At 35.7% G+C, this 276990-nt stretch overlaps 39 protein-coding genes, 2 long non-coding RNA genes and 2 pseudogenes across 60 annotated transcripts; 23 read left to right on the top strand and 20 right to left on the bottom strand.

The window, feature by feature from the left end:
- The first annotated feature begins 7883 nt into the window (after nt 1-7883).
- Nucleotides 7884-10961, top strand: LOC116108873 (RNA-binding protein 38). 3 transcript variants are annotated; one of them, XM_031395108.1, is made up of 7 exons: nt 7884-8012; nt 8631-8813; nt 8910-9042; nt 9456-9573; nt 9707-9743; nt 9834-10089; nt 10177-10961. In XM_031395108.1, the coding sequence occupies exons 2-7, from the start codon at nt 8631-8633 to the stop codon at nt 10266-10268; spliced, it is 819 nt and encodes a 272-aa protein (XP_031250968.1). In that variant the 5' UTR covers nt 7884-8012; the 3' UTR covers nt 10269-10961. The 3 variants fall into 3 exon arrangements, with proteins under 3 accessions (XP_031250968.1, XP_031250966.1, XP_031250967.1); XM_031395107.1 differs by lacking the exon at nt 7884-8012 and having other exon boundaries at nt 8151-8813; XM_031395106.1 differs by lacking the exon at nt 7884-8012 and having other exon boundaries at nt 8143-8813; nt 9834-10961.
- Nucleotides 10962-12482: 1521 nt separating this feature from the next.
- On the top strand, nt 12483-13803 carry LOC116109020 (60S acidic ribosomal protein P1-like). Its single transcript, XM_031395276.1, has 4 exons — nt 12483-12564; nt 12741-12817; nt 13203-13406; nt 13514-13803. The coding sequence occupies exons 2-4, from the start codon at nt 12749-12751 to the stop codon at nt 13565-13567; spliced, it is 327 nt and encodes a 108-aa protein (XP_031251136.1). The 5' UTR covers nt 12483-12564; nt 12741-12748; the 3' UTR covers nt 13568-13803.
- Nucleotides 13804-14677: 874 nt separating this feature from the next.
- On the top strand, nt 14678-15478 carry LOC116108890. Its single transcript, XR_004124701.1, has 3 exons — nt 14678-14786; nt 14950-15026; nt 15398-15478. It is a non-coding gene; the product is annotated as an uncharacterized LOC116108890 (long non-coding RNA).
- A 2696-nt stretch (nt 15479-18174) lies between these two features.
- On the bottom strand, nt 18175-21832 carry LOC116108870 (granule-bound starch synthase 1, chloroplastic/amyloplastic-like). Of its 3 annotated transcripts, none has more exons than XM_031395103.1 (14): nt 21691-21832; nt 21161-21535; nt 20952-21032; nt 20741-20839; nt 20558-20647; nt 20064-20127; nt 19878-19978; nt 19685-19794; nt 19368-19611; nt 19097-19273; nt 18824-19015; nt 18648-18734; nt 18414-18542; nt 18175-18296 (listed from the first exon to the last, which is right to left on the bottom strand). In XM_031395103.1, the coding sequence occupies exons 2-14, from the start codon at nt 21518-21520 to the stop codon at nt 18180-18182; spliced, it is 1851 nt and encodes a 616-aa protein (XP_031250963.1). In that variant the 5' UTR covers nt 21521-21535; nt 21691-21832; the 3' UTR covers nt 18175-18179. The 3 variants fall into 3 exon arrangements, with proteins under 3 accessions (XP_031250963.1, XP_031250962.1, XP_031250961.1); XM_031395102.1 differs by having other exon boundaries at nt 21650-21807; XM_031395101.1 differs by having other exon boundaries at nt 21620-21707.
- Nucleotides 21833-23193: 1361 nt separating this feature from the next.
- On the top strand, nt 23194-33031 carry LOC116108927 (vacuolar protein sorting-associated protein 8 homolog). Its single transcript, XM_031395164.1, has 17 exons — nt 23194-24790; nt 25473-25784; nt 25914-26159; nt 26280-26400; nt 26468-26625; nt 26773-27406; nt 27843-27907; nt 27986-28087; nt 28190-28332; nt 29133-29188; nt 29302-29969; nt 30052-30242; nt 30368-30674; nt 30937-31221; nt 31334-31443; nt 32135-32459; nt 32966-33031. Exons 1-17 carry the CDS (start codon nt 23372-23374, stop codon nt 33029-33031), a joined length of 5208 nt encoding a protein of 1735 aa, XP_031251024.1. The 5' UTR covers nt 23194-23371.
- A 3942-nt stretch (nt 33032-36973) lies between these two features.
- On the top strand, nt 36974-43069 carry LOC116108928 (annotated as a pseudogene).
- Nucleotides 43070-43583: 514 nt separating this feature from the next.
- Nucleotides 43584-47163, bottom strand: LOC116108875 (granule-bound starch synthase 1, chloroplastic/amyloplastic-like). Of its 3 annotated transcripts, none has more exons than XM_031395112.1 (14): nt 47059-47163; nt 46570-46944; nt 46361-46441; nt 46150-46248; nt 45967-46056; nt 45473-45536; nt 45287-45387; nt 45094-45203; nt 44777-45020; nt 44506-44682; nt 44233-44424; nt 44057-44143; nt 43823-43951; nt 43584-43705 (listed from the first exon to the last, which is right to left on the bottom strand). In XM_031395112.1, exons 2-14 carry the CDS (start codon nt 46927-46929, stop codon nt 43589-43591), a joined length of 1851 nt encoding a protein of 616 aa, XP_031250972.1. In that variant the 5' UTR covers nt 46930-46944; nt 47059-47163; the 3' UTR covers nt 43584-43588. The 3 variants fall into 3 exon arrangements, with proteins under 3 accessions (XP_031250972.1, XP_031250973.1, XP_031250971.1); XM_031395113.1 differs by having other exon boundaries at nt 47100-47146; XM_031395111.1 differs by having other exon boundaries at nt 47029-47116.
- Nucleotides 47164-48599: 1436 nt separating this feature from the next.
- Nucleotides 48600-64096, top strand: LOC116108886 (vacuolar protein sorting-associated protein 8 homolog). Of its 3 annotated transcripts, XM_031395125.1 has the most exons (21): nt 49132-49254; nt 49448-50076; nt 50759-51070; nt 51200-51445; nt 51566-51686; nt 51754-51911; nt 52059-52692; nt 53129-53193; nt 53272-53373; nt 53476-53618; nt 54419-54474; nt 54588-55255; nt 55338-55528; nt 55654-55960; nt 56223-56358; nt 61010-61158; nt 61271-61380; nt 62072-62396; nt 62902-63309; nt 63397-63637; nt 63719-64096. In XM_031395125.1, exons 2-21 carry the CDS (start codon nt 49468-49470, stop codon nt 63742-63744), a joined length of 5007 nt encoding a protein of 1668 aa, XP_031250985.1. In that variant the 5' UTR covers nt 49132-49254; nt 49448-49467; the 3' UTR covers nt 63745-64096. The 3 variants fall into 3 exon arrangements, with proteins under 3 accessions (XP_031250986.1, XP_031250984.1, XP_031250985.1); XM_031395124.1 differs by having other exon boundaries at nt 48601-50076; XM_031395126.1 differs by lacking the exon at nt 56223-56358 and having other exon boundaries at nt 48600-50076; nt 60874-61158.
- A 1536-nt stretch (nt 64097-65632) lies between these two features.
- Nucleotides 65633-68679, top strand: LOC116109036 (pyruvate dehydrogenase E1 component subunit alpha-3, chloroplastic). Its single transcript, XM_031395290.1, has 3 exons — nt 65633-66050; nt 66514-67294; nt 68140-68679. Exons 1-3 carry the CDS (start codon nt 65817-65819, stop codon nt 68415-68417), a joined length of 1293 nt encoding a protein of 430 aa, XP_031251150.1. The 5' UTR covers nt 65633-65816; the 3' UTR covers nt 68418-68679.
- A 567-nt stretch (nt 68680-69246) lies between these two features.
- On the bottom strand, nt 69247-72706 carry LOC116108891 (conserved oligomeric Golgi complex subunit 4). The gene is made up of 2 exons (XM_031395132.1): nt 71007-72706; nt 69247-70005 (listed from the first exon to the last, which is right to left on the bottom strand). Exons 1-2 carry the CDS (start codon nt 72606-72608, stop codon nt 69376-69378), a joined length of 2232 nt encoding a protein of 743 aa, XP_031250992.1. The 5' UTR covers nt 72609-72706; the 3' UTR covers nt 69247-69375.
- Nucleotides 72707-74976: 2270 nt separating this feature from the next.
- On the top strand, nt 74977-76628 carry LOC116108894 (RNA-binding protein CP33, chloroplastic-like). The gene is made up of 4 exons (XM_031395135.1): nt 74977-75403; nt 75558-75659; nt 75748-76053; nt 76136-76628. The coding sequence occupies exons 1-4, from the start codon at nt 75029-75031 to the stop codon at nt 76190-76192; spliced, it is 840 nt and encodes a 279-aa protein (XP_031250995.1). The 5' UTR covers nt 74977-75028; the 3' UTR covers nt 76193-76628.
- Nucleotides 76629-79150: 2522 nt separating this feature from the next.
- On the top strand, nt 79151-81138 carry LOC116108893 (RNA-binding protein CP33, chloroplastic-like). 2 transcript variants are annotated; one of them, XR_004124702.1, is made up of 5 exons: nt 79151-79570; nt 79725-79826; nt 79915-80220; nt 80307-80470; nt 80847-81138. XR_004124702.1 is itself a non-coding variant. In XM_031395134.1 (4 exons), the coding sequence occupies exons 1-4, from the start codon at nt 79196-79198 to the stop codon at nt 80361-80363; spliced, it is 840 nt and encodes a 279-aa protein (XP_031250994.1). In that variant the 5' UTR covers nt 79151-79195; the 3' UTR covers nt 80364-80750. The 2 variants fall into 2 exon arrangements, 1 of the variants encoding a protein (XP_031250994.1); XM_031395134.1 differs by lacking the exon at nt 80847-81138 and having other exon boundaries at nt 80307-80750.
- A 1124-nt stretch (nt 81139-82262) lies between these two features.
- Nucleotides 82263-84307, bottom strand: LOC116108892 (pentatricopeptide repeat-containing protein At4g01400, mitochondrial). The gene has a single exon (XM_031395133.1). It carries the CDS (start codon nt 84261-84263, stop codon nt 82815-82817), a length of 1449 nt encoding a protein of 482 aa, XP_031250993.1. The 5' UTR covers nt 84264-84307; the 3' UTR covers nt 82263-82814.
- A 1770-nt stretch (nt 84308-86077) lies between these two features.
- Nucleotides 86078-90857, top strand: LOC116108991 (two-component response regulator-like APRR3). Its single transcript, XM_031395234.1, has 8 exons — nt 86078-86428; nt 87542-87703; nt 87807-87937; nt 88046-88189; nt 88619-88793; nt 88926-89322; nt 89461-90244; nt 90528-90857. Exons 1-8 carry the CDS (start codon nt 86218-86220, stop codon nt 90648-90650), a joined length of 2127 nt encoding a protein of 708 aa, XP_031251094.1. The 5' UTR covers nt 86078-86217; the 3' UTR covers nt 90651-90857.
- Nucleotides 90858-91527: 670 nt separating this feature from the next.
- LOC116108929 (two-component response regulator-like PRR95) lies at nt 91528-95241 on the top strand. The gene is made up of 8 exons (XM_031395166.1): nt 91528-91649; nt 91755-91939; nt 92043-92173; nt 92282-92425; nt 92855-93029; nt 93162-93558; nt 93697-94480; nt 94764-95241. Exons 1-8 carry the CDS (start codon nt 91528-91530, stop codon nt 94884-94886), a joined length of 2061 nt encoding a protein of 686 aa, XP_031251026.1. The 3' UTR covers nt 94887-95241.
- Nucleotides 95242-97032: 1791 nt separating this feature from the next.
- On the top strand, nt 97033-97964 carry LOC116109012 (NDR1/HIN1-like protein 12). The gene has a single exon (XM_031395267.1). It carries the CDS (start codon nt 97112-97114, stop codon nt 97703-97705), a length of 594 nt encoding a protein of 197 aa, XP_031251127.1. The 5' UTR covers nt 97033-97111; the 3' UTR covers nt 97706-97964.
- Nucleotides 97965-100745: 2781 nt separating this feature from the next.
- Nucleotides 100746-104313, top strand: LOC116108960 (metal tolerance protein 1). 5 transcript variants are annotated; one of them, XM_031395194.1, is made up of 3 exons: nt 100746-101005; nt 101623-101833; nt 102752-104313. In XM_031395194.1, exon 3 carries the CDS (start codon nt 102752-102754, stop codon nt 104102-104104), a length of 1353 nt encoding a protein of 450 aa, XP_031251054.1. In that variant the 5' UTR covers nt 100746-101005; nt 101623-101833; the 3' UTR covers nt 104105-104313. The 5 variants fall into 5 exon arrangements, with proteins under 5 accessions (XP_031251054.1, XP_031251053.1, XP_031251055.1 ...); XM_031395195.1 differs by lacking the exon at nt 101623-101833 and having other exon boundaries at nt 100751-101005; nt 102752-103352; nt 103407-104313; XM_031395196.1 differs by lacking the exon at nt 101623-101833 and having other exon boundaries at nt 100752-101005; nt 102752-103321; nt 103400-104313.
- A 3068-nt stretch (nt 104314-107381) lies between these two features.
- On the top strand, nt 107382-109323 carry LOC116109045 (transcription factor bHLH70-like). The gene is made up of 3 exons (XM_031395301.1): nt 107382-108246; nt 108347-108751; nt 108847-109323. The coding sequence occupies exons 1-3, from the start codon at nt 107707-107709 to the stop codon at nt 108928-108930; spliced, it is 1029 nt and encodes a 342-aa protein (XP_031251161.1). The 5' UTR covers nt 107382-107706; the 3' UTR covers nt 108931-109323.
- A 4065-nt stretch (nt 109324-113388) lies between these two features.
- LOC116109070 (protein CURVATURE THYLAKOID 1B, chloroplastic) lies at nt 113389-114916 on the top strand. The gene is made up of 6 exons (XM_031395328.1): nt 113389-113684; nt 113780-113883; nt 113977-114063; nt 114181-114243; nt 114504-114541; nt 114643-114916. The coding sequence occupies exons 1-6, from the start codon at nt 113516-113518 to the stop codon at nt 114698-114700; spliced, it is 519 nt and encodes a 172-aa protein (XP_031251188.1). The 5' UTR covers nt 113389-113515; the 3' UTR covers nt 114701-114916.
- A 73-nt stretch (nt 114917-114989) lies between these two features.
- On the bottom strand, nt 114990-116647 carry LOC116109069 (caffeic acid 3-O-methyltransferase-like). The gene is made up of 4 exons (XM_031395326.1): nt 116141-116647; nt 115647-115957; nt 115491-115555; nt 114990-115410 (listed from the first exon to the last, which is right to left on the bottom strand). The coding sequence occupies exons 1-4, from the start codon at nt 116530-116532 to the stop codon at nt 115114-115116; spliced, it is 1065 nt and encodes a 354-aa protein (XP_031251186.1). The 5' UTR covers nt 116533-116647; the 3' UTR covers nt 114990-115113.
- Nucleotides 116648-124956: 8309 nt separating this feature from the next.
- LOC116109050 (protein DMR6-LIKE OXYGENASE 2-like) lies at nt 124957-126821 on the bottom strand. Its single transcript, XM_031395307.1, has 4 exons — nt 126416-126821; nt 126068-126315; nt 125635-125956; nt 124957-125387 (listed from the first exon to the last, which is right to left on the bottom strand). Exons 1-4 carry the CDS (start codon nt 126629-126631, stop codon nt 125130-125132), a joined length of 1044 nt encoding a protein of 347 aa, XP_031251167.1. The 5' UTR covers nt 126632-126821; the 3' UTR covers nt 124957-125129.
- Nucleotides 126822-130151: 3330 nt separating this feature from the next.
- On the top strand, nt 130152-130892 carry LOC116109057. The gene is made up of 3 exons (XR_004124713.1): nt 130152-130363; nt 130675-130771; nt 130855-130892. It is a non-coding gene; the product is annotated as an uncharacterized LOC116109057 (long non-coding RNA).
- Nucleotides 130893-130927: 35 nt separating this feature from the next.
- Nucleotides 130928-131907, bottom strand: LOC116108930 (annotated as a pseudogene).
- A 5338-nt stretch (nt 131908-137245) lies between these two features.
- Nucleotides 137246-138998, bottom strand: LOC116109056 (protein DMR6-LIKE OXYGENASE 2-like). The gene is made up of 4 exons (XM_031395313.1): nt 138593-138998; nt 138245-138492; nt 137823-138144; nt 137246-137575 (listed from the first exon to the last, which is right to left on the bottom strand). The coding sequence occupies exons 1-4, from the start codon at nt 138806-138808 to the stop codon at nt 137318-137320; spliced, it is 1044 nt and encodes a 347-aa protein (XP_031251173.1). The 5' UTR covers nt 138809-138998; the 3' UTR covers nt 137246-137317.
- A 5123-nt stretch (nt 138999-144121) lies between these two features.
- Nucleotides 144122-151103, top strand: LOC116108997 (protein LHY-like). Its single transcript, XM_031395241.1, is given in 9 exon segments — nt 144122-144333; nt 144645-144670; nt 144910-145092; nt 145204-145294; nt 145297-145314; nt 145558-145616; nt 148559-148783; nt 148884-150341; nt 150429-151103. Coding segments are annotated over 7 exon segments (2316 nt in total). The 5' UTR covers nt 144122-144333; nt 144645-144670; nt 144910-145053; the 3' UTR covers nt 150855-151103.
- Nucleotides 151104-151304: 201 nt separating this feature from the next.
- Nucleotides 151305-156570, bottom strand: LOC116109010 (serine/threonine-protein kinase ATG1a). Its single transcript, XM_031395263.1, has 13 exons — nt 156057-156570; nt 155864-155981; nt 155502-155560; nt 155166-155230; nt 154396-154489; nt 154214-154294; nt 153947-154058; nt 153791-153845; nt 153441-153649; nt 152930-153273; nt 152222-152516; nt 152066-152136; nt 151305-151984 (listed from the first exon to the last, which is right to left on the bottom strand). Exons 1-13 carry the CDS (start codon nt 156291-156293, stop codon nt 151772-151774), a joined length of 1953 nt encoding a protein of 650 aa, XP_031251123.1. The 5' UTR covers nt 156294-156570; the 3' UTR covers nt 151305-151771.
- Nucleotides 156571-157974: 1404 nt separating this feature from the next.
- LOC116108931 (probably inactive receptor-like protein kinase At2g46850) lies at nt 157975-160933 on the top strand. Its single transcript, XM_031395167.1, is given in 3 exon segments — nt 157975-158734; nt 159297-159380; nt 159601-160933. Coding segments are annotated over 3 exon segments (1917 nt in total). The 3' UTR covers nt 160674-160933.
- Nucleotides 160934-163500: 2567 nt separating this feature from the next.
- LOC116108899 (soluble inorganic pyrophosphatase 1) lies at nt 163501-166148 on the top strand. Its single transcript, XM_031395144.1, has 9 exons — nt 163501-163576; nt 163938-164063; nt 164166-164194; nt 164558-164623; nt 164713-164820; nt 165368-165433; nt 165521-165641; nt 165754-165835; nt 165946-166148. Exons 2-9 carry the CDS (start codon nt 163940-163942, stop codon nt 165986-165988), a joined length of 639 nt encoding a protein of 212 aa, XP_031251004.1. The 5' UTR covers nt 163501-163576; nt 163938-163939; the 3' UTR covers nt 165989-166148.
- Nucleotides 166149-166263: 115 nt separating this feature from the next.
- On the top strand, nt 166264-168757 carry LOC116108898 (soluble inorganic pyrophosphatase 1-like). 4 transcript variants are annotated; one of them, XM_031395139.1, is made up of 9 exons: nt 166264-166943; nt 167203-167329; nt 167416-167444; nt 167569-167634; nt 167726-167833; nt 167933-167998; nt 168083-168203; nt 168299-168380; nt 168473-168757. In XM_031395139.1, exons 1-9 carry the CDS (start codon nt 166881-166883, stop codon nt 168513-168515), a joined length of 705 nt encoding a protein of 234 aa, XP_031250999.1. In that variant the 5' UTR covers nt 166264-166880; the 3' UTR covers nt 168516-168757. The 4 variants fall into 4 exon arrangements, with proteins under 4 accessions (XP_031250999.1, XP_031251000.1, XP_031251002.1 ...); XM_031395140.1 differs by having other exon boundaries at nt 167206-167329; XM_031395142.1 differs by having other exon boundaries at nt 166264-167046; nt 167206-167329; nt 168473-168754.
- A 216-nt stretch (nt 168758-168973) lies between these two features.
- LOC116109013 (endoribonuclease Dicer homolog 1) lies at nt 168974-187022 on the bottom strand. The gene is made up of 20 exons (XM_031395268.1): nt 185292-187022; nt 185076-185189; nt 183959-184564; nt 183541-183772; nt 182948-183120; nt 182727-182849; nt 182483-182643; nt 182161-182394; nt 181884-182034; nt 181622-181804; nt 179906-180067; nt 179731-179826; nt 178992-179623; nt 178528-178628; nt 178246-178445; nt 177464-178158; nt 170383-170608; nt 170074-170238; nt 169455-169828; nt 168974-169362 (listed from the first exon to the last, which is right to left on the bottom strand). Exons 1-20 carry the CDS (start codon nt 186438-186440, stop codon nt 169185-169187), a joined length of 5955 nt encoding a protein of 1984 aa, XP_031251128.1. The 5' UTR covers nt 186441-187022; the 3' UTR covers nt 168974-169184.
- Nucleotides 187023-194336: 7314 nt separating this feature from the next.
- LOC116108949 (B3 domain-containing transcription factor NGA1-like) lies at nt 194337-198700 on the top strand. 2 transcript variants are annotated; one of them, XR_004124704.1, is made up of 4 exons: nt 194337-194823; nt 194985-196942; nt 197087-197167; nt 198414-198700. XR_004124704.1 is itself a non-coding variant. In XM_031395181.1 (4 exons), exons 2-3 carry the CDS (start codon nt 194992-194994, stop codon nt 197142-197144), a joined length of 1263 nt encoding a protein of 420 aa, XP_031251041.1. In that variant the 5' UTR covers nt 194337-194823; nt 194985-194991; the 3' UTR covers nt 197145-197167; nt 198414-198700. The 2 variants fall into 2 exon arrangements, 1 of the variants encoding a protein (XP_031251041.1); XM_031395181.1 differs by having other exon boundaries at nt 194985-196196.
- Nucleotides 198701-200920: 2220 nt separating this feature from the next.
- LOC116108950 (protein ARV 1-like) lies at nt 200921-205510 on the top strand. Of its 3 annotated transcripts, none has more exons than XM_031395182.1 (9): nt 200921-201073; nt 201167-201214; nt 201311-201400; nt 201560-201605; nt 201713-201795; nt 201882-201976; nt 202643-202709; nt 202845-202920; nt 205277-205510. In XM_031395182.1, exons 1-9 carry the CDS (start codon nt 200987-200989, stop codon nt 205378-205380), a joined length of 696 nt encoding a protein of 231 aa, XP_031251042.1. In that variant the 5' UTR covers nt 200921-200986; the 3' UTR covers nt 205381-205510. The 3 variants fall into 3 exon arrangements, with proteins under 3 accessions (XP_031251042.1, XP_031251043.1, XP_031251044.1); XM_031395183.1 differs by having other exon boundaries at nt 201167-201211; XM_031395184.1 differs by lacking the exon at nt 201167-201214.
- Nucleotides 205511-206089: 579 nt separating this feature from the next.
- On the bottom strand, nt 206090-207633 carry LOC116108932. The gene is made up of 3 exons (XM_031395168.1): nt 207322-207633; nt 206633-207049; nt 206090-206527 (listed from the first exon to the last, which is right to left on the bottom strand). Exons 1-3 carry the CDS (start codon nt 207631-207633, stop codon nt 206246-206248), a joined length of 1011 nt encoding a protein of 336 aa, XP_031251028.1. The 3' UTR covers nt 206090-206245.
- On the bottom strand, nt 206962-208809 carry LOC116108993 (NAC domain-containing protein 96-like). Its single transcript, XM_031395236.1, has 4 exons — nt 208548-208809; nt 208192-208463; nt 207322-207856; nt 206962-207049 (listed from the first exon to the last, which is right to left on the bottom strand). The coding sequence occupies exons 1-3, from the start codon at nt 208693-208695 to the stop codon at nt 207716-207718; spliced, it is 561 nt and encodes a 186-aa protein (XP_031251096.1). The 5' UTR covers nt 208696-208809; the 3' UTR covers nt 206962-207049; nt 207322-207715.
- Nucleotides 208810-209738: 929 nt separating this feature from the next.
- LOC116108869 (NAC domain-containing protein 45-like) lies at nt 209739-210595 on the bottom strand. The gene is made up of 3 exons (XM_031395100.1): nt 210423-210595; nt 210074-210336; nt 209739-209961 (listed from the first exon to the last, which is right to left on the bottom strand). Exons 1-3 carry the CDS (start codon nt 210580-210582, stop codon nt 209878-209880), a joined length of 507 nt encoding a protein of 168 aa, XP_031250960.1. The 5' UTR covers nt 210583-210595; the 3' UTR covers nt 209739-209877.
- Nucleotides 210596-212156: 1561 nt separating this feature from the next.
- LOC116108933 (protein CUP-SHAPED COTYLEDON 3-like) lies at nt 212157-213292 on the bottom strand. The gene is made up of 3 exons (XM_031395169.1): nt 213139-213292; nt 212784-213058; nt 212157-212249 (listed from the first exon to the last, which is right to left on the bottom strand). Exons 1-3 carry the CDS (start codon nt 213290-213292, stop codon nt 212157-212159), a joined length of 522 nt encoding a protein of 173 aa, XP_031251029.1.
- An 8779-nt stretch (nt 213293-222071) lies between these two features.
- Nucleotides 222072-222983, bottom strand: LOC116108934 (zinc finger BED domain-containing protein RICESLEEPER 2-like). Its single transcript, XM_031395170.1, has one exon. The coding sequence runs from the start codon at nt 222981-222983 to the stop codon at nt 222072-222074; it is 912 nt and encodes a 303-aa protein (XP_031251030.1).
- Nucleotides 222984-244282: 21299 nt separating this feature from the next.
- On the bottom strand, nt 244283-245005 carry LOC116108935 (NAC domain-containing protein 45-like). Its single transcript, XM_031395171.1, has 3 exons — nt 244828-245005; nt 244479-244741; nt 244283-244366 (listed from the first exon to the last, which is right to left on the bottom strand). Exons 1-3 carry the CDS (start codon nt 244985-244987, stop codon nt 244283-244285), a joined length of 507 nt encoding a protein of 168 aa, XP_031251031.1. The 5' UTR covers nt 244988-245005.
- Nucleotides 245006-246558: 1553 nt separating this feature from the next.
- Nucleotides 246559-247620, bottom strand: LOC116108937 (protein NTM1-like 9). The gene is made up of 3 exons (XM_031395172.1): nt 247467-247620; nt 247146-247384; nt 246559-246651 (listed from the first exon to the last, which is right to left on the bottom strand). The coding sequence occupies exons 1-3, from the start codon at nt 247618-247620 to the stop codon at nt 246559-246561; spliced, it is 486 nt and encodes a 161-aa protein (XP_031251032.1).
- A 9055-nt stretch (nt 247621-256675) lies between these two features.
- Nucleotides 256676-259152, bottom strand: LOC116108938 (NAC transcription factor 47-like). The gene is made up of 6 exons (XM_031395173.1): nt 258996-259152; nt 258716-258870; nt 258016-258135; nt 257667-257915; nt 257086-257331; nt 256676-256948 (listed from the first exon to the last, which is right to left on the bottom strand). The coding sequence occupies exons 1-6, from the start codon at nt 259150-259152 to the stop codon at nt 256676-256678; spliced, it is 1200 nt and encodes a 399-aa protein (XP_031251033.1).
- Nucleotides 259153-261025: 1873 nt separating this feature from the next.
- LOC116109051 (uncharacterized calcium-binding protein At1g02270-like) lies at nt 261026-264505 on the bottom strand. Its single transcript, XM_031395308.1, has 11 exons — nt 264280-264505; nt 263982-264167; nt 263783-263887; nt 263564-263669; nt 263151-263368; nt 262970-263046; nt 262744-262858; nt 262522-262650; nt 261908-262018; nt 261722-261829; nt 261026-261362 (listed from the first exon to the last, which is right to left on the bottom strand). Exons 1-11 carry the CDS (start codon nt 264280-264282, stop codon nt 261138-261140), a joined length of 1383 nt encoding a protein of 460 aa, XP_031251168.1. The 5' UTR covers nt 264283-264505; the 3' UTR covers nt 261026-261137.
- A 1588-nt stretch (nt 264506-266093) lies between these two features.
- LOC116109073 lies at nt 266094-267440 on the top strand. Its single transcript, XM_031395331.1, has one exon. The coding sequence runs from the start codon at nt 266163-266165 to the stop codon at nt 267096-267098; it is 936 nt and encodes a 311-aa protein (XP_031251191.1). The 5' UTR covers nt 266094-266162; the 3' UTR covers nt 267099-267440.
- Nucleotides 267441-267450: 10 nt separating this feature from the next.
- LOC116109072 (ribosome production factor 1) lies at nt 267451-270553 on the bottom strand. Its single transcript, XM_031395330.1, has 11 exons — nt 270248-270553; nt 270057-270137; nt 269640-269735; nt 269429-269512; nt 269270-269339; nt 269003-269085; nt 268636-268715; nt 268427-268525; nt 268190-268325; nt 267844-267933; nt 267451-267749 (listed from the first exon to the last, which is right to left on the bottom strand). Exons 1-11 carry the CDS (start codon nt 270485-270487, stop codon nt 267711-267713), a joined length of 1098 nt encoding a protein of 365 aa, XP_031251190.1. The 5' UTR covers nt 270488-270553; the 3' UTR covers nt 267451-267710.
- Between the last annotated feature and the right edge of the window lie 6437 nt (nt 270554-276990).

The raw sequence follows: 276990 nt of genomic DNA on the forward strand, positions 1-276990 counted from the left end.
AATTTTAATTCGAAACGCGAAACTTAACATTGAAAATGAATAAAAGAAGAAGTAATTAAAGTGTATAATGTTGGGATCTTCATCCTATTGTTTAATGAATGAGGTATGAGGACATGTATAACGTTTCATATCTTTCGGTGGCACTCATGACCTTTGAAAACTTTGTTTAATTACTGGTGATGATGGAAATGGCCTTAACCAGAAAGATGAATGAAACGAGTGTAAGAAAGTTTTGGGCTTAGCAAAAGGTGGGGGACCTTTGTCCATAAGAACTTACTAAAGATTAGTGTTTAAGACATCAAGTTGATGCTTTTTGTTCCGCGTTGCAACGTCAGATAAGACAGCGATCAATTGGAACTTAATTTAAATTGAAAACAAGCTTCATTATTTAGGCTTAATAAAGTTTGGTTTTAATAAAATCTCATACAATGATGATAGAATAAGAGAAAACTTTTTAACTTTTGGATAGTTATTATACATTTGCTTACAGATTCTTGAAAATTGTTATCACTTCATGTTTGAAAACTATTAAGACCCCCTTATCGGCAAACCATTATGAAATCCCCTGTTAAAATGATTAAAACCCCGTTAAGATGGGTAACTTTAGATTATATATATATGAAGCAAATTGGCTACTTATCATTTGTCGATTCCTATACAGATGTTGGTGGGAAGAAATAGATTTTAATCCAAATTAAAATCCGTTTGGGATATGGCTGAATGCTGTATTTGACGTGTCAATTGCGAGTTAAGAAATTAATTATTTTATATTACTTTGACTGTTGAGCTATAAAGTGTATAAATGATCCCTAAGACTTGTGTTATGGAAGGTGCCAACTGGTAGTAAAACTAAAGTTCACGGTTTTTAAGTGGTAATTCAATTTTGGCCGCGTGAATTACGAGTTAATGATTTCTATTACCTTAAAAGCAGATGGTCAATGATGTAGGATTAGGGGTGGCAAAACTACTTCAATTTTGAATAAGTAGTCATTGCCTCATGGTCCAACTGTCATCATTTTACCAGTCATTTATTTAACACCATAGCGTTTTCATTGTTGGTTTTATGGTGGTTCATGGTAGGTTCTTTAACACGTTTACAGCAATTTTTAAATATTTTAGTTATTCAGAAGTTTATACATAATTTACTTGTTTATAGCTTCTTAATTCTTAAGTAAAATAGAATCGAAAATACGCTCTTCCCGTTTAAATTATCATCATCTACTAATTATTATTCAAATTTAAAGAAATAGATAACGTAGGCATCTTTAAATGCTAGAAAATAAAAAACTAAAAACTAAAAGGATGAACTATATGCACCTCCATTATTTTTCTCCACCCCTCTTCCGTCAAAACACCCTTCTCCAAAATTTTAAAATTAAAATATCACTACAAACACCCCTTAATATTCCCAAATCAGTCAAATTAAAACTATAATTTCTTCTTCTTGTTTTCTTAAAATCTTGAATTAAAATTTCTGAAGGTGATAAGATTACATATGGAAAGCCCGTAGATTTTTGTATGTATATCTTACAATCCCTATTTATTTTTTGTAAAACTGTACTTGCGAAGTTTTTTCAATTGCTGTAATAAAGCAAGTGAAAAGAAAATAAAAAGATAATAGAAGGAGGAAAGGCGTCTCTTTATCTTCCTAGTCTTTGAGAAGCCAAATCGAGTTAAGAAGTAGAAAAGCTTCGGTTTAGTTTTAGTTCAAGAAGGTTGTCTTGTTAAGAAACGCATCCCTATTTTGACCATTTTCACTACTTAACAGCTTTATTATAGTTCACTTACTCAGCATTTGCCTTTTTCTTTTAATCCCAAGTACATACTCACCCATCTACTTTTTCTTCTAAAATAAAATACATATGTATGTATGTATGTATGTATGTATGTATGTAAATACGAATTGACATAAAATAATTCTAAATTAATTTGAAAAAAATTCTTTTTTCACACTTTTAAACCCTAAATTTTGATGGAAGAACCTTCTCAAACTACTGTACACCATTCACTACCAGCCGGGTATAAGTTCTTACATTGTACCGTAAATTGTCACTATTTTGTTTTTAGTGTTAATATGAGATTATAACGTGAGTATCCTGAAAGTGAATGTTGACCACACCAAAGTCATTGCATCATGGAGATAACTCCTTCTTGGGCGTCACTTTATTCATTTGTAGTAGTTGGCTGGCGCTGTCTATGATCGTTTATCACAATTATGGGTATCCTTCCAGATTTCTACAACGTTTCAAAGTCATACTAGTCGTGCAAGAGAAATCCTATAGTGTATAACATGCCCCACTTTAATATGCTGACTTATATTCTATACTTCGTATGGATTGACACGTTGCCTCATATGTCAACTTAAGAATATACGAAACGCAATTGGATGACAATATCATGTATTGAATACATCCTAAACTTTCTCTTCGTACAAATACTTTATCTTTGTCTCTGATTATGCTTTAGTTGTTCAACTAAGATAATAGCGGACCATCTTAAATGCATTAAACATGTTGCTTAATTGATTATTTAATTAAAAATTAACTTAAACCTAGCAACTACAAGCTATACCCATGCATGAAACAAAGAAAATTAGGATTTGTTCCGATATTGGTATCGATTTTGTCAAAATCAGAAATCATTTGATCAGAGACTGAAGGTACGAGGCGTAAATTTCTAATGGGACAGTTGCATACTTTAAGACAACCTTTATTTTTGTCAAGTGTGAACTCAAGGAATATCTACACGGCCACATGCATGCATTATACATACACGTTTTGAGATTGCCATATTAATATCGACTTATCCACCAAGAATCACATAACTTAGAGAGATGGGAAACAGGTTTGGAAAGAAACAGGTGGTAGAACAAGTGAATCGTGAACTGGAAGAAGTCGAAAGGCTTATTCCACAACCATGCAAGTTAAGGATTAAGGTACGAATGACGGCCAGCCAACTGAAGGAGTTGATGGCAAAGGCGGATATAAACAAAGATAATACGGAGTTATGTCGCTTGATTATGCAGGAGTGCGCAGAAGGAAGGTTAACTGCTACTACTGTTAACTCTGGCCAGGTTCCAGTACAAGATCATGCCAGAAAAACGAAGTTGGATACCATCAGTGAAGAAGAAATTTAACAGTTGTTTCAACCGATTGTAAGTTATCAACCAAAATACTGAAGTCGCTTTACTTTAATAATTTTGTTGTAAGAAAGAGATAAGTAGATATTCTATCAGCATAGTACTGTACTTGCCGCCGGAGTCCCATCTCATAATTTTTTTTTTTTAGTAATTAAGTGATATATATTTTTTTTAAACCGTATTTTACTTTTAGGTAGACGGTGAATTGATGATGCTATAAATGATAATTATTAACTTTGAATCTTTGATGATATATCTCCAACAATTCTTATTTCTGTTATCATATTAAATGCCTTAAATTGATCACCTCAAATTTTAATGCATTAACGTCGTCAATTGTTCATGTTCATTAGGTTTTCAGTTCTGGAAGTTAAGTGATCTTGCCGCTGTGGCCTATGAATTCTGATAAATTGCCTTTTTTTTTTTTTTTTCGGTTATCATATTCAGTGCGCTAACTTGATCACCTCAAATTTCAATGCCCTGACATCCTCAATCGTTCATGTTCATTAGGTTTTTCCGTTTACTAGAAGTTAAGTACTAGTCTTGTGGTCTATTGGATTATGATGTGTTATGAGTGAGCTAATTTTGTCCTCGGCTGGATTACGATGTGTGAGTGAGCTAATTTAATCCTCCAATATTTTGGTGGAATAGTTAAGAACAGACATGTGCTGAGACAACCCAACTTTCTGGTAATTTGTTGTATGAATTAGGCTTATAGGCCATGGACCACAAATCTCTTAGAGGTCGACGCTGGCTTTGGTTATGCAACAAGATTGAATATAGGCCACTTTGATCTGGGGGAATGTGATAAATCAATCGAAGCATCACTAGAAAATATGCACTGAACCAAACAAATTTACCCATTGTTTCGCCAGATATTAGTGATGATAATTGGTTTTTTTTTTTCTTTTCCCTATGTTAATAAATAAGCAAAAGGAAGCAAGGTTGGGTGTAGTATTAACTATTAAGAGGTATCAAATTAGCATAAAAACAGTTGAAATAACAGGCTTGACAAAAGTTGTGCATCATGCATGCTTATATATCTATAGATTAAGGAATAAATCTAAATTAAAAAAAAAAAAAAAAACGATCCTGTCAGAAGTTTTTTTGCGGCAATCTATGTAACGTAACACTTAACTCAATGGCAATTGCGGGACATGTTGTAGGAGTCTAGGACTTAATTTTAACGGCAACAAGTACAACATAATTTACAGAATCGAGCGCTATTGACTTGTCTGTCTGGAATGTGACGATCAAAGAAGATAGCACTTGTGATGGTGACACAATCACACAACACAACCACTAGTGTTGTAACGATAGAGAACAGCATACAAGTCCAAGAAAACATAACTGGCCAAGTTTAACTGTAAAGTCCCTCTAGTCACTGACCACACATGCAGGGCCAACCAGTGAGCATAACCGTTGGATTTCCATCCATAACAACATCCAACCATCGGTGCAAACACTAGCAAGAACTAAGAAGATTACTTGTAAAATGTATTTTTGGGTATATAATACTAAGCACTGCCACGAGCATGTGCTACTTCTGACACTCCCTGGACTTGCAGCCTTCACCATCATCTGGATGCTAAAACTTAAGTGTAAGACCCTCTCCACATTTTTTCATGCATTTATACTTCATTACTCGGCTCGGCTTGCTTGTCACTACTCACCCTCACTCAGCCACGCTCTTAATCACCCCTACTTTAATGGATTATTATAATAATTTACCATATTTTAATTTCTTGTTTCTAAATATATATAATTTGTTCGTATATACACATTAACTACAGACATTGTAGAATATATATTGAATGATATTTGAATTGATTCGTTGGAAACATAATGTTCTGAATTTAATAAATTTTTAAAGCCTGAACTCAGAAAAACGAGTGGGGCCAAGAAACTTTGAAGATTTTCTTCGATATGGAATGAGATTTATTGATTTTGTCGAGATCAAGCTGATTTCAAATCTTGAAAGAATTTTTCGAACTATCCGATTTTAAATTTATTTTTGTTTTAATTATAAATCGATGTAATGATATAGGTGGGTGCATCTATTATTGCTTTTTTTTTTTTTTTCAAGTTGAATTTATAAATAAAGCCAATACAAAATTATTAATTTTATTAGATCTATGCTTAAGGTTCCGTTTAGATTAAGGGACTTCAAAATCTATGGATTTTGTACGATCATAGATTCAAAATCCATGTATTTGATAAAATTTATTATTTTATTTAAATATAAAATTCATGAATTATTAATTCAAATTTGTAAGTACTTATGTTTGGTTAGATGAATACAATCTATAAATTTGATAAATAATTTCCAACTTAACTCTTAATATACAAAATCAACAAAAATTCAACTTACATCTAATTAAATATAAGTTAAATTATATTTGATAGAGAAGTCCAATTATAAAGCTACCACCAATAAGTTCTTAAACAAATAATAAAAATAATCATCAAGAGAAATTCAAATAATAAAAAAGTTTTTTACAAATTAGAAATTGAAAATAATTAATTAAATAAATAGAAACTCACGTGTAGATTATCTATCTAGTATATTTTGAAAATGCTTATGATGTAAATGTGAAGAGCTCAAAAAAGGCAACAAATATATTTTTCTTAATTAGGGTAAAGAGTAATTACTGAGATATTAAATTATTAACAAAGATAGTATTAGAAAATTAAAATATTACCAAAATCTCTCAATTTATTAAAATGAATGGATTTAGCAAAATCCCACCTACCAAGTGGGATTTTAAAACCCTAAAAAACGAAAGATGATTTAACAAAATCATTCCTTTAGAATCAGCCAATCCAAACGAAGCCTAAATACAAATCATTAAAACAAAAAATGTTGAAATCTAAAAATAGCGTAAAGTAGATTGTGCAGTTTCATAGAGGTTTAAGCAGGATTTAGAGAACGAGATAGATGAAGCAAGAAAGTGTGAAATATTTAAAGAATTACAAGTGGGATAAAAACAAAAAATTAAAAAATAAAAGTTAAGGTGGAGAGAAATCCTTCTAGCTCCATTTTTCTGCTCAGATTTGTTCCTTTATTAGAGTAAATTAATTTAATCGATTATTTAAAATTTTTTATATTTTGATTTAATCTATCTAACATCAAATTCTCAATTCTATCAAACATTAATATACTAAATTTATATTATTTTTAATATATTTACTTTCAGAATTATGAAAAATATATTAATAGAAATTTAAAAATTTGGAAAAATTCAAAAAGTAATGAAGGTTCGCAGGAGAAGCGGCGTGGAAAATGGTTTGAGTGGTGCACGTAGCCCCCACCTTATATTTTAATGTTGGATTATTCGAATGTCAGGGTCCATCTGCCCAATGGCCATCCATATAATCAACCACATTATAAGTAATTTATATATGGTGTTCATATTATAATTTAATCCAGTTAAAACTTGTAGGTATATATTATATCAACAAGATGACAATCACAATTCTTTTCTCTATTTTCATTTGTTCATATTGATTTTAAATGCAAAAACCATATCTATTTTTATAATATTGGTGGATAAAATGATGAATATAAGAAATTTCTCAATTTGAAATAAAAATATGATTAAGTAGATTTTGATTTTTGTACATAGATTAGTTACGATTGCAGTGAATCATATATCTTTATAAAGGATGATAGAAAATATGAATAAAAAAAGTACACAAAATTGGATAAGTTAATTAAAAATTTAAATAAGAGATATGAATTGTAGCTAAGTGATCGTGCAAGCTGAGATTCAGTTGGCTAAACTTATCGAAACTTTATAAACAGATAAATAGATTCATTCAGAGCTGCTGTCATTATCAACTCTTTTATGTAAGATTTAATATTTTCAACTATGTTTATTTGGACCCTGTTTGGTAGGCAATATCACATTCTCATTCCGTTAGGCTCAGCCTTAGTAGCCGCCAACAAGAGAGCCGACAAATAGACAGTAAAATAAATAAATAAAAAGTGAAAAATAATTATCGAGTATTATAGAATTAAAAAAATAAAAGGTTAAAAAAAGAGCAGGTTTGACCGAACTCTACGACAGTCCAAAGCCGTTGTGTGGTAGCGACAGTCATGATTCACTTCCAGAGTTTTAATTATATCTGGTTGAGATCTAATTACCCATTATTACTCTTCTCTTTCTATTTTCTATACCATTTGACCATTACAGCACCGCTTACCGCGCTTACCAATAGTTTTTTTTTTTTCCTTCTATATTTATATTACCCACTAGTAAAGACAAATTTGCCCCTCTGAAATTTTGAGTCAAATTTGAACCTCCAATAGCCATTGGCGAAGTTTATGGTTTGAATTTAAGTGGAATTAGATGGGTTACGTTAAGAAAATAGTAAGAATAAAAGATAAGTAGTTGGATATGGTTAGATTTTAGGGTAACAGTGGATACGTGTCAAGTCCTTTTTCAAAATCCAGTTATAACAGCAACACGGTTGTTGTGAGCTGTGGAAGGTTGGGGGCAGTATAGGGTTTTAGAAAAAAGTAAGGGAAGTGAGGGGTGCTCCAAGTTGGCGAAGTCTTATTTTAATATTAAGATTTAACAGAATTTAGAAGGATGTGCCAGAAAGTTATGGTTTTGGGGGATTACCTGCACTTTTTCGGTTAAGGGAATAGTTGCAGGTGCTGTGCAGAGAGGGAGTTGAAGCCAGAGAAATAGAAAGAGAGTTGAAGGTATCGTTTCTCGATAGGCCATAAACAGAAGGAAGAAGGTGAGAGATGAAATAGAAGGTTGAATACAGCGAAGCAGATGTTTATGCAGACCCACCCACACGCAGATATGTGTTTATAATATGAATAAGATAGAGAAAGAAAGTGGTTGATACAGCAAAAAAGGTTGGTCTTTGGGTCTTTGATATTTCATTGGACAACCTTGTCTACTGTTGTCGTGTGTGCCCACTTGCAGCTTTTTTGTCTTTCTCCTTTTCCCTTCTCTTCTCTTCTTCCTTTTATCATAACATCTCTCTCTCTCTTCTCTCTTCTCTCTTCTGTTATTATTATTATTATTTTTGTATATATAATTATTTTGCTTCTTAGGCTTTCCTTTTTCTTTCTCTTTCCACCACCCTCAACAGTAATGATTTTCTCGTTAGGGGTATCGTTGTTGAGGAATCTGAGGAGTTGTGGTTGTGAAAAAAGTGACAGTTATAACAATTGAAAAACAACAACTAGAACAAGGTTATTCCAAACAAATACAAACATAACTGCACGAGTGCTTGAGCCCAAAAGAGTGCTTCTGATTGATTGATGTGATCATCATCAAACAAACGCTTCTTTTAACCATTTTTCTTTCCATTTATTTCTCTATATTTGGCTTCTTGGGTCTGTTGGTTTTGTTCTGCTTCTGGCTTCTCTTCTCTTTCCTTTTCATCTTCTTTTCTTGTTTTATTTGGGTTCTTTTGTATTGTTTTCTTGGGAAGTTTTATTACCATGTCTCAACCACGACAATTTCAGATGGTGGGTGGTAACAATATAGGAGAATACAATGACACAACTTTTACCAAAATCTTTGTTGGAGGTTTGGCTTGGGAGACTCAAAGAGATACCATGAGACGTTATTTTGAGCAGTTTGGAGAGATCCTTGAGGCTGTTGTTATCACAGACAAGAACACCGGGAGATCCAAGGGTTATGGCTTTGTATGCCTCTTTTGCAAAGTTCTATTTCTTTCTTTCTTTTTTCTTAATTAATCTTTGCTATAATAAAAAAGCGAGCTCTTTTTTATTTGTGATTAGGTCACATTTAAGGATCCAGAAGCGGCCATGAGAGCATGTCAGAACCCATCACCGGTCATTGATGGAAGGAGGGCAAACTGCAATCTTGCATCCCTTGGTGCACACAAAACTCGTCCACCAACTCCACAACATGGTTATCATCTCTCTTGTTTCTTTTTTTCTACGACTTGTTTAATTCTTGGTCTTGTAGAATATTGCCATGGGTATTGACTTTTATTCAAACGTGAATTAATTAGCCCTTCAACATTTACCTGATAATGAATCATGAAACGTGAGAAAATGGCAATGTTGGATATTTAATTTTATTACCTCTTAAAATGCTTTCATTTTGTTTTAATCCTATCATTCTGAACATGTATTTATAGATTATAACGCATCAAACCTCTTTAATGTTATTTTGTTTTTATTCATCTCTATCTCTATCTTTGCAAGTACAAGTTTTTTGTCCCCCTAATTTTGTTTTCAACGTCAATCTAAGAACTAGTGCTTATCCAGTATTGTAATAAAAGAATTTGCTTGATTAGAGAATAAAAAATATAATTGTAGGTACTGGACGATTTAGACCAACATCTGGATCGGCAGCTCCGCCTTCCTATCAAAGCTTCTCAACAGCATACATCCATCAACCTACCAATCAGTACACATTTCCTTATTCAGCTTATGGGTAAGATATTAGATTGTATTCATTAAACATGGTCAAATGCTGTGTCTTTTTATATTTTTTTTAACCTAAAGAACCAAATTTGTTTGTTGTTATTCCTCTTTTCAACCTTTTTTTTTGGGGGTTGAACTTTTAGGTTTACTGGATATTCACAAGACACCATGTACCCTTTGGTTAGTATCTCCTTGATTTAAGTACTTAGCAAAATGGTGTAGAAAGATTGAATTGAATTGCTTGAACTGAGCTTAAATATATTTTTGCAGAATTACTACAATCTTTATGGCGGCCAACAATTCTCACCTTACTTCACTGCTGGGTCATCAGGAACTCCAGGAATGTTCCATAATATGTATCCGTTTTATGCTCAATATGCACAGAGTAGTCAAGCTCAAGCTCAAGCTCAAGGGTTTGGAGTTCAATATCCCCAAATGTTGCAGTACCCATATGTGCCTCAGCAGTATGGTACAACTGGAATCCTGTCACTTCCTTCTTCTATGCCAGTGACAACTTCTAGCACAGGTCCTAAACATTTCCTAAATGCGTACAAGTTATATATTAGAATGTTATGTACTATGAAATTGATTTATATATTATGTGTTGGAGCAGGTGTAACTACAACAACAATAGGGGTGAGTGCAACAGGAACAGGTGCTTCACAAGCATCTGCAACAGCCTCTGAACAAAATTCATCCACCTAATTGACGTTGAGAAACATAATGTCTTCTTTCAAGACTAACAAGATTTGGATAAAGGGTGATAAGAGTCTGAGCAAGAGGGGAAAAAGAAATGAATAAGAACAAACATTTTAAAGTCAATGATTCAGGAAAAGGATGCCTTATCATATACATCTGGCATAGAGAGAGAAGGAATCCAAGAATCAAGCATCAGAAAGTTCATTCAAGGAACGAGCATAGTTGAGATATAAAGGCATCGCTAGCTCCACTAACTTTCTTCAATTCAATCTCTATTCATGCCCAACATTATTGTCTTTATCATCATTGTCATCTTCATCATCATCATACATGTTTCATTTAATTAGGACAATTAATTGAGAAAGTCTAAGTAGTTGTTAGCAGTAGAAGAAGATCATATTCATTTATGTATTATCGTCATAAGGTAGAAGCTAAATATTGGCTTTGGATTCTACCTAGGATACTAATTTATCAGATGATTATGCCTCGATTGCATACAGCATCCGAAGACATAACTCTTTTGTTTATATTTCTTTCAAGTAATTGGTTCAAAAGATTGATTTTGTATCTTTGAACCAAGATTGATTGGTCAAAGAAAAAGGCGAGCTTGGATAGCTTTGCAATTAACTTGTAATTTCTTTCTTCATTGTTCATGATAGGGATTAGTTGGAAAAAGAAGATTGTGTTTCTCTTATTTTATTGATTTACGGACTATAATCTTTCTTTATATTTCATCTTTCATTTTCAGTCGGCATTCTTTATATCTGTTTCTTTTTGCAGTAGTGGTTCGTAGCATGTGTTTGGAATCCGAGGGGATCTAACAAAAGAGTCAATGGATGTCTTTTCCTTTTTCGTTTCAAAGTTGAGCATGCATGCACCTTGACCTGGTTGACCAAAGTTTCTTCTAAATAAATGAAATGATCCAGTCAACATATATTAATCAACTGCAGCTTTAGTGGCTAATTATTTTATTCCTCTCTGTGTAAATAAGATGTTTGAAAAATTATCTCTGTGTAAATAAGATGTTTGAAAAATTATTAATATTTTTTATTAATTCCAATTCTTGATAGTAATAGTTTATCTTTTACCAAACACAATCTAAAATTAGAGATACGGTAGTTTGTTGTAACAAATATGTTTTTATTGACAGGCAATTTGTTGAAGTAACAAAGTTAAAAAGAAAGGGTGCGTTTGGTTCGGTTCGGGGTCACATAAAATTACTTCGATAATCTTCTTTTAATTTTAAAATGTAAAACTTCTTTCCTGTGCAATAATTGGGCTAAATACTAGAAATCAAACAACCTGCACCTCATGTTATGCACTACCCTTCATGTTAAACGTTAACACGTAAAACCCGATAGGTCTAAAGGCACTAGGCCCAAAGCCCAAGCCCAAGCCCAAATTGTAATTTCAAGTGTTCACGATTTTTTTGGGGGTAATGCAACATAGTAAATTACTGGTTACATAGGGAGGTATTCTTAGAAATACAATAATTGGATTATAATTTTTTTTGACCAATTTAAATATATTTTGGATTAACACACTATTCTATCTTATCCAATATGTAAATTTAGTGAGTTTAATTGAATTATAAAATTTTAATCTCATCTAATTCAATCCAATTATATATATAGAAATTACATCCAATTTGATCAACTTAGACTAAAAATATTAAAAAATCGTATATGAATAATCAGGGAAGTGTAGCTGAAGCGCACAGTCCTATACTAAACGGTTCTGAATGGACCACCACCAATACCCAGTCCAAGTAACAGTTACTTTAAAAAGAGTATAAAGACTTTTTTCCGACCCAAATAAAGATTTAACGACAGTTCCTTACCAACTGATTTTTTTAATTTCATTTTATTCTCTAAATTTATATTCCGGATACAACGGAGAACAAAAACTCAACGAAGCTGTTGAGGCTTTGAAGATGAGAAGCTTAAGAGTCTTTTGATGGTAGATTAGATTTTAATGGTTAGGAATGATCTAAATTTGATTTAGGATGTGTGATTGTATAAACTTTAATTGTTTGATTGTCTATAATTAATGGGGTTGACAGAAGTAGAATATGAGGGGTTTTGATGAGTAATGATTGAAAAAGAGAATAATAATAATATAAAATCGTAACGATATTATAATAAAAAATAGAATATAAATTTAAATAGTAAAATAGAATTTTAAAAATTTACAAGTAAAAACTGTGATTAAACCATCATGTGGGTGGAAAAAAATCGTTTACTCCTTTAAAAACCTTCATGTCCACCCACAGACCAATCACTGGCTGATCTCCTTTCTTCTGGTAAGAACTCTTCTTTCTTTCTCTCTGTTTGTTCCCATAGAAAATATCAACTTGCAATTTTTAAATCAATCAAATGATCTTCTCTTTACCTTATAGACAGAATCTTTTACTATCATTATAAAAGTTTACTGATTATCGTATTAATTTGTTGCTTGTTATTGTTGCTTTATGTTCAGTCAAAACGATGTCGGTTTCGGAGCTTGCTTGCACTTACGCTTGTCTGATCCTCCATGATGATGGCATCCCCATCAGTGTATCCTTATCATCAAATTATATGCGCTTAATTGCAATTTTTTTTAACTAAATTTAACGTTCTGAGATCTATACTTAGGTTTTGTGCTCCTAGGGTTTCACTGATTCTCTTTTCTGAGGCCGCAGTTTGTTTGACGAGAAAACAGTGAGAAAATCTAAAAAATAGTTTTGAAGTATCCATTATTCTTTTCATTTAGTTTCACTTTTATTTATTTGTTTATTTATTTTGAGTTACCCTCTGCAATTTATTTGACCATAGGGAAACTGATCAGAACATAAATGGCTAAAAATTGTCTGTTGTTGTTAATTCTCTTCTGGAACATATTTTGAAGTAGTGTAGTTACGTTTGGAGATTGGTTTGGGTTTTTCCTTGACAGTTTTGATAGGCAGAGAAGATTTTACAATTGGTGAAAGCAGCCAATGTTACTGTTGATTCTTACTGGCCTGGCTTGTTTGCGAAGCTAGCTGAGAACAAAAACATTGATGACCTTATTATGAATGTGGGGTCTGGTGGTGCAGCAGTTGCTGTTGCCGCTCCTGCAGGAGGTGCTGCTGGGGCTGATGCTGCTCCTCCACCTGAAGAGAAGAAGGTAAGTATAACAAAACCTTTGACTTTTTTTAAAATTTCAATTATAGGTATTGGATATGTGGGGTTTGTGTTGTATGACATATCTACTCCTTTTGGGTAATTCTGCAGGAAGAGCCCAAGGAAGAGAGTGACGAAGATATGGGATTCAGCTTGTTTGATTAGGAGCTTCTTGCATTATGTTTGTCCTTTACTAGTTTATTACTCTACAATGAGGGTGGATCTTTTAGTACTTGTATAAGTCCACCGAGTAGACCCGGGCTTGATGGCCCAGGCTTATGCTATTTTGAGGTATAGATAATCATGGATGAAGAAATGTTGTGTTGGTGTGGATCTAAATATGTTGTGTTTGTGATTCTAGATTTATCTATACTAATAAACTAAGTATGGTGGATTACTTATTAATTTTTTTTTTGTCTTTATGGCAATTACACCGATTGATAATTCACCCTGGTTAGAAGTTAGAACGGGTGATATATGATTGAATATGAATATGGAAGCCAAATTAGCCAATGCATTCAGCGGATTATGATGGGATTGGTTCTTTGTTGCATGGTGTTGTATTGCTAATCTCATGTAGTTGGTGTGGCTTTTTGGCTTGAGGTGAAATAAATTNATTAACACACTATTCTATCTTATCCAATATATAAATTTAGTGAGTTTAATTGAATTATAAAATTTTAATCTCATCTAATTCAATCCAATTATATATATAGAAATTACATCCAATTTGATCAACTTAGACTAAAAATATTAAAAAATCGTATATGAATAATCAGGGAAGTGTAGCTGAAGCGCACAGTCCTATACTAAACGGTTCTGAATGGACCACCACCAATACCCAGTCCAAGTAACAGTTACTTTAAAAAGAGTATAAAGACTTTTTTCCGACCCAAATAAAGATTTAACGACAGTTCCTTACCAACTGATTTTTTTAATTTCATTTTATTCTCTAAATTTATATTCCGGATACAACGGAGAACAAAAACTCAACGAAGCTGTTGAGGCTTTGAAGATGAGAAGCTTAAGAGTCTTTTGATGGTAGATTAGATTTTAATGGTTAGGAATGATCTAAATTTGATTTAGGATGTGTGATTGTATAAACTTTAATTGTTTGATTGTCTATAATTAATGGGGTTGACAGAAGTAGAATATGAGGGGTTTTGATGAGTAATGATTGAAAAAGAGAATAATAATAATATAAAATCGTAACGATATTATAATAAAAAATAGAATATAAATTTAAATAGTAAAATAGAATTTTAAAAATTTACAAGTAAAAACTGTGATTAAACCATCATGTGGGTGGAAAAAAATCGTTTACTCCTTTAAAAACCTTCATGTCCACCCACAGACCAATCACTGGCTGATCTCCTTTCTTCTGGTAAGAACTCTTCTTTCTTTCTCTCTGTTTGTTCCCGTAGAAAATATCAACTTGCAATTTTTAAATCAATCAAATGATCTTCTCTTTACCTTATAGACAGAATCTTTTACTATTATTATAAAAGTTTACTGATTATCGTATTAATTTGTTGCTTTATGTTCAGTCAAAACGATGTCGGTTTCGGAGCTTGCTTGCACTTACGCTTGTCTGATCCTCCATGATGATGGCATCCCCATCAGTGTATCCTTATCATCAAATTATATGCGCTTAATTGCAATTTTTTTTTAACTTAATTTAAAGTTCTGAGTCTATACTTGGTTTGTGCTCCTAGGGTTCACTGATTCTCTTTTCTGAGGCCGTAGTTTGTTTGACGAGAAAACAGTGAGAAAATCTAAAAAATATTTGAAGTATCCATTTTCTTTTCATTTAGTTTCACTTTATTTATTGTTATTTATTTTGAGTACCCTCTGCAATTTATTTGACCATAGGGAAACTGATCAGAACATAAATGGCTAAAAAATGTCTGTTGTTGATATCTCTTCTGGAACATATTTTGAAGTAGTGTAGTTACGTTTGGAGATTGGTTGGGTTTTCCTTGACAGTTTTGATAGGCAGAGAAGATTTTACAATTGGTGAAAGCAGCCAATGTTACTGTTGATTCTTACTGGCCTGGTTGTTTGCGACATAGCTGAGAACAAAAACATTGAGATACCTTATATGAATGTGGGTCGTTGGTGGTGCAGCAGGTGCTGTTGCCGCTCCTGCAGGAGGTGGCTGGGGCTGATGCTGCTCCTCCACTGAAGAGAAGAGTAGTATAACAAAACCTTTGACTTTTTTTAAAATTTCAATTATAGGTATTGGATATGTGGGGTTTGTGTTGTATGACTATCTCTCTTTTGGGTAATCTGCCGGAAGAGCCCAAGGAAGAGAGTGACGAAGATATGGGATTCAGCTGTTTGATTAGGGCTTTGCATTATGTTTGTCCTTTACTGTTATTATCTACATGAGGGGTGATCTTTAGTACTTATAAGTCCACCGAGTAGACCCGGGCTTGATGGCCGGCTTATGCTATTTGAGGTATAGATAATCATGGATGAAGAAATGTTGTGTGGTGTGGATCTAAATATGTGTGTGTGTGATTTAGATTTATCTATACTAATAAACTAAGTATGGTGGATTACTTACTAATTTTTTTTTGTCTTTATGGCAATTACACCGTTGATAATTCACCTGGTTAGAAGTTAGAACGGGTGATATATGATGGATATATGTAATATGGAAGCCAAATTAGCCAATGCATTCAGCGGATTATGATGGGATTGGTTCTTTGTTGCATGGTGTTGTATTGCTAATCTCATGTAGTTGGTGTGGCTTTTTGGCTTGGGGTGAAATAAATTTTGTCAGATGGTTTGCTTGTGCATATTTTGGGAATTGTGAACTATAATTTAAAAATTATTTTAGACAGTATGCTACTTCTCTGACATTGGTTTCTCAGTTATGTGGGTATGTTTGTTTTAATATTTTTACACTTATCATCTTCTTATCATTCTGAAAATACATTTGAATTCCTATTTTGGAAATCTTATTCTATTTTATTCCATTATTTTTAAACTCTTAGTTTTATTAATTTAACTAAACACTTCTAAAAAAAAATTTAAAAATTAACAAAAACATCTTTATTTACCCACATTTGTTAATTTGGGCCACCGCCATCGAAAGGTAGTCGAAATCTGGTATACTGGTGCACTACCAGTTGGATCTGGTCGTATCGATATAACCTTTTTCAGTTATATCTATAGTGGATCTGACTGGAAAATGTCAGATCTACGACGGCCAGATCTTTGGCCGTAATTGGTCGTCATTGACGATCAAGATACGATTATTGTTGATGACCAAACGCGACCAGATCTAGCCGTAGATCTAGCATTTTTTGACAATATTCATAGTGAATCTGATTAGAAAAGGTCATCTCGGTGCACGATCGGCTAGATCCAGCCAATCGAGCATCGATACGGCAACTTCGACCACCCTCTGACGGTGGTGGTCGACTATCGATATTTAATAGATGAGTGAGAGTGTTTTTATAATTTTTAATGTTTTTATTACAGAGGTGTTTAGAAATTAACAAACTTAGAGAGTGTTTTTGTTAATTTTTAAATCTTACCTCATTATTATCACTAGACTCTTATTTTTTTTTTTTTAAATACTATTCAAAATACTCAAACAAATGCACACATGGATATTCCTATATTATCACATATCAAGTCGCAACCAACTTTTTTTTTTTTTTTTTGGTTCGGTAATTGATGGTCACTCTTGTCCTTGCCACAATTTGAATCCAAGAGGACCAAGGCCCCTTGGTCTTTTTAATTCTTCAATCCATCCTTCACTTCATCAGACCACAAGGGGTGGTTTAGTCCCAACCAACTTGTAACTCATTAATTTGATATAACGTCTTGCCTTTATGATTAAGTTTCAGCCTTCACGGATTGATGTTATATATATATATTATCTGGTGAATTTCTTTATTTACTAGTGATGGTCTATGGTCTATTATTATGGTAAATCATTTTTACTCATGGCACATATTTAAGGGATGCCATCAACTCCAGAGTCTGACACCAAATGGCAAATTTGATTTTTTGTTGAATTTTCGTTAGAATGAGTCTTTTCTGTTTCACAATTTCATTTTGAACCTTTATCCTGGAGGGATTGGTTAATACTTAATATGTTAGGCCGATATACTCGTGAGATTTATCTTCAATTTTACACACACCTCGAAGGTATGTTTAATATTCTTCTCAAGACATTGTATCCTTTATTTTGAACTTGTGTTAGTTTAAACAGTTGATATATGATTTAGGATAAGTTAGAATGTAACTTTGGGAAGTAATCTTTTATGGCCGTAGCCTTAGCAACATATTTTGATGTTCGAATTATGTTACGGTTGTGGAATGATTCTCAATATTTGGGATCAATTGAGAATATAAATTATACTTTTGCATGCTAAAGATGCTTTCTTGAAAACAATCCTTTCTGAGGGGAAAAAAAGTTCTCTACTTACTGAAAAAAGGAGAGAAAACAATTGGAAATTATGATGTGTAAATTGTGAGCCGAGGTTCCAGACGCCATTGATCCTTGATGTGTAGTTTTTGCAAAAAGCTATGTCTTTTCTAGGGCTGCATGATTTAGTTTTTGGCAAGAGCAGTTAAAGCCCTTCAAAATATTTGAAATTGCATATATTTGGTAAAGCTTATTTTCTAGATCATATACTCCCATAACAGGGTTTGTTGCGCACAAGTTCAGTAGACTAGGAGACTGTTAGATTGATAACTTTTCACGTTAGTTTACAGACGTAGGAAGAAGACAAAAACATCGTAGAATTTAGAATCCTTATGGCGTAGCAACATTTTCCTTGGCAAGTGGAGCCATCTCCTCACCCTGAATTCCAGGTTCACTGCCATCTACTCCCAAACTTAGCAGCACCTCTTCCCACTTCTTAGCGGGTCCCTGTGTACATAGCACGATGAATCAGCCTAAAAAACTGTATGGATCATTGGTTACTACCGAAACTGGGCGTTAGTTTCAAGAACCTTGTTGTATGTACAAATTCAAAGTATTACTTACTTTCCATGAAAGATCTTGAGCCATGCAATTTTTTATCATTTCAGTCAAAGCTTGAGTACCATATGTTGCGAGGGCTCTTCCGACGCTTGTAGCCACTGCACTCACATCCGTTGGATCCACAGCATCACACTGAAAGATAAACATTTGGGATTTAGTCTTAACTCATCCAAAGATACAAGGAATATTTTTAAGTTGCTCTGTTTATAGAAAACATAGTATATAATTAGGCGTTACTTCAACGCTGAAGCTTCCCATCTGGAATCCTGTAAAACCTTCTTGTACAGTGTCAACTAGTCCACCGGTGGAGGCCACAATAGGTACCTGCAAAGGGCAACGGTATCAAACATATAATACTTGTAACATACGACAAGAGCTAGCAGATGACAGAAAACTTCAGTTGAACATCATACAGTTCCATAACGCATAGCATGTAATTGTATGAGACCACAAGGTTCAAATCTGCTTGGAACCAAGATAAAATCGGCTCCGGCTGTAATCATATGGGCCAGAGGAACATTGAATTTTGCCACTCCTCTAGCCTTGTCTGGGTATAGTATCTCTAGTTGTTCAAGTTGCTTCTCCATTGTTTTTTTACCAGTACCCTGAGAGAATGACAAATGCCAGCTCAGTGATTTTACATATTCATTTATGAGAGAGTAATAGCTTGCTATTGTGATACTTACAAGGACTATTATCTGAACATTTTCTCTGATGAATTGGGGAATCGCTGCTACAAGAATATCTGAGCCTTTTTGCTCTTCGAGTCTACCAATGAAGCCTATGACAGGGATGTTTCTATCAACTGGTAACCCAACTTCTGCTTGGACAGCTTCCTTCAAAAGAGGCTTTGCATCCATTACCTGACAATATCAAAATTTAAGAAATTATTTATCTACCAAAGATTTAGAATATTTGTTATTTGAGAAGAGAAAAAACTACTTAAAAGATTCTTACAGTTGAAGCGTCATATTTAACACCTATATATTTGTCAGTGGAGGGGTTCCACTCCTGGACATCCATCCCATTCACAATTCCAGTAACACCAGTTTTACGAAGTATGTTATCCAATTCCACTCCTTTATCTACGCCAGAAACAAGTTCTTGGGCATAGTGTGGGCTCACAGTTAACACCTTGTCTGCTTGTAATATTCCAGCTTTCATCCAGTTGATTTTCCTACCCTTCACGGGCTTATCATACCTGTAGAATAGGATTAGCGGCATAGCAGTTTCAACCTTCAACAACTCTCCACTCTAAGCTAATAGAACCATACCCATCAATAAAATCAAAAGAGCCTTTAAATTCATTAGGGAGATTGAGAAGTGCAAAGTCTGCAAATGCAAATCTTCCTTGGTAAGCAATATTGTGGATGCAAAAAGCAACCTGCCAACCAAAATAATCGCTTTCAAGTACCTTACATGGTAGCCATAATTTTTAATATGCTACATACAGGCAAGACTCCTTACTTTGGCACTTTTGTAAATTCCTTTGTCTTTGTACATAGATTTGAGGTAACATGGAAGAAGGGCAGTATGCCAATCGTTGGCAATGAAAACAACATCCTCTCCTACACACAAGGAGATCAAAGTAACAGTTCATAATTGATGTTGTTTAGCAAACCCTGCTGGTTTCAAGAATCACAGAGGCCTTACCATATGGTCCCGAGAAATATTTACTGCTGTTAAGATTCAGTACCCTTGGTGCTTCTAGAGCCGCCTGAAACCAAGAAACATTACATTTGATGCCAATTACTACGAAGTGGCACAGCTATTTGGTTGTTTTAAACAACCATTTGAAGGGTTAGTAGAAAAATTAAGCAATATATTTGGTACAAAAATACATTGTACGCTTTTGCAAATAATGCAATTATTTACTGAAACAAAACATCTAACTTTAGTATATAAATCTGCTGTGTTTCTTCTGTTGCGAGCAGATTTTTCCTTCAAAACAACCTACTTCCCAGGCTGATAAAATAATCTCTGTTTTATGAATTTTGGGCACACTAATTTTGAGTTCCAAAAATGGTGAAGGAAAATATCCCATATTTATACAATTAAATTTTTAAGCAACTGATTTTCAAAAGTTGATCTTAATATGAAGCAGGAGAGATTAGAACAACATTTCCAACAGGGCAAAGATTGTCAACCTGGCATAACAAACTGAATCGAAGTTGGTTGTCTTGGTAGTCCACTCCAGTTATAGGCCCGTAGATTTTGGATTTAGTCTTCCCCCATACCTTGAGTTCATTCATCAAAAAAATATAACTTAGAGGCAGCCGCCATCAAATTTTAGACTCATAGAATGACAATGATTCAAAACAGGGAACTACCTTCTCAAGGAACCAAGGGTGATCCACAAAAACCCGATCAACTCCTCGTTTGTAGCAATGGAAGAAGCGAACCATTTCAATTTTGTCTCCAACTTTAACCTATAGTCAATTTATAATATAAGCACAAAAAGCTCCTCAGACTAAAAAAGCTCCTTTTTTAAAGAAAGAAAAGCCAAATTGTGTATATATTGATAAGAATATACCATTATACCTCAATTACAACTTCTGTATCCCAAGCATCTTTGTACTGGTCGTAACGGGGAGCGATGGTCATGACACGGTGCCCAAAAGCCTGTAGAAGGATTCAATTTTGTCCATCATACACTCAATAAAAATTCTACATATGCCCAATCACTATAAAATTTTGATGAAAGTGATTAATCGAAGTAACAGTGAAGCAAAAGAGAAAAGTAAGCTTACGGCCATAGCTGGTGGAAGACCTCCATGAACATCTCCAAGGCCTCCAGTTTTGCTCCATGGAGCAACCTCTGTTCCCAAAAATACCAAATTCATGCCACTTCCACAAACAATTGGTCCCTTGGTCCTTTCCTTCTCTGTTCTAAACCTTTTCCTCTCAGCTTGCATGCTGTTTACTTTTGCCTTGGTTTTGATATACAACTGATCCTCTTTGTTTAAACACCTTAGTCCATTGTGGGTCATGGTTTGTTTCATTAATCCAATTTTCATCTGTAATCCTTTCGTATCAGATCCCGAGGCTAGTCCATGGTGGAAAGGTGAAGTACTTCTCGATGCAAAGCTTGAAGCAGCTACACTTGCCATTGCGGATATTATGTTCTGAAAAAGAATAAGCAAGAGAAGATCATTACAGTGAGGAGATAATATATATCAAGAACCCATCAATGCTGATAGACATAAGACCTCAAACGAAACTAATCACATATATTTCACCTGCTGATTCAAGTGCTATGGCTACAGTTAGTCAAACTAACTTGGTTCTGAGAATGAAGATCGCCGGGAGCCGCTATTTGTACTAGTATTTGAAGCCAGTTGTGCTTTCCACGTGACAAAAAAAATAATGGCTGAGGGCTCCTGAGGCGTCTAACAGTAGATATGAACCTCAGGATTATTTGACGGCCTACAAGTTGAGAGAGAGTCTTAGTTGTAGGAACAAACAAGGGATAGCTGGAATATGCTAAAAGATTTTTTAATTTTTTGGCGTCATTATGCCCAATTGGTCTGGACTCTGGACTAAACCGCAGCGTTTAGCAACTCAGTTAATTTAATTTTAGCTAGCCAGTGCCAGTGAAGCTACTGCTTTTTAATCAAATATAAGACTGCCAGGACGGGAATACCCCTCTATTCACTTATTATTATTTTTTTTTATTTTCTTGTCTTGCTTAACGAACATATTACTAGACCCAAATGTTGTTATTTTGAATTTTAATTGTTGAAAAATGAAAAATGAAGGAATTCTCTTTAAACCCTTTTGAAGTCTACTGCTCAGTTTTCTCCCTCCATCTCATCTCTCTTTCTTTAATTCACAGGAAAAAAAACACGTGTCCGAAGCTTTTTCCATCTTCTTTAGGTAAAAATGCTTGATTTTAGCTCTTTTTACTTCTCAGTCTAACACATCGAAGGACTGTAAAAGTGATTTCTATCGAGGAATAATGCTACAGTTATCACGAGTGTGCACCAAATTTGTGCATCAGATTACATAATAAAATCTTGATCATTGATTTATTATAAATTAATACTAATAAATAGTTATGATTTTACCACATCATTCAATGCATAATTTCAGTATACACTTTTCGGTAATTTTATCATTTTCCTTCTATTGAGTCAAATCAGGTTTCTCGAAGATTACCATTTTTACTTATTTAATTACATTACTTTCTTGCGTTATTTATGTGTTTGTTTTATAATTCCAATCCTATCCTATTCAAATTACGTAGTTTTTTCATTATTTTTAAAATTCAACCTTATTTTATTTAAATTAAAATATTTAGTTTTTTTAATTTTTAAGTTTATTAATTTAACTAAACACCTCTAATAATAAAAATTTATAAATTGATAAAAATATCTTCACTCACCTATATATTCTCGACAGCTAACACTCAGTTATCGATATTTAATGGATGAATGAGATATTTTTGTTAATTTTAAAACTTTTATTATAGGAGGTGTTTAACTAAATTGATAAATATAAGAGATTAAAAAATTAATCTTATCAAACATATTTTCAAATTCAAATCCATAATAAACTTTTTCAAAAATACTATCAAAAATAATAAAACAAATACATCCTCACGCCTAATTGCATTTAAATGTTTGGTTTCTTTCATTTTTTTTCCCTGACCTTTTTTCTTAGGTTCACTTTCTCAAAACCAATAATTGGCCATTGCCAAAAATTTTCAGTTCTAAAATATATATTATACTGTTATACTATTGTTGTTGTGTCTTTTTTTTTTTTAAATAAATTGAGGCAACAAGCAAGACTGCAAGAGTGTTTGCCAAAAGATGTTACTGATTTCGATCTCTATTCTAGCTTTGAGTCAGAACTAGCAAACCAAATCTCTTTGAAGTTGTTCTTTTCAGATTTCTGAATGCAAGGGATCGAACAAGCTTGGGAAATAAGAATCAAACAAGTAGAACAAGTTTGTTCATATAATGACCAAGAAATACAACAATACAAAGTCATTCATGGAACTCGACATTGACTCCTTTCTGGACTCCCACCCCTCCTCCGATTCCGACGACGACTCTAACTCAGTCCCTCACCGTACCCTAGACGAAATTCTCAACGACACCGATTCCTCCACCCCACCATCATCACCGCCGTCTATTCACCACCCAGATCTCTCCCTCCCCAAATCACACCACCGAAATGATTCAATTTCTTCACAAGATTCCACAAAACCACCAAAAACTAGTTCCTTCACTCGCCTCAAAACTAACGAATCAACAGCTGATCCTTTATGGAGGGTTCCTTCTTCATCTTCTAGGCAATTGCCATCCTTGTTTGGTGGAGTGCGTTCCAATGCAAAACCGGGGGCGGCGCTTGCGGCTGCAGCCGCCGCCTCCCGCCCGGTGCCCACTCCACATGCTGCCGCCTTAAAGTCGCGGAGAGCAGGAAGTGGGACGCTCCAGAAGGTTCTGGATGGTGATGATCACGAAATTTTTTCTGTATCTTCCAATGAAATTAGCGTGTCCAGCGAGAAATTGGAGGAAGATGACGAGAAAATGGGTGATTTTCAATCTGCTCAAGTAAGTGTTAGCGAAGAATCATCAAATTTGCCTTGCAGTAAAGATGAAGATACTAAATTAGAATTAATGACTAGTGATGCTGATGAAGAACATTTAAATACCAGTTCTAATTTGAATACCGAACAACTGGTTGATTCCTCGTCACTTATTGTTGAGGAGGATTTGAATTTGAGTAAAAAATCTACAATTGCAGGTTCAGAAGATGTTTCTGATATGGATAGAAATAAAAATGTTACCTCTGTTACTGGTGATGATGATTCTAGTGAAAATAATGTTTCTTCTCCACCTGAGTCTGATAAGGATGGACAAATGGAGGAGGTTCAGATATTGGAGATGGAGAATTCGGACAATGGTCTGTCTAGCTGTAAAGATGATGTGGTGAGCACTGTTGGTGGTGGTGATGCCAGTTCTATAAGTGACATTTCGGAGCTTGTAGAAGAAAGAATTGGGCAGTTGGAGAGCGAGATGATTAGTAGAAGAGCTGAAAAGAAATCACGGCCTTCCATGAAGCCTCTTGAATTGGCAGAGGAACTCGAAAAGAAGCAGGCATCTACTGGTCTGCATTGGGAGGAGGGTGCGGCTGCTCAACCCATGAGGCTTGAAGGTGTCAGGAGAGGGTCAACCACGTTGGGATATTTTGATGTTAACGCCAATAACACTATTACGCAGACTATTGGATCCCAGGCATTTAGGCGTGATCATGGTTCCCCACAAATCTTGGCGGTGCATCTTAATTTTATTGCTATTGGAATGTCCAAAGGGGTCATTGTTGTTGTGCCCAGTAAATACTCTGCTCATCATCATGAAAATATGGATTCAAAGGTCTGCAAATCACTCAAACTGCTTTTGTTGTCATTTAGATGCATTTCATTGAATTTCTATTATCTTCAAATCTGTGCCGTCAGCTTAAAAATACACTACCATTGACCTGTTATGGGGAAAATGAAAATTATGGTGAAGAACTTTCAAAGAAAGTATTTAAATTGTATAAAGTAGTGTGTAGTAAAGCCTTTAGGCAGCCAAGGAGGGTTAATTTGTATTTACTCAATCAACGTCTAATCTGTAAAATTAACAGAAATAACTGAGTCCGAAAAGAAAAAATACTATGCTGGGACAAGTGGAAATTGTCTTGAATAGAACATTACAAAGTTTAATGATTTTTGATAGATGGTTTTGTCTCAGATCCACTTCTGATTATTCTACCACTTCTTATTGGCTTTTTAAAGAGAAATTTTCTTTAATGACTTTTTAGCACTTCTAAATAGTAGTAATTTTATACTTATGTCTTTGAGAACTAAAGGTGATTCCACCTAAGTGCTTGAAAGATTAAAATGGTCACCAAACTGTTATGTATATGTATTCTTTTTCCTAGTTATGCGTTTACTAAACTGTTCCTTCATTGCCTAAATCCCCACTTATTTTAGATGGAAAGTAGTACCTTTGTTTCTAATTATATTGTAGTTTAACTAAGTTCATCTTCGGACCTATACTATGTATATTTCAGATGGTTATGCTTGGTTTGCTTGGCGATCGATCTCATGCCTCAGTGACTTCCATGTGCTTCAACCAGCAAGGTGATCTGCTCTTAGCTGGTTATGGTGATGGTCATATTGTAGTTTGGGATGTACAGAAGGCATCTGCAGCGAAAGTTATTACTGGAGAGCACACTGCACCGGTAGTACATACATTATTTTTAGGGCAGGATTCTCAGGTCACTCGTCAATTTAAAGCAGTTACCGGTGATTGTAAGGGCCTGGTTCTGTTACATGCTTGCTCAGTGGTTCCCTTGCTTAATAGGTTCTCCATTAAAACTCAGGTAAGACATCATTCTTTTTAATAATGATGTATCTGTAATATTATATATACATTATTCAAAGTTGATACATGATAGGCAATGGTGATATGCCCCTCAAGTTTATAACTTAATGTTTGTTGATTAAATTAGTGTCTCCTTGATGGACAAAGAACGGGTGTAGTACTATCAGCTTCTCCTCTTCTTTTCGATGAATCTTGTGGAGGTGCTTTGCCATCCTCTCACTCTCAGGGAAACTCTGCGGCTACAACCAGCAGTATTGGTAGCATGATGGGAGGTGTCGTTGGGGCAGATGCAGGTTGGAAACTCTTCAATGAGGGGTCCTCTTTGGTTGAAGAAGGTGTGGTCATATTTGTCACCCATCAAACTGCACTGGTGGTATGAAATTCTCAGATGATTGCACAAATTCCATGTACCATTTATATTGTGATTGATGCTTTCTTCTTTGTGGACATGTTATTGTTCCCCATATGTTGAAGATATTTGTCTTCGTTACAGGTAAGGCTCACTCCCACTTTAGAAGTATATGCTCAACTTTCCAGGCCGGATGGGGTTCGGGAAGGTTCCATCCCGTACACTGCTTGGAAATGTATGATGCCATCTCGTGGTTCTTCAATGGGTATGGATTTTCTGAGTTTGTTTAAATTTTCATGTTGACAGTTTACTGAGAGATAAATGTGTTGCAGAAAGTACTTCTGCAGAAGCAGCAGAGAGAATATCGTTGCTTGCACTTGCTTGGGATCGGAAAGTTCAGGTTGCAAAGTTGGTCAAATCAGAGCTTAAAGTATATGGAAAGTGGTCCATTGACAGTGCAGCTGTGGGTGTTGCTTGGTTGGATGATCAGGTATCGTTACTTTTTTTTTTTTCTTGTCTTCTCTCACGTGCATAGTAAAATACTTGCTTCACTTTCATTGTTACGTTTTTGGCATTCTGCATACAGTTAAAGGATTCATGAAAATAAATTGCTGATTGTTGTTATATATCTTTGCAGATGCTTGTGGTTCTTACAGTGACAGGACAGCTCTATCTGTTTGCTAGAGACGGAACGGTAATTCACCAAACAAGTTTTTCTGTAGATGGTTCCAGAGGAGATGATCTAATTGGATATCATACCCACTTCATTAATGTTTTTGGGAACCCTGAGAAATCCTATCACAACTGTGTGGCTATAAGAGGAGCTTCTATATATGTACTTGGACCTATGCATCTTGTAGTTTCCCGCCTTCTTCCATGGAAGGAGCGGATTCAGGTTCTCCGAAAAGCAGGTGACTGGATGGGTGCCTTGAACATGGCTATTACGCTGTATGATGGTCAAGCTCATGGTGTTATTGACCTTCCTAGAACCCTGGATGCTGTACAGGAGGTCATAATGCCTTATTTGGTTGAGTTGTTACTATCCTATGTAGATGAAGTATTTTCTTATATATCAGTGGCATTTTGCAACCAAATCGAAAAACTGGAACAACTAAATGATACACAAAGTAGAAGCAGTTCTGTGCACACTGAAATAAAAGAGCAGTTCACCCGTGTTGGTGGAGTAGCAGTTGAGTTCTGTGTCCATATCAAAAGGATTGACATCCTTTTTGAAGAAATTTTCTCTAAATTTGTGGCTGTTCATCACAGAGGTATTCTCATTGCATCAATCTCTGCTTGCATTAATTGCTTTGATTGAACTTTATTTTAAGTTTATTGACTTCCTATCAGGGTTAATATATTTTTATGCAACATGCCAATTCATTTGATTCATTCAGTGACATGTAGTGATGACCTAACATGCGTAAAAGTTTTGTAATCAAATGTGAATGGGCTTAAAAACAAATCACCATTTGATGGCTATGTAGTACAAATTTAATTGCATCAAGCTTTTTTGCTCTACTCTGAAGTGGATTTCTATTCTTTTAGGGTCTCAAATTTCAGTCCTGAAGAAAATTATTTATGATTTTATATTAGAATACAACTATTGTTAATAAATGATATAATATTAATGGTGATTATGTTTGCTGTAGTGAAATAATTTGTGTTGACATGAGTTTCTTTTAATGATATGCTTTTTCATTCTAGATACATTTCTGGAGCTTTTGGAGCCATATATTTTGAAGGACATGCTTGGATCTCTACCTCCTGAGGTATTGGTTTAAAATATTACCCTTATTATCTGTTCAGTTACACATAGTAATTTATCTTATATTTCTTTTTTGTCAAAGATTATGCAAGCACTGGTAGAGCATTATAGCAGCAAAGGGTGGTTACAGCGAGTTGAACAATGTGTCCTTCATATGGACATTTCTTCTTTAGACTTCAATCAGGTCATATCACATCCATAGTTAACAATTATTTGTTAATCATTTCTGATTGAAAATCAAGCCTCAGTCTCCTTATGCTATACTTGAATATGATTTGTCTTGTAGGTTGTCAGGTTATGCCGGGATCATGCGCTGTACGGTGCTTTGGTGTATCTTTTCAACAAAGGATTGGATGATTTTCGGGCTCCTTTGGAGGAGCTGTTAGTAGTTTTACGAAATTGTCAAAGAGAGAATGCTGCTGCCCTTGGGTATGTTGCCACTATGCAAACCTGTGGTAGTAATTGAATTTGGAAACTTTCTGAGGATTTTCTGTTCTTGTTTAGCAGCTTTTATCTTTCAAATGTTTTTTCATTTCAATATTTGATATAGTTAGTGATTGCTTTAGGCAATGTGATATTGCCAGAAATTTATTACATGAGCGTTGCTGGGGGAGTAATTTAGTGTAAATATTCATTTGTGACTGAATTCAGCCATGCCAATTGAGTTTAAAGTGAAATTATTCAATTAAATCATGTTGGGAAGCTAACTCTCTAGGACTGTCATTACCCTAATTTTTACCTTTCAGCTAATTTTAGATGAAAAATGGACCACAGTGGATTAGAGTGAATTTGAATCAATCAATGGCTAAGCCTTCTGTCTTCTATAACATTAACCTGACCCCAGGAAATTGTATTTTGGTATGGTGACTTATCACTTGGACTTACGACACTGGTGTGGTGGAATTGTGAATACCCTGACATGATAACTGATCAAGTTTGCATGTGATTTCACCAAGGTTCAAAATTTCCCAAGAAAAGTATGAAAAGATTGTGGTTGGGTATGGGATTGTATGTATGATGTAGGATTTTATGAGTAGGTTGTTTATTTTGGGGTTTTTGACAAAGATGATAAAATAATTTATTTTACCCCTTATTGTACCAATTGTTAAATTTGTTAATTCAACTGTAATTCTATATGTATATTGTATCATCCTTTTTTTTTTTTTTTTTTTTTTTGGGCCAGGCCATGTTATGACTTGAAAGTGGTCATTTCCTATTTCTTGTTACAGGTACAGGATGCTTGTGTATCTGAAGTACTGCTTTCAAGGTCTTGCTTTTCCACCAGGTGTGATTTAATTTTTTACTGGTAGATGATAAATTGGACTGTCAAAAAAATTCCATTTATACACTAGAATTCATCTTAAAGATACATTAAAGCACCATATTCTTTATTTTCAGGACATGGAACTCTTCCTCCCACACGTTTGCCATCTCTTAGAAAAGAACTGATGCAGTTTTTATTAGAGGAATCCGATGCTCAGAATTCACAAGCAGCTTCAAGCTTATCTGTTGGAGGATTATATCTGAACCTGTATCATCTCTTGGAATTAGATACTGAAGCAACTTTAGATGTTCTGAGATGTGCTTTCAAAGAAGATGCAACTCCACTATCTGACATTGCTTCACATGATTCAGCTGACGCAAATATGGAGGCTGACAAGGAACAGAACTCAATGGATAAATGTCAGAATATGTTGGTTCAGAATACTGTAAATGCTCTTGTTCATGTTCTTGACAATGTTATCTCCCAAATAAATGGGCCTGCTGGAAATGATGATAGTGGATCAGTTGAAACATGGCCTTCACAGAAAGACATAGGTCATCTGTTTGAGTTCATTGCATACTATGTTGCATGTGGAAAAGCTAATGTCTCAAAAAGTGTATTGAGTCAGATTTTGCACTACTTGACATCAGAAAAGAATGCATCACCAAGTAATCCCACACATAGTGTTGAAACTTCTAGAAAAAGAGAAAAGCAGCTGCTAGCCCTACTGGAAGTAGTGCCTGAGACTGATTGGAATGCATCTGATGTGTTGCATTTATGTGAAAGTGCACAGTTTCACCAGGTATCTTTACCATGTGCCATCCCTATTATGTTATCATAGGCCGAGTTTTTTTTCCAACTATTGACAATATTGTTATTTTCAGGTTTGTGGCTTAATTCATACCATCAGACATCATTATCTTGCTGCTCTAGATAGCTATATGAAAGATTTTGATGAACCGATTCATGCCTTCTCTTTCATCAATGATAAATTAGTTCAGCTGACCGACAAAGAACGTGCTGCTTTCCGTTCAGCAGTCATCTCTCGGATTCCAGAGCTGGTTGGCTTAAGCCGGTAATGCCTTTTATTAATCTTAAGATTTATGGTTTGATCTTTGCCTCTCATGTTGACGAATGCTGAGAATTTTTCTTTATTTCTATTTCTGCTCTTATAAATCTCATGCCTTTGATCTTTTGCAGGGAGGGCACGTTCTTCTTAGTCATTGACCAATTCAGTAATGAAGCTTCACATATCCTCTCTGAACTTCGTTCACATCCAAAAAGTCTTTTCCTTTATTTGAAGACAGTTGTAGAGGTTCACTTATATGGAACCCTGAACTTATCCTATTTAAGAAAAGATGATGGTATAATTGTTGCTAATGGAAAAAGGGTGAAGTGTCATTCGAAAGGATTGGAGGCTTACATGGAAAGAATCTCTGATTTCCCTAAATTGCTGTGCAGTAACCCTGTTCATGTTACTGATGATATGATTGAGCTTTACTTGGAGGTAAGCTCTTGTATGTATATAACAATTGATTGAAGTAACATCTCTCTCTCTCTCTCTCCCATAATTAATGTGTGCATGGTCTCAGTTACATCGTATAGTCTTTCAAAGTTTTGTATTTGATCTTCTTCATTGTTGTTATTTAAATTTTACCTCATCAATTCTGTGGTGATACAGATCTTATTTTCTACTAACAAGGTATGCTAGAAGCACATATTGACTTCAGGAAAGCATTATTTTCATTATTTTGCCCTCAATTTTGCAGTTATTATGTCAGTATGAACGTGAATCAGTTCTCAAGTTTCTGGAAACTTTTGATAGCTATCGAGTGGAACACTGTTTACGCCTGTGCCAGGAATATGGGATCATAGATGCTGCTGCATTTTTATTGGAAAGGGTTGGTGATGTTGGAAGTGCTCTTTTACTTACACTTTCTGGGCTTGATGATAAATTTCTTAGGCTTGAAACTGCTGTGGGAAGTGCAGTTTCTAGGGTGGTTAAGGGATCAGTCAACATGGAGCATTTCAGCACAGTTTTAAATATGGAGGAGGTTTGTATAGTTTTATCCTCTGCATCAATTATTTACAAGGATACTTTTTATCTTTATGGTGATGGAGGGATTATTTGGCAAATTGACAATATATGTGATCTTTCTCGTACAGGTGAATGACGTACGCAATATATTGCACGCCTGTACTGGGTTGTGTCAGCGAAACACTCCCCGTTTGAATCCTGAGGAGTCAGAAACGCTCTGGTTTAAATTGCTTGATTCGTAAGTTCCAATCATTCATTTTCTTTCTAACGATATTTGGATTCTGCCATTCCATGTTTTACATGTTCTTTGTCTTGCGTAATAGATACATCTTTTATATTCATTAAGCCTCCTTTTATGTGTTCAATCCAGGTTGCTATTCTAATATAGTTTCAAATTAGTTTGCATGTACTCCATTGACTTCAGACTCTCAAATTACATATACTTCTTTCTCTTTCATATTTCAAAATCTAAAAATCACTGTGGCTGCATGTAAAAATAATCAATAGCATGATATTCATGATTATGTTAAACATATGCCATTGTTTCTAATATTTAATAGACTAATTCCTCACTTTTACCTGATAAAGTTATGATGGAAGGGATGAGATTGTGAAATTACTTTCTAGAAGACCCAAAGAGTAGAAAAAAACATAGAAACTGTGAAAGTGAACTGTGATATCATGGGATTAGGTTCTCATTGCATGTTGTGTGTTTGGTCTTCACAACAATTTTAAAGAGAATATTTGAGTTTCTGCTAGTTTTTTAATTTTCATTACAACAGTTACATTCTTGCTCTTCTAATAGCACTTGAACGTAATTTCACCAAGAAACTATTCTCCTGTTAGAAAATATGAGGGAACAGTTGTCATCTTTATATATACGTTGCACACTCATATCCATGCCAATTATATTTTGAGTTTAAATACAGGTTTTGTCGGCCTCTTATGGGTGATGAAAGGACATCTGAAGGAGAAAATGATTCAAAAATGCTGGAGGACCCATTGTGCTTGCAAGAGGGTGAAGAAGCGTGTATTATCAAGTGGAGAATTTCAAAGTCCCATAGGGGTGCGTATATCTTGAGAAAATTGTTCTCGCAGTTTATCAAAGAGATTGTTGAAGGAATGATAGGATATGTTCATCTTCCAACCATAATGTCAAAACTCCTCTCTGATAATGGTAGCCAGGAATTTGGTGACTTTAAACTTACCATACTTGGGATGCTGGGAACTTATAGTTTTGAAAGAAGAATTCTGGTATGTGCTCAAAATTTGGATTGTGTGCTTCTCGATAGGGTCTGTATTATGGATTTTTGTCTTGGGTATTCTTGTAACTAAGCTTATTAATGCAGCTCTGTGAGCTTTATATTTCAACAGGCATAATTATAGAATAAACGGATTCTTGATTTGGACTTCTGATTTCCAAGTATGACCATTTGTATGTCTAGTAATAATAGTAATAAAGCCGCCAAAGACTAACATGGTTCATTGCATTGTGTGTAGCTGCCATACATAGTTTAGTTCTAGATATAAGTCAAATCTATGGGATTATTTTATTACTGAAACACATGCATCCTAAGGACTCTGATTCACGGTGACATTTGTATTTCAATTCTAGACCTTTTTTGGGATGAGTAATTTTTTTTTTGTTTTTCCCCTTTAAAGTTGGGATTGATTGTGTGATTGATTTGAATGTTTCTCTACCATGAACTGCAAAATAAGCAACTGGCAACTGATTAAAATTTTTTACTTTGTTCTTTCAGGATACTGCCAAGTCCTTGATAGAGGATGATACATTCTATACCATGAGCGTACTCAAGAGGGATTGATGCCAATTACTACGAAGTGGCACAGCTATTTGGTTTGTTTTAAACAACCTTTGAAGGGTTAGTAGAAAATTAGCAATAATTTGGTACAAAAATACATTGTACGCTTTTTGCAAATAATCAAAACTCTCACTTTAGTATATAAATCTGCTGTGTTCTTCTGTGCGAGCAGATTTTTCCTTCAAAACAACTCATTCCCAGCTGATAAAATAATCTCTGTTTTATGAATTTTGGGCACACTAATTTTGAGTTCCAAAATGGTGAAGGAAAATATCCCATATTTATACAATTAAATTTTTAAGCAACTGATTTTCAAAAGTTGATCTTAATATGAAGCAGGAGAGTTAGAACAACATTTCCAACAGGCAAAGATTGTCAACCTGCATAACAAACTGAATCGAAGTTGGTTGTCTTGGTAGTCCACTCCAGTTAGGCCGGTATATTTTGGATTTAGTCTTCCCCCATACCTTGAGTTCATCTCATCAAAAATATAACTTAGAGGCAGCCGCCATCAAATTTTAGACTCATAGAATGACAATGATTCAAAAGGGAACTACCTTCTCAAGGAACCAAGGGTGATCCACAAAACCCGATCAACTCCTCGTTTGTAGCAATGGAAGAACGAACCATTTCAATTTGTCTCCAACTTAACCTATAGTCAATTTATAATATAAGCACAAAAAGCTCCTCAGACAATAAAAAGCTCCTTTTTTAAAGAAAGAAAAGCCAAATTGTGTATATATGATAAGAATATACCATTATACCTCAATTACAACTTCTGTATCCCAAGCATCTTTGTACTGGTCGTAACGGGGAGCGATGGTCATGACACGTGCCCAAAAGCCTGTAGAAGGATTCAATTTTGTCCATCATACACTCAAAAAAATTCTACATATGCCCAATCACTATAAAATTTTGATGAAAGTGATTAATCGAAGTAACAGTGAAGCAAAGAGAAAAGTAAGCTTACGGCCATAGCTGGTGGAAGACCTCCATAACATCTCCAGGCCTCCAGTTTTGCTCCATGGAGCAACCTCTGTTCCCAAAATACCAATTCATGCCACTTCCACAAACATTGGTCCCTTGGTCCTTACCTTCTCTGTTTCTAAACCTTTCCTCTCAGCTTGCATGCTGTTTACTTTTGCCTGGGTTTTGATATACAACTGATCCTCTTTGTTTAAACACCTTAGTCCATTGTGGGTAATGGTTTGTTTCATTAATCCATTTTCATCTGTAATCCTTTCGTATCAGATCCCGAGGCTATCCATGGTGGAAAGGTGAAGTACTTCTCGATGCAAAGCTTGAAGCAGCTACACTTGCCATTGCGGATATTATGTTCTGAAAAAGAATAGCAAGAGAAGATCATTACAGTGAGGGATATATATATCAAGAACCCTCATGCTGATAGACTAAGACCCAAACGAAACTAATCACAATATTTCAGCTGATTCAATGCTATGGCTACAGTTAGTCAAACTAACTTGGTTCTGAGAATGAAGATCGCCGAGCCGCTATTTGTACTAGTATTGAAGCCAGTTGTGCTTCCACGTGACAAAAAAAATAATGGCTGAGGGCTCCTGAGGCGTCTAACAGTAGATATGAACCTCAGGATTATTTGACGGCCTACAAGTTGGAGAGAGTCTTAGTTGTAGGAACAAACAAGGGATAGCTGGAATTGCTAAAAGATTTTTTAATTTTTTGCGTCATTATGCCCAATTGGTCTGGACCTGGACTAAACCGCAGCGTTTAGCAACTCAGTTAATTTAATTTTAGCTAGCCAGTGCCAGTGAAGCTACTGCTTTTTAATCAAATATAAGACTGCCAGGACGGGAATACCCCTCTATTCACTTAATTTTTTTTTTTTTATTTTCTGTCTTGCTTAACGAACATATTACTAGACCCAATGTTGTTATTTTGAATTTAATTGTTGAAAAAAAAATGAAGAATTCTCTTTAAACCTTTTGAAGTCTACTGCCTCAGTTTTTCTCTCCCTCCTCTCATCTCTCTTTCTTTAATTCACAGAAAAAAACACGGTGTCCGAAGCTTTTTCCATCTTCTTTAGGTAAAAATGCTTGATTTTAGCCTTTTTACTTCTCAGTCTAACCCATCGAAGGACTGTAAAAGTGATTTCTATCGAGAATAATGCTACAGTTATCACGAGTGTCACCAAATTTGCATCAGATTACATATAAATCTTATCTTGATTTATTATAAATTAATACTAATAAATAGTTATGATTTTACACATCATTCAATGCATAATTTCATTTACCTTTTCGGTAATTTATTCATTTCCTTCTATGAGTCAAATCAGGTTTCTCGAAGATTCCATTTTTACTTATTTAATTACATATTTTTTCTCTTGCGTTATTTATGTGTTTGTTTTAAATTCAAATCCTATCCTATTCAATACGAGTTTTTTATTATTTTTAAATTCACCTATTTTATTTATTAAAATATTTAGTTTTTTTTAATTTTTAAGTATTAATTTAACTAACACTCTATAATAAAAATTTATAAATTGAAAAATATCTTCACTCACCTATATATTCTCGACACTAACACTCGTTATCGATATTAATGATGAATGAGATATTTTTGTTATTTTTAAATTTTATTATAGGAGGTGTTTACTAAATGATAATAATAAGAGATTAAAATTATCTTATCAACAATTTTCAATTCAATCTAATAACTTTTTCAATACTATCAAAAATAATAAAACAATACATCCTCACGCCTAATTGCTTTCATGTTTGTTTTCTTTCATTTTTTTTTCCTGACCTTTTTCTTAGGTTCACTTTCTCAAAACCAATAATGGCCATTGCCAAAATTTTCAGTTCTAAAATATATATTATACTGTTTATACGATTGTTGTTGTTCTTTTTTTTTTTTAAATAATGAGGCAACAAGCAAGACTGCAAGAGTGTTTGCCAAAAGATGTCTGATTTCGATCTCTATTCTAGCTTTGAGTCAGAACAGCAAACCACCTCTTGAAGTTGTTCTTTTCAGATTTCTGAATGCAGGGATCGACAAGCTTGGGAATAAGAATCAAACAGTAGAACAAGTTTGTTCTATAATGACCAAGAATACAACAATACAAAGTCATTCATGGAACTCGACATTGACTCCTTTCTGACTCCACCCCTCCTCCGATTCCGACGACGACTCTAACTCAGTCCCTCACCGTACCCTAGACGAATTCTCAACGACACACGATTCCTCCACCCCACCATCACACCGCCGTCTATTCACCACCCAGATCTCTCCCTCCCCAAATCACACCACCGAAATGATTCAATTTCTTCACAAGATTCCACAAAACCACCAAAACTGTTCCTTCACCGCCTCAAAACTAACGATCAACAGCTATCCTTTATGGAGGGTTCCTTCTTCATCTTCTAGGCAATTGCCATCCTTTTTGGTGGAGTGCGTTCCAATGCAAACCGGGGGCGGCGCTTGCGGCTGCAGCCGCCGCCTCGCCCCGGGCCCACTCCACATGCTGCCGCCTTAAAGTCGCGAGAGCAGGAAGTGGGACGCTCCAGAAGGTTCTGGATGTTGATGATCACGAAATTTTTTTCTGTTCTTCCAATGAAATTACGGTCCAGCGGAAATTGGAGGAAGATGACGAGAAATGGGTGATTTTCAATCTGCTCATAAGTGTTAGCGAAGATCATCAAATTTGCCTGCAGTAAAGATGAAGATACTAAATTAGAATTAATGACTAGTGATGCTGATGAAGAACATTTAAATACCATTATAATTTGAATACCGAACAACTGGTTGATTCCTCGTCACTTATTGTTGAGGAGGATTTGAATTTGAGTAAAAATCTACAATTGCAGGTTCAGAAGATGTTCTGATATGGATAGAAATAAAATGTTACCTCTGTTACTGGTGATGATGATTCTAGTGAAATAATGTTTCTTCTCCACCTGAGTCTGAATGGATGAAATGGAGGAGGTTCAGATATTGGAGATGGAGAATTGGACAATGGTCTGTCTAGCTGTAAATGATGTGGTGGGCACTGTTGGTGGTGGGATCCAGTTCTATAGTGACATTTCGGAGCTTGTAGAAGAAAGAATTGGGCAGTTGGAGAGCGAGATGATTAGGAAAGAGCTGAAAATCACGGCCTTCCATGAAGCCTCTTGAATTGGCAAGGAACTCGAAAAGAAGCAGGCATCTACTGGTCTGCATTGGGAGGAGGGTGCGGCTGCTCAACCCATGAGCTTGAAGGTGTCAGGAGAGGGTCAACCACTTGGGATATTTTGATGTTAACGCCAATAACACTATTACGCAGACTATTGGATCCCAGGCATTTAGGCGTGATCTGGTTCCCCACAAATCTTGGCGGTGCATCTTAATTTTATTGCTATTGGAATGTCCAAGGGGTCATTGTTGTTGTGCCCAGTAAATACTCTGCTCATCATCATGAAAATATGGATTCAAAGGTCTGCAAATCACTCAAACTGCTTTTGTTGTCATTTAGATGCATTTCATTGAATTTCTATTATCTTCAATCTGTGCCGTCAGCTTAAATACACTACCATTGCCCTGTTATGGGGAAAATGAAATTATGGTGAAGAACTTTCAAAAAAAGTATTTAATTGTATAAAGTAGTGTGTAGTAAACCTTTAGGCAGCCAAGGAGGGTTAATTTGTATTTACTCAATCAACGTCTAATCTGTAAAATTAACAGAAATCACTGAGTCCGAAAAAGAAAAATACTATGCTGGACAAGTGGAAATTGTCTTGAAAGAACTTACAAAGTTTAATGATTTTGATAGATTTTTTCTCAGATCCACTTCTGATTATTCTACCACTTCTTATTGGCTTTTAAAGAGAAATGTTCTTTATGACTTTTTAGCACTTCTAAAAGTAGTAATTTTATACTTATGTCTTTGAGAACTAAAGCTGATTCCACCTAAGTGCTTGAAAGATTAAAATGTCACCAAACTGTTATGTATATGTATTCTTTTTCCTAGTTATGCGTTTACTAAACTGTTCCTTCATTGCCTAAATCCCCACTTATTTTAGATGGAAAGTAGTACCTTTGTTTCTAATTATATTGTAGTTTACCTAAGTTCATCTTCGGACCTATACTATGTTTATTTCAGATGGTTATGCTTGGTTTTGCTTGATCGATCTCAGCCCAGTGACTTCCATGTGCTTCACCAGCAAGGTGATCTGCTCTTAGCTGGTTATGGTGATGGTCATATTGTAGTTTGGGATGTACAGAAGGCATCTGCAGCGAAAGTTATTACTGGAGAGCACACTGCACCGGTATACATACATTATTTTTAGGGCAGGATTCTCAGGTCACTCGTCAATTTAAAGCATTTACCGGTGATTGTAAGGGCCTGGTTCTGTTCATGCTTGCTCAGTGGTTCCCTTGCTTAATAGTTTCTCCATTAAACTCAGGTAAGACATCATTCTTTTAATAATGATGTATCTGTATTATTATTTATACATTATTCAAAGTTGATACATGATAGCAATGGTGAATATCCCCTCAATTTTATACTTAATGTTGTTGATTAAATTAGTGTCTCCTTGATGGACAAAGAACGGGTGTAGTAATCAGCTTCTCCTCTTCTTTTCGATGAATCTTGTGGAGGTGCTTTGCCATCCTCTCACTCTCAGGGAAACTCTGCGGCTACAACCACAGTATGGTAGCATGATGGGAGGTGTGTTGGGGCAGATGCAGTTGGAAACTCTTCAATGAGGGGTCCTCTTTGGTTGAAGAAGGTGTGGTCATATTTGTCACCCATCAAACTGCACTGGTGGTATGAATTCCGATGATTGCACAAATTCCATGTACCATTTTATGTATTTATGCTTTTCTTCTTTGTGGACATGTATTGTTCCCCATATGTTGAAGATATTTGTCTTCGTTACAGGTAAGGCTCCACTCCCCTTTAGAAGTATATGCTCAACTTTCCAGGCCGGATGGGGTTCGGGAAGGTTCCATCCCGTACACTGCTTGGAAATGTATGATGCCATCTCGTGGTTCTTCAGGGTATGGTTTTCTAGTTTGTTTAAATTTTCATGTTGACAGTTTACTGAGAGATAAATGTTTGCAGAAAGTACTTCTGCAGAAGCAGCAGAGAGAATATCGTTGCTTGCACTTGCTTGGGATCGAAAGTTCAGTTGCAAAGTTGGTCAAATCAGAGCTTAAAGTATATGGAAAGTGGTCCATTGAAGTGCAGCTGTGGGTGTTGCTTGGTTGGATGATCAGGTATCGTTACTTTTTTTTTTTCTTGTTTCTCTCACGTTGCTGCTTCACTTTCATTGTTACGTTTTTGGCATTCTGCATACAGTTAAAGTTCTGAAAATAAATTGCTGATTGTTGTTATATATCTTTGCAGATGCTTGTGGTTCTTACAGTGACAGGACAGCTCTATCTGTTTGCTAGAGACGGACGGTAATTCCCCAAACAAGTTTTTCTGTAGATGGTTCCAAGGAGATGATCTAATTGGATATCATACCCACTTCATTAATGTTTTTGGGACCCTGAGAAATCCTATCACAACTGTGTGGCTATAAGAGAGCTTCTATATATGTACTTGGACCTATGCATCTTGTAGTTTCCCGCCTTCTTCCATGGAAGGAGCGGATTCAGGTTCTCCGAAAAGAGGTGACTGATGGGTGCCTTGAACATGGCTATTACGCTGTATGATGGTCAAGCTCATGGTGTTATTGACCTTCCTAAACCCTGGATGCTGTACAGGAGGTCATAATGCCTTATTTGGTTGAGTTGTTACTATCCTATGTAGATGAAGTATTTTCTTATATATCAGTGGCATTTTGCAACCAAATCGAAAAACTGGAACAACTAAATGATACACAAAGTAGAAGCAGTTCTGTGCACACTGAAATAAAAGAGCAGTTCACCCTGTTGGTGGAGTAGCAGTTGAGTTCTGTGTCCATATCAAAGGATTGACATCCTTTTTGAAGAAATTTCTCTAATTTGTGGCTGTTCATCACAGAGGTATTCTCATTGCATCAATCTCTGCTTGCATTAATTGCTTTGATTTGAACTTTATTTAAGTTTATTGACTTCCTATCAGGGTTATATATTTTTATGCAACATGCCAATTCATTTATTCATTCAGTGACATTTAGTGATGACCTAACATGCTTAAAAGTTTTGTAATCAAATGTGAATGGGCTTAAAAAAATCACCATTTGATGGCTATGTAGTACAAATTTAATTGCATCAAGCTTTTTTGCTCTACTCTGAAGTGGATTTCTATTCTTTAGGGTCTCAAATTTCAGTCCTGAAGAAAATTATTTATGATTTTATATTAGAATACAACTATGTTAATAAATATATAATATTAATGGGGATTATGTTTGCGGTAGTAAAATAATTTGTGTTGACATGATTTCTTTTAATGATATGCTTTTTCATTCTAGATACATTTCTGGAGCTTTTGGAGCCATATATTTTGAAGGACATGCTTGGATCTCTACCTCCTGAGGTATTGGTTTAAATATTACCCTTATTATCTGTTCAGTTACACATAGTAATTTATCTTATATTCTTTTTTTCAAAGATTATGCAAGCACTGGTAGAGCATTATAGCAGCAAAGGGTGGTTACAGCGAGTTGAACAATTGTGCCCTTCATATGGACATTTCTTCTTTAGACTTCAATCAGGTCATATCACATCCATAGTTAACAATTATTTGTTAATCATTTCTGATTGAAAATCAAGCTCAGCTCCTTATGCTATACTTGAATATGATTTGTCTTGTAGGTTGTCAGGTTATGCCGGGATCATGCGCTGTACGTGCTTTGGTGTATCTTTTCAACAAAGGATTGGATGATTTTCGGGCTCCTTTGGAGGAGCTGTTAGTAGTTTTACGAAATTGTCAAAGAGAGAATGCTGCTGCCCTTGGGTATGTTGCCACTATGCAAACCTGTGGTAGTAATTGAATTTGGAAACTTTCTGGGATTTTCTGTTCTTGTTTAGCAGCTTTTATCTTTCAAATGTTTTTTCATTTCAATATTTGATATAGTTAGTGATTGCTTTAGGCAATGTGATATTGCCAGAAATTTATTACATGACGTTGCTGGGGGAGTAATTTAGTGTAAATATTCATTGTGACTGAATTCAGCCATGCCAATTGATTTTAAAGTGAATTATTAATTAAATCATGTTGGGAAGCTAACTCTCTAGGACTGTCTTACCCTATTTTTACCTTTCAGCTATTTAGATAAAATGGACCCAGTGGATTGGGTGAATTTAATCAATCAATGGCTAAGCCTTCTGTCTTCTATAACATTAACCTGACCCCAAAATTGTATTTTGGTATGGTGACTTATCACTGGCCTTACGACACTGGTGTGGTGAATTGTGATACCCTGACATGATACTGATCAAGTTTGCATGTGATTTCACCAAGGTTCAAAATTTCCCAAGAAAATATGAAAAGATTGTGGTTGGGTATGGGATTGTATGTATGTGTAGGATTTTATGAGTAGGTTGTTTATTTGGGGTTTTTGACAAAGATGATAAATAATTTATTTTACCCCTTATTGTACCATTGTTAATTTGTTAATTCAACTGTAATTCTATATGTATATTGTATCATCCTTTTTTTTTTTTTTTTTTTGGGCCAGCCCATGTTAGACTTGAAAGTGTCATTTCCTATCTTGTTACAGGTACAGGATGCTTGTGTATCTGAAGTACTGCTTTCAAGGTCTTGCTTTTCCACCAGGTGTGATTTAATTTTACTGGTAGATGATAATTGGACTGTCAAAAAATTCCATTTATACACTAGAATTCATCTTAAGATACATTAAGCACCATATCCTTTATTTTCAGGCCATGGAACTCTCCTCCCACCGTTTGCCATCTCTTAGAAAAGCTGATGCAGTTTTTATTGAGAATCCGATGCTCAGAATTCCACAGCAGCTTCAAGCTTATCTGTTGGAGGATTATATCTGAACCTGTATCATCTCTTGGAATTAGATACTGAAGCAACTTTAGTGTTCTGAGATGTGCTTTCAAAGAAGATGCAACTCCACTATCTGACATTGCTTCACATGATTCAGCTGACGCAAATATGGAGGCTGACAAGGAACAGAACTCAATGGATGATTGTCGAATATGTTGGTTCAGAATACTGTAAATGCTCTTGTTCATGTTCTGTGACAAGTTATCTCCCAATAAATGGGCCTGCTGGAAATGTGATAGTGGATCATTTGAAACATGGCCTTCACAGAAAGACATAGGTCATCTGTTTGATTTCATTGCATACTATGTTGCATGTGGAAAAGCTAATGTCTCAAAAAGTGTATTGAGTCAGATTTTGCACTACTTGACATCAGAAAGAATGCATCACCAATTAATCCCACACATAGTGTTGAAACTTCTAGAAAAAAGAACAGCTGCTAGCCCTACTGGAAGTATGCCTGAGACGATGGAATGCATCTGATGTTTGCATTTATGTGAAAGTGCACAGTTTCACCAGGTATCTTTACCAGTGCCATCCCTATTATGTTATCATAGGCCAGTTTTTTTCCAACTATTGACAATATTGTTATTTTCAGGTTTGGGCTTAATTCATACCATCAGACATCATTATCTTGCTGCTCTAGATAGCTATATGAAAGATTTTGATGAACCGATTCATGCCTTCTCTTTCATCATGATAAATTAGTTCAGCTGACCGACAAAGAACGTGCTGCTTTCCGTTCAGCAGTCATCTCTCGGATTCCAGACTCGTTGGCTTAAGCCGGTAATGCCTTTTATTAATCTTAAGATTTATGGTTTGATCTTTGCCTCTCATGTTGACGATATGAGAATTTTTCTTTATTTCTATTTCTGCTCTTTAATCTCATGCCTTTGATCTTTTGCAGGGAGGGCACGTTCTTCTTAGTCATTGACCAATTCAGTAATGAAGCTTCAATATCCTCTCTGAACTTCGTTCCATCCAAAAGTCTTTTCCTTTATTTGAAGACAGTTTGTAGAGGTTCACTTTATGGAACCCTGAACTTATCCTATTTAAGAAAAGATGATGGTATAATGTGAATGTAACTTTGGGAAGTAATCTTTTATGGCCGTAGCCTTAGCAACATATTTTGATGTTCGAATTATGTTACGGTTGTGGAATGATTCTCAATATTTGGGATCAATTGAGAATATAAATTATACTTTTGCATGCTAAAGATGCTTTCTTGAAAACAATCCTTTCTGAGGGGAAAAAAAGTTCTCTACTTACTGAAAAAAGGAGAGAAAACAATTGGAAATTATGATGTGTAAATTGTGAGCCGAGGTTCCAGACGCCATTGATCCTTGATGTGTAGTTTTTGCAAAAAGCTATGTCTTTTCTAGGGCTGCATGATTTAGTTTTTGGCAAGAGCAGTTAAAGCCCTTCAAAATATTTGAAATTGCATATATTTGGTAAAGCTTATTTTCTAGATCATATACTCCCATAACAGGGTTTGTTGCGCACAAGTTCAGTAGACTAGGAGACTGTTAGATTGATAACTTTTCACGTTAGTTTACAGACGTAGGAAGAAGACAAAAACATCGTAGAATTTAGAATCCTTATGGCGTAGCAACATTTTCCTTGGCAAGTGGAGCCATCTCCTCACCCTGAATTCCAGGTTCACTGCCATCTACTCCCAAACTTAGCAGCACCTCTTCCCACTTCTTAGCGGGTCCCTGTGTACATAGCACGATGAATCAGCCTAAAAAACTGTATGGATCATTGGTTACTACCGAAACTGGGCGTTAGTTTCAAGAACCTTGTTGTATGTACAAATTCAAAGTATTACTTACTTTCCATGAAAGATCTTGAGCCATGCAATTTTTTATCATTTCAGTCAAAGCTTGAGTACCATATGTTGCGAGGGCTCTTCCGACGCTTGTAGCCACTGCACTCACATCCGTTGGATCCACAGCATCACACTGAAAGATAAACATTTGGGATTTAGTCTTAACTCATCCAAAGATACAAGGAATATTTTTAAGTTGCTCTGTTTATAGAAAACATAGTATATAATTAGGCGTTACTTCAACGCTGAAGCTTCCCATCTGGAATCCTGTAAAACCTTCTTGTACAGTGTCAACTAGTCCACCGGTGGAGGCCACAATAGGTACCTGCAAAGGGCAACGGTATCAAACATATAATACTTGTAACATACGACAAGAGCTAGCAGATGACAGAAAACTTCAGTTGAACATCATACAGTTCCATAACGCATAGCATGTAATTGTATGAGACCACAAGGTTCAAATCTGCTTGGAACCAAGATAAAATCGGCTCCGGCTGTAATCATATGGGCCAGAGGAACATTGAATTTTGCCACTCCTCTAGCCTTGTCTGGGTATAGTATCTCTAGTTGTTCAAGTTGCTTCTCCATTGTTTTTTTACCAGTACCCTGAGAGAATGACAAATGCCAGCTCAGTGATTTTACATATTCATTTATGAGAGAGTAATAGCTTGCTATTGTGATACTTACAAGGACTATTATCTGAACATTTTCTCTGATGAATTGGGGAATCGCTGCTACAAGAATATCTGAGCCTTTTTGCTCTTCGAGTCTACCAATGAAGCCTATGACAGGGATGTTTCTATCAACTGGTAACCCAACTTCTGCTTGGACAGCTTCCTTCAAAAGAGGCTTTGCATCCATTACCTGACAATATCAAAATTTAAGAAATTATTTATCTACCAAAGATTTAGAATATTTGTTATTTGAGAAGAGAAAAAACTACTTAAAAGATTCTTACAGTTGAAGCGTCATATTTAACACCTATATATTTGTCAGTGGAGGGGTTCCACTCCTGGACATCCATCCCATTCACAATTCCAGTAACACCAGTTTTACGAAGTATGTTATCCAATTCCACTCCTTTATCTACGCCAGAAACAAGTTCTTGGGCATAGTGTGGGCTCACAGTTAACACCTTGTCTGCTTGTAATATTCCAGCTTTCATCCAGTTGATTTTCCTACCCTTCACGGGCTTATCATACCTGTAGAATAGGATTAGCGGCATAGCAGTTTCAACCTTCAACAACTCTCCACTCTAAGCTAATAGAACCATACCCATCAATAAAATCAAAAGAGCCTTTAAATTCATTAGGGAGATTGAGAAGTGCAAAGTCTGCAAATGCAAATCTTCCTTGGTAAGCAATATTGTGGATGCAAAAAGCAACCTGCCAACCAAAATAATCGCTTTCAAGTACCTTACATGGTAGCCATAATTTTTAATATGCTACATACAGGCAAGACTCCTTACTTTGGCACTTTTGTAAATTCCTTTGTCTTTGTACATAGATTTGAGGTAACATGGAAGAAGGGCAGTATGCCAATCGTTGGCAATGAAAACAACATCCTCTCCTACACACAAGGAGATCAAAGTAACAGTTCATAATTGATGTTGTTTAGCAAACCCTGCTGGTTTCAAGAATCACAGAGGCCTTACCATATGGTCCCGAGAAATATTTACTGCTGTTAAGATTCAGTACCCTTGGTGCTTCTAGAGCCGCCTGAAACCAAGAAACATTACATTTGATGCCAATTACTACGAAGTGGCACAGCTATTTGGTTGTTTTAAACAACCATTTGAAGGGTTAGTAGAAAAATTAAGCAATATATTTGGTACAAAAATACATTGTACGCTTTTGCAAATAATGCAATTATTTACTGAAACAAAACATCTAACTTTAGTATATAAATCTGCTGTGTTTCTTCTGTTGCGAGCAGATTTTTCCTTCAAAACAACCTACTTCCCAGGCTGATAAAATAATCTCTGTTTTATGAATTTTGGGCACACTAATTTTGAGTTCCAAAAATGGTGAAGGAAAATATCCCATATTTATACAATTAAATTTTTAAGCAACTGATTTTCAAAAGTTGATCTTAATATGAAGCAGGAGAGATTAGAACAACATTTCCAACAGGGCAAAGATTGTCAACCTGGCATAACAAACTGAATCGAAGTTGGTTGTCTTGGTAGTCCACTCCAGTTATAGGCCCGTAGATTTTGGATTTAGTCTTCCCCCATACCTTGAGTTCATTCATCAAAAAAATATAACTTAGAGGCAGCCGCCATCAAATTTTAGACTCATAGAATGACAATGATTCAAAACAGGGAACTACCTTCTCAAGGAACCAAGGGTGATCCACAAAAACCCGATCAACTCCTCGTTTGTAGCAATGGAAGAAGCGAACCATTTCAATTTTGTCTCCAACTTTAACCTATAGTCAATTTATAATATAAGCACAAAAAGCTCCTCAGACTAAAAAAGCTCCTTTTTTAAAGAAAGAAAAGCCAAATTGTGTATATATTGATAAGAATATACCATTATACCTCAATTACAACTTCTGTATCCCAAGCATCTTTGTACTGGTCGTAACGGGGAGCGATGGTCATGACACGGTGCCCAAAAGCCTGTAGAAGGATTCAATTTTGTCCATCATACACTCAATAAAAATTCTACATATGCCCAATCACTATAAAATTTTGATGAAAGTGATTAATCGAAGTAACAGTGAAGCAAAAGAGAAAAGTAAGCTTACGGCCATAGCTGGTGGAAGACCTCCATGAACATCTCCAAGGCCTCCAGTTTTGCTCCATGGAGCAACCTCTGTTCCCAAAAATACCAAATTCATGCCACTTCCACAAACAATTGGTCCCTTGGTCCTTTCCTTCTCTGTTCTAAACCTTTTCCTCTCAGCTTGCATGCTGTTTACTTTTGCCTTGGTTTTGATATACAACTGATCCTCTTTGTTTAAACACCTTAGTCCATTGTGGGTCATGGTTTGTTTCATTAATCCAATTTTCATCTGTAATCCTTTCGTATCAGATCCCGAGGCTAGTCCATGGTGGAAAGGTGAAGTACTTCTCGATGCAAAGCTTGAAGCAGCTACACTTGCCATTGCGGATATTATGTTCTGAAAAAGAATAAGCAAGAGAAGATCATTACAGTGAGGAGATAATATATATCAAGAACCCATCAATGCTGATAGACATAAGACCTCAAACGAAACTAATCACATATATTTCACCTGCTGATTCAAGTGCTATGGCTACAGTTAGTCAAACTAACTTGGTTCTGAGAATGAAGATCGCCGGGAGCCGCTATTTGTACTAGTATTTGAAGCCAGTTGTGCTCTCCACGTGACAAAAAAAATAATGGCTGAGGGCTCCTGAGGCGTCTAACAGTAGACATGAACCTCAGGATTATTTGACGGCCTACAAGTTGAGAGAGATTCTTAGTTGTAGCAACAAACAAGGGATAGCTGGAATATGCTAAAAGATTTTTTAATTTTTTGTCGTCATTATGCCCAATTGGTCTGGACTCTGGACTAAACCGCAGCGTTTAGCAACTCAGTTAAATTAATTTTAGCTAGCCAGTGCCAGTGATGCTACTGCTTTTTAATCAAATATAAGACTGCCAGGACGGGAATACCCCTCTATTCACTTAATTTTTTTTTTTTTTTTTAATTTTCTTGTCTTGCTTAATGAACATATTACTAGACCCAAATGTTGTTATTTTGAATTTTAATGATTGAAAAAAGAAAAATGAAAGAATTCTCTTTAAACCCTTGACAGTTACTTCTCTGATCATGGTAACGTTTTCAATTTTTGAAGTCTACTGCTCAGTTTTCTCCCTTCATCTCATCTCTCTTTCTTTAATTCACAGGAAAAAAAAAAAAACACGCGTGTCCGAAGCTTTTTCCATCTTCTTTAGGTAGAAATGCTTGATTTTAGCTCTTTTTACTTCTCAGTCCAACACATCAAAGGACTGTAAAAGTGATTTCTATTGAGCCAAATCAGGTTTCTCGAAGGTTACCATTTTTACTTATTTAACTGCATTACTTTCTTGCGTTATTTATGTGTATGTATTATTATTCCTATCCTAGGATGCAACCCTGCTTAAAATATGTATTTGTTTGTTATTCTTAAAATTCAATAATATTCTATTTAAATTAAAATATTTAGTTTTTTTAACATTTAAGTTTATTAATTTAATTAAACGTCTTTAATAATAAAAGTTTATAAATTAATAAAAATATATTCACTCACCTATGTATGTCCGACAACTGATCATTGGTTGTCGATATTTAATAAATGAGTGAAGTGTTTTTGTTAATTTTAAAATTTTTATTGTAAAGAGTGTTTAACTAAATTAATAAATATAGAAAATTAAAAAACAATCTTACCAAATATATTTTCAAATTCAAATTCATGTAATTCAATTTTTTTAAAAATACTATTCAAAATAATACAAACACACCCAGATGCCTAATTGCATTTAAATGTTTGGTTTCTTTCCAATTTTTTTTTCTCTAAAACTTTTTTCTTAGGTTCACTTTCTCAAAACCAATAACTGGCTATTGACAAAAATTTTCAGTTCTAAGATTATACTGTAATACTATTGTTGTTGTCTTTTTTATTTTTTATTTTTTTTAAATTGAGGCAACAAGCAAGACTGCAAGAGTGCTTGCCAAAAGATGTTGCTGATTTCGATCTCTATTCTAGCTTTGAGTCAGAACTAGCTAACCAAATCTCTCTGAAGTTGTTCTTTTCAGATTTATGAATGCAAGGGATCGAACAAGCTTGGGAAATAAGAATCAAACAAGTAGAACAAGTTTGTTCATATAATGACCAAGAAATACAACAATACAAAGTGATTCATGGAACTCGACATTGACTCCTTTCTTGACTCCCACCCCTCCTCCGATTCCGACGACGACTCTAACTCAGTCCCTCACCGTACCCTAGACGAAATTCTCAACGACACCGATTCCTCCACCCCACCATCATCACCGCCGTCTATTCACCACCCAGATCTCTCCCTCCCCAAATCACACCACCGAAATGATTCAATTTCTTCACAAGATTCCACAAAACCACCAAAAACTAGTTCCTTCACTCGCCTCAAAACTAACGAATCAACAGCTGATCCTTTATGGAGGGTTCCTTCTTCATCTTCTAGGCAATTGCCATCCTTGTTTGGTGGAGTGCGTTCCAATGCAAAACCGGGGGCGGCGCTTGCGGCTGCAGCCGCCGCCTCCCGCCCGGTGCCCACTCCACATGCTGCCGCCTTAAAGTCGCGGAGAGCAGGAAGTGGGACGCTCCAGAAGGTTCTGGATGGTGATGATCACGAAATTTTTTCTGTATCTTCCAATGAAATTAGCGTGTCCAGCGAGAAATTGGAGGAAGATGACGAGAAAATGGGTGATTTTCAATCTGCTCAAGTAAGTGTTAGCGAAGAATCATCAAATTTGCCTTGCAGTAAAGATGAAGATACTAAATTAGAATTAATGACTAGTGATGCTGATGAAGAACATTTAAATACCAGTTCTAATTTGAATACCGAACAACTGGTTGATTCCTCGTCACTTATTGTTGAGGAGGATTTGAATTTGAGTAAAAAATCTACAATTGCAGGTTCAGAAGATGTTTCTGATATGGATAGAAATAAAAATGTTACCTCTGTTACTGGTGATGATGATTCTAGTGAAAATAATGTTTCTTCTCCACCTGAGTCTGATAAGGATGGACAAATGGAGGAGGTTCAGATATTGGAGATGGAGAATTCGGACAATGGTCTGTCTAGCTGTAAAGATGATGTGGTGAGCACTGTTGGTGGTGGTGATGCCAGTTCTATAAGTGACATTTCGGAGCTTGTAGAAGAAAGAATTGGGCAGTTGGAGAGCGAGATGATTAGTAGAAGAGCTGAAAAGAAATCACGGCCTTCCATGAAGCCTCTTGAATTGGCAGAGGAACTCGAAAAGAAGCAGGCATCTACTGGTCTGCATTGGGAGGAGGGTGCGGCTGCTCAACCCATGAGGCTTGAAGGTGTCAGGAGAGGGTCAACCACGTTGGGATATTTTGATGTTAACGCCAATAACACTATTACGCAGACTATTGGATCCCAGGCATTTAGGCGTGATCATGGTTCCCCACAAATCTTGGCGGTGCATCTTAATTTTATTGCTATTGGAATGTCCAAAGGGGTCATTGTTGTTGTGCCCAGTAAATACTCTGCTCATCATCATGAAAATATGGATTCAAAGGTCTGCAAATCACTCAAACTGCTTTTGTTGTCATTTAGATGCATTTCATTGAATTTCTATTATCTTCAAATCTGTGCCGTCAGCTTAAAAATACACTACCATTGACCTGTTATGGGGAAAATGAAAATTATGGTGAAGAACTTTCAAAGAAAGTATTTAAATTGTATAAAGTAGTGTGTAGTAAAGCCTTTAGGCAGCCAAGGAGGGTTAATTTGTATTTACTCAATCAACGTCTAATCTGTAAAATTAACAGAAATAACTGAGTCCGAAAAGAAAAAATACTATGCTGGGACAAGTGGAAATTGTCTTGAATAGAACATTACAAAGTTTAATGATTTTTGATAGATGGTTTTGTCTCAGATCCACTTCTGATTATTCTACCACTTCTTATTGGCTTTTTAAAGAGAAATTTTCTTTAATGACTTTTTAGCACTTCTAAATAGTAGTAATTTTATACTTATGTCTTTGAGAACTAAAGGTGATTCCACCTAAGTGCTTGAAAGATTAAAATGGTCACCAAACTGTTATGTATATGTATTCTTTTTCCTAGTTATGCGTTTACTAAACTGTTCCTTCATTGCCTAAATCCCCACTTATTTTAGATGGAAAGTAGTACCTTTGTTTCTAATTATATTGTAGTTTAACTAAGTTCATCTTCGGACCTATACTATGTATATTTCAGATGGTTATGCTTGGTTTGCTTGGCGATCGATCTCATGCCTCAGTGACTTCCATGTGCTTCAACCAGCAAGGTGATCTGCTCTTAGCTGGTTATGGTGATGGTCATATTGTAGTTTGGGATGTACAGAAGGCATCTGCAGCGAAAGTTATTACTGGAGAGCACACTGCACCGGTAGTACATACATTATTTTTAGGGCAGGATTCTCAGGTCACTCGTCAATTTAAAGCAGTTACCGGTGATTGTAAGGGCCTGGTTCTGTTACATGCTTGCTCAGTGGTTCCCTTGCTTAATAGGTTCTCCATTAAAACTCAGGTAAGACATCATTCTTTTTAATAATGATGTATCTGTAATATTATATATACATTATTCAAAGTTGATACATGATAGGCAATGGTGATATGCCCCTCAAGTTTATAACTTAATGTTTGTTGATTAAATTAGTGTCTCCTTGATGGACAAAGAACGGGTGTAGTACTATCAGCTTCTCCTCTTCTTTTCGATGAATCTTGTGGAGGTGCTTTGCCATCCTCTCACTCTCAGGGAAACTCTGCGGCTACAACCAGCAGTATTGGTAGCATGATGGGAGGTGTCGTTGGGGCAGATGCAGGTTGGAAACTCTTCAATGAGGGGTCCTCTTTGGTTGAAGAAGGTGTGGTCATATTTGTCACCCATCAAACTGCACTGGTGGTATGAAATTCTCAGATGATTGCACAAATTCCATGTACCATTTATATTGTGATTGATGCTTTCTTCTTTGTGGACATGTTATTGTTCCCCATATGTTGAAGATATTTGTCTTCGTTACAGGTAAGGCTCACTCCCACTTTAGAAGTATATGCTCAACTTTCCAGGCCGGATGGGGTTCGGGAAGGTTCCATCCCGTACACTGCTTGGAAATGTATGATGCCATCTCGTGGTTCTTCAATGGGTATGGATTTTCTGAGTTTGTTTAAATTTTCATGTTGACAGTTTACTGAGAGATAAATGTGTTGCAGAAAGTACTTCTGCAGAAGCAGCAGAGAGAATATCGTTGCTTGCACTTGCTTGGGATCGGAAAGTTCAGGTTGCAAAGTTGGTCAAATCAGAGCTTAAAGTATATGGAAAGTGGTCCATTGACAGTGCAGCTGTGGGTGTTGCTTGGTTGGATGATCAGGTATCGTTACTTTTTTTTTTTTCTTGTCTTCTCTCACGTGCATAGTAAAATACTTGCTTCACTTTCATTGTTACGTTTTTGGCATTCTGCATACAGTTAAAGGATTCATGAAAATAAATTGCTGATTGTTGTTATATATCTTTGCAGATGCTTGTGGTTCTTACAGTGACAGGACAGCTCTATCTGTTTGCTAGAGACGGAACGGTAATTCACCAAACAAGTTTTTCTGTAGATGGTTCCAGAGGAGATGATCTAATTGGATATCATACCCACTTCATTAATGTTTTTGGGAACCCTGAGAAATCCTATCACAACTGTGTGGCTATAAGAGGAGCTTCTATATATGTACTTGGACCTATGCATCTTGTAGTTTCCCGCCTTCTTCCATGGAAGGAGCGGATTCAGGTTCTCCGAAAAGCAGGTGACTGGATGGGTGCCTTGAACATGGCTATTACGCTGTATGATGGTCAAGCTCATGGTGTTATTGACCTTCCTAGAACCCTGGATGCTGTACAGGAGGTCATAATGCCTTATTTGGTTGAGTTGTTACTATCCTATGTAGATGAAGTATTTTCTTATATATCAGTGGCATTTTGCAACCAAATCGAAAAACTGGAACAACTAAATGATACACAAAGTAGAAGCAGTTCTGTGCACACTGAAATAAAAGAGCAGTTCACCCGTGTTGGTGGAGTAGCAGTTGAGTTCTGTGTCCATATCAAAAGGATTGACATCCTTTTTGAAGAAATTTTCTCTAAATTTGTGGCTGTTCATCACAGAGGTATTCTCATTGCATCAATCTCTGCTTGCATTAATTGCTTTGATTGAACTTTATTTTAAGTTTATTGACTTCCTATCAGGGTTAATATATTTTTATGCAACATGCCAATTCATTTGATTCATTCAGTGACATGTAGTGATGACCTAACATGCGTAAAAGTTTTGTAATCAAATGTGAATGGGCTTAAAAACAAATCACCATTTGATGGCTATGTAGTACAAATTTAATTGCATCAAGCTTTTTTGCTCTACTCTGAAGTGGATTTCTATTCTTTTAGGGTCTCAAATTTCAGTCCTGAAGAAAATTATTTATGATTTTATATTAGAATACAACTATTGTTAATAAATGATATAATATTAATGGTGATTATGTTTGCTGTAGTGAAATAATTTGTGTTGACATGAGTTTCTTTTAATGATATGCTTTTTCATTCTAGATACATTTCTGGAGCTTTTGGAGCCATATATTTTGAAGGACATGCTTGGATCTCTACCTCCTGAGGTATTGGTTTAAAATATTACCCTTATTATCTGTTCAGTTACACATAGTAATTTATCTTATATTTCTTTTTTGTCAAAGATTATGCAAGCACTGGTAGAGCATTATAGCAGCAAAGGGTGGTTACAGCGAGTTGAACAATGTGTCCTTCATATGGACATTTCTTCTTTAGACTTCAATCAGGTCATATCACATCCATAGTTAACAATTATTTGTTAATCATTTCTGATTGAAAATCAAGCCTCAGTCTCCTTATGCTATACTTGAATATGATTTGTCTTGTAGGTTGTCAGGTTATGCCGGGATCATGCGCTGTACGGTGCTTTGGTGTATCTTTTCAACAAAGGATTGGATGATTTTCGGGCTCCTTTGGAGGAGCTGTTAGTAGTTTTACGAAATTGTCAAAGAGAGAATGCTGCTGCCCTTGGGTATGTTGCCACTATGCAAACCTGTGGTAGTAATTGAATTTGGAAACTTTCTGAGGATTTTCTGTTCTTGTTTAGCAGCTTTTATCTTTCAAATGTTTTTTCATTTCAATATTTGATATAGTTAGTGATTGCTTTAGGCAATGTGATATTGCCAGAAATTTATTACATGAGCGTTGCTGGGGGAGTAATTTAGTGTAAATATTCATTTGTGACTGAATTCAGCCATGCCAATTGAGTTTAAAGTGAAATTATTCAATTAAATCATGTTGGGAAGCTAACTCTCTAGGACTGTCATTACCCTAATTTTTACCTTTCAGCTAATTTTAGATGAAAAATGGACCACAGTGGATTAGAGTGAATTTGAATCAATCAATGGCTAAGCCTTCTGTCTTCTATAACATTAACCTGACCCCAGGAAATTGTATTTTGGTATGGTGACTTATCACTTGGACTTACGACACTGGTGTGGTGGAATTGTGAATACCCTGACATGATAACTGATCAAGTTTGCATGTGATTTCACCAAGGTTCAAAATTTCCCAAGAAAAGTATGAAAAGATTGTGGTTGGGTATGGGATTGTATGTATGATGTAGGATTTTATGAGTAGGTTGTTTATTTTGGGGTTTTTGACAAAGATGATAAAATAATTTATTTTACCCCTTATTGTACCAATTGTTAAATTTGTTAATTCAACTGTAATTCTATATGTATATTGTATCATCCTTTTTTTTTTTTTTTTTTTTTTTGGGCCAGGCCATGTTATGACTTGAAAGTGGTCATTTCCTATTTCTTGTTACAGGTACAGGATGCTTGTGTATCTGAAGTACTGCTTTCAAGGTCTTGCTTTTCCACCAGGTGTGATTTAATTTTTTACTGGTAGATGATAAATTGGACTGTCAAAAAAATTCCATTTATACACTAGAATTCATCTTAAAGATACATTAAAGCACCATATTCTTTATTTTCAGGACATGGAACTCTTCCTCCCACACGTTTGCCATCTCTTAGAAAAGAACTGATGCAGTTTTTATTAGAGGAATCCGATGCTCAGAATTCACAAGCAGCTTCAAGCTTATCTGTTGGAGGATTATATCTGAACCTGTATCATCTCTTGGAATTAGATACTGAAGCAACTTTAGATGTTCTGAGATGTGCTTTCAAAGAAGATGCAACTCCACTATCTGACATTGCTTCACATGATTCAGCTGACGCAAATATGGAGGCTGACAAGGAACAGAACTCAATGGATAAATGTCAGAATATGTTGGTTCAGAATACTGTAAATGCTCTTGTTCATGTTCTTGACAATGTTATCTCCCAAATAAATGGGCCTGCTGGAAATGATGATAGTGGATCAGTTGAAACATGGCCTTCACAGAAAGACATAGGTCATCTGTTTGAGTTCATTGCATACTATGTTGCATGTGGAAAAGCTAATGTCTCAAAAAGTGTATTGAGTCAGATTTTGCACTACTTGACATCAGAAAAGAATGCATCACCAAGTAATCCCACACATAGTGTTGAAACTTCTAGAAAAAGAGAAAAGCAGCTGCTAGCCCTACTGGAAGTAGTGCCTGAGACTGATTGGAATGCATCTGATGTGTTGCATTTATGTGAAAGTGCACAGTTTCACCAGGTATCTTTACCATGTGCCATCCCTATTATGTTATCATAGGCCGAGTTTTTTTTCCAACTATTGACAATATTGTTATTTTCAGGTTTGTGGCTTAATTCATACCATCAGACATCATTATCTTGCTGCTCTAGATAGCTATATGAAAGATTTTGATGAACCGATTCATGCCTTCTCTTTCATCAATGATAAATTAGTTCAGCTGACCGACAAAGAACGTGCTGCTTTCCGTTCAGCAGTCATCTCTCGGATTCCAGAGCTGGTTGGCTTAAGCCGGTAATGCCTTTTATTAATCTTAAGATTTATGGTTTGATCTTTGCCTCTCATGTTGACGAATGCTGAGAATTTTTCTTTATTTCTATTTCTGCTCTTATAAATCTCATGCCTTTGATCTTTTGCAGGGAGGGCACGTTCTTCTTAGTCATTGACCAATTCAGTAATGAAGCTTCACATATCCTCTCTGAACTTCGTTCACATCCAAAAAGTCTTTTCCTTTATTTGAAGACAGTTGTAGAGGTTCACTTATATGGAACCCTGAACTTATCCTATTTAAGAAAAGATGATGGTATAATTGTTGCTAATGGAAAAAGGGTGAAGTGTCATTCGAAAGGATTGGAGGCTTACATGGAAAGAATCTCTGATTTCCCTAAATTGCTGTGCAGTAACCCTGTTCATGTTACTGATGATATGATTGAGCTTTACTTGGAGGTAAGCTCTTGTATGTATATAACAATTGATTGAAGTAACATCTCTCTCTCTCTCTCTCCCATAATTAATGTGTGCATGGTCTCAGTTACATCGTATAGTCTTTCAAAGTTTTGTATTTGATCTTCTTCATTGTTGTTATTTAAATTTTACCTCATCAATTCTGTGGTGATACAGATCTTATTTTCTACTAACAAGGTATGCTAGAAGCACATATTGACTTCAGGAAAGCATTATTTTCATTATTTTGCCCTCAATTTTGCAGTTATTATGTCAGTATGAACGTGAATCAGTTCTCAAGTTTCTGGAAACTTTTGATAGCTATCGAGTGGAACACTGTTTACGCCTGTGCCAGGAATATGGGATCATAGATGCTGCTGCATTTTTATTGGAAAGGGTTGGTGATGTTATAGTATGTCAGTTTACTGAGAGATAAATGTGTTGCAGAAAGTACTTCTGCAGAAGCAGCAGAGAGAATATCGTTGCTTGCACTTGCTTGGGATCGGAAAGTTCAGGTTGCAAAGTTGGTCAAATCAGAGCTTAAAGTATATGGAAAGTGGTCCATTGACAGTGCAGCTGTGGGTGTTGCTTGGTTGGATGATCAGGTATCGTTACTTTTTTTTTTTTCTTGTCTTCTCTCACGTGCATAGTAAAATACTTGCTTCACTTTCATTGTTACGTTTTTGGCATTCTGCATACAGTTAAAGGATTCATGAAAATAAATTGCTGATTGTTGTTATATATCTTTGCAGATGCTTGTGGTTCTTACAGTGACAGGACAGCTCTATCTGTTTGCTAGAGACGGAACGGTAATTCACCAAACAAGTTTTTCTGTAGATGGTTCCAGAGGAGATGATCTAATTGGATATCATACCCACTTCATTAATGTTTTTGGGAACCCTGAGAAATCCTATCACAACTGTGTGGCTATAAGAGGAGCTTCTATATATGTACTTGGACCTATGCATCTTGTAGTTTCCCGCCTTCTTCCATGGAAGGAGCGGATTCAGGTTCTCCGAAAAGCAGGTGACTGGATGGGTGCCTTGAACATGGCTATTACGCTGTATGATGGTCAAGCTCATGGTGTTATTGACCTTCCTAGAACCCTGGATGCTGTACAGGAGGTCATAATGCCTTATTTGGTTGAGTTGTTACTATCCTATGTAGATGAAGTATTTTCTTATATATCAGTGGCATTTTGCAACCAAATCGAAAAACTGGAACAACTAAATGATACACAAAGTAGAAGCAGTTCTGTGCACACTGAAATAAAAGAGCAGTTCACCCGTGTTGGTGGAGTAGCAGTTGAGTTCTGTGTCCATATCAAAAGGATTGACATCCTTTTTGAAGAAATTTTCTCTAAATTTGTGGCTGTTCATCACAGAGGTATTCTCATTGCATCAATCTCTGCTTGCATTAATTGCTTTGATTGAACTTTATTTTAAGTTTATTGACTTCCTATCAGGGTTAATATATTTTTATGCAACATGCCAATTCATTTGATTCATTCAGTGACATGTAGTGATGACCTAACATGCGTAAAAGTTTTGTAATCAAATGTGAATGGGCTTAAAAACAAATCACCATTTGATGGCTATGTAGTACAAATTTAATTGCATCAAGCTTTTTTGCTCTACTCTGAAGTGGATTTCTATTCTTTTAGGGTCTCAAATTTCAGTCCTGAAGAAAATTATTTATGATTTTATATTAGAATACAACTATTGTTAATAAATGATATAATATTAATGGTGATTATGTTTGCTGTAGTGAAATAATTTGTGTTGACATGAGTTTCTTTTAATGATATGCTTTTTCATTCTAGATACATTTCTGGAGCTTTTGGAGCCATATATTTTGAAGGACATGCTTGGATCTCTACCTCCTGAGGTATTGGTTTAAAATATTACCCTTATTATCTGTTCAGTTACACATAGTAATTTATCTTATATTTCTTTTTTGTCAAAGATTATGCAAGCACTGGTAGAGCATTATAGCAGCAAAGGGTGGTTACAGCGAGTTGAACAATGTGTCCTTCATATGGACATTTCTTCTTTAGACTTCAATCAGGTCATATCACATCCATAGTTAACAATTATTTGTTAATCATTTCTGATTGAAAATCAAGCCTCAGTCTCCTTATGCTATACTTGAATATGATTTGTCTTGTAGGTTGTCAGGTTATGCCGGGATCATGCGCTGTACGGTGCTTTGGTGTATCTTTTCAACAAAGGATTGGATGATTTTCGGGCTCCTTTGGAGGAGCTGTTAGTAGTTTTACGAAATTGTCAAAGAGAGAATGCTGCTGCCCTTGGGTATGTTGCCACTATGCAAACCTGTGGTAGTAATTGAATTTGGAAACTTTCTGAGGATTTTCTGTTCTTGTTTAGCAGCTTTTATCTTTCAAATGTTTTTTCATTTCAATATTTGATATAGTTAGTGATTGCTTTAGGCAATGTGATATTGCCAGAAATTTATTACATGAGCGTTGCTGGGGGAGTAATTTAGTGTAAATATTCATTTGTGACTGAATTCAGCCATGCCAATTGAGTTTAAAGTGAAATTATTCAATTAAATCATGTTGGGAAGCTAACTCTCTAGGACTGTCATTACCCTAATTTTTACCTTTCAGCTAATTTTAGATGAAAAATGGACCACAGTGGATTAGAGTGAATTTGAATCAATCAATGGCTAAGCCTTCTGTCTTCTATAACATTAACCTGACCCCAGGAAATTGTATTTTGGTATGGTGACTTATCACTTGGACTTACGACACTGGTGTGGTGGAATTGTGAATACCCTGACATGATAACTGATCAAGTTTGCATGTGATTTCACCAAGGTTCAAAATTTCCCAAGAAAAGTATGAAAAGATTGTGGTTGGGTATGGGATTGTATGTATGATGTAGGATTTTATGAGTAGGTTGTTTATTTTGGGGTTTTTGACAAAGATGATAAAATAATTTATTTTACCCCTTATTGTACCAATTGTTAAATTTGTTAATTCAACTGTAATTCTATATGTATATTGTATCATCCTTTTTTTTTTTTTTTTTTTTTTTGGGCCAGGCCATGTTATGACTTGAAAGTGGTCATTTCCTATTTCTTGTTACAGGTACAGGATGCTTGTGTATCTGAAGTACTGCTTTCAAGGTCTTGCTTTTCCACCAGGTGTGATTTAATTTTTTACTGGTAGATGATAAATTGGACTGTCAAAAAAATTCCATTTATACACTAGAATTCATCTTAAAGATACATTAAAGCACCATATTCTTTATTTTCAGGACATGGAACTCTTCCTCCCACACGTTTGCCATCTCTTAGAAAAGAACTGATGCAGTTTTTATTAGAGGAATCCGATGCTCAGAATTCACAAGCAGCTTCAAGCTTATCTGTTGGAGGATTATATCTGAACCTGTATCATCTCTTGGAATTAGATACTGAAGCAACTTTAGATGTTCTGAGATGTGCTTTCAAAGAAGATGCAACTCCACTATCTGACATTGCTTCACATGATTCAGCTGACGCAAATATGGAGGCTGACAAGGAACAGAACTCAATGGATAAATGTCAGAATATGTTGGTTCAGAATACTGTAAATGCTCTTGTTCATGTTCTTGACAATGTTATCTCCCAAATAAATGGGCCTGCTGGAAATGATGATAGTGGATCAGTTGAAACATGGCCTTCACAGAAAGACATAGGTCATCTGTTTGAGTTCATTGCATACTATGTTGCATGTGGAAAAGCTAATGTCTCAAAAAGTGTATTGAGTCAGATTTTGCACTACTTGACATCAGAAAAGAATGCATCACCAAGTAATCCCACACATAGTGTTGAAACTTCTAGAAAAAGAGAAAAGCAGCTGCTAGCCCTACTGGAAGTAGTGCCTGAGACTGATTGGAATGCATCTGATGTGTTGCATTTATGTGAAAGTGCACAGTTTCACCAGGTATCTTTACCATGTGCCATCCCTATTATGTTATCATAGGCCGAGTTTTTTTTCCAACTATTGACAATATTGTTATTTTCAGGTTTGTGGCTTAATTCATACCATCAGACATCATTATCTTGCTGCTCTAGATAGCTATATGAAAGATTTTGATGAACCGATTCATGCCTTCTCTTTCATCAATGATAAATTAGTTCAGCTGACCGACAAAGAACGTGCTGCTTTCCGTTCAGCAGTCATCTCTCGGATTCCAGAGCTGGTTGGCTTAAGCCGGTAATGCCTTTTATTAATCTTAAGATTTATGGTTTGATCTTTGCCTCTCATGTTGACGAATGCTGAGAATTTTTCTTTATTTCTATTTCTGCTCTTATAAATCTCATGCCTTTGATCTTTTGCAGGGAGGGCACGTTCTTCTTAGTCATTGACCAATTCAGTAATGAAGCTTCACATATCCTCTCTGAACTTCGTTCACATCCAAAAAGTCTTTTCCTTTATTTGAAGACAGTTGTAGAGGTTCACTTATATGGAACCCTGAACTTATCCTATTTAAGAAAAGATGATGGTATAATTGTTGCTAATGGAAAAAGGGTGAAGTGTCATTCGAAAGGATTGGAGGCTTACATGGAAAGAATCTCTGATTTCCCTAAATTGCTGTGCAGTAACCCTGTTCATGTTACTGATGATATGATTGAGCTTTACTTGGAGGTAAGCTCTTGTATGTATATAACAATTGATTGAAGTAACATCTCTCTCTCTCTCTCTCCCATAATTAATGTGTGCATGGTCTCAGTTACATCGTATAGTCTTTCAAAGTTTTGTATTTGATCTTCTTCATTGTTGTTATTTAAATTTTACCTCATCAATTCTGTGGTGATACAGATCTTATTTTCTACTAACAAGGTATGCTAGAAGCACATATTGACTTCAGGAAAGCATTATTTTCATTATTTTGCCCTCAATTTTGCAGTTATTATGTCAGTATGAACGTGAATCAGTTCTCAAGTTTCTGGAAACTTTTGATAGCTATCGAGTGGAACACTGTTTACGCCTGTGCCAGGAATATGGGATCATAGATGCTGCTGCATTTTTATTGGAAAGGGTTGGTGATGTTGGAAGTGCTCTTTTACTTACACTTTCTGGGCTTGATGATAAATTTCTTAGGCTTGAAACTGCTGTGGGAAGTGCAGTTTCTAGGGTGGTTAAGGGATCAGTCAACATGGAGCATTTCAGCACAGTTTTAAATATGGAGGAGGTTTGTATAGTTTTATCCTCTGCATCAATTATTTACAAGGATACTTTTTATCTTTATGGTGATGGAGGGATTATTTGGCAAATTGACAATATATGTGATCTTTCTCGTACAGGTGAATGACGTACGCAATATATTGCACGCCTGTACTGGGTTGTGTCAGCGAAACACTCCCCGTTTGAATCCTGAGGAGTCAGAAACGCTCTGGTTTAAATTGCTTGATTCGTAAGTTCCAATCATTCATTTTCTTTCTAACGATATTTGGATTCTGCCATTCCATGTTTTACATGTTCTTTGTCTTGCGTAATAGATACATCTTTTATATTCATTAAGCCTCCTTTTATGTGTTCAATCCAGGTTGCTATTCTAATATAGTTTCAAATTAGTTTGCATGTACTCCATTGACTTCAGACTCTCAAATTACATATACTTCTTTCTCTTTCATATTTCAAAATCTAAAAATCACTGTGGCTGCATGTAAAAATAATCAATAGCATGATATTCATGATTATGTTAAACATATGCCATTGTTTCTAATATTTAATAGACTAATTCCTCACTTTTACCTGATAAAGTTATGATGGAAGGGATGAGATTGTGAAATTACTTTCTAGAAGACCCAAAGAGTAGAAAAAAACATAGAAACTGTGAAAGTGAACTGTGATATCATGGGATTAGGTTCTCATTGCATGTTGTGTGTTTGGTCTTCACAACAATTTTAAAGAGAATATTTGAGTTTCTGCTAGTTTTTTAATTTTCATTACAACAGTTACATTCTTGCTCTTCTAATAGCACTTGAACGTAATTTCACCAAGAAACTATTCTCCTGTTAGAAAATATGAGGGAACAGTTGTCATCTTTATATATACGTTGCACACTCATATCCATGCCAATTATATTTTGAGTTTAAATACAGGTTTTGTCGGCCTCTTATGGGTGATGAAAGGACATCTGAAGGAGAAAATGATTCAAAAATGCTGGAGGACCCATTGTGCTTGCAAGAGGGTGAAGAAGCGTGTATTATCAAGTGGAGAATTTCAAAGTCCCATAGGGGTGCGTATATCTTGAGAAAATTGTTCTCGCAGTTTATCAAAGAGATTGTTGAAGGAATGATAGGATATGTTCATCTTCCAACCATAATGTCAAAACTCCTCTCTGATAATGGTAGCCAGGAATTTGGTGACTTTAAACTTACCATACTTGGGATGCTGGGAACTTATAGTTTTGAAAGAAGAATTCTGGTATGTGCTCAAAATTTGGATTGTGTGCTTCTCGATAGGGTCTGTATTATGGATTTTTGTCTTGGGTATTCTTGTAACTAAGCTTATTAATGCAGCTCTGTGAGCTTTATATTTCAACAGGCATAATTATAGAATAAACGGATTCTTGATTTGGACTTTTGATTTCCAAGTATGACCATTTGTATGTCTAGTAATAATAGTAATAAAGCCGCCAAAGACTAACATGGTTCATTGCATTGTGTGTAGCTGCCATACATAGTTTAGTTCTAGATATAAGTCAAATCTATGAGATTATTTTATTACTGAAACACATGCATCCTAAGGACTCTGATTCACGGTGACATTTGTATTTCAATTCTAGACCTTTTTTGGGATGAGTAATTTTTTTTTGCTTTTCCCCTTTAAAGTTGGGATTGATTGTGTGATTGATTTGAATGTTTCTCTACCATGAACTGCAAAATAAGCAACTGGCAACTGATTAAAATTTTTTACTTTGTTCTTTCAGGATACTGCCAAGTCCTTGATAGAGGATGATACATTCTATACCATGAGCGTACTCAAGAGGGATGCCTCTCATGGCTACGCCCCTCGGAGTTTATTTTGTTGTATCTGTAACTGTCTTCTCACAAAGAATTCTTCTAGTTTCCGCATTCGAGTGTTTAATTGTGGTCATGCAACTCATATTCAATGCGAACTTTTGGAAAATGAATCATCAAGTAGAGGGTCCTTATCTGGATGCCCTCTTTGTATGCCTAAGAAGAATACTCAGAGGTCTAGAAACAAATCAGTTGTTGCCGAGAATGGTCTGGTGAGTAAGTTTTCATCAAGAACCCAGCCAGCATCAGGAACTACACTACACTTGCATGAAAGTGATACATTTGAGAACCCCTATGGAATTCAGCTATTATCACGGGTAAATTGAAAAAAATTATCTGTTGTTTTGATTTCTTACCCTTGCCAGTGATTGATAGTTTAATCAAACTGAGCTTAAATGTTGCAGTTTGATATCTTAAACAATCTTCAAAAGGACCAGAGATTAGCGCAGATAGAAAACATGCCTCAGCTAAGGCTTGCTCCACCAGCTATTTATCATGAAAAGGTGAAAAAAGGAACTGATCTTTTAACCGGAGAAAGTAGCAGTGCTCTTGCAAAAATAGAAAAACCAAGTAAAAATAGTCAAATCAGGGACCTAAAATTGAAGGGATCTTCTCTTCGGTTCCCTCTAAAGTCAAGTATATTTGGTGAGTTTCGTAATTACTTATTAAATTAGTTCAATATTTGTGGTGCTCCTTTAATAACAAATTGTAATTGTTTTTTTTCAGGCAAGGAAAGGACAAGCAGGCGGTGACACAATGGATGTGTATAGACTAACAATACCAGAGAATGAATCCCACCAGGGCTTCTCAATAGTTGATGAGTATATTTTTATTTGCAGAGCGTTGATGTGATGAGATACATGTTAATAAAATCTACATGGGCTGAGTTCTTAGTGTTTCCCTTGAGGATTTTTTTCACTTAGAAATATTTTGGTAGAAGTCCATTACCTTGTTTCGCGGCTCCTAGCGACAGTTCAGTTTTATGTCTGTAACTTCTGTAATTAATGTGTAAATACTAAATACAATGACATATAATACTACACATAGAGGTAATTGATCATGGCTGATTTTAAATTAAAAATAAATTTTTACCTAATTATCTTATATCACATCACGTTATTGTATGTGTAGTATTACTTGTACAATAACACTTGTGTAGAGAAGGTTTTTGTAATGAAATTGTATAGTATGCGTTTGGTTTAATATTTTTATCCCTATTCTGGATCCTATTTTTCAAATAGCGTTTGGTACAATATTCTCAAAATATTACCCTATTTTTTTAATTACTTTTAACCCCATAAGGTTATTAATTTCACTAAATACCCCCTAAAAAAAGTTTAAAAATTAACAAAAACACCCCTATCAACCCAACTTGTCAGATTCCGGCAACCACCGTCGGTGATAGCCGGAATCTGTACAACGGCCAAACTTCCGACCAGAAATGGCCGAAAGTTCACCGCTGTGGCCTTTTCCGGCCAGATCCACCACGGATCTGGCCGGAAAAGGCCAGATCTGGCCGTCAGCGACGGCCAAAGAAATGTCCGTCGTTTGGCCTTTTCCGGCGGTCGACGGCCAAAACAAACAGTAGATCTGGCCTTTTCCGGCCAGATCCACCATGGATCTAGCCGGAAAAGGCCATAACGACGTGTTACGGCACAGATCCGACAAGTCTGTGCCGTGACGAAATTTTCTGGCCAGATTCCGACGGTGGTGGCCGGAATCTGACACTGCAGATGGTGGGGGTGTTTTGTCATTTTACATGTTAGGGTCTTTAGTTAAATTAGTAAACCTAAGGGCTTTTTTTAAATTTTTAAAATTTACCTCGTAATACTCCCATATCTAATAACCCAATACTACCCCTAAAATCCTATCCAAAATACTAAACCAAACGCACCCATAATTACTCCGAATAATTTGACGCTGGCAGCAGACATATATTCATGAGTAGCGCAAAGCATTCATAAATTTTGATGTTATTCATTCCTATTATAATAAAATTCTTAAGAAATATATTAAAGACTTTATAGTCTCGATGAAAAAGGCCTCAATGGCTCAACCTCATCCAGATCCACGTAAGAAGTCATGTCTGTACCCGTGGTCCACACGTACCCCGAAAGACATTTCACATGTTAAGCAATAGCCATATGCTTCCTTATATTACATCTCACATGCTTAACCATTTCTTACTTTAATACTCCCTTCAATTGGAGCCATTCTTATCACTCAGCATGTACCATCATACTTATATTAAATTTATCTTTTCCTTAAAAAACAGTATTAACTCATTAAAATACAATATAATGTATACATGATATAATGCTCCACCTTCAAGTATTCTTTTATATCAATACTCAATAACATTGATTATCGTATATTCAACTGGATTTTTTTTGGCACTAATCTTATAATATAATGTTTAAGATGGATCTTAACTCAAGCACCAAAAGAATTATAAACATTTGAGTTCCCTTAACAATAGTGGGAAGATAAAGGACACAAAAGTAAAACAAAAAATCCAAGGGGGTCTTCGGAGAAAATGAAAAACGGCATCGTCTACACTTTCAAAGATCCAACAAAAAATGACGGCATTGAAAGCACGTGAGTATGGGGAGAGCAACGCCGATCACAAGTCATAACTGACTTTGCAAAGTAAGCAACCCAATTAGTGTGTGTAGTTAAGAGTTGGGTGGCCTTCCTGGCTTTCATTCTTCAAATCGATTATTTCGAAGCTTTTCTCCCTCGTTCCCTCCGCCTCTTCATTCGTTACTTATATTTACCTTCTCCCTTTCTTCAATCTCTCTGCTCCTGGATTAACATTTCAATAATGGCTACGGCTTACTCTCCCACCAATTTTGTTAATCCTTTATCTATTAACACTAGATCTCATGACAAACCCCTCTTTGATCCTCTCAAAACCACTACTTCTTTTCTTGGATCTACTCACAAACTTCGACCTACTTCTCTTCAATTTAATCAACCTGATACTCACCGTCGATCTGCTGTTGTTGCTGTCTCTGATGTTGTTAAGGAGAAGAAGGTCAAGTCTAGTTCAAACCTGGTAACCAATTTCACTCTCTTTATTTGATGTCACTCTCATTGTTCTCTCTATATTCTTTTAGTTGCTTTAATACTTTGTTTTGTTGTGTTTTTGGTTGCTAAGGGAGCTGAGGAATGGAATTGATTTTCTTTGTTGTTGGAAGATTTCTATTTTTTTTTTTCCCTGTGTTATTGAAATTCGTTGGTTGATTAAATTGAGAACATATTCTCATTGCATTATTTATGATATTGAAATTTTGATTTATGTCTCTTTGATTAGATGTTACTGCAAATACCTGGCTCCTGATTCAATTCTAAATTTACATTTAAAGCGAAATATGTACTTAATTTGCTTAATATAATTGAACATAAACACCATAATTTATACGCTTATTGAGAAGTTCTTTACTTGTAAGCAATTATAATATGAAAATCATGAAAAATCTAGGCTAAGAGTATTGCTTTAATTTGGTTTGAGTTTTCAGCTGATCACAAAAGAGGAAGGATTAGAGATATATGAAGATATGATTCTTGGTAGGGCTTTTGAGGACATGTGCGCCCAGATGTACTACAGAGGCAAAATGTTCGGTTTCGTTCACCTCTACAATGGCCAAGAGGCTGTGTCAACTGGTTTTATTAGGCTTTTGAAGAAGGAGGATTCTGTGGTGAGCACATATCGTGATCACGTGCATGCCCTGAGTAAGGGAGTCCCAGCTCGTGAAGTGATGAGTGAGCTCTTTGGAAGGACCACCGGATGCTGCAGAGGCCAAGGTGGATCTATGCACATGTTCTCTAAGGAACACAATTTGCTTGGTGGGTTTGCGTTTATTGGTGAGGGAATTCCAGTTGCTACAGGTGCAGCCTTCTCCTCCAAGTATAGGAGGGAGGTGTTGAAGGAGGCAGATTGTGATCATGTGACATTGGCATTTTTCGGTGATGGAACTTGTAACAACGGGCAGTTCTTTGAGTGCTTGAACATGGCAGCATTGTGGAAGTTGCCTATTGTGTTTGTTGTGGAGAATAACTTATGGGCAATTGGAATGTCACATTTGAGGGCAACTTCAGATCCTCAAATTTATAAGAAGGGACCGGCATTTGGGATGCCTGGTGTTCATGTTGAAGGGATGGATGTTCTGAAGGTGAGGGAAGTAGCCCAGGAGGCAATTGGAAGAGCTAGGAGAGGCGAAGGGCCAACTTTGGTGGAATGTGAGACATACAGATTTAGAGGGCATTCATTGGCTGACCCTGATGAGCTTCGTGACCCTGGTAAGCAGTTGAATATAGTTCTGCAGTTTTGGCTTTCTGTTTATTTTCCCTAGGTTGTCTATAATGGTTTGATATTTTCCTTGTGCCTTTGAACTGATGCCCTCTTGCTTATATTTATAACCTTTCTATCCCACTTATACTCTGTTTCTACCTTCAGTCGTCAGTTGCATTTGTTGTTTTTCTTGGACATGCGTTATTATCCTGGCTGAATTGTTCGTTTTGGTATATGGATGAGCATTACTTATAATAGCTTCTTGTACATGATGTGGAAGTGCTAATTGGGATACATTGTTGGTTGGGTCTTTAAGAACTTTAGTTTTTTTCTGGTAGGTTAGAGTGTGTCAAGTAGCAGCTAGGTTACTGTCAGCAAATATAAAGTTTTTTCTGGTCTTTTTTTGTGTCAAATCTGAAGATGGAGTTAAAAGGGTTTCTCAGGACATAAGCTGTTGGCATTTTGAAGGGGACTGATTTGAGAAATATAATATTAGCTATTTTGGGGGGGCTGATTTGAGAAATATATATTTCCGACTTCATCTGGTAGCATTTGAGAGGACTGGTTTGAGAAATATAATTTTCCATGTTTCGTCATCCATCTGTGTTAGATTTTTCTGACTTGTGAGTTCATGAAAGTCGGTCCGAGATCAAGCAGGAATATCATGTTTCTGTTTAACCATGCCTTGGATTTGCGTGGTTATGCAACTAAGTTTGTTGCCCTTTTCTTTTTTTTTCTTTTTTTTTTTTTCATTTATTAGGAAACAACTTGTTGCCTTGGTTATTTTGTTTATTTGACTTATTTTTTTGTTCTAATTGATCTTGCTCTCAAATCCTGTGTTCTTATTTGGCAGATGAGAAGGCTCGCTATGCTGCTAGGGATCCTATCACAGCATTGAAGAAACACTTGATTGAGAGCAAGCTAGCAAATGAAGCAGAGTTAAAGGCCATAGAGAAGAAGATTGAGGAGGTGGTTGAGGATGCAGTTGAGTTTGCAGATGCAAGTCCTCATCCAGCTCGTAGCCAGCTGCTTGAGAATGTATTTGCAGATCCAAAAGGTTTTGGTATTGGACCTGATGGGCGTTATAGATGTGAGGATCCCAAATTCACTGAGGGCACTGCTCATGTCTAACCTTTTAAATTTGAACATTCATCAATCTAGTTATGCTGGCTTTTAATGTAAGATTGCTTGTTTTATATTTAATTACTGTTAGTATTCACATGTGCACTTGCTGAAATGTAGTACTTATGTAAGCATGATCTGTTCTTTAGGTTGCTTTTCTTTGTTAAAGTTTTGAATTTGTCATCTTGATATCATTGTTTCCTGGACTAGTGTTTCAAATGTCAAACCCGAAGGGCTAATTTTCGTTTAGTCCTGTTCTGTGAAGGGATAACAGCTTAAAATTTGCATTTTCTTGTCTTTTAGAATTCCATTGACAAAATTGATATTGCAAATTAACACGTTGATGTTAGTTGACGCGCTGTTCCTGAAATTAACAAAAGCAGTAAGACATTTGGGAGTTCCTTCAGGATAAAATAAACGTCTAACACAAGTTGGACTTGATATTTTACCCTCCCATATCCAATGCACAAAACACATATTCATTAAATTTTTTTCAACTGAAGGATAGTTCGGCACAATACAAGAATCCATTATTAGGCCATGACACATTGAGCTAAATTCTTTGCAACATACAGTAAATGAAAATCTAAGAAATCAATAAATTTAATATCCTTCCACGACCAAGGAATACACATCAAAGTTCAAACTACCAGTGACATTTCTGTTCCACTCATAATTTCCTTTGATGACAATATAATCAAATCAGCAACCATTTAGCAAGATCAAATTTCCTCATTGATTGCGTCTTCCAAGTTCTAAGCACTGGTTGGGAGGTTCAAAATTGGACAATCAATAAATTTGAGGTGGTGCCACTGAGAAAACTCGTAAGAAATTAAAAAAACAAAAAACGTAAGAATTAGCCAAGATGTCTATAGGGTGGTATATGGTATGTATTTGCTTCTTACACTGACAGGGAAAAGAATAGAAGATTGTGAAAATGGGAAGCTTAGGACCTAAATAGACCAGATTACAACTTCAGAGCAGCTATTGCCTCTGGTTTAAAATCAACCCTTAGACCAAGAACTCGCCTAACCTCAGCTGGGGTTAGTCTCCAAGTCATAGGTCCAGAGTTCTCACCCCAGAAATCTAGAATCTCAGATACCTTTTCCAAGTTGAGAATTGTTGCCATTTGAGTAAGGCGAGCAAACTTGTCTCTAACGGTTCTCTGAGTCATGCTAGAGAAATGGCCTACCAGAGCCCTAGCATCTCTGTCAAGCTGCAGACCACCAAGTTGACTGAACCTTTTCTGCATCATAATCACCTCAAGCCTCTTAACAATGAAATCAATGATCAAGTGAACAAATGTGTCATAGTTGTTGACAGTCATCAGTGGCTGGAGCCATGCTGCATTTGTCTCAACGGCATGGAGAAGCCTCTGAACCCATGGATCATTAACTTCATTATCAGCATACTCAGCCTCTGATAGCTCATAGCTGATGGTTGCAACACTGTCTAAAACTGGACGAATTCGGGGTGTTACAGTTGCCACAAGTTGTTCCATGCCAATACTCAGGGCTTGCTTGAAAGTTTTGCTCAAATCGGCCAACTCAGATAAACAGGACTTAACCTTTTCCCTATCAGCAGGAGCAGGGAATACCTGAAGAAAATGATTGCTATTATTCTAATCCTTAAATATCATAACAAACAAGAAAAACCAAAAAGAAAAAAGAAAGCCCAATCATCGGAAGGCATTCAAGGGTATGATCACATGAATAAAAATTGACACAATTATATCTGAAACCTATCATTAAAAAGAGGCAGTGTTCACAGGTAGAGGAAGGAGAAAGTTATTGGGTTTTGATCGCTTAATCAGCTCGAGTTTTAGGATGACACATCTAAGACATTCCCATGCCTGACATAGCAGGCTGAGACATTATATAAGATTTCTTCTACATTAGAACTAACAAACAAATAAACAATAACATACTCTTTCATCAAGAACAATAAGAAAGTGATCAGAGATTCAAAGGAAAGATTCTCTAGTATTACTAATCAACTGTCCTAGTGAGACAAATTCATTATTTCACCATTAAAAGAGTGTCCGAATCGTCATGACTATCCAAATCTACATATTAAGTTTCATAAAATGGAAATACAAAAATGTTGGTTCCAGGTTGCATTTTCCTTCATTCACAGTCATATGTTCTCCCTGCTCATGACTAAATGGACGAAACTGGGAAGTAGTTCCCCTGCTCACTAATAAGTGACAAAACTGGGAGGCATTTACCAAAATATCAAAGGAGAAACATGCAATGCCGATTTCGATCAGGTTTCCATCCACTTTTTCTTTTATTATATTTTTTTCCTGTTTTGGAGACAGTGTTCATGGATTGCAGTTACAAAAGTGTCTTATTGTATAAACTTAAATTTTATTTAGTTCAACTGACACATGATAGGAAGACATATATGAAGTATTGTTGCAAGCCTTCCAAACTCTAAGTGCATGTGTATGAATATAAAATTACGAAATATATACTCTAACTTGTAATGCAACAAGTAATTAACCACAGGCAAGTCAACATTTTCTTTTTAAAATCAGATCACGCAAGTTAACATTCAAAACATAAGCCAGAACATAAAAGCAAGTACGCCACTCACCTCTGCACATTTCTCTTCAATCTCATGCTTTAGTTTCAGGACATACTCACTACTCACATCAATATTATTCAAAGCTGTTGCAATCTCTGTCCCAGTCTTCTGCACACCGACACCACCCAAGAACAATTTTGCCCCAAGGTTTGGCTCCCTTGTTTTCTGCTGCAATGCCTCATGGTATTCATTGCTTAACAAACTAGTTGCACCACTCAAGACAGCAATCAGAGAGCTGATATTTGAAGTGGATATTGCCCTTCTCAAACAACTCTGAATAACATAAAAAGTATCATCCACCATAGATGTGGTAAGGCTATCGCTTGCAGGCTCATCAATCCTAATAGCTTTCCTCACATTCTCCACCATAAAGAATCCCTCAAAAATCACATAAAACCCAGTAATATCTTGCAAAACCTTGTTAAAACTTCCACTCCTAAAAGCCTTAGTAGCTCGTGGCACTAACTCCGGATCCACAGAGCTCAAACTCTTAATCTTAGACACCATAAATTCAGTATAATCCTCACCCAATTGCATCAATGACAAAATTTCTTCTAGATACAACTCAACCTCTCTCGGATCAGGACCTTCAGTCACACCCACGGTTAGTAAATTCATATTCTGAGCATTAATATCAGACGATATCTTAGCCAATTTTCTATACTCCATATATTTCCTCAAAATCATACCCCCCCTTGAATCACACTCCTCTTGTAACTCACATACAGCATAAACAATCCCATCCTCTCCACACAAACCCCTCAAAATCCCATCATTTTCCTCAATAGCAAGCACAATATCCTTAAACAAATTAGTCAAACAAGAAATAAAATCAACTTTAGTTTCATCTTGACTCTGCTCTATCAACTCCACCAAATTATCATATTCCATCCTCGATCTCATCCCTATAACTTTCTTCAAATACCCTACATACACTTGTAATCCCTCTTCTTCTATTCCTAACGGTGAATAAAGCTTTATAAATCTTAAAATCGTACCGTGATCTCTCTGATCCACTGCCGCTACCACACGCTTCTTAACGATTGCTTCCAATTGCTTTTTCGCCGCCATTAATTGTTCTCTCTGCTCAGATCCTGAGTCCTTGTACTTGCCATCAATTTCAATAAACCTTTGCACATAATTGGCCGCCGCTTCGAAGTTCTCTTCATCCATAGCGGTTCTAACGCCGTCTAAACAGTTGTTCCGTTCCACGATAGCATCAATGCGAAGGAGAGTGTCATTGACGCGAGACTGAGCCAAGTCTAGCTCTCGGACTTTGCCGCTAACTTGATCAGCAAGATCACTGGTGGAGCGGACGTTAGAGAGCATGTGATCCGAATCAGCCTTCACTATGTCCAGCACCTCAGCGGATTTCTGGAGTTGGAGAAGGTGCTTGTCGATGTCACTGCGCTGTGAGAGGAGGTTGTCGAGATCGACGTCAAGCGCCCGTTGGTAAGCGATGCACTCGTGGAGTAGACGCGTCATGGCGCCTACGTCTGTTAGAGTGCGGACATAGGCTAGGGCCTCCGATGTTCCGAATTTCACAGACGACGGTAGAGCTGTCTCCTCATTGTGTTGCTCTTCCGACGATACCCTTGGAGTCGACGACATCTCAATGCGTAATTCTGGAATTCAGATCAGGTCTCACCTCACACTTAAATTCGAGAAGATTAAGTTGTAAGCAAACCAATAGTTAACCGTCTTTCTAATTCAATTACCGTTGCTTCATTTTACATAAAAATTCCTAATCACAACGGTTAAATTCCATAGTTCTACTCCTCACTTCTTATTTTTATTTTCCTAATCATATTGTATATTAAAAAAAAAAATTAAAAATTGTTATAAATATCATATATCAACTTTATAGTATATAATGTTTTGGAAATAATAACTTAAACCATTCTTAAACGTTATGCAATAAGTTAATGCTTTGATTTTATTTGAAACTGGTATTTGTTTTAATTTTTCTTTCAATGAAAATTATTAAATGCTTCCCTGTTTATTATAACATGATAAATCACAATTTTATCTCATTTAAATAAGGAACAAGGGTTGTTCAAAAAATAGTAATGTTGCATATATAAGATTGAGATGTATCCCCAATACAAAGTTGAAATCCCAACTTTGTAATTTATATTTTTAACCTTGTTGTTAGAAAATTTATTTACCGTTACTAAATCTTAAGAAATATGAAATATTTACTTTTTCAGTGCTCTTAGCCTCTTCCTATGATTAAACAATCCTCTTCAGATAGTTGATCCAACCCAATGATAATTGTAATGTATTGAAGATCTTTGTAAGGATGAAAATTTTGGTTAATTCTTTGAGATTTTGCTTCCTTTTCCCTAAGGTTACACAAAAATAATAACGTCATATAGCCGGTTATTGTAATCGGTTGTCCCAAAAATTTGAATAAAAATATGGGTGCGTTTAGTTCAATATTTCTACCCATTTTCTCAATTCTATTTCCCAAATATTGTTTGGCACATTATTTGAGAAATATTAGTGTATTTTTTTAATTACTTTTAGTCCCCTTAAGTTTATTAATATCATTAAATACCCCCAGAAAAAAAGTTTGAAAATGAACAAAAACACCCTCACTCACCCGTACTTGCCAGATTCCGGCAACCACCGTCGGTGGTAGCCGAAATCTATCACAACGGCTTACACCACAATCAGAAATGACCGGCTATTCACTGATCTAACCTTTTCCGGCCAGATCCACTATGGATCTGGCCGTCGCTGATGGCCAAAGATGAATCTTTGCAGTAGTTGACGGCCACATCTGGCCGTAGATCTGGCATTTTCCGACCAAATCAGTGGTGGATTTGGCCGAAAAAGGTCATATCGACGCGTTACGACACGAATCCGACCGGTCTATGTCGTAACGCAATTTTTTGGCCAGATTCCGACGGTGGTGGCTGGAATCTGGCATTGCAGGTGGTAGGGGTGTTTTTATCATTTTACACAATTTTAATATATTGGAGTGTTTAATTAAATTAGCAAACCTATGGGGTTTTTTTATAAATTTTTAAATTTTACCTAGTAATACTCTCCTATTCAACTACCTAATATTATTCCCAAAATCTTATCCAAAATAATAAACCAAATGCACCCAATTAATAAAAAATGAAATTTTAAATTTAATTAGTACAACTCAAACATAAAAAGTTCCAAAGTTTAATGTTAAAAATTTCAAATATAACGTTATTAACGTCTTAATCTTATAATTTTCTTTTCTAATGTTTATGGTTTCATATATCATATTATGATTTTTACATATATTGGTTGAAGTTTCAAATATTATTTAATACTATTTATAGGTTTCATATGGGTTGTTGTAAGCATCAAACTTAATAATCTAAGTTTCAAGTAAAGTAATTTCAAGTTATACATACATTATCAGTTTCATGTATATTGTTCCAAGTTTCAAATACTATTTATAGGTATTAATCAATGTAAAAGGTTTTCAAGTTTTTATTATAATTTTAGTTGAAATAATATTCTACCGTTAGATAATTTTCTAGGAAATCAAACAACTTCTCTTTTTCTGCATATTATTAGGTTAAACGTAACATAGTACTACCCTCACCAACAATAAAAGTTTGGAGCATAGCCAAGTCTAAAGGGGTATCACTTTATAAGTTAATTGATTCTACGTGAATCATTTGTTTATTTTAATTAAACGAATCAAAATTAACTAATAATTATAGTGATGTTACACTTATTAAATACATATTCTTAATTTTATATTTTAAATAATATTCATTTATTATATTTTTGAGATATTTATTTCATAAGTGTAATATTATTTCTTTAATTTATTTATAATATTTGAATTTGACGAAATTAACTGATGAGTTGCATTTGTTTCACAATTTTTCCAGTTCTATTCTCTATCATATCCAATTTGGATTTGGGGCAGGCCAAGTAAGACGATATTGACCCGTTAGTAAAAAATGGTAAGCGGTAACCATATCCAATCCAATCCAAAGTTGTGAACTTGGGTTGGAAGCACGCTCGTTTTCTCCATGGCTGCTTCTACTGGTTTCTTAACACCCTGTCCATCCTCTCTTTTTCCGAAAATTACTAATGCCACAGTACCAAAACGATTTATACCATACGCCCACTCGCAACCCTTGTTTAATTTTCGCTACCCCAAACTCTCATGCTTGCCTCTGTGTTCCCCAACTAGGTTTAGCGCAGTCTTAGCGGCGGTAGATGAGGAAGCAGTGGCGGTTGAGGATAATGTGGACGAAAACGAAGAAGACGTCGACGTTTCAGTTCATGAATCAAAGAACCGAGCAAGACCAAGTGAATTATATGTGTGTAACTTGCCGCGGAGCTATGACATTTCAGAGCTTGTCGAGATGTTTAAGCCTTTTGGAACTGTTATTTCCGTTGAGGTTCGATTACTAGTATTAAAATCTTTAGTTTTTAAACAAATATCAATCAGATAGTAAATCAAGAGAATAAATTTATACCTGTATGTTTGTGTGGGGTTAACAGTAGTTCAGTTATTTGATAGATTTTGGCTTATGTTTGGTAACTAAATTGTAGGTATCACGGAGTCCTGACACGGGTATAAGTCGAGGCTGTGGTTATGTGACAATGGCAACTATAAATTCAGCAAAAAATGCTATTGCAGCATTGGATGGATCTGTTAGTTTTAAGCTAGAAACCCCTTTTAATTTAATTCATTGTACACTTTTTTTAGTACTTTGGGCTGAGCTTCTTTGCTGTTTTGAAGGACGTGGGTGGACGTGAAATGCGGGTTAGATTTTCAGTTGATATGAGTATTGGAAAGAGGAATACTGAGTCACTGAATTCAACACCCAGGAAGATCTTTATATATGAAAGCCCTCATAGATTGTATGTTGGCAATCTTGCCTGGGTGGTAAAACCTGAGGATTTGAGGGAACATTTTAGTCAGTTTGGGACTGTGGTCAGTGCAAGAGTGTTGCATGATCGTAAAGAAGGAAAAAACCGTGTTTTTGCATTTCTTTCCTTCGCTTCAGCAGCAGAACGTGATGCTGCATTCGCTTTAAATGGAACAGTTTAGTCCAATAACATTGCATTTCGAATCAGATTATTTTATTGCAATTTTTTACTGTAGCTTATTCAAATTCCGTTTGCAGAATTTTCGAGGTCGGACATTAATCGTGAGAAAAGGTGTTGAAAGAACTGAACCTTGACTGTAGCTGTGATTGGTAGATTTTGATGAAGAAATTTAGTTTATCAACTGAAAAGGGAATTAACTTGGAGCATCCTCCTTGGCTGAAATGTGTAGTCAGAAGAGCGGGTATTTAGAATTACCAGAATTCAAAATCTTTTATCTTACGGCTCCGTTTGGGGATTTTCTAAGTTTATTTCATATGTCAACTTCCACATTAAAAATTTTGATGAGAAGCTGTTCCAATATATTGGTTGCTTTGATCAGGGTTAATTTTTAATACGTATTCTAGTTTGATTAGTATATTTGATGTATTATGTTTTATATTTGTTGTCTCCAGAGTTCGATTTCAAAATTCTCTTGTTGTGAACTCCATGTGCCATTTTCCTGCGTATGGCTTATTTTATTGCTGGTCTGTTGCAATATTCAATGTATGAATGTTATGGTCAAATAATGAGGTTTTTTCATATGACTGATTTCAGGATGGTTTAGGAAATGATGAAACAAACGAATTTGGAACTTGTAGCTCGTGAATCACTATATATAATGTGTCAAATTAGAAAACAACTAGATTTGAACTTGCTAATGAACTTGATCAGGGTCTGGCTGGACTAAGTAAATGACTGGGAATTTCGTAAGTTGGCTGATGTATTTAGATAACCGTTTTGTTATATCAACTTAAACACTGTTACAGATGTTATTATTGAAGGATCCAATATCATATTTTGCTTATGAACCTCCATACATTTGTGCATAAAAATCACTTTTAGATGTAAAAGGTCCTCACCATTGGCTTTTTTTTTTGTTTCAAACGAAAAAACAGTGACGTGATATATACTAATGTCCTATGTTTTGCTTGCAAGTGATGCTATGTTTTTTGTGGCTTATAAGTTATAATCCACCTTAAGATAATGATCATGTGATGAGATGAGAGCTTCCCCCCCATCATAATTCCAGGCATTTTCAGCTCAAAATGAAGACTGGAAATGCAGAATTCTGAACTTAATACCTTAAATTGACAAGAATATCATACTTTTAATTTAGTCTAGTTCTCTTAACGGATCAAAGATGTCTATTCTACATAAAACTAGTTAACACTAAAGTTAAAGGGACATGGGTTATTCGTTTGCAAAAAGAAAAAGATACAGGAAGGGCTCGTTTGTGATGGAGAACTAGGCATACCAAAAACAAATGTCATTTTGATGGACATTCTACTTAGTTTGAGATTGATTGAAGTTGCAGTCATCTAGCTGATTCTAACAGCAGTTAATGGAAATCCCAACTCTAGGATCCTCATACTAGTTAGTTACATGAGGAACATACATACAAAACAAAAATGCGGAAGAAGATCAATGTAGAAATGAAAAAGAATGGATCTCTTCAAATATTAATGTTAAAAGTTTCAAATATAACGTTAGTAACGTCTTAATCTTATAATTTATTTATCTAATGTTTATGGTTTCATTTCATGTATCATATTATGATTTTTGCGTAAATCGATTTAAGTTTCAAATATTATTTAATACTATTTATAGGTTTCATGTGGGTTGTTGTAAGCATCAAACACAATATTTTTAGTTTCAAATTATACTTGCATTATCAGTTTCGTGTATATTGTTCTAGGTTTCAATTTCAAATACTATTTATAGGTATTAATCAATGTAAAAGGTTTTAAGTGTGATGTTATAATTTTCAAAAGAAATATTTTTCGCATCAAATCATTTAGATTTCAAGTTATATATTACTGGTTTCACATTTTATATTATATATTTCAGGTATACTATCCATAGTTATCAAGTATTGTTTATAGCTTTCAAATTCATGTTAAAGGTTTCAAGTATTGCGTTGTCAATTTAAAAAATTGCATCATTAATATCAAGTACCTAGTTCAACTACAACATTAATAATTTCAAATTTTATATTACAATAAAGATTACCTTACAATTCAATCTCACAAACTTTCTGTCACATCTCCTACGTAGTAGCTTTTTTGCTAGGAGCTATCACTTAGGGGTTGTGAGATTGAGTTATAAATGTAATATTGTCTTAAATCTTAACCCTAGTTAGTAAATACGGGTACGGCAAAAAAACAGTACTGGAATTTTACGGGTATTATACGGTAAATGATGAAAAATATGTTTGTAAAAATTTGGTCATAAAATTCGGATACGAAAAAAATACGGTACGGGTATATACGGGTTTAATATAGCACATTGTCAATAATATGTTTTGAAAAATACAGCAACATCAATTTTAGTTTTAGCATTTTTCATGGGCCATTTGGTTAAAATCTATATAACATTTCAAATATACGGGTACAACAAAAAAAGGGTACGGGAATTTTACGGCAAACGGTGAAAAATATGTTTGTAAAAATTTGGCAAAAATTCGAATACGAGAATAATTCGTGAATAATATGGTTGGGCTGATAAAATACGGCAGTTCGCGAGTAATACACGAATTTACTAACTAGCATTTTAACCACTGGGTATATATATTTAGATAAAAAAGTTTATTTAACTTAAAATTATAACTAAGTTTTATAATGTTGGCATTAGTTATACATATTTTTAATTGATTTTTCTCTCTAAATCTTTGGATAACAAAAAAAAAAAAATGATAGCATCTGGATCCTTGTTTTGCCATTTAAGTTACAAGAAAAATTAATTGATTCTTTGTGAATCATTTGTTTATTTTAGTTAAACGAATTAAAATTAACTAATAATTATAGTAGTGTTACACTTATTAAATACATATTCTTAATTTTATGTTTTAAATAATATTCATTTATCATATGTTTGAGATATTTATTTCATAAGTTTTATATTATTTCTTTAATTTATTTATAATATTTAAATTTGACGAAATTAAATAATATATACAGTACATCCATTTTATTTCACCCGCATCCATTTGGATTTGGGGCAGGCCAAGTAAACGATATTGATCCGTTGGTAAAAAATGGCAAGCGGTAACCATATCCAATTCAAAGTTGAACTTGGGCTGGGAGCAACGCTCTTTCTCCATGGCTGCTTCTACTGGTTTCTTAACACCCTATCCATCCTCTCTTTTTCCCAAAACTACTAATGCCACAATACCAAAACGACTTATACCATGCGCCCACTCGCAACCCGTGTTTAATTTTCGCTACCCCAAACTCTCATGCTTGCCTTTGTGTTCCCCAACTGGGTTTAGCGCAGTCTTAGCGGTGGTAGATGAGGAAGCAGTGGCGGTTGAGGATAATGTGGACGAAAACGAAGAAGACGTCGACGTTTCAGTTCAAGAATCAAAGAACCGAGCAAGACCATGTGAATTATATGTGTGTAACTTGCCGCGGAGCTATGACATTTCAGAGCTTGTCGAGATGTTTAAGCCTTTTGGAACTGTTATTTCCGTTGAGGTTCGATTACTAGTACTAAAATCTTTAGTTTTTAAACAAATATCAATCAGATAGTAAATCAAGAGAATAAATTTATACCTGTATGTTTGTGTGGGGTTAACAGTAGTTCAGTTATTTGATTGATTTTGGCTTACGTTTGGTAACTAAATTGTAGGTATCACGGAGTCCTGACACGGGTATAAGTCGAGGCTGTGGTTATGTGACAATGGCAACTATAAATTCAGCAAAAAATGCTATTGCAGCATTGGATGGATCTGTTAGTTTTAAGCTAGAAACCCCTTTTAATTTAATTCATTGCATACTTTTTTTAGTATTTTGCGCTGAACTTCTTTGCTATTTTGAAGGACGTGGGTGGACGTCAAATGCGGGTTAGATTTTCAGTTGATATGAGTATTGGGAAGAGGAATACTGAGGCACTGAATTCAACACCCAGGAAGATCCTTATATGTGAAAGCCCTCATAAATTGTATGTTGGCAATCTTGCCTGGGGGGTAAAACCTAAGGATTTGGGGGAACAATTTAGCCAGTTTGGGACTGTGGTCAGTGCAAGTGTGTTGCATGATCGTAAAGGAGGAAACAACCGTGTTTTTGCATTTCTTTCCTTCTCTTCAGCAGCAGAACGTGATGCTGCATTCGCTTTAAATGGAACAGTTTAGTCCAATAACATTGCATCTCGAATCACATTTTTTTATTGCAATTTTTTTTTTACTGTAACTTATTCAAATTCCGTTTGCAGAATTTTCGAGGTCGGACATTAATCGTGAGAAAAGGTGTTGAAAGAACTGAACCTTGACTGTAGCTGTGATTTGTAGATGTTGATGAAGAAATTTATTTTATCAACTGAAAAGGGAATTAACTTGGAGCATCCTCCTTGGCTGAAATGTGTAGTCAGAAGAGCAGGTATTTAGAATTACCAGAATTCAAAATCTTGTATCTTACAGCTCCGTTTGAGGATTTTCTAAGATTTTTTCATATGTCAACTTCCACATTAAAAATTTTGATGAGAAGCTGTTCCAATATAGTGGTTGATTTGATCAGGGTTAATTTTTAATACGTATTCTAGTTTGATTAGTATATTTGATGTATTATGTTTTATATTTGTTGTCTTGAGAGTTCGATTTCAAAATTCTATTGTTGTGAACTCCATATCCCATTTTCCTGCGTAATATCCATGGCAATTTTAATGGTATGGCTTATTCTACTGCTGGTCTGTTGCAATATTCAATGTATGAATGTTATGGTCAATAATGAGGGTTTTTCATATGACTGATTTCAGGATGGTTTAGGAAATGATGAGATACACCAATTTGGAACTCGTGGCTAATGAATCACTATATATAATGTGTCAAATTAGAAAAGAACTAGATTTGAACTTGCTAATGAACTTGATTAGGGTCTGGCTGGACTGAGTAAATGACTGGGAATTTCGTAAGTTGGCTGATGTATTTAGATAACTGTTTTGTTATATCAACTTAAACACTGTTACAAATGTTATTATCGAAGGATCCAATATCATATTTTGCTTATGAACCTCCATACATTTGTGCATAAAAATCACTTTTAGGTGTAAAAGGTCCCACCATTGGCATTGGCTTTTTTGTTTTTTAAACGAAAAAACAGTGACGTGATATATACTAATGTCCTATGTTCTGCTTGCAAGTGATGCTGATAATGATCATGTGATGAGATGAGAGCTTCCACCTACCATAGTTCCAGGCATTTTCAGCTCAAACTGAAGTCTGGAAATACCGAATTCTGAACTTAATACCTTAAATTGACAAGAATATCATACTTTAAATTTAGTCTAGTTCTCCAACGGATCAAAGATGTCTATTCTACTTAAAATTTTGGTAGTTAAATAATAAATACATAAAACTAGTTAACACTGAAGTTAAAGGGAAAAGATGCAGGAATGGCTCGTTTGGGAGGGAGTACTTGGCGGACCAAAAACAAATGTCATTTTGATAGACATTAATCTGCTTTGTTTGAGATGATTGAAGTTGCAGTCATATGACTCATCAGTTAATGGAAATCCCAACTCTAGGATCCTCAGACTAGTTACATGAGGAACATACATACAAAACAAAAATGCCGAAGGAGATCAATGTAGAAATGAAAAAGAATGGATCTCTTCATGATTATATTCTAATTTACAAGTGAACGTTTGGAGTGGTCATCAATAAGGCATTTGTTAAGTACTTTTTCAAAAAGCATTTTCAGGATAAGAAAGCTTCTAAAATTATTAAGTACCTTTTGAAGCACTTTTGTAGAATTCGGAAGCATTTAATCGTTAAGTACCAAGTTAACTTGCTGGAATTGGGGATCCGATGCCTGTTCGGTTGGAATCAACATGACGCTGTCTCATATTATACTCACAATTTTGACGATGAAGCCTGACAAACGGCAGTGACATTCAGATCCATCAAATAGAAAAAAATGACTGAAATACTGAACAAAGATAAAACGGTAAATAAATTTATTTTTAAAATTCTCTCTTGTTCATCAGAACAAATAAAATTGGACCAACAGAGGGAATAGGGTTCCCCAGAGGATACGAGGGAAATGGAAGTCTAAAAAAATCTAGTTTGAAAGTTTTACAAGAATAACTTGCCGGAGAGAGAACTCAGAAAAAGTGGCTTCCGTGAAGAATTTCCATATTTTAGCAATAATTGAGATGGTAACACAAGTTTCAAGGATCACATATTGGGTATATTATCGGTGTGTACAAACTTGTGCATTGGTGTTTGTGTATATGCAGTCTTGTTAACAACGAATCCCCCTTCGACTGACCCAACGCACAAACACTTAAAACAATAGCTGATCAACACATTTTACCGCTCAAGCCTTCCTTAGAACAGTGAACCAACGCAACGTAATTACTTATAAAACCACCTGCAATTAGAATTACATTCAACAGAAATTGTTTGTAGCTGTGGTCTTAACAAAAGCCGAGCAGAAGACAGATAAACAATATATTACATTGGATACTTTGCTAACTTACAATTCTTCACATCACAGCCAAAAATCCAAGTCAGATAGAAATCCAAGAAAGGAAATAACTGGTCAATTAACAGTTCACAGTATGCTATAATGAGATAAGTGTACAACATATAAATCACTTAAAAAGATTGAAGCATAGCAAGTATGATAAAAGAACTGGATTTTCACTCATAAAACAAGATCCGTAGCCAGCTCGGTTTTTAAGGGGGAAAACTAAATTAGATTATTATATACGGACACATGTTCAAGCTCTCGGTGATCTAGATCGTGTCTTCCAAATCAAGTAATCCTCCAAACCAATACCTGCCTCCACTATTCTTGTGTCAGGTTTAATTTCTACCTTCATAACCTTGTTCAAAATTTCCTCTGTTCTCTCAGTCTCATCCACTTCACAAATCCTAGGAACTATCATTACCCAAGTGTCCTTATGTGGAGCTTCCCCAAACTTCAGCAATTCCTCCATCACTCCACAAGCATCTTCAACCTTGCCAACATTACAAAAACCCTTTATCAAAGCATGAGAAACTGAAAAATGTGGAGAAAATCCCTTTGAAAACATCAAAGCCATATATTTCTTCGCCTCATCAAACATACCTTGATCACATAATCCACCAACCAAAGTCCTATAAGACACCAAATTAGGCAAGCATCCATTGGAAGACATATCCTCAAGAACCTTACAAGCATCCATTGCACGTCCTTCTCTACAAAACCCCAATATTACCGTATTATAATGAACAATATCAGGATTGCACCCTTTAACTTTCATTCTACAGAGAAGCTTATAAGCCTCCCTAAGCTTCTTCTTCCTACACAAACTATTCAACAATGTAGTATAACTCAACGTATCTGGTACGAACCCTTTATTCAACATATCCTCCAACAAATCAACTGCTGTATTCACCTGACTCTTCCTACACAACCCCTGCATTAAAATCCGATATGACTCCACATCAGGCATAACATCTCTCTTAAACATTTTGTTAAACAATGAATATGCAATACTTAAATCCCCGTTTAAACAAAACGAACGCATCAAAATGTTGTAGGATTTGGTATTGGGAAAAACACCGTATTTATGGGCATTCTTGAAGAGATCAAAAGCAGGCCGGATATAGTTCCGGTGAGTAACAAGAAGTTCAAGAATGCGATTTAAGTGTTTAGGCAAAGGCTTGCAGTCAAACTCAAGCATTGTATAGAATGTTTTTAGAGCTTTTTCTGGTAAATCGGCTTCTGCATAGATTTTGATTAGATAAGTAAAAAGAGTGGCATTGACGGGATAGTGACTGGATTTAAGGTGAATAAGAATATCATCAACAAAAGAAAAATACTTAGCGCGACCAAGTTTCAGGATGAGAATGAGATAGGAAGAATAAGTGTGGCGAAAATTGGGTTGGCGAGAGGCGTAGTCGAAGATTTCTTTGGCCAAGAGAGGGTCTGATTGTGAGGATATGAGTTTCTGGACTCGACATGGAGACGGAAATGCAGATTTTGAACTGGAAACCAAAGTTCCTTGTTTTTGTCTCTGATTTTGTTGTTCTTGTCGTCGTTGGTTTTGGTTTTGGTTATCTTGTTCATGGGGTGATGAAGAGGAGAAGAAGAAGAAGAAGAGTGGTGGAGTTTTTGGCGGGAAGATGGGTGTGCGAGTGACCGATGTGACAGTTTTGGATGAACGAAGAAAAGGTTTGTACATTTTTGCTGTTTCGATTCTCAACTGTCACCAGAGAGTTGGGTCAGTGTGAGTTTATGGCCTGAGTTGAGGCTCAGGCTCAGGTCAAAGGTTATAGGCTCATAGCTTCATTACGAATTTGGGCTGAACTGTAGTGTCTCGTTGCAACAGTCCATGATCCCATAAAATCCAAGTTCTTAAATTGAAGCAAATGGACAGTTGCACTTGCACATAAATTTAGAAAAAAAAAAAAAATATCCGATAATATTAGTCGTATAAAAATTGTATATAAAGTGATGCAAGATAAAATGAACGAATAAATGAATATAAATAATTAATTTAATAAATATAGAATAATGAGATTAAATGAATGATATTATAAAAATAATGTTATATCACACATATCATTTTATATCCATAACCATCTATACCTAGTATAAATATATTTTGAGAAGCGTTAATTGTTAAAATTCATAAATAATGTATTGATTTATCAACATCTATTATAAATTCTCGATAAACTTTAAGGAACTATAATTAAACACTTTTCAACAATACTATATATCAATAAAATTACCAAAGAGATCATGATAAATATTTTTTTCTTTTTCTTTCTTGTTCGATTTAATTAATAACAGCTCACCTAATTCTATGTATAGCATTGAATAAGGACTTGATGGGTTTATTGTTATTCGGAAAATATGGTTTAGTGCTCTAACTTGGCCTTTTGCAATTAACAACTATACATGTAATTATGTCATTTATTGTTAAAAACAACTACCATGACAACAACTTTCACGTGGGTGACATAATATAGATATCTTATGAATTATTTTAAGTTTTAATTCATGAAGCGATTTACATTTTACAATAATTGCTAGGTTGTGTATAATCTTAATTTAAAGGTATAATTTTATCTAGATCTTTCAACTTTTTAATTTGAACCATGCATAACATGTGACTACTTCTAATGACACCTGTTGATTTTTGGAGAGTCTTCCATTGGTTTAGGTTTTTGATAATATGAAAAAGTAATAATGTATTATTGTTGGTACCTATCCATTATTTAATTTGAAAATGAAGCCGACTTATCTTTATCTAATAATATTAAACTTACAAATTTTTTATACAGACTCTCATATTAAAGTAATAACTTCGAATGCTTGTTTGTAATATCACTCATCTTTATATATTAGAATGTTTAACCCTCTTACTGGTAAGTGACAAGTGTCATCATAACTTATAACCAAAATACTAATTAGGTTAGCAGTCAATGTTACATGACTTTCGTTGGCACGATAACTTTGAGTATAATGTTTCTTTTATTAAAATAATAAGAAAAAAGAAAAGATCAAATAGTTTAATTGGATGCTTTGGAACGAAATAGTTTCTATAATCAAATTAAATTTTGAAACGCTATCAAAACATCAAGAATCCGTACGCGTGTCAGGATGCTCACCACGAGATGTCAAGTGTGGTATGCCATCGCCAACGTGGCATTCCTCTGAAAATATCTTCATCGAAGACAGCACGCTGGCCAACACTTGTCAATACATGATGGACCCATACACGGATAATCAATAACAAAACATCTAGGTGCAGCCCAAAATACATAAAATCAAAAACAGTGGCCCAAATTGCGCCAGCTCAGCTCGACGAACCACAAACCAATGGCGGCCAACCTTTTGATCTGACTGTGAGAGAGAGAAAGTCTTATGCCGAGAAGATATTTTTCGCGTTTTTCGTGGCTGTAAACGAAAGTTGGATATCTATTCTGAGGCGGTTTATAGATTAACTTTTGCTAATAGGCTGATATAGACATATAGTATTAGATATTTGCAAAGGCCGAGGTTAATTAAATAATTTTATTTACAAAACATTTTCCTTTAATACATTTGCTTCTACGGTTATTTTTACCGAGAAATTAGGGTCATTGTTTTTAGTATTTGTGTTTGTCTTGTGGTGAAAAGTAGGGCTTATGAGAATGGGTGAAGTGGTTTTGAGCAGTGAAGAAGCAATGGAAATGGAGTTAGAGACAGAGAAGAACGAGACTATGAAGGATGGCTCGTCTGAGGGGGTTAGGTGGGAAAGATTTATGCCGAGGATGGTTCTTAGAGTTCTATTGGTAGAAGCAGATGATTCTACACGTCATATTATCTCTGCTCTTCTTAGAAAATGCAGTTACAGAGGTATCACTTTAGTGCTTCTCTTCTTCTTCTTCTTCTTTATTCATTTTCATTTTATTTTTAGTTCTTCTTTTGTTTTTTGCTTAGTGGAATTTGTTTTCTGGCGATTCCCATTTCTCGGATTTTGAAATTTATTTTTTTATTTTTTTTATTTTTTTTATTTTTTTTTTTTATGGACAGTTGATTTTTTAAAGTTTGCATGTTCTAAACTCTAAACTCTAAAGTCTAGATTTTATTTTGTACTGAGTGATCAACTCAATGAGGTTACACTATTAATGCCTTTATTCTAAATAGGTATAAACCAGTATGTTTTGCTCGTATAAACTTAAGCATCATCTTCTCCCAGTACGTTAAAAATTCAACCATTTCCACTTTCACAGTCTCAGTAGAGAGATTCTTCAAATTGAAGTACAGTCTCTGTTTCCCCTACAGAATTCTCTTCAATTAATGCAAAAATACGATGGTCCATGCTGCCTAAAAGTGCTCCGTAGTTATATCATTTTTAATCTGGAAATCTTTGTTCCTTGAGGCTTATGGAAAAGATATTGACTTCTTGAAGTTACTTTTCGGTTGACTTGCACAATCGGTGTTCCTTCATCGAGTTTAATTTGTATACTGGGAGATATGATGATAGGGTCATACTAATGGGATGAGTAACCTACCAATTTGTCCGAGCAGATTATAATCTTCATGGGAGCATAGCAAGAGTCACCAATGGTGATAATGGCTTCATTGATCTTGGAAACCCTATGGCTCTGTTGTAGTCGAGAGGTTTGTGTTTGTTGTAGTTTAAGTAGGTAAGGTTAATGTTTTTGATGTTCTTGACTGAGAAACAAGTTCCTAATGTATTTACGAGCCTGTGTAAAATGTATTATGGCTGCAAGACACGCATTTTGGGAAAGATACTGACCCTCGGATCACTGGTACATAAAACCCTAAGTCTCATGGAGCCTCTTTGTTACAGGGATTATTTGATTGTTTTTTGCCTGTATCATAGTTTCTTCTTTTGAATTCTAAATTTATATCCATTTCTGTCTGATATGACATTTGTTACTATGTTTTAAAAATTAGCATTGGAAATTAAAATTTTCAGACCGGATGTGTTTATTCATGCAGTTGTTGCTGTTCCTGATGGCTTAACGGCATGGGAGACTTTGAAGGGCCAGCCCCATAACATAGACCTTGTACTGACTGAGGTGGAGCTGCCATCAATATCTGGATTTGCACTTCTGACTTTAGTAATGGAGCATGATATTTGCAAGAAAATTCCTGTAATAAGTAGGTTGCTTTGACACTAAAACCGTACTTGGGTCAGTTTCAGTCTTGCTCTTTCATTAAATAGAATATTAACATGTTAGTATTTCTTCTTATGGCCATGCAGTGATGTCATCACATGATTCAATTAGCATGGTTCTAAAGTGCATGTTAAAAGGTGCAGCCGACTTTCTCATTAAACCTGTTAGGAGAAATGAACTGAGGAACTTGTGGCAGCATGTTTGGAGGAGGCACAGTGTATGCATCAATTCTTCCTCTTTGCCTTTCACAGTCTTTGCTGGATTTTTCATGTTTCCTGGTTCTAATTGAGCATAAATTTGAATGAGACTCTTCTTTTTTAATCAGCTACTTGGTGGACATGTTCCTCAAAAATTACCTGTTATACGGCATAAAGCTGAAGCAACTTCTGAAAACAATGCATCAAGCAGCCGTTCTAGTGATACAAAACAGAAAAGCAAGGAAAACAGTGAGAAAGGAAGTGTTGCACAAGTAAGAATTGGTTGCACTGTAAATATGAGTCATATGCTTCTACTTAAATCCTTGTAAATTTGTATTGTTATGCTGTACAGACATCATGATTTGAGGTATGTCAGTAACTCGTGGTCATTTATTCTAACATCTGCAATTTATAAGATGTTAGTATCATCTGCGCAAGCAACAGCTAAGGAGAGTCATAGTTGAAATATTATCTTTATGAGTAGCTAATTGTCAATTAATTTGTTATTATTCTCCCTTCCCAGATGCACCGATTGTGCAATATACATGATAAGCAATAGGTTGCTAGAATACATGTGTCCAAGATCCATGATGATTGCATATGTGAGGCCACTTATGGCTTTAGGAGAATTTCTTTTCCCAGATTAGGTTGGCTTCATGAGTTTCACGTAGGGCCTGCATGTTTTGCCACTTCTTGTGCAGAGCTCCTGTACATCGCCTTACTTGGAAGTTGAGAGTGCCTACATGCAAAATATGCAGGGTCTGTCATACCTGAACGGTAGGAGCACCTCTGATTCGAACAATGAAGAAAGGGAGAAGCTAGATGAGTGTATCAAACTCGAAAAGGGATCAGTTATGCTTGACAGTAATGCTGGAGGTATATCTATATCTTATGTCTCTTATTTTAAATTTTTTCAAGTTTTCTCCTTTATAATGGTTAAATGAAAGATTTATCTCCTGTCTTTTTTAACTATTAAAATAGCAGCATCTAATGAGTTAATTGTTTCAGAAAAGTTTGCATCTGGATCAGAGTTTGCACCTTGCAGCGGAGCTTATACGTCCACACCTTTGAGAGTGGAAGAAAATTATTTTTGTTTTAAACCAATGTCCCATGGTGATGGCGTGAGACCTGGAAATGATAGAGAAAATGCTTATACTACTGGGGTTCATGGATGCAACGATGAACTGATTGAACAAACTAGAGGAGCTATTGACTTGATTGGCACATTTGATAATCGCCCAAATTCCATCAGTGGACAATCAACTTTCAATGATGGCATGAACAAGTTTGAATTTGCTCCACAATTGGAACTCTCTTTGAGAAAAATATTTTCTAGTTGTTCAAAAGAACCAGTTACTGATGAGAGGCACGCCCTTAACCACTCTACTGCGTCAGCCTTCTCACGGTGAGTTTGAAATTATATGATATATCTTACTCTCCAATTAGTTAATTATTATTTAGGAATTTGAATAAGGGATGAATTATCTACTTGCTGAAAAGGTCGCTTTGCTCTGAGTCCCTGATTCCAAGTTCCTGTTTGCAGGTACAATAATAGTAAGACATTACCAACATCGGCTAGTAATTTTCCTAAATTGAAGGATGACACTTGTAAATCCCGAGAAATTTTGTCTAGTCAGCTCTCTGAAAATGCTACTGGTAACTCTCAACCACATGGTGCTACATCGAGTAACAGTCAGGAAAATATGACATTTCTGGGCATTGGTCAATCGGGGCAGTCTGAAGTAACATTTGCAAGACCACAACTTGGGTTTATTCCTGTCCCAGGTGTGAGGTTTGATAATATTGGTGCTGGATATACTCATGTATTCCCACCGGTATTCTATACTCAATCAGGTTTACCCCCTGCATGTAGTCCCAAATCACCCTGCCAGCGGGAACAGTCTCCCTTTCCTTCATGTACCTCTGTTCATTCCAACCCTGATGTTCATGACTTAGAAGGTCATCGGCAGTCTGATGAAACTATCAATAATTCTATTGACCAAACCGTATGTGAGCAGAACAATGTGGAGTCTCTGGAGGAGCTACGACGTAGTTCCGCTGCTGCAGGTCAGAGCACTTGCAGTAGTTTATGTAATGGTCTTGGAAATATTAACAATGCTGGCACATATGGAGGTTTTTCCAATCGAATGCATGAAAATGCCACTTTATCGGAGGCAGTTGAGAAGGGAACAGCTCCAGAGAATTTGAATGGAACACTCTTCATTCATGGTGGATTCAGAAATATGGATTGTCACCGCTCCAGCCGAAGGGAAGCCGCTCTCACAAAATTTCGGTTAAAGCGGAAAGATAGATGCTTTGAAAAAAAGGTATATATGTTTATTAGTACAGCAGTTATATAATGCCATTCAACTGTGCAGAAGCTTTGCAGCCTTGCTTGTCATGCTAGTGCTTTCTTAATTCTGAACTCTGATTGTCGTTTCAATAATTGTTCTTCCAGTAATACTTGTTCCTGCCAAATCCTAATCTGGGAATACTAGTCGTTTTGATTAGCTTGAGAGTTCCAATTCTGTAGTGAGAATAGGTAGTCGTAGAGAGTGATTTTGATATAAACTGGAGTCTCAGTTATTTAATGGAAAATTTTTTGCGCAGGTTCGATACCAAAGCAGGAAAAGCTTGGCGGAGCAACGTCCCCGAGTGAAAGGACAGTTTGTTCGTCAAGTGCGAGATGAGACCACATCCACAGCTGCTAATGGCAATGCTGATGGTTCTTGAGTCTCGTTAATGCCCATTTGTCCCGTGTTCTCAACCTGATTTACGCTTTTCCCCAAAGAAACCGTGTGTTGGCACTCGGCATATCTAAGCATGATTACAATTTTGGGTAGATTATGTGAGTGCTTCAAAATGCTTGCAAATATAATGGGCTTTGATTGGGGTTATTATTATAATTTTTGCATCTGCTGGTACTGGGTGTAAAAAAAATAGGTAAGAGTCCATCTAAACTCTAAAGTCTAGATTTTATTTTGTACTGAGTGATCAACTCAATGAGGTTACACTATTAATGCCTTTATTCTAAATAGGTATAAACCAGTATGTTTTGCTCGTATAAACTTAAGCATCATCTTCTCCCAGTACGTTAAAAATTCAACCATTTCCACTTTCACAGTCTCAGTAGAGAGATTCTTCAAATTGAAGTACAGTCTCTGTTTCCCCTACAGAATTCTCTTCAATTAATGCAAAAATACGATGGTCCATGCTGCCTAAAAGTGCTCCGTAGTTATATCATTTTTAATCTGGAAATCTTTGTTCCTTGAGGCTTATGGAAAAGATATTGACTTCTTGAAGTTACTTTTCGGTTGACTTGCACAATCGGTGTTCCTTCATCGAGTTTAATTTGTATACTGGGAGATATGATGATAGGGTCATACTAATGGGATGAGTAACCTACCAATTTGTCCGAGCAGATTATAATCTTCATGGGAGCATAGCAAGAGTCACCAATGGTGATAATGGCTTCATTGATCTTGGAAACCCTATGGCTCTGTTGTAGTCGAGAGGTTTGTGTTTGTTGTAGTTTAAGTAGGTAAGGTTAATGTTTTTGATGTTCTTGACTGAGAAACAAGTTCCTAATGTATTTACGAGCCTGTGTAAAATGTATTATGGCTGCAAGACACGCATTTTGGGAAAGATACTGACCCTCGGATCACTGGTACATAAAACCCTAAGTCTCATGGAGCCTCTTTGTTACAGGGATTATTTGATTGTTTTTTGCCTGTATCATAGTTTCTTCTTTTGAATTCTAAATTTATATCCATTTCTGTCTGATATGACATTTGTTACTATGTTTTAAAAATTAGCATTGGAAATTAAAATTTTCAGACCGGATGTGTTTATTCATGCAGTTGTTGCTGTTCCTGATGGCTTAACGGCATGGGAGACTTTGAAGGGCCAGCCCCATAACATAGACCTTGTACTGACTGAGGTGGAGCTGCCATCAATATCTGGATTTGCACTTCTGACTTTAGTAATGGAGCATGATATTTGCAAGAAAATTCCTGTAATAAGTAGGTTGCTTTGACACTAAAACCGTACTTGGGTCAGTTTCAGTCTTGCTCTTTCATTAAATAGAATATTAACATGTTAGTATTTCTTCTTATGGCCATGCAGTGATGTCATCACATGATTCAATTAGCATGGTTCTAAAGTGCATGTTAAAAGGTGCAGCCGACTTTCTCATTAAACCTGTTAGGAGAAATGAACTGAGGAACTTGTGGCAGCATGTTTGGAGGAGGCACAGTGTATGCATCAATTCTTCCTCTTTGCCTTTCACAGTCTTTGCTGGATTTTTCATGTTTCCTGGTTCTAATTGAGCATAAATTTGAATGAGACTCTTCTTTTTTAATCAGCTACTTGGTGGACATGTTCCTCAAAAATTACCTGTTATACGGCATAAAGCTGAAGCAACTTCTGAAAACAATGCATCAAGCAGCCGTTCTAGTGATACAAAACAGAAAAGCAAGGAAAACAGTGAGAAAGGAAGTGTTGCACAAGTAAGAATTGGTTGCACTGTAAATATGAGTCATATGCTTCTACTTAAATCCTTGTAAATTTGTATTGTTATGCTGTACAGACATCATGATTTGAGGTATGTCAGTAACTCGTGGTCATTTATTCTAACATCTGCAATTTATAAGATGTTAGTATCATCTGCGCAAGCAACAGCTAAGGAGAGTCATAGTTGAAATATTATCTTTATGAGTAGCTAATTGTCAATTAATTTGTTATTATTCTCCCTTCCCAGATGCACCGATTGTGCAATATACATGATAAGCAATAGGTTGCTAGAATACATGTGTCCAAGATCCATGATGATTGCATATGTGAGGCCACTTATGGCTTTAGGAGAATTTCTTTTCCCAGATTAGGTTGGCTTCATGAGTTTCACGTAGGGCCTGCATGTTTTGCCACTTCTTGTGCAGAGCTCCTGTACATCGCCTTACTTGGAAGTTGAGAGTGCCTACATGCAAAATATGCAGGGTCTGTCATACCTGAACGGTAGGAGCACCTCTGATTCGAACAATGAAGAAAGGGAGAAGCTAGATGAGTGTATCAAACTCGAAAAGGGATCAGTTATGCTTGACAGTAATGCTGGAGGTATATCTATATCTTATGTCTCTTATTTTAAATTTTTTCAAGTTTTCTCCTTTATAATGGTTAAATGAAAGATTTATCTCCTGTCTTTTTTAACTATTAAAATAGCAGCATCTAATGAGTTAATTGTTTCAGAAAAGTTTGCATCTGGATCAGAGTTTGCACCTTGCAGCGGAGCTTATACGTCCACACCTTTGAGAGTGGAAGAAAATTATTTTTGTTTTAAACCAATGTCCCATGGTGATGGCGTGAGACCTGGAAATGATAGAGAAAATGCTTATACTACTGGGGTTCATGGATGCAACGATGAACTGATTGAACAAACTAGAGGAGCTATTGACTTGATTGGCACATTTGATAATCGCCCAAATTCCATCAGTGGACAATCAACTTTCAATGATGGCATGAACAAGTTTGAATTTGCTCCACAATTGGAACTCTCTTTGAGAAAAATATTTTCTAGTTGTTCAAAAGAACCAGTTACTGATGAGAGGCACGCCCTTAACCACTCTACTGCGTCAGCCTTCTCACGGTGAGTTTGAAATTATATGATATATCTTACTCTCCAATTAGTTAATTATTATTTAGGAATTTGAATAAGGGATGAATTATCTACTTGCTGAAAAGGTCGCTTTGCTCTGAGTCCCTGATTCCAAGTTCCTGTTTGCAGGTACAATAATAGTAAGACATTACCAACATCGGCTAGTAATTTTCCTAAATTGAAGGATGACACTTGTAAATCCCGAGAAATTTTGTCTAGTCAGCTCTCTGAAAATGCTACTGGTAACTCTCAACCACATGGTGCTACATCGAGTAACAGTCAGGAAAATATGACATTTCTGGGCATTGGTCAATCGGGGCAGTCTGAAGTAACATTTGCAAGACCACAACTTGGGTTTATTCCTGTCCCAGGTGTGAGGTTTGATAATATTGGTGCTGGATATACTCATGTATTCCCACCGGTATTCTATACTCAATCAGGTTTACCCCCTGCATGTAGTCCCAAATCACCCTGCCAGCGGGAACAGTCTCCCTTTCCTTCATGTACCTCTGTTCATTCCAACCCTGATGTTCATGACTTAGAAGGTCATCGGCAGTCTGATGAAACTATCAATAATTCTATTGACCAAACCGTATGTGAGCAGAACAATGTGGAGTCTCTGGAGGAGCTACGACGTAGTTCCGCTGCTGCAGGTCAGAGCACTTGCAGTAGTTTATGTAATGGTCTTGGAAATATTAACAATGCTGGCACATATGGAGGTTTTTCCAATCGAATGCATGAAAATGCCACTTTATCGGAGGCAGTTGAGAAGGGAACAGCTCCAGAGAATTTGAATGGAACACTCTTCATTCATGGTGGATTCAGAAATATGGATTGTCACCGCTCCAGCCGAAGGGAAGCCGCTCTCACAAAATTTCGGTTAAAGCGGAAAGATAGATGCTTTGAAAAAAAGGTATATATGTTTATTAGTACAGCAGTTATATAATGCCATTCAACTGTGCAGAAGCTTTGCAGCCTTGCTTGTCATGCTAGTGCTTTCTTAATTCTGAACTCTGATTGTCGTTTCAATAATTGTTCTTCCAGTAATACTTGTTCCTGCCAAATCCTAATCTGGGAATACTAGTCGTTTTGATTAGCTTGAGAGTTCCAATTCTGTAGTGAGAATAGGTAGTCGTAGAGAGTGATTTTGATATAAACTGGAGTCTCAGTTATTTAATGGAAAATTTTTTGCGCAGGTTCGATACCAAAGCAGGAAAAGCTTGGCGGAGCAACGTCCCCGAGTGAAAGGACAGTTTGTTCGTCAAGTGCGAGATGAGACCACATCCACAGCTGCTAATGGCAATGCTGATGGTTCTTGAGTCTCGTTAATGCCCATTTGTCCCGTGTTCTCAACCTGATTTACGCTTTTCCCCAAAGAAACCGTGTGTTGGCACTCGGCATATCTAAGCATGATTACAATTTTGGGTAGATTATGTGAGTGCTTCAAAATGCTTGCAAATATAATGGGCTTTGATTGGGGTTATTATTATAATTTTTGCATCTGCTGGTACTGGGTGTAAAAAAAATAGGAAGCTTTTTAATTATCTAGTCTTGAGTTAACTTTTTCTGTTTGATTAATGTGATTGCCTGAACGTGAGAGAACTGACTGTAGTTAGACAGGAATTTGTATGACGGTTTGCTTAATAGGTTATGAAGCTGTTTGATGTTTTTTAACTTTTCGCTATGGTTTATGGTTGAAGTCTAATTGACCACTTACGTTGATGGAATTGGATTTCTCGGTGTAACTGTATCTTAAATTTAAAAGTACAACCGTGTAAGGCTGTATTGTACACTGAATTAACATTTATTATCCATTTGGTAAGTGTATGCAATCTTCAATTGATAATTTTTAATTTTATTTAAATATATTTGTACTGATATTTCCCGCTTCACTCCGCGAAATATCTTTTCGCTTAAGTGGTTGAAAATTTGCTCCAAGGAATCCTGTTTTTTATTTTCAAAACAAATTTTCATTCTTTTTACCGATAATGATAAGGAAAAATAGTTACTATACATATATATATATAAAGAATAGTAGTAAAAAACTTATGGAGATTTTTCTCCTTTGGTTTCAGTGTTGAGTAAAGTAGGTCCGATCTCATATGTGGTAGTGAAGTGGGGACATTAGCAATGGTCATTTCTAAAATGGAAGAGTGACATCTTTCAAGCTGTGTTGATTAGATAGTCAAGATTTAGGCGAGTGCAAATTCCAAAATAGAAGCAAAAGATTTCAGGGAAAAAGAGGGAGGTCGAAAACAAAGACTTTTCCATATGTAAAGTTGGAAAAAAATTTGAGTGGATGAATAATGAAATAGGTGTAATTCCACTAGTGTTATTGTGAGATAATATGGCATGCAACATGTGGAAAAGAGTTGATGTAATGAAAAGTGCGTGCGCCTAACAACCGTAGCACCCAGACCCAGTGGTAAGGAAATGAAAAAATTGGAATGGGCGTGGGATCTGACTAGGCGTGACCCAATGAGGAGGAAGCATGTAGGAAAGTTAAGACGCAGCCACCTATTTTTTCATGCAGAAAGAGTTGGGTCCGGACTTATCCACATGTCGGTGTGCATGGCAGCCGGTAACAGTTGTTGTTGCCACTGCTTTTTTTGTTTTTATTTTCTTTTTGTACAGTATTTTGTCCTCCTACTCGAATCTAGAAACATAAAGAAGCCGATCAAACTTCACTTCTCAACATTGAATGTTTCCATATGCACGGGGATCTCGTGAATGATTAAAAGGCCCTAGGTAATGTAATCATAAATAATTTTCAATTATTTGTCTCATGTGTCGCACACTCCAATTGAATCACCCAAAAAATATTATACTCCATTATTTATCGAAAGAGGGAAACAGTTTTATTAAATCTAATCAAGGAAACCAAAGTGGTGAAATACTGAAATTTATTTGGCTTTATTAATTATTTCCCTCTGTGATCTGTATTTATACCATTCCGAGGGCCTTTGCATTCTACTTTATAGGTCAATGACACTATTAATTACATAACAAAATTTGTATATTGAATTGAATAACGAGTTATGTGTTGGTGTTTTTGAAAAAGAGAAGACACAAGAGCAAAAGTATTTGGCAAAGGGCCACCCAACTTGAATTAAAGTTGATTGAGAAGAAGAAATGTGTTAGGGCTTTTTTAATTAATCTTTGCTTTGATGTTGGCTCGAGTGAAATAATTAAATGCAAGCCAGACGCTTTTTTATTTTGTTTTTTTGTTCACATCTCTTTTTGTTTTGTTTCAATTATTTTTTACACAAGTTTTGAGGGAAAAAAAAAGGTAAAAGGAAAAGAAAATTCAACTAAAAAAAAAAAAAAGAAGAAATTGAATAAAATGAGAAAAGAAAAAGAAACTTTAGTTAGAAGAGTGGCCCATACTTCCCTTCTTTTATGTTTGCTTTTTTATTCCATTTGTACGTCTACAGCTAGCTTAACAATATATATATATATACAGCAGAAGAGCCCAGGAGGAACCCTCCAAGAAGAGACCCAGATGAGCCAAGACTAATCACATCCTACTGATAAAAAACCACCCATGGGAAATCCAGACCCCGGCAAAGATCCACGCCCTGTTCTCTGCAAAGTCATAGCAGTCTTCCTCCTTTTAGCAGGTGCCACAGCCCTCACAGTCTGGCTTGTCTACCGGCCCCACAAACCTCGCTTCCGTGTGGTTGGGGCTGCCATTTACGACCTCAACGCCACCGCACCACCGTTTATTTCCACCTCCATGCAGTTCACCCTCGTCACAAGAAACCCTAATAAGAGGGTTGACATAATATACGACAAATTATCTGCATATGTTTCGTATCGGAACCAGCAAATAACACCACCCGTTGTTTTGCCTCCGCTTTATCATGAGACAAAGAGCACAGTAGCGTTGTCCCCAGTTTTGGGTGGTGTTCCGGTGCCTGTGTCGGCGGAGGTGGTGAATGGGTTGGTGATGGATGAGAGTTATGGAGTGGTGAACTTGAGGGTTGTACTTTTAGGACGGTTAAGATGGAAAGCTGGCGCTATAAGGACAGTGAGATACGGAGTTTATGTGAAATGTGATGTTTGGGTTGGTTTGAAGAAGGGTATTGTCGGTCAAGTTCCTTTGCTTGGGGCTCCTCCATGTAAAGTTGATATATGAAACTTATAGAGATCGATGTAAGCTCTTGGTTTAAAGCTTATTTTCTTCGTCTACTTCTTCTTCCTTTTTTTTCTATTATTATTTTATATATATATATATATATATAAATTTTAGTTTTTTTCCCCCAAAGTATTATTACTGATGCAGATCAATGAAGTTTAGAGTAAAAGTATGATGTTGTAGGCCATGAAGTATTGGCTAAACAAGAATAATAAAAGGCTGATCATGTAGTCAATAGCGATGCTGCTTCTTTATTTTCCGTCTCGTCTGACCTCTACTAGTAATAAAATTTGAGGGGGGCATAACTCATCACCCAATAAGGTTTTCTTGAATAAAAAGATTATCCTCTCTTATAATTAAATAGGTTTAAATGTATCTAATCGATATGAGACTCTAATATTTTCTGTTATAGTCAAACTTATATTTTGGGTCATGTCTATTAATGGAAGTAGTTGTTAGTTCTAATTCCTCACTCGTCGGTCAAGCTCAAATCAACTAAATCTGGGTTTTGATACCATGATAAAATTTGAGGTGTGCTTGACTCTTCACCCAATAAGGCCTTCTTGAATAGAAAGATTACCCTGTCTTATAATCCAATAGGTTTGAACGTGTCTAATTGATATGAAACTTTAACACTCCCTCTCACAGTCAAGCCCATATTTTGGGTTATGTCTCTTGATGGAGATAGTTGCTAGCTTTAACTTCTCACTCGTCAGTCAAGTTCAAATCAACTGAATTTGGGTTTTGATGCCATGATAAAATTTGAGATGGGTTTGACTTTTCACCTAATAAAGCCTTGTTGAATAGAATGATTACCTTATCTTATAAACCAATAAACTTGAGTGTGTCTAGTTGGTGTGAGGCTTCAACTGTTAGCTGCTGTGCTTTCATTTTTGTCTTCTCGGTGGTTACCGACAACTGTTTTCAGTAGTGAATAAGCATGGCCACGAGGCATGGATAGAAGTAGGGCGCGTGGCTCTCCATGCAAAGCTAGCTAATTTGGCATTTGCCTCCCTCACATCTAGAAATTTAACTAACGAACTAGCATTAGTGAACCACCTCCGGGTTGAGGCGATCTTAACTGTAATGCTGGTGAATTTTGACATAAATTTATACCTTTTCAAGTTTTTTATTTTTATTTTTTTAGTTTTTTCCCGATTAAAGTCACTTGGTAGTTAATTCACAAGTTATGAAGGTGAAGACGAAGGGATTTTTCTTTATTATTAGCTGAAAATCTATTTGGAAGGATTGTCAATAGAAATAAAAATTAAATAAAACTCATATTAATAATAATAATAATACACATTTATCCAGATCTTAATAGATAATATAACATAAAATAAAGAAAAAATTTAAATCCATCAAAAAGTACTCTGAAAAGGAAAATTAAGTACTATTCTACGTGTTACTACTGGGTTCTTTTAAATATATATCTTTTTTAAATGGGAAAAAAAAACACAAAGAAAAGAAGAAAAGAAGAAAATAATTGAATTTGAGGTGGGTCTGACTCCTCATCTAACAAGGTCTTATTGAATTAGAGGATTACCTCATTTTATAACCCAATAGACTTTAGCGTGTTTAGTCGATGTGAGACTCCAACACTCTTCCTCGCAGTCAAGCCCATATGTTGGGTTATTATGCCTATTGATAACCCAATAGGCTTGAGTGTGTCTAGTCGGTGTGGGACTTCAACATTTTTCCTCACGGTCAAACTCATATGCTGGGTCATATCTGTTGGTGAGGTAGTTGCTAGCTCTAACTCCTCACCCGCTCAGCTCAACTGAACCTAAGCTCTGATATCATGATAGAATTTGAGATGGACCTAACTCCTCACTCAAGAAGACCTTATTGAATAGGAGAATTACCCCCTTTTATAACCCAATAGACTTAAACGTGCCTAATCGATGTGAGACTCCAATAGAAAACCATATACTGTGAAGCATATACTTGATAAAGAAATAGAATGATAACCTGTTTATATGAATTGGTGGTAATGAAGTAGAGTTGGAATGCATAGTGATGGAACCAAACATGATCTTTAAGTGAAGAATAAGAACTTATCCCTTAGATTTTGGCTTTTAAGTGCTTTACTTTCGATTCTCCAATACAATAATAATATGCTTCAGGACTTAGAAAGTGGATCAAAACTTTTTCACCCACAAATACTTTAATATGATGCTATAATTTCTTTATTCAAATCTTTCCCATGAATTTACTAACCTCAATTTTATGTAATTTGATACCATGAGAACAATTGAGACATCTCATAATATTGGGAATCGAATCTGTCATATTGTCTCGTTGCCATTCAATTGCTAATAGTCAAGGTATCAGATTCATATCTTTAATTAAGTTAATAGGTAAACCACTATTGATACTGATTGATGCTTAATGCTTTAGTTGTATGAAACAAGGGTCCGTTTGATTTATGTTTTCTTGTAGTATTTAATATTGGGCTGGATGTTGAGGGCCCAAAATTTATCCTAGTTCAATATCTGTGCTGTCCGCACCACCCCGCACTCCATGTTCCTGACTGGGCTGGGTAGTTTTCCAAGAGGCCTGAGAGAAGGCAACGGCGGAACTGGGTTTAGACTTAGATGAGCAGGAATGAACTTAAAATTTGTGGTAGGCAATGAGCAAGTGTGATACGGAATCATATTCAAAGTGATAAACCAAATCTAAAGAGTAAGAGAGTCAATGATTATGGAATTGAACTGGTTGAGACGTGTTTAATGATGTGTAGTTTTCAAGACAACTATATTCATGAATTTAAATTTAATCCTATGTTTTAAACCATTGAAATGACAGAATGGTTTAAAGCAACTTGATTTTTATCTAATAGATCTCAACTACAAGTTTGATTTTTGTGAATTATTCTCAAATCTACTGGACCAATATTATGTTAACACCAAAAAGGTTGTTTTATTTATTTAATGATTTCTTTCACACGTAGCATTAGTTGTTTGTCCATACTTATTTGTCTGCTACAAAATTAGCCGATTCCCTTTACATAGAATTCGAATCAGACCCACATGGTCAACCAAATGGCCGGCAAGTACGACTTAAACTTCGGATATAGAAGGGAAGGGTCACGCAGGGCTTATATAGTAAACTCGTATAAAATTGTCCTTGTATACATGCTCCTTTAATTAATCGGAGTACAAAAAGAGATTCACGAGATTCAAAACAAAGACTCATGCTATCCGAAGCCGAAGAGTTGTCTTTCCAACCAGAACCAGAAGAGATACTCAGAGGGAAATTATATGCTAAGTCTTGTTTGACTTCGACAAACCCAAAAGGGTAAGTTTTCAAGTAATTATTTCTGGATATTGTATAATCGTTTTGCTCCATGCTGTCGTCTGTTTTGGTTATTATACCTTTTATTATTGTTTTCTTGTTTTCCGTTTTATACTGGTTAAAATGCTTTCTTACAAGTGTTGGTTAGTATTTCGATTCATTGTAGACAATGATGGGATTTTTTTTTTTTTTTTAACATCATCGTCGTGTTTATTTTATTTTGTTTTTATATTATGGATTTGTTTGATGCCGCTGGCACATTATGTGATTTATTTAATGGAATATGATATTGATTTTGTACAACTAAAGATCTTTTCAGCTCTCTTGCTTAGGAAATGTTTTGGGTTTATTTGATAGGGCTTTTGCTATATTTTCTATTATGTAAATTGTTGAAATGTTTTTAGCATTTGTAACATCCTACTTCTGAATGATGTTTGGGTTTGATGGGATGATTAACTTGAAACTCAATACTAGGGTGTGATGCAAGCTATTTTTGTTTTGACTTTGCTTCAAGCATATTTTTGTGAATTTTCACCTAATCTATAAAATACTGCATTTAAGATTAAATTTTATCCAAATATATCTATAATTGCAACCGAGTTGACTTTCTTGGCTTGCAGGTTGTTTACGCCTGTACCAATATTTTTAAAAAAAGTGGTTGTCTTGATTTCACCAGCTGCATTATATAATCTTCATGGTCCTGGGATTTCCTGTTTTTGGGATGATTTGCATTAGATGGACATGAAGATTTCCTATAATTGGTTTCAGCCTTCCATTATTGATGCTAAAAAATTCCTATCTTAGATTTTTTTGGGAACGTATACTTAGGAGGTAAAAGTTTTGCTACCCTGTATATGCTTTTGAGGCATTGACATATGATCTTGTCCAGTGAAGCTTTTCATATGACAGGAGTTCTTCCAGGCACAACTTTTGCACACACTTTTCCTTTTTGCAATCGCTTCTTGTCCAGATTGTTGGATATCCATGCTCAAGATTGTTTTTTATGTGTTGCATATTTTGTTTCACCAAAAGGACACCCTTTAGAGCTTCCTCTATAGTGTTTCTGATAGAGCTTATCACTGCAAAGAATGTTAATGGGCGCTTAAGTAGTTCTATAAAAGAACACTCCATGTTTGCTTTCTCAAATGAAAATTTGTAGTTCTTTTTGCTCTCTCATATAACATATGTCTTGGCTCACCATCAACATGAAGGAATTAGTGTTGTGTTATAGGCTCTTGTTTCCATATGTGTGAATGTTTCATATTTCCTCGAATTATGTTTACTTTGAGCTATGTCTCAGTCCAGCCTTGAAGACTCTGTAGATATTATGTGTGATGTGTGTTTTCTAATGAAATACTTTTGGTTCCTCTACTTTTTCAGTCAAACACGAGCAAATGATGGTATTTGGTCATAACAATGTTGATTATGAATAATATAGAACCTCCCTAATTTGTCTCCTATTCTTTTTTCTTCTATGTGTGGTCTGTTTTCTATTTATTTGGTGATTTAAAAGCGATGAAGTTATTATTGATATAAAACATCAAATATCAGAAACAGAAAGTTCCTCCTTTTTGTGCATTACTATTTGAGTTTTTGATTCCATTTAGCTTGTGGTATTTTGGAACAATAAAGACTCTTCTGCTATTTAATATAGGAAGATGGTTTTATAATGATTGAAACCATATTTAACTTGTATGCATACATGTTTCAGTAGGAAACCGTTATTAATTGTATTTTGATGAATGTCAGATGGAAAGACAAAGTTCTCAACACGGACAAATTATTGAAATAAGTGTAGATGTTTCTGATGGGGCAAGGAGCCCTGGAGGGAGTAAGATTTGTGGTGAAGCACCTTGTGGACTTGCAGATGCTAGGACAAACTCTAAAGAAGCCAAAGAACGAGCAGCTTCCATGCGCAAGCTGCTAATAGCAGTTGCACTTTGTGTTGTCTTCATGAGCGTTGAAGTAGTTGGTGGCATCAAAGCTAATAGTCTAGCAATATTAACTGATGCAGCTCATTTACTTTCAGATGTTGCGTCTTTTGCTATTTCTTTGTTCTCATTGTGGGCAGCTGGATGGGAATCAACGCCCCGTCAGTCTTATGGATTTTTTAGGGTTGAGATTCTTGGTGCTTTGGTTTCAATGCAGCTCATCTGGTTACTTGCGGGGATTTTAGTATATGAAGCAATTGTTAGACTTATTCATAATACAGGGGAGGTGAATGGCTTTTTAATGTTTCTTGTTGCTACTTTTGGTCTTGTGGTGAACATTGTCATGGTTTTTGTGTTGGGCCATGATCACGGTCACGGTCACGGTCATGGTCACGATCACGGTCACGGTCACGGTCACGGTCACAGTCACGATCACGGTCACGGTCACAGTCACGATCACGGTCACGGTCATGGTCACGGTCACGGTCACAGTCACAGTCACAGTCACAGTCCTGATGATCATGATCCTGGTGTCAGTTATAGCCACAGAAAGACAATCACTGCAGGTCATCATGATCATGATGAAGAGCATCATCATCACCATGATGAGGAGAACCCCAAAGATAAGCTACATCATCATAATGAGGAGCATTCTCGAGAAGAGCACCTTCATACAGAAGACCATACTGAACCACTGCTAAGCAAACCACAAGGTGCACAAGAAGAAAAGAAGCAACGGAACATAAATGTACAGGGAGCTTATCTTCATGTTCTTGGGGATTCTATTCAAAGTATAGGAGTAATGATTGGAGGTGCAATTATCTGGTACAAGCCTGAATGGAAGATAGTTGACTTGATTTGTACTCTCATATTTTCAGTTGTTGTTTTGGGGACTACAATTAAAATGTTGCGGAACATACTTGAAGTCCTGATGGAGAGCACACCAAGGGAGATTGATGCAACAAAGCTCGAGAAGGGATTGTTGGAGATGGAGGAAGTGGTGGCCATTCATGAGCTGCATATATGGGCTATCACAGTGGGGAAGGTCCTATTGGCTTGCCATGTCAAAATCAGGCCAGAAGTAAATGCAGACATGGTGCTGGATAATGTGGTAGAATACATTAGAAGGGAGTATAACATCAGTCATGTGACCATACAGATAGAACGTTAGTTGTGAGTGAGTGTATTAGCTGTGTCTGCAACTTCCATTATTGGAGCTTCTAGTTAAGTCATTTGGAAGCCTTTGTTTATATTAGCAATAGCTCTTCAGCTTTTGAGCATTGAAGTTGATACTAAGGCAAGGGATAGCTGATAATTGTCAAAAATTGCACATGATTGCTGCTTAGTACTTCATATATCCAGAATATATATTTAGTTTAATTTATCCTGTCTTTTGCTTCAATGTATACTAGTTACCATTTTAGTTCCATAGATGTATGCACTACTCTGTTTATGGGATGGGAAGAAGTTTTCGTCCGGCTATTTGAGTAAAAATGTATTTATACTGCAATAGGTATGCATAAACTGTCTCTGGAAATTGGGGTCTACCTTCTGTGTTTCTTGAGTGTCACTGGCATTATAGGAACTCCTCGATAATCTGGTTAATTTCTGGTGGACTCGTGATGTTGGGAGGTGGGGGCAGTGGTGTCATCTCAATTCCCACTGAGGAAGCTTAACTCGTGAATGGCCAAGTACTTCATTTTTCTGTTGAGTGACTCTTGTGATTGACAAGAGAAATTGTACAAAACAACCACAGTTGAGCTTTGGTTTATCAACTATGACGAGAGTCGAGGAAGAAATCTTTAATATTTACTGCAGTTAATTATATTAGTGGCGTGTGAATGTGTGGATTTTATAAAATCAGCTAAACGACAGGGTCCAAGTTTGCAGTTCTTGAGACAGCGAATGCCTCTGGTTCTGTGGCTATGAGGTGTGGTATAGTTTTATAGGAGGAAAATAAAGACCATAGTTCAAACGGATAAGATTGTGAGTTTAGTCTTCTCAAGCTGGGATTTTGCTGGATTGAGTTTGTCTTCTTTGTAAATTTTGTTTAACATATCTCTGTTTCTTCCTTTGTGAAGCTGCAAGCACATACACACATTCACATGGGGCATTTTGACACTTACATAAATTATTGAGGGATGTATGAGCCGTTGGATTGCTTCTACCACATCTGAGATGACTATCTTCTAGGAAAATTTTGATTAGAAAAAGAAAACCGTCTTATACGATAGGATCCATATTTTCACAACAGGTGATGATACCCCAATTCAAAGGTTATAATTTGGAATCTTGTCTTTGTTAGGCTTCTCTTAATCTCAGAGTCTATAGGAATTTGTGTAGTAGCAAAATGGTGAAGGTGAAGGTGATGTTGGCTTCATGATATAAACAACTGTAGTCTTCTAAATTGGATGAGATTGTGAATCTTTAAATTAATGTTATGTCCATGTCAATCATGAAAGGAGGCTAAAACAAAAATAATAATAAAATTATTTGCCATTAAAAAGGAAGCCAAGAGTAATATGCCCCGGACTGTTGGTATTAACTAAAGCAATAACGGTAGGTCATACAAAATTAGGAGCAGTGGACTGGAGGAGTATGGAGGTCATCACAAGAACTATGACAATTGTACAATAGATCTTAGCAAAATTTGAATGGGATATATGTTTTGTCCAGCCCATTTATTCATTGAATATAATCATATATATATCCAGTGGAGTCAACTTCACAAACAAAATTAACGCAGAGCAAGACTCTGTATTGAAGCCATACTTGCTATCTAGTATTCAATCCAATCGTGTACTCCCATTGGAGACAAAATTCGTGTCCCAAAACAATTAATTACAGGCATTTGCATAGGCCCCAATTCCATCTAGCAATTTTCAATTATTTATGATAAAAACAATGGTAAAGCCCGACATGTCTTGGAGACATATTTGAATAAAAGATGAATGTGTGAACTTCATTTTAACTATACAAATCAAATCGATGCCTCGAATGCTCTTCTATGTATATATATATAAATTTTAAGTATACGTTTTTGCACTTGGAGAATGTAAATGTGAATAATAATCTTCATAAAATAACTCCAGATATACAAATATCTTCATCAAATGTACTTGTTATGTAGAATAAGGCAACGCTGTTACTGGTTTTCTTTCAAGAGATAGAACCTAAATTAAGAATTTATGGTGGGTTTTTTCGACAAAAAAAAAAGGAGACAAAATTAAATAATTTGGAATTGAAAGCCACTGTTGCTGCCCTAGTTAACAAGGTAGTGTACATTGTACAACTGAAATGATTCGAAGTATTGTACCATGTGGGGCTGATTAATAAAATAAGTGTGTGTGTGTGTGTGAAAGAGAAATAAGCATGCAGAGGGATAAGTTGATAGAGAATAAATTGGAGATGGAGAAATGAACGACGCATCGTGAGACGATAATATGGAAGGACTTTAGAATGAATGAAAGAAAATTGATATTGTAATATATATTTTTTTTGTGAACCGAGAGTGTCCGAATCCGTTTTTATACAACTTAATTAATCCTTAAGATTTTAAAGTTAAACACTCATACCATCTCAACTAATCATTCTAGACCTTAAAATTGACGTGTTTTCACCCATTAGCAGGAGGGTGAATCAAACTTAACTTTTGGTTTATTCACACCCGAAAGTCTTAATTTACCTCTCACTACCCAACGATGTTAATTGATACTGTAATGGGAAGATATACATGAGACCTTTTAGAAAGAGTGAGAGAGAGAAGAGTAGTAGTCCCCACAACTAAATGTCTCCGCTGCTGGACAAAACTGCCACCGCCAATAATGCTTTTGGGACCTTGCAAACCAGACAACCCTAAACCCTTACGCCTACGCGCTCTCTCTTTAGTCTTTCCTTATTCCTTTCACTACCAATTTCTAAATATATCTTCTCATATATCCTCAGTTTCTTGTTTTTAACTCTTTTCCACCTTTCATTTATCATCTCACATCCTTGGATTTTCTTCACCACTCTTTTACCCATCTTCACCTTCAATTTCTCTCTCTGTAACTTCACATCACACCAAATAATTTTTTTTTTTTTTATATATATTTAAGATTATCACCGCACCAACACTATAAACAAAGGAATATATCTGTGCTCGTAAATGGGGTCTCGTTCTGCTTCTTGGGGCTTACATTTATTACTAGTATTGTTTCGTTAGCATCACTATGGAATGTTTGTAACCGAGAGAGAGAAAAAGAGGTAGATAGACAAGAGATAAAAGAAAGAATTTAAGGCGCTACTTCAACGACAAACTGCTCAGCTGCTGCAATGGAGAGGCTTCAAGGACCCATTAATCCTTGCGTATGTTCATTTTAGTACTTGTCTTTTCTTTTCACTTCCTCTTTTCTCGAATCCTTTTTCTAGAATTAAGATGTGCATTGCATTTACTCCTCTAAATGCTTGCATTCAATGCAGTGACTAGTTTTTCTGGAAATACTATTATCTGCTATTTCTGTTTCCCATTCTTCTACATTCCTTTTTTATTCTCTTCCTCTGTTAAGATTGAACTACCCACACAATCCTTGATATACTACTTTTCCTTGCTTCTAATGTTGAAGGCCAACTAAGAATTTCCCTAATTTTCTTATTTCTTATTTTATTTTCTTGCAGTTCTAGGGTGAACATTTGAATGTGGAGTACTTAGAACAAGAATTTCTCAGCTCGGAGGCCTTAAGATTTGAAGAAGAAGAAAGTACAAACTTCTCTACTCCAAGTTTAGAAGACAAAATGCCATTTCTCCAGATGCTTCAAAGTGTAGAAACCCCATCACTTTTCCCTTTCAAAGAACCCAACTTTCAGACACTTTTGAGACTCCAACACCTGAAAAAACCATGGGATGTAATAAACCCTTACGTCTCTGAAATGGAAAACCAAATCCAAGTCTTAGAACTTGAAAGTTGCATCACCCAAGAAATATTAGACTTGCATTCACCGGTGAAATCACAATCAGAAACCAAAGACCTCCAAAACCCACATTCAACTTCATGCCTGGAAGGTGCGAGCTCAGAATCCAACCAAGACCAACCCAACTCGGTAGAAATCACTCACCCTAACCCACAAACCAGGCCTAAACACACCCAGTTCTCGAAATCCCTTCCAGTCACTCGAGAAAGAAGAAAAAGAAAGCGAACAAAACCAACCAAGAACAAAGAAGAAGTAGAGAGCCAACGCATGACCCACATTGCAGTTGAACGCAACCGCAGACGTCAAATGAACGACCATCTCAATGCTCTCCGTTCTCTCATGCCTCCATCTTACGTCCAAAGAGTAAATCGATTTAAAACCCTTCCATCTTTTGTTACTTTCATTATTCAATTACCTATATTGGAACCAAAAAAATATTTTTTTTCTTTGTCATTGTTAAAAGGGTGACCAAGCATCCATTATTGGGGGTGCAATAGACTTCGTGAAGGAACTTGAGCAACTTTTACTATCCCTTGAAGCCCAAAAGAGAATGAGAATGGAAAAAACCACCGTAGAGGGTTATGATAGCACCACGTCAAGTAGCTCCACCGACAAGGCAAACGGACTTTTGGCAGTGAGGCCACAAATTGAAAATTGTGACGGGGAAGTGAAAGGCGAGAACAAGTCAAGTGGGGCAAAGATTGAGGTGATTGTGATACAAAATCATGTTAACCTCAAGATTCAGTGTCCAAGGCGACCTGGTCAGTTGTTAAAAGCCATTGTTGCACTTGAAGATCTTAGGCTTACATTTTTGCACCTCAATATTACTTCCTCCCAAACTACAGTTCATTACTCTTTCAATCTCAAGGTACTTATCTGTTTCTTTTTTCTGTTAGTCAACCATTAGGACTTAAGTCTTGAGCAATTCTAATTCTTAATTTTCTTTGGGTGTGTTGAATGCAGATAGAGGATGAGTGTAAGATAGGGTCGGCGGATGAGATAGTGGCAGCAGTTCATCAAATATTCAGTTACATCAACGCTAGCTGATTGGTGAAAAAAGTTGAGATTATTGGTTAGGAAGTGTGGAGCGGGTAGAGGTAGAAAAGATGAAGAAAAATGGAAATGGAGAGGAGAGGAAGTATTGTTGAAGCGTGAAGGGTGTAGTTGTTGTAGCAAAAGAGGTTGCATTGCGGAACAAAGCATATGATGTTTACGGCTGAACCTAAAAGAAGTTGCTTTGTTTGTTAATTATAAGAAATTAAAATAAATATGTTTAGTGTAATGTAATGTATGTAATTTTGTTAGTTAGCAAATCTATTATTTAGGTTGTGGTTGTGGGTGAGAGAGAATAGATGGGACCGCATATCCTGCCCTGGTTGAACTTGAATATCTAATTCTCATGATTACAAATTGTGAATGATGCTTCTCTTTTTGTATTGACTTTGGCTGATGTCCATCTCTGTATGTACAGAGATATGTGGGTGCCCCTTCTCTTTTTGTACTCTCTTTTCGCCTTAGGTACTCTTTCCATGCTTTTGAGTTCATGACCTCTACTCTTCAATAATAATAATAATATATTAACCACCGTTACATACATTGAAGTACATAATCCAATCCATTAATTACTATCTAAACCTGTTTAATCCACAATCATACTGCCAAGATTTGACACTTCATTTGGGTCTAACTAGGTAGATGCAAATTCAGTGTCAAAACTCCTCTACTTCATGACTCATGATATGCCATGAAGATTTGACTAAGTTTAATCCCTTGAATTTTATGCCATAAGCAGTTGAACCTACACAGCAATTTGGCATATTCAACTTAGTTACTGTCTAAACCTATAGCTTAGTTAACATGTCAACTTATTTCTGCCTAACACTTTACTTCTATTAAGCCTACTCTTCATAGCTTGCATCACCTCTATAGTTTATTATTTTATTTTTTGAGAAAAAGAAAATCAATTAGAAAACAGAGACAGTTGATACCTTACTTCATGACACGTCACCAAAAAGTCAGCAGGTCTTCTGGTATCTTCTCTCGAGTCAATTTCAGTAGAGCAGGCCTGCAGGCACATTCACATTTCACAAGCAGTGAAACTTTTTATGTAATAGAAACAGCAACAGCCAACCTTGAGCTATTTATATAAAAAGAAAGAACCTTCTAAACAATGTTTTAACTGCGATTAATTTGATGCATTAGAAGAGAAAGAGAAGAAGTGAAGAAAGTAGGTAAATAAAGTCAAATCGGTGTAAGATAGATAGGAGAGGCATGAGGGCAAAGGCAAAGGCCAACCCACGTTCCAATGCTGAAAATTTGTCATACTAAAATGTGCAGTGCAGCAACAGCTTAAAAAAAAAGCACACATCCCCATGTGAAAGTATCAAAAGACGTCTGGTCAGAGACTAATCACCCTACCCCAGTCTTAGTCATTTTGGTCTTCGCGTTCCCTTTTTCTGTTTTTCCAAGGTCACTTCCAATCTTACACAATATTGGTTTTAGGCTCTTTTGGAAACTCCTTTACACACCTCCTCCACCACACCATCATTACTTTCTTTATTTTTTTGTTTATTGTATTTTATAGAATTACAATGCAGAACCCGTCTACTTCTAGCAGTAGAGTAGCCTCACTCTCTTCTACCTACAAAAACCCTATAACGAAGTTTAACAAGTAAACTTAGCCTAAACATTAAGGTTGCTACATGATTGGTAAATCACTAAACCTATATCTTTATTATATAGAAAGTTTTAAATGGAGCCGCTGCGTCGGGCAACCCTAAACTTATATAGAAAGAAAAACATATTATAAAAATTGATCCAAAGGAACATCGGTCTCAGATTTGGGAATAAGTGATGTTTTATATGGAAATACGAGCTAGCCACCACTATATTTAACTTTACCTACTAATCAGCCATTTTTCGTATCATCATTGGCATTACACTATTTTAATCTTTCCATTTATTTCCACAGTATCTCTTTGCCCTAAGAGTTAAAGCTTATTGCTTTTGTTCACTAATACATTATATTTAACACACACACATATATATAATATATATAGAGATAGATAGGCCGCATTTCATTAAATCTCGTAAAAATGAAATAAGTTGAAAGTCTCTATGTGGTGGATTACCAAAGAAATAGCCGTCGCTGTGAAGACTTGTAAAGCCCCCACCACAGATTAAATTGTTCCTTCGTTTTCTTTCAGTTCCTTTTTCAGCAGCTGTCCCAATGCATCAATGCAAATGAGATAGCAATGTGACTACGTTATTCCTCCTGAAACTTCATATGAATTTCCTTTATACTTCTTTAACATCTTCTTAATGATTTAATTTCAAATATTTGGTTATTAATGCTTTTGTTTGTTTTTGTCTGTCTTAATCTAGAGACAAAAGCTAGCCCATCCTACAAATTCCAAAGAGGAAACGGTGAATGAATTATCCATGTACCATTGTACAGAGTGTAGTACAAAGCTCAGTCTTACACGTTACAAATTCCAATAAATGAAACAGTGTCTCAAAATCTGATTAGCTTTGCCTTTGCCTCAAAGTTTCCACTAGGAAATTGAAAACCAAACCAATGTCACTGTTTATGGATTATCATCTCCTGGTTGAGTACTGAGAATTTGAAATAGTTAAAAGCAAATTTTGTCCTGAAAGCTAATGTATAGAGTTGTTGCTGGGGGAGTGGGGTGCTTGGGAGATTGTTGGGAGGTGCATGAACATGGTGAACATAGAAATATAGAATGCCAATAGGGTAAATAAATCATTATCAGATTGACCAGAGATCCCCCCGGCCTCGAAGATTCTGTGTTTTCGGAAATACGTCAACTTCATCATGTGGACCCTCGCATCGTAACTTGAAAGATCTTTTTTCAATTTCAAGCCCTCTCCATATCATCACGGTACAATCAATCTCATCACCCATTACTCTTCATGTCAACACACAATAAAATATTTAGTTTGATGCGAGGGTTGTCCAGTCAATCACGCTTAACAGGTATGACCACTGACTGCAATGCACAGTGAGACCTCTATTACTATTATTCACTATTTGTTATTTGCTGCAATTTTTGCATGAATGAAAGACGTTTAACTTCTTTTTCAACACCATCTTGAAATGAGAATATCTTAGCTAGGTTTAGACCTAGAATCTGTCCAGGTCATGGCTGGACTAGTTTGGTTCTTCCACTGTTCTGAAGCAAGTGTTGATAAGGTAGGTAGGCCATGAAGATGTAATGGGAGATTGAATAGAGAGAAACTTGAGAGAAAAGTTGAATGCCATTTTGGGATAATTTACCGAATAAGAGAAACAAAGTTTGGAGACTGCAGACCAAATAATTTGACAAAAAGTTGCACAACAAGACAAATAACTTATAATGTGGGGACGTGGGATCAGTTCATGATTCGTGTCGGACTGAGAATTGAGGGACTCTTCAAAAAACTGGATCTAAAATTAATAATAAACGGCTTTCTGTATTATTAACAGTAATAATTTACCTCGAAATCGGGTCTCCTATCCTATCCCTTCTTTCTGGTTATAATATAAAGTTTTTTAACTTTTTATTATAATTTTACCTTTTTATCGTCCTCACCTGGGATTGGGAGACGAATCTTTTATCTTCCTGACTTGTTTGTTTTATTTACTTTGGGATTTGGGTTTTAATACTACCAGTTCACAACGTGTGACAGAGAAAGAACAGTTTTTGGTATTGCTGGGCCGATTGCCACGATGTTGGGTTGGCCTAATCCTAATTTAATTGCAGACGGGCCTTTTCATAAATTATGGCCCATTATTCAGCAAACCTAAATATCTGGAGAGGCCCAACGTAATAGTTTTCGGCGGTGTTTTCTCCTCAATCCTGATCAATTACAAAATCAAACAGCATAAACTGCAACTAAGCGATTAAGGAGAGATTAATTATTCTAACCTTATTGATACGATATATTGTACCTTTTCATGAGTAATCCCTTCAATATAAAAAGTACTGTAAAGGGGTTTACTTTGTTGCATAATTTATACTATTATCCCCAATCTGTAACTTGTGTTATAGGAAGGAAATCTAATTACGTCCTTAAAATTGGGTGGTCCTGTTCTCCAAATAGTCAAACAGATATCAATGGAGATATTTTCAGAGCAAATATGGTATAGTGACACTTTTTACTTGGTGCATTTGACCATTGGCATAAGTTTAAACTCACAGTCCCAGGCTGTCCCAACCCCCTTTATAGTAGTGAGCAACAATTAGTGATTAGTAATTGCAAGGTAGGTGAATTTGTAGATTTTTTCATTTTCCATTTATTTTTTCCTCCCAAGGAAGATAACACAATCAAGCTTTTGGCAAAACAGAGGGAGCATTCTATCCAATCAAACACCATAAAATGCCTATCCAACAGCCATGTCAGCACTATCTGGATCAAAGAATGAGTGGTTGTCTTGCTCCAAGCTTGGAAGAAGAACCATCTCCACATTCCAGTTAAAATTATCGATTTCTAATTATACCAAAATACTTAAAAAAAAAAAAAAAGCAACATAAACAAATAAATCAACACTCTTATCACACTGCATCTCTCCTAAAGAATCTCTCACAGGGCAACCTCAAGTGAAGTACTATCCTGTAGGGATTCAAAATCAATGGCCTCAACTCCCTCCACCACACTCTCTCTTCCTTCTTCATCAACCCTTGTGGATGCCAAGGCTCCTCGCCAGTCAGCTGCTGCCTCACCCCAATGTGTAACCCTCCCTACACTCCCACCGCCGCCTGTTCAGTCTCAAAATCGCCTCTGGAAGACAACTGCTTGTTGTTAGTCACCCTTCACCCATACCCTTCTTGTATCAAAGCATAAGTTTAGTGATGTGTTAATATATTAACATATAATCTTGAGTTTTCTTTTTCAGGTCGAAAGATTGCGCGCAATGTTATGGCTACGGCAACAGGAGAGGCTCCAGCTGAAGTTGCAGGAACTGAATTGCCAGAAATTGTCAAAACACTGCAGGACGCTGTGAGTTTCATACAGTTATCATTATTTACCCTCTGTTGTTGTATAGGAACTGAGTGATTTTAATTTTGAGAAAATTTATTCGTGGATGAACAGTGGGACAAAGTTGAAGATAAGTATGCCCTGACTTCACTTGCAGTCACTGGTGTCGTTGCATTGTGGGGCTCTACCGGGATGATTTCTGTGAGTCTCTCCTTCAGTTCTTTCTTTTTCCAATCATGATTTGGATTTGCATGTAATTGACTTCTCAAACATGAATTTGTAAATTGGATTGTGAAAAATTGGTATCATTTTTAACAGGCAATTGATAGGCTTCCTTTAGTTCCTGGCGTACTTGAGCTGGTTGGCATTGGCTACACTGGGGTAAGTTGAATTAAGTTTGCTATCCTATTCAAGCATTGGTTTTTGCAAACAGCATCTATCTTGATCTCATCTCCTATGACAACGCCTTACCTTGACTGAGTTCTAGCTTCAGCGATGCTAAATTTACATGACATTATATATAATCTCATTGTTCTGCCTCGTGATTAGAGTGACACGGTTGCCTACATATTATGGTCATAGATGATGTTGAAAGAAAATGAATTATGTTGTTGATGCTTTACTATTCTCTTTACTTGCAGTGGTTTGCATACAAGAACCTGATTTTCAAACCAGAGAGGTACATCATTTTGTTTTCATACTCAAACAAACAAGTTTATTCTAGAATTTGGTATTGTGTAAAAGTATATCTGCTAACCAAACATGTTCAACAAATTTCAGGGAAGTATTTATACAGAAAGTAAAGGACACATACAGGGATGTAATCGGAAGCAGCTGAAGGAAAACCAACTAATAATGCTGCTGATAAGATGTGGTAGACTTCAAATTTTTTTCACGCAAATATCTTGCAGCATTAATGCACGAGGATGTAACCTTGCTTCTTCTGTTCACCCCCGTTTCTAACCAGAGTAAGGCCCTTGTATTGTAATTGTACTGTTTTAATCCTTTGAAGATACATGTAGCCAAATATTTCAATTGCCTTTTTTTAGCACTATATTATGCTCATGGTCAACTTTCTTTCATTATTTCGAAGTAAACAATAAGTAAATCTAGACTGGTTATTATTTTACCAAAAATTGAAAAAGGGTAATTGTGGCGACAGCACATAAAAATCACACAATTATTATTTTTATTTAAACAATAGAATCCTCGCCCACTGGATATTACAACTACAGAAACAGATTACTCTCTCTATTTATAAAATTCCATAACCCAGAAATTACAAACAAAGCATTCGTATCTAATGCCACTAAATCCAGCCTCAGTTGCTAAGGCCATGAATTCATGTTTTGTTCGCTCCTTTCCTCCTGGATTTTGAGTCATCATAACCACATCAGTTTGGGAAACTGCCTTCGATGTAACTTTTGTATCAGCCATTACAGGTAGTATTCCCTCCACAACAATTACTTTTCCATCCACTGGAATACTTTTGTAGCAATTCTTCAATAACTTCAAGCAATGTTCATCACTCCAATCATGAAGTATCCACTGTCAATTTTCATTTCCATTAATTACAAAAATACTCATTTCATTCATGAATAAAATACAATAAACAAATATTTTATTACCTTCATAAAAATGGCATCACCTTTTGGAACACTTTCGAACATATCTCCCCCTACATGTTCTATACCTGTAACGCAACTCCTTTGTTATGTCTCGCTCATTCTAACAATATATTGTTGAATTAATAAATTATAATTAAAAATATAGATACATCTTACCAGGATATTGAGGAGCATGTTGAATAACATGAGGTAAGTCAAAATTAATAGCCGTAACATGGGGGTATCTAGAAGTAATAGCTTTAAGGGTAATTCCAAGACCACCGCCCACATCCACCAGCTGCTTGATGCTCTCAAATCCCTTGTAAACTTGAAGGATTTCATTAATAACAATAGTAGTATGATTGAACATTGCACTGTTGAAAACTTCATTGAATCTTGCGTCTAGGCCTGGATACTCAAATGCGTGCGTTCCATGAACCCTATCAAACGGAACTCCTCCTTCAAGCACTGCATCTTTCAGTTGTGCCCTGATTCAATATAATTAATTGCGGTTAGATTATACAATTAAATTGCCTGAGAACATTAATTCCTAATATGCATGGCGACATAATTAAACAAAAATTCTTACTTATAAAGTGAAAAGATTAATGCCTCATCTAATTCTAATGAAAATTAGATAACATGAAATGAATTAATTGAGAATATAGTACCAGCTATCCATGAAGACCTTATCCTGGATTAAAGCCATTAAGGGGCTCAATGACACACCATTTTGATCACGTACAAAATACTTAGAAACAGGGGCCAAACCGTAGAGTCTCTCCAAACCAACCACATAGCATGTAAGAACACTATGGCTAGACAGAAGCCTGAGTATCCGATCCACCATCATTGGCGCGTCTTTGCTCTGAGCGGACATCTGAGATGCAATCTCTGAAGCAGAGAGCTTTGCACCAGGACCAGCTTTTGCAATTATTTCAAAAATGTCAAGATCGATTGCTGCTTTCAAGGTCATTGGTAGCACTGAACCCGTCGCCAGTTGAATCGCATAAGCAAAGCTTTCTTCTTTCTCTTCATCATATCTGATAGCTGAAGAACTCATTTTCTTCAACTTCAATTGATGATGGAAATGAAAAAAGTGGGTGAGTGAGTGCAGAGTTAAGAAAAGATGGACCAACTTATTTCAATAATTCACCGGGGACACGTAAAAAGCAAGAATGATTGTTTTTCGTGTTTGTGTGTGTGTTAACGTTAGTTACTGTTAGATATAGTTGTGGAGTTGTTACAACTTGGGTTAATATTTGTATTAGTTACTAATCAGAATTAGTGTTTGCTGAGTTAGTTCTGTAAGTATAAAACAGTATACAAATTACATTTTTCTTTCCCAAACTTCACGCTTCAACAGTATGGAGTCACGTTGGATTAGCATTTAGCAATTTAATAACCCAAATTTTAAATAATTTTAACTAACCGACAAGGAACTGACAGTAATTTATAATAAAATTTTAATAATATATAATATTATCTATTTTAAGTTTAGTACTAGAGTAATGCAGGATGCAAAACTCTCCATTCAAGGATCTCATCTCACATTATGAGATCGTCACTCCACGTATCGAGTAGTGAGTTTACTCTTTCTTATACCAATTGAAGTTGTAACATCCAAGTCTTATAAAATAGATATTATCCATTTGGATCTTGATCAACATATGTTTCACACAAACGTTTTTCACTTAAATGCATCTATTTAGTTACAAGGATCCCATACAAATTAGACTGAAGCGTTTCTCTATATTGTTCTATACACATGGGATAGAACTCACCTAGAAAATCGAATTCTTAAAAACAGGGTATCCAAATATTAACTAGTCCAATTACCTCGCTCTTTACGTGAAAACCTAAAATATAAGTAAACAAAAGGTAAACAATGTGTGTTCTCTCTGTGGTCTCATGTTTGAATCACAAAAACAGTTGTTAATATTGTTGACCACGGACCGTAAAATTTATCCTATTTCAAAAGTTTTATTTAGGGTTGAAAGATTAATCGAGGTGCACATAAATTGACTCAAATATCCCCAATAACAAAAAAAGAAAAAAGAAAAATGTAAATAATATGCACCCTCTAATTAATATTGCTATTCAATCAAAAGAATTTAAGTCATGTCAGTTTTGTTTGCGTGGAGGAGATTATTATCACTGATTTGACCACACTCACTGAATCACATTATACACGAGTTCCTTTAACCAAAAAGTGAAATCCATGAAAATTTATATTAATATGCCATTTTGATAAGAATTGCTAAAAAGCTACTCCTGATAAAGATGGGCGTTTGCCCCGACCTTGCGGGGATCCATCTTGACTTGGCCTGAATGAGTCGGAAAATCCCTAAAAAAAATGGGGATAGGACCAGGGATGGTCCTCAGTAAAATCCCCACATCTGGGGATGGGTCGGGGAAGGGGATAGTGCAATCCCTGCCCCGGCCCCATGGAGCCCCACTTGTTTTAGAATTTTATGTTTTTTTTTTTCCCTTTACGAGATTTTATATAAAGTTAAAGTTTAAATCATGATTTTAAATAATGTATCTAAATTTATAATATTTACTTTTATAATATTTTCTAATGTTTGTATTAAATTTATAGAAAAAAATTTAAACGAAGGAGTCTAATAATTAAATATATGTATTATTACTTTGTGAATTTCACAAAATAATAATACATGGGACATGACCCAAAAATAAATTTAATTAGATTATTACAATTTACAAACCAATATAAGAATATATACAATTGCTTAACGACTTACAAATTACATAAATTCAATTATCATTGTAATTAATTAATTGATCAAATAAATATAATGTTAAACTTAATCAAATAATGGGATTTGTCCCTTTCACAAATGGACTAATTTTATTAGTTGTAGTGGAGATAGACTTTAGTTTATGTATTACTTTTTAAATCTTAATTTGAATTTTATAAGAAATTGTTCACTTTATATTTCTTACCTTAAATTATGTCTTTTTAATAAATTAACTACTGAAATTAAATAGTCAAATATAATACCTATCAACGTGCTAATTTTTCATAATTAAAATAATTAAATATTATTGTTACGAAAAGTTTTGATTTATATGGGGCAAAAATCCTCGTTCGAGGGATAAATCCTTGCGAAGCCCTATTCATTGGGTCGGACTGGGACGGGGATGGGAGGGATTTTGTCCCCACGGGCCAAGGATGGTCTTGAGAAAAATCCCTGCCTGTGGGAACGGGCCTAGGAAAGGGTAACGTGGATGGGGCCGGGCCATGGGGTCCCCGGCCCTTACCCGGCCCGCACCCATCCCTAATTCCTAATGATGGAAAGGTAACTATTATAGATGGAGTGATTGAAATGAGTTTCTTATGGATGCAATAATGTTGACTCTAGTTGAGGTCGGAAAGGAGCGAACCAAAAAGGAATTCACCACATTGGCAACTGCAGCTGGATTTATGTTAGGGCCAAAAATTGTCTTGGGCTTGACGAGGCCCAATAACGAAATAAACATGTCATGCCTCAAGGCCTCAACCCAATCCAAATTGGGCCTATGCTTAAAATCATTTTGTGAACTACCCACTCTATGAGTTGGGTTATCCTATGAGTTAAGCTCAACTGAGTTTCAGCCCATTAGCCTGCAACAGTCTATAAATAAGAAATCAGAATCTCATTCTATTTCCTCTTCTACTAAGATTCCAAATCTTATTTAAACTATTAAACTTAATCTGATAAGTTCAAGAAATCATATCTCTTTCATGATAGAGATTATTTCCCAAAATAGGACTTAGTGTCCCACTAAGATTCCAAATCTTTTTTAAACTATTAAACTTAATTTGATAAGGTCAAGAAATCATATTTCTTTCTTGATAGGGATTATCTTCTAAAAAAGAGGACTCAATGTCCTACTAGGATTCCAACCCCTTGGATTTACTATAAAAACAGAGGTTTGCCTTCTCATTAGGCATGCAATCTCCCATAGTAAATCTACACTACTTAAAACCATCTATTTGCTTATAAAGTTCTTACTCCCAAGAACCTGACGCCTCCGTCGTAGTCCTAGCTTCCGACAAGACTCCTGATAATTCTTCATCTTCTTAATTCTTATCAAATAATCTCTTTCAACCTCGCTGACTTGAGCGTCGGAGTGCCTACGACAAACACCACCCCGGTGTTTTCCGAAAGCTTCATGCTTACCCTTTCATGTGTGTAGGTCTAGCGGATTGTCAGTGGCCTCAACCTCACGGGATCAGACCCTATTTTATGACAGTAGATTTTTTGCATCTACAGTTTGACGCCCACCATGGGGCCTTGACAATCATCTGCCAACAACAACTTGCAACATGAGAGGAGACACATAACTCCCTCTGACTGGCATCGTTAACCCGAAAATCTCATAACGATAAGAAAATTTTTCGTTAATTTTCTTTATTTTAAATCCATTGAAAGTATCTAGGAATAATTCACATGTCATATTATGTCTATTAAGCATGGAATGTGATAACTTGAAGCATCAAAACACATCTCCCGTGTTCATAATTTGTTATGCATTAGTTGGAATATTGGTCACTTTTCGTATGTGTTTAATTTCTTTTTGGAAGGTATTTCATGTCCTAAAAACTCTCACATCTCTTGGGCATGTTATCGAGTGTGTAAAAAAAGAAAAAAAAAAAAAGTTCAATAGAAAGACAACAATGTGATCCATCTCATTTAGGTCCATGAAGTAAGATATACTTAATTTTTACTTCTACGCGTTTTGCAATATCGAACATGGAAAAAAGCAATTGCCGTACTATTTACCGTTTACTTTGATCTGCAAAATATATGGCCAACATTTTGGGATTGATAATGAAGTAGCTTTATCTTAGTTATAGATATATTGATACTCAAGACCATATACTTTTGGTTCAGACTTGATCATTTCTTCTCATAGATCAAGTGTTTAACACTGTTATGTGCAGCTCTCTCTCTCTCTCTCTTTCTCTCTCTCTCTCTTTGTGAGTGCATATGTGTGCCTATCTTGACACTTGTGTCTGTAATAAACCATGTTATTTGAACATTTTTGTCTTTTGGATTAATTTGTGCTAATGATGAATGAGACTTTATTTACTGTAATTCCTCCTTGATCAAGTATTTGGGAGACTTGATACCAGACCTACTACTATTGCACAAACCAAACATCCCAATTGATTATGTTAATTTCAGGATGGCAGTGGCGGTGTAATAATTTGGTTCTTCTCCTACCAATTACATTATCGATGTCACCGGGAAACAGCCAGTACATTTATCTTATTGTCAATACTCCGCATTCTTGTTAAAATCAACAGGTCCTGCAAATCTTCACAAGGCCAACAAAATTGCCCACTTGTATTGACCAAGAATAAAGAAACACAGGGCAGCCATCAGACTTTTGCTGAACCTCTTGGCTCCAAACACCCACTTTCTTCTCCAAAATCCACCAAACAACCAAGCAAAGAAATTAGAAAGTTTACTTTGGAAAAAGCGACTGGAAAACTTCGTTAGAAAAACACAAGAGAGGATGAATTTTTTTCGCAAAATACGAAATCGGAAAGAAGATGGATTAGAAGAGATAAGGAATTGCTTATTGCTCCATAAATGTTTGACATTTCAAAATGACATGTGTCAACTTCATGTTGCGTCTTGAAAAAGAAAATCACATTTTTTCCGTCTACTGGATAATGAGTTTTTTATTGAGACATGACCACCATGTGGGGGACCACGTGTAATGGGAAGTAAAACCATTTTAAGTGTGGTTCATGTGAATCCATTCTCGAGTAGAGGAGCAGAGCGAAGTCAGTCGCACTAATACATCAACCATTGCCATTTGCATCTGCATTAATTAAAATGCACAATATTTAATCAGCTCGGCTCTTTTGCCTTATTATGTTACAATCGGTCATTCGGCATAGCTCAATCAAACCACTCTGGCACATTTAGCGTGCACACCATTTTTCCCCGGTATGTTTTACTTAAAACTTCATTTTGCTCCGTTTTTACCAATCACATAGTAGAAACATTCACCCCCATATTTCTATTTCTTTCTCTATTTGACTTATTATTTCATTTGGTTTATTACACATGAACACCATTACACCACGCATATTAACTTTCCATTCGGCTCTTTGCTTAAAACATGCATGTCATGCAAATCACTGCTCCAACTTCAATCAAAAGGTTTCAACTACAAGTCGATCACGCCGACTCGACCGCAAGCTTCATACAAGCTCTACTTGGCATACACCTTCGGATTGGCTCTGCCCGATCCATAGATTTATACCTTCGGATCGACCCTGTTCGATCCACGGATTTATACCTTCGGATCAACCTTGCCCGATCCACGAATTTACACCTTCGGATCGACCCTGCTCGATCCACAGATTTACTCATTCGGATCGGCCCTGCCCAATCCATAGACTTACACCTTCGGATTGACCCTGCTCGATTCACAGGTTTACACCTTCGGATCAACCCTGCTCAATCCACGGATTTACACCTTCGGATCGACCCTGCTCAATCCACGGATTTACACCTTTGGATTGGCCCTGCCCAATTCACGGATTTACACCTTTGGATTGACCCTGCTCGATCCACGGATTTACACCTTTGGATCGACCTTGCTCGATCCACGGATTTATACCTTCGGATCAACCCTGCCCGATTCAAGAATTTACACCTTCGAATCGACTCTGCTCGATCCACGGATTTACACCTTCGGATCGACCCTGCCCGATTCAAGAATTTACACCGTTGGATCGACCCTGCTCAATCCACGGATTTACACCTTCGGATCGACCTTGCCCGATTCACGGATTTACACCTTCAGATCGACCCTGCTCGATGCACGGATTTACACCTTCGGATCGACCCTGCTCGATTCACGAATTTACACCTTTGGATCGACCTTGCTCGATCCACAGATTTACACCTTCGGATCGGCCCTGCCCAATTCACGGATTTACACATTCGGATCGGCCCTACTCAATCCACGGATTTACACATTCGGATCAGCCTTGCCTGATTCACGGATTTACACCTTCGGATCGGCCTTGCCCGATTCACGAGTTTACACCTTCGGATTGGCCATGCTCGATTCACGGATTTACACCTTCGAATCAACCCTGCTCGATCCATGGATTTACACCTTCGGATCGGCCTTGCTCGATTCACGGATTTACACCTTTGGATCGACCCTACTCGATCCACGGATTTACACCTACGGATCGGCCCTGCCCGATTCACGGATTTACACCTTCGGATCGGCCCTGCCCGATTCACGGATTTATACCTTCGGATCGACCCTGCCCGATCCACGGATTTACACTTTCAGATCGGCCCTACCCGATCCACGGATTTACACCGCAGATTTACACCTTCGAATCGGCTCTGCCCGATTCACAGATTTACACCTTCGAATCGACCCTGCCCGATTCACGGATTTACACCTTCAGATTGGCCCTGCTTGATTCACGAGTTTATACCTTCGGATCGGTCCTGCCCGATTCACGAGTTTACACCTTCGGATCGGCTCTGTCCGATTCACGAGTTTACACCTTCAAATCGACCCTGCCCGATTCATGAGTTTACAACTTCAATCGACCTAGACCGATTTATAGATTTACACATTCAATCGACCCAGACCGATTGAAGAACTTGCACCTCAAATCGACAAGTCATCAACCTAATCCACACAACGATCCATTCGACCTAACGAGCCGCTATCACTAATCCGCTCAGTTTGCATTCATTTAATTAAATCTACTCTCTAAGCTAAATACTCTTTAACTTAGAAAGTGTGGGGCTAACTGTTAGGGCCAAAAATCATCTTGGGCTTGACGAGGCCCAATAACGAAATAAACATGTCACGGCCCAAGGCCTCGAGGCCCTCAACTCAATCCAAATTGGGCCTACGCTTAAAATCACCTTGTGAACTATCCACTCTATGAGTTGGGCTATCCTATGAGTTAAGCTCAACTGGGTTTCTGCCCATTAGCCTGCAATAGTCTATAAATAAGAAATCAGAATCCCATTTTATTTCCTCTTCTACTAAGATTCCGAATCTTATTTAAATTATTAAACTTAATCTGATAAGGTCAAGAAATCATATCTCTTTCATAATAGGGATTATCTCCCAAAATAGGACTTAGTGTCCCACTAAGATTCCAAATCTTATTTAAACTATTAAACTTAGTCTGATAAGGTCAAGAAATCATATTTCTTTCTTGATAGGGATTATCTCCAAAAAAAGAGGACTCAATGTCCTATTAGGATTCCAACCCCTTGGGGTTCACTATAAAAACAGAGGCTTGCCCTCTCATTAGGCATGCAATCTCCCATAGTCAATCTACACTACTCAAAACCATCTATTTACTCCTAAAGTTCTTGCTCCCAAGAACCTGACACCTCCGCCGTAGTCCTAGCTTCCGACAAGACTCCTGATAATTCTTCATCTCTTTAATTCTTATCAAATAATATCTTTCAACCTCACTGACTTGAGCGTCAGAGTGTTTATGGTAAACACCACCCTGGTGTTTTCCGGAAGCTTCACGCTCGCCCTTTCATGTGTGCAGATCCAACGGATTGTCAGTGACTTCAACCTCACGGGATCAAACCTTATTTTCATGACGGTAGATTTTTTGCATCTACAATTTACTATTTAGAGATGTCAAATTCCAATGCCGTTCATGCAATTTGTATGTGATGGAGTTTCTCAAGTAGCTACCTCATGCTTAATCTATCCTTTTATCCTACCAACAATAATATCATATCACCAAGCCAATAAAAAAACTTCAACTGCAATGTCGCTTGCTGTTGTATTAGTTGGGGCATAATAAATGTGATAAATTTATGTAACAGCCTTTCATAAGCTGATTATTGGATATCATATAATTTTATATGTGTATATACATAATGCGTATCAAGTGGATCCCATTTATGATATGCTTTATTTAATCAGTTGTTGTAATAGGATGCACCACAAAAAACACGTTGACGGTGTTTAATTTAATGTACAAGTCACATTCAAAAAATAAAATACACTCCACCAATTACTTAATTTTTTTCCGTTGGTTGGAAAGCTCGCCATTGCAGTGAATCCTAAATCATCACAACAGAAGTAAACTACGCGCACAAAAGTATGAAGGTTGAATTTGACAGCGTGAACACGTGAAATCCATGAAAATATAAAAATATAATTTTCAATTAATAAATGACTGAAATATAATATTCAATTTTATATTAATTGATTGTAAAGAAGATGCGTGTGATACAAATTGAATATATGGTATAAAACCATGTGAAAACCATTGTGATTTTTTAAAGAGGGTGAACTGTAATAATCATGTGATATTGTAGAATTTTTGCAATATGTGTTCAGATTTGAAACGACGTAGTATCTTTTATTCATGTGTCTCGGGAAGTTGGAACGGAGCCTAAATCGCCTAATAACTTAATAAGTTCTTTAGTTGGCATTGTACATATAATCACTGATCTTACATCCTTTAAACTTCATATTCCAAATTAGTTAAAGTGATTATTATCACAGAACAAGCTCAAAGTCTTATACCTAAAAATTGGGCAATGCTCATTGGAAATACATTGTGTTAAATAACAAAGTTTAGTTAAGGGAAACCCCATGCTTCTCGTCTCAAGCTCAAGGATTCGAGGTTGTAATCTTAAACATGTCCAAACATGTCTCGGTTGCAAGCCCCCGGTTCCAGAATTTCTTGTAGTAATCACTGTATGCAAAGTTCCTATACAGGGGAGGATGATGATCGTTGATCAGATGTGGCGCCGGTAACGTCACAGCATCAGGTGATGGACAATAAAAGGTTGGGATTGAGATCCTCTCCTTGTTGCTATTCACTATGGCTCGATGTAACACACTCTTGTATCGATCGTTGCTGATCACCTACACACAGCAACAGGGCAACCAGCAAATTTATCATTTGAAATGACTAATTGATAAATGTAATTGTATTTCATCAACTCCCTAAGCTCAAGAAAATTAAATGGATGACTACGTTGTTTAATTCATATTCTTACGGCAGCCCACGTTGTCCCCATGCTGCAAGCTAATTTAGAAAATTGAAACAAGAAGTTTGAATTAATTGCCAGTCTAAAAGAATACAAGTTTAATGTAGAGCCCTGATGATTACCTGCATTTGATCACCGATATTGACAATGAAGGTGTTTGAAATTGGAGGGACGGCGAGCCACTTGCCATCTTTTAGCACCTGCAAACCTGGGACGTTATCTTGAAGGAGAATGGTGATTAAATTAGGATCAGCATGGCCAGGTAACCCGTAGGTAAGCTCTGGTTGCGGACATGGAGGATAGTAATTTATTGCCATGTGCTGCCCATGCTTGCCCAGTGCTTTGTTTATATAATCCCTTTCCAGGCCTAGGCTCTCCGAGATGGCTTCAAGCAGTCTCAGTGCTAACCCTCTAGCGTTCTTGCTGTACTCAGCAACATCCTCTCTGTGAAACAAAAAAAAAAGTTAGAATGGGAACAGATTGAAATTGTAATATATATTAAAGCAGGTATGTGGCATATCTCTAATGATACTTTCTCTAATACCTGTATAATACCTGAAAGATGGAGGGTTGGTTGGCCATTCGTGTATGTAATCCTCTAAAGGGTGGCAGTGGATTCTTAAGAAATCTCTCCAGTTGGATACTTTTTCAGTTTTTACATTAAAACTAGTGGAGAGTCTCGTTGTCTTCATAGGATCATCGGAGTAATTCTTCATTCTTTCACTCTCAGGCAAATGGAAAAAGTCCCTTGACAGGCACAACATCTTATCTATCACCTCTTCTGGAATCCCATGGTTTTTGACCTTTACAAAGATGATCATTAGGATAACTTTTAACAGCAAAACCCTGATATATAAATTTTCCATCATGTGTGCGCACGTTTGATAATATATATACATATACCTGAAAGAAACCATACTCCTGGCAAGCTTGGCCTATCTCTTTGACAACATCAGAACGGTTTGAGCCATCGAGGCCTTGGAGATCAATCAGAGGAATTGGATTGCCAAGAGAAACTTCATCAATATTTGGACGGTCGGATATGGGTCGGATGTAGTTTGAGGGAACAGAACTTACACCAGATACGAGGTCAGATAATAGTTGCTTTGTGGTAGCCATTACACCTTGCAAATGTTTTCTTGGTGTTACTGGATGGCTTTTTTCTTTGAGGGAGAGTGACCTTATAAATGTAGAAAGCCTAATTTGTACACGCGAGACTCGACAAATTCACGAAATCACGAGTATAGTGAATGAAATAAAATATATTGCCTTGAAAACAGGAAAGAAAGTCTTAAAAACAGGAAGGATTCATTCGTTACATGCTATTTCTGATAAAAGAAAATAAATAAAATTGTAAATGAAGAGGAAGCAGCCATGAATTGTAACCATATCTGGCCTCATTTGCCTCAAAAATCCATGTGGCTTTCATAGAGTTATGCAGTTACTCATTGAACATTGATGTCACCACAGTTGCTGTCATCAATTACCATATTGTGACATCTATTACTGATTTTAACTCTTTGCATTTCAGAAACTCCCGTTTGGGACGGGAAAGGACAATCAAGATTGGCGTTGCCATTTAAAATTTTTAATGTTGGAGTCCGTCCTTCCATATATGAAATCTTGGTTAGTAAAGTTAGTTGTTACTCCAAAAATAGAATTATCAATAACAGCTATCCTGCAAAAATAGATGCTATATTAGGCGCTAATAACCTGAAGCCCCGTGACTTACAAGTATGCCTTAAGCAAAATGATTTCAGTTTACTCAAGATTAAAAAATTGATTCTTGAACATATCGGTGATATAGCGTTTGCTTCTTTGTGATTGGAGAATATGATCAAAATGGGCAAAGTCCATATTAAATTGGCCCATTGAATCCAACAAAGCCCACCTAAAGTTCTAATTTGTAATATTGCTCGGCCCACTATCTCTAATGAACTTTCGCGTTTCAGCCTAGAAAAATAACTTTTGATTTTGGGATCCTAGGGGTCTGTTTAGGAGTTTTTTTTCACTGGTTTTGAGGGGTTTTTAATTAGACTGATTTTAAGATATTCTAAAACTATTATTTGCCAGATTTTTTATACACTATTTTTGACTAGCTCAAAAATCCTCTAGAATCAGTGTAATGTATTTTTGAGGGGTTTATTTTAGTTGGTTTTAAAATTTAATTTCACAAATACCCTATCCACTATAGAACTATCCCAATTATATCCAAAAAAAATAAAATAAAATTAAACATATTATGCATGTCTCCAACCATATTAAATATAAAATAATTTTAAGTAATCATAAAAAAAAATTATTAAAATCTCATTTTTAGATGTTTTCTTGGAGAAGTAGAATTATAATTTTTCAATCATTCCAAATATTGTAAAGAAGGTCGAAGAAGGATAAGGAGACTTTATCACATTTGAAGTTATAAAATACTAATAAGTAGAAAACAAATAAAGAACTCTTACCTTGTAATTGAAAAAACAAAACTCTCAAGTACCGGTTGAAGTTGGGGTATTTTTTATGGATATATATGTAAATTCATCATTTTAAAAAACTGTTAGTACCATTAGAAAATAAACTCTCAAGCACAAGTTATATGTTTTAAAAATCGTTACTAAAAATCCCTCAAAACCATTACGGTGGTTGTAGACCTAAGCGGTCTTATTCCTTATCTCATTTCCTTAAAGTGTCTTATGCTTCAAGTTCATGTCACTCGCAATTGTTTTAAAGGCACTTTTATGTATGTGTAGGGTTTTTATAAATAAAGTTATAATAATTATAAAAGGGCTATCTATTTTTTTACTTACCAATTATAAAATAACTGTTGAGGGATGTTTTCTTGAATTCTTATTTTATTTTATTGCAAGTTTGTTGAATGGATTTGTCAAAAAGGTTAACTAGACATATCTTTCTTTCCCGAGAAGATCAAGATGACTTTTTTTTTTTTTTTTTTTTTCCACTGGTTTTGAGAGGTTTTTTATTAGTCTGGTTTTGAGGTATTTTAAAATTATTACTTACAAGATTTTTTATGCATTGGTTTTAACTGGCTCAAAAATCTCCCAAAACTAGTGTAATGTATTTTTTAGGGGTTTATAAAACACCCAAAAATAGGGTGTTTTGATTAGTTTTAAAATTTTATTCTACAAATACCCTATCCATTACAAAACTATCCCAATTATATCTAAAAAATTTTTTTAACCATATCATGCGCGTCTCCAATCATATTAAATATAAATTAATTTTAAGTAATCATATAAAAAATTTATTAAAATCTAATTTTTAGATGTTTTCTTGGAGAAATAGAGCTACAATTTTTCAATTATTTTAGATGCAGTAAAGAATAACGAATAAGGATAAGAAAATTTTATCACATTTAAAATTATAAAGTACTAATAAATAGAAAACAAATAAAGAATCCTTACTTTGTAATTGAAAAAACAAAACTCCTAAGTATTGGTTGAAGTTGAGGTATTTTTATGGGCATATATATAAATTTATCGTTTTAAAAAGCTGTCAAAACCGCTAGAAAATAAACTCTTAAGCACATGTTGGGTGTTTTAAAAACCGCTACTAAAAACCCATCAAAACCGTTACGATGATTTATCCTCGTAACCACTACCATGAAACTCTTAAGAAGACCTTTAAAGTAAGAAAGACCTTTTCATTTTCTTTTCCCCTACAAAACAAAATTATTGCATTTCTGTTTTAACAAATACTTAACTGATTTTGTTGGAATTCAAACGAACTTAAATAATGTATTTTTCTAATAACCCAATTAAAAACTATTACTCTTAGCTATATTTTTGGGTCATTGTATAACATTGGAAATATAAATATATATACGCGGAATTATTGTAAAATAGTAACATTGGAGAATCTAATATTTTATTATTGCAAAGTTTTAGGTTATTCAAGATATTGTAAATGGCTGCACAAATCATGAAGAATTTTGATTAAAGCTTAGTTAAAAAATCTTAAAAATAAATAAATAATTTAAAAAAAGGACTATCAAGTAGACATTTCTAGTAACTACTGACGTTTTACACCAGCTTAATCATTTCAAACAACCTATGGGTCAAATAAAATAGGCTCTCGTTGACCAACCGCACGAACCGCAAAACTAGCACTGTAATAGAATATCCCTCGTGGGGCTTCAACCAAAGATTACCAGCCTCCACTTCTATAAAACCGCCACGTACCAGTCTCCACTGCCATGCTGCCGAAAAGCCATCCGCTTTCCTTACTTGTCCGTACTAAGGTGACCGGATAAAGACGGTAGTCTGCTGTAAGCCACGTCATAGAAGGGCCCACGAGTCACAGCTGGAGGCGCTTTTGCGGGCTTAACCTCACTCTATGGAAACTTGTGGCGGAGATTTGAAGATGCAACAACGGGTGAAGGGAAAAAATATAATAGGAAAAGTGCACGGGTAAGATTTAAGTTAATTAGCCACTATGTTTTCGCCACTTGGCATGATCCAGTGATCCTTCCTCTCCATCTCTCCAGTGACCCCTTCATTCTTTTGTAGCCTCAAATAAAATTTGGGGAATTTTTTAGAAAAAAAAATCCACAAGAAATTATAGTGGCTGAGATTGCTCCTAAGTTTCCCAACTTGTGTGGTTTTTGGACTTTCAGGTCTCAGTTCTCACAACACACGTCTTTCACTTCCGCTTCTTTTCTCTTGAGAATTTTAATTAGTGTTTCTTTTGCAGTGCTCTGATTAAAGTGTTTTCGATTCAGATCCACCATTGCAGCCAACGATGAGTTCTCCGACTAGTTGCCGGTGAATTGGGTATATGGTTGATCACAAACTTTATTGATGCTTTCAGACTGCACATACTCCATGGCTTTCACCAAAGGTACTCTTTACATATTTCTGTACTTTTTACTTCAGTTACTTCTCCGTTTGGTCGCCGAGAATATTCACTATAAAGGAACAAAAATTAATTTTCGAGAACTTTTTTTTCGATCAATAATTGATGATGAGATTTGAAGTTTATTTTTTCATTTCCTTACTTAGTACTTTTTCTCGGCAACCAAAGAGAGAGGGTTAAAGTATTATGCGAAGGAATGTATTTTGTGCTGGCATGTGGTAAGTAGATGCAGAAATGGCTGTTTAATTACTGATTCGAGTTTTTTTTTTCTCTGTTTTCTTTTTCGTATTTTAAAGGTTTTGGCGTCTACGGGTTCGTTTTGGTGAGGATTCTGAATAAAGGAATTTTCTTTTAAGTTCTTTCGGAGAAGCGTCTCTGTCTCTCTGTGTTCTGGTGGATTCCAAAAATTTCTCAAATAATTTAGCATTAATTAATTTTATACTTTGTGTAATTATATGCTACTTTCCAATCTTCAGTGAATGTGAATTGGAATGCTTATTGTGCTGAAACCAAATTAAACAAAGATTTGCCAGTCTAAAAAATACAAGTTTAATGTAGAGCCATGATTACGCATTTGATCACCAATATGGACATGAAGGTGTTTGAAATTGGAGGGACGGCGAGCCCCTTGCCATCTTTTACACCTGCAAACCTGGGACGTTTATCTTGAAGGAGAATGGTGATTAAATTGAGCAGCATGGCCAGTACCCTAGGTAAGCTCTGGTTGCGGACATGGAGGATAATAATTTATTGCCATGTGCTGCCCATGCTTGCCCAGTGCTTTGTTTATATAATCCCTGTCCAGGCCTAGCTCTCTGAGATTGCTTCAAGCAGTCTCAGTGCTAACCCTCTAGCGTTCTTGCTGTACTCAGCAACATCCTCTCTGTGAAACAAAAAAAAGTTAGAATGGGAACAGATTGAAATTGTAATATAATTAAAGCAGGTATGTGGCATATCTAAATGATACTTTGTATAATACCTGAAAGTGAGGGTGGTTTGCCATTCGTGTATTAATCCTCTAAAGGGTGGCAGTGGATTCTTAAGAAATCTCTCCAGTTGGATACTTTTTCAGTTTTTACATTAAAACTAGGAGAGTCTCGTTGTCTTCATAGGATCATCGAAGTAATTCTTCATTCTTTCACTCTCAGGCAAATGGAAAAAGTCCCTTGACAGGCATAACATTATCTATCACCTCTTCTGGAACCCATGGTTTTTGACCTTTACAAAGATGATCATTAGGATAACTTTTAACAGAAACCCGATATATAAATTTTCCTCATGTGTGTGCACGTTTGATAATATATATACATATACCTGAAAGAAACCATACTCTTGGCAAGCTTGGCCTATCTCTTTGACAACATCAGAACGGTTTGAGCTATCGAGGCTTTGAGATCAATCAGAGGAATTGGATTGCCAAGAGAAACTTCATCAATATTTGGACGGTCGGATATGGGTCGGATGTAGTTTGAGGGAACAGAACTTACACCAGACACGATGTCAGATAATAGTTGCTTTGTGGTAGCCATTACACCTTGCAATGTTTTCTTGGTGTTACTGGATGGCTTTTTTTCTTTGAGGGAGAGTGACCTTATAATGTAGAAAGCCTAATTTGTACACGCGAACTCGACAAATTCACGAAATCACGAGTATAGTGAATGAAAAAAATATATTGCCTTGAAACAGGAAAGAAAGTCTTAAAACAGGGAGGATTCATTCGTTACATGCTATTTCTGATAAAGAAAAATAAAATGTAAATGAAGAGGAAGCAGCCATGAATTGTAACCATATCTGGCCTCATTTGCCTCAAAAACCATGTGGCTTCATAGAGTTATGCAGTTACTCATTGAACATTGATGTCACCACAGTTGCTGTCATCAATTACCATATTGTGACATCTATTACTGATTTTAACTCTTTGCATTTCAGAAACTCCCGTTTGGGACGGAAAAGGCACAAGATTGGCGTTGCCATTTGAAATTTTTAATGTTGGAGTCCGTCCTTCCATATATGAAATCTTGTTAGTAAAGTCAGTTGTTACTCCAAAAAAGAATTATCAATACCAGCTATCCTGCAAAAGATGCTATATTAGTGCTAATAACCTGAGCCCCGTGACTTACAAGTATGCCTTAAGCAAAATGATTTAGTTTATTCAAGTTAAAACATTGAGAAATAATTAGATTTTCTTGAACATACCGGTGATATAGCGTTTGCTTCTTTGTGTTGGGGAAGACCATCAAAATGGGTAAAGTCCATATTAAGGTGGCCCAGTGCACACACAAAAGCCCACCTCTCTAATGAACTTTCGCGTTTCAGCCTAGAAAATAACTTTGTATTTTGGATCCATGGTGGTCCTATTCCTTATCTCATTTCCTTAAAGTATCTTATGCTTCAAGTTCTTATCACTCGCAATTGTTTCAAATGCACTTTTATGTATGTGTAGAATTTTTAATAATAAGTTATACAATAAAATCTCTCATAGTGATACTTTATATAGAATAAACTCTACATAGTCATAAAAATTATATTCCCAATTTGGATAGTTATAAATAGAATAAACTCTACATTGTAATAATTATAATTTTTTAATTCCTGTCTTAAGGAAGTTTGTCTACATAGTAATAATTATTTGTATATTGCAAAAAAAAAAATATATGCTATGTTACATTAAGGTTTATGATGAAATAAAATATTTATCTAAGTTGTTTGAGAACAATTTTGCTTTACAGTTGTTACCAAATCTTCTAACTTGCAGGTATGTAATAACTTGCTAGCATGGACACCTTTTGTTGAAGCCAAAATATTTCTAGCTTCTCATCTTTAGAGCTTCATGGCACAAAATTTTTGCATTTCCATACTATCATCCTCAGGATTATTTCCTTTATCTTTTTGTCTAATTACAGCAATGATTCTTCTTCAATTAAAGCATATACGACTATTGCTCATTTGGATGATCGAGGAAGACATTATACCATTTGATTAGTGTAATGAAGTTGTCGAATTTGATCACTCAATCTTGCAATACTCTTCTATTTTTCTCATCTACTTCATTTGTAACTTGCAATTCATCAATCTCGGGTCCTAATTTGCAATGCTAAAACAATTGATAATTGTCTGTGACTTCACATCAATTGACCATGCAGCAACTGCATTTACAATTCCATCAAGGATACTTATCTTTTCTGGTCCATACATGATCTTCTATCTGTTTCAAAGGAAGCGATTAAAGCGCTACTGATAATAACCTTTGAAATTTCTAAAAAGCCTGCATCACATGGCTGGATTTTGGAATTGCTAACTAGTGGTAGGAACAACAGTTGTGTGATGAAGTGGGAGAGATTCTCCTTTTTGCCATGTACGTACAATTATCCAATATAAGCAAGACATTTCTATCCAAACGGCTATCAAACCACTTAAGCCATTCCATAAAACAAAGATGTCATCCATACATTTGAATTCGCTCGATACTTGCAATTTAATTACACGGTTAACATTATTAAAGCATCTTGGATTAAGAAACTTACCGATGACCCAAAGTGGAAGTGTCAGAGCCATCTCCATTGCAACAAATAACAGTTGTATCCCTCTTGTTTTGCTTTCGGCTCTCTAACTGCTTTGTTGCAAGAGAGTTTGGCTTGCATTCGATAATAAGCCAGTTTCATCCATTTTATAAATGTCCTTCCAAGCCCATTGTCTAATTCCTCTCTTATTGATGGCAAACTAGCTTCAATTTTCTCCATATTAACTTAACACCTTTCCCCAAATGACAAAAGGAATGAATTGCATGTCGTTGCTTGAACTTTTCCAACCATCCATTTGAAATTCAAACGAGATAGCTTCGGGATAGAGTTTCCTTAGAAAAATGTTTCCCTTCTCTTTTAACAATTCACCATCATATTGACATCATGTTGATGGCATACAAACCATCATAGAGGCAGACTCCATTGCGGGGTACTTTACCACTTTGAACTTTGTGTTTGGTTCACACATCCTTCTCTTGAAGGAGGTGAGCTGATCGTTTGAGGTCTTAGATATTGCTGCTTGTGATACCTTAAGACTATGAGTATCTTCTAATCACTTCACAAGATCTTTCTTTTGCTTCTAACTAGGGTTTGATTCTTTCATTGCACAACTCAACACGAATACTTTTAGTCAATTGAGTTCGTGTATTACTTTGGGTGGCGTGATTGATTTCTAGAGGAAGAAGAAAGGTATCACTGAATTGGTGGAAGATTTTATTGAAAACTTGATTGATAAGTTGAAACATAACAACCCTATTTAGCAGGCTAATCATAATTCTACTAGGATAAGTAAATAAGAAATCCTAATACTACTACTAAACATAATTAATCCTACTAATACAAACATGAATTGAAATCCTAGTACTATCAAAACATGAATTTTAAAATAGGAAATCAAGATAATATTAAAAGTAAATAGGAAATCCTAATACTACCCAAACATAAATTATAAAATAAGAAACAAATGATATTAAAAGTAAATAAGAAATCGAATACTACTAAACAATTTTGAAGTCCTAATACGTAACAAAACAGAATTATAAAATAGAATCAAAATATTTTTTTGTAACTACACCTCTATTAAGTTATAGCCTCCTTATAGTAATAATTAGTTTGATCCCAATATTATGAATATAGAGAGGTTTTTATTGTAATAATTATAAAGCACTATCTATTATTTACTTACAATTATAAAAATAACTGTTGAGGGATGTTTTCATGAATTCTTATTTATTTTATTGCAAGTTTTGTGAATGGATTTGTCAAAAGGGTGAACGGACATATCTTCTTCCTCATAAAAAGATGGCTTTTTTTTTTGTTTTTTTTTTTTTTTTTTTTTTTTTTTGGGCTCAGAGTTTTTTTTTTTCACTTTTTTTTGAAAGGGTTTTAATTTAAAGTCACGTTGGATTAGCATTTAGCAATTTAATAATCCAAATTTTAAATTATTTTAACTAAACGACAAGGAACTGACAGTAATTTATAATAAAATTTTAATAATATATAATATTATCTATTTTAAGTTTAGTACTAGAGTAATGCAGGATGCAAAACTCTCCATTCAATGGATCTCATCTCAGACTCTTATGAGATCGTCACTCCACGTATCGAGTAGTGAGTTTACTCTTTCTTATACCAATTGAAGTTGTAACATCCAAGTCTTATAAAATAGATATTATCCATTTGGATCTTGATCAACATATGTTTCACACAAACGTTTTTCACTTAAATGCATCTATTTAGTTACAAGGATCCCATACAAATTAGACTGAAGCGTTTCTCTATATTGTTCTATACACATGGGGTATAACTCACCAAGAAAATCGAATTCTTAAAAAAGGGTATCCAAATATTGACTAGTCCAATTACCCCACTCCTCACGTGAAAACCTAAAATATAAGTAAACAAAAGGTAAACAATGTGTGTTCTCTCTGTGGTCTCATGTTTGAATCACAAAAACAGTTGTTAATATTGTTGACCACGGACCGTAAAATTTATCCTATTTCAAAAGTTTTATTTAGGGTTGAAAGATTAATCGAGGTGCACATAAATTGACTCAAATATCCCCAATAACAAAAAAAGAAAAAAGAAAAATGTAAATAATATGCACCCTCTAATTAATATTGCTATTCAATCAAAATAATTTAAGTCATGTCAGTTGTCAGTTTTGTTTGTGTGGAGGAGATTAATATCACTTATTTGACCACACTCATTGAATCACATTATACACGAGTTCCTTTAACCAAAAAGTGAAATCCATGAAAATTTATATTAATATATCATTTTGATACGAATCGCTAAAAAGCTATTCCTGATGATGGAAAGGTAATTGTTATAGATGGAGTGATTAAAACGAGTTTCTTATGGATGCAATAATGTTGACTCTAGTTGAGGTGGCAACTGCAGCTGGATTTACTATTTAGAGATGTCAAATTCCAATGCCGTTCATGCAATTTGTATGTGATGGAGTTTCTCAAGTAGCTACCTCATGCTTAATCAGAATCTATCCTTTTATGCTACCAACAATAATATCACATCACCAAGCCCATAAAAAAACTTCAACTGCAATGTCGCTTGCCGTTGTTTTGGTTGGGGCATAATAAATGTGATAAATTTATGTAACAGCCTTTCATAAGCTGATTATTGGATATCATATAATTTTATATGTGTATATACATAATGCGTATCAAGTGGATCCCATTTATGATATGCTTTATTTAATCAGTTGTTGTAATAGGATGCACCACAAAAAACACGTTGACAGTGTTTAATTTAATGTACAAGTCACATTCAAAAAATAAAATACACTCCACCAATTACTTAATTTTTTTCCGTTGGTTGGAAAGCTCGCCATTGCAGTGAATCCTAAATCATCACAACAGAAGTAAACTACGCGCACAAAAGTATGAAGGTTGAATTTGACAGTGTGAACACGTGAAATCCATGAAAATATAAAAATATAATTTTCAATTAATAAATGACTGAAATATAATATTCAATTTTATATTAATTGATTGTAAAGAAGATGCGTGTGATACAAATTGAATATATGGTATAAAACCATGTGAAAACCATTGTGATTTTTTAAAGAGGGTGAACTGTAATAATCATGTGATATTGTAGAATTTTTGCAATATGTGTTCAGATTTGAAACGACGTAGTATCTTTTATTCATGTGTCTCGGGAAGTTGGAACGGAGCCTAAATCGCCTAATAACTTAATAAGTTCTTTAGTTGGCATTGTACATATAATCACTGATCTTACATCCCTTAAACTTCATATTCCAAATTAGTTAAAGTGATTATTATGACAGAACAAGCTCAAAGTCTTATACCTAAAAATTGGGCAATGCTCATTGGAAATACATTGTGTTAAATAACAAAGTTTAGTTAAGGGAAACCCCTTGCTTCTCGTCTCAAGCTCAAGGGTTCGAGGTTGTAATCTTAAACATGTCCAAACATGTCTCGGTTGCAAGCCCCCGGTTCCAGAATTTCTTGTAGTAATCACTGTATGCAAAGTTCCTATACAGGGGAGGATGATGATCGTTGATCAGATGTGGCGCCGGTAACGTCACAGCATCAGGTGATGGACAATAAAAGGTTGGGATTGAGATCCTCTCCTTGTTGCTATTCACTATGGCTCGATGTAACACACTCTTGTATCGATCGTTGCTGATCACCTACACACAGCAACAGGGCAACCAGCAAATTTATCATTTGAAATGACTAATTGATAAATGTAATTGTATTTCATCAACTCCCTAAGCTCAAGAAAATTAAATGGATGACTACGTTGTTTAATTCATATTCTTACGGCAGCCCACGTTGTCCCCATGCTGCAAGCTAATTTAGAAAATTGAAACAAGAAGTTTGAATTAATTGCCAGTCTAAAAGAATACAAGTTTAATGTAGAGCCCTGATGATTACCTGCATTTGATCACCGATATTGACAATGAAGGTGTTTGAAATTGGAGGGACGGCGAGCCACTTGCCATCTTTTAGCACCTGCAAACCTGGGACGTTATCTTGAAGGAGAATGGTGATTAAATTAGGATCAGCATGGCCAGGTAACCCGTAGGTAAGCTCTGGTTGCGGACATGGAGGATAGTAATTTATTGCCATGTGCTGCCCATGCTTGCCCAGTGCTTTGTTTATATAATCCCTTTCCAGGCCTAGGCTCTCCGAGATGGCTTCAAGCAGTCTCAGTGCTAACCCTCTAGCGTTCTTGCTGTACTCAGCAACATCCTCTCTGTGAAACAAAAAAAAAAGTTAGAATGGGAACAGATTGAAATTGTAATATATATTAAAGCAGGTATGTGGCATATCTCTAATGATACTTTGTATAATACCTGAAAGATGGAGGGTTGGTTGGCCATTCGTGTATGTAATCCTCTAAAGGGTGGCAGTGGATTCTTAAGAAATCTCTCCAGTTGGATACTTTTTCAGTTTTTACATTAAAACTAGTGGAGAGTCTCGTTGTCTTCATAGGATCATCGGAGTAATTCTTCATTCTTTCACTCTCAGGCAAATGGAAAAAGTCCCTTGACAGGCATAACATCTTATCTATCACCTCTTCTGGAATCCCATGGTTTTTGACCTTTACAAAGATGATCATTAGGATAACTTTTAACAGAAAAACCCTGATATATAAATTTTCCATCATGTGTGTGCACGTTTGATAATATATATACATATACCTGAAAGAAACCATACTCTTGGCAAGCTTGGCCTATCTCTTTGACAACATCAGAACGGTTTGAGCTATCGAGGCCTTGGAGATCAATCAGAGGAATTGGATTGCCAAGAGAAACTTCATCAATATTTGGACGGTCGGATATGGGTCGGATGTAGTTTGAGGGAACAGAACTTACACCAGACACGATGTCAGATAATAGTTGCTTTGTGGTAGCCATTACACCTTGCAAATGTTTTCTTGGTGTTACTGGATGGCTTTTTTCTTTGAGGGAGAGTGACCTTATAAATGTAGAAAGCCTAATTTGTACACGCGAGACTCGACAAATTCACGAAATCACGAGTATAGTGAATGAAATAAAATATATTGCCTTGAAAACAGGAAAGAAAGTCTTAAAAACAGGAAGGATTCATTCGTTACATGCTATTTCTGATAAAAGAAAATAAATAAAATTGTAAATGAAGAGGAAGCAGCCATGAATTGTAACCATATCTGGCCTCATTTGCCTCAAAAATCCATGTGGCTTTCATAGAGTTATGCAGTTACTCATTGAACATTGATGTCACCACAGTTGCTGTCATCAATTACCATATTGTGACATCTATTACTGATTTTAACTCTTTGCATTTCAGAAACTCCCGTTTGGGACGGGAAAGGACAATCAAGATTGGCGTTGCCATTTAAAATTTTTAATGTTGGAGTCCGTCCTTCCATATATGAAATCTTGGTTAGTAAAGTTAGTTGTTACTCCAAAAATAGAATTATCAATAACAGCTATCCTGCAAAAATAGATGCTATATTAGGCGCTAATAACCTGAAGCCCCGTGACTTACAAGTATGCCTTAAGCAAAATGATTTCAGTTTACTCAAGATTAAAAAATTGATTCTTGAACATACCGGTGATATAGCGTTTGCTTCTTTGTGATTGGGGAAGACCATCAAAATGGGTAAAGTCCATATTAAGGTGGCCCAGTGCACACACAAAGCCCACCTCTCTAATGAACTTTCGCGTTTCAGCCTAGAAAAATAACTTTTGATTTTGGGATCCTAGGTGGTCCTATTCCTTATCTCATTTCCTTAAAGTATCTTATGCTTCAAGTTCTTATCACTCGCAATTGTTTCAAATGCACTTTTATGTATGTGTAGAATTTTTATAAATAAAGTTATACAATAAAATCTCTCTATAGTGATACTTTATATATGAATAAACTCTACATAGTCATAAAAAATTATATTCCCAATTTGGGATAGTTATAAATAAGAATAAACTCTACATTGTAATAAGTTATAATTTTTTTAATTCCTGTCTTAAGGAAAGTTGTCTCTACATAGTAATAATTATTTGTATATTGCAAAAAAAAAAATATATATGCTATGTTACATTAAAGGTTTATGATGAAATAAAATATTTATCTAAAGTTGTTTGAGACAATAATTTATGCTTTACAGTTGTTACCAAATCTTCTAACTTGCAGGTATGTAATAACTTGCTAGCATGGACACCTTTTGTTGAAGCCAAAATATTTCTAGCTTCTCATCTTTAGAGCTTCATGGCACAAAATTTTTGCATTTCCATACTATCATCCTCAGGATTATTTCCTTTATCTTTTTGTCTAATTACAGCAATGATTTCTTCTTCAATTAAAGCATATACGACTTATTGCTCATTTGGATGATCGAGGAAGACATTAATATCCATTTGATTAGTGTAATGAAGTTGTCGAATTTGATCACTCAATCTTGCAATGACTCTTCTATTTTTCTCATCTACTTCATTTGTAACTTGCAATTCATCAATATCGGGGTCCTAATTTTGCAATGCTTAAAACAATTGATAATTGTCTGTGACTTCACATCAATTGACCATGCAGCAACTGCATTTACAATTCCATCAAGGATACTTATCTTTTCTGGTTCCAATACATGATCTTCTATCTGTTTCAAAAGGAAGCGATTAAAGCGCTACTGATAATAACCTTTGAAATTTCTAATAAAGCCTGCATCACATGGCTGGATTTTGGAATTGCTAACTAGTGGTAGGAACAGAACAGTTGTGTGATGAAGTGGGAGGAGATTCTCCTTTTTGCCATGTACGGTACAATTATCCAATATAAGCAAGACATTTCTATCCAAACGGCTATCAAACCACTTAAGCCATTCCATAAAAAACAAAGATGTCATCCATACATTTGAATTCGCTCGATACTTGCAATTTAGATTATCACGGTTAACATTATTAAAGCATCTTGGATTAAGAAACTTACCGATGACCCAAAGTGGAAGTTTGTCAGAGCCATCTCCATTGCAACAAATAACAGTTGTAATCCTCTCTTTGTTTTGCTTTCGGCTCTCTAACTGCTTTGTTGCAAGAGAGTTATTGGCTTGCATTCGATAAAATAAGCCAGTTTCATCCATTTTATAAATGTCCTTCCAAGCCCATTTGTCTAATTCCTCTCTTATTGATGGCAAACTAGCTTCAATTTTCTCCATATTAACTTAACCACTTTCCCCAAAATGACAAAAGGAATGAATTGCATGTCGTTGCTTGAACTTTTCCAACCATCCATTTGAAAATTCAAACGAGATAGCTTCGGGATAGAGTTTCCTTAGAAAAATGTTTCCCTTCTCTTTTAACAATTCACCATTCATATTGACATCATGTTGATGGCATACAAACCATTCATAGAGGGCAGACTCCATTGCTGGGTACTTTACCATCTTTGAACATTTTGTGTTTGGGTTCAACAATCCTTCTTCTTGAAGGAGGTGAGCTGATCGTTTGAGTGTCTTAGATATTGCTGCTTGTGATACCTTAAGACTATGAGTATCTTCTAATCACTTCACAAGATCTTTCTGCTTCTAACTAGGGTTTGATTCTTTCATTTTGCACAACTCAACACGAATACTTTTAGTCAATTGAGTTCGTGTATTAACTTTGGGTGGCGTGATTGATTTGCTAGAGGAAGAAGAAAGGTATCACTTGAATTGGTGGAAGATTTTATTGAAAACTTGATTGAATAAGTTGAAACATAACAACCCTATTTATAGCAGGCTAATCATAATTCTACTAGGATAAGTAAATAAGAAATCCTAATACTACTACTAAAACAATGAATTGAAATCCTACTAATACTAAAACATGAATTGAAATCCTAGTACTATCAAAACATGAATTTTAAAATAGGAAATCAAGTAATATTAAAAGTAAATAGGAAATCCTAATACTACCCAAACATAAATTATAAAATAAGAAACAAATGATATTAAAAGTAAATAAGAAATCGTAATACTACTAAAACAATTAATTGAAGTCCTAATACGTACTACTAAAACATGAATTATAAAATAAGAAATCAAAATAGTTTTTTTGTAACTACACCTCTATTAAGTTATAGCCTCCTTATAGTAATAAATTAGTTTGATCCCAATATTATGAATATAGAGAGGTTTTATTGTAATAATTATAAAAGCACTATCTATTTATTTACTTACCAATTATAAAATAACTGTTGAGGGATGTTTTCATGAATTCTTATTTTATTTTATTGCAAGTTTGTTGAATGGATTTGTCAAAAGGGTGAACTAGACATATCTTTCTTTCCTCATAAGAACAAGATGGCTTTTTTTTTTTTTTTTTTTTTTTTTTTTTTTTTCACTGGTTTTGAAAGGTTTTTAATTAGACTGGTTTTGAGGTATTATAAAATTATTACTTGCTAGATTTTTTATGCACTGATTTTGACTAGCTCAAAAATCCTCTAGAATTAGTGTAATGTATTTTTTAGGGGTTTATAAAACATTCCAAAATAGGGTGTTTTGATTAGTTTTAAAATTTTATTCTACAAATACCATATCCATTACAAAACTATCCCAATTATATCCAATTTTTTTTTTTAACCATATTATGCGTGTCTCCAATCATATTAAATATAAATTAATTTTAAGTAATCATAAAAAAATATTATTAAAATCTCATTTCTAGATGCTTTATTGAAGAAGTAGGGCTATAATTTTTCAATTATTCTAGATGCAGTAAAGAATAGCGAAGAAGGATAAGAAAATTTTATCACATTTGAAATTATAAAGTACTAATAAATAGAAAACAAATAAAGAATCCTTACTTTGTAATTGAAAAAACAAAACTCCTAAATATTGGTTGAAGTTGGGGTATTTTTATGGGCATATATGTAAATTTATTATTTTAAAAAGCTATCAGAACCGCTAGAAAATAAACTCTTAAGCACATGTTGGGTGTTTTAAAAACTGCTACTAAAAACTCATTAAAACTGTTATGATGATTTACCTTCATAACTGTTACCATGAAACTCCTAAGAAGACCTTTAAAGTAAGCAAGACCTTTCCATTTCCTTTTCCACTGCAAAACAAAATTATTGCATTTCTGTTTTAACAAATACTTAACTGATTGTGTTGGAATTCAAACGAACTTAAATAATGTATTTTTCTAATAACCCAATTAAAAACTATTACTCTTAGCTATATTTTTGGGTCATTGTATAACATTGGAAATATAAATATATATACGCGGAATTATTGTAAAATAGTAACATTGGAGAATCTAATATTTTATTATTGCAAAGTTTTAGGTTATTCAAGATATTGTAAATGGCTGCACAATAATGAAGAATTTTGATTAAAGCTTAATTAAAAAATCTTAAAAATAAATAAATAATTTTTAAAAAGGACTATCAAGTAGACATTTCTGGTAACTAGTAACTACTGACGTTTTACACCAGCTTAATCATTTCAAACAACCAATGGGTCAAATAAAACATTTACACCACTCATTACATTATTTTCATTACACTATCACTATTTTACTAATAATTATTTTATTATAATATTAAAAATTTAAAATAATTAAAAATTTATGTAGATGTGAGATATATCACATTATGATATAATAAAAATAGTATAATATAATAAAAATAGTATAATAGATGATGTAAATGCAATATTACTCCAAATAAAATAGGCTCTCGTTGACGAACCGCAAAACTAGCACTTTAATATCCCTCGTGAGGCTTCACCCAAAGATTACCAGCCTCCACTTCTATAAAACCGCCACGTACCAGTCTCCACTGCCATGCTGCCGAAAAGCCATCCGCTTTCCTTACTTGTCCGTACTAAGGTGACCGGATAAAGACGGTAGTCTGCTGTAAGCCACATCATAGAAGGGCCCACGAGTCACAGCTGGAGGCGCTTTTACGGACTTAACCTCACTGTATGGAAACTTGTGGCGGAGATTTGAAGATGCAACAACGGGTGAAAGCAAAAAATATAATAGGAAAAGTGCACGGGTAAGGTTTAAGTTAATTAGCCACTATGTTTTCGCCACTTGGCATGATCCAGTGATCCTTCCTCTCCATCTCTCCAGTGACCCCTTCATTCTTTTGTAGCCTCAAATAAAATTTAGCGAATTTTTTAGAAAAAAAAATCCACAAGAAATTATAGTGGCTGAGATTGCTCCTAAGTTTCCCAACTTGTGTGGTTTTTGGACTTTCAGGTCTCAGTTCTCACAACACACGTCTTTCACTTCCGCTTCTTTTCTCTTGAGAATTTTAATTAGTGTTTCTTTTGCAGTGCTCTGATTAAAGTGTTTTCGATTCAGATCCACCATTGCAGCCAACGATGAGTTCTCCGACTAGTTGCCGGTGAATTGGGTATATGGTTGATCACAAACTTTATTGATGCTTTCAGACTGCACATACTCCATGGCTTTCACCAAAGGTACTCTTTACATATTTCTGTACTTTTTACTTCAGTTACTTCTCCGTTTGGTCGCCGAGAATATTCACTATAAAGGAACAAAAATTAATTTTCGAGAACTTTTTTTTCGATCAATAATTGATGATGAGATTTGAAGTTTATTTTTTCATTTCCTTACTTAGTACTTTTTCTCGGCAACCAAAGAGAGAGGGTTAAAGTATTATGCGAAGGAATGTATTTTGTGCTGGCATGTGGTAAGTAGATGCAGAAATGGCTGTTTAATTACTGATTCGAGTTTTTTTTTTCTCTGTTTTCTTTTTCGTATTTTAAAGGTTTTGGCGTCTACGGGTTCGTTTTGGTGAGGATTCTGAATAAAGGAATTTTCTTTTAAGTTCTTTCGGAGAAGCGTCTCTGTCTCTCTGTGTTCTGGTGGATTCCAAAAATTTCTCAAATAATTTAGCATTAATTAATTTTGTACTTTGTGTAATTATATGCTACTTTCCAATCTTCAGTGAATGTGAATTGGAATGCTTATTGTGCTGAAACCAAACAAAGACGGATCTCTATCGATTGCTGTTGCTTTTTTCTCTTTTGCAGTAGTGTTGCCTTATCAGGTTTTGTTTACGTCTTCAACAACGGCTTTACTATTTGATATTGAAAGAAAAAATGAAGGGAGGTTTTTGTTTTATCCGTTGCTGGTTAGAGAGGATTTGAAGCAGCGCTAGCTGCCGAGGTCTGGTGATGGACACCTATTCCTCTGGAGAAGACTTGATTATTAAGGTCACATCAAATATGAACTTTCACAGTTTCTTTTTTTTTTTTTTTTTTTTTTAAGATATTGAAATAACTATTAAGATTTATATATGAACTGTGAATTTTGTTAAATGATAGACGAGGAAGCCTTATACAATCACTAAGCAACGAGAGCGATGGACAGAGGAGGAGCATAATAGGTTTCTAGAAGCCCTGAAGCTCTATGGACGCGTTGGCAACGCATAGAAGGTTAATCTTTTCTTTTAACTTTTAATTTTCTTTTTAATTTTTGGTTTCTGCACAGGTATATTATTGATGTGAGTGCCAATATACATAGATTATGTCTAGATGTGTGGTTCTAGAATTGTAGATCTGAATCTGCTGGATGTATCTAGTAGGAATGACAAATTCTATTATTTGTATGTTCACTTAATTAGAGATCTGTCTCTCCTCTTGTTTCTGTGTTTTACATGGTGGTGTGCAGAACATTAGGAACAAAGACTGCTGTGCAGATCAGAAGTCATGCTCAAAAGTTCTTTTAAGGTCAATCGGTACCTTATTGCCTTTCTCTACATCAAACGTACATATCTGCTTCTAATTGCTTGGTTGTAGATTTAACTGCTTCAGAGATTTTCAATCATCAATTTGCATTCTTAGGTTTGTTTAGTTTCCTTCTGATTACTTACTTTTCATACCATAGAACATATAATCCATGAATCAGTAAACAATTTGCTGTCTTCATTGTTCAGTAGACAAACTCTCGCTGGTATTTGCATGTGGCTGTAATTATCTGTGTTCAAAGACAATCTTACATGCATATTGCATATATGTCATATTATGCATAATGGTTTTACATACAAATAATTTGATCTTGTCTGTGCTGAATGCTTTGTCCATTGACTTTATTAGATGAGTAATGTTACACTTATATCACTCTTTTACACAATTTTCATTACATCATGATGTGGCATATGTCACAACCACACAAATTTTTAATTATTTTGAATTTTTAATATTATAATAGAATTTATGTGGTTGTAGCGTATGCCACATCATGATGTTTACAAAATGGTGTAAAAAAATGGTGTAAGTGTAGCATTACTCTTATCAGATTTGTGCGGCATAGTGTCGAATAATTAGAAAACTTCCTTTTTGAGGAAGGTGGACTGAGTTGATTCAGGTTACCTAGGTTCCTATGAATTTTCTCCTTGATCTTGAAGAATATTCCTGTTTAATATACCGTGTGAGTGAAATTTAAGTGGCCAGGGAAAAATGAATAAAAGAATATTGCAGTAGATTCTGGATAAGACATTATGCTTTTATTTTTCTTCTCCACTGGAAGCTTAGAGGGCAGAATAAAAAGATGATAACGTTTGGAATTTCATAGCCTAACAATTTTCCTAAATCATCTAAGCGAATGACCTGGCATTCAAGTGCATTCCCATTCAATCAACGCACTCTAGTCCATTTGTTTTGCAAACAGCACTAAGGAACCTTCCCTAATCAAGGAATTTAAGATTTCATCAATGCTTCCTCATCACACTTTAATTTGGACTCATCCTCTTTGCATAGTTCAGGAAATAGAAAAACTGAAGACATTTCTGACCCCACTGACAAATGATCTAATTTTCATTTTAGATATGATGAACCTAGCATCAAAACCCTAAAAGAATACTATGACTTGAAAGTATAAGAGTACATTTAGGTTGAGGACATTCTAAGAAGGCAATGTGGGATTCCACAACATTTGTTTACACTTCATTATTGTGACTCGAAAGTATAACTCATCCACCATGAGCACAACTCAAGATCTAGCTTATCTTATAGAGATGGGATCTTGTGGTGTCTCATCTTGTGTGAGGTAGGGAACCACAATAGCTTATAGGGAATTAAAGACAAGGCTAAAGCCTTCTCCTTGAATTTGTCCTTCCTGTTTATGGTTCAGTCACATGTCGAAATGAAGCAAGACTGGCTGTCGTATGGTTCTTTATTCTGAAATTGCTCATTTAGATGTTCTCATTTTGCTGTCATCCTGTAGCTTTCTGCAATGGCATTTTAGGCTCTGCTTTGGTAATATTCTAGTAAGAAATAGTTAGTTGTTTAAATATATTGAAAAAAAAACTCATTTAGAATTTTTTTAAAAGAGTATATGTTGATATTGTTGGATACATGAACATCATTGATGTTATGAATTAGAATATATTCTCCTGTGTATTTATGATATGTGTGGCTTTGATTTAGGTGATGATGTACAGACATTAGTTTGCTAAAACATTTAAGTCAATTCGTCTATACTCTCTTTTTAAATTGGAGAGCAATCAAGTTTTGTTTGGTTTGAATATTAGTACAGAGAATTTTTCAAGTGAAACCTTATCTTTTGCTTTTTATGGAAAACTGAACATTTTATGGCAAGGTCCTGGTTTATCCCTCTCTCACAATTACAGATTAAGATTTTGAGTTTTAGTACAAAAGGGGGCTGGTTTGGGCTAGCAATTATGATTGCTAGCCCAAACCAGCTCCCTTTTTTTGTTTTATTTACACGATGGAATGTGCAACTATAATTTAAATTCACTAAGTTATTCATATTTAGTTTTCACAAAAAATTAATAATGCAACCATGTTTCACAAGCGGTTTATAAACAAGTAATGATCATATGCTAACAGTATTTTAAAGGAGTGAGAGAAAATGACACATCAGAGACCTCATTGAGACTACCTATGTAATTTAATATCGAGAAAAAAATGCATGGTTGAACTGATTATTTTGATGAAGAATTGCAATTTCAGGATTCCAAACTTTGTTGGCAAAGCTAAAAATAGGCATCTTCAATGAATTAGTATACCCAGGATACCCAAACCTAACCTCAATTGAGATCCTTCTCCTGCTAGGATAACCGATAGTATTAAATTCAGATTACCAGCAAAACTGATACTTCTTGCAAAAGAGACCACTGAGGCAGCCCAAACCTTTGCTAGATTGGTTACATGGAGTGATCTGTCTTAACCTTTAAGGGCTACCATAAAATGTAAGGGATCATCTCAATGCTCCAAGCTATATGGAGACTTTGAAAAAGCAAAAGCAAGATCATCATCAGCTTTTATCATGCAAGACCAAATTGTCTTCTTTGTTAACCTGTAACTTATTAACATATTATGCCAATTATAGCTAAGTTTTACATGCATCATCTTCTGCTTTGAGTGTTTTGTCATTTATAGAGAATGTTCATGAAGACAATAAGGTTCAGCTATCAGAGTTTGATTTTAGTTTTTAAAATTTTTGTTTGTGTTTAGAAAGATCAATACCATGGGGGATGTAGTTTATGGTGTGCTGTCTTGAATAATTATTGCATCTTGGGGCAGTTGATTAGAATAATTTTTCAGTTAGCCATTCAGTTATTCATGTTGGATGGTTGGACAGCAGTTTTTGTCGTGAAACAGAATTTGATGAACTTTCTTCTCTAATTAATGAGTACTGAAAATATTGTGCTTGCAGCTGGAGAAGGAGGCTCATTCCAAAGGAGTTCCAATAGGACAAGCTATTGACATTGACATTCCTCCTCCTCGCCCCAAAAGAAAACCACATAATCCTTATCCCCGGAAGACCTACACAGCTGCTTCCACATTGCAAGTTGGGACGAGGGATGTGAAAACTCCAAAGCCAGTTTCTTCTCTGCGTTGTAAACAACTACTGGACTTGGAAAAAGAACCAATTTCTGAGGTGAGTTTACTTGTTTTTCTCTTCACTTGCATTTTTTTTTTTTATTCACCTATTTTATTGCTTTTTGGATGATAAATTTAGATGTCCCCTTAATTGTCAGAAACTTGATGGAGATGAGAAGCTAACTAATACAAAAGAAAATCAGGATGACAATTGCTCAGAAGTCTTTACCCTACAACAAGAAGCTCACTGTTCCTCTGTTTCTTCAGTAAACAAAAACTCTATACCAAAACCACTGGGGCTCAGAAACTCATGCACTTTTAGGGATTTTGTTCCTGTGCTGAAAGAGGTAGCAAATCAGGATGAAACATATGAATCCCACGTCACAGTTGAACTTAAGGGAAATGAAAAGATTGATAAACCTGATGCCAAACAGGCTTTTCAGGACAATCGCACAAGTAAGGCATCGACCTTGGAAAACTCTAGCCGAGGACATGAGATAGTTCAAGGTGAGAAAACAAATGACTTTAAAGATGCATTGCAGACAGATGAGATGCAAGCTACACTTAACTACCCTAGGCATGTTTCTGTGCACATCTTAGATGAGAGCCTTGGAACAGGTACTCAATCTCCTTCAGATATGCCAATGCAAGAGTCCATATTTCACCCCACGGGAGAAGTTCATGTAAATCCTAATTTATTCACAAATTCAGCTGCATCTGCTACTAATGAACATCAGAGTAATGTTCCATCATCAACTCATCCATCATTTCCATCTTTTCATCCTCCCTTTACCCCGATTCACCAAAATCAAGATGACTATAGATCAATTCTCCACATCTCCTCCACCTTTTCAAATCTTGTTGTGTCTACTCTGTTACAAAACCCTGCAGCCCATGCTGCAGCAAGCTTTGCAGCAACATTTTGGCCTTATGCAAGTGTGGGAAATTTTGCAGATTCTCCTGCATGTCCACAGGGAGGCTTTCCATCTAGACAAATGAACTCTGCTCCAAGTATGGCAGCTGTAGCAGCTGCCACTGTAGCAGCCGCCACTGCATGGTGGGCAGCCCATGGACTGCTTCCCTTGTGTGCTCCTCTTCATGCTGCTTTTACCTGCCCTCCATCTACAACAGCAGTTCCATCAATGGATCCTGGTCAAGCTCCAGCAGCCAAAACAGAGAGAAAAGAGAATACTACTCCAAATCCTCCCTTGGATGATCATCAGCTGGAGCCAGAATATTCTGAGGCTTTGCAAGCTCAGCATTCAGCCTGTAAATCACCTGTTGTATCAACATCGGACTCTGAAGAGAGTGCAAGTGCAAAGCTTAATGCTGGATCAAAAGCTGCTGAACATGAGAAGGCTGCTGAAGAAAATGTGCTTAATGATTCAGACAAAACAAAGAACAGAAAACAAGTGGACCGCTCCTCGTGTGGTTCGAACACACCTTCTAGCAGTGAAGTTGAGACAGACGCACTTGAAAAGCATGAGAAAGGCAAAGAAGAATCAAAAGAAGAATCAAAAGAAGATGATCCAAACCAACCGGCCGCTGATTGTAGTACTCGTCGCACTAGAAGCAGCATCAACGTTAGCGATTCTTGGAAGGAAGTTTCTGAAGGGGTAAAATTTAAATGCTTGTTTATGAATAGATGTGTGATGTAATAGCAAATATTGTTTCAGCATTCTCACATTTACACATGGATTCAGGGACGGCTGGCATTTCAAGCACTCTTCTCCAGGGAGGTATTGCCACAAAGCTTTTCACCTCCATATGATATGAAGGACATGCCACAGAAGGATAACACAGAAGTAGATAAGCAAAATGGCAAAGATAAAGATGGAGGAGATGCATCAACTTTAGATCTGAACACCAAGACATGGGCTTCATGTTGTGGCGAACAAGAGATGGAGAATATTGCAATGTGTAGAGGCGAGAAGAATGGGGAGGAGGGGCTGCTGACATTTGCAATTGGATATGGAAAGCTGAAGAGTCGTCGAACAGGTTTTAAACCATACAAAAGGTGTTCAGTGGAGGCTAAGGAAAACAGACTAGTTAATTTGAGCAACCAAACTGAAGAAAAAGGCCCAAAGAGGATACGTTTGGAAGGAGAGGCCTCGAACTTAGAGATTTGATGTAAGCATGCAATTAAGCAAAGGAAACTTTTGTTACTTTGCATGTATTTCTAATTTTCCCCTTTATCTATTTTCCTTTGGTGTTTAATATCAGGTCGTGTAGGTGTGTGTACTATATTTGCTTTGCTACATTGGCTCATTTACTTTCTGGAACTCTTGCAACTATGTTTAAATCTCTTTTTAATAGACAGAGTCAGCCAAGACTCATTAAGTATTGAATGGGCCCTGATCTGCCTTCTTAGCCCCAAAGCTATGTCTTCTATTCTTATTTCTTACCCCCCAATACTTCTATTAGCCAGTGCCAGTGGACATCTGCTGACTAACTGATTATGGTGTTTTTGGTAATTACGACCTACTTACTGTCGACTATCGTAATTTTTCAGCTCGACATTTTCTGAAACAACCCCACCACCCCTCAAAAAAAAAAAAAAAAAAAAAAAGAATATGCTATTCACAGCCAACATTTACCATTCATTAGGAAACAAAATTTCATGGATATTTATATATACAACTGAAAAATGAAAAATATATGCACTTACTGAAGGAAAAAGGGGGGATTTTGAGAGGGATAATTTCTAGACATATTCACATTCTACCGCCTATAAAAAGAATAGAAAGTTTTGTTTATGCGTACTTGGTTTAGGTGGTCATATTGCTCTGAGCGGCGCCGTCTGTTATAAACATTCTCCATATACATTACATTATTTATAGTCAAGACTCGAGTTATTTCCTGGTCATTTCTTCATCAACAGCTATTAGTTTGTATCCCTCTCCTCGTCAAACCAAGATTTCAATTGCCTGTTGCATGACCATGATTTGCCCGAAATATGTTGGTAAGTAGAATTGTAAGAGAGGCTGGTGTTATGAACATAGCCTCACAGTCAATGTGTTACTTGATGACAAAATCGGGGGATTGTTCAAGAGTGAGTGGGCCTTGATATCATAAAGTTAGACTGTCGTGACTGCAATTTGTTAATGTAGCTTTGGATTCTCTTCTTATTAACATGATCTAGTATAAATGGAGGTTTTAGTTGCAGAGACATTGCTTCTCCCACAATGAATGAAAGCAGAAGCATTGCTTTAGAGTACAATGCTGCGGCACTCTCCTTGTTCTCCATGTACTCCTCAACCTAAAATGAGGCTTGTCTTTAAAAAGGATGACAGAGGATTCAAGATAAGAATAAACAGCAAGTATGAAAAAGTTTACTTACAGCACCATCAGTCCCGACAGAAAGAGCTTTTTGGTATATGATTTCCAAAGCATCAGGCATCTCAGCAGCAGCTGCAATAGTATTTGACAGATGTTTTTGAGTAAAATGCAAACTTAAGATTGCAAGGAGCAGGCAAGCATTGATAAATAGCCTAACCATCCATATCTTGAATATGACATGATAACTTCTCTGAACGATCCAATGCAACAACAAACCCTTGCTCTGCCCACATGCGAACAGAAATAGGGCTGCTAAAATCTATTTTGTCTTCTGAATTTGGAACCAAGACTTTGCCACCCTGAACAGGTGTCGATTCATCGGCGAGACTGCCACCTGGTAATTCACTCTGTGTAGAGGTCAGCCAGGAGCCACAGATTACAACAGCCTTCTTCCATATAGCCAAAACAACCAGCTCAACGGAAAATGATTCTGGAAAGAGTCCTGCAGTGTACTAAAAACAACAGCAAGCACAACTCTGATAAATTCAAAATGCACTAAGCGTGGCAGTGCATACATGATCCAGCTTGTATAAGAAACCTTTTAACACATGAAAAGAATGTTCAGAGACATTCATAAGCTACAGTATATTCTTCAGTCTTCAGCTAGTAATTATAGTACACAAAATGTATGGTAAATTACAGCACTAACATTTTTACAAATAAGACTAGTGAAATTCTTTTTCTTTTTTCCCTATTTAGTCCATTCTTGGCCAGAAAATAAAAACACACGCTATGAAAAACTAAACATCAAAAGTACCAGACAAGTTAACTGTTAAGCCATAACTTAAACCTCTGGAATACCATTTCATGATAAGCAACAAGAATGAGGTATAGAAAGCATCTGAGAAAGAAAAAGGGCCATCACCTTTTCTTGTGCCAGTTCCGTAAGAGCATGCACATACTGATGTAACAACTGGAGCCTAGTAGAAGGATGCAATATGGTCAGTCCTTGCAATTCTTTTAATATACTTGATCCACATGATGTTTCCAATGGAACAAACTGTGAAATTTCAGCAGCACCAGAACATCCAGCAGCCGACTCCTTTGTGTGCATAGCAACTGCTAAATGGTCATTTTTCTTTGGGCAGATAGAAACTCTGGTAGTGGAATTATCTTGCACAGATGTATCAAGGTAGAAAGAAAAAGCATCCACTGAAGCAATATGAGAGTTGACAAGAACATACTCTTTCTCAATGGACTCCATTAAATCTGCAACCGAATAGAAAGATGAAAAATTAAACTTAAGCTTAATTTGAGCCTCAACATGAACATCCTAAACCATGAAAGAAATCTTTAAATGGATCTGATGAACAATGGTCATCAATAGATTTCTTCATCCTATCAAATACAATTTTTGACATTAAAGTCATGAACACCTCTAGTGCTTGATGTGCTTCCATGATCTTTAGCTTTCAGTATCACTTTTTCACATAAAGAAGAACTAGCTGATTCTGGATTTCTGCTTGAGTCTGCAGAACACCCAGATTGTAAGGGAGGCCTCTCCTTGCAAGCAGAAGGGTTACACTGCTCAAACACTGGTTCTGTAGGTTGAACTGGAGAACCCAATTCAGCATCCTCTGTTTGCCTACAGATCATATACAATAAATATTCTAATTAGGTTGAATGACCTACCTGCTAAAGGATCAAAATAGAAAGGAATACAAAGGACAAAAAATACCTAATACCCAACATATACCATAACAAAATGTAAACTTTAAAAGGTTACCTCAGCTCTCCTATGAACTTGTGATTAAAGAACTCCTTGAATGTTATTCGCTCAACTGTCAAATAAAGTTTAGATTTAAATGAAGTTCTCTAGGAAAATAGAGCATGCAAGCTCTTCTAATGAATAGTTGATGCATAATGCAAATTCCCAAAATACCAGGGTTTTTGCGTAAAAGGCTTCCACAGAGATCCACACAATCTGGATGTAGTTCTCTTAAAGCATCTGGTGGAAACTGCAGCTCAGTGGATGCCAAAATATTCTGAAAAAGCTGTATGTAGAAGATAACCAGAATAAGCACAAAGCTGCTGTGAAAAACAAACGACTTGCAGATTTTTAGCCATCTTTGTTGATTTTTAGCTTTGCTAATGAAAGTAAAATCAGAAATTTCTTGTAACAAAAAATAATATGGTATCTTCCAAAGACCTGAAACTGAGTATTGCCAGTAAATGGTGGCTTTCCAGTCACCAGTTGGAACAATATTGCCCCAACACTCCATAAATCGGCCTGCACACACCAACATTAGCTTTGGAAAATTAAAAAAACTATTAAAAAAAATATGGTACTAAAGTTTATATAAGAGAGGGTAAGTGGATGTATTTCCATACCTTTGCATCATACTTTTGATTCTGAATAATCTCAGGAGCCATGTATAATGGTGAACCACATAGAGTGTCGGCCAGGTCATGGGGCGTCAACGACCTAGCACACAAATAAATATAGCAGATGACCAAGTGCAAAAACTAATTTTAGGAAATTGACATATCAGTGTTATATTTCAAATTTTAATACTTCATAAGTGACAATTTTACAAAATCAATCAACCAAAGAAATTTGCCAAAAAAACAATCAGGGCACTTGAAGCATTTACAGGATAATATGAAAGAACTTTTTTCCATGAGATACCCAACAGGTCAGTATGTCAAATATTTCTGAAAATAAAAAATTGATAAAGATCCTATTATATAACCACAGTATTAAGCATAATTCAAATTTGCTTTCTAATGGCATATACCTGAAGACCCAACAAGCCTGTGAGGCTCACTTGAATCCTGATAATCAAACATTAAGTCATTTAACAGAATAACAGAATATATAGTATCCCAGATAAGTTTTCATGGATCACGGTAGGAAGCCAGATAATACAATAAGGCCTTTTTGACCTGTGATAATTTGCAGGTCTGGATTCAATAATATTGATGGAGAACATTATAAAAACTCTTAAAAAGCATCAGAAAGCAACACGTATAAGCAAATACCATAGAAGTTCAATCGTCCATAGTGCTCAGCAGTAAATGTCATATCAATAAGGAAAAAGGGAGCAGAAATCAGAATTGCTAGACATGCTATGAATTAGAAAGAAAAGAAAAAGAATTACCTTGCAAAACCAAAATCCCCAATCTTCAATACCGGAGTAGCTTCATTAGTTGACAAGAGTAAGTTCTGTCAAGATTTAGCAGCAAGAATCACGAAGACATAAACTAGTAAATGTCCAATTTAGTATTTCAACCCAAGCGTAAAAGTGATTCTATTTGACCATGACATAAAACTCATATAAGATTAAATATATGCATAATCTATATATGAACCCTATAAATTCCAACAATGCTTGTATCATTCAAACGTATAAATCGACCACATTTGACCATAAAGTAATCTAGGAAAAGTCTAACTAGTGACATCAGAATTACACTTTGAGCATAAGACATAATACCTGTGGCTTCAAATCCCTATGAATGAGATGCTTTTCGTGAAGTACTTGCAATCCTGAAGCTGCACAAGATAACGCACAACTTAAACAGATAGCAAAACAGATAAACAATATTAAACACAAATCATGGGAGCTTGAATTTACCTAAACCTATTTAAAGTACACACTTTATAAACATAGCCACTGGCATAATCAGTAATAGTGGTTTAGTTGAATTCAAAGCAATATAAGGTTAAAGTACGAATTTACAGACACCCAGTTACTCAGTTAACGTTAATGGTAATTGAACATTGCCTAGACTTAAAAGTACAAGGTGAAGTTAGGAAATTTAACAGCCAAGAACATAAATACATATATGAATATACCCAATTGTCTCAGAAAATGCCTGGCAACATTCTCTGATACTTTGCCATGCCTATGAATATAAGCCGCAAGATCACCTCCATCACAGTATTCCAAAACCAAATAAATTCTCTCTTTAGTCTGCCAAAAACATTATAACATAAGCAACCAACATGATATAAACAAAAAAAAGAGTAATATTTATAATAAAAAGACCTCAATAGCTTCAAAGAAACGAATAATGTTGGGGTGATTGATGGTGCTGAGAATGGAAATTTCTTTGAGTAAATTTTCACCGACTTTTGGGCTAAGCAACTTTTTATCAATCTCTTTAACAGCAACTTCAGTACCCAACTGACGATGGGTGGCTTTCCAAACCACCGCGAAAGAACCCGACCCGATTCTCGGTCCCACTATGTACTCTCCTATTAATCGGACCTCTCTTGGATCCATCAAAAGTAACCACACAACACTCCTTGTCTTTTGTTTTGTTTCAGTTGTAAAACATCATCTTTTTTGTTGTATCGATAAGAGAATTGATGGTGATGATGAAGAAGAAGATATTTTTTGTGTTTTTTATTTTCTTTTCTCTTTTTTAAATTAATTTCTTCTTACACTTGCGTGTGCGTGTAAGAGAGTGTGTGTGGAAACGACGCCGATGTTAGCAGCGCAGTGAAGCACTTTTTGGAGAGAGAGGTCCGAGAGGACACTGTCGCTGAGTGGATTTGGATTTTGCATACCAAGACTCGGCTGACTTTTGTTTTTTTAATTAACAGTGTATATATATGGCAGACACGTGTCATTACTTATTTAACCTGATTTAAGTTTGTTATTTATTTATTCCTTTTCAAACTTAAAATATACATATAGATACAATGGCCTTAAGACTAAGTAGATGCAATAAATGTCATGATAATAATCTTATTCCTGCTAATAAAATATTTATCTAATCCCATTCCATCATATGGAATAATATATGATTGTTTAGGATTTGACAATATTTTAACATACATGAACCATGTAGTTGTATCATGTATGTTTGAACATAACTTAACATTTACATGTGTATATGGTTATTCCAAATGTCATGATTTCTGCAGGAACACCAACTTCTGTAGATGTGGATTTCATTTAGTACAAGATTTGTAACTTTTCCATGATGGACTCTTCCTCAATTCAAACTTTTTGACTTATTCTTACAATTGGACCCACTAATTAACCATCAATGATCCATGAATCTTCAATATGGGTTCTGGTGGGTGATGCAGGAAGCAGCAACGCGCACTCAGATCATACCAGTCCACAACTTATTGGGCCCGGACCACATGCTGATAGCCTGATATTGTTTTATTTACCACTTTCTTAGTCAATGTTTTAAAGATCGTGGCACGTAGCAAGCAAATTTTAGTATCCCAAAACAAAGATTAAAGCAGAACCGAGAAAAGTATACCCAAAATTTAGCACTAAAAACTATAATCACCAACGCATAAACACAGATGTCACCACCCAGTAACCCAAAAAGCCGCTAAGATACCCACCACGCGTGGCGTTCAAGGGCTTTGGAGCTTGAAATTCTGCACACACATTGTTTATAGTAAACTAAATATTTTTTTAAGATAACCTATAGATCTGACATTCCGTAATTCTCAAACTACATACATACATTATTACAATAAAATTTCTATTATCAATGCTCCAAACCCATTATACATTTGATTATTTTTATTATTGTAACGATGGTATTCATTTATTTATACTATAGAGAAAGAAAAGATAAATTGAAGTGCTAAACTCATAGGCCACGCCCCACAAAGCACACAATTCCATATGGTACGATATAAACGAGCTGTAACCCATTCCTGAGACCAATCGTCTCCTCTTCCCCAACTTCTATGGCTCCCTCCAATCCAATGTATCACCATTCTCACCCCCCGATATTGCCACGTGGCCTTCCGGGTCCTCCTTATTGTGGGTCTTATCTTGACATGGCACAACACTGCTCCGCTAACAAAAAGGCTATGAAAATGGAAGTATCCACATTTAACACTTTAAAACTCACTTCTCTTCTTCTTTTAAAACCTTTCCTTGAGATATATTCTCTACACACTGTATTTTGTTGAATATTTCTTCAGCAATGTTATCCCTGTATTTAACTTCCTTTATTCTCTTCTCACTTCTTCATCAATCAACTATCTCCTTTTCACTTCAAGAATCTCCACGGCAATGTCAACAAATACAATTCAATGAGAAATGTGGTAGCTTCAATATCTCTTTTCCATTTCACTTAAATAACTCTTCTTCAGTTTCTACTGCTTTTAAACTATCTTGCTTGAATTCAACTACCCTATACCTCAACATCGACACTCAAAGATATCGAGTGCTTGAATTCTTCACTGATGGAGTGCTAGTTGACTTTCCAGAGATCACTTCTTGTCGACAGTATAATGATTTAAATTCTTTTGGTTTCGGAAGAAATGAATACTTTGGTGTCTCGGTTGACAATGTTATTGGTTTATATGATTGTGAAGATTCTTCTTTGTGTAAAGCGGGTTGTGAAACAAATAACTTGCCTGGTTGTGATGGAAACAGTAAAGGGTCACTTGCCTGTTGTTATCCACTATCTGATCACAGTGTATGGCACGTCGGAGATGGCTTTTCTGTTTTTTCCAAGTTTGGGTGCAGGGGGTTTTCGTCTTGGGTTGTTTCACGTGGAACTAATACTGGGAAGCGTGGCGTAAAATTAGAGTGGGCTATTCCTAGAAACAAATCCGAAGGAGTTTGTGCTAGCAATGCAATTATAGTTAATGCCACAGCAGTTGAAGCAGGTGTCAGGTGCTTCTGTCAGGATGGTTTTGAAGGAGATGGATTTGCTAATGGAATTGGATGCATAAAATGTGAGTAGCTTTTCACTTTGTCTTCCTTGTGTTAAAGCTTTTTACCATCATTTTCATTTTAAGCATGATGAGAATTGACATAGTTGTCATTTGGGAAGCATTTGTTCAAGTGAGCTTTGAATTTCCTGGATTTTCGAGTTATAACATGTATGGTTTCTTTGTAATTGCATTCGCAAACAGGGCTCATGTTAGCATAGAAGATAAAGATATAAGATTGTTATCAAAGTTACTGATAGGACCCGATTCATTGAATTCATTATTAGTGCATCTCATTCACATCATTAAAGTAGCCCATGTCATTATTTTTTATGAGATGATCATCATGACAAAGGCAACTATGTAAACTACTGTTTAAAAAAAGTTGGGGAATTTTTCTAATTAATAACCTTCTTGTAGAAGCCCTCAGCTATCTGAAAGAGCCATAACTGAATCTTTTGCTTTCTCTGTTGTGTCATGTTCCTTAAAAGCAAACTTATGTTGGTTCATTTATAAACATAATCGTGTCCAAAAATAGTTTTAAGTGACAACATTGTCCCATGTATTGGAATTCTTTTTTTGATAGCCTGCATCAAGGATGGACGGGAAGCATAAGGCAAGGATTGTTTCGCCAAAAGAAAAAGTGAAAAAGAAGTTGTAATTGTAGCTGGTAAGTAATCACAAGATTGACCCTTCTGTGTTTGACATTTACATACGAATGGTGGTAATGAGATTTGTTTTGGTAACTGAAAATTTTATGCACAGAATTTCAGTTTCTGCTTAACTGGTAAAACATAATTGAAACTTCACTCTGATCCAGTTGCATTTATGACATTACATAAATGACATTGTTCTCTAAAATCATGTACCACGCCATGCTTAATACGCAGGTGTTCTTGCTCCAGCCTTCATCATTGCTTCCTTATTCGCTCTCTTTTGTCTACTGAAACGACCTGGTAAAGCCGGTGCATTTGACCATGAGCAGGGCCATTTTCACAGTACAATTTCATTCCGTAAAGCTTGTAGGACTCAGTTGTTTACTTACCACGAGCTAGATGAAGCAACCAAAGGATTTAAAGACGGTCAAAAACTTGTAGAAAGCACAAATGGTTCAATTTATGCTGGGGTCATAGGGGATGGTTCACATGTAGCTGTACACAAGGTACGATGTGAGAATGAAAGAGACCTTATACAAGTGTTGTCCCAGGTTGAGGTTTTGTCAGCAATTTTGCACAGGAATTTGGCCCGTCTCCTTGGATGCTGCATTGACTCTGAATACAGCCCACTAGTAGTCTATGAGTATCCTGCAAATGGTACCCTGGAGGAACATTTGCGCCAAAGCAGTGAACACAAAACTGGCCTAGATTGGTATAAGAGGTTAATCATTGCTGCTGAAACAGCTAGTGTTCTTGCATTCTTGCAGTATGAGATTTCTCCTCCCATTTTCCACCAATACCTCAAATCCGGTTACGTCTTTCTAGATGAAGATTATTCCGTTAAAATAGCTGGGTTTGGATTACTAAGCACCGGCCCTGAAATTGGGTCTAATTCATGCAACAATCATGAAGGTTTGCCAAGTCAACAAAATGATGTTTATGATTTTGGTGTATTACTTCTAGAGATAATTACAGGCTCCAAACATGTGGACCAGCCAACTGTAGCATTGCAAAAAATAAGAAGTGGGAAGCTAGAAGAAATTGTGGATCCAACTCTTTACTATCATGAGCAACCGATTTTTCGAAGAGAGCAGATAGAGATAGTTGCAGACCTTGCAACTAGGTGTTTGTTATTTGGTAGAGATGGCAAAATTGGTATGATTGATGTTGCCAAGGAGCTTATACACGTAACAAAAGAGAGCATTGATGGCGGTAGTAAGAGGGGACCTGCATTGGAAGAAACATTTTCGAATTCAAGTCTGCTGCAGATGATATCAATGTCTCCAGACTCTATATATGTGCCTTGAATTGCCGTTCTAGATATCAGCAACAAAGTGACTAGTCCATTTCACTTTCCTCAAACTTATTGCAGTGTCTGTGGTGTCGGCTAACATTTATGTGAAAAATTGTCGCATGGAGTGGATTAGCAACTTGTATTGAGTTATGTGCTGCAGCTAGTTCTATGTGGTGGAGATAAATTATTGTGAGGTTATGCATACTACAAGCAAGCTGTAGTTGTATTGTATGTATAGAATATGGATACTTGTTATTTTATTTCTATATCTTTGCAATGGCTTTAGTTTTTAAACAGAGTTATGTCTGTGTCATCAATTGTATGATAATGAATGTTACCTGATTCTGCTCCTGAAAAGATTTTGTTCTAGTTTGTTCACTATCCATCAACTATGAAAGGGGATTGAGTTAAAAATATTGAAAAGAAGTTGAATTTTTCTTGTAGAATTATTTGTTTCAATCAAAGATGCTTTCCCACTCAACTAGCACTTTGATAAACGAGTAGGATTAAAGAAAAAGGCCATCAAAAGATCCACAAACACCCCACCCACGCCACGGCACGCTTCAATCGTGAGTCGTATGACTAACACAAGAACTCCATTTTACACTTTTTTTTTATCCGTTCTTCCTCTTCTTCTGCTTCTTCTCCTCTTTTCCTTCTCTCTTTCTTCTTCTCTTCCATATTCTTCCTCTTTTTCTTCTCTTCTCTCCACCAAATTCTTCCTCCTCTTCTTCTTCTTCTCTTCTCTCCACCAACTGCTTCCCCTCGCCATCCCCACCAAAACCCTAACGCCATCTGGCCGCGCCGCTCACTGTCATCACCCAACAGTCTTCAGGGTTTACCTCAACAATTTTTTCTTTTTATTTTATAATACATAACTAAAAAAAGTTTATTGCTATAGGGTGAAAATGATTTGTGTACAAACATAATACTCGGATCTTTGATCAATAATCATGTTCATGTTGAGAACTATTCATTTCACTTTTTTTTTTTTTTTTTTTTAAGATGCACATGTCTTTAATATTTTTCTTGTGTTTTCTTTAATTTTCAGGAACAAACGAGGAGCAAACTGGTCGGGGTTTTGGTGGGGATGGCGAGGGGAAGCAACTAGTGGAGAGAAGAGAAGAAGAAAATGACAGAATCTAGAAGAGAGAAGAGAAGAAGAGAAAGAAAAGGAAAAGAGGAGAAGAAGAGGAAGAATGGGTAAAAAAAAAAAAAAAAAGTGTAAAATGGAGTTCCTGTGTCATAATGGAAGAGAGATGAAGAAGGAGGAGATGGGAAGGCAATCAATGCGGTGAGTTGAGAGAAATGAAGTTTTGACGCTTTTAACTTTAAACTTTTAAAATGAAAGAAAGGGTGTTAGATTAAGAGTGATGCTATGGGTACTAATGGATGAGTACTAATATGTGTACTAATTAAAGCATAGTACTCGTATTATGCGCATAGTACGAGTACTATGCTTTAATTAGTACACATATTAGTACTCATCCATTAGTACTCAAAGTATTATTCTTAGATTAAAGGCGGATATCTGAAATAAATGTAACACGGTATGAATTTGAGATTTCAGTAAACCTCGTGTGAGAACATGTTGTTTTTTGCTCTAATTATATTTATCCTTCAGGTTTGAGTTAAATAACTTGGGCCCAAGTCACTGTTTTTTTAATAAAATATTAAATTTTGTTTAATTAAATGAAAAACACTATGCTTACTCACCACTTGTACTAACTGCCATACAACCTTTGTTAAAATTTTACATGGTACCCGTACTATGAGTATAGTACCAGTACTATGCGTTATATTTATAAAGGATAGTAAGATGGTTAGTAAGATGGTGAGTAAGTATAGTATGGTTCTAATTAAATTAGAAGCCCACCCCCAATTGGAAACAACAATAGTGTTACTCTTATAAAGAAACCTATAAAAGAGGCATACAAAGTTAATCTCCACCCTTCATCATTTCTCTCTCTCTCTTTTTTTCGTTTTTCTTTTGTTTTTTCCTACCTTTGTAAGCTTTTTTGTAGGCTTCTTTGTAAGGATAGACTTATTGTTGGAAACAAAGCCATGACAATGACCCCACTACAAATCCATCACGGTGAAACAATTGGGAGCGAATCTCTCCTCTTCCTATCCACCGCAGTAGGCGGGGACGGCCAAATCTGTAAACGGGAAGGGTGGGGAGGGGATGATGTGGTTGCACGAGCGGTGTGGGAGGGTTAATTCTATTAACAAAAGAAAAAAAAAAAGGGTATGTTGGACATTGTAACGCTTTCTTAGATTACAGAGAATGGCATGAACCGCCATCCTAGGAAGGGGCATAGTCCATGAAGGACCTACATGTAATTACCGCCGTATCTTTATTTTGTGCTTACTAAACATTGTTATGAACACTTCTGGATTTTTGGATTCCCATGTCACATCAATACAAGCAAAAGAATAAAAAGCCTTTTTATTATTTTTTAATATAAATTTAAAAATTATTGAAACAGGTAACGTTATTAATTATCCTTAAAAAAAGGGGTAGATTAGCATCCTAAATGTGAATGTTATCAGTCATTCATAAACAAATACATTTAACGTTCATTCTTTTGCAAAAATTCATTTTTAGTGGCTACAATCATGATAGATATTGGTTTATATTTAATTAATTCATTAATTTTTTTTCTTTAGAGAATAGAGATGAAGTTTTTACAAAAAAAAATTGGACCAAGATAGTGGATGTGAAGTGGGTAGATAGATGCCTTCAATCCAACATCAAACACGAGGCATTGCCTGTAAAAATTGACCAACTCTTCTCTTTTTTCTACGCTATAAATAAGAACTTTAAGGCTGTAGCTTAGGATCTCTGCCTCTACATTATTCTCTATTTCTCCTACCCATACCAACATATTCTTCATCTCTTCTTCAACAATCAAGGTACGTTTAGCTGTTTCTTTCTTTAATCTTTATCACTATATGCTTTCTGGATCGAAAGCTTCAACTTTTAATCTTTATACGCAACTATCTTTTGTGGGTCATAGTGGATATATTACAACTTACTTCCGATATAAACAATTGGACTGGTTTGACTCTTATAGTTATGGCTGTTCATTATTTGTTTAATATGGGTGTATATTTATGCCTATGATTCCCCAGTAACAGTAACCAAAATCTGTTTACTTTATAAAATTACAACAAGAGATGTTATTTAAGTAATTAGCTATTCAATCCAGTGACTGCATAAATTTCGTTTCAATCCAGTTACTACTGTACGTAATATTACTTGTTTTCTGGTCAGAGATGAGTGAGGAAGCGAATCACAGTGAAGCTTCGGAGCGTCCAGCTCCCCGTCTGAATGAGAGGATCCTCTCATCTTTGTCAAGGAGATCAGTGGCAGCACATCCTTGGCATGATCTTGAGATTGGTAATTCCCATTATAGTCAACATATTTGAATGCTTAGAGTTTATTTGCATATTTGAAGAGTGGGAAAGGGAAACTAATCATGTTGCAACATTTTGCATGCAGGACCTGGCGCCCCCAACATTTTCAATTGTGTATGTCTTAATTTTAGCTTGTATAAAGTAAAGATGTATGAATAGTCTTGAGCTAAAACTTGTGAATGAATAGACTAGGAAAAGGATTTCAGCAATCTAGTTTCTAGCATGTTGGTACACACTAGCATATACATTCGTAATTTCCCCCATTTGAGAAGGGGGAAATATATAAAATAGGAAACTGGTTGGAGATTCAGATGTAAAAATATATAAGCAAATCATTCGTTTTATTCTTTCTCAATTTTGGTTTGTCTTTCTCAAAGCAATAGCTTCCAAGTAATCCAAGTTCTTCATATTGAGCAGTTTATTTCAATGTCAACCTGGATATTTCTTTCTTGTTGAATTCTTTCTTCAAATTGTCAGGTTGTGGAGATAACAAAGGGCAGTAAGGTTAAATATGAACTTGATAAGAAAACAGGACTGATTAAGGTGTGAACTGTTGTCTCTCTATGTGTTTCCTTTTTGTTTCTTTCATCTCTCCGTTTTTAGTTGTTCTTACTTTTCAATTGTATGCTCAGGTTGATCGGATTCTATATTCATCAGTGGTCTATCCTCATAACTATGGTTTCATCCCTCGCACCTTATGTGAAGATAACGATCCGATGGATGTTTTGGTTCTCATGCAGGTAACCTATATCAACTTATGTATCAAGGGAAACACCTTTTAATAGTTAATTTGATCTGGTGATGGAGGAACATAATGCTTTCTCAAATATAATGGAGATTATTGACTTTTTCGCAACTTTTACATCAAATTTGCTAAGATTATAGTTCATTCTTTGTGGTCCTAAGTTCTCAAGTTATTTGCCAATATCCCTTGTATCTAACTCCTGACTGTTTCTGTAATTCCTGGTGTCTGACTGTTGAAGAAATGACAGTACCCCAATTTCTATTCTGGCTGAGTCATTTCTCTTCTTTCACTTAAAGTTTTTCAATCTTTCTAGTTTCTTCATTTTAGTTTCAATGTTTTCAAGGGTCTTGCTAGGGAGATACCGAGTAAATTTCCAAATGACTATCATGTTCCTATTGGTTCCTTTTCTATTTTTTTTTTTTTTTTTTTTTTTTTTTGTGCGAACCTTTTTAGTCTATTAGTAATTATTGTTACCTTTTCTGAACTCCCATGCTTGACTTTAGCAAAGATATCCATAAATACTTTAGTAATGATTTGCACAGGAGCCAGTCCTTCCTGGATGCTTCTTGCGGGCCAGGGCCATTGGACTGATGCCTATGATTGATCAGGTGCTCTACTAAACTTTGAGAAAACTGAACTGTAAAAATTTCTTTCATAAGATTTAGGCAATAACTGCTTTCTTTTTTCTTATTCAGGGAGAGAAAGATGATAAGATCATTGCAGTATGTGCTGATGATCCAGAGTATAAGCACTACACTGACATCAAAGAGCTTGCTCCTCATCGCCTCTCTGAGATCCGTCGTTTCTTTGAAGATTGTATCCTTTCCAATCTTACATTTAAAAGTTAATTAAAGACTTCAATTAAATTTAGATTCGCTGGGGTTGTTTTACAATGTGAAGAATATTGATTTCTTACCACATTGCACAGACAAAAAAAATGAGAACAAGGAGGTTGCAGTTAACGACTTTTTACCTTCAAAAACTGCTGTTGAAGCCATCCAGTACTCGATGTAAGTCCATCTCACCTTTGATTGCTTATTCCCCAGTCTGATGGCATATCATTCCCTTTAGTATTACAAGGTTCCTGCAGTACTGAGGAACTCCCTTATACTTGGTGCAGGGACCTTTACGCTGAGTACATTCTGCATACTCTGAGGCGGTAGACACTTCTTTTTCTTTCTTTTTCTCCATCTCAATTTCTAATGAGGGAGAGAAATCAATCAATTGAATAAGTTGGTTTTATCAACAATATTCTGGATGATATGAACTCAAATGTATTGTGTTTTGTATTTTTGAGGGTTATTTTATGCTTGTTTATTTGAACTATTTTATGACAAGGTATGACAGATGAATATCTATCCACCTGAAATATTTGATTTGGATTTTCATTCAACTAGTGTACTGGATCATTCAATTTACTTGTTAATCTTATGAAATTCATGGCTTCAGGACCATCACCATCTCAGGTTTTTCATTCAATAATCACCCCGTCTGAAACCGGACTTGTGATTAAAGCATTTGAGTACAATAATGATCTGTTCAAATGAAACAAACAATTCAAGGTACTTACATTTGATTCCACAGCTACTCCAACAACTTTTGTAGCCTCTTAAACCAAATGAACAGAACTCTGAGATTGACGATCTTTAAACTTCTTCATGATCACGGAGTCCCCAGTCTGACAATAAAATTCAAGAAAATTATGTCACGAGGATCCCCACATAATATAATTCGACTAAAGAGAAAGATTCCGCATAGATTTTGTGGAACTATTGGAGAAGCAAACTCAAGACCAGGTCATCTGATGGCAAATATTTTCTGGACTCACTTGCAAACACTTCACCACTCACTTGTAAAAGTTATTCGGAAAGTTTCCGCCTGGATACATTTTTGGGGCTCTAGGGCCGTGATATGGTTGTAATTAAATTTGAGAAAGAAAAAAAAAAATTGTACTTAATTGTAGGATCACATGGAGACCAAAAATGAACAGACGCAAAGAAATGGAAATAAAAATGTTTATTCGGCAAAACAAGTGGAGCTGAATTGGGTATTTGGATGGCTACTTCCACGCAGCATTTCCTTGAAGAATTGACCAATCATTATCTTTCGTATAGCCAAGTATGTTCTTACCATTCAAACACAATAGTCTCCGCCTATATATTGATCCTTCTGATTTCCTTTCTTACATTCATACTCCCATATTTTCCCCACAACAATCAAGGTATTTTTACTGTTTCTTTCTTTGTTATCATAAATATACTTTTCTACATCCTTCATCCTTGATATTAATGCTTTCTGATAGCCCCTCAAACTCAAAGTAAACTCTTATTATTTTATTTAGTGGATATTGTTTATTAATCATATATTTTTGGGGCAGAAGATGAGTGAAGCAGCAGCTACAAACGAGACTCCACAACGTCAGGCTCCCCGTTTGAATGAGAGGATCCTTTCATCTTTGTCAAGGAGATCAGTTGCTGCACATCCTTGGCATGATCTTGAGCTTGGTAACACATATATTCATCACAAAAAAAGTTTATAATTTGCATAGGAGACGACTGTGGAAACTAATGTCGTTAAAATTTGCGTGCAGGACCTGGAGCTCCCCACATTTTCAACTGTGTCTGTCTTCAATTTTTACTTTATAAATAGCCTCAATTAGAACGTTAAAATAAATGAGAACACATTCAAATATTTCTTGTTAATAAACTTGGAGTTGAAGTATCTTCTTTGTTGAATCGTTCAGGTTGTTGAAATTACAAAGGGAAGTAAGGTGAAATATGAACTTGATAAGAAGACGGGACTCATCAAAGTATGAACAGTTAATGTATCTGTTCCAATTTTCTTGTTTATTATTATATCTCCATGTGTGCTTTATTAAGATTCTTCAAATGTATGAACAGGTTGATCGAGTTTTATATTCGTCGGTGGTGTATCCTCATAACTATGGTTTCATCCCTCGCTCATTATGTGAAGATAATGATCCACTGGACGTTTTGATTCTCATGCAGGTAATTTATATCAAACTGGCTATCAAGAAAATTAGATAATACTTGTTAATTTAATTAGTCATATGGTATAGTGATTAATTAAACAAGTGATTTTTCTAGGAGCCAGTACTTCCTGGATGTTTCCTTCGAGCCAGGGCCATTGGATTGATGCCCATGATTGATCAGGTATCTATTGAACTCAAGTTGGAGGAACTCAAGTTTCTTTCAAGATTAAAGCAATAACAACTTTATTTTTTTCCTCTTATTCAGGGAGAGAATGATGATAAGATAATTGCAGTTTGTGCTGATGATCCAGAGTATAAGCACTACACTGATATCAAAGATCTTCCCCCTCATCGCCTCACTGAGATCCGTCGTTTCTTTGAAGATTGAATCCTTTCCAATATTTAGATTTAAGATTGCTTGAGGGTGGTTTATATTATTACATTGTACAAATATTAAATCATTTCTTAACTCATTGCACAGACAAGAAAAATGAGAACAAGAAGGTTGCAGTTAATGATTTTTTACCTGCATCCACTGCTGTTGAAGCCATCCAGTACTCTATGTGAGTACAGCTTAAAGTTACACCAAATTCAAAACTTGTTGGGGGAGTTCCTTAGCTATAATACTGACTTTTCAATCTTTTACTTTATGCAGGGACCTGTATGCCGAGTACATTATGCACACTCTCAGAAAATAGATAAACAGGCTATATCTCAGTAGACTAATCATATCCATCAGTTCGAATAAGTGATATGAACTCGGTTTCATTTCAGCAATTTTGAGGAACATTTAAATTTTGAATCTACTTACTGCAATTTTTGTTTGTTTCTCTCTTACATAACTGTAACACGTTTCTGCAATGGGTTGAAATGAAATGCTCTCTCGTTAATTCAGGCTGAGATTTATCATTGATCCAACCATAAGCGCCCACAGATGACAAAACTGCGATTGAAGTCATAAAAATACAAATAAAACAATTTGATTAGGCTTTCCTTATAGATTGTTTTGGGAGATTTTTTTAATAAGAACATTATTCTCAACATTTAAGCAGACTTAATAGAGAGTATCTTTTTCTTTTTTCAAAATATTCTATAGCTATGAATTATGATCATATTTCCGCACGTCGCTGCAAAACAGTGAATTTTTAATTTATGGTATAGGAACCATTTATGGTAGATTATCAATCCAAACTGGTGATGCAATTTGGGAACAACTCACAGTTGACAGAAGCTACATAAAGACTTTGCTGATGATAAACATAATAATTTAACATTAAAGCTTACAACTTTGAACTCCCTAGATTTCCTTAGACAATGATGAGCAAGAACGGGGTTGCAACAACAATCATCTTTTATGGCCATCAATATCATGAATACCATTTGTTGAGAAGTTCCAAAAGCAGAACAGCGGCAGAGTCCTTGGCCTTTTTGACACTTGGCATTGGCTCTCCTACACATTCATCTGTCCATCCCCTATCTGTTGTGTTCACACGAACAGAAAAGGTAAATCTCTTTGCATGTGCTGGCCCACCTTCACTCACACACCTACAACAACCAAGTTATCAGATAATGGTTCATCTTCATCTTCCTACCAATATTAATTACCAAACATACTATTACTAAACGTCGCTTCATACCTATAGAAGGGCATAGGCCAATTTCTACGCAAGCAGATATCATTCAAGGTTTGCCTGGTGAATGTTTGGCTGCCATTTTTCTTCTTCTTCCCGGTCTCATCACCATTCTCCTTAGCTTCAGCTGTTTCCTTCTGTTTCAAAACTGCAAGTGCATTCCTCGCAGCTAGTTTCTGTGCCATTTTCTTTTGTGGATTCTGAGCAACTCCAACCTGGACACCGTCAATGAAGACTTCCACAGTAGCCAAATTACCACTTCGAGTAGCTTTGTATTCCAAGCCTTCAGCTTGTTGCTGGCATCGCTCTTGTAGCTCCCTCACAGGATGCATTGGGAGTGTCTCTGGAGTGACCATGGGATGCAACAAAGGCCGGAAAGCCTGGGGAAACATAGAATTGGTAATTTATTAGATTAAATCTTCCTTTTCGAAACAAAGTGACAGATTGTTAAGGGGCAAAGTAGGGTCCTTCAATTTGCATATATAATTTTTTTTTCCCACAAGTAAACAAAGAAAGTTGTATTAGGGTAAAAAGAAGATCCAAAAGAATTGATAAACTATCCACAAAAAAGGACAAGTTGCCCTAATCCCCCAAAGAGAGCTCCAAGAAAATATATTAAACTAACCTTCCACACAACTGCAGTATCTCGTCCACTGTCAAGAAAAATTGCACCAGCAATAGATTCTACAATGTCACCAAGAACTTTAGGAGCTTTGCAATCTCCTAAACCGAAGGAGTTGAACCCTGGTTTTGACAATTCATCTTTAACTTCCTTCACAAAGTCCCGAATCTGAAGATAGAAATCAAGAAATGTACATTATGAGCACTTCCATAGCTCAAACACATAAGCACCGTAGCAAAGCTTTGAGTTAGAAAATTATGGTTATGCCATGTATCCATGTTCAAGCAAATTCAAAGGAAAGAGAGAGCAAACCTGTCTTTCAAGGGCACTAGACCCATGCCGAAGGTGTACATGGAGCTTATGCTTAACTGCAACACGAGCAAAGTTTTCATTGTTTACAGCTGCAGCTCGTAAGTCAGTCAAGCGACCCGGAGGTAGATCCGTGTACGAGAAAAACAAGTGCTTAGTGATTAGATGATCTAGGACAGCATCACCAACAAACTCCAATCGCTGGTAACACGATACTCCAGAAGATGGCCTGGAGGCATGAGTAATAGCCTCTACCAAGAGGCCCCGATCTTTAAACTTGATGTTCAAGGCACCTTCTAAGGCATCGAAATCAACACTCCTAAGTATGCTCTCTGGAATGTAGGATGGCCTTATTAGGCAGCCAATCTCTTCAGGATCAGATTCTACCTGAATCCCGATCCATGACATCAGGTGGTTAGCAGCATGCTTCCCACCTTCAACATAATAAACTCCAATCAAAGCTTCAACAACATCTGCCAATGTTTTGCTTGAGAGGACTCTATAAGAACTTGAGTCCCCCTCAATCTCTCCATCTTCCATTTCTTCATCTCCATACTCATCATGATGATGGCCAGTTTGTGGTTTATCCTCAGCAAGTGATTTCTCACGATCAAATAAGGAAGAGTCTCCATCCTTTGTATCCTCATCAAAGACAGGCAGCACCCCAGGAGCAGCCCATCTGGATGGTGCAAAGCGATCTGCTTGGATATATGACTGGAGTCCTTTATTCAGCGCATACTGATAAAGAACCAGGTTACTCACCATCTGTTGTCTCATCCTAGTGAGCTGACCCTCATGTTTCTGGGGATATTTAAGAAACAAAAATCGACTAACCACCCATTTCAGATAAGCATCCCCCAGAAGCTCAGCTCTTTCATAACAGAATGTCTCCTGGCATGAGGCTGCAGTCAAGGCTTCCAAGATCTGTACATAGAAGGGTACACATCAATTAAATATAAGAATCAATTAATTGACAACCGCTCAAGTTGGCCATTGCAATTATTTCTTTACCTTTGAAGCAGGGACTGGATAATTTATTATCTCCTTCAGTTGAACAGCAAGAAGCATACTCTCTACCCTCCTCATTATTGAAGGCAACCTCTGAGCACCTCGAACAAGTGATCCAGGAAGTGGATGAACGAAACAGAGCTCAGGAGGTAGAAAAACATAATATGTTTTATCAAGAGTCTCTTCCATTTCACCTTCTTGTCCTATACAAAAAAACTCCCCAATTTATAGGACTACAAAATAGTACTTGAGCAAACTAATATCAGAGGCAGGATGGCTTTTTACCTTCTGAGTGTTCAAAGCGAGGTGATAGGAGATTCTTACAGTATGAAACACCACGTCCTCTTATTAAAGGTTGTTGCTTATGTATTAACTCAACTCCATACCTGATAATCATAAATAGGAGAGTCAATAGCCCAACACACCCATTATTGTGCAAGAAGAAACAAAAAGCTTCCAATCTATGAGGATTTATGGACTACTGTCAATTAAAGATGTGGGGAACATAGCTTCATTTAAGCCCATATCTACCCCGACAGTAATTAACTATTTCTATCACATATTAAGATAAGTTTTTTCCTTCTTCAAGCACAACATCTGAGGTGCATTTAGGCCGTGCAGCACTTGTTTTAGCAACATGCAAGCCATAGACATGTTCAGCACAAAATATTTTAATTGAAAAAACCAATAAGAGAAAAAGGACAAAGTATCAAAAGACCAAAACAACAAAATGAAAATAGAAACAATACTTTTGCTTGTAGTAATCAGCATATGAACTGTACTCCAGAGGACCAAGATAGCCCTCTTTCCTCGGGAATGAGCTCTCTGCAGTCATCTCATAGCGGATTGACTCCACATAAAACCTTTTCCCTGAGTGAGCAGCCGTTACAATTCTCCCTACCAGAACTTCTGCATCGGCAAAGGAATCAGCCATCATCAATTTTCCTTTGACCATATCCACATTTTGCATTTGCATTTGCATTGTATCTCGATTAGGAACCAACCCAGAAGCTCTCACAATATCAAACTGTGCTACAGCTCCTCTGATACCATATGTAGGATGGGACACCTGTCCAAAAGCCATACCATGACGCAGCTTCCCAAATCCATACTCCCTTCTATCTCCACCAAGTGTTCTTTCATTCGTGCCAAGATAAACATCAGGTCGAGCTCTCTGAAGGGGATTGCTCCATGCATCTGTTTTAATTATTTTTTCGATCATATCCCAGTCAATCTCATCTAAAGGATCTACAGACTTATCGCTAACAATGGGGACAAACAAGTATGCCTTTGCGGGATCCCACGGAGTGGTGGAAGGTTCAACATCCACATCCAGTACAATGCTCATCAATCTTACATGAAATTTTTTAAGGGATGCCAGCTGCACAAGAGCCAATTTAGGAATTATACATGAGCACCAGAAGCAAGATCTTAAAGTAAAAGTAAATTGTAATCTAGTCATTAAAAAAATTTCAATCGACTATCAACCTGACTTTCAGTAACATCTATTAAACCCCTGAAGACAAGTGATGCCTCCGTGATCATGGCACGGGCGATAAATAGATCCATCGACATCGATAACACCTATTAACAACAAATGTGGTTAAAACAAATAAATTTAATTAATATCTATCTAGGCTGGCACTGAAATGAATTTGAATACCTCTGCATCCAGCTCATTGCTGAATACTACCGCAAATTCTGAAGCCTGAGTTAAGAAAGGATCTTTTGAAAAGCCTCTGTTCTCACATTTGACAGCATACATATACAAATGAAACAATTTGGAGTCACTGCAACCGTCTCTTCCAGATAAGATCCATTCTCCCTGGGGAAAGAAGTTTCAGTGCAAGTGAGCTAGATAAGAACCAACTTGTGACATGAAATCTCAACTTGTTAGTATCACAAGAGACATATTGCATGCCATATCTCTAATTTTTATAATAAGAGACATTAATCATACTATGCATAACAAGGAGGTTTAACCATAGTTGCTAGTATCATGAGAGAGAGAGGGAGAGAGCGAAGCATCACCTAAAGAAGTATATTTGCTATTAAGCAAATATGTACAAAAGTTACAGTTATGAATAAATCCTTGAACTCAAGACCTACCATATATCACACTTCACATCTACTCCAATTGACAATTATATAAGCAAAACAACATAAAGTCACAAGGTTACAGGTTTCAAATAATAGAAGAGAATCGCAATTGGAAAAGTTGAAGCACTTGTTTCCAATGATATTTTTGTAGAGGTCTATACTTGGATTTGTAATGGTAGACCTCTTGCCACTTCTGCTTTTAAAGTTCTCTTTTCTAAATAAAATATTTAACTAATTGGTTTGCCTGTAAGCCTAATTCCTAACAATGGACGTCCTCAATGGTAATTGTCAACAACCCCCCATAAAAAGGGAGCTGGAAGCTGTCTCCAGATGCCACTTTGTCACCAATGCTTTTACTATGTTTGGATCTCCCTTTACATTTATTAGCTCTAATAAAGGAACCAGTCCGCTAATCTCTACTCACTTCCAAATTTTTTTCTTTATTCGAAGTGTGTTCTCCCATTTTTCACAAGGTAGTCTTATTATTGGATTAGTAACTCTGTCCTGTACACAATTGCATTTTGGAATCTAAATGAAAATAATAATGCACACAAAACAAGCCATATAAGTAAGGCAGTTATGAAGTTTGAAAATGGAAATCATGCTTGAGAAACGAAAAACAAAAGTAAAAAGGTGGCAAAAATATTAACCCAAAAAAAAAAAAAGTTGAAGGACTTAATTTTATGTCACAGATAATGAAACAATGATTTTTTCTGACATTTTCCACGGAGAGGGTGATAGATTGTCACAAATACATCCTAAGTAAGTTCCATATACTTTCTACTTAGTTCTTTCAATTTTCAAACTGTGTCCCCTATATTATGGGTTTCAATGACAAGATACTATAAAGTTCATGATTCAGAAAAAAATAATAATAATAATTGAATCAACCAATGAGGAATCAATCTGTTTCTATGAAATTTAGCTCCCACAATCTCATGGCCAGTCATGAAACATAGACAAGACCACCAATGAAGATCATGTCCCACCCATAAAGAAGATGAAGAAGAAGCAAGAAGAAAATCCCATTTGAGATAAAACCACCAAAATAACAGATCAGCACAACTGCAGAAAACATTGAAGCGAGGAAGTTCCAGTACAAAAGTAATGCAACAGCACAAATCATCACGACTGTGTTTTGCACAAATGGAACATAATTGTACATGTTACCATATAACAAGTAATCCAGTCACCGAAAAATAAGATGATAGGTTTCCATTCTCTGATTTTCCATTAAAAAAGATAATAGAGTCAAAATCAGATTTCATTATTGACAAACCTGGAGTATATCAGCTACCCCTTCAGGATAGAACTCTCTATGCCTAGCAGTCCCAGGAAGTGGATCTCCTTCATCATTCTGATCTACCTTTTCTTGTTGTTCCCCACTTCCCTTGTCTGGCAAGAGCATGTCAGTAAATGCTCCCACCTCATGGAGTTTCTTGCAAGCAGCCAAACAAACAGCCTACACAAAATACCAATATTAACCCCATATTCTTCAATGAAACTTAAGCATGTATGATCAACATAACAGTATAGCATGCCTGTTGTGCCAGGCGCATTGAGCTGCAAACAGGACCCTCAAGCTTTTCAAATGGTGCATTACAAGGGAGTTGAAGCTTGCATGAATATTCAGTTGGACCTCCTGGCTTCTCATGCTTCTCCATAATAAATTCAGGACGAAGTATTGAATACCTGGGAGATAGATGCAAGCAATTGAGCTATAAATTTATATAATCCGTCAACAATCTGATGCAACCACTTGAGCAAAAATTTTATATAATCAGTCAATAATCTATCTACTATTCATAAGAATAATACCTGTCACTAGGCAGCTGAGAGCAGTAAAAATGGATGAGCCCAACAGCAGAATTTAAGCTCACAACAGCCCCAGTTGACTCCACCTGGTACACAGTACCTGGTACTGTGTCCACAGAAATTAACCTTGAAGTATCCTTAATGTGACTAAGATCAGTTCTCTCAATCGCTTCTTTTCTCAAGGTTTCCTCACTATTCCTGGCATTCCGTAAGAATGCAGCATGAGACAGATTTCCCCTGGAAATAAATAAGAGTTTTGAGCTCTTTCATATCCAAAACTAGTTGAAATAAAATTTCAGACAGAGACCAGATCCAATACAAGTACCTCTCCACCATCAAGATATAATCTGAACCAGGCTTTCTTGCACGACCCCTCGATTGAATGTATGCCAAGACAGTTTTTGCAAGGTCAAAACGTATAACAACATTGCATTGCCTAATATCAAGTCCTTCCTCAGCAACACTGGTGGCAACTAACAATGTCACCTACAAACCAAAGACAATCATACATTAGATGCATATGTGAATATCACAACTTCTTAAAAATTTGACACAGCATTTAGTCATACACGGCCATCACGGAATTTCGCTATTGTGTCCTGCATTTGGCATGTCCGCATTTCCTGACTATTGTTGTGCCCAATCAAGCTTGCACACCTAACAAAACCCAGAGATGGAAGCTCCAAAAAAACCTGTGAAATTGGCAATTCATAAGTATTATTATGTGGAATTTAAGAAGAATCACACTGGTAAAGAGAAACAAAACCATACTTAAGGAATATATTTTAACCTTGGGAAGAACTAAAGCAGCCACAACTCTCTCAACAAAGATGATTGCCCGAAAATCCTCTGTGTGCTGATACTTGAGAAGTATTTTGATCAGTGACTGCACCTTAGGGGTCACCTTTCCATCAGCTACAGCAGCTCCTATTACCACATCCACATGCTCTCCGCCAGAGACAACTACATGATTGCAAGTAGAGCAGCTTAGAAGATATTTTTCAACATTTTTCATCACAGTCAATACCTATATTAAGAATAATCTAAGGAAGCAAGAGCTCAACATTAAAAGAAGACTGTTATAGCAAGTTGGTTGCTCACTTAAGTGACGCCGGGAACTTATTCAAGTTCAGCCAGGCTCCAAGCCAACAATAAAAAACTTTTGAGCATCAGATATCTATCCCAGATAGTTAACACATCATTATCGGCATCAGTCATTGCTGAATACTACCGCAAATTTGAAGCCTGGTTAAGAAAGGATCTTTTGAAAAGCCTCTGTTCTCACATTTGACAGCATACATATACAAATGAACATTTGGAGTCACTGCAACCACTCTCTTCCAGATAAGATCCATTCTCCCTGGGGAAAGAAGTTTCAGTACAAGTGAGCTAGATAAGAACCAACTTGTGACATGAAATCTCAACTTGTTAGTATCACAAGAGACATATTGCATGCCATATCTCTAATTTTTATAATAAGAGACATTAATCATACTATGCATAACAAGGAGGTTTAACCATAGTTGCTAGTATCATGAGAGAGAGAGGGAGAGAGCGAAGCATCACCTAAAGAGTATATTTGCTATTAAGCAAATATGTACAAAAGTTACAGTTATGAATAAATCCTTGAACTCAAGACCTACATATATCACACTTCACATCTACTCCAATTGACAATTATATAAGCAAAACAACATAAAGTCACAAGGTTACAGGTTTCAATAATAGAGAGAATCGCAATTGGAAAAGTTGAGCAACTTGTCCAATGATATTTTTGTAGAGGTCTATACTTGGATTTGTAATGGTAGACCTCTTGCCACTTCTGCTTTTAAAGTTCTCTTTCTAAATAAATATACTAATGGTTTGCCTGTAAGCCTAATTCCTAACAATGGACGTCCTCAATGGTAATTGTCAAACCCCCCATAAAAAGGGAGTGGAAGCTGTCTCCAGATGCCACTTGTTACCAATGCTTTTACTAGTTTGGATCTCTTTACATTTATTAGCTCTAACAAAGGCACCAGCCGCTAATCTCATCACTTCCAAATTTTTTCTTTATTCGAAGTGTGTTCTCCCATTTTTCACAAGGTAGTCTTATATTGGATTAGTAACTCTGTCCTGTACACAATTGCATTGCTGGTAACATGATACTCCAGAAGATGGCCGGGAGGCATGAGTAATAGCCTCTACCAAGAGGCCCCGATCTTTAAACTTGATGTTCAAGGCACCTTCTAAGGCATCGAAATCAACACTCCTAAGTATGCTCTCTGGAATGTAGGATGGCCTTATTAGGCAGCCAATCTCTTCAGGATCAGATTCTACCTGAATCCCGATCCATGACATCAGGTGGTTAGCAGCATGCTTCCCACCTTCAACATAATAAACTCCAATCAAAGCTTCAACAACATCTGCCAATGTTTTGCTTGAGAGGACTCTATAAGAACTTGAGTCCCCCTCAATCTCTCCATCTTCCATTTCTTCATCTCCATACTCATCATGATGATGGCCAGTTTGTGGTTTATCCTCAGCAAGTGATTTCTCACGATCAAATAAGGAAGAGTCTCCATCCTTTGTATCCTCATCAAAGACAGGCAGCACCCCAGGAGCAGCCCATCTGGATGGTGCAAAGCGATCTGCTTGGATATATGACTGGAGTCCTTTATTCAGCGCATACTGATAAAGAACCAGGTTACTCACCATCTGTTGTCTCATCCTAGTGAGCTGACCCTCATGTTTCTGGGGATATTTAAGAAACAAAAATCGACTAACCACCCATTTCAGATAAGCATCCCCCAGAAGCTCAGCTCTTTCATAACAGAATGTCTCCTGGCATGAGGCTGCAGTCAAGGCTTCCAAGATCTGTACATAGAAGGGTACACATCAATTAAATATAAGAATCAATTAATTGACAACCGCTCAAGTTGGCCATTGCAATTATTTCTTTACCTTTGAAGCAGGGACTGGATAATTTATTATCTCCTTCAGTTGAACAGCAAGAAGCATACTCTCTACCCTCCTCATTATTGAAGGCAACCTCTGAGCACCTCGAACAAGTGATCCAGGAAGTGGATGAACGAAACAGAGCTCAGGAGGTAGAAAAACATAATATGTTTTATCAAGAGTCTCTTCCATTTCACCTTCTTGTCCTATACAAAAAAACTCCCCAATTTATAGGACTACAAAATAGTACTTGAGCAAACTAATATCAGAGGCAGGATGGCTTTTTACCTTCTGAGTGTTCAAAGCGAGGTGATAGGAGATTCTTACAGTATGAAACACCACGTCCTCTTATTAAAGGTTGTTGCTTATGTATTAACTCAACTCCATACCTGATAATCATAAATAGGAGAGTCAATAGCCCAACACACCCATTATTGTGCAAGAAGAAACAAAAAGCTTCCAATCTATGAGGATTTATGGACTACTGTCAATTAAAGATGTGGGGAACATAGCTTCATTTAAGCCCATATCTACCCCGACAGTAATTAACTATTTCTATCACATATTAAGATAAGTTTTTTCCTTCTTCAAGCACAACATCTGAGGTGCATTTAGGCCGTGCAGCACTTGTTTTAGCAACATGCAAGCCATAGACATGTTCAGCACAAAATATTTTAATTGAAAAAACCAATAAGAGAAAAAGGACAAAGTATCAAAAGACCAAAACAACAAAATGAAAATAGAAACAATACTTTTGCTTGTAGTAATCAGCATATGAACTGTACTCCAGAGGACCAAGATAGCCCTCTTTCCTCGGGAATGAGCTCTCTGCAGTCATCTCATAGCGGATTGACTCCACATAAAACCTTTTCCCTGAGTGAGCAGCCGTTACAATTCTCCCTACCAGAACTTCTGCATCGGCAAAGGAATCAGCCATCATCAATTTTCCTTTGACCATATCCACATTTTGCATTTGCATTTGCATTGTATCTCGATTAGGAACCAACCCAGAAGCTCTCACAATATCAAACTGTGCTACAGCTCCTCTGATACCATATGTAGGATGGGACACCTGTCCAAAAGCCATACCATGACGCAGCTTCCCAAATCCATACTCCCTTCTATCTCCACCAAGTGTTCTTTCATTCGTGCCAAGATAAACATCAGGTCGAGCTCTCTGAAGGGGATTGCTCCATGCATCTGTTTTAATTATTTTTTCGATCATATCCCAGTCAATCTCATCTAAAGGATCTACAGACTTATCGCTAACAATGGGGACAAACAAGTATGCCTTTGCGGGATCCCACGGAGTGGTGGAAGGTTCAACATCCACATCCAGTACAATGCTCATCAATCTTACATGAAATTTTTTAAGGGATGCCAGCTGCACAAGAGCCAATTTAGGAATTATACATGAGCACCAGAAGCAAGATCTTAAAGTAAAAGTAAATTGTAATCTAGTCATTAAAAAAATTTCAATCGACTATCAACCTGACTTTCAGTAACATCTATTAAACCCCTGAAGACAAGTGATGCCTCCGTGATCATGGCACGGGCGATAAATAGATCCATCGACATCGATAACACCTATTAACAACAAATGTGGTTAAAACAAATAAATTTAATTAATATCTATCTAGGCTGGCACTGAAATGAATTTGAATACCTCTGCATCCAGCTCATTGCTGAATACTACCGCAAATTCTGAAGCCTGAGTTAAGAAAGGATCTTTTGAAAAGCCTCTGTTCTCACATTTGACAGCATACATATACAAATGAAACAATTTGGAGTCACTGCAACCGTCTCTTCCAGATAAGATCCATTCTCCCTGGGGAAAGAAGTTTCAGTGCAAGTGAGCTAGATAAGAACCAACTTGTGACATGAAATCTCAACTTGTTAGTATCACAAGAGACATATTGCATGCCATATCTCTAATTTTTATAATAAGAGACATTAATCATACTATGCATAACAAGGAGGTTTAACCATAGTTGCTAGTATCATGAGAGAGAGAGGGAGAGAGCGAAGCATCACCTAAAGAAGTATATTTGCTATTAAGCAAATATGTACAAAAGTTACAGTTATGAATAAATCCTTGAACTCAAGACCTACCATATATCACACTTCACATCTACTCCAATTGACAATTATATAAGCAAAACAACATAAAGTCACAAGGTTACAGGTTTCAAATAATAGAAGAGAATCGCAATTGGAAAAGTTGAAGCACTTGTTTCCAATGATATTTTTGTAGAGGTCTATACTTGGATTTGTAATGGTAGACCTCTTGCCACTTCTGCTTTTAAAGTTCTCTTTTCTAAATAAAATATTTAACTAATTGGTTTGCCTGTAAGCCTAATTCCTAACAATGGACGTCCTCAATGGTAATTGTCAACAACCCCCCATAAAAAGGGAGCTGGAAGCTGTCTCCAGATGCCACTTTGTCACCAATGCTTTTACTATGTTTGGATCTCCCTTTACATTTATTAGCTCTAATAAAGGAACCAGTCCGCTAATCTCTACTCACTTCCAAATTTTTTTCTTTATTCGAAGTGTGTTCTCCCATTTTTCACAAGGTAGTCTTATTATTGGATTAGTAACTCTGTCCTGTACACAATTGCATTTTGGAATCTAAATGAAAATAATAATGCACACAAAACAAGCCATATAAGTAAGGCAGTTATGAAGTTTGAAAATGGAAATCATGCTTGAGAAACGAAAAACAAAAGTAAAAAGGTGGCAAAAATATTAACCCAAAAAAAAAAAAAGTTGAAGGACTTAATTTTATGTCACAGATAATGAAACAATGATTTTTTCTGACATTTTCCACGGAGAGGGTGATAGATTGTCACAAATACATCCTAAGTAAGTTCCATATACTTTCTACTTAGTTCTTTCAATTTTCAAACTGTGTCCCCTATATTATGGGTTTCAATGACAAGATACTATAAAGTTCATGATTCAGAAAAAAATAATAATAATAATTGAATCAACCAATGAGGAATCAATCTGTTTCTATGAAATTTAGCTCCCACAATCTCATGGCCAGTCATGAAACATAGACAAGACCACCAATGAAGATCATGTCCCACCCATAAAGAAGATGAAGAAGAAGCAAGAAGAAAATCCCATTTGAGATAAAACCACCAAAATAACAGATCAGCACAACTGCAGAAAACATTGAAGCGAGGAAGTTCCAGTACAAAAGTAATGCAACAGCACAAATCATCATGGCTGTGTTTTGCACAAATGGAACATAATTGTACATGTTACCATATAACAAGTAATCCAGTCACCGAAAAATAAGATAATAGGTTTCCATTCTCTGATTTTCCATTAAAAAAGATAATAGAGTCAAAATCAGATTTCATTATTGACAAACCTGGAGTATATCAGCTACCCCTTCAGGATAGAACTCTCTATGCCTAGCAGTCCCAGGAAGTGGATCTCCTTCATCATTCTGATCTACCTTTTCTTGTTGTTCCCCACTTCCCTTGTCTGGCAAGAGCATGTCAGTAAATGCTCCCACCTCATGGAGTTTCTTGCAAGCAGCCAAACAAACAGCCTACACAAAATACCAATATTAACCCCATATTCTTCAATGAAACTTAAGCATGTATGATCAACATAACAGTATAGCATGCCTGTTGTGCCAGGCGCATTGAGCTGCAAACAGGACCCTCAAGCTTTTCAAATGGTGCATTACAAGGGAGTTGAAGCTTGCATGAATATTCAGTTGGACCTCCTGGCTTCTCATGCTTCTCCATAATAAATTCAGGACGAAGTATTGAATACCTAGGAGATAGATGCAAGCAATTGAGCTATAAATTTATATAATCCGTCAACAATCTGATGCAACCACTTGAGCAAAAATTTTATATAATCAGTCAATAATCTATCTACTATTCATAAGAATAATACCTGTCACTAGGCAGCTGAGAGCAGTAAAAATGGATGAGCCCAACAGCAGAATTTAAGCTCACAACAGCCCCAGTTGACTCCACCTGGTACACAGTACCTGGTACTGTGTCCACAGAAATTAACCTAGAAGTATCCTTAATGTGACTAAGATCAGTTCTCTCAATCGCTTCTTTTCTCAAGGTTTCCTCACTATTCCTAGCATTCCGTAAGAATGCAGCATGAGACAGATTTCCCCTGGAAATAAATAAGAGTTTTGAGATCTTTCATATCCAAAACTAGTTGAAATAAAATTTCAGACAGAGACCAGATCCAATACAAGTACCTCTCCACCATCAAGATATAATCTGAACCAGGCTTTCTTGCACGACCCCTCGATTGAATGTATGCCAAGACAGTTTTTGCAAGGTCAAAACGTATAACAACATTGCATTGCCTAATATCAAGTCCTTCCTCAGCAACACTGGTGGCAACTAACAATGTCACCTACAAACCAAAGACAATCATACATTAGATGCATATGTGAATATCACAACTTCTTAAAAATTTGACACAGCATTTAGTCATACACGGCCATCACGGAATTTCGCTATTGTGTCCTGCATTTGGCATGTCCGCATTTCCTGACTATTGTTGTGCCCAATCAAGCTGGCACACCTAACAAAACCCAGAGATGGAAGCTCCAAAAAAACCTGTGAAATTGGCAATTCATAAGTATTATTATGTGGAATTTAAGAAGAATCACACTGGTAAAGAGAAACAAAACCATACTTAAGGAATATATTTTAACCTTGGGAAGAACTAAAGCAGCCACAACTCTCTCAACAAAGATGATTGCCCGAAAATCCTCTGTGTGCTGATACTTGAGAAGTATTTTGATCAGTGACTGCACCTTAGGGGTCACCTTTCCATCAGCTACAGCAGCTCCTATTACCACATCCACATGCTCTCCGCCAGAGACAACTACATGATTGCAAGTAGAGCAGCTTAGAAGATATTTTTCAACATTTTTCATCACAGTCAATACCTATATTAAGAATAATCTAAGGAAGCAAGAGCTCAACATTAAAAGAAGACTGTTATAGCAAGTTGGTTGCTCACTTAAGTGACGCCGGGAACTTATTCAAGTTCAGCCAGGCTCCAAGCCAACAATAAAAAACTTTTGAGCATCAGATATCTATCCCAGATAGTTAACACATCATTATCATTACTTTGATTTTTTGACATGCCCAATCCAAAATTCCAAATTATCATATTTTCTTTATCGTCCAGAAAATCAATCTTGAATCTACAAATGAAAGCCACGAATAACTCTCAAATATATCAAGGCAACTCTTTAAGTTTCTTATCACTAATAGAACAAGAATGAAAAACTATACCCACCATGGCTGTCAGGAAGCTCTCCCTCCTCGATCTCATCAACATTGGTGCCATCTTGAACAATGCCATTATCCGAGTTTGCAACTTTTGCATCCTTATCAGAAACAGCACCCTCTAGTAATTCACATTGCAAAAGAGACACAACTTTACTCAGGTAGGATTCTTGAAATTTGACATCAAGTTGGTAGTTTGCCCTCTCATCATTCTGTAAAGCAGTCAAAAAAGATTGTGCTACCTGCACAATAAATCAACGCAAATCATTCCACTTGCATCAGAGTTCAGGGGTCTGGTTTAAATTTCAGTAGTTGAGATAACAGGAAAAACAGTTTGTTCTTTCTTTTTTTTGGGAGGCAGAATACTCTACAAAAAGTTCTATTGTAGACCCAGACAGATAAAATAAATAGCCTTAATTGTAAGATACCTTGTAAGCACACCACTGACCAAGTTCACCAAGGGCATAATTTATAGCTCTCAACTTTTGTATTAAATTAGCAGCCCCATCACTTTCTGTTCTTTCAGACACACCATAAACCTGGCGCAGCTCTTCCTTGGCCCCAGCATCTCTAGCTCCCATAAATTGCCACTTACTTCTTCTAGAGCTTGATTGTGCAGCTTCTTCAACAGCCACTTCCATTTGTTTTATTTGTTCATGAAGGGACCATAAGCTGGCTGCTTTATCATACTCCACCACAACTTCAGAGGGCATTGGCACATGTTTTTCCAGCTCCTTACGGTCTTTTATTGTACAAACTACAGAATCTAGTTTACTTTCAAGATTACGAATCTTTATTGCACAGTCCACTTGACTTGAAACACCTTTCAAGTTAACAGGAGAAGCAGTCATTCCAAAAACAGATGGTCTCTTCTCCTTAACCGTTGTATGATAGAATTCAGACATCACTAAAGAATATGGGTGTTTCTTCACAGCATGATGACACTCATCCAGAATAAGAAGATTAATTGCTTCCATTTTAATTATACTGTGTCTCAAAATGTTCAATAGAATTTGAGCAGTCATCACTAAAACCTGCAGCAAAATAGCATCAGTAAATTAATAAACAGAAACTACTCTGTCAAATTCAACACATTAGTTCCTCAATAGTACTCCAAAATCTTCCCATTCCAGACTACAATCTCAAAATAATAATAATATGAACCAAAAAAGAAAAACATAGGAACTCCAACTGAAATGCCATCTTCAGTAATTAACAAAAGCTAAAAACTCAAATAAATAGCTTCTAGGTACATAATACAAAACTGTAAGTATAATAACTAGAAATGCAAGGATACGGTAAAAATGAAATATACCTGCCAACTTTAACAAACTTATACACCAATTGTTTTTTAAATTCAGGCGTTACGTAAAATCAAATAAAGTTAACCACCTAAGTATATTAAGTTGGCATAATGATTACTGATGACAAACAGACAGCTTTATTTAACAGCAGAAAGAAAACACATTAAAACCAAAAAAAACCAAAAAATATTAAAAGTTACAGTAAAATCAGTAGTTCCCAAGAACAGAGTTAAAAGGCTACCTGTTTCGATTCAAACTCACGCTGCCACCTTTGAGCATCCCAGAAATCTTGACCCATTTCACCACAATAATGTCCCACTACATAACCAGTTCGCTCTCGAATAACTTCAGCTTGCTGAATTAGACAAGCACAATAATAACTTCAGCTTTACTGTCAATTGAAACAATAATTAAGCTATACTCTGAAACAGAAAATGGTCTCTATAACATGCACTACCTGATATACAAGTGGAACTTTAGGAACCAAAAATACAGCAAGCATTTTCTTGTTTTGCCCTTGCAAATCGTTGCAAACACTTTTAATAAGAAGAACAGCAATGAGAGTCTTGCCTGCCCCCGTCTCAAGAAAAGCTATTGTATTTTTCTTCTTAGCCTGCTCAAGAACATCCAACTGATATTTGCGAACTTTCTCCTCTGGAATTTTATCCTTAGCCTCAGATTTCTTCTCCACCTTCCCATTGCATTCCTGGTTTACCCCATTGGTTTCCTTCCCTTCTTTATTATTATGAACAGCTTCCCAAGTGCCTACTCGAAAAACCATCTCATTGGACCCCAACCTATCCCTCTCCCAATAACCCCTTGATTCTCTATCCCTCCAATCCCTATCTCTTCCATCTCTCCGACTGCTACCAGTATAATGTTCTCTTCTCCTCATATGATCCCTATCTCTTTTATCAACCTCTTCCCAATCACGTGGCCTCTTCCTACTAGAGCCCCTCTCCCTATCCCTAGAACAGTATTGCCCTCTATTAGAATACTGTCTCTCAATCTTGCAACAACTAACTCGAGGCCTTTTACTGAACCTATCTTCACTATCAAAATCACGACCCCTCAATGCCTCACGACCACTGTTCTTTTCATTATTTCTGTGCACTCCATTCTCCTTGATACAATGATCCAACAACCCATTCTCTCCTTTACCGTTAACTAAGTTATTGTTCCCGTTATCACAATTCTCCGGCTTCCCATTTCTTTCAAGAATATCTTTATCACTACCATCATTAGACAGTAAAACCAAGCCCTGACCTTGGTTCTTACCATCCACGGATGACTCATTTAGAGACCAACCCTTACTATTATTAGAATCTTGAAATCCATTGTTTTCTATGCTATGATTATCGTTTGTAGGTAGGCCACCACCATTCTTAATACTATCAAGAATGTGGTCAATTCCTCCAAAAAAATCATTACTAAGACTATCTTGATTTGAAGTATTATCAACTGAATCTTGAGGAATTGAAGAATCAAAATCAACAAAATCGTCAATTAGGTCACAAGAAATATCCTCACAAGCATCTAACCAGTAAGATGACTGATTGGGTTCACCACCGTCAACCGTCGCAGAAACCCTAATTTCCTCCTCCATCTTTTAAATTAAAAATTATTATAGTATAAATAAAATACACTCCAATATAAAGAATACCATACACCACACGCACAAAAAAATTACAAAATCTGGAAGAATAAACAAAAGAAAGAAAAAAAAAAAAAAGTATAATCAGAAACAGAAAGGATAAATAAATAAAGTAAAAAGGATCTTCGATTGTGAAGAGAAAGAACCAGGAATGAGAGAATGAGGGAGTGAGTTTACAGATTAGGGTGGATAGACCGTACGAAACACGCAAAATAGTTATGAGGGTGGGGATTTATACCAGAATAATAATGACAATAATAAAATAAACCACCCGTAAACTTTCTTTGTGTGTGATTCTTTCAGATTCCACGGTCTATCAACGCCTATTCTGCCACTCTCTCTCTCCCTGCTTTTCCTTTGACCTTTGAACCGAAAGCCAAACCCCCAAACCCAGTCCTAGCCTTCTCTCTTTTCTTTTATGTGATTTTGCCTGTTGCTTGCTGGGTTTATTTTTTAGCTCTCCCACTGTTAAGAGAGAGAGAGAGAGAGAGAGCAGGGACTATTTCTTTCGTTTTTCTTTTCTACTCCACTATTAAGGCGGAGATATTTTTTTCTACTTCCTTTTTTGTACTCTTTAGACAAGGAAAGTTCGATCAACTAATTAAGTCGGCTTCGTAACAGTAACAGTAACAGTTTTACCTTTAAGTTTAAACTGGTTAGAAATAAGAAGGCGGGGTTTTGACTTTTGTAACTACCAATAATGGACTGCGAGACTGCGATATGGCGAAAAATAATTGAGGAGAACAATGTGTAACATTTTAACGGCGTCGTTTGCTAGTTGTGATAGGTTTTAGAAGAGTGTAACGTGAAAGATATTAATAAATTAATAATATGTATTCATGTCATGATGAAAATTTTGAGTCTTACTATAGTAATAAAGACTATCTTTTTAAGGGACATAGGGTTGACACGTGGTGGTGGAATATAGAGTACAAGAGAGAAAAAGGTACAACTAGTCGAAAGGTCAAAGTGATTGAGCGTTGTGAGCCGTTTGATTTATTCTGGATGAGATATAAAAGGAGGGAATTATTCCCTAGATCAGGCTGAATATTAAGTACGATTGCATATGAATTGGTTTTTTTTTTTTTGAGTTTCAGGCTGCTGATTAACTGCGGTACATCGTGACTAACCAAACCCTATGGTTTTTGTTCAACTAAAACAAACATTCATTCAGAAAATTGTTCCTTAAAAGAATGATATGAATATCATATTCATATATAATTCATGAAATGAATATATACTTAATTATTAGTAGAAGTATTTTAATTAATTCACCCAATATATAAGTAAATATGATAACATATAATAAGAGAAAGATATTTTCCTTATCTATGTTTGTATTTGACAAATAGACAGAATAATTCATAAAATATATTAAACAAAATAATAATAGACGGAAAAAAGGCATCCCAATTCCATGGAATAATCCATTCCTAAAAGGCTGATTCACAAATTAGTGGATGCCAATGCCATATGCCTCAGTTAAGACCAGTCGTTGTAATATTTGAAGCATTAAGAGGAGTTTTGAATGTTATTGGTTTTAATTAACATTAGGTGGTCTGATGGTAAAAAAACAAAAAAGGTTATATGAGCTCTTCAGGGGTGTTTGTCTAAGCTTATAAGCTGGTCAAACTTGTTTATAAGCTCTAAAATTAAGCTGACCTGTTTGTTTATAATTTTTTTGAGTTTATAAGCTAAAAAAAATAAGTTGGGAGGGAGGTACTTTTTTTTTTTTTGCTTATAAGCTAGTTTGACCAAGTATATTACCACATTATCCTTGTTTAATTTTAAAATTTCATAGTATGCATTTGTTTAATGTAGTACCTTTTTTAGTAATTTTATAATAAAATATACTTATAAGCCACATTTTACCAAACACGTCAATTACTTATCAGTTACTTATAAGTACTTTAACCAAACACGTAATTGCTTAAAATTTCAAAAGCTTATAAGTTAATTTTAGTTTATAAGCTAATTTTCATAAGCTCAGACAAACACTCCCTCAGTATCTCTAGGTACTACCAGAGGGGTAATTGTGACTCTTATCTTACCAACAATTCTAAAGCATTGAAATATTAGTTAAAGAACGTACAAACTAATCAAGACACCCGGTGATAAAAATAAAAATGTTATTGGTTTTACATAAAAGTTGGGCATTAATTAATTATCAAGTTGGAAGGAGTGAAGGAAGACCAAGACTGAAAGAGGCAATTTCTAAGCAAAACAAGGTTGTTGACTTCGGTCGTTTTTATAAGAGTCACAGGTTTATACAAATGTTGGAACCAACGGGGCTATTTTAGTCAAGCCAGTTGATGTTAAAGTGTTGCTTATTGGGCCCTGATGAGAACGAAGTGTATGAAAGAGAAGTATCATCTTTATTTGTTGACATTTTGACAACGCTAACAAATGAAAGCACCAAACACATATTATTCACAGGACTAATCTTTCATATTTCAAAACTATTGGCTATTTCATGATGCTGGTGACAGGAAACACTCACACTCATCATCAAAGATTAGTTTATGGTCAATACGTGTGAAAAATAAAATTCATGCGCTCTGTATGAACTAACTACAACATTTGTAAAAGAAAATACTGACTCTCTGACATTCTCAAGTGGACAAGGTCCTGGATCAGGCAAATTGGGTTGTATACAAATGGGCTCCCATTCGGTCTTTAAAAAATGGGCCACACTTTCTAAATGACCACACCCATCTTCTATCTAGACCGACAAACAAAAGCTGACCATAACAAACGAGATGTTAAGTTGAAAGGAACCGGAAGGCAGGTGTTGTAGGAGTATATTGGTGATGGCATGGAATGAAGTGACATGAGAATGAGATGTAATTAGTATTGTATTCCAATAGGGTATTAGGTAAAGCCCCCACAGTACACCCACCAAACTGACCCCACACACCCACTTTTCAAAGTGCATGTGGATCACACTTTGATCACATAATCTTGAATAAAGTTCAATTATCAAGTGGTCGGCTTGGCCGTCCATTCACGTTCACCCCTTCCGTACATTATTTCACTTTCATATAATACAAGAAATATCAATACACCACCAAAAACAACATATAAAATTAATTTCACTATTCCTTTCTACTTTCTATTTTTGTACTGCAACAAAATTCAACCCATTTACATTCTTTCTGGTTTCAATTCATTTCAACCTGTTTATAAATATAGCATATACAATTATTCTTCCATTTTTAATTGGACCACCATAACCCAGCCAAAAGGCATATTTTATGTTCACTATTACTTGGCTTTATTGCATACCATAAATAATATAATACATAATTGTGATTCTCCACCTTTAAGCTAGCGTAGAATATTAGATTATTATTAAGTATCTTCAAACAACCTCAGCAAGACTTATTATTGAAACTAGAAAGCAGAAATTGTAAAGGAATGTTTAGTGGTTGTTAGTTCAGGGCGAAGGAATTTTTGGCTACGGACTGAGTATTGACAGATGTGGTGAGATAATATATTTTTAGTGAGAAAGAAAAGATTGCGATAATAAATTTTAATTGGTACCACAGAAACATGAATAAATGAGACAGGGGGGCTAAAGGTGGGCTATGGGTCATCTAATGAAGAGGTAAAGCGACTTAACAGCCAGAGAGGCTCAACGGTTTGTCAGAACCAGAGTGGGGCCAAGCATCAGACTAGTGATGTGGGGCAGTACTCATATATATTATTAAGAAGAAGAGGAAGCATAAGATGAAGATGATGAGAATGGTAACGTAGCATTTATAAATTAGTAGATACATGAAAATGAATATATATGCCGCTACTGCCGGAGCTAGTTACTGGTGCATGCAGTGGGCATATAAATATATATATATTAAATATTAAACCAAAAGGAAAAGGAATTATTTGGGTATCTTCGCCTCCATTGAAGTCCTTTTTTAGCTATAGCTCCCTGGTTGATTTGTATGTGTCCATCTCCCCTTACATATGGGCCCAATATTTCATATTATAAAAAATTATATTGAGTGTGTGTATAAATAGCGTGATTTGAAACATGTAGGTAGCTACTTAGTCCTAGACTATGGGGTATGACAGTTGTGTTGTTGGTATTATCATCATCATAATCATAGTGAAACTGATACCACTACTTTGGTTGAGACCCATCTATCATGCTTTACTTTTAAACATGTTCCATCATAAAAATTTCATAGTAGCATGCCATACCATGCATTACACTACACTATGTATCTATCTCCCTACCTTCTACATATATATAGCTAGTATCTATAGACTGTGCTCACCCAGCAATGCATCAGCCATATATGTTACCTTTTAAAACTTTATATTCGGGAATATTATGCAAAACCTAGTTTGTTCTTGTTCTTCTAATATGAAGATGGTAATTGATTAATTTTAGACTGATTGTTTAGTACTATAATTAAAAAGGGAATTTTTTTTTTTTTTTTGAAGGGAGGTGATGGTGTATATAAAATGATAAAAGGATTTTGATTAAGCTTGAGGCTGTGGATGGGAGAGAGCATATGAGACAAAAAGCCAACAGGGAACAGGAATTATGAAACAAGATAGCGGCAACCGCCAACTGGAATATAGTGCACGTGTGTGCGGGGGTGTTTGTGGGTGAGGTAGAGATCACTGTAATCTAATATATTCTGTCTAACCAGGGTTAGGGTTAGGGTTGTGGTCCTGAAAAAAACCCATCCCCAAGCTCTACCTCCACCAACATTTACTGTGCACACCTAAATTAGTATAATTTTATTACATATTTGTAAGCCAAATACATAACTTAATTAAAAGAAGATATATGTATAAAAATGAGGAGATGAGATTGAGATTGAGAGGCGTAGATTACCTTCCATCTGAATAAATGATGAAAGAGAGGGAGGGGTCGGTCCCCATTACGCAGTAGGGCTTGTATAGGCTTTAGCTGCTTTAGCTTTAAAGAGCAGCGCGCACCACCACCTCTCCCTCTGAACTTTGATGTTAACTTGTGATATTTCCTCGGCAATTCTCGAGACACGACACTTACCACCTGTTTCTATGAAACTGTATTCACTTTTCTTCTTAACCACCCTGGTTAATTTGGTATTTTTCCATTACATTATCTACTCAATTATGAGAATCTAACTACCCACACCTCTATAACATTATCTAAATTAATTAATCTACCCCTGCAATATGCATTTTCAAGTACCATTACATAATATACATCCCTCATTAATCCTGTACCTTTCTTTCTCTGTCAATGCAAAATTCATTCTCTTATCAATGATATATAATATAGTCCTATCATTTCCATGTTTTTTTTTTTTTAAATAAAAAAATACGAATCCTAGTCCTTTTATGTCCATATGTAATACACACACACACACACACTCTTTACCTGTACATGTATAGAACAAACAAAAATTTGATTTGAATTCTGAGAATATATATATAATTATTGTATGCATTTGAGGTCAAAATGACCAAATATTATATAATATTTTATATAAATAGGAGCATGTAAATGTACGTAAAATGTAGCTGAGTCATATGGTTAATTTAAAAAATGTTTTAAAAATGGGAGTTGGCGAGTTGCAACTCAAGTAAAACAAAGAAATTGATAAATATATACTTGGTCAATTTTTAGTCAATAAGTATGTATAAATTTATTATATGTATTTATCAGTGCACAGTGCATGTTTAAAAACTTTAGCGAGATGAACGTTACAAGTTGTTTCGAGAAGTACGTAATTGTGTTAGTTATTGGCAACAATACATGATCAGGTCCGCGCTGGATATAAAATTATACTCTCGTGAACAACAATTAATCCCTCTGTTATGTATTATTTAATATTTTTACTGACACTGAATTAATTTAGGGTCTTAACTAACAATTAGTTCAGAGTTCCATTATATATATTTCGCCACTGCCATTGGTGGTGATATATATATATATATATATATATATATATCTTCAAAGAGACCTGATGATGTTGTGTTTGCTTATAATTTCAAAGAAATGAATTCATCTGTACACACAATAAAAACAATAGTTTGCGTGGAGGGTTGTGTCAAACTTCATAAAGTGAAAGATCGATCAAACTGGACCACATGATCATCAATAGCCACATCCACTATCCGGTAAGGAAGCAATTTCAGGGCATAACATTTAATTATGTATTTCAATGTAAAACGAAACCATCATCAAGATCAAGTTACTATCTGTTGTATTTCATTCAGAGAAGAGATATAATAATTAGACACATGTACATGAATCCAATTGTCTAATTTTGATGTAAATTTCATGGGCATTTCAGCGTTTTTGCTGTAACATTTGGGTATAGACCGTTGGTAGTACTGAATTAAATTATATCCATATTGTATATACATGGTTGTTTGATTTCTAGGTTGTGTTAAGAGTTAAGACATCCAACAGAATCACTCACATTCATTTAATTTCCCTTTAAAAACACATTAATTATCAATTTATCATAGACAAAATAAAATAAACCTAAAATGAGTTGATTAGTGAAATGTCATAAAGATCACATGCAGCAGCTAGGTAGCTAGGCTGATTAGATTAGAGTAATTCAATAGTAGTATTATCGTTTGGTTTAAATAAATAAATAATAAATTTTATGTTAAACATTGGCCAAGTTGAAGGAGGTCAAAGTTAATGACTTATTCTTGAGAGGCTGCTGGGTGCAATAGCTGTCCAAATTTCTTTCAATTGGACCATATGCATCTATAGTTGAATAAAAATATAGAGGGGGGTTGCTAGTAGTAGAAAGTTGAAACTCTTTTGAGGTTAATTAAATTAATAAAATATTAAGAATTGTGATTTGTTAATTAACTAACACGTTTTCCTTAATTTCCAATCGTCTTCGCTTACCAAACCCAACAAATTGCTAAATAACAAGTAATATATCTCTCGACTCCCATAAATCGCTAGTACAAAGTCATTGTTTTTTATATTTTTCAAATTAACGATGACCCCATTTGCTATATATACAATTACCAAAGTAGATGAAAACATGCAAGATGTTGAGGTTTTGTTTGTGTTTGTCAACTTAAGATTATAAGTTATAAAAATAGAATTAATGAACCATTCATCAACTTAATTTGCAGCAGATTATAAAAATGAATAGGAAGGAAGGGAAGAAGTGGAAATGGTGGTAAAAGATTAAAGGATGATATAACATGGTCTCCCAAGTTTGAGTCTTTTGATGGTAAAAAAGTGATAGAATGATTTAACATGGTCTCTCAAATTTGAGTCCATTTGAGAGTAAAAGAGAAAGATGATGATCTAACATGACCTCTAGAGTTCGAGTATCCTTGATAGTAAAAGAGCAAAAAGATGATTTAATATGGTTTTTGAAGAGGAGAATCTAACATGATCTCCCAAGTTTGAGTCTTGAGGGTAGAGGAATAAAATGATGATCTAACATAATCTCTCGAGTTCGGATCCTCACAATTGATAATAGATATGACCATTAAAACTTGTATCCAACTGATAACTTTAAAATTAATTGAGATGCATGCATGCGGTCCAAAAGAGAGTGGAAGTGCGTGGTTAATTGAATGATTGAAGAGGAATCTTTTCCACAGGTAGGAGGCGCCAGGTCGATCTCGCCTCGCTTAAACTCTTGTAACTTTTTTTTTTTCTCACTCTCAGGACCAGCGCACACAATGAATGACACCAAAGTCAAAACTGATCAAAATCTAACTACAACATGCTTTCTCTCTCTTTAAAAACAACTGGCTTTGGCTTATTAAAAAAAAATAATAATAAAAAAAATAATAATACTAGTGTATGACTTTGGAGAGAGGGGCAATATTCATGGCAAGCTTAGTGCCTACTAGACCAACTGGCTATTTGGGTATTAGCGCAGAAGATATACACAGATAAACCGGAAATGATGAAAAGGACAAACTCACATGAGCCGAACCAGATCATTCATGGGCCCCTACGTAGTATAATCCTTCCTCTCCTTCTCCTTCTCCTTCTCCTTCCCCCTCTCTCTCAATTTCATCATAGGTATCTATCTCTTTAAGTACCAAAATTAAAATTACCACCAGAGAAAATTCTTTATTTCTTCAATATCAATTGCAGCTTCAACCTTCCAGAAGCTAATTAGTTAGCCCAATCTTCCTCTTACTCTCACTCTCTCAGCTGCTAATTACCTCAACAACTTGTTCAAATCATCCATGTCTTTGTCTTCTTTAGGGTTTTGGGTCAAAGAAGAGGGCACCGACCGGCCGTTATTCTTCTGAGTTTGCTTTCTTTTGCTTCTCTGGGGCCTCAAAGATCTGACACTGAGATCATACAATTTCAATACAACTAAGAAACAAGGTGAGGTCTCTTGTGTATTATTATTATTTATTTTCATTATTTTATTTCACCATAAAAGTCCTAAACCAACCTTTTTCTTTCATTTCTTTATCTTGTAGTTTAGATTTTTATTTCATTTCCTAAGATCCAGTATGGGTTAAGAAACATATTCAAATTTATAGGTGAATCATGATGAACTTTGTGCAACAAGAAAAAGGGTATTGTAATAATGAAGAAGAAGATGAAGAGACGCCGGAAGTGATAAGAGAAACCAGTAAGCATCATCCTTTTTCTTCTTCATCCTCTTCCTCTTTTGCTTCTTCCAAGTACAAAACTTTTGTTCCTTCTCATCAAAACCTATGGTTGGGGAACTTTGATTCTCAAGAACAGTACAAAAGCCAAGAAACAACAATCAATTTTGACAAGAAGCTTGAGCTGATGGACTTATCACTGGGAAATAATCATAATAATAATGAAGAACCCAGTACTGGAACTGCTGCAGGTACTGCTGAAGGTGATAGTAGTAGTAGGTCTGTCGAGAAAGAACATATGTTTGATAAAGTTGTAACACCAAGCGATGTAGGCAAGCTAAACCGTCTTGTAATTCCAAAACAACATGCCGAAAAGTACTTTCCACTAGACTCTTCATCGAACGAAAAAGGGCTTCTCTTGAATTTCGAGGATCGGAATGGAAAAGCGTGGCGTTTCCGATATTCTTATTGGAACAGTAGCCAGAGTTATGTGATGACTAAAGGATGGAGCCGTTTTGTGAAGGAGAAGAAGCTTGATGCAGGCGATATCGTTTCGTTTCAGAGAGGTGTGGGTGAGTCAGGTAAAGACCATTTATACATTGATTGGAGGCGGAGGCCTGATGCTCCAGATCCCACATCTATTGCGCAAATACACCTCCAGAATCAGCTACACTTTCAACAGTCGTTCCGGTGGGGTAGACTCTACTCACTTCCCCAATCTCTCTCCGTTCCAAGAAACTATGAGCAATTGCAACGTCTAAATTATAGTAATATTTATCCTTCTTATTATCATCATCAACATCAACATCAACAACACCAACACCAACACCAACAACAACAGCAGATGTTTTCTTATGGAAATGCCTCACACCTTAATTACCCAATAAGGTCATCATCCTCAACACAGCAAATTGGGGCAGTCCAAGAGGGAGGGAATGCCCCGCTTGTCATTGATTCTGTGCCTGTTGTTCATGGTAACACTGCTGCTAAAAGACTTAGGCTGTTCGGTGTAAACATGGAGTGCTCTACACAAGAACAATCGTCACCCGCTATAGTTCATGCCCCAATGAGTTCAGTCTCTTACCTTCCTCCTCTCGAATCAAGGCTACCCAATAATGCCTCATTCTCCACAACGCAATCTGAGTATGCACACAAAGGAAAATCTTCCTTGTCTTTTGATTTGGATCTATAAGCTTATATATCTATATATATCCAGTGATCGATAAACACACAAGAAGAATATCATTACTGTGAAAAGTTGAATTTCTTTTTGTTGTTTCCATCACATCTTATTGCTATATATGTGCATTTGAAGAAAATTATAGAAACATTTTAGCATTTGAATTTTATTTTATTTTTATTTTTTTGCTGTTTTGTTTCTTTCTTCCTTCAGTTTTCAGTAAATTAATTAGTTAGTTGAGGTTTGGGATTTGTAAAGAGCTAACTAGAGATGAAAGAGAGTACAACAATATGGAATTCAAATCTTCATATGTACGTATAATATATATTATTATATATATATATTTATACACATATTTCTCAGCTTATAATTATTCCCATCTTGGTTTCCATATTTTACTTGAGTAGGTCCTGGATTTAGCAACTGTACACATGCCCCGATCGACTCTACCCAGTTTGTTGGGACTAATTTTGTTGCTCTTTGGTTATCAACTCTCTCTCTCTCTCTCTTTTTCTCCACTGACAGCATTTTGTGATATAGTTAGCTATGTAGCTAAACCATGGGTAGCGTTAAAGCTGTTGCTTTCCCTCTTTTTCTCTTTTCTCGTTTGTTTCTATATATTACCAAAGTTAGGTTAAATCTTCCTACTGCTGCTGAATAGTTAAGGAGTTAAGCAGTTGATAGGCAGAAAGTTGCAGCTTTGTAAAAGGTAGTATCTGTATTCTTATATCACTTTTATTATTATTATTTCAATTTATAATTAATTTTCCATTTCTTGTTTACTAATTCCCAGCAATTAGCTTTTTCTTTTCTTTCTTGCTAGCTAATTCATGTCTTCATCATCCCTTTACAGCTACCTTCACAACATACACAAAAAAGTCCTTTATGTTAAAGGAGGTTTCCTATCGTGAGACTAAGACTTCAGTGAAAGCTTGTAAGAACTTCAATGCTTTTGCTTTATTAATCATGTGAATTAAGACTCAATTAAAATCTCTGCATTTGTGATTAATTCTATGGCATCTCATTGTTTGAAAAAATATATATTTATTAATTGATATACATTCAACCTTGATGGTCTTCTCCAGCTTTAACGTTACTAAGTTCTAATCAAACATCTGGTCTTATAGATTAGCCTAATAAAGGAGAGAAGAAACATTGTATAATCCAAGTGAGTTAATTAATATATTAGAGCTTGGATTATGCCTAATTTTCGATGGTCAAGAAATGCATATGTGTTTAGTCAATAAGCAAATAGCAAGATGAGTTGAGTCTACTGTGAAGCAAACTAAAAGAGTAGAAAAGTCCATTTATGGATGTTTCTGCAATGTGTATTTTGTTTCACTCCTGTGATATCATTACTGCTCATCTATATCTATTTTAAAACTTTTCATCATTTCAAATTATCTTACCTTTAAGCTAGCATATTATAAAGGCGTGATTGTGTCAAAAGGAAGAGGATGTTCAAAACGTGAAATAAGTTGTCTCATAATAAAAAAGGAATGAAAAGCCTGAAATTAAATCAAACCACTAGTAAAGTAATTGCATGAAACATATGAAAAGCATAAATATAATGTTTTCCACATGATAAATAATCTTAGAAAGTCCTCATCTTCCAGAAGTTTTACAATTATTTTCGGTTAGAAATTAGTATACTCTATGTTTGGTTGCTAACCATATTTAATTTATGTACCAGAAATAGTTGTATATATATGTTGTTCACCATTACAAACCTAAGAGCTATTATAGATTTCAAGACATGTACTTGGTTAGCTATGGTTGGAAATACACAGTGCATACACATATGCCAACCAAAATTCTTAGGAAAAGGTGAATTTAGATATCATGTGTAATATACAACGTTTTTGCTCTTACTTTAATGATGCTAGATACTATATAGGCCTTCATGTATTTGATTCAAATTTATGGAATTTCTAGTTTTCTGTTATGCATGCTTCAATTGAAGGCACGTCTTTTCATATATAGGACTATTCTTACCCATATACAGTCTACAGATTGTGGCATTAATCAATAACTTCATGTTTGTAACTGTATGCATCTTGTTTATATTTATTAACTTCATGTTATATGTATATGCATATGCTCCTGCATATATATATATATAAAATTAAGACTTTGTATTATATAGTTGTTGATCTAATTAAACACCTTCTGTTCTGCAGCTAATGAATACAACTATACACTGATCGCCCGCATGCATCAAAAACTCGTCATTTTTGCATTTACCCAAGGAAAAATAAGTGTATACTAAGTATTTAACAGTTAATTAAATTAATTAGGTATAGCAGTCGTATATATATAGTTCTCTCCAAAAGAGTTGTAAACAATTTTTGTTGAGTTTTGTGGTGTAAAAGAAAGAAAGAACGAAAGTTTGTAATAGTATAATGAAACTGCGTGGCCTATTGCATATTTGAGATGGTTGAATTTGAAGACTGCGATTATATATTTATATCAGCTTGTCATTTACTGCATTGGGAAATGTTTTGATTAAGTAAACCAGTTGGTTATAAAAATATAAATTGAATCTATTTTTGTAGATTGCAAGGAAGAAGACATGAATTTAAACTCTATTTCTGTTTTATTATTTAAAGATAGTTAATATTTTATAGTAAGCTGCTTATTTGTGAGATGCATATGTATAATTAATAATCTTCCTTGAGACCATCATTTATAAATGGTAATATGTAGTTAAATGAATGGGTTGTTCAAGTGTTTATAAATGCATAAAGTAATTAAATTAAAGAGTAAACGACGTATTCCCACCCAAGGTTTAACGAAATCCTATGTTGATACCTCTGGTTGAATTTATTCCATATTCTCATCCTTAAATTAATTCCGTTAGTGACTGTTGAAGGTGGTTGGAAACGATGAATTAGGTCGATAAGTGAAGGTATGAGTTTTGTAGAGGAGGTTGTGAGGAGTCTAACGATGGTCTTTGAAGTGATTTTGGACTTCAAAATCAACAAAAAAATGCCAAAAACTGTCGGCTTTGATGCTGTTAACATGAGCCGCTTTTTTACTAATATAAGCCATTCTTCAATCAAAAAAAGCGCTAACATACTTTAGCATGCTAACGTATGCTACGGTATAGTAAAAAGTTGAAAATCTGTTAAAATAAAGCAAATGACGTTATTTTAAGGGTGAAAATTTAGAATAAATGCAATCAAATGTATCAACTTAAGATTTCGCTAAACATCGGGTGGAAATACATTGTTTGCTCTAAATTAAAATACCTAGTTTTCCTCATCCTTCCAACTAATTAACGCTTCTTCAATAACTTTTTAATAATATAGGTAACTAATTCTTTCATATTGATGTATCTAAAACATATACAAAATGAATTAATGGAATATATTACATAATTAAACCTACTACTTAATGCAACTTGGGAAGATTAATTAGAGGAAAGTAATAATGCATTGTTATATAGGCACCATCTGCATGTATAAGTATAAGAAAGGCATGGTCCAATAATTATTGTACGTGGTCATAACAATTAACAATAATAATAATAATAATAAATATAAAAGGTATCTACACGACACGTAATTTTACCATAGAGGTATCCCCAACCTATAAATTAGGTTTAATAGGTATAATAATTGATGGGAAATAAAGAGACCACGTGTGACTGACTACAAATTCGTTACAATTTTTTCTCATCTTTTGTAAAAATAAATAAAAAATAAAATCTGTGAATTCATCTATACTCATTAGTACCGTCAGTGTAGAGGCCGAGGCGTGCATTTGTACAAGTACCAGCACTGCACTGCACTGCACTGCACATCACGCTTGCCATTGCTAATGCTACTCCTACCAACCCTCAATATTATGTGGACCACTTTCTTCTTGTTTCACGTTTATGCATCTCTATGCATTTAATATATGCTTACAATATTTGATTCGTTCAATTATAATTACAAATTTCTCATTCTATTCTATATATCTTTCTATTTAACCCCCCAGTTAAAAACCCTAATTGTTACATTAAATTTACCATAATAGTTCTGGTCTAATGCCACGAGTAAAAATGGTGGTCGGTCCACACTCCAACCAATCTCAATCTCTTCAACTAGTACTACCCCAAACAATCATTGTATCTTCAACCAATAAACACGCGCGTATACCACCTCAAACCGAATACCACTAATATATATATATATTACACCTTTTTATTAAGAACTTATATGATATATCATTGTAATTATCACTTTATTCTCTTGATCATATAACTTCTAACGTCAAAATAATACCAAACTTAGCCCTTGATAATTAACGGTATGTTCAACAATATTGCCCAATATATATTGTTTGCTTTAACTTATTTTATTTTATGAAACTAATTACCCAAAGTAGAATATCATTAAATAATTCTCATGAAAGCTATTGTATATGTTCTTGTATGGAACAATTAACCTATTTTTTATTTCAGTTTGAACCCAATGAATGATATTACTATTTATTTACATATTAAATTAAATATCAGAGCAGAGGTCGGCCAAATCCAATAGTCATCGATTCGGACCTGCCGAATGCAGGTAGTCCTTTAACATATCAGATTATGCCATTATGGGCCTCTTTAGAATTTGGGCCAGGCTAGGCCGTCATGTCGGGTCAAATCCATAAATATTTCATCTGAAGAAGAGAATATTGATAGATTTCTCAACAATCTCGTATCCAATTGAAGAATCTCTCACCGAGTGGATGTGTTAAGAGTTGAGTTTTGTGCGTGTAAATGGATTACAGATGTGTTAAATGCGGGTTTCGGATCAAAACTCTGTTCGTGCAATATTCTCCTGGAAACATTCGACTCATGAAATGTGTAATATTTCTCTTCCCTGTTGCTTTCCCTTTCTCGCCTTAAATTGCAAATTTTCGCATTTTAAATTGTTTCATCCACTCCTTTCATTGATAGGAGAACTGCAGAGCAGTTGCTGACGAATACATTGAATGTGAAATCATGGTGAAACCCTTTTTAAGCTTTTAATAATTTGTAGCAATGATTTTTCCGAATTTTGGTTGGTTTGCTGAGTATTTCCGTTTCTTTTGGAGATTGTAGATTCTTTTGATTGATTTGATTCTACACAAGCCACAAGCTTATAGGCATCTTCTCTATAATGTCATCAATCGCGAAACAGTGAATCTTGAGGTAATATTTTCTTATTAATCTCATCTTTTCCCATTGCTAATTGATATAAAGTTTGTTTTATATCCGAGTTTTATGAAGGTTTTTACATTGCTTGTAACTATTCTACTTCATCGTAGTGACTTTAAGATAACATGATCTTTGTACTTAACAACCTTGCAGGGTTTATTATGGAAGTCAACTATTGGTTTTATTCTTCTGGATGCTTGTATCCTTGGTCATGCAATTGATAATCTTCTTTGAGCCTTTAACCAGTTCATTATTTTTTTAGAAAATTCATGTGAAATTTTCTGTAAAATTCCTTAGCTAACTAAGACAGAAGTCTGCTTTTGAGACGAAGCAATGAAGAACAGTCCTCACCCATGAATTTTTCTTCTTTAGTTTGGCTATGTCGAAAGGTAGGGACACGTGATAATTTTTTTACATTATTTGATGGATTTTATAAATAATTAGTGAATGAGTTTATTATTATCATCACTTGTAGATGTTGAAGGATGTTGTGTTTGGAAACATAATGTTTCTTTGTGTTTTTCTTCTTGCGTCAAGATTTTGCCTAAATACATCAGCTGGAGTTTCCAGGTAAATATTGCATTACTTTTAATCTGTATCTTTGCATTTAGATACTTTTGAGGTCAGCAATAGTAACCGTGCCTGCATTAGTTTTTAACCAGCTCTATCATTGAGTTTTGCTTTGAGTCAGAAAACTTCTCCTTAGTTTTGGCATTATTGAACTAAGGATACTGGACCATGTACGGGATGATGAAAAAAAGGATCACTTCATGAGGTATTTTTGGTCTTTTAGCAGATACAACTAAAACAATGTGTAGTAGAATTAAAGTAGGTAAGAGGAATGTGGTACTTCTTTTAAGAATTAGCATTCCAAGAGCATTGCATTCAGAAAAACCTACAGATATTTCCTCCTTCCCCCAGTACAGCCAATTCCACATCTTGTGAACTTTAAGATGGTCATTATAAGCCCTTTACTAGAGTGTCTTTTGCATATTCCAAGAGAGAGCGCACTATGCTCAGGTTAGTTTCTTCAGCAACTGTATTGGGTATGAGAAGTGAAATCATGTAATTGTTTATTCAGTTTGTGAAAAAAAATATGATTGAGAGAACAAAGACTTTTGCATCTAAAACTAAATTGTTGCATTAAGTGTTGTCGAGCATTCTATTTGTAGCATTCTTGATGTTTATGGTCATTGTAGTCATTATAACTTAGCAAAATTTTCCAATAATTTACAGGTTCAAAGACTTTCTTCTTGCAATCCTTATTTCCAGTTACTTTAAGATTTTTCTTGTTGCGATGATGGTATGGTTTCTCAACAGTATTTAAGTATTGATTATAGCTCATTTGTAGCCAGTATATTTAATGGCTTCTTGTTCACGCCTTCTGCAATCTTCTCACTTTGTATTATCCATCTAAGTTAGAGTTTGCCTTTTGCAGATTTGGAGATTCCCATCTTCTGTGATATTCATTATTGATTTGCTGGTTTTATCATCCAATATAGTGGCTTTAAAAGGTTAGAAATATAGTTTTTTTTCACTTCGTAGAAGGTGTGACAAATAGCCTTTATGCATAGATGTTACGCTCTGCATCATAATAACTTTTGTCAAATCATGTCCTGTTGTAATAACTTGCAGAGTATCCTTAATATAACTCGTATTTACTGGTGGGGTTGGGTACTTTGTTTTTACTTATTATTTCACAATGAAATGTACAATGAATTTATAGCAAAAACAAAAGACTAATCTAGGAAGTAAATTGTTACATTCCTATTATAACTGATCTAATTCTTAATAGCTTTGATCCTAACCTAATATAGAAGATAGTCTTTAATGAGAATAATCCTATTTCCTATTTTACACTTCAACACTCCCCCTCAAGTTGGAGTATATAAGTCATATGCACCAAGCTTGTTACAAATAAAATCAACATGAGAACCCTTGAGAGACTTAGTGAGGATGTCTGCTAACTAGTCGTTGGAACTGACATAACTAGTTGCAATACACCCTGATAGAACTTTCTCTCGAACAAAGTGACAATCAATTTCTATGTGTTTAGTCCTCTCATGAAACACTGGATTTGAAGCAATATGAAAGGCAACCTGATTATCACAGAGTAACTTCATTTGTGATACTTCAACAAATCTCAACTCTTGAATTAGTTGTTTTAACCAAACAAGCTCACAAGTGGCTAAGGCTATTGCACGATACTCTAATTCAACACTTGACCTTGCAACAACCGCTTGTTTCTTACTTTTCCATGAAACTAGGTTTCCTCCAACAAGAACACAAAAACCTGAGGTAGAACGTCTATCAGATGGAGAACCTGCCCAATCAGGATCTGAATATCTGACAATATGTGAATGACTCTTATTTTCATACAGACAGCCTCTACCTGGTGCTCCCTTGATATACCTTAAAATCCGGACAACTGCATCCCAATGACTATTACATGGAGTTTGAAGGAACTGACTTACAACACTGACAGAAAAGGAAATATCAGGTCGTGTGATAGTAAGATAGTTAAATTTTCCAACAAGTCTTCGATACCTTCCAGGATTAGCAAGAGGCTCCCCTTGTCCAGGTGAAAGTTTTAAATTAGGATCCATAGGAGAGTCTATTGGTCTGCAATCTGACGTCCTTGTTTCCTCTAGAATATCCAGTGCATACTTCCTCTGAGAAAACCAACATTTACAGTGTAAATCTATCGACAACCAACAATCGAATGGCCCGGAGGTAAGGAAACTAACTCCCAAGTATGATTATAATGCAACCTCAGGTTTTTGTTGGAAGAAACCTAATTTCATGGAAAAGTAAGAAACAAGCGGTTGTTGTAAGGTCAAGTGCTGAAGAAGTGTATCGTGCAATGGCCTTAGCCACTTGTGAGCTTATTTGGTTAAAACAACTAATTCAAGAGTTGAAATTTGTTGAAGTATCACAAATGAAGTTACTTTGTGATAATCAGGTTGTCCTTCATATTGTTTCAAATCCAGTATTTCATGAGAGGACTAAACACATAGAAATTGATTGTCACTTTGTTCGAGAGAAAGTTCTATCAGGGTGTATTACAACTAGTTATGTCAGTTCCAACGACCAGTTAGCAGACATCCTCACTAAGTCTCTCAAGGGTTCTCGTGTTGATTTTATTTGTAACAAGCTTGGTGCATATGACTTATATGCTCCAGCCTGAGGGGGAGTATTGAGTGTAAAATAAGAAATAGGATTATTCTCATTAAAGACTATATTCTATATCAGGTTAGGATCAAAGCTATTAAGAATTAGATCAGTTATAATAAAAATGTAACAATTTACTTCCTAGATTAGTCTTTTGTTTTTGCTATAAATTCATTGTATATTTCGTTGTGAAATAATAAGTAAAAACAAAGTATTTCTTCACAGGGATGCATGAAATTTCTAAAGATAAAGTTGGAAGGTTTCAATTATTCAAATTAGGTATTTTTGTAAATGGTATTTATACCTTTATGGGAACTCTTTGAAACTGGAAAATTAATCATGGGGAACTGCAGTGCTTCACAGAGTATGCCAGGCAGCCATCCTGCAACATTTGTAATAGAGAAGAATTAAGTTTGATGGGTAGAAGTTGTTACATGTCTGAGGAGGGTATGACGAGAATAAGTGAACACATAAGCTTCATTAGGATAAGATGGCCTGTTTTTATTGCTTTGGTTAATGATCGACTGATGGCTTGTTTATACATTCGGGAATTAGCTAAATGTTATACCTGTCTGGCTATCAATTTCTATCTTAAATACGTATGGAACACGTTTCATAAATGTCAAGACGGAATTGAAATTGAGAATTTCATGCTGCTTGTGTGGATCTCTAACATGCTTCCTTTTATGTGTAAATCAGTGATCACGAAGTCAGCTATGAACAAAATTGTAGGGGCCTGCTTTGTTGCACATGCTGTAAAGTTCTTTGTTATTCAAGGGCTCAAGTTAACATCTTTTAGATAATGTAGACATTTTTAATCGTCTGATTGCCTCGATATATTTAAACAGAGCATATGATGTTGCGCTTTATGTAAAATTTAGTTAAGATTATCCTGCACTGCAATGGCTCCGAATCATGTTGAAGACATAAGGTACTTCTGACTTCTGAGTTCGAGTTATTGCTTTTCATAATTTGAAGTAGGGCATTCCCTTCACTTCCACCCTTGATCTAGTGTAAAGATCTTTTCTCGTGCTAAATTAATTAAGCATGCACCACTCCAAACTATGCAAAACAATTAGTACTTAAACTGGTTTTAGTCTTCCATATAGAGCAAAAGACGCTTAAAGAGAATTTGATCATTGAACCAACACTGGCAAAGGGGGGCAAAGGGTTCATGGAATTAAAAGAAATTTTCTGGTGATTTCCTATCTAGTGATTACAGAAGCCAACCAACATCTTATTCATTTATCAAACAGAGAAACAATTAAGATTACGTTGGTGAGATGGTAAACTGTAAACGCCCTTGTTGATTTCTACAGCATAAGTTTTCAATCTTATCGTTAAATGACATCTAACATCGTGGAGAATACCCATGGGTCACAAGGTCGTCACATCCCTAACGGGCCCATTACTAGGCTTATACTATTAAGATTCTGAACATCTTTATACCTTCATAACACCATTATATTAAGACTTGAAGCACACACATAACATAAGATAAAGCTCAATAAATGGCCCAAAAAAAAAAAATTACATTCATTATGATTATACGGAGATTTAGGGATTGAAACCCATAAGGACCTTCTGTAGCTTATTAGTAAATGGTATTGGACCTATTGGTCATGTTGATGACATCCTAGGCTTAAAAAGTGTTAAGTAGGGCATCACTTAATGAAGAGACGCCATCTCCCAAATACAGAATACCGACAAAACTATACCTACAGCTATATTCCAAATGTATATCGATGGTGGGATTTGCTCATGGTCTAATGGAGAAGTCTCCATGACAATGAAGGAGCCCTTTCTATTGCTGCAATCAGACGTAGTAGATCTTGACTTTAAATTTGTTTCTGCTTTGGTTGTTTCTGGCATTTTACGATCTTTGTGCAGCTTCGCTGTAGGATTTCCCATTTGAGGCAGATTAATAGCAGGCTCTTTAACTTCTCTCGCCTGCAAAAAGAAATCATGAAGAGTTTTACATCATTATATAAATAATAATACCACCTGCAATATGTTGAGACTTGAGCTGAAAAGTGTGTGGAGTAGCATCATTACCCTATCTCTGTATACTGTGCGTGAACCTTCACCATTTAATTGGAGTATTTTAGGAGCACATTCCCTTTCTACCAAGTTGTGGGATTTTGGTTGAGGTTGAGCTTTCCAAGCTCTGGTGTTAGTAGGTAAATCACTATGGACCAAATTAATTCTCTTAGGCATATCTGTTTTTGAGTTGGCAGTTGATGCCAACATCTCATCATGAAATAAACCATATTCTCCGTTTTCATTTCGGCGAAGCTTGGGAGAAGGTCGAGTTTCAGTATATACTCGAGTCTGAGGCTTGAGAGAAGGTAGAGTTTCAGTAGATGCTCGAGTCTGAAGCTTGAGAGTCTGAAGATTGAGAGAAGGCAGAGTTTCAGTAGATGCTCGAATCTTTTGCATCTGCTGGTATTCTTTCAAACCAGCATCCCCATACTGTTACATATAAATATGAAAGTACAAGTTAATCTTAAAAATTTCCTAAATCAACAAGGTATAAAATATTCACAAAAACTATGGTGGCAGTGGCAGGAGTGCAGCAAAGCATGAGTATTTGGCTAGTGCAATATGTCAACATATCCCAAATTATCAAGTGAAGATCTTTCAAGACCCATGATACTAATAAAAACCTCCTATATAACACGACTTCAGTTAAAAAACATACATGAAATAAATTTTCCAATAACTAATAGCAGATATTTCTTTACCTGTGCCTGGAGGGTTTCGGTGTCACTATCACTGCTATCCCCAACATACACTCCTCTCAGTGGCTGTGTTGGGTTGCACCCATGAGGACGGGTGTGAATGGTTTCTTCATAGAGTTGAAAATCGGTTGACAATAGTGAATTCACAAATTCGTCATCCTGGTCACTCATGTCTAATTGAGAACTCCTGACATTAAATTCGTTATTAGATCCATTGGACGGCGAAGAACCTTGCTCTGGGTGCAGAAACGATTGCAGTATAGAGAAGTCATCTTCATTTATCTCATCACTGGAATCAAGCATATCTAGTTCCATTGGCAGCTCACGGTTTACCTTGAGTAAAAATGAATAATCAAGCATTAGTTCTAGGCATGTTCTTATACTCTGATAATACAGATTAAGACAGATTCCTACTTACCGGTGAACCAATATTTTGTGGTTCATGATGCCCACGATTAAACCGAAAACTGCTTTCATTTTGCAAAGTAGCCGACTTATCATCGAATTTTAATTTTAGGCGACAAAGAACAAATTCCTTCTGAACAAGTCAAAAGGAAAAAAAAAAAAAAAAATTCATCAGCCCGCATTATACTACTTTATTTAACTTGTAGGTGATAAAACAGAGCAAACAGAATTCCATTAATCAATTATTTGCATTGATATCACTCCAACTAAATTGCTGCAAAATCAACAAAGCCCGGCTACATTACGCAGCCCGGCACTTAATCCAACAGAAATTAGATAGAATATAGAAAAATGGCAGAACACATTTGATACAGAAATTTATGGATAAAACATGAAAGCGAAGACAGAAGACAAGCCATAATCACTAAACTAGTTGAAGTAGTAAATAAGAAAGAAGGAAAGGTATGCCTGATAAGAAGCGGCGTAGATGGAATGAAATTCATTCATCACCCAGCTGGTTCTGATTGTATCAGGATTACGACCTTTGTAGAAAACCAAAGTCTTTTTGATACCAATCACCTCCCCACTACCTCTGTTCTTGACCTCACGATCCCTACCAGTTATTTTCCAGGATCCTGTTCCCTCACTAGTTGTCCTGGCCGTCCGTTTACTGTTGGCATACTTTTTAGAAGGTGCACTGAAAAAGTACCAGACTTGATCATCTGGGAGTAGCGAGTGCTCTGCATATGTGTAAAAACAAGTTCACTAATTTGTTGGTTTAAAATGATTGTGTAGTGAGTGTGAGTGTATAACTGAATACTTACCGCGCAATTCCCAAGGATTGTAATTAAGGATATCAACTTCTTTAACGGTAGGGAAAGGGAATTCATGGCCGCTCATCTTCATTTCAAGATAATACGTGATGATTTCTTCATCAGTTGGACGAAATCTGAATCCCACCACCTCGTTCATTTTAATTATAGAAATGGATGGAAGTATAGGAGAGAAGAGAAAGAGTAATATCGTAAGCTTTACAAATTACAATACAAGAAGAAGGCAGCAGAAATAGCAGAGATAGATAGGCAATGGCGATTGATCACTCACTATTCTCGTTTATATACAGACGTAACACATTGACTTGACTTCAACATTCTCTGTTGCCTTAAGTCTTCGTGGGGTTAATTACGAAGATATCTGCTGCCTTTTGGATACGTGTTCTCAGGATACTGGATGGAGAGGTACTTAAGAGCAGCGAGCGAAACCGCGTCTGCCTCTCTTTCCACCGACCAAGTTTATTAGAGGGTTGCAGTCTCTTTAGTCGTTAATAAGAGGCAATTATTAGAGTCTTTATTCTATCGATAAATTCAGTATTTAGAAGGATTAATTGAAGTATATATAAATTGATCTAATATTTTTCATATTTAAAAAAAAAAAAAAAAAAAAAAAACCAAGTTCCCACAAATATAAATATTAATAAATCATAAACTCAAATCAGTTAATGACCCAATTATTATCTCTTAAAAACTTATGTTATATATGGCTAGGATTAATATTTAGGGATAGATAGATAGTTATAGAATCATGGTTAAAAATACAGCTACTAGATAAAAGTAATATTATATATAAACCTTCCATTGATTTTGTTTTCTTCCCTTCTCAAATTGTTTCATTTTGTTTCTGGTCACTTTCCTTGATTTGTTATGTTCCCCACTTACTTATATCTACCCCTTCTTTCATAAGTTCTTTCAATAAATTACTAAAAGCAGCTTTCCTAGAATGTTCTAGAATACCTTAATTTCAATTTTATTTTTACCTACCCAATTCATATATTCTTGTTACATTCTCCCTGTCACTGTACCACGTTTCAATTTCCACAAAAGCAAATTCATTTTAGTACTGATTAGACTACAATCAAACATGACCATAGCTTACACTGAGCTACATAACACGTACAACAAACACAACTTACAAATTAAGACATGTATAGAAAAAATCACTCAAACTTTTATTTGGGAACTCCACTCCCCAACAATATTGCATATAATTTGTTTCTTTATGGATGACATGACTCTTCCCTGCGATTCTGTCCATCACCTGTCATCCAACCCTAACTATTCATTCCATATTTGCATCATGATTTCGAGAATCGTAAGCTCAACTGTAGCTTGCTTTGCCGCCGGTATAAGCATTTGACCCATCCTCTAATTGTCCTTTAAGGCGACAGAAAACAAATGCATTCTGCAAAAGTTTAAAGAAAAAAGAAATGCTCATAAATATAACAACATATTATCAGGGTAAATAATAAAAAAAAAAAAAATAAGAAACAATATGATCAGTAAACTTATAATGCCTGATAAGAAGAGGCGTTGTTGGAATGGTATTCATGTATAATCCAGTCGGTCTTCACCGCTTTAGAACCACGTCCTTTGTAGAAAACCAAAGTCGTTTGCTTCCCAATCTCATTCTCTTCGCATTCGTCCCAAACACGACGATCATTACACGTCACTTTCCAGTAACCACCCTTGGTTGTTCTTTTGGTCCCTTTACCGTTGGCATACTTGCAAGGTGTACTGAAAAAGTACCACTCTTCATCATCTAACAGCGCTGAAAGCTCTACATGCAGCATCAAAACAACAATCAATGAATGGTTAAATAATATGAAATATAAACCGATTGTGCAAGTGGTGATAAACACTTACGAGGCAATTCCCAAGGCTCGAATTTGCAAATATCAACTTCGTTAACTACGTTGTGAGGAATATGAAGGCCAGCCATCTTTCTTTCCAGATAATACGTGATAATTTCTTCATCAGTTGGGTGGAATCTGTGTCCCAGCAATTGAACATTAAAATTGCTCATTTTCTTCTTTCAATTCAATACATAGAAAGTATATATTTTTCTATATATAGAAGAGAAAGAGATCATTTATTTATAGAATTGGAGATGTGATGGTTTCTATCTCATTGACTAGTCTTGACCTTATTTAAGAAGTTTGCTGACGTGATATAGACACGTAGAAGTGTTAGTAGACTAGACCCCATAACTCAAACTTAAAACCGTGTGAAGGGATACGTACACGCCATGCACGTATGGATCTCATGTCATCGTGTATGCAACAGAATTATTATTATTATTATTATTATTATTTTACTTTTTATCAATTAATAACATCTGCTAACTCAATTTTTATTCATTCAATTAAATATAAAACAATTCATGAAGGAATCACTATAAACTTTCTTGTGAAGTCGTCCTGTTGCTCACTAACTTTCCCTTCTTTCAGAAGTTAATAAATTATATATATCAAGGCAATTCTAATATATATGTATTCAAATATAAATATGATTTTAGTAGATGTTCTAGAGAACATTCTGGAAAAGCTTTTAGTGCAGTTTAGTTAGTGATCAAAATGCTTTCATGGAACATTCTAGACTGCCTCAATCTGAGTTTAATTAAAAAGGAATCAGCATTATATTTGTTTATTTATTCGTTACTTGATTCCGAGAACTTTTGTTTTAAGCTTCAATATATTTTTTAAAATTTGTTGGTTTTGAGTTTGTTATGCCTATATGATTAATCAGCTTCTTGCAAGTTTCTACCTCCTTGTGTTACAAGCTTCAATGAATATTCTAGGAATGCTCAATTTCAGTTAATTCTTAACAAACATTTTTCATAGGAACGACACTTTTTTATTAGTACGAGAAATTATCTATGTAGAGAGAAATAAGGGTCAAAGTATGCATGTCCAAAAAAAAAAAAATATAAAATAAAATCATGATAGACTTTATTTCCGATATTATGGAGTACTGTTTTATGTATAGGTGGTGATGTTATAATTTAATTTTTTTGACACGCTGTAATAATCATCCATTGTAATACAATCAAATAGTTAAATTAACAAGTGAAAGTGTATTTATTTTAATGTCAACTCACATATATAGTTAATAATTGAATTACATAATTAAAAACATTCTTAAACATTCTTTAATAAAGTTGATAATTGTAAATACTTACAAATGAAAATACTTTGCATTACATATACTAAAAACATAATATAGTATGTCCTAATTACTAATTAAATATTCAAGGGGTAACTCCATATTTATTCCAGCACTGTAGTTGATTCCATCAACATGCCACACTTGAAATTCCCGTTCAGACTCGCATCTGAAAATGACTAAAAACAAAGTATTATTACCATAGATGTCTTTATAAAAAAAAAATATGATTAGTTAATAACTATTATTGAAGTCTTATGAAATAGACATTAACATAATACTAATAGGGATCAATTTAATTAATACAGTTTTACCATTCATCTCTACAGTGATTATATATACAATAAGCAAGTGAGAATATCAGCTTAATTTATTACAATCCATATACAAATAAGTAATCCTTTTACTACCTGCTATTATATCAAATTTCAGATATTAATTTCGTGAAGTAGAAGCCCAATGGGAACTTGGTTGATCATCTTCTGTATCATCTGATTTTCTTTTCAAGCGACAAAGAACATAACTCTTCTGCACGAGTCAAAAATAAAAATTATTATTATTTTAAAAAAAGAAGCTCGTTATCTTGTGGTTGTGTTATTTGGCAGATGACATGAGGAAGAAATATTTATTTTTATATTAAAAAAGAAGCTAAAGTTTCTTACGTACTTATTAAACTTTTAGCGAAAGTCAGAACAAACAAAATATCATTTTTAGCTACCGCTGCTATCCTTCATACTACGTTCAATAAGATATTTTGTAATTGTATGCATGCATATTTGTCCATGTACCGTACACAAAATGTCCATATGATCTAGAAAAATGTCGAGAGCAGTAAAAAAAAAAAAAGATTGTAGTTTTAATACTTCAAGTTGTACAATATTAATCAATATATCAGTAAGGAGCAACTAAATTAAACATGCATCTTGTCGCTTAATTATTCATCAATCGTAAAGTTTAAAAAATCGGAGGTAATGCAGGAGGTTACTAAAAGAGATGATGATCGTCCTGGGAAACGGGAATGCAAGGCAAAAAAATATAAGGAAGATGAGAACAGATATATGCCTGATTTACTGTCTGGGAATGATATTCATGCATCGCCCAATTTGTCTTGACGGCATTAGAACCATGACCTTGGTAGAAAACCAAAACTTTTCTTTTACCAATCAGTTGTCCACTGTTGTCATCGTAGATTTCACGATCTTTGCCAGTGACTTTCCAAAATCCAGCCCTAGTTGTTCTTTCAACTACTCTTCTACTAGTACTCTTATTGGAAGGCTTATAAGCAATTGTACTGAAAAAGTACCACTCTTGATCATCTGAGGATAGTGGTGAATGGACTGCACAAAAAAATATAAAACAATTTGGCATTTCAAAATATATAGATAGTTTAACAATATTAAATTATATGTATACGTACCTGGCAATTCCCAAGGTTCAAAATTGGAAATATCGACTTCCTTAATTACTGCAGAGAAATCAGTGCCACACTTCATCTTTGATTCAAGAAAATGGTTGATGATTTCATCTTCAGTGGGATGGAATCTGTATCCCATGCCATTAAAGTTGTCCATTAAAATTGATTTGATCAAAGTAATTAATGGAAGAGAGATTAAAATAAGTTTTGGAAGGGTGATAAGAGAGGTAGTAAGTGATGAGTAAAACTAGGCAGTTGGTTATATGTATATATAGAAAAATATAAAAATTGAATGGCATTGACTTGGTTATTGGTCAAAGTCTTGGCCTTAACTAAGAAGCTTGGGTTGGGAAAATTATTTGGGAAGGTGTTGTTGGAGACTAGTCTCCAAAACATGATACAACTTCTTCTGCTAACTATAATGCATCTTATATCATTGGCTTGGGACGTCATATCGCACAATCACTTTAATTTTTATGTAATTTTATAATTAGTTAGTTTGTCATATGACATATATCTATCCTTCCATAGCAAGTTTATAAAGTCAGGCAAATCAAATGCTTTCCATTTTTCAATTATTCAAAGATGCTCTTTCTGGGAACATTCTTCTCAATTTCACTTTGTTCAAATTATCACTCTAAACACAACATATTACTAGAAAGGATCATCTGACCAATTGTTATAACTAAGTGGAAAAGGAAAAGGGGACACAATAACTTCTCCACTAAACATCTATATGCTCAGTAAATTTTTGACTATTAACTACATTTCCATCAACATCTCCTTCTTCTCCTTCTCCTTCTCCTTCTCCTTCTCCTTGCCTCTATTCATTCATCCCATAACGTCTCTAAACAGCTTCGGATCATTAAATTAATAAATAAATATAGTGGTAGTAGTCTCACAAGGGGTAACCCATTACACCCTGTGGTTCCTAGAAACTACAAAGTAGGTTTATAAGGAGGGTCCACTAACCAATTAAGCATTAGATTAGATTTGTACTCTCTTTTGTTTTGTTGACCACCGCACTAAGCCACACTTGTCCGTACATATTTTAGTTCATAGTTGTCCACATTTTCATACAAACATAAATTAATAAGCTATGTGTCCAAATTAAACCAAAAAAAAAAGTATTTAATTGTATATTTTAAATATCAATTCAAATGAATTCTTACATATTTTATTAAACCAATTTTTTTTTTTCAAGACTTTTAGTTTTGTTGTAACTGTTTTCTGGAAGCTTGATTTTGATGATTATTGAGATGTGATTCAATTTCGCCATTGTTTCCTATTGCATTTGTGGTTAAGAAGATTAAATAAATATAATCCAAATTAACTCTAATGTTGAAGCCAATTCCACATTAACTTTTTCCTAAACCTAACAAAATCAAATTCCAAATACTTTAATTGACTTCGCATCTCTTTTTCCAAACTATAAGTTTCTGAATAAAATCGAAGTTAAATGAGTAATTAAGTACATAGTTTTTATTAAATTATAATTTCGACACAAAATCAAGTTAACCCACAAGTATTTTCAAAATTAAAAAATAAAATCAAGTTAAACGCTTAATACCTGTTAATTATCATATAATAAAAATTGGATTTAAAAGATTTTCAATATTTTTATATTGAAGATAAAATTGGTAGTATTGTAAGTTGGATCTACTAGTATATAAAAACTTCATATTGAACGAAGATCAATTGATAAAATGATTATCATCCTGTTCAATTCTAACCATTTAGCAGAAGCTGCTCCAAATGGGAAACATCGAGTACCTCAAACAAGCAACACCATGAATTTCAGCTTTACATTTATCTTACTTTACTTTTTAAAAGGTTCAATGGTTCGTTTCATCGTAACTTTACACCACCAAAAAACAAGACCTCTTACAACATCAATGAAAAATCACCAAGATTGCTATGGATTCATGCCTATCCGCCAATGCATGTAGGAATAGGACCTGTTGTCTCTTTGTGTATATTACTCAGTGAAGAGACCCAATTTCCCAAATAAAGAATATGAACATAATAACAGCTACAACCACATTGTGAACATATACTGATTTTGTTTTATGGTCCAGAAATGGTGTCTCCAGGAAAATGAAACAACCCTTTCTGTTGCTGCCATCAGATTAATTGGATATAAACCTCAAACTTTTTTTCGAATTAATTCTTTGAGCCGTTTTCCGCTCTGCCCCAAACTTCACAGCAGAGTTCTCCTCCAAGGGTGGATCAAAGGCATGCTCTGCTGCTCTCCCCTGCAAACAGAAATAATGCTAAGTGGATTTCAAAAATAATTACATAGACTACATTCAACATTATGAGGTTTCAATTCAAAGGTCTGTGGAGACAGATTATCTTCCTGTTCTCCGTGCTGCTGCCGTAAATATCCTTACCTCATACTTAGATATTGCTTTGTGTGAACTTTTAGCCCACAATTGGAGTGTTCTAGGAGAACATTCTTTTTTAATGAAGTCCTCCGATATTGGTAGATGTTGAGCTTTGAAGGTTCTTTTGCTAATAGGAAAATCATCATGGACCAAATGAATACAATTGATCTGAGGATAATCCGCAGCTGAATTGACAGGTCTGAATGAGCTGTCTCGATCCGGAGGGGATGGAGTTTCCAAAACTTGGCCACTCTGTAACATATAGATATAAGCGGACAAGTAATTATTTTGTTTAAAAAAAGATGTCTAAAATAATGTATCAAATTCTTGAAAACTATGGCGGCCAGAATGCAGCAAAGCAAGAGTCTTGGCTTGATGAGCCAGATTTCATGAAAACAACTCAAATCCTCATCTTAAGATCTTTCAAGATTCTAAAGATTATAGGACAATACCAACATTGTAATGGTATCCGCGAATGAAGCATCAGTCATCATAGCAATATATATTAATCTCCTATAGAATTTAGCCACAACCCAGTAGCTATTGGAGTGTATTCTCGAATCGTGTCGCCACAGGAGAAAATTACTAACCTCTTCATACAACTTTTCATATTCTTTGTCATGGATGTGAGTCTTTTCCCAATATCTATCCTTGGAAGCCTATAGTGACTTAAAGAAGTCATCTTGCTGCTCACTAGAGCCAAACTCATCAATAGACAAATTAGAATACAAGGATCCATGCTCCTGGTGCATCGGCAACTCCGGTCCAGAGAGACGGTTGTGATCAAATCCAATAGAGTCGAGTGGATCTAATTCTACTATAGGTTGGTCATAGTTTACCTATAGTGAAAATCAATATACACAAAGCATCAGATATACGTATGTTTCTCAGGCTCAACAAGCAAAGTTAATGAAAAATCAAGGCATGCTTTTTTCTTACCTGTGGATCAGTATTTTCCACAACATAGTTTCCAGAGTCAGATTTAGAGCTACGACTTGGTTCATTACTGTTAGATTCATTACCCGATTTTCCTTTCAAGCGCCAAAGAACAAATTCTTTCTACAAAAGTTAACGGTCAAATTAATAAATAAAGCTCATCATACATCTGCAATTCATATTATTTCTCAGTAATGACTATTTTTCATTAAAGCCCGATTAGATCACTATCCTACCAAACTAATTTTTAGTAGAATCATAAAACAACTAAAACATCCTGCATTTTTCATAATATGCATTAATACCATTCTTATTAAATCCATGTAAGATGTAAATGATCAAGATAGAAATTCCCTGCCTCAAACAACGCATACCGTTTAAACCAAGATTCTAATATACTTATATTACTCTTTATCTTCAACCAGCAGTTAGACAACCCACGAAAAGCAGCTAGATTAAGCAGCATAACATTTAATTAAATTCAACTGAACATGCAAATGTAAATTAGCAGAGATTATTCAAACAAATAATTCACCAGGAGTCAGTAGTAAATTATAAAGCAAATCAAGAAGTACAACAGACTAGGAACTTGAGAGGTATGAAAAGTAAAAAAATAGAAAAATAGAAAAGAAAATGCCCGATAAAGATTGGTGTGAAGTCTATGCCCTAGGTTTAGTCATATTGTTTAAACAACCAACCTTCTATTTGATTTGCAATTTTATTTCTTTAGTCCTTAGTTTTGTTTTAATTTGTTATTTTTAATTATTTCATATCTCCATTTGTCGATTAATCAAATAGTAACATGATAGTTTATTTTGGTATTTAGTAACTAGTAATTCTCTTGGGATTCGACATCCATTTACTCATTCTTTATTACTTACACAATTCCGTACGCTTGTTGAACCCCAATCATGTAGTCATTACGATATGTGAATCTACAATATTGCAATATAAATAGAGTTAATATATTATATTATATTAATTAATAAGGTCTTTAATAAATTAATGATTCTCACTATTTTACTCAAGCTTAATAGCCCTTACTATTAAACTCGGGAAACCCCGATGGTCTTCCTAGTGGGCCGAAATCCCATTACTTCTATTTCAAATCTTCGCAGGGATAAACAAGCTAAAATAGAATGATCAAGTAGGTCAACAAACTTTAATTCACATCATTTAATAGAACCAACTATTAAACTCAAATGTAAATTAAGCCAACAAACGATTTACACAATTCAATAGTACTAACCATTGTCCTCAAGTGTAATTCTTGGGTCAATAGAGTGGATACTACATGTCACCACATGTATCAAACAAATGCATTACTCTACTATGCCTTTAGTGTGTTTATCAACCTTCGCGGAGGCGAACAAGCAAAATACAGTAGTTAAGTCGAACCCATCACTATTAAGGAAAACTCTAATGTAGCTTATAGTGGAAAAGAAACAAGTAGTACCCTAGAACTAGCTTGCATGACTATTAAAAAACTACAATAAAAAATGGATGACACTAAATATAAGTACGCAAAACCTTATTATCGGAAACGAGAAACTATGGATAATAATAAGTTGCAGAAGTCATAGCTCAGTAGAAAACCATTTGGAAACTTAAACTCCTCACTTAAACTTTAGCAATAACTTCTTGACCAAGGATCACAATCTTTCTTTGAACTTGGATTTTGTATCTCACCCCATTGGGTTGATTTGCTACGCTAAAGAAAGTGATCTCATCATTTATCTTGAGCTTTTTCTCGCGATCAAATTCGAGCCAACCTGCGTTAGCAAGAACAAGTTTTAAGTGACGTCCTTTTTTTTCGAATAGAGAGACTGAAAGGCCATACAACGCTATGGTGGCGCCCATGGCCTCCAATGCTACTGAATTGCTTCCTTGGGGAATTGGATCAAAGAGCTCCAAACAGTCAGTTGGAACTGCTAATCTGTAGTTAACATCTGTTTCACTCAAATTCTTCCTGAAGATAACCTGATCCTCCATTTTTAAATTAATTCCAACTCAAACTTTGCTTGATGCAAATGAAATAAGTAGCTTAGAGTATATATAATACATTGCTATTATTTTCCCTATATAGAAGTTTATGTAACCAGATAGGATCATTATCCCAATCATTTATTTTAGCTCTAGCAAGGTTTACGTCTAAAACTTCTCTAATTTCCTTCTTTAAATCGAAAATGATTCCCAAGATTGGCATTCGGATCTTGGGTGTCACTTGTCCACGTTTGATTGTGAAAAATACCGTGCTCATGATAAAAATAAATGATGATTTAAATTGAGAGTTATAGTTGTAATTAACTTTATATATTAAAAAATTAAAGGCTTGTTGATTTTGTGTAAGACATTAGCAATATGAAATAAACATTATGTAGGTTCATTCTAAATGTATTTTTTTTTCCCATTCACAAGATATTTCATTTGTTTCTAATAAACAAGGTTGCGTAGAACCCAAGCCCCAAAACCACATACATACACCATAATACAATATGAAAAGAACATTATGTATGGTGGCATGCATGGCCAAGGTCTGTGGCGTGCACGGCTAGGGTCCAAACCCATGATAAACAAGCTTGGGTAGAACTTAAATGTTAGTTTAAGAGAGGAGGGAGTCCAACCACATATTCTTTGATCAATTGACAATATTAATTTGCCAATAAAACTTGCTTATTTCTTAATTCTTTATTTGAAACATAATTAATTACTTATTATATATAATAAAAATTAATGTCATGAAGAGCACCATAGCATCCATTTCTTGCATTTTCCTGTTGAACCAGAGTTTGGTAAACGAAAGTGAAAAAATAGTGATTCCGGAATAAAACTGAAGGATGGTGAGAGACTAAAGGTGATGTAAACTTTGAAGGCTTTCATGTCACTGCATGGCATAGACAGCTTCATGAAGGATATGGTTTTAGATTTCTTTTTTAATCTGAGCTTACTTAAACTTTGAGGGCTTTCATGTCGTGCCATGTTAATGAAGTTGAGTTAAGATTATTAACCAACTAAGGTGAACATGAAATAAAACTTAGCCAAACCCCTGTTCACTACGGGATCTTGTCTTTAGGACTTCACCACCTTCAACAAACCCATGCTTGTCCAAGATAAGTTATTGAATTAGAAATCAATTGGTTTCACATTCAATGAAAAGAAGAAAAAAGAAAACAATAAACTAAAATGCAATCCCGAGAGAATATACTAAGTGAGTCTTCAGCTCAACAAACCCATCTCCATTATTTCTTGTGAAGTCGTCTTGTTGCTCACTAACTTTCCCTTCTTTCACAAATTAATAAATTATATATCAAGGCAGTTCTAATATATATGTATTCAAATATAAATAGAATAATGCTATGTACACTAACAAAAAATCATATAACCTAATTACTAACTGACGCGGCAGACCTCTCTTATTGCCACGTCAGTTCCCCCCAAAAACTAAAAAAAAAAAATTTTAAAATTTCAATTGTTAGTATTTGGATTAGTACAATTTGATTAGTGCACATAACATTACTCATATAAATATGATTTTAGTAGATGCTCCAGAGAACATTCTAGAAAAGCTTTTCAGTGCAGTTTAGTTAGTGATCAAAATGCTTTCATAGAACATTCTAGACTGGCTCAATCTGAGTTCAATTAAAAAGGAATCAGCAATATATTTGTTTATTTATTCCGAGAACTTTTGTTTTAAGCTTCAATAGATTCTTTAAACTTTGTTGGTTTTGAGTTTGTTATGCCTATATGATTAGTCAGCTCCTTGTGTTACAAGCTTCAAAAATCTATAAAATCTATAACTTTGAATGATGCCTTCAATGAATATTCCAGGAAGGCTCAATTTCAGTTAATTCTTAACAAACATTTTTCATAGGACCGACACTTTTTTTTATTACTATGAGAAATAATCTGTGTAGAGAGAAATAAGGGTCGAAATATGCATGTCCATGTTGACATGTGAAGAATGTGAATAATTATTACTAGATATGATTGTGCTTAATCACAGTGATTGAGCACGGCTTAGAGTCTACTTCCTAATTGAAGGGATCACTACATTACTGCTGATTGAAACTTTCCTTACACAGTTTACATTTTCTGCATAATTTGATGTAAATCTGTACAAACATAATATATACAAATATACTTTCTTCTCAATTCTTTCTCTTCTCTCGGCATTCTCTGGCAACATAGCTGCTTCTCTTGCCACCTTCTAACATGGTATCGGAGTAGGTTTTTTAACCAAGCTTCTATATCTTCTTTTTTCGTTGCATCCTCTAAAGGTCCAGGCTACTCAAGTTTTTGACTCTTCTCCCTTGCCTATATCCTCTCAAGCCTTCAAATTAATCACCTGCAAAAAGGGCACTTGGATTTGTGCATTTCCAGAATCTATTCACACAACAGCAGAATGAATTCTGACCAAACAAACACAACAAGCAACTAAACTACACAATCAAACCCAAATCTGGCTACCCAACTAGACCTACACCTAGGACTGTAAATGAGCCGAGTTGAGCCGAGCTTTTGGCTTATCGAGCTCGGCTCGTTTACAACAGTGTCGAGCTCGAGCTCGAGCTTGAGCCTGAGTTTGAGCCTAAGCCTGAGCCTGGCGAGCCTCAGAATTGAGACTCGAACTCGAGCTCGATAAGGAGCTCGCTAGCTCGTTAAGGCTCGCGAGCCTTATCGAGCTTCCTCAAGCTCGATCAAACCACCATTTATCCAGGTTTGATTGAGCCAAGTTCCCCTTTTTTACAGCAATCTTCCTGCGTACAGCATTTCATATTTACATAAAATGTTGAATTAACCATGACAGTTTCGAACATTACAAAATGCCTATTACCTTACAAAATCAAAAAACAGCTCTGAATATATACAAATAACATTCCTAGGAGTACAAATACAGTCCACCAATCAAAATCACTATCCACCAGTAGTCTGCAGTAGGCCTATCTTCGACGAAAACCACAATTTCCCCTTGCCTATAGAAAATGTTCAATTTAGTAAGTATTTTTTAAGGTAACTATGACAAGAAAAAAATATGTATAATCATGAAACAAAAGCAAAAGGAATAAAAGTTTTACCTATGCATGCCTCCTACCACAGCCAAACCATGAACAGAATCCCAAAAACTTACAAGATAGAAAGGTTGATCTCCAAAGGTTGCTGCTATTCATAAAAATGACAAAGGAGGAGTAATTGAAGTTTAGTTAGTATAAATATAAAGTAATAACTAAATTTAATAAAAACAATATTCAATATAAGTATGTAACCTACTTTACATCCTTTCTTCACCCCATTCAATGTCCTGCTCCAATCACATCCACATAAGAGCATCTCCACCGTGTTGGGAGCCAACGATGATCGGTACGTGTCAATAACCCTACTGCCGGCGCTAAAAGCAGACTCAAAAGCAACCATAGTAATAGGAATGGCTAATATGTCACGAGCCATGGTAGACAAGATAGGGAACTTTGTTGAATTAGCTTTCCACCAGGTCAAAGCATCAAACGTTGTAGCGTCCCCAACACATTTATGGCATCCCTCTCCTAGGTAACAGTTTAACTCTAATTTCGTTGGTTCAACCGTCTCAACCACATCCAGAAACTCACTAAAATCATCCTAATCATCCGCCATCTTTGTCGTTGCCCCTGACCCCTTACCAACCTCCTGAAATGCACCCGCTGTAGATGCAAAAGCGCGGGCAGTTGTCAATGCTTTACTGGCATCAACATACTCCCTATATACCTCATACAAGGCATCTCGAACAACATCCATATTTGCCCGCGATTCAGGCTGAGGATACATCTTAGGGAACGCCCATTCAATTACCCTCATCTTCAGTCTAGGGTCCAAAATAGCAGCCACACCCATCAATAGATTACATTCTCCCCAATATTTGTCAAACTTTTCTTTCATTTTCCAAATCATGGTCTGTATAAACACATCTCCATCCTGACTCTTACTATCCAACATAATTTTTATTGTACAAACTTGTTTTAGAAACAAGCTTGATGTCAGATAATCACTCCCCGATATCAAATTCGACGCACTACTAAACACCTTCAAAATAGAACAAATTTTCTCAACTTTGTCCCAATCCTCCTCCTTGGGACAATAATGATAACTCAAATCCCTCTCCTTCAAACAAGGGAAAACACGCCAAAATTTCATTGCCGTTGTCAACATATCATATGTTGAATTCCATCGCATTTTGCAATCAAGAATAAGCTTGCGAAATGGCAATCGGCGCTGCTGAACAATCTCTGCAAACACCTTTAGTCTACTCTCCGATGAATTGATAAACGCCATGGTATCATGGATGTCCTCAATAATGTGTCTAATCTGATAAAGACCATTTTGAAGAACCAGGTTCAAGATATGTGCACAACACCTCACATGAAACATCTTGCCCCCACATATGAGCTTCCCCGTAGCTTGGAAATTATCTTTCAACACTTTTACTGCAACATCATTGCTTGAAGCATTATCCACTGATATCGTGTGGACCTTAGCTTCAATTCCCCAGTCCATCAAAAACTTGAAAATTACATCAGCAATGGCAACACCAGAACGGTGAGGAGGGAAATGAATAAAGTTTAATACCCGTCTATTAAACTTCCAATTAATTATCATTAATCCAATGCCCAGTCAAAACCATGTATTCCATCCTCTGGTTGCCTAAATGCCATAGATTTGTGGTCAGACTTATCTTCCTAACACCCTTCAATAGGGTCAGCAACTTCTGCCTCTCACTTTCAAACACTCTCATACAATCATTCTTACAAGTATTACGGGATATCGGAGTCCATTTAGGAATCCCGTACTTCATCATATTGTTCAACCCCTCTTCCTCCACAATAGAAAATGGATGCTCATGCATCAGCACCCAATGTGCAATAAACTCCCTCATCTTCAGCATACTGAATTGACCCCGTAGAGTAGGCAGGACATTAGAACCACCCTGAGAATTGGAAGGGGGGAAATTTATTTGTTGTTGCCTCAAGTGAGTTGTTCTCTTCGCAAACCTTTTCAAATGTCTGTTGAATTGTGTTGTGCTTCCACTAGCAGTCATTTTCAACTTTGTTTTACAATGAATGCACTCTCCCTTCCTTATACCACCAGGGAGAACCACCTCCGTAAATTCTGACCACACAACTGATGTCTTCGCTCTCTTCTTCCTATCTAGTGGACTGTCATTCTCAACATTTTCGGGGCTACTCACACTTTGCTTGGTACCACCTATGCTTCCATAAATGTTACATCGACGACTGCTCTTACCGTAACACAATTGTCGATGTCATCCAATGTAGGGGTGCTTGAGGAACTGTCTCTCGATGCCACACCTACAATTGAAAAATGAATTAACCACTATCGTTAGACAATATCATAAAGTTAAAATAATATATAATTGACATAATATATATTCATTTTACAAAAAAAAAAAAAATCTGTTATATTTTTAATGGGTTAGAATTATACTTTGGAGTCCAAACACTTGTTCATACCTAATTCTCCTTTTCCATGTTGAAATAGGAGTAAGGTAAATTACCTAGTTGACCCTAATTGAATTAAAAACAACTCAAGTAAAACTGGAAAAATAACCTGGACAAGAAATCTTTATTCCTAATGGCAACATCCAACAAAAAATCCTAGTACTTAGAGTCCTAACACATGCTCTATTCTTGTAGTAAAAAGACAGCTTAAAAAGGGTTGTCATTTGATTCAAAAATGCAAACCCCAACCTTCCTTCTAAACCTACAGATTTTGTTTCAAAATTTTATCCAATCTCTATTATTAGAACCAGGCAAATAACTTTTGAAAAGCATTAAACTAATTTCATATGCTTAAGAAATCATTTTGTTACAAAGTCTAATCAATAACACCACAACCATTCACAAATTATTCAACCTTCTTAAGTTCTTGGAGAAGAAGGAAACATAATACATGCGCCTTTAGAGGCATAAAATGGATGCTGATGATTTTGAGTTATTAACAATGATTGGGAAGGGGGCATTTGGGGAGGTATTTTCTTATGAAATGTAACATTTTATGATCTCTTTTTTTAGTCCTTTATTAAGAAAAAAAAAAAAAAAAAAATTGTAACTGTATGTTAGCTTCTTGTCCTTCAAATTGAGGTCCTTCTCTGCAGTTGTTGGTATTTTTCACAGAGCTCTCACCTTAATCAATACTTGTATTGTTGTAATTCTCCGTTCTATAGTTCTTGGTTATTATATTTATCTTGTTGAATTATGACAGCCTTTATGTAGTTGTTGGTTCATTCTTTTCACATCTGATCTTCAAAGAATCTTGTTTGATGTTTGTAGTCTTAGCAATTTTCTAATTGTCTCTGACATTAGAATATTGAGAATGTGAGGCTTGTCTATGAGTTTCCACTTATGATTCCACATTTTACACAAACTGGGCATACGACCACATAGAATCACTATCAAGGGGGAAAAAAACTTCAAACACAATCCAACAAAAATTATTGATATATCAAAATATCGTTATGTTGTTTCCTAATGCTGTATCCTTTCCTAAAGAATTCTAAAACAAAATTTCATGTTGTTCTGGCTTCCGTAAAACTAGAAACTGATCCAACTAGGCTAATAAACAAAAACCTAAAGCTTTACCAAGGGGTGCATTTGCATCAAAAATAAATATAAATGAGTAAATAAATTCTCCCACAATTTTTTATCCTTAGCAACAGAGACAACACATCGTCATCTTCTCCAAACACACGACAAAGCCAATACAAATACTTAACCAACACAGAATATCACCACTCCAAATTACCTAAACTTTCATTTAATGAGGCTTTCATGTCTCCAAATAACCTCAAAATACAAATATCAAAACAATAAATCATTCCCATTTTGCACATTTTCTCCCCATAACAAAAAACCCTAGAAACAAAAACTCCTCAAAGCCCCACAAATCAAATCCCCTCGATGCAAATAACTTGGACAAGAAATCTTTATTCCTAATGGCAACAATTTTAACGGCACAGAGTAAAGACAATTAGGGATGGCAACGGGGCACAGCAAACAAACCTGGAAGTTTCAGAGTGTCGGGCCTCCTTTTCCGGTCACTAAGATTGGAGATGGCGACGAAGATTACCGATTTCAGAGTGTCTGGTTCGCGATTTGGGATTTGGGGGTCTTTGTTTGCGATTTGGGATTTAGGGCAACTAGGATTGGGAATTGAAATTGACGCTCTATTTTGGTGTATCGTGTTATTTCAAATTTGCACTTTTGGGGGAAAACTGTCATTTTTTAAAACTTTTTTCACTGGAAAATATTAGTTTAATACCTAATAGTTTAAAAAATCACTAAAGCACCCTGCGAAGTGTACAGTGCTTACTCGAGCCGGACCAGGCTCGCGAGCCCATGAGCCGAGCTTCACTTTGTTCGAACTCGACTCGGTTAATAAACCGAGTTCAAGTCGAGTCGAGTCGAACCAAGCCTTATCGAGCCGAGCTCTAAACGAGCTTTTACCAAGCTGAGCCGAGCCGGCTTGGCTCGTTTACAGTCCTACCCACACCAGCCCACTCAACCAAATCCACATCAGCCCACACAAACAAGCCCACAAACCGAAATGGGTCAAACTTTTCAGTTTCCATTCCAACTCATACCCACCCCTCAACAGTGGCTAGAACCTAGCAACGTTTTGTATACACCGCCATCAGATGGACCAGATTTGGTTCTGGTCAAACAACCTTTCACTGGATAAAAAAACTACATGATTTGGTCACGATATTTCCGAAGAGCATTGATAATAAAGGATAAGGATGAATTTCTTGACAGAATGGTGCCACCGCTAGAAGAACCACAACTCAAAAGCAGTGGATCAAGTGTAATACACTTGTTCGATCCTGGCTAAGCAACTCTCTAACCTAGGATGTTGTCGTCGGACTCCCACCGACAGAAATCATCGAACAGATGTGGGCCAACATCAAAGAGATGTATGGCCAACTGGATCTCACAAAACGCTTCACACTTTGGCAAAATCTTGCCAAAGTAAAGCAACATAACACCTTTGTCACACAATATTTCAACAAGCTATTGGCTCTATGGAACGAGCTCGATGCCGTTGAAGACCCCTTACATGGGCCACCAGAAACAATCATACAATTTTAGAAGATCAAAGAAAGGGATTGAGTGATCCACTTTCTAATGGGGCTAAATGAGAGTTTTCTCTCTTTTTGAATACAGATGCTCAAAAAATCATCGCCGCCAACACTACGACGTCTCTTCCAACTCGTCATTTAGGACGGGCATCAACTGTTGCCCACGATGGAATCACCACGCCTTGATAATTCCACTGCCTTTGCAGCCAACAGATCCTGCCAAGAGGTTCAATCGGAGCCTATGAAGTTTAAGAGAAATGAAAGAGACTCTAAGCGACTAGGGTTTCATTTGAAGGGAAATGAAAAAAATGACAATTTATGTAATGTCATCAATGGTCTAGATCAAGTCAGCTCAGCCAACGGTCCATAGCAAGTCAACCATTTATTCTCATCCAATGGTCCACATTTTAGGTAGTTTCAAACGACATCCAACGGCCATAGATTGACTAGATCAGGTTAAAATAAATTATACTGTGATTATTGTAAATGGCGCAATACAATTGTGAAAATTGTTGGGAGTTACATGGCCGTCCTAAGGACAAATTTGGAATTCAATGGCAAATAATGTGACAACCAATCCGAGGAATGACATGTCACTGCCTATGATCAATTCCGAACAAATGACATAATTACTCCAGTTGTTGAATCACTCCCAAACCAACAATGCTTCCGCCACATACGCAAGTACATCTTTTATCTTTAGTAATTCAGTTTCCAAAGATGTTTGGATAATTGACTCTGGTGCCAGTGATCACATTGTTTGTCACCCTAGGTTCTTCACTACTCACACACAACCAAATTCCCAATTTCTGTTTGTATGCCAATTGGCAATAACACTGCTGCCACACATGTCAGTACTGTCCACATAAATAAAAAATTAATTATGAAAAATGTCCTTTTAGTTCCTACATTCAACTTTAATCTCATTTTAGTGTCCAAACTCTGTCTCAATAATAATTGCACATTGCAATTTCTCCCTAATATGTGCCTCTTTCAAGACCATTTGGCTGGCAGACCGATGGGCTTGGGTAAAGCTCATCACGGCCTATACTACCTGGAGCCCTTTTTTGATTCCCTTGCCCCAAATAAAGAGTTTCTTAATTGTATTACACAAAATAAAAATTACCTTTGTAATACAAATATTAATAAAAACTCATTTATTTTTCATCAATGGTTGGGTCATAGTGTTTCCATACCTGTCCCTAACTGTTTAATATGTCCTATTGCCAAACAAGCCAGTGTAAAATTCCTCACCAACATGTCATCCACAAACACGTCCTTTGCCTCGATTTACATTGATATTTGGGAACCTCATCCCATTCCCAATCATGACGGATTGAGGTATTTCCTAACCATAGTTGATGACTTTTCTCGAGTAATGTGGATATTTCTCATGCACTCAAAATCTCAAGCCTTTTCCCATATCCAAAACTATTTGTCTATGGTCCAAACACAATTTCACAAATGGGTTCAAAGGGTTCGTACTGACAATGCCTTAAATTTTTTCAACAATCAATGTTCCTCGCTTTTCCTTTGCAATGAGATTCTTTATGAGAGTTCCTGCACCTATACCCCACAATAGAATGGAATTGTTGAACGTAAACACAGAAATCTTCTAGAAGTAGCCCAAGCCCTTAAACACCAAGCCCATGTACCTGTAACCTTTTGGGGCGACTGTGTGATCACTGCCACTTATCTAGTCAATCATACGCTAACACGGGTCCTTGGTGGAAAAACACCCTATGAGTTACTATTTGGGAAGAAACCCAACAACTCCCACTTGCGGGTTTTCGGATGCCTCTTCTATTCCACCACAGTTGGTCCTTGTGAAAAATTTGACCCACGAGCTACCAAATGCATCTTTATGGGTTATCCAATGCTAAAGAAGGGGTATAGGCTATATGATCCCAAGCAACAGAAATTCCTGATTAGTCAGGATGTCATTTTTTATGAAGACACCTTCCCTTTTACTACTATAGAAAAAGATTCTTCTTCAAGCTTGCTCACACCCACACAAGCTCTACCTAATCTTGAACCAGTGAACGAGACTCCTCTGACAATAGTTCCCATCCTAGACACATAGTTACCATCAACAACAGACAACACAATCAATGTACCTCTTACCACATCAAAAAACACTAACATTGGACCAAGCTCTGACACAAGTCCCTCCAGTTTTGAAAGTCCTTCAATCGATGGTTGCATCATTGAATCTCCGCCCATTCCACGACCTGAACCCCTCAGACACTCCTCTCAGACTTCCAAGCCACCAGTATGGACTTCAAACTACATTTGCTCCAACACAACAGGTATCCCATAACCCACATCTGATTATGTCAGTTTTAACCATTTGTCTTCAGCACATAGGGCATGTATGAGTAAGATTTCAGTAGACCGTGAACCCACATCATACTCTGACGCTATCCAACATCCACAATGGTGTCTTGCTATGGAAGCAGAACTCAATGCTCTAGTTTCAAATCAAACATGGGATTTGGTTCCTTGACCTAATCATAGACGACCAATTGGCTGCAAATGGGTGTACAAGATCAAACATCGCTCTGATGGATCAATAGAGCGCTATAAAGCTTGTCTTGTCGCCAAAGGCTTCACTCAGTGAGAAGGTTTCGATAATCAAGAAACCTTTTCTCTGGTTGCCAAACATGTCACTGTTCGAGCCTTTGTTTCTATGGCCTCCCAATGAGACTGGAACATCCACCAAGTGGATGTCCATAATGCCTTTCTTCATGGAGATCTTGAGGAAGAGATATATATGGACCTTCCACCTGGCCTACGCAATCGAGGATCGTGTATGCAGATTGTGGAAGTCCTTGAATAGTCTGAAACAAGCATCTCAGCAATGGAATGCAAAATCCACTGGAGCCCTTATTGACATAGGCTTCACTCAGTCGAAACATGATTATGCTCTTTTTACTCGACATGAAGGTGACTCTTTCATCAGTTTAATAGTATATGTCGATGACATACTTATTACAAGAAACAATGTAAGGGCCATCAAAACATTGAAAGAGCAATTACACAAGTCATTTCCATATCAAAGATCTGGGAGCACCTAAGTATTTCTTGGGAATTGAAATATCAAGATCCTTAATGGGCATCTCTCTCAGTCAGAGGAAATATGTGTTAGAACTCATCTCAGATTCAAGATTATCTGGCTGTAAACCAAGCATTATTCCTGTGGAACAGAATACAAAATTTACTGCTCAAGACTCAGAAACAGATCATCTCTTAGAAGACAGTTTGAGTTATCAACGTCTTGTAGGTCGACTCATTTACCTAATAATGACACGACCTGACATATGCTACGCAGTCCAGATTCTCAGTCAATTTATGCATGCTCCAAAGGAATCTCATATAGAGGCAACAATTAAAGTTATCAAGTACTTAAAAGGATGCATAGGGCTAAGGCTTCTCTTGTCTCGAGAAAAGGATTTAAGTCTCACAGCATATTGCGATTCAGATTGGGGATCATGTCCTATGACCAAAAGATCGCTTACTGGGTTCTGCATTAAACTGGGAGGGTCGCTAATATCCTGGAAAACAAAAAAAAGTCAACAATTTCCCTTTCATCAGCAAAGGCAGAATACAAAGCCATGACCAAGACTATGTGTAAGATCACCTGGATTTTGGGTTGTTAAAAGATCTTGACATTCAAGTAGGGAGGCCAATCAAGCTATACTGTGACAACAAAGCAGAAAATGACATTGCGGCTAACCCAGTTTTCCACGAAAGGACAAAGCACATAGAAATCGACTGCCGTTTCATTCAAGACAATATATAAAAAGGGATGATTAAAACTGAGCACATTCGAACCATAGATCAATCGGCTGATGTCTTCACAAAACCCTTAAGTTCCAAACAACATTCACATCTCTTAAGCAAGCTCAGAGTTTATGACGTATACAAACCTTCAGCTTGAGGGGGAGTGTTGACATGTTAAGAATGTTAATAATTATTATTAGACATGATTGTGCTTAATTACAGTGATTGAGCATGGCTTAGACTACTCCCTAATTGAAGGGATCACTACATTACTGTTGATTGGTATTTTCCTTACACAATTTACATTTTCTGTATATATTGATGTAAATCTATACAAATATACTTTTTTCTCAATTCTTTCTCTTCTCTCAGCATTCTCTGGCAGCATAGCTGCTTCTCTTGCCACCTTCTCACAGTCCAAAAAAATAAAAAAAGATCACGATAGACTTTATTTCAAGTATTATGGAGTACTGTTTTATACATAGGTGGTGATATTATAATTTAATTTTGTTGACATGCTCTGATAATCATCCATTTTAAGACAATCAAATAGTTAAAATAACAAGTGAAGGTATATTTATTCTAATGTCAACTCACATATATAGTTAATAATTGAATTACACAAAAAACATTCTTTAATGAAATTGATAATCATAAATGCTCACAAATGAAAATACTTTTCATTACATATACTGAAAACATAATACAGTATGTCCTAATTACTAATTAAATATTCAAGCTAACTCCATCGACATGCGACACTTGAAATTCCGGTTCAGACTCCCATATGAAAATGATAAACAAAGTATTATTACCATGGATGTCTTTATAAAAAAAAATTATGATTAGTTAATAACTATTATCGAAGTCTTATGAAATAGACATTAACATAATACTAATAGGGATCAACTTAATTAATACAGTTTTCCATTAATCTCTACAGTGATTATATATACAATAAACGAGAATATCAGCTTAATTTATTACAATCCATATACAAATAACTAATCCTCTTACTATCTTCTTTTGATGTCGTGAAGTAGAAGCCGAACGGGAACTTGGTTGATCATCTTCTGCATCATCTGATTTTCTTTTTAAGTGACAAAGAACACAAGGCTTCTGCACAAGTCAAAAATGAAAATTATTATTATTTTAAAAAAAAGATGCTCGTTATCTTGTGGTTGTGTTATTTGGCAGATGACATGAGGAAGAAATATTTATTTTTATATTAAAAAAGTTATGAATAGAAAAATATAAACATTGAATGGCAGTGACTTGGTTATTGGTCAAAGTCTTGGTAAGAAGCTTGGGTTGGGAAAATTATTTGGGAAGGTGTTGTTGGAGACTCGGAACATACAACTGCTTCTGCTAAGTGTGTGAGATCTACAGAATGAGCAAAAAATGTTGTAACCATTATTTTGATAAATGCAGTTCAGAGTTTCGAACTGAACTTTACAATGAAGAATAACTCTCTTTTATATGAAAGAGAAGAGAATTGAAACTACACCGTTTTTAGTGAAAGAGGATTTTACAGCTAATTTACAACTTTGCCCTTTCTTACTCTTTGGTCAACATCTCCCCTCAATTGAGACTGGGGTATCAATTTTTCCTTGCCTTTCTAGTCATCATTTCTCTTCAAGAGCAGGGGCACTTCTTTCATGGCTTGTTACAGCTTCAATGCTGAAATTGAAAGCTTGATACAGTTTCAATTTTCCTTGCCTTTCTAGTCATCATTTCTCTTCAAGAGCAGGGGCACTTTTTTCACGACTTGTTACAGCTTCAATGCTGAAATTGAAAGCTTGATACAGTTTTAGTTTCAAAGGAAATTGCTGAAATTGCTAAACTATTAGTGTTGAAGTTGCTTGGTTGCTGCAGTTGCTGCAGTCTAATCTCCATTCTCTGCACAATTAGTTCCAACAAATCTCCATAAATCTGTAAACTTAGAATCACACCCAGTTACTTTGTAAACTTAGAACCACATCAACTGCAGAAGTCTTCCAATCTGAAACTGCACACTCTACTGCTCCAAACTGAAACTACATACGCCTTCAACTACATAATTTCCATAAGCTATATACAAATTATCATAAACTGCATTGGCTCAAGCTGGAACTGTAGATTCTATTTTCAACAGTCTAAAACAACCACAATACTGCTCAACACTCCATTTTTCACACAAAGGTCAACTCAAAACGACAGCATATTGACTTTACAGCTTCAACACTTCATTAAACTACAATATTCACCAAACTGACACTGCATTTTTCATAACTGCATTTCAGACTTTACAGCTTCAGAACTAACTGCATTTTCATAACTGCATTTCAGACTTTACAACTTCAACATTTCATTAGCTCAAGTTTTCTCAACACTTTACAAACTACAATATTCACCAAACTGAAACTGTTGTAGAATCTGTTTCAACAGACTAAACAAACTGCATATCCTGTTTTCTTAACCCTTTGCAAACTACAATATTTACTAAACTGCAATATTCTCCAAACTGAAACTACATACACCTCCAACTGCATAATTGTCATAAGTTGTTTATAAATACAAGCTGTCATAAACTACATTAGCTCAAGTTTTCTCAACACTTCACAAACTACAATATTCACCAAACTGAAACTGTTGCAGAATCTCTTTCAACAGACCAAACAACCATAAACTGCATATCCTGTTTCCTCAATACTTCACAAACTACAGTATTTACACAAACTGCCAGTTTTCTCAATACTTCACAAACTGCAGTATTCACACAAACACCTGCATATCCAGTTTTCTCAATACTTCACAAACTGCAGTATTCACACAACCACCTGCATATCCAGTTCACACAAACTGCCAACAGACTAAACAACCATAAACTGCATAGCTTGTTTCCTCAATACTTCACAAACTATAGTATTCACACAAACTGCCAGTTTTCTCAATACTTCACAAACTGCAATATTCACACAACCACCCGCATATCCAGTTTTCTTAATACTTCACAAACTGCAGTATTCACACAACACCTGCATATCCAGTTCACACAAACTGCCAGTTTTCTCAATACTACACAAACTGCAATATTCACACAAACACCTGCATATCCAGTTCACACAAACTGCCTGTTTTCTCAATACTTCTCAAACTGCAGTATTCCCACAAACACCTGCATATCCAGTTTTCACAATACTTCACAAACTGCATTATTCACACAAGCATAAGCTGAAACTGCATTTTTCACAAACTACTTCACAATCTGCACAACTCCATAAGCTTGAGGCTGTATTTTTCACAACATTCCACAAAACTCATTTTCATTTCCACATTAACTAATTGTCAATTAAAATGCTGAATTCTGAACAATTGCATTTTTATTCCTGCTACACCCCTAAAAAAAACTGAAACAGAGGCTATTTCAGTAGCATATCAGCCTAGTCAATTACTTAACATTTTTGTCAGCAGAAACACTCACTTCAACAACATTGAGTTTTTGTTTTAGCTCATGAAATTGAGCAACTATAATGACTTTGTCAAAACATCCGCAATCTGTAATTTGGAAGGGACATATTGCACTATCACTTTCTTGGCTAGAACATGATCCCTTATGTAATGTGTGTCAATTTCTATATGCTTGATTCGAGCATGAAAAACAGGATTGGCTGCTATAGCTCATGCACTAAGATTATCACACCAAATTACATGAGTTGCAGTCACCTTAACACCTAATTCAGAGAATAAACTGTCTAACCAAGCCAGTTCAGTTGTTGTTTGCGCAAGAGCTCTGTATTCAGCCTCTGTTGAAGACAAAGCAACAACCTTTTGCTTGCGAGAACTCCATTGAACTAGGTTAGGTCCCAAGTAGATACAATATCCATTAGTAGACCTTCTATCATCAAGATTACTTCCCCAATCAGCATCTGTGTAGCACTCAACACAAACAGTAGCTGCTGGTTTGAACTATAAACCATGGAATTGAGTTCCTTTTGTGTATCTTAACACTCTTTTGCAAGCTTGCCACTGAAGTTCAGTGGGTGCTTGGAGGAATTGACTAAGTTTGTTGACTGTGAAGCTTATGTCGGGTCTAGTCAATGTCAAATATTGCAAGGCTCCAATGGTACTTCTATATAAAGTGGGATCTTTAAATAACTCACTGTCAGAAGAGAAAAGCTTTGTCCCGACAGCCATGGGAGTTGGACAAGGATGAGTATCTTGCATTTTGGTTTTGACTAGTAGATCACCAATGTATTTGGTTTGTTTAAGATGAATACCCTCAATATTTCTAGTAGTTTCTATCCCAAGAAAATAACCAACAGAGCCAAGTGTTTTTAATGAGAATTCACTGTTTAAATCTGTCACAATTTTTAGAATAGAGGAATGCTTTGAACCCGTGATGAGGATGTCATCTACATAGATGAGAATGTAGAACTTGAACTGAATCCTTGAAAATAAAGAGGCTAGAGTCTGATACTGAATTTTGAAATCCCCTATTCAATAGAGCTTGTTTGAGCTTGTCAAACCAAGCTCTTAGGGCTTGTTTGAGACCATACAAAGTTTTATTGAGTTTGCATACATAAGAAGAAAACTCAGGATGCTCAAAACCAGTGGGCTGACTCATGTAAACTGTTTCACTCAAAATTCCATTAAGGAAAGCATTATTAACATCAACCTGTTGTATGTCCCAACCATTTGAGATAGCAAGGGTACAAATGATCCTAATTGTGGAGGGTTTGATAACTGGGCTAAAGGTTTCAAAGTAGTCTAAACCAGGAGTTTGCTGGAACCCTTTTGCCACCAATCTAGCTTTATATTTTTGCAAGGAACCATCAGCATGAAACTTTGTATGAAAAACCCATTTATTACCCACAACATTCATTTCAGAGGTTTGAGGAACAAGAATCCATGTCTTATTTTTTAAGAGAGCATTAAACTCCTCTTGCATAGCCTATCTCCACTCTCTACAAGAAAGAGCTTCATTCACAGAGGAAGGTTCAGGTTGGGTAGTAAGGAGCTTGGTTACTAAAGCAGTACTAGTTTGTTGAGCGGATTTTGCTTGCGTAAGCATAGGATGAAAATTAGTTACTGGGTGAGAGGATAGTGTAGGAGTAATAGAAGCAGATATTTCAGTTTCTGAGGACAGATTGGAAGAAATCTTGGAAGGCATTGTCTTAGGAGGCTGAGATGAAGAGAGATCAACTACAAGCTGATAGTCAGGAGACTTTTTAGACAAAGAAGACTGTGTTGTTACTGTGGAAAGTTCAGATACTAAATCAGCATGTGGAAAGCAAGTCAGATCTACAGTAAGAGGGCTTTTTGGACACTTTGAAACAGACAAATGATTTTTGGTAGTGTGAGTGTGAGGAGGCAGAGTTGAACTGATTGGAAAAGACCTGGATGATGAGCAAGACATGGAAGAGTTATCCTGCAATTTTGAGTTAGAAGCAGAGAAATTTGGTACAGAATTTAACTGAGGAGAAAGAGGAGTAGTAGATGGTGAAACTTGCTTACCAATTGCTGTAGAAAAGGAAGTAGAGGAGCAGAGTTTTGCTGAAGAGACTTTGCTGTTTGTATCAGTTGTACAAGGCACAGAAATAAATGGAAAACTTCTTATGATGGAGATGTTATTAGTATCAGGAGAGGACTGATATGTAGGTGCAGGAGAGGGAAAGCCAGTGAGAAAGGGAAATTGTGTTTCATTGAATTGGACACTTGGTGTAATGATAATTCTATTTTCAGCAGTAAGACATTTATAGCATTTATGGACAAGACTATAGCCAACAAAAACACATTTAGAAGAGTGAAAATTTAGTTTATGTTTATGGAAATTCCTTAAATAGGGAAAACAAGCACAACCAAAGACTTTTGAGGAAGAATAAAGCGGAGTTCTACCAAACAAAATTTTATAAGGAGAGATAAATTTCAAAACAGAAGAAGGCATTCTATTTATTAAAAAAACAGCAGTTTCAAAGGCAAGCCACCAAAAATGCAATGGCATGGATGCTTAGGCAAGTAAAGTAAGACCGGTTTCAGCAATATGTCTATGTTTTCTCTCACTACGCCCATTTTGTTGATGAACATAAGCATAAGAATGTTTAAATTCAATTCCAGCATTAGTAAGATAAGAACTTAATCCTTTGTATTCACCACCTTGGTCAGAATGTAAACATTTCAGTTTGGTATTGAATTGGCGTTCTACCAAATGATGAAACCTAATGAATATGGAACTAACCTCAGCTTTGGTTCATAATGGAAATAACCAGGTAAAACGACTATAATCATCAATGAAATGTATGTAATACCTAAATCCTTCTAGAGAAGCCATTGGTGCTGGTCCCCAAACATTACTGTGTATGAGTTCTAAAGGGTGATCAGCTCTGGATGGAGATACAAGAAAGCTTGTTCTATGTGTTTTTCCTAACTTGCAAGCATCACAAAAGGATAAAATAGGACCAGACTCTAGAGGTTTGATATGAAGCTGAGCCATAATTTTATTAAGAGCTTCAACATGTGGATGTCCTAGTCTATTGTGCCAGGTTCATGTTTGCAGCTGTGTTAGTAACTTGAAATGCAGATGATGCAATAGGCAACACATGAGAGACAGAACCAGCATGGTTTTCATTAGAAAATGAATCAGTAGTCACTTTGGTACAGTCAGACAAAGCAGGCATTATATTATGAACAAAATCAGTAACTTGAAATGTAGATGATGCAGTAGACAATGATGCAGTAGGCAACAGATGAGAGATAGAAGTAGTATGATTATGAGATGTTAAAGCACAGTCATTTGTAACAGGCAAAGCACACTAGGCAGAATTAGAATCAGAATTAGAATTAGAGCTACTATGTGAAGAAATAGGCAATATACATAAATCAGAATTAGAATCAGAATTAGAGAGAACATCTTTAGGCAAATTGCAATGAGAACTTTTATTTATTGAAGTTGAATTACAATTAGAAACAACATTTGCACTAATGTTTGAACTACTTGGCTGTAAGCTAAAATCAAGAGTGCTGGATTTACTATTAGTAGCAGCAAAGACACTCAAGTTACACTTAGGAGTAATGTTGGGATTTAAAGACTTATTCATAGCTATGGAACTAAGAACTTGGGAACTAAAATAAGGTTGACAAGGTTGATTTGAATGAGGAGGAACTATTTGTCCAGGACAACCAGAGGAACTATGTGAAATCTCATGAGTAGATGGCAAGGTAGAGGGGATGTGCAACTGATACAAGCTAGCTTTAAGTCCTCCCTGCAAAAGCACTGTTCGAGTGTCCTTGTCCTTAACAATACATCAATCAGAATTAAATTCCACCACTACATTGTTATCTTTTGTGAATTTTGAGATGCTAAGGAGATTCTTAGTTATTCTAGGTACACATAAGACATTTCTCAATTATAAACATTTAGAATGTAAGGAGCTGGGTAATAAAGTAAAACCAATATGGGATATGTCTAGAGACTCATCACTCCCAACTTGTAGTTGATCTATACCATCGTAGCTCCTGCTTGCTGCTAAGTGATGAGGATCAGAGGTAACATGGTCAGTTGCTCCTGAGTCCATGTACCAAGGTGGATCAGTTGGTGTAGTAGAAGAAATGGTCATAGGTGTATGTGAGGTTGAAGATTGATGAGGGTATTGGTGAGAGATAAAGTAAGCTTGACTAGGTTGTTGTGCTTGGACATTAGGAGAGAAATTGGTTTGTGTTTGGGCTGGTTGTGGAGTGGGAAAGGATGTTGATTGTGGAGTGGGAAAGAATGTTGTATGATAGGCTTGGTTGGTAAGTAGATTTGTTGACTAGGGACTGGAAAACTTGGCTGGTTAAGGGTTGGAAAGTGTGTCTGCTGACTGGGAACAGGAAGATGTGATTGTGGATAAGCTTGTTGTGAGGTGGAGAATGAGGCAATATGACTTCCAAAAGGCAGATTACTGCCAAAAGAGTTACCACCAGTGGTAGCAAACTGAGATCTAGAACCAGGCTGTCCAGTTTGAGGAAACATGCCAAACTGAGAGTGAGAAGTTCCAAACTGAGGTGGAGTGCCATTGTAAGTAGAATTAAACCTATGATAGCACTGCACTGCTGTGTGTCCTACCTTGCTACATACTTGAAATACTGGTTTACCCCTACCAGTACCTCTGCCATGACCTCTTCCATAGGACTGAAATCCTGATGGTCTGTAATTTGTGATAGTAGGTTCAAAAGTTCCACCATAATAACTTGGATGCCCAAAATTACTTGGATGTGAAAAATATCCATTACTAGGTGAATAATTAGGTGCAGTAGGCCGGTAAGTCTGTGTAGAGTAAGTTTGTGTAGAAGGTGTAGTGTTTGATAGAAAAGGTACTTGATGAACTTGATAGAGACTATTAGAAGCATCAGTAGAGCCTTGTAATCCTCTTGACACAGTATTATTAAGAGAAGCAACATGCCCTGAACTATTAACAAAATCTACACTATTAAACTTCTCCAGTCGCATTTCATATTTCTGGAGGAAGTACTGCGCTTCTTGAAGAGATACTGAATCAAACTTAGACTCAATTCTAGATGTTAGGTTCACAACAGCAGCATCAAATTCTGGACCTAGGCCATCTAATACATACTGAAGTAAATCTTCATTAGTTATAACCTGTCCACTAGCTGTTAAGTTCTCAGCAATACTCTTCATTTTCTTAACAAAGTCATTGACACTCATATTTCCTTTTTGAGTATTTTGCAGGAGATTCTTCAAATGAAGAGCTCGTGCTTTAGAGTCAGTATTAAACTCATTTTCAAGCGCATACCAGATTTCAGTAGCAAATTGACACTTAGAGATGTAACTAAACATACATTCTGAAATTGATCCTAAGAGCCAAGTAACAAGGAATTTATCAGTCTTTTTCCATGCTACATAGGTTAGATTAAGTTTTTCCTTAGCTAGGGTTTCATTCGACTGAGATGAACTAACACTTTCATAAACAATTAAAGGATCAAGACATGGAATAACACCTGTTAGATGTTCTTCCAATTCATGAGCTCCTACAGCTGATAGCACTTGAGACCTCCAGAATCGATAATTATCCTTGTAATTATCTCTCGTCAGCTTCGGAGTGATTACTTGCAAACTGGATGAAAAAATTGAGGATTGAGCTGGATTGAGGAGCGTTGTTTTCTCCATAGTGATGAATTAAACAAAGAAAACCCGGAATCTTTGCTGTAGACATTTGTCTTCAGCTCTGATACCATGTGAGATCTAGAGAATGAGCAAAAAATGTTGTAACCATTATTTTGATAAATGCAGTTCAGAGTTTCGAATTGAACTTTACAATGAAGAATAACTCTCTTTTATATGAAAGAGAAGAGAATTGAAACTACACCGTTTTTAGTGAAAGAGGATTTTACAGCTAATTAAAACTTTGCCCTTTCTTATCTTTGGTCAACAAAGCGGACCCCCCTCCTGCAAACTATATATGTATATTCAAATCCCTTTATACGACGCTGCGTCGTTTCTACTCCAAAATTAAAAATGAATGAAATAAAACAGTTAAACTATAATGCATTCATAATCTTTTCCACCGAAATGTACAAATGAAACCTTTATAAATAGTGCAAAATAGTAGAATACATGAAAACTTGACACTCAAGCTGTCCCCGCCATGCAATACTTCCGTTGATTTGAGTCTCTCATATCATTGGCTTGGACAGTCATATCGCACGATCACTTTAATGTAATTTATGATTAGTTAGTTTGTTCTCTTTTCCTTGTATTTGTCATATGATCATATATCATCCTCCATAACAAGTTTATAAAGTCAGGCAAATCAATGTTTTCTGTATGCCAAAAAATCAAGGTTGATGTAAGCTTACCTCAACGAGCACCAATTAGAGTTCAAGAAGGCTTTGCGTCATCCAGAATCTACCACGAGTCCCAAGATAGAGAGAATATGGCTATCACCAACTCAGTAGGCTCAAATTTTGTCTGTAAATGAATGAGGTCCACACACTTGTCTAAGCCCTATATAGTTTAAGGATATTTTCTAAGTTATTAGCCAAGGGACGCAAGGAAACTTGCACGACACCTACCCACTTATAAACTTGTAATCATTACCTTGAACTCAGCGGCTATAAATAGAGGACTCTCACTTACAAAATTGGGATCTCTGATTTAAAAAAGACACTTAGCCAAACAACCTACGGAAAAAAGACTGGCTTAAATTCACTCTGAATACCGAGCTCTTGTAATTTGTTCAGTTCGCGACCTCTTATACTTGGCTAATAACTAAGAACACATGTAAAAGAAAACAATGGATGTAAGAATCACTTTAAGCATTCGAACCATTATAAAATTCTCATTGTCTCATTTATATTAAGTCTTTGCATGCCACTGTGACCTTAGCCTAACTCTCAAATTAATCAGTGTAATTTTTAAGACCTGCTTAATACTTTGCATGTGTGAGGTCATGGTGTCAAAATCAAGCAACAACACTTTCCATTCTTCTCAATTATTCAAAGATGCTCTTCTGGGAACATTCTTCTTAATTCACTTCTTCAAATTATCACTCTAAACACACCATTTTACTAGAAAGGATCATCTGACCAATTGTTATAACTAAGTGGAAAAGGAAAAGGGGAGACAATAACTTCTCACTAAACATCTATATGCTCAGTAAATTTTTGACTATAATAAAATTCCATCAACATCTCCTTCTTCTCTTCTCCTTCTCCTTCTCCTTCTCCTGCCTCTATTCATTCATCCCATAACTTCTCTAAACAGCTTCGGATCATTAAATAATAAATAATATAGTGGTAGTAGTCTCACAAGGGGTAACCCATTACACCTGTGGTTCCTAGAAACTACAAAGTAGGGTTATAAGGAGGGTCCACTAAATAATTAAGCATTAGATTAGATTTGTACTATCTTTGTTTTGTTGACCACCGCACCAAGCCAGACTTGTCCGTACATATTTGTGTCATAGTTGTCCACATCTTCATACAAACATAAATTGAAAGCTGTGTCCAAATTAAACCAAAAAAAAATTAATTGTATATTTTAAATATCAATTCAAATGAATTCTTACATATTTTTATAAACCAAATTTTTTTTTCAAGTCTTTTGAGTTCTGGGAGCGATTTTGATGATTATTGAGATGTGATTGTTGCCTAGTGCATTTGTGCTTTAGAAGATTAAAATACATATAATCCAAATTAACTCTTGATGTGAAGCCAATTCCACGTTAACTTTACCCTAAACCAACGAAATCAAATTCCAAAGCTTTAATTAACTTTGCATCTCTTTTTCTGAACTATAGGTTTCTGAATAAAAGTGCAGTTAAATGAGTAATTAAGTACATAGTTTTATTAAATTATAATTGTATATTACTATGTCGACAGAAAATCAAGTTAACCACAAGTATTTTCAAAATAAAAAATAAAATCAAGTTAAACACTTAATACTCGTTAAGTATCAAATAACAAACATGGATTTAAAACATTTTCAACATTTTAGATTGAAGATAAAATTGGTAGCATGTATATAAAAACTTCATAATCCACGGGACACAGAGATACAAGTACTTGATAATACATATGGAACAAGGATCAATTGACAAAATGATTCATCCTTTTCAATTCTAACCATTGCAGAAGCTGCTCCGACTGGGTAACATTGAGTACCTCAAACCAGCAACACCATGAAATTCAGTTTACATTTATCTTATTTTACTTTTAAAAGGTTCAATGCTTCGTTTCATCATAAATTCACACACCACCAAAAAAAAGACCTCTTACAACATCAATGATAAATCACCAAGATTGCTATGGATTCATGCCTATCCGCCAATGCATGTAGGAATAGGAGCTGTTTTCTTTGTGTATATTACTCAGTGAAGAGACCAATTTCCCAAATAAGAATATGAACAGAATAACAGCTACAGCACATTGCGAATATTATCTTCATCAGCCCGAATTATACTACTTTATTGAACTGTAGGTGACAAGACAGAGCAAACAGAATTCCATAATCAATTATTTGCATTGATATCACTCCTACTAAATTGCGCAAAATCAACAAAGCCCGGCTACATTACGCAGCCCGGCACTTAATTCAACAGAAATTATATAGAATATAGAAAAATGGCAAAACAAATTTGATACAGAAATTGATGGATAGAACATGAAAGCGAAGACATAAGACAATCCCTATCACTAAACTAGTTGAAGTAGTAAATAAGAAAGAAGGAAAGGTATGCCTGAGAAGAAGCGGCGTTGATGGAAAGAAATTCATTCATCACCCAGCTGGTTCTGACTGTATCAGGTTACGACTTCGTAGAAAACCAAAGTCTTTTGATACCAATCACCTCCCACTACGTTTGTTCTTGACCTCACCGATCCCTACCAGTTATTTCCAGTATCCAGTTCCCTCACTAGTTGTTCTGGCCATCTGTTACTGTGGCATACTTTTTAGAAGGTGTACTAAAAAGTACCACACTTGATCCTCTTCGGTAGTGGATGTTGCATATGTGCAAAAACAAGTTCACTAATTTGTTGGTTTAAAATGATTGTGAAGTGAGTGTATAACTGACTACTTACCGGGCAATTCCAAGGATTGTAATTACGGATATCAACCTCTAACGATAGGTAAAGGGAATTCAAGGCCGCTCATCTTCATATAAAGATAATACGTGATGGTTCTTCATCAGTTGGACGGAATCTGACTCCCACGGCCACCTCCTGATTCATTTTAATTATAGAAATGGATGGAAGTATAAGAGAGAAGAAGAAAGAGTAATATCCTAAGCTTTACAAATTACAATACAAGAAGAAGGCAGCAGAAATAGCAGAGATAGATAGGCAATGGCGAGTGATCACTCACTCACTCGTTGAGTCATTCTCGTTTATATACAGACGTAACGCATTGACTTGACTTAAACAATCATGTTGTCTTAAGTCTTCGTGAGCTAATTACGAAGATATCTGCGGCCTTTTGGATACGTGTTCTCAGGATATTGGATGGAGAGGTACTAAAGAGCAGCGAGCCAAAACCGCGTTCTTATATATCTATACCTCATTTTTGTTCTTTTTATACCTGTTTACTCGGGAGCTATTAACTTCGAAACCCTTTTTTATTATAATAAAAGATAATTATTAGAGTTTTTATTCAATTGATATTTTAATATTTTAAAATTAATTAAAGTATATAAGCTAATCTGATACCTCTAATCATTAAAAAAAAAAAAAAAAAATTTTCTACAATATAATGTTAATAAATGATAAACTCGATTCAGTTTAGACCCAATTATCTTCTTTTAAAAACTTATGTTATATATGGCTAGGATTAATATTTAGGGATAGATAGATAGTTATAGAATCATGGTTAAAAATACAGCTACTAGATAAAAGTAATATTATATATAAACCTTCCATTGATTTTGTTTTCTTCCCTTCTCAAATTGTTTCATTTTGTTTCTGGTCACTTTCCTTGATTTGTTATGTTCCCCACTTACTTATATCTACCCCTTCTTTCATAAGTTCTTTCAATAAATTACTAAAAGCAGCTTTCCTAGAATGTTCTAGAATACCTTAATTTCAATTTTTTTGTTACCTACCCAATTCATATATTCTTGTTACATTCTCCCTCTCACTGTACCACATTGCAATTTCCACAAAAGCAAATTCATTTTAGTACTGATTAGACTACAATCAAACATGACCATAGCTTACACTGATCTACATAACACGTACAACAAACACAACTTACAAATTAAGACGACATGTATAGAAAAACCACTCAACTTTTCTCTGGGAACTCCACTCCCCGACAATATTACATCTAATTAATTTCTTTATATATAGATGACATACTCTTCCCTGCTATTCATTCCATCACCTGTCATCAAACCCTAATTATACACACAGTGCTATTCATTCCATCATGATTTCCAGAATCGTAATCTCAACTGTAGCTTGGTTCGCCGCCGGTATAAGCATTTGACCCATCCTCTAGTTGTCCTTTAATGCGACAGAAAACAAATGCATTCTGCAAAAGTTTAAAGAAAAAAGAAATGTTCATGAATATAACAATATATTCTCAGGGTAAATAATCAAAAGCAAATTAATAAGAAACAATATGATCAATAAACTTATAATGCCTGATAAGAAGTGGCGTTGTTGGAATGGTATTCATGTATAATCCAGTCGGTCTTCACCGCTTTAGAACCACGTCCTTTGTAGAAAACCAAAGTCGTTTGCTTCCCAATCTCATTCTCTTCGCATTCGTCCCAAACACGACGATCATTACACGTCACTTTCCAGTAACCACCCTTGGTTGTTCTTTTGGTCCCTTTACCGTTGGCATACTTGCAAGGTGTACTGAAAAAGTACCACTCTTCATCATCTAACAGCGCTGAAAGCTCTACATGCAGCATCAAAATAACAATCAATGAATGGATAAATAATATGAAATATAAACGGACTGTGCATGTGGTGATCAACACTTACGAGGCAATTCCCAAGGCTCGAATTTGCAAATATCAACTTCGTTAACTACGTTGTGAGGAATATTAAGGCGAGCCATCTTTCTTTCCAGATAATACGTGATAATTTCTTCATCAGTTGGGTGGAATCTGTGTCCCAGCAATTGAACATCAAAATTGCTCATTTCTTCTTTCAATTCAATATAAAAGAAAGTATATACTTTTATATATATAGAAGAGAAAGAGACCCCTTATTTATAGTAATGGAGATGTGATGGTTTCTATCTCATTGACTAAAAGTCTTACCTTATTTAAGAAGTTTGCTGACGTGTTTAGACACGCGGAATTATTAGTAGACTAGACTATAGTAAAAACTAGACCCCATAACTCAAACTTAAAACCGTGTGAAGGGATACGTACACGCCATGCACGTATGGATCACATGACATCGTGTAAGCAACAGAATTATTATTATTATTATTATTATTATTTTACTTTTAATCAATTAATAACATCTGCTAACTCAATTTTTATTCATTCAATTAAATATAAAACAATTCATGAAGGAATCACTATAAACTTTCTTGTGAAGTCGTCTTGTTGCCCACTAACTTTCCCTTCTTTCACAAGTTAATAAATTATATATATCAAGGTAATTCTAAAATATATATATATGTGTTCAAATATATTAGTAGATGCTCTAGAGAACATTCTGGAAAAGCTTTTAGTGTAGTTTAGTTAGTGATCAAAATGCTTTCATGGAACATCCTAGACTGGTTCAATCTGAGTTCAATTAAAAAGGAATGAGCAATGTGTTTGTTTATTTATTCGTTACATGATTCTGAGAACTTTTGTTTTAAGCGTCAATAGATTCTTTAAAATTCGTTGGTTTTGAGTTTGTTATGCTCATATTACTCAGCTCCTTGGAAGTTTCTACCTCCTTGTGTTACAGGCTTCAATAATCTATAACTTTGAATGATGCCTTCAATGAATATTCTAGAAAGGCTCAATTTCAGTTAATTCTTAACAAACATTTTTCATAGGACCGACACTTTTTTTATTTGTACAAGAAATCATCTGTGTAGAGAGAAATAAGGGTCGAAATATGCATGTCAAAAAGAAAAAAAGAAAAAAAAAAGGATCAAGATAGACTTTATTTCAAGTATTATGGAGTACTGTTTTATGAATAGGTGGTGATATTATAATTTAATTTAATTGATACGCTCTAATAATCATCCATTTTAAGACAATCAAATAGTTAAAATAACAAGTGAAGATGTATTTATTTTAATGTCAACTCACATATATAGTTAATAATTGAATTACATAAAACATTCCCAAACATTCTTTAATAAAGTTGATAATTATAAATGCTCACAAATGAAAATACTTTTCATTACATATACTGAAAACATAATACAATATGTCCTAATTACTAATTAAATATTCAAGCTAACTCCATAGTTATTCCAACGCTGTAGTTGACTCCATCAGCATGCCACACTTGAAATTCCCGTTCAGACTCCCATCTAAAAATGACTAAAAGCAAAGTATTATTAATAACTATTATCGAAGTCTTATGAAATAGACATTAACATAATACTAATAGGGATCAACTTAATTAATACAGTTTTACCATTCATCTCTACAATGATTATATATACAATAAGCAAGTAAGAATATCAGCTTAATTTATTACAATCCATATACAGATAACTAATCCTCTTACTACCTGCTGTTATATCAAATTCTGCTATTAATGTCGTGAAGTAGAAGCCAAACGGGAACTTGGTTGATCATCTTCTGCATCATCTGATTTTCTTCTTAAACGACAGAGAACATAAGGGTTCTGTACAAGTCAAAAATAAAAATTATTAGTATTTTTTAAAAATAAAAAAAGAAACTCATTATCTTGTGGTTGTGTTATTTGGCAGATGACATGAGGAAGAATAATTATTTTTATATTAAAAAGGAAGCTAAAGTTTCTTACGTACTTACCGAACTTTTAGCGAAAGTCAGAACAAACAAAATATCATTTTTAGCTACCACTGCTATCCTTCATACTAAGTTCAATAAGATATTTTGTAATTGCATGCATGCATATTTGTACAATATTAATCAATATATCAGGAAGGAGCAACTAAATTAAACATGCATCTTGTCGCTTAATTATTCATCAATCGTAAAGTTTAAAAAATCGGAGGTAATGCAGGAGGTTACTAAAAGAGATCATGATCGTCCTGGGAGACGGGAATGCAAGGCAAAAAAATAAAAGGTTAAATAAGGAAGGTAAGAACAGATATATGCCTGATGTACTGTCTGGGAATGATATTCATGCATCACCCAATTTGTCTTGACGGCATTAGAACCATGACCTTGGTAGAAAACCAAAGCTTTTCTTTTACCAATCAGTTGTCCACTGTTGTCGTCGTAGATTTCACGATCTTTGCCAGTGACTTTCCAAAATCCAGCCCTAGTTGTTCTTTCAACTACTCTTTTACTAGTACTCTTATTGGAAGGCTTATAAGCAATTGTACTGAAAAAGTACCACTCTTGATCATCTGAGGATAGTGGTGAATGGTCTGCACAAAAAAAAGTATAAAACAATTTGTCATTTCAAAATATATAGATAGTTTAACAATATTAAATTATATGTATACGTACCAGGCAATTCCCAAGGTTCAAAATTGGAAATATCGATTTCCTTAATTACTGCAGAGAAATCAGTGCCACACTTCATCTTTGATTCAAGAAAATGGTTGATGATTTCATCTTCAGTGGGATGGAATCTGTATCCCATGCCATTAAAGTTGTCCATTAAAATTGATTTGATCAAAGTAATTAATGGAAGAGAGATTAAAATAAGTTTTGGAAGGGTGATGAGAGAGGTAGCAAGTGATGAGTAAAACTAGGCAGTTGGTTATATGTATATATAGAAAAATATAAAAATTGAATGGCATTGACTTGGTTATTGGTCAAAGTCTTGGCCTTAACTAAGAAGCTTGGGTTGGGAAAATTATTTGGGAAGGTGTTGTTTTGGAGACTAGTCTCCAAAACATGATACAACTTCTTCTGCTAAGTGGACCCCCTTCTCATGCAAACTATATATGTATATTCAAATCCCTTTATACCGACGCTGCGTCGTTTTCTACTCCAGAATTAAAAATGAATGAAATAAAAACAGTTTTCCACCGAAATGTACAAATGAAACCTTTTTAATACAGTGCAAAATAGTAGAATACATGAAAACTTGATACTCAAGCTGTTCCCGCCATGCAATACTTCCGTTGATTTGAGTCTCTCATATCATTGGCTTGGGACGTCATATCGCACAATCACTTTAATGTAATTTTATGATTAGTTAGTTTGTTCTCTTTGCCTTGTCATTTGTCATATGATCATTTATCTATCCTTCCATAACAAGTTTATAAAGTCAGGCAAATCAAATGCTTTCCATTTTTCAATTATTCAAAGATATGCTCTTTCTGGGAACATTCTCAATTTCACTTTGTTCAAATTATCACTCTAAACACACCATTTTACTAGAAAGGTTCATCTGACCAATTGTTATAACTAAGTGGAAAAGGAAAGGGGGACACAATAACTTCTCCACTAAACATCTATATGCTCAATAAATTCTTTACTATTAACTACATTTCCATCAACATCTCCTTCTCCTTGCCTCTATTCATTCATCCTGTAACTTCTCTAAACAGCCATTGGATCATTAAATAAATATAGTGGTCGTAATCTCACGCGCGATTGACAAGGGGTAAGCCATTACATTACACCGCGTGTTTCCTAGAAGATAAAAAGGGTTTATAAAGAGGGTCCACTGATCAGCATTAGATTAGATTGGATTATAAGGTACTACTATGAGTCTATGACTTTCCTTTTATTTTGTTGACCACCGCATTAAGCCAGACTTGTCCGTACAGATTTTAGTTCATAGTTGTCCACATTTTCATACCATCATAAATTGATAAGCTATGTGTCCAGATTAAACCAAAAAAAAAAAATAAAAAAAGTATTTAATTGTATATTTTAAATATCAATTCAAATGAATTCTTACATATTTTATTAAACTAATTTTTCTTTTCCAAGACTTTTGAGTTCTGGGATCTTGATTTTGATGATTATTGAGATGTGCATTTGTGCTTAAGAAGATTAAAATAAATATAATCCAAATTAACTATAATGTTGAAGCCAATTCCAAATGAACTTTTTCCTAAACCTAACTTTGTCTTTCCAAATCAAAATTCCAAATGCTTTAATTAACTTCAAATCTCTGTCGAACGTCTTCTTTTTCCGAACTATAATAAAATTGAAGTTAAATGAGTAATTAAGTATATACTTTTTATTAAATTATAATTGTATATTAATATGTCGACACAAAATCAAGTTTACCCACAAGTATTTTCAAAAATAAAAAATAAAATCAAGTTAAACACTTAATACCCGTCAAGTATCAAATAATAAACATTGGATATAAAACATTTTCAATATTTTTAGATTGAAGATAAAATTGGTAGTGTTGTATATAAAAACTTCATAATCCACGGGACAGACAGATACTACTACTTGATAATACATATGGAATAAAGATCAGTTGATAAAATGATTATCATCCTGTTTAATTCTAACCATTAGCAGAAGCTGCTCCAAATGGGTTACTGTTGAAACTAATTAACAAAAACACACAAACCAATCAAGCACACAAACCACAAGAAAATCAAGAACAACCACAACACAGATTTATCGTGGTTCACTTATCCAAATTGGATAAGCAACGTCCATGTTGAGCTTTAGAAATGGGAGAGCTCGTTGCACTACTTATTAGATCAAGATCCAAACAAGAACAAACTACAAACCCGATCAAACTCTCAATGATTACAAGTAATCCTCACCGTAACTAATCCTAGAGACACTCACCAGGAATTCCTAAGAACAAGAGCAAAGAGCCCTCCTGATTGACTAGCAAATTACCCAATCAACCCAAGTTACAAAGATTTCCCCAAATCAACTGAAACCCTAACAAAGAGAAAAATGAGAATGCAATGTTCTTCAACAAAGACAAAATGTGTGTGAATAATGATTGTACATTGCCCTTTTATATCGTTGACTTAGTGAAGCATCTCAGCCGTCAGATCAAAGTTGGATCAATGACCAGGATCCAACACAAATTAATACAAAAAACACAGCGTTTCATTAGTCTCCAAAATTGCATCGTTTCAGTCTTCGCTTCAACAATCTCTACCTTGAAGACTTGAAATCTAAGCAGTGCAGCTCACTTTAAACCATATCTCCAGCCCACTTTTGATTACTCCACTGACAGCAACTTCAAGCAGTGCTTGAACTTTGCTGGTGTAATGATTTTTGTCCCCATATCTGTTGGATTTTCTTCAATGGCTACCTTTTCAATTCAACAACTCCTTGGGCAACTAGGTCTCTCACAAAATGAAACCGGACATCTACATGCTTGGTTCTTTCGTGATAGACTGGGTTTTTCCTGAGATGAATCGCACTTTGGCTGTCAGAGTAGATTGTGACCTTCCTATCAGATAAGTTTGCTTCTGATAACATTCCTTACAACCATGCAACCTCCTTAAACACATCAGCTATGGCTATATACTCGGCCTCAGTTGATGACAGTGCTACAATGGGTTGCAACTGTGATTTCTAGCTTATGCAGTTTCCACCAAGTGTGAAATAGTTTGCTGTTGTGGATTTTCTGGTGTCCTTATCACCTGCTAAGTCATAATCTACGAACCCCACCAGATCAAGCATAGCAGTTCTTCTATAGTATTTTAAACCAACACTGAATGAACTATTAATATATCTAACAACCCATTTCAGGGCAGTCCAATGATCACTCTCAGGGTTGGACATAAATCGGCTAAGCAAAGATATAACAAATGACAGGTCAAGTCTAGTACTTATCATTGCATACATAATATAGCCAATCACACTAGCATAAGGGACAACATTCATTTTTATCATTTCAGCTTCAGTTTTTGGACATTGGTTTTTACTTAGCATAAAATGGTTTGCTAAAGGCATAGAAACAGGCTTGAGTTAGCCATTTCAAACCTATTCACCATTTTTTTCCAAGTAAGCCTTCTGTTCAAGTTTTAGCTCATTACTCCTCCTATCCCTAGATATAACCATGCCTAAAATTTTCTTTGCACTCCCTAAGTCTTTCATATCAAATTCTGAACTAAGTTTCTTCTTTAATTCTTGTATTTTGGACTTAGATCTACTGCTTAGTAACATATCATAAACATACAACAAGAGATATAAAAGCAAGTCCTCATCTAAATCAAAATAGAAGCAGCTGTCATATCTACTTCTCTTAAAACCCATGCCTATTATGAAAGTATCAAATCTTTTGTACCATTGCCTAGGGGTTTGTTTGAGGCCATACAAAGACTTATGTAACAGGCATACATGATTTGACACCCTATAGTCAATGAAACCTATAGGCTAACACATATAAATCTACTCATCTAAGCTACCATGTAGGAATGCAGTGGTGACATCAAGCTGTTCTAATTCTAAATTTTGGTAGGCAACAATAGAGAGCACAAGTCTAATGGTTTTATATTTAACAACTGGGGAAAAGACTTCATTGAAGTCTATTCCCTCTCTTTGGGTATAGCCTTTGGCTACCAACCTGGCTTTATACCTAGGGCGATCAGAGGCTGTAATTCCATCTTTTATCTTATAAAGTCATTTACATTGTATAAGTTTCTAGTCTTTGGGTTTAGGTACCAAGGACCAGGTTTGTTTACCTCTAATAAGTGCATCTATTCCCTCATTGCTGCTTTCCACTTGTCTTTGTCTTTGGACTTCATGGCCTCTTCATATGTTTCAGGTTCTGTCATTTGGACTTCTATACATGTAAGCAAAGCAGTAAAGATTAAATCTGCATTAGAATATTGTGCAGGTGGCCTTACCTCTTTTATAGTTCTGTCTCTTGCTGGTTGGTACTGCTATAAATTAACTATTTGGGGTTCTGAGATTTCTTCTACGGCTTCTTCTTCTAGCTGTTCAGGTTCTGGTTGATATGTTTCTCCTTCAGTTTGAGGATCTAAATCTGGTTGGATGGGGGGGTTAGGTTGGTGTATGGTAGACTCCACCTCAATTTGTGTGCTTTCAGTGGGGATGGATGATGTCTGAGTATTTTTTGGTGTTCTTTGGTCAGTGGCAGTGGTTTTACAAGGGAATTCACTCTCATTAAACACCACATCTCAGCTAACTATAATTTTTACCCCTGGAGTTTCCCTATCCCACAATCTATATCCCTTTGTGCCTTCTTGATATCTTAGGAATATACATTTATGGATCTAGGCTCAAGTTCCCCCCCGGTGTGTGCATAAGCTACACACCCAAAATTTCTTAGGTGGCTTAAGTCCAGTTTCTTTCCATACCAGATTTCTTTAGGACACTTCCCATTAATGGCAGTGGATGAGTTTCCATTTACTAAGTAGGCTGTAGTGGCTAAAGCTTCCCCCCAAAATGTGTTTGGTAGTCCTGAAGTGAACAGTAAGCACCTAACCTTTTCTAGTAAGGTTCTATTCATTCTTTCTGCCACCCCATTCCATTAAGTGGTCCTAGCAATAGTTATATGCCTTAAAATGTCATACTCTCTACATAAATTCTCAAACTCAGCATTGCAGAGCTCTAATCCATTATCTATTCTTAGGGCTTTTACTTTCTTACCTCGCTGGTTCTCAACTAACACTTTCCACTCCTTAAACTTGGCTAAGGCTTGATCTTTGGTTTTCAGGAGAAAGGTCTAGACTTTTCTTCTATAGTCATCTACTATTGATAGAAAGTAATTGTTCCCACCATGGGATTTGACTTTTTCAGGTCCCCAAAGGTTAGAATGTATGTATTCAAGGCAGTTTGTGGCTAGGTGAGTTCCCTTTGAGAAACTCGGTCTATGTTGTTTTTCTAACACATAGTTTTCACAAAATTTTAGGTTTGAGATTGAATCCTTACCTAATAGCCCCTGACTGTTAAGGATAGTCATACCCTTTTGACTCATATGCCCTAACCTAAGGTGCCATTTTTGAGTTGCAGACATTTTGTTAGAAAGCAGGGTAACATTAAAACATTTAGGATCAAAATCACCACACATAATGTAAAGATCATTTCTATTTTCCCTTTTAAGAATCAAATTTTGGTTTCTATACACATTCAAACAACCATTACTAGTCTTATAGGAACATCCAACCTCATCTAGGGTCCCTAAAGTGATGAGATTTCTTTTTAAATCAGGGATATACCTAACCTTGGTTAGTTTTACAAGTTTTCCATCAGTTAGTCTAAGGGTTACACTGCCTATACCGTTAACACTATAGGCCTAATTGTTTCCCAAGTAGACAGTCTCATTTTCATGTGTTTCTAGGTCCTGAAACTAGTTCTTGTGTGGGCTCATATGAAAGGAGCAGCTTGAGTCTAGGACCCACTCCTTGGCAGTGTTAGATGTTGACACTGTCAGGACCTTAGGTTCATCCAATTGGTTTTTACTAGAGGTCAAATTACTCTATGCGTTTCTCTATTTATGTTTTTTTAACCTTTCAAAACAGTTTTTCTTAATGTGACCAGGTTTGTTACAGAAAAAAAAACTTTCATGATTCAGTTTTTGCTTTGTTATTACCCTTTCCCCTTTTCTTGTTCCTAGACCCCTGTTGATATTGATTATTCTTTCCTACTTGACTGGATTCAGGCCTACTTTTTACAAACAATTACTACCAAACCTTTTTTGGACTTTTAACTCTAATTCCCTAGTTTTAAGTCCAGCTACAATCAAGTCTAGGCTAGATACAGTTCCTGAATATTGTAAAGCATTCTTGATGCTTGGTATTCCTCAGTCAATGAATTCAGTAGGATCATTGCTAGATTGGTGTCATTCTTGGTCAGTTCCTTTAAGGATTAGGGTCATCTTTAGAAACTCATCAAGATCATCCTCAATGGACTTAGTACTATCCATTTTGTATGAAAATAAGGCACCCTTTAAAAATGCAAGATTGGGTGCCGACTGTAATGAGTACAAAGTTTCAAGGTTACCCCATAGGGCTAGAGGAGTTTCTAGCTCATCTACCTTTCGTAGGACACTATTAGGCAGGTTCATCACTATGAGATTGTATGCCTCCTCGTTGATCTCCTCCTTCTTCTTCAATTTCTCCTCTGGCCACTTTGTTGCGTCCTTGTCTAAAGCAATCCCCACTTTGTTATGGGAAAGTAGTGTCTTCATCTTCTTCTTCCCACTACCGAAGTCAATATTTCCATCGTATTATGTAATTTCCAATCGTGTGGTTGACATATTGTCAGTATTTGTGTTTAATTTTGTATCTGTTTCAAGAAGCCCTAATTGAAACCCTAGACAGTAGCAGTTAAAGGATTCCTTAAAAGATTACCAAGTAAAGAACCCTAATTCTTCCAAGAACCCCTCGAAGTGATGATTTAATGATAAGAACTTGAACATACATATTTTTTTAGTGATTCAATTAGATTATTTGTGGGAAAATGTGTTTTTAATGTGAAATTTGAGTTAATTATTTCATAAATACCTTTTATGGGATCTCAAGTGTATTTTGAGTATTTTTAGGTTAAAAACAATATTTGAATAAAGAAGATTGATGTCAATGGATTTCATGATGAGTAGGAACAAATGGTGCAAGAATCGGAGTTGAAACGAGAAAGTTGTGACGCGTTGAAGATGAAACGTAAAACCTAGAAATTCTTCAAGATGAGCATGTTTCGATGTTTTGATCATAAGTTGAGCTGTAGAAATCAGAATTTGATGATTCTTGTGGCGTTGGAAATATTATTTAGGGAGCTACAAAGTTTATGTTGATGACTTTGCCAGATTCTAAATATTCTAGATTCTAAATATTCCAGACTCATGGGATAGAAAGAATGATCGTCGCAGTGACCATTTCTGTAGCCATAGCGATGGATGACGAGCCTGTTTGGGTTATTGTATTTTCCTAGTCCGAATCTGAATGCTTTAAGGCATTTAGTTCTTTACTAATTAACCTCCAAACCCCAGCACTATAAATAAGGGTCTTTATTTACTTTTTAGGGAGGTTAGAGAATGAGAAAGAGCGGCTACTATTTTGGAGATCGGAATTCTTGCAATTTTCGTCACAAATTAGAGAAGTTTTTCTATTTTTCTTTCTTGAACTCATGTTTGTTAATAAAATGGTTGTTTTTATTACTACAATTATGAACTAAATTCCTTTTCTATGGTTAAAGATGTAGCCCAATTTATGAATATGTGTTGACTTTATTGTTGTTAATTTTAATTGAACATTAATTCTAAGTTTTATTATTGTGTGTAATGCTTTCAATTCTTAAAGACCCGAAAGTGGAATGATTTTATGGGTTAGGTTGAGATCGAGAGATGAAACCTGATTAGTCTAAGCTAATAAAATCATAGATTGAGCGAACGCTAAAGATAGGTTACCGTGATTTGTGAGGTCTTAGTAAATTCCATAGAACTTAATGAGCTCTTAGCTTCTAAATCCACTTTAGAGATATTTTGGGTTGTTACTTAAGGGTTAATTCGCTAATTGTTTAAGAGAAAGTTAGTGAAATATTATGGAGTTTGGCCTTTAGAATAAGCTTGATTAGGTTAGCAATAATTGTCAATGTATATGATTAAATTGGATTGAAATATGTGCCCTGGGTTTAGTCTTATTGGTCTTTTCACCAAAGTATTTATAAAATTCTGTTTTTGTTTAGTTTTTAGTTTGTTTTATTTTTCATTAAATTATTCTTAAAATTCTATTTTATTAAATAGTAATAAAATAGACTAACTTGGTACTTGGTAGATAATTCTCTTGGATTCGACACTCGTTTACTCGAGCTTTGCTACTTGCATGACTTCGTACACTTGCAAATAGCCTGTCATTTAACACCCCGAATCTATACTCCTAGGACTCTAGATCACCAAGGAATGACTTAATTTGAAAAGCCCCAAATTTCAACAAACCCTAGGAATTTCCAGAAACCCTAGATTGTTCTATGATTCACCAAATCGATCAATCCTAACGCCTATTAGCTCTGATACCACTGTTTTAACTAATTAACAAAAACACACAAACCACAAGAAAATCAAGAACAACCACAACATAGATTTACCGTAGTTTACTTATCCAAATTGGATAAGCTACGTCCATGTTGAGCTCCGGAAATGGGAGAGCTTGCTACACTACTTATTAGATCAAATCCAAACAAGAACAACTACAAACCCGATCAAACTCTCAATGATTACAAGTAATCCTCATTGTAACTAATCCTAGAGACACTCACCAGGAATCCCTCAGAATCAGAGCAAAGAGCCCTCCTGGTTGACTAACAAATTACCCAATCAACCCAAGTTATAAAGATTTCCCCAAATCAACTGAAATCCTAATAGAGAGAAAAATGAGAATGCAATGTTCTTCAACAGAGACAAAATGCGTATGAATAATGACTATACATTGCCCTTTTATATCGTCGACTCAATGAAGCATCTCAGCCGTCAGATCAGAGTTGGATCAACGACCAGGATCCAACACAGATTAATACCAAAAACGCAGCGTTTCATTAGTCTCCAAAATTGCATCGTTTCAGTCTTCACTTCAACAGTAACATTGAGTACCTCAAACCAGCAACACCATGAAAATCAGCTTTACATTTATCTTACTTTACTTTTTAAAAGGTTCAATGCTTCGTTTCATCATAACTTTACACCACCAAAAAACAAGACCTGAAACAGTCTTACAACATCAATTAAAAATCACCAAGATTGCTATGGATTCATGCTTATCAGCCAATGCATGTAGGAATAGGAGCTGTTGTCTCTTTGTCTATATTACTCAGTGAAGAGACCCAATTTCCCAAATAAAGAATAAGAACAGAATAACAGCTACAAGCACATTGCGAATATATTCTGAATTTGTTTTATGGTCTAGAAATGGTGTCTCCAGGGAACTGAAACAACCCTTTCTGTTGCTGCCATCAGATTGGTTGGATATAAACCTCAAACTTTTTTTTGAATTAATTCTTTGAGCCTTTTCCCACTCTGCCCCAAACTTCACAACAGAGTTCTCCTCCAAGGGTAGATAAAAGGCATGCTCTGCTGCTCTCGCCTGCAAACAGAAATAATGCTAAGTGTATTTCAAAATAATTACATAGACTACATTCAACATTAGGAGGTTGCAATTCAAAAGTCTGTGGAGACAAATTATCTTCCTGTTTTCCGTGCTGCTGCCATAAATATCCTTACCTCATACTTAGATATTGCTTTGTGTGAACTTTTAGCCCACAATTGGAGTGTTCTAGGAGAACATTCTTTTTTAATGAAGTCCTCCGATTTTGGTAGATGTTGAGCTTTGAAGGTTCTTTTGCTAATAGGAAAATCATCATGGACCAAATGAATACAATTGATCTGAGGATAATCCGCAGCTGAGTTGACAGGTCTGAATGAGCTGTCTCGATCCGGAGAGGATGGAGTTTCCAAAACTTGGCCACTCTGTAACATATAGATATGAGCGGACAAGTAATTATTCTTTTTTTGAATAAGATGTCTAAAATGAAGTATCAAATTCTTAAAAACTATGGCGGCCAGAATGCAGCAAAGCAGAAGTCTTGGCTTGGCCAGATTTCATGAAAACAGCTCAAATTCTCATCTTAAGATCTTTCAAGATTTTAAAGAATATAGGACAATACCAACATTGTAATACTATCCACGAATGAAGCATCAGTCATCATAGCAATATATATTAATCTCCTATAGAATTTAGCCACAACCCAGTAGTTATTGGAGTGTATTCTCGAATCATGTAGCCACAGGAGAAAATTACTAACCTCTTCATATAACTTTTCCTTGTCTTTGTCATGGATGAGAGTCTTTTCCCAGTATCCATCCTTGGAAGCCAATAGTGACTTAAAGAAGTCATCTTCCTGCTCACTAGAGACAAACTCATTAATAGACAAATTAGAATACAAGGATCCATGCTCCTGGTGCATCGGCAACTCTGGCTCAGAGAGACGGTTGTGATCAAATCCAATAGAGTCGAGTGGATCTAATTCTACTGCAGGTCGGTCATAGTTTACCTATAGTGAAAATCAATATACACAAAGCATCAGATATACGAATGTTTCTCAGGCTCAAGAAGCAAAGTTAATGAAAAATCAAGGCATGCTTTTTTCTCACCTGAGGACCTGTATTTTCCACAACATAATTTCCTGAGTCAGATTTAGAACTGCGACTTGGTTCTTTACTTTTAGGTTCATTACCCGATTTTCTTTTCAAGCGCCAAAGAACAAATTCTTTCTACAAAAGTTAACGTTCAAATAAATAAATAAAGGTCATCATACATCTGCAATTCATATTATTTCTCAGTAATGACTATTTTTCATTAAAGCCCAATTAGATTCACGATCTTACCAAACTAATTTTTAGCAGAATCATATAACAACCAAAACATCCTTCATTTTTCATAATATGCATTAATACCATTCTTATTAAATCCAAGTAAGACGTAAATGATCAAGATAGAAATTCCCTGCCTCAAACAACGCATACCGTTTAAACCAAGATTCTAAATTAAGCATCATAACGTTTAATTAAATTCAACTGAACATGCAAATGTAAATTGGCAGAGATTATTCAAACATATAATTCACTAGGAAAGCAGACACCCATAATCTGTAATAAATTACAAAACAAATCAAAAAGGACAACAGACTAGGAACTGGAGTGGTATGAAAAGTAAAAAAGAGAAAAATAGAAAAGAAAATGCCTGATAAAGAGGGGCGTTATTGGAATGATACTCATGTATGACCCAGTTGGTCTTGACCCCATTAGGAAAACGATGTAAGTAGAAAACCAAATTCTTTTTTATGCCAATCACCTTCGTCCCCCGATCGTCCCATATGGGACGATCCTTACCAGTGACTTTCCAGTATCCGGCCCTGGTTGCTCTATTGGTTCGTTTACTCTTAGCATACTTGTAAGTAGGTGCATTGAAAAAGTACCACATTTCATTATCAGGGCGAGCGGAAAGGTCTGCATGCATAGCATAAAATATAAATACAAATTAAAGCAGATTGTAATGTTCACAGACATCTCCATGTCCATCAATTTTATTTATACAAGTGAGTGAGTATTGTGTTGGTGTTTAGTTTACTTACCAGGCAAGTCCCATGGTTCATATTTGAGAACATCAACTTCGTTAATACAGTGGACAGGGAAATCAAGGCCACCCATCTTCCTTTCAAGATAATACAAGATGATTTCTTCTTCAGTAGGACGAAACCTCATCCCCACAATTTCAATTTCTTCGCTCATTGTTCCTTAAATTTAAAAGAAAATAACAGTTATAGAGCAGAGAGATTAATCGCAAGCTATGACAGAGTCTTGCTGAACAATAAACAAATGAAGCAATTGATCACTAACACCTTTATATATAAAGTATTGACTAAAAGATTTCCTCATTCGTCTTTTAAGTTAGGCCTTCACTACGAAGCTACTTCAGATGATTTGAAGACGTGGTCCCACAGTGGAAACCTTTTTTATTTTTTTTTATTTTTAACATGTTAAAAATTGTTTTACTTTGGATTGAATGAATAATTGCAACAATTGGGTACGTTCGTCTATCCTACCCAAAACACATATTTATTTTCCTATTATAAAAATCTTATTTTATTTTATTCAATTATTTTAAACCTCTTAAGTTTGTTAAATTAACTAAAAACCTACAAAAAAAAGTTTAGAAATTAACAAAAATACTCTCACCCACCCACATTTTCTAGATTCTGGCCACCACCGTCAAAAGATAGCCAGAATCTGGTATAATGACATATTACTAATTGGATATGGCCAGTAGTACGTCGATCTATCATTTTTCGACCAGATCCATTATGAATCTAGCTGAAAAAGGCTTGATCTACGGCCAAAGATTTGGTCGTTGACGGCCAGATCTTTGGCCGTAGCTGATCGTCAATGACGGTTATATCTTTGGTCGTCAATAACGGTTATATCTTTGGCCGTCATTGGAGACCAAACATTGCTAGATCTGGCCGTATGTTTGGCCTTTTACGACCTGATCCACGGTGGATTTGACTGGAAAAGGCCATCTCGTCGCATGACCAGCTAGATCCAGCCAATCGTGAGCCGATATGACGACTCTGGCCAATCTCCGGTGGTGGTAGCCAGTTGTCGGTATTTAATGGATAGGTGGGAGTGTTTTTGTAATTTTTAATGTTTTTATTACAATGGTATTTAGTAAATTAACAAATCTAGGAGAGTGTTTTTGTTACTTTTTAAATCCTACGTCATTATTCCCTCCAACTTTTACTTTTTCAAAAATACAATCCAAAATACTAAAACAAATGGAAAAAAATTTCCCTACATTTTTTTTATTTTTTTTGGGTGTCCTCATCCTTCCTCCACATTCTTCTCGGTGATCTCCACATCCTTGAATTCCTCTGCGTCCTTCACAACCTTCTCGGCGCCAACCGCATTCTTCACTTCCTCGGCTTCCACTATTAATTCATCTTCCATTGTTCTATTACCCAAAAGACTATTAGATGATCATGTCTACTACCCAGTTGGAGTGCCAAATATTTTCCCCACCTAATTACTTGACACCCTCATCATGTTAGACCATAATTAATTACATGGTCTTACTATGTGATCATGTTTAATACACAAAAGGCTATTATGTGATAATATCTACTACCCAATTGGTTCACGAACATTTTCTCCCACCTAATTACTGGACACTACTACAAGTCGGATACTAATTACATGACGCCCAATTAAGTGATCATATCCACCACATCCTCCTCTGCATCAGTCGCAATCGCAACTCGCAAGCATGTCTTTGATTTTGGCAACCACATTCAATATAAATAATCATCCTTTATTATTAGATTATCTTTCATCGGTTCACTTTTTTGTTTTGTTTATTCTCATGAACTCTATTTCATATTCTGTTTGGCAGCATGATAAATTTTTCCAAATTATCTATCAAGTTAAATATATGTGTAGAATGATACTTTTCTTATATTCACAATTGGTAAAATAATAGAACCCGTTGAGGCCTTTGTATTTTCTCTTGTTTCATATTAACTCCGAAGTTGAGCACATGGTTTTCCCTTTCTTGAAAAAGTTTTCATCTATTTTGGGTCTACACAAATGATTAAATTCAAAAACAAACAACCAACCCAATAAGAGATTTTCTATGGGCTATCCATACATGATTTTCAAGCTTTTACAAAATTCTGTTCTTTCCCTAGGAGTGGTTTTATCTATAAATATGCCTACATCTATTAAGAAGCCTGCATCCGCACCGGTGAAAATACAACACTGAGTGGGGCATGGTCAGAAAGAGAGTAGTTCTCGGGCCATAATCCTTTCTCAACTTCTCGGGGGAAGAGAAATGCATACTTTACTGTGAAACCAACTACTACTTCTTCTGCGTGCTCTGTGGAAGTCTCCATATTGTCATTGAAAGTATCATCTATTTGCTCTGAACAAGTTGAATTCCACATCCTCTGTTGCAATGCCAATAATTATTAAAATTGTATTCAATTATGCAGGCTGGGATATGCAACATAAAACTTGCGGAGTGATGAAAATACACCACAAAACTACACACTCCTTTAGTGACACTCATAGAGTGTGAAGATTATATTCACAATTGATCACTCGAACACCTCAAACACCATTAATCAAAACTGATAAAAATGTTGCAAATTTAGCCATTCCCTTTTTCGTTTTCTTCTTTCATTATGATCCCATTCTCTTTTACTTGATTAAACATCCAAATTTTGACAAGAGACAACGCAATGAACAAGGCTTCTGCGAGTAAAAACAACTAATAATATGAAAAAAGAAAATATAGGTAAAATACCTTAAATTCTTCATAATTAACAACACCATCTCCATCAACATCTGCTTGTTTCCACAGATCATATGTTTCTTGGAAACTCAGTCCATAAGGTTGGCCAACTAAATTTACCTGTACAAGAAATGCAAAGTCATTTTTTATATTCATTGTTGCTAATAGGTTTAAACTAAATGGCTGATATTTGAATACCTGGTGAAGGGCTTCACAGAAAGCTGAATAAGTAATAACCTCACCATTGTTGTCAGCCTTCAAAAAGACAAAAGCCTCATTTTCAGCCAAGGAAGCTTTTTGAAGCTGATTCTGCAACCAAGAAATTTTTGCATTAGATATAGAAAGCTCCATATGGTTGATCTACATCTTCATGCTTATATTCTCCAACAATATTTTACAGAAGTGGAATGGAGCAGGCTTACAATTCATGCCCCAATTTTACACAAATCTAAGTGACAAAAGAATAAGAACTATAAGTTTAAGTGTTAATTTTCGGATCTATAATTTTTCACTTGGTAGTTGGAACTTCCAATCAGCTATTGAAGCAGTGCAAATTTTTTTTAGTGTACAGTTGTCAAAGACATAGTTCACATATTGCACGAAGTACAGCCCACATGCACTTACTAACCAGAGCTGTATAATATGTGAAATTTATGTGGTGTTCAAACACTATAGCTTACTTGATTTCTTTCTGAGTCTCATAAAACCAATAATTTTTAGCTTTTGTGGCAGGATATTGGAAAGTACAGAGTAATGACATGATGCATATAGAATGGCAACAAAAACATGTAAATGGCAAGATAATTACGCACCTTTATGGTACCAAAAACTGCTTCAGCCCAACTAGTCTTTAGTGGTTTTCTTGATTTATTATCAGGATTATGAAGCCAAATAAAATCAACTCCGCAGATGTTCCCCCGATGATTTCGATGGCTTACCCACTATGAGATTTGACAGGCATGCAACCGATATTGTAAATATTAAGCATTGAAAACATTGTTGCTGGCTTAGTGATATATAGGCATAAAACAAACCTTGTGAGCATCTGCATCACCATCAGTATATTGATGAGCATTATCATAAGATGATACAAATCCCTGTGACCTAAGAAATTTGTAAACATGCCCTCGTTTGCTCCCATTCCAGTCACTGCAGAAGGCAGATTGCAGTTGGAAATATAAATAAATGCATACATTCTAAGAAGATAAGTAAGAGAATATCAATTTAGGAGGGGTGGGTGGCACAAAAAAATAAACTCACCCACAGAGTATAATGGGTATGTTGTTAAGCTTATTTTCTCTCTGATACACTTCTAGATATTGCAGTATTTTATATACCTATCAAAATAATATGAAGCATGGTGGTCAACATCATGATTAAGAAGAATCAAAACAGTGATAGAAAATAAGCAAAATAATTGCTCAGAAGAGAACATGTATACCTGATGCAATCTTACAATAGATAGGCTGGAATCGTGAGGAAATAACAAATGGGTATTTACAATTAGAATTTCTTGTTGGCCGCCCTTTTGGTTTGGTAAGAAGGGAACAACAGATTGAACATGTACTAGTTGAGCCACTCGGTCTCCAAAGTCATTAAAAAGCAACTCTCGATAGTTTAGAACCCTGAAGCAGCTCCGATGTAAAGCTGTTAAAAGCCCTGAGAGCAAAATAAAAGTTTGTGATAATTACTTTGGAAGCTGCCTAAACTAATAATTCCAAAAGAATTTATTTAGTTGAGTTCAACACATTTAAACAATCAAATCATCTACTATTGTGATTGATTGGTATTGGAAATTTCTAAAAATTAGAAATTTGAATAGAATAGAAAAAATATAAGTTAATGAGCACATACCGTCCCCACGGTTATTGGTTCGTGCAAGCTTGAAAGTAATGTAGCCTGCATCACCAAGTCTCTCCTGGTACATACGCACGAGTTCTTCATTTCCAACCCAAAACTCCTAGTAACCACACCAAAATGCCATGGAAAATGGTGCTTGCTGAGTACTGATTTCATAACAAAGAATAACATATTGATACAAATAAATAAGGCAAAAGGGTACATGAAAAACACCTGAAGACATATAATGGAAGATCTTTCATAAAGCAACCAATCCAAAATCGCCTGGTTTCTTTTGAACCAGGATTCTTTGAAGTCGCTTTCACGAAGGCTTTGATTCTATATCATTCACAAAAACAAGACTAAACTAAGTGAAAGCTTATAATTAAATATCAAATGTAACAGCAACATAAGATGGAAGAAGATTATAGACCTGTTCATCGAGACGCTTGTAAATAGGAGCCAAAATGTTAAAAGTCGTACAAGAAATGCAAGGCTCTCCCATTACAGAAGACAGGTACCTGCCGTTTATTCTGAAACTTGACCTTTTATAAACAGAGGAATCGTTCCCACTTGAATTGATATTGGGGATGTTAGAATTGGATTCCACCACCGCCACCAGTTTCATTTATATTCAAACAAAAACCAACATCAATCCCAGTTGCCTTACCAATCAATCTTAAACGTACGAGAAAGAAAGGTTCACGAATCAAGCTCAGAAAGCAACCAACCATTTCAGATAGGTTTAATGGGAATCCAGATTGTGGGGAATAAGAGAAATGACGCTTCCGGAAAGAAGAGAAATGATGATTTTGTGGATGGAATTAAAATGCTTTATGGGGAATCCAGACTGGAGGAATTTTTTAGAGAGATGAAAACGAAATGGATTGCTCTTTGTTTGTTAATGTTCCTGTCTGCATACAAAACAAAAGGGCCCAACATCTTTTTGTTGTTTACAATTTCTATAAACAGCTTAGCTGTTTCTCTATGGGCTGTTAGTTACTGAATATTCTTTGCGTTTCAACAATCAGCCAATTGATTAATAATCAACGGTGGAGCTTCATACCAATCTCCACGATTCATTTCCTTACTTATCTCGTGAATATATGAGAGCCTATGGGCCGCAAATAATTCAATTTTTATTCATATTATATTTGACTATTTATTAATTAACCGAGTCCATAACAGTTAAAACAATAATTCACGAGTCAAGTACCATTTTTTTATTTTATTTTAATTTAATAAATTGAAACAATTACTCACAAAAAGATGGAGATGGGGGACACAAGTACAGAACTCTGATTACTTCAAACATTATAGTAACCATGATTTTTGTCGTAATCTTAAGTAAGGAATCAGGTACTAAAATGTAAAATTTTAAATATCGGTACGCGTTTTCTGACAGGCTGTACGTGTCGGTGCTTATGACGATAGTTACTACTACATCCAAGCGATTGCACGTTGCCACGTGACAACTAATTCGGACCACCTTCAATCGACTAACGTATGAGTTTGGTCGACGAATGGCCTTTATGGCCCAGGGCTTCTGTTTTGAGTAAATTACAATTTCGTCCTTAATGTTTGACTTAATTAGTCATTATATTTATAAAATTGAAATTCCGTCAACTGACAGGGACATAATAGATCCAGGGGACTGACTGTCAAAACTTGAATTAAATTGTAATTTTCTGTTGTGTTTTGTCCCTCCCTTATTTGTTGACATTTATAAAATGTGTTGAATTGAATTAAAAAGGTGCGTGTTATTCGCCTATTATTATGTGATGTTAGCAGATAGATATTGTCCTAATCTGAACAACTCAACTGAGAATCGTAAATGACTTTATGATGAGCAGCTGAGGTCGTAGCATGAAGAAATATTTAATTATCATACCATACTTGATGAGAAAGTAGTTTTGTGCATTCCTGTATTAAAATATTAGTAATATCACTAGTAGAGTATAGTAAAAATCTGGATGAAGATGGGATCATCCTAACAAATTGGTAAACTATCATTAAATCAGTAGCAATCACCCACCAAACATCCTTCCTTTACCACCAAACTAGCTCAACCTCTATCTACTCTCTGAATGTACTCTCTTACCTATTTGATTGATTCTCAACTCCAAATCCAAATTCTAATTAGAATATAAAATTAAAAGTAAATACAAACAACCTACTCTCTCTGTTGCTGTTAATATACAATTCCATAACTTCTTTCTATTTTCAGGCATTAAGTAAAATTACAGGATTTGATAGGAAAGAATAAGCTTATTGTCAAGAAAACATTCCCTCAAAGAAACATTAAGACAAAAATACTCGACCTTTTTACAGATATAAACAAGATTAAATAGCGAGCAAGTACGTCGTCTTACGTGATTCGCTGGTACACTCTCACCTAAGTAACTTAATAAACCATGCTTGAGTAAAAGATAAAGAAGAACAAAATTAGATGGCATTTCGTTATCCATTTTACCATCACTTAAAGCATCTCAACCAAGTATAACTGCCATTTTCTTACCTGACGACAAGGCTGCATTATATTCCTACCATTTTATATATACGATAAGAGTGATCTGCATGTAAGGAGATCAAAATGGCAACATAAAACAACACAATGGATAGGCAACTTCTGCGTCCAGAAAATGCAGCACTTTTTCCAGAATGGGATTTGGAAGATGTCCGCAGCACTTTCTTCAAATGTATTAGATGGCAAGTAGAAGAAACACTGGATCCACTAAGCTGCCCTTATCATTACTACTGCGACAGCAATTACCCTGGAAACTATCCTCCTACGGTTGATGTTCTTGTTCTTATCTTTGCAACAACTTCATATCTGGCAACGCTAGTGCTGATGGTCATTGATATTTCAAGAAGAGGACGAACTTCTGTCGCTCAATCAAAGAGATACTTGCTACCGTCTGGTCCAGTTTCCCTTCCTATATTTCTCTTAATGCTAGCCAAGGGACACAGGATCAACACTATATTTCCTCTCTCCTGCATTGGTCCCGCCATCCTTCAACTGCTTTACATTTCTGCTCTCACATTCAACAATGAATTAGTTAACGAAGACGTTAAGTATGCGTTCTTTGAGGCATCAACAATTTCCGGTATTTTACATGCAAGCGTATATCTGGACTCTGTTATTTTACCTTATTATACAGGTTTTGATGCTCTTGTGTCATCAAGATTCTCTGGCGAATGTGTTTCTTGTGTGTGCCGAAAAGAGGCTCTGGTTGTGGGAGGGAAGCTGGTTACTTACAGGGGTTGGTCAGTAACTACATTTTTTGTTGCCAGTACATTATGCTTGAGGATTATACGTAGACTTTCTGAGGCGAACAGAGGAAAGATAACAGTAATCAAGTCCATCTTAGAAAGTTTAGGTTGGATTTTGGTAACTAAAGATTCTGTTTATCTAGTTATTAACTCTCCTCCAGAACAATATCTGTTGCGAGTTACTGCTTTTGGATGCATATTTGTATTGATTTGCCTTCATCTACTCAAACAGGCATGCAATCAGGTTTTACAATTGCATTCCAATTATGAAAAATGAAAAAAGGTTTTTGTCTATTACAAATAGGCAAGATTACTCGGGCTCCAAAAAAGTTGCTGGTTACTCCAACGTGCGTCTCCTAGAAGATCAATGGCCTGATGAAGTTGTTGCCTTGTTGGCCGCTCTACTCCGTTGGAGTTTGGACGCAGACAAACTGTATAGTTGATTTCTCTCTGTCCTCGTATTGTTCCCCGTAACTCATGAAGTTATACATGCATGCTTTGAATGTACAGAATGCAACAGATTTTCCTTTTCGACCAAATTTCCTACGTTTTCTATTTTCTGTTTTTGTTGGCTGTCTTATAAAGCTAAAAAATCTCATCTTACATCGAAAACGAAACACTATAGTTACGAAAAATATGTTGATTAATATAATTATTGCTTATAATTGAATTACAATCATTTTTATCCCATACTGGATACATAATTCGAAAAAAATGATATATCATATATCTGTTCATCAAAGCTCATGACGTAATTCGTGAAATAAGAGGTATCCACCACATTGAAGCAGACAATTGGTACAAATCTCAGCGTCGGTTGTTGCATATAAGAACCCTCCACCAGAAATGCTTCAATTTTAAGGCGAAGATATTAAAGAATCCATATATGTTACAAGAAAAACCTCCTTCGGCTAGTGTCCATCTCCGGCTGAAATGTCCAAGAATAGATAACAGATATGAGAAAAAAGGAAAAACACCCATCTCAGATACAAAATCAATGTGGTTGAGATGTAATCAATTACCTTATGAACCCACTCAAATTCTCCACCTTTGGTATCAAATGTTCCATGCTGCAGACTGATCAACTTCAGTGTGAATCGGGGACCACACTCCTGTGTATTGAGAGGAAATTGAACTTGCGTTTAGACATTCACAGTTCACATAAACTTCAAAAAAGATAACTTGCTAAAATACTAGATACTAACAACATATCAAAAACTTTTATGCAGTAATTCGATATCCCAATTCAAAACTGTAATAAGCCATCATACAAGACAGTAAAGGCATTTGATCAGGGATAATAAGAATTCCATGTAAACACAAATTCATAAACACAAATGCAGTACATACAATTTAGGGAAAACCAACCTGAAGGCGAGCTATTACTTTCTCTTTAGTGATTTTCTCACCCTTAGCATCTTTTGCTTTTTTACTTTTAGAGTCTTCCTTTGCTTTTTTACCTTTTGAATCACTTTCTTTGCTTTCTTTGGTTTCAAAGATGTACCTGCAGGCATTAAAATGATAATCTTTTGTCAGAGAACCATAAGTTAGAAAAAAGGAACAAATTATTTACATGCAGCAGCTAATAAATGCAAGTACACACACCGATGATGCCGGAAGAATATGAAGTCTCGTTGATTATGAAAGGTTACAACTCGCCGACCACGAAATTCAGGATCTTGTGGAAAAAGCGACTGTATCAATCTAGATGGAAAAATTAACAAAATAAATTGTTAGGTAGATGAAGCACGACATAACAATTCAATTAAAAGCGTAAATCTTTATTGAAATATTAAAAAGTAAGAGAATGCAACCTCCCAACGCGGTGACCTAGGCGTGTAGTGAAGTTATTTAATACCAGCTCAGGCAAGTGACCAGTAGGATTTCCATGATTCTGAAAGAAACCAATTAAGATATAAATGATAAGAGAACCTTTCATATCAGTCAACATCTAATACATTGGTATCTATCATAAAGGAAATGAAATAATAGAGCTTATTCTAACTTATTAAGGCAGAACATTGATAGGTGTTATAACGTTCAACTGAGTATACTAGCATAAATATTACTCTTTTCAATCACTTTGCTTCAATTACACTGGTGGCTTTAGCATTAACTATTTCAGTTATAACGACATATTTAAAGAATTAGATAAAAAAATTCAAGATGTTAGCTACAAACCTTGATTTCTTTGCGCAAAACAAGCTTTGAAAGCTTGAAATGGGCAGTAGGTCCATCAGGCAAGCCAATGACTAGAAGAGCATCTGAAAGACAGCCGCAAATGATTGTCAGATAGAATCCTTGATTTTATAGTCACAATTGTAAACAACCCACCCATAAAAAATCATTCTCATACAAATAAAAGAAAATAATTAAGCCAGTTAATAAAAACATAGTCTAAGTGCAGAAACACGCAAAATTTATCACACAGCAGTAAGTACCACTAACCTGGATCCCTGCGATTGGTGTGAACAACTATAATAGAAGTGAAGTCCTTGTTGTTAGCATATTCTACAATCTGTTGAAATAATAATTTATATATCGTCAAATGTACTATTAATTGGATTTGGGAAAAAAATTGAGGGAATAATAAATAATAACCAGCACCTTCTTCAAGTCATAGGTTCCTCTCTTGAAATAGTGTGCATTTGGGATGACTGTAAGTAGTTCTGATATAAAAGCTGGTCCTCTCTGCAGACCAAGAACAAACAATAACTTAACCTTATCAGAAAACATAAAAAAGAATATCCTTAATAAGAAAAAGGTGAAAACTCTACGAATCTTTCAATCTCTAAAAGAGAAGAGAAGTGGGACATACGGTAGAGTTGAAACGGCATGTTGTGATCAATATCTTTGGAGTACGATCATGCTTCAGTACAGAACTAAACTCGTCTGCATCATTACCAGCAAAAAGCTGCAAATAAGGATAAATAAAAGGTCAGCTACAAGCCTAAAACACGCAATGAGCAATTTTTGCATAAAAAAATCAAAGAAAAAATCATTTAAGGAGATCAAGTCAAATTATATAACGTAGAGCAGTTGTATCGGTATACCGGAAAGTTGTACAACTGTCAGATTTTAATTTTTTTTAATTTCGAAGTATACAATTTCAACAATGGGAATTAAATTAAGTCCCTAAGCCATGTATTCCCACTATTCTAGAATACAATTATCACTTACAAACACTACGATTCAAAGAAACCAAGAATTAAGGACATCCAAAAGTCAAAATTACCTCATCATCATCGGGCCTGCATACGGTTTCATCGGGCTCCCGTGTATTTTCAATAGTGCGAGGGACCATCCTTGGCGGAGGCTGCACAGACCATAAAACAAAATTAATTCCAAGGCATTATTTCAATTATCATTCTAAATCTACCTAATAATATCAAGAGAGAGGTTAGGGTTAAGAAGTGGAGATGGGACCTCCTCACCGAGCTCGAGAGCTAGTTTCTCGGCGGCATCACGGGCCTTGAGTTTCTTGCGTTTCTCGAGCTTCTTCTCGTGCTTGAGCTTGGCGTGTACTGATGATCTCTTCTCTTTGTTTTTTATCATGGATGGGAGTATCTCCCTCTTCTTCTTATTGCTGCCTTCTTTATTCTTATCATTGTCTTTCCCTCCTTCGATTAATTTTTGGCTTTCGCTCTTCTTTCTCTTTCCCCCCATTTCTGCTTTGCCTTTTCTCTGGTTTACAGTGACGGAGCAAGGGAGAAGAAGACGATGAAAACACTGTGGTTATTAGGGTTTTTGAAAAGAGAAGTAGGGTATTAGAGATTGTAATCGAGCTGAAATGGGCCGGCCTAAGTTCAACCGACGATAAGCCCAATATTAATATTTCTAGCCCACGCAACTAAAAAAAAAAAGGAAATACTATAATATAAAATTTAGAAAATCCAAATTAATTTCATAATATCGATAATATCTCGTATTGCTATAAACAATATATTGTTAACAAGTAGATATATTAAATTTAAATATTAATTTGAAAGCTTAAGCTATGGGTGGAGGGAAATCTTTAATATGGTGTTATGCCATAAAATCTCTAATGCGTGGATTCAGGCCACATGTCCTTGCCATTAGAAATAAACTTGAATGTTGTGTTGTCACTTGTCACCCAACTGGCTGTCTGGCTCCCATAAAATGAAGCTGTCATCAACAAAGGGTCATTTGGCACAACCCCAAGAAGTCATCAGAATTTGAGGAAGAAATAATTGCTACACTTTGCAATTTCTTCAAGCCAAGCAAGCAAATAATCATTTCATTAAAAAAATTATTACTTCATCTTTCTACGCTTTACGGACAATATCAAAAAAACAGTCAGAAAATAATAAAATAACGGTAAATATAGGACTTGCTTACAGCATCCGAACCACTCCAAAAATCTCTCTTGTCAATCTTTTATTTATATTTCTTCAAACATATATTATCATTACATTACAAACATTCTCATAATCACCTCGTATATAGATTCGTAGTAGTTTGCATGTGCTTATTTCGTTGGTGTCAAATTCAGTAAAAATATTAAATGCATTTGTATTTCCATCCTATTTGATCGAGTATTGTGTGTTTGGTTTGTCCTCAATTATGTTTTATTAATTTAATTATATAATTTTAATTTGAGATATGTGTAAGATAATGTTGAACAATGGTATCAGTGAAACATTGAAGCCAATAATATAATAGGAGTGTATGATCCGGTTGCAAACAGGTTTCAGATCTCCAGAGATGTTGTGTTTCATGAAGACATTTTTTAATTTGCCACCAAGAATACTATTTCATCTCCATCGTGCAGGCTATTTCCTGAAGCTGATGCTCTACCGGATCCTATTTTTCTCTATGCTACTTGCTCGTTTGGTTTCTTAGCCTGATACTCCTACCTCTGATTCTAACACAGTAGCCACTGATGATCCTTCAGCAAAATCACCTATTCAGATACCTACTGCTATTTCCCTACCAAGATCCCCTGTTCCAACCGTTTTCCCACCAGGATCCAGTGTTCTAGTTCAAGCTGTTCCCACACGCCATAGTACTCGGCATACTTGGCCACTAATCTGGACAACAAACTATGAGTGTCCACAATTTCAGATTCCTCAAGTACTTTGTATCCTATCTCCAATTATGTGAGTTATGACCGTCTCTCTCCCGTACACAGAGCTTGTATCAGTCATGTCTCCGTCGACTGAGAACCCACTAGTTACTCAGATGTTGTTCAACAATCTCACTGGCTTCAAGCAATGGCTGATAACTTACTGCTTTGACTTAGAATCATACCTGGGATCTAGTGTCTTGTCCCTCTCATAGAAACCTGAAGCTGATGCTCTACCAGATCCTATTTTTACTATGCTACCTGCTCCTTTGGTTTCTCAGCCTGATATTCCTACCTCTGATTCTAACACAGTAGCCATTGATAATCCTTCAGCAGAATCACCTATTCAGATACCTACTGCTGTTTCCCTACCAAGATCCCCTATTCCAGCTGTTTTCCCACCAGGATCCAGTGTTCTAGTTCAAGCTGTTCCCACACGTCGTAGTACTAGGCATACTTGGCCACCAATCTGGACAACAAACTATAAGTGTCCACAATTTCAGATTCCTTAAGTACATTGTATCCTACCTCCAATTATATGAGTTATGACCGTCTCTCTCCCGTACACAGAGCTTGTATCAATCATGTCTCCGCCGATTGAGAACCCACTAGTTACTCAGATGTTGTTCAACAATCTCACTGACTTCAAGCAATGGCTGATGAACTTACTGCTTTGACTCAGAATCATACCTTCGATTTAGTGCCTCGTTCCTCTCATAGAAAACCCATTGGCTGTAAATGAGTTTACAAAAATCAAGCACCATACTGATGGCTCCATTGAACATTACAAAGCCCAATTGGTAGCCAAAAGATTTACTCAACGTGAGGGATTTGATTATCAAGAGACTTTCTCACCAATGTCAAACATGTCATTGTTCGTGTTTTCCTTAAAATGGCTTCCATTCGTAACTGGCCTCTCCATCAGATGGATGTTCATAATACCTTCCTTCATATAAATCTTCCTCCTACCATTCATAGACAGGGGGAGAACATAGTATGTTGTCTGCGAAAATCCCTCTATGGACTAAAATAAGCATCTCGGCAATAGAATGAGAAATTCAACAAAGCTCTCACTAGTATAGGATTTGTTCAGCCCAAACATGACTATGCATTATTTACCTGACACAAAGGTAAAACTTTTATTGCTCTAATCATCTACGTCGATGACATTCTTATTACAAGAAATGATCAAGTACGCATCAAATCCTTGAAAGAGCATCTCAACAGACAATTCCGAATAAAAGATCTAGGAGAGCCAAAATAGTTCCTAGGAATGGAAATTGCAAGATCCCTGGCAGGAATATCTCTCAACCAACGGAAATATGTCTCGGAACCCATTTCTGATTCTAAGCTATCAAGATGCAAGCCAAGTATTATTCTAGTAGAACAAAATACCAAATTGACTAATCAAGAATATGACAATGGGATATCGTCTACTGAAGATGATCCACCTCTGGAAGACCCTACAAACTATCAAAGACTTGTTGGGTGATTGATCTACCTCACCATAACTCGTCCAAACATCAGTTATGCATTGTAGCCTACATTCTTAGTCAGTTCATGCATGGACCTAAACAATCTCAAATAGATGCAACGATAAAGGTTCTGAAATACTTAAAAGGATGTCCTAGCTTAGGACTCCTTCCTCGAGACAAAGGTTTGGATATCACAGCTCACTATGACTCAGACTGGGCCACATGTCCGATGATAAGAAAATCACTTACAGGATTCTGCATCAAGCTAGGGGGAGCTCTTATTTCTTGAAGAACAAAGAAACAATCGACAATATCTCTTTCTTCAGCAGAAGCCAAATACAGAGCCATGGCAAAGACACCGTGTGAGATCGTCCGGATTCTGGGTTTATTGAAAGATCTAGAAGTACAAGTGAGTATTTTTTTATATTGTGATAACAAGGCTGCAAACGACATAGCAAAAAATCTAGTATTCCATGAAAGAACGAAACATATAGAAATTGATTACCAATTTGTCAGGAGTAAAATACAAGAATGAGTAATTAAGACTTTACACATTTATACTTCAGAACAACCAGCAGACATCTTCACAAAGCCATTATGCAACAGACATCATCCATATCTATTTAGCAAACTTGGAGTTTTTGATATTTACAAACCACAAGCTTGAGGGGGAGCGACGAAATATGGAATGCATCTTTATTATTATTGATTTCCCTTGATCTCTGCTGGCTGAGATTAAGGAGTGATTAAGGCTCCAATCAATCACCTTAATTCATGTGATTGATTGAACAAATTACAAGGATTTGTATTTATTGTTTTCATATTTTACATTTACAAGAATTGTTTAAATTAGCCATTGTACAGGCTTACAATATACCGAAAAATATAGAAAAATTCTTTTCTTTTCTCTTTTTTTCTTTTCTCTTTGGCATACTATGGCAGTATTATTGTCTTGAATTACTTCTTTTTGCCCCTCTCTTTCTCGATTCCTTACACATTTGTATTTCCATCTATTTGACCGAGTATGGTGTGTTTGGTTTGTCCTTAATTATGTTTTATTAATTTAATTGTGTGTTTGGTTTGTCCTTAATTATGTTTTATTAATTTAATTATATAATTTTAATTTGAGATATGTATCAGATAATGCTGAGCAATGGTATCAGTGAAACATTGAAGCCAATAATATAATAGGAGCAGTTGACTAATTCATACACAATAAGGAGGATAATTATTATCTTTCTCCATTTATAAGAATGCAGATCTCCATTACAGTACACTAACACAATTATACCAACTAGGCTCCTATTAATGGTGTTACAACCCACCAAACGATTTGGGAAGGGAACGCCGTTGGTGTTTGTAGAAACCTGAAGCTGATGCTCTACCAGATCCTATTTTTACTATGCTACCTGCTCCTTTGGTTTCTCAGCCTGATATCCTACCTCTGATTCTAACACAGTAGCCATTGATAATCCTTCAGCAGAAAATATCTCGTATTGCTATAAACAATATTAAATTTAAATATTAATTTGAAAGCTTAAGCAATGGGTGGAGGGAAATCTTTAATATGGTGTTGTGCCATAAAAGCCCTAATGCGTGGATTCAGGCCACGTGTCCTTGCCATTATAAACAAACTTGAATGTTGTGTTGTCACTTGTCACCCAACTGGCTGTCTGGCTCCCATAAAATGAAGCTGTTATCAACGAAGGGTCATTTGGCACAACCCCAAGAAGTCGTCAGAATTTGAGGAAGAAATAATTGCTACACGTTGCAATTTCTTCAAGCCAAGCAAGCAAATAATCATTTCATTAAAAAAAGCATTATTCCATCTTTCGCTTTCCTAGCAATATAAAAAACACTATCAGACAATAAAATAACAATGAATATAGGACTTACTTATAGTATCTGAACTATTTCAAAAATCTCTCATGTCTATCTTTTATTTATGTTTCTTCAAACATATATTATATTACATTAAAAACATTCTCATAATCACCTCACATATAGATTCGTAGTAGTTTGCATGTGCTTATTTTGTTGGTGTCAAATTCAGTAAAAATATTAAATGCATTTGTATTTCCATCCTATTTGATCGAGTATGGTGTGTTTGGTTTGTCCTTAATTATGTTTTGTTAATTTAATTATATAATTTTAATTTGAGATATGTATAAGATAATGTTGAGCAATGGTATCAGTGAAACATTGAAGCCAATAATATAATATGAGTGTATGATCCGGTTGCAAACAGGTTTCAGATCTCCAGAGGTGTTGTGTTTCATGAAGAAATTTTTCCATTTGCCACCAAGAATACAACTTCATCTCCATCGTGCAAGCTATTTCCTGAAGCTGATGCTCTACTGGATCTTATTTTTACTATTCTACCTGCTCCTTTGGTTTCTCAGCCTGATACTCCTACCTTTGATTCTAACAAAGCAGCCACTGATGATCCTTTAGCAGAATCACCTATTCAAATACCTGTTGTTGTTTCCCCACCAAGATCCCCTGTTCCAGCTGTTTTCCCACCAGGATCCAGTGTTCTAGTTCAAGCTGTTCCCACACGTCGTAGTACTAGGCATACTTGGCCACCAATCTGGACAACAAACTATAAGTGTCCACAATTTCAGATTCCTCAAGTACATTGTATCCTACCTCCAATTATGTGAGTTATAACCGGCTCTCTCCCGCACACAGAGCTTGTATCAGTCACATCTTCGTCGACTGAGAACCTACTAGTTACTCAGATGATGTTCAACAATCTCATTGGCATTAAGCAATGGCTGATGAACTTACTGCTTTGACTCAGAATCATACATGAGATCTAGTGCCTTGTCCCTCTCATAGAAAATCCATTGGCTGCAAATGAGTTTACAAAACTCAAGCACCATGCTGATGGCTCCATTGAACATTACAAAGCCCAATTGGTAGCCAAAAGATTCACTCAGTGTGAGGGATTTGATTATCAGGAGACTTTCTCACCAATGCCAAACATGTCATTGTTCGTGCTTTCCTTACAGTGGCTTCCGTTCATGACTGGCCTCTCCATCAAATGGATTTTCATAATACCTTCCTTCATGGTGATCTTCATGAGGAAATTTATATAGATCTTCCTCCTAACATTCACAGATAGGGGGAAAACACAATATGTTGTCTGCGAAAATCCCGCTATGGACTAAAATAAAAATCCCGACAATAGAATGAGAAATTCAACAAAGCTCTCACTGGTATAGGATATGTTCAGCCCAAACATGACTATGCATTATTTACCTAGCACAAAGGTAAAACTTTTATTGCTCTAATCATCTACGTCGATGACATTCTTATTACAGGAAATGATCAAGTAGGCATCAAATCCTTGAAAGAGCATCTCAACAGAAAATTCCGAATAAAAGATCTAGGAGAGCCAAAATAGTTCCTAGGAATGGAAATTGCAAGATCCCCGGCGGGAATATCTCTCAACCAACGGAAATATTTCTTGGAACCCATTTCTGATTCTAGGCTATCAGGATGCAAGCCAAGTATTATTCCAGTAGAACAAAATACCAAATTGACTAATCAAGAATATGACAATGGGATATCGTCTACTGAAGATGATCCACCTCTAGAAGACC

This window comes from Pistacia vera, unplaced genomic scaffold, assembly GCF_008641045.1.
Source record: "Pistacia vera cultivar Batoury unplaced genomic scaffold, PisVer_v2 Contig570, whole genome shotgun sequence".
NCBI lineage: Eukaryota > Viridiplantae > Streptophyta > Magnoliopsida > Sapindales > Anacardiaceae > Pistacia > Pistacia vera.

Bases quoted from the DNA above. Each gene is read 5' to 3' on its own strand.
- LOC116109072 (XM_031395330.1), bottom strand. From the start codon at position 270,487: ATGGGGGGAAAGAGAAAGAAGAGCGAAAGCCAAAAATTAATCGAAGGA. The intron at 269,513-269,639 runs GTATGTCCCACT...CTTGGTCTGCAG, and splicing joins CATGCCGTTTCAACTCTACC to AGAGGACCAGCTTTTATATC. The intron at 267,750-267,843 runs GTAATTGATTAC...TGGACATTTCAG, and splicing joins AATTTGAGTGGGTTCATAAG to CCGGAGATGGACACTAGCCG.
- LOC116109070 (XM_031395328.1), top strand. From the start codon at position 113,516: ATGGCCTCAACTCCCTCCACCACACTCTCTCTTCCTTCTTCATCAACC. The intron at 114,064-114,180 runs GTGAGTCTCTCC...CATTTTTAACAG, and splicing joins GCTCTACCGGGATGATTTCT to GCAATTGATAGGCTTCCTTT. The intron at 114,542-114,642 runs GTACATCATTTT...AACAAATTTCAG, and splicing joins CTGATTTTCAAACCAGAGAG to GGAAGTATTTATACAGAAAG.
- LOC116109036 (XM_031395290.1), top strand. From the start codon at position 65,817: ATGGCTACGGCTTACTCTCCCACCAATTTTGTTAATCCTTTATCTATT. The intron at 66,051-66,513 runs GTAACCAATTTC...TTGAGTTTTCAG, and splicing joins TCAAGTCTAGTTCAAACCTG to CTGATCACAAAAGAGGAAGG. The intron at 67,295-68,139 runs GTAAGCAGTTGA...CTTATTTGGCAG, and splicing joins TGATGAGCTTCGTGACCCTG to ATGAGAAGGCTCGCTATGCT.
- LOC116109050 (XM_031395307.1), bottom strand. From the start codon at position 126,631: ATGGCTACCACAAAGCAACTATTATCTGACCTCGTATCTGGTGTAAGT. The intron at 126,316-126,415 runs GTATATGTATAT...ATCTTTGTAAAG, and splicing joins AGGAGTATGGTTTCTTTCAG to GTCAAAAACCATGGGATTCC. The intron at 125,957-126,067 runs GTATTATACAGG...TTTGTTTCACAG, and splicing joins ACCAACCCTCCATCTTTCAG to AGAGGATGTTGCTGAGTACA.
- LOC116108892 (XM_031395133.1), bottom strand. From the start codon at position 84,263: ATGTACAAACCTTTTCTTCGTTCATCCAAAACTGTCACATCGGTCACT.
- LOC116108893 (XM_031395134.1), top strand. From the start codon at position 79,196: ATGGCTGCTTCTACTGGTTTCTTAACACCCTATCCATCCTCTCTTTTT. The intron at 79,571-79,724 runs GTTCGATTACTA...ACTAAATTGTAG, and splicing joins GAACTGTTATTTCCGTTGAG to GTATCACGGAGTCCTGACAC. The intron at 80,221-80,306 runs GTTTAGTCCAAT...TTCCGTTTGCAG, and splicing joins CATTCGCTTTAAATGGAACA to AATTTTCGAGGTCGGACATT.
- LOC116108993 (XM_031395236.1), bottom strand. From the start codon at position 208,695: ATGAACGAGGTGGTGGGATTCAGATTTCGTCCAACTGATGAAGAAATC. The intron at 208,464-208,547 runs GTAAGTATTCAG...ACACATATGCAG, and splicing joins CAATCCTTGGGAATTGCGCG to AGCACTCGCTACTCCCAGAT. The intron at 207,857-208,191 runs GCATACCTTTCC...TGACTTGTTCAG, and splicing joins TCTACGCCGCTTCTTATCAG to AAGGAATTTGTTCTTTGTCG.
- LOC116108935 (XM_031395171.1), bottom strand. From the start codon at position 244,987: ATGAGCAATTTTGATGTTCAATTGCTGGGACACAGATTCCACCCAACT. The intron at 244,742-244,827 runs GTAAGTGTTGAT...TGCTGCATGTAG, and splicing joins CGAGCCTTGGGAATTGCCTC to AGCTTTCAGCGCTGTTAGAT. The intron at 244,367-244,478 runs GCATTATAAGTT...AAACTTTTGCAG, and splicing joins ACAACGCCACTTCTTATCAG to AATGCATTTGTTTTCTGTCG.
- LOC116109056 (XM_031395313.1), bottom strand. From the start codon at position 138,808: ATGGCTACCACAAAGCAACTATTATCTGACATCGTGTCTGGTGTAAGT. The intron at 138,493-138,592 runs GTATATGTATAT...ATCTTTGTAAAG, and splicing joins AAGAGTATGGTTTCTTTCAG to GTCAAAAACCATGGGATTCC. The intron at 137,576-137,822 runs GTAATCATCAGG...TGCTGTGTGTAG, and splicing joins ATATCGGTGATCAAATGCAG to GTGATCAGCAACGATCGATA.
- LOC116108873 (XM_031395106.1), top strand. From the start codon at position 8,607: ATGTCTCAACCACGACAATTTCAGATGGTGGGTGGTAACAATATAGGA. The intron at 8,814-8,909 runs GTATGCCTCTTT...ATTTGTGATTAG, and splicing joins GATCCAAGGGTTATGGCTTT to GTCACATTTAAGGATCCAGA. The intron at 9,043-9,455 runs GTTATCATCTCT...ATATAATTGTAG, and splicing joins TCCACCAACTCCACAACATG to GTACTGGACGATTTAGACCA.
- LOC116108894 (XM_031395135.1), top strand. From the start codon at position 75,029: ATGGCTGCTTCTACTGGTTTCTTAACACCCTGTCCATCCTCTCTTTTT. The intron at 75,404-75,557 runs GTTCGATTACTA...ACTAAATTGTAG, and splicing joins GAACTGTTATTTCCGTTGAG to GTATCACGGAGTCCTGACAC. The intron at 76,054-76,135 runs GTTTAGTCCAAT...TTCCGTTTGCAG, and splicing joins CATTCGCTTTAAATGGAACA to AATTTTCGAGGTCGGACATT.
- LOC116108870 (XM_031395103.1), bottom strand. From the start codon at position 21,520: ATGGCAAGTGTAGCTGCTTCAAGCTTTGCATCGAGAAGTACTTCACCT. The intron at 20,840-20,951 runs GTATAATGGTAT...AATTGACTATAG, and splicing joins ATACAGAAGTTGTAATTGAG to GTTAAAGTTGGAGACAAAAT. The intron at 19,612-19,684 runs GTATGGTTCTAT...CCTATTCTACAG, and splicing joins TCTTTTGATTTTATTGATGG to GTATGATAAGCCCGTGAAGG.
- LOC116108891 (XM_031395132.1), bottom strand. From the start codon at position 72,608: ATGTCGTCGACTCCAAGGGTATCGTCGGAAGAGCAACACAATGAGGAG. The intron at 70,006-71,006 runs GTGAGTGGCGTA...CATTTTCTTCAG, and splicing joins TTGAAGAGAAATGTGCAGAG to GTATTCCCTGCTCCTGCTGA.
- LOC116109013 (XM_031395268.1), bottom strand. From the start codon at position 186,440: ATGGAGGAGGAAATTAGGGTTTCTGCGACGGTTGACGGTGGTGAACCC. The intron at 183,121-183,540 runs GTGGGTATAGTT...GCAATCATGTAG, and splicing joins AGAGCTTCCTGACAGCCATG to TTGTCTCTGGCGGAGAGCAT. The intron at 169,363-169,454 runs GTATGAAGCGAC...TGGTTGTTGTAG, and splicing joins TGGCCTATGCCCTTCTATAG to GTGTGTGAGTGAAGGTGGGC.
- LOC116109069 (XM_031395326.1), bottom strand. From the start codon at position 116,532: ATGAGTTCTTCAGCTATCAGATATGATGAAGAGAAAGAAGAAAGCTTT. The intron at 115,556-115,646 runs GTAAGATGTATC...GTTGCGTTACAG, and splicing joins ACATGCTCCTCAATATCCTG to GTATAGAACATGTAGGGGGA. The intron at 115,411-115,490 runs GTAATAAAATAT...GAAAATTGACAG, and splicing joins GTGATGCCATTTTTATGAAG to TGGATACTTCATGATTGGAG.
- LOC116108929 (XM_031395166.1), top strand. From the start codon at position 91,528: ATGTATTATGGCTGCAAGACACGCATTTTGGGAAAGATACTGACCCTC. The intron at 92,174-92,281 runs GTATGCATCAAT...TTTTTTAATCAG, and splicing joins ATGTTTGGAGGAGGCACAGT to CTACTTGGTGGACATGTTCC. The intron at 93,030-93,161 runs GTATATCTATAT...TAATTGTTTCAG, and splicing joins GCTTGACAGTAATGCTGGAG to AAAAGTTTGCATCTGGATCA.
- LOC116108869 (XM_031395100.1), bottom strand. From the start codon at position 210,582: ATGAGCAATTTTAATGTTCAATTGCTGGGACACAGATTCCACCCAACT. The intron at 210,337-210,422 runs GTAAGTGTTTAT...TGCTGCATGTAG, and splicing joins CGAGCCTTGGGAATTGCCTC to AGCTTTCAGCGCTGTTAGAT. The intron at 209,962-210,073 runs GCATTATAAGTT...AAACTTTTGCAG, and splicing joins ACAACGCCTCTTCTTATCAG to AATGCATTTGTTTTCTGTCG.
- LOC116108950 (XM_031395182.1), top strand. From the start codon at position 200,987: ATGGATTACAGATGTGTTAAATGCGGGTTTCGGATCAAAACTCTGTTC. The intron at 201,606-201,712 runs GTATCCTTGGTC...TAGCTAACTAAG, and splicing joins TTTTATTCTTCTGGATGCTT to ACAGAAGTCTGCTTTTGAGA. The intron at 202,921-205,276 runs GTTAGAAATATA...TGTGTAAATCAG, and splicing joins CAATATAGTGGCTTTAAAAG to TGATCACGAAGTCAGCTATG.
- LOC116108937 (XM_031395172.1), bottom strand. From the start codon at position 247,620: ATGGACAACTTTAATGGCATGGGATACAGATTCCATCCCACTGAAGAT. The intron at 247,385-247,466 runs GTACGTATACAT...TTTTTTGTGCAG, and splicing joins TGAACCTTGGGAATTGCCTG to ACCATTCACCACTATCCTCA. The intron at 246,652-247,145 runs GTGATGCATGAA...TGACTTGTACAG, and splicing joins ATGCCGTCAAGACAAATTGG to AACCCTTATGTTCTCTGTCG.
- LOC116109045 (XM_031395301.1), top strand. From the start codon at position 107,707: ATGCCATTTCTCCAGATGCTTCAAAGTGTAGAAACCCCATCACTTTTC. The intron at 108,247-108,346 runs GTAAATCGATTT...CATTGTTAAAAG, and splicing joins CTCCATCTTACGTCCAAAGA to GGTGACCAAGCATCCATTAT. The intron at 108,752-108,846 runs GTACTTATCTGT...TGTTGAATGCAG, and splicing joins ATTACTCTTTCAATCTCAAG to ATAGAGGATGAGTGTAAGAT.
- LOC116108898 (XM_031395139.1), top strand. From the start codon at position 166,881: ATGGCTACTTCCACGCAGCATTTCCTTGAAGAATTGACCAATCATTAT. The intron at 167,999-168,082 runs GTATCTATTGAA...CCTCTTATTCAG, and splicing joins TGATGCCCATGATTGATCAG to GGAGAGAATGATGATAAGAT. The intron at 168,204-168,298 runs GAATCCTTTCCA...CTCATTGCACAG, and splicing joins CCGTCGTTTCTTTGAAGATT to ACAAGAAAAATGAGAACAAG.
- LOC116108932 (XM_031395168.1), bottom strand. From the start codon at position 207,633: ATGGAACTAGATATGCTTGATTCCAGTGATGAGATAAATGAAGATGAC. The intron at 207,050-207,321 runs GTAAAGAAATAT...TATATGTAACAG, and splicing joins CCGAAACCCTCCAGGCACAG to TATGGGGATGCTGGTTTGAA. The intron at 206,528-206,632 runs GTAATGATGCTA...TTCTTTTTGCAG, and splicing joins GCACAGTATACAGAGATAGG to GCGAGAGAAGTTAAAGAGCC.
- LOC116109073 (XM_031395331.1), top strand. From the start codon at position 266,163: ATGGATAGGCAACTTCTGCGTCCAGAAAATGCAGCACTTTTTCCAGAA.
- LOC116109012 (XM_031395267.1), top strand. From the start codon at position 97,112: ATGGGAAATCCAGACCCCGGCAAAGATCCACGCCCTGTTCTCTGCAAA.
- LOC116108960 (XM_031395194.1), top strand. From the start codon at position 102,752: ATGGAAAGACAAAGTTCTCAACACGGACAAATTATTGAAATAAGTGTA.
- LOC116108899 (XM_031395144.1), top strand. From the start codon at position 163,940: ATGAGTGAGGAAGCGAATCACAGTGAAGCTTCGGAGCGTCCAGCTCCC. The intron at 164,821-165,367 runs GTAACCTATATC...TGATTTGCACAG, and splicing joins ATGTTTTGGTTCTCATGCAG to GAGCCAGTCCTTCCTGGATG. The intron at 165,836-165,945 runs GTAAGTCCATCT...TACTTGGTGCAG, and splicing joins GAAGCCATCCAGTACTCGAT to GGACCTTTACGCTGAGTACA.
- LOC116108991 (XM_031395234.1), top strand. From the start codon at position 86,218: ATGAGAATGGGTGAAGTGGTTTTGAGCAGTGAAGAAGCAATGGAAATG. The intron at 86,429-87,541 runs GTATCACTTTAG...TTATTCATGCAG, and splicing joins TAGAAAATGCAGTTACAGAG to TTGTTGCTGTTCCTGATGGC. The intron at 87,704-87,806 runs GTAGGTTGCTTT...ATGGCCATGCAG, and splicing joins CAAGAAAATTCCTGTAATAA to TGATGTCATCACATGATTCA.
- LOC116109020 (XM_031395276.1), top strand. From the start codon at position 12,749: ATGTCGGTTTCGGAGCTTGCTTGCACTTACGCTTGTCTGATCCTCCAT. The intron at 12,818-13,202 runs GTATCCTTATCA...CAGTTTTGATAG, and splicing joins ATGATGGCATCCCCATCAGT to GCAGAGAAGATTTTACAATT. The intron at 13,407-13,513 runs GTAAGTATAACA...GTAATTCTGCAG, and splicing joins CTCCACCTGAAGAGAAGAAG to GAAGAGCCCAAGGAAGAGAG.
- LOC116108938 (XM_031395173.1), bottom strand. From the start codon at position 259,152: ATGAGCGAAGAAATTGAAATTGTGGGGATGAGGTTTCGTCCTACTGAA. The intron at 257,916-258,015 runs GTGAGAAAAAAG...TTTTCACTATAG, and splicing joins TGGAAAATACAGGTCCTCAG to GTAAACTATGACCGACCTGC. The intron at 257,332-257,666 runs GTTAGTAATTTT...TATATGTTACAG, and splicing joins AGGAAAAGTTATATGAAGAG to AGTGGCCAAGTTTTGGAAAC.
- LOC116109010 (XM_031395263.1), bottom strand. From the start codon at position 156,293: ATGGATCCAAGAGAGGTCCGATTAATAGGAGAGTACATAGTGGGACCG. The intron at 155,982-156,056 runs GTCTTTTTATTA...TGTTTTTGGCAG, and splicing joins GTTTCTTTGAAGCTATTGAG to ACTAAAGAGAGAATTTATTT. The intron at 151,985-152,065 runs GTAAGTAAACTT...GCCTCATTTTAG, and splicing joins CTGTCGGGACTGATGGTGCT to GTTGAGGAGTACATGGAGAA.
- LOC116108875 (XM_031395112.1), bottom strand. From the start codon at position 46,929: ATGGCAAGTGTAGCTGCTTCAAGCTTTGCATCGAGAAGTACTTCACCT. The intron at 45,537-45,966 runs GTTGACAATCTT...TCTTGGTTTCAG, and splicing joins GATTCAGTTTGTTATGCCAG to GCGGCTCTAGAAGCACCAAG. The intron at 45,388-45,472 runs GTAAGGCCTCTG...CCTTGTGTGTAG, and splicing joins ATATTTCTCGGGACCATATG to GAGAGGATGTTGTTTTCATT.
- LOC116108934 (XM_031395170.1), bottom strand. From the start codon at position 222,983: ATGGACTGGGGAATTGAAGCTAAGGTCCACACGATATCAGTGGATAAT.
- LOC116109051 (XM_031395308.1), bottom strand. The intron at 263,888-263,981 runs GTCTATAATCTT...TGAATGATATAG, and splicing joins ACAAGCGTCTCGATGAACAG to AATCAAAGCCTTCGTGAAAG. The intron at 261,363-261,721 runs GTATTTTACCTA...GCATTGCAACAG, and splicing joins TTAATTATGAAGAATTTAAG to AGGATGTGGAATTCAACTTG.
- LOC116108949 (XM_031395181.1), top strand. From the start codon at position 194,992: ATGATGAACTTTGTGCAACAAGAAAAAGGGTATTGTAATAATGAAGAA. The intron at 196,197-197,086 runs GTATGCACACAA...ATCCCTTTACAG, and splicing joins TTCTCCACAACGCAATCTGA to CTACCTTCACAACATACACA.
- LOC116108886 (XM_031395126.1), top strand. From the start codon at position 48,691: ATGGAACTCGACATTGACTCCTTTCTTGACTCCCACCCCTCCTCCGAT. The intron at 50,077-50,758 runs GTCTGCAAATCA...TGTATATTTCAG, and splicing joins ATGAAAATATGGATTCAAAG to ATGGTTATGCTTGGTTTGCT. The intron at 51,071-51,199 runs GTAAGACATCAT...TGATTAAATTAG, and splicing joins GGTTCTCCATTAAAACTCAG to TGTCTCCTTGATGGACAAAG.
- LOC116108933 (XM_031395169.1), bottom strand. From the start codon at position 213,292: ATGGACAACTTTAATGGCATGGGATACAGATTCCATCCCACTGAAGAT. The intron at 213,059-213,138 runs GTACGTATACAT...TTTTTTGTGCAG, and splicing joins TGAACCTTGGGAATTGCCAG to TCCATTCACCACTATCCTCA. The intron at 212,250-212,783 runs GCATATATCTGT...TGACTCGTGCAG, and splicing joins ATTCCCAGACAGTAAATCAG to AAGAGTTATGTTCTTTGTCG.
- LOC116108927 (XM_031395164.1), top strand. From the start codon at position 23,372: ATGACCAAGAAATACAACAATACAAAGTCATTCATGGAACTCGACATT. The intron at 26,626-26,772 runs GTATCGTTACTT...ATATCTTTGCAG, and splicing joins TTGCTTGGTTGGATGATCAG to ATGCTTGTGGTTCTTACAGT. The intron at 32,460-32,965 runs GTATGTGCTCAA...TTGTTCTTTCAG, and splicing joins GTTTTGAAAGAAGAATTCTG to GATACTGCCAAGTCCTTGAT.